The sequence below is a fragment of the Oncorhynchus masou genome, chromosome 29 (genome assembly GCF_036934945.1).
Source record: "Oncorhynchus masou masou isolate Uvic2021 chromosome 29, UVic_Omas_1.1, whole genome shotgun sequence".
NCBI lineage: Eukaryota > Metazoa > Chordata > Actinopteri > Salmoniformes > Salmonidae > Oncorhynchus > Oncorhynchus masou.
The window spans coordinates 67,624,401-67,912,758 of record NC_088240.1 but is presented as its reverse complement, the minus strand read 5'-3'; the positions used below and the strand labels follow the sequence as shown (position 1 = coordinate 67,912,758).

The 288,358-nt window shown below is 44.3% G+C and overlaps 13 protein-coding genes, 1 long non-coding RNA gene and 2 pseudogenes across 29 annotated transcripts in view; 9 read left to right on the top strand and 7 right to left on the bottom strand.

Annotated features, from left to right (window-relative positions):
* The window catches only part of LOC135520382 (regulating synaptic membrane exocytosis protein 2-like), a 249,172-nt gene extending 243,805 nt beyond the window's left edge, over positions 1–5,367 (bottom strand). Inside the window, exons 1-2 of the mRNA XM_064945892.1 lie at positions 5,135–5,367; positions 4,318–4,496 (exon numbers count right to left, since the gene is read on the bottom strand). Of these exons, the coding sequence (XP_064801964.1) occupies positions 4,318–4,481 (164 nt within the window). The 5' untranslated portion in view covers positions 4,482–4,496; positions 5,135–5,367. The remainder of the gene's footprint in view (positions 1–4,317; positions 4,497–5,134) is intronic.
* A 4,137-nt stretch (positions 5,368–9,504) lies between these two features.
* On the bottom strand, positions 9,505–22,935 carry LOC135520381 (DDB1- and CUL4-associated factor 13-like). The gene is made up of 11 exons (XM_064945883.1): positions 22,410–22,935; positions 22,084–22,283; positions 21,784–21,891; positions 21,172–21,261; positions 20,757–20,912; positions 19,884–19,961; positions 18,614–18,696; positions 18,144–18,308; positions 17,838–17,973; positions 11,498–11,661; positions 9,505–10,698 (listed from the first exon to the last, which is right to left on the bottom strand). Exons 1-11 carry the CDS (start codon positions 22,477–22,479, stop codon positions 10,611–10,613), a joined length of 1,338 nt encoding a protein of 445 aa, XP_064801955.1. The 5' UTR covers positions 22,480–22,935; the 3' UTR covers positions 9,505–10,610.
* Positions 22,936–23,186: 251 nt separating this feature from the next.
* On the top strand, positions 23,187–28,986 carry LOC135520379 (zinc finger protein 384-like). Of its 3 annotated transcripts, none has more exons than XM_064945880.1 (11): positions 23,187–23,563; positions 23,857–23,921; positions 24,060–24,258; positions 24,369–24,482; positions 24,582–24,748; positions 24,960–25,036; positions 25,888–26,112; positions 26,611–26,778; positions 27,132–27,210; positions 27,342–27,500; positions 27,663–28,986. In XM_064945880.1, exons 1-11 carry the CDS (start codon positions 23,551–23,553, stop codon positions 28,053–28,055), a joined length of 1,659 nt encoding a protein of 552 aa, XP_064801952.1. In that variant the 5' UTR covers positions 23,187–23,550; the 3' UTR covers positions 28,056–28,986. The 3 variants fall into 3 exon arrangements, with proteins under 3 accessions (XP_064801952.1, XP_064801954.1, XP_064801953.1); XM_064945882.1 differs by having other exon boundaries at positions 24,942–25,036; positions 27,076–27,210; positions 27,663–27,802; XM_064945881.1 differs by lacking the exon at positions 25,888–26,112 and having other exon boundaries at positions 24,942–25,036.
* A 232-nt stretch (positions 28,987–29,218) lies between these two features.
* LOC135520378 (guanine nucleotide-binding protein-like 1) lies at positions 29,219–37,101 on the top strand. The gene is made up of 13 exons (XM_064945879.1): positions 29,219–29,276; positions 29,464–29,667; positions 30,586–30,739; positions 31,222–31,358; positions 31,638–31,789; positions 32,097–32,168; positions 32,455–32,647; positions 32,794–32,898; positions 33,231–33,413; positions 33,610–33,788; positions 34,188–34,383; positions 34,605–34,745; positions 35,039–37,101. The coding sequence occupies exons 2-13, from the start codon at positions 29,595–29,597 to the stop codon at positions 35,296–35,298; spliced, it is 1,845 nt and encodes a 614-aa protein (XP_064801951.1). The 5' UTR covers positions 29,219–29,276; positions 29,464–29,594; the 3' UTR covers positions 35,299–37,101.
* A 15,986-nt stretch (positions 37,102–53,087) lies between these two features.
* On the top strand, positions 53,088–144,249 carry LOC135520376 (epithelial discoidin domain-containing receptor 1-like). The gene is given in 22 exon segments (XM_064945874.1): positions 53,088–53,474; positions 94,619–94,776; positions 101,673–101,775; positions 104,437–104,512; positions 104,790–104,942; positions 105,177–105,324; positions 107,678–107,780; positions 108,441–108,627; positions 121,696–121,945; positions 122,156–122,299; positions 123,718–123,771; positions 124,592–124,758; positions 126,483–126,693; positions 132,662–132,808; positions 133,155–133,247; positions 133,250–133,307; positions 133,474–133,606; positions 133,888–134,015; positions 136,367–136,564; positions 138,203–138,470; positions 138,980–139,129; positions 141,389–144,249. Coding segments are annotated over 21 exon segments (3,012 nt in total). The 5' UTR covers positions 53,088–53,474; positions 94,619–94,676; the 3' UTR covers positions 141,530–144,249.
* A 52-nt stretch (positions 144,250–144,301) lies between these two features.
* On the bottom strand, positions 144,302–162,100 carry LOC135520377 (flotillin-1-like). Of its 4 annotated transcripts, XM_064945875.1 has the most exons (12): positions 161,942–162,100; positions 161,088–161,149; positions 159,323–159,398; positions 158,895–158,985; positions 158,609–158,752; positions 151,442–151,561; positions 150,682–150,930; positions 150,266–150,447; positions 148,837–148,882; positions 147,467–147,604; positions 146,852–147,016; positions 144,302–146,764 (listed from the first exon to the last, which is right to left on the bottom strand). In XM_064945875.1, the coding sequence occupies exons 2-12, from the start codon at positions 161,128–161,130 to the stop codon at positions 146,738–146,740; spliced, it is 1,281 nt and encodes a 426-aa protein (XP_064801947.1). In that variant the 5' UTR covers positions 161,131–161,149; positions 161,942–162,100; the 3' UTR covers positions 144,302–146,737. The 4 variants fall into 4 exon arrangements, with proteins under 4 accessions (XP_064801947.1, XP_064801948.1, XP_064801950.1 ...); XM_064945876.1 differs by lacking the exon at positions 161,088–161,149 and having other exon boundaries at positions 161,942–162,099; XM_064945878.1 differs by lacking the exons at positions 158,895–158,985; positions 159,323–159,398; positions 161,088–161,149 and having other exon boundaries at positions 161,942–162,099.
* Positions 162,101–167,197: 5,097 nt separating this feature from the next.
* LOC135519706 (tubulin beta-4B chain-like) lies at positions 167,198–181,454 on the top strand (annotated as a pseudogene).
* LOC135520374 (putative nuclease HARBI1) lies at positions 175,462–177,370 on the top strand (annotated as a pseudogene).
* A 4,759-nt stretch (positions 181,455–186,213) lies between the features above and the next one.
* Positions 186,214–200,521, top strand: LOC135520370 (mediator of DNA damage checkpoint protein 1-like). 2 transcript variants are annotated; one of them, XM_064945867.1, is made up of 10 exons: positions 186,214–186,258; positions 186,495–186,642; positions 187,057–187,704; positions 188,502–188,580; positions 188,744–190,134; positions 190,353–194,134; positions 194,666–194,827; positions 194,991–195,173; positions 196,394–196,519; positions 197,513–200,521. In XM_064945867.1, the coding sequence occupies exons 2-10, from the start codon at positions 186,507–186,509 to the stop codon at positions 197,858–197,860; spliced, it is 6,855 nt and encodes a 2,284-aa protein (XP_064801939.1). In that variant the 5' UTR covers positions 186,214–186,258; positions 186,495–186,506; the 3' UTR covers positions 197,861–200,521. The 2 variants fall into 2 exon arrangements, with proteins under 2 accessions (XP_064801939.1, XP_064801940.1); XM_064945868.1 differs by having other exon boundaries at positions 186,247–186,314.
* A 466-nt stretch (positions 200,522–200,987) lies between these two features.
* Positions 200,988–223,432, top strand: LOC135520371 (regulation of nuclear pre-mRNA domain-containing protein 2-like). 3 transcript variants are annotated; one of them, XM_064945871.1, is made up of 11 exons: positions 200,988–201,137; positions 209,784–209,852; positions 213,323–213,343; positions 213,454–213,732; positions 215,141–215,261; positions 215,527–215,702; positions 216,316–216,455; positions 216,707–216,854; positions 217,228–217,409; positions 217,502–217,591; positions 217,760–223,432. In XM_064945871.1, exons 2-11 carry the CDS (start codon positions 209,798–209,800, stop codon positions 218,639–218,641), a joined length of 2,094 nt encoding a protein of 697 aa, XP_064801943.1. In that variant the 5' UTR covers positions 200,988–201,137; positions 209,784–209,797; the 3' UTR covers positions 218,642–223,432. The 3 variants fall into 3 exon arrangements, with proteins under 3 accessions (XP_064801943.1, XP_064801942.1, XP_064801941.1); XM_064945870.1 differs by lacking the exon at positions 200,988–201,137 and adding an exon at positions 201,243–201,375 and having other exon boundaries at positions 215,141–215,254; positions 215,520–215,702; XM_064945869.1 differs by lacking the exon at positions 200,988–201,137 and adding an exon at positions 201,243–201,375.
* Positions 223,433–223,816: 384 nt separating this feature from the next.
* LOC135520373 (zinc-binding protein A33-like) lies at positions 223,817–237,395 on the bottom strand. Of its 2 annotated transcripts, none has more exons than XM_064945873.1 (7): positions 237,283–237,395; positions 229,166–229,242; positions 228,710–228,805; positions 228,122–228,355; positions 226,240–226,262; positions 225,490–225,605; positions 223,817–225,262 (listed from the first exon to the last, which is right to left on the bottom strand). In XM_064945873.1, exons 2-7 carry the CDS (start codon positions 229,229–229,231, stop codon positions 224,694–224,696), a joined length of 1,104 nt encoding a protein of 367 aa, XP_064801945.1. In that variant the 5' UTR covers positions 229,232–229,242; positions 237,283–237,395; the 3' UTR covers positions 223,817–224,693. The 2 variants fall into 2 exon arrangements, with proteins under 2 accessions (XP_064801945.1, XP_064801944.1); XM_064945872.1 differs by lacking the exon at positions 237,283–237,395 and adding an exon at positions 229,664–231,816.
* Positions 237,396–238,250: 855 nt separating this feature from the next.
* Positions 238,251–242,099, bottom strand: LOC135520369 (uncharacterized). Its single transcript, XR_010452373.1, has 2 exons — positions 242,070–242,099; positions 238,251–238,645 (listed from the first exon to the last, which is right to left on the bottom strand). It is a non-coding gene; the product is annotated as an uncharacterized LOC135520369 (long non-coding RNA).
* Positions 238,296–241,209, top strand: LOC135520368 (endonuclease domain-containing 1 protein-like). Its single transcript, XM_064945866.1, has 3 exons — positions 238,296–238,618; positions 239,174–239,935; positions 240,205–241,209. The coding sequence occupies exons 1-3, from the start codon at positions 238,301–238,303 to the stop codon at positions 240,754–240,756; spliced, it is 1,632 nt and encodes a 543-aa protein (XP_064801938.1). The 5' UTR covers positions 238,296–238,300; the 3' UTR covers positions 240,757–241,209.
* On the top strand, positions 241,301–258,140 carry LOC135520366 (valine--tRNA ligase-like). Of its 5 annotated transcripts, XM_064945862.1 has the most exons (30): positions 241,485–241,506; positions 242,339–242,688; positions 242,922–243,065; positions 243,610–243,808; positions 244,652–244,779; positions 244,964–245,039; positions 245,179–245,279; positions 245,390–245,517; positions 245,945–246,109; positions 246,217–246,298; positions 246,483–246,602; positions 246,697–246,805; positions 246,944–247,032; positions 247,182–247,272; positions 247,396–247,520; positions 250,594–250,697; positions 250,876–251,034; positions 251,481–251,571; positions 251,670–251,775; positions 251,860–251,930; positions 253,121–253,246; positions 253,383–253,487; positions 255,279–255,426; positions 255,528–255,655; positions 255,833–255,988; positions 256,074–256,298; positions 256,686–256,797; positions 256,931–257,106; positions 257,265–257,414; positions 257,579–258,140. In XM_064945862.1, exons 2-30 carry the CDS (start codon positions 242,341–242,343, stop codon positions 257,645–257,647), a joined length of 3,831 nt encoding a protein of 1,276 aa, XP_064801934.1. In that variant the 5' UTR covers positions 241,485–241,506; positions 242,339–242,340; the 3' UTR covers positions 257,648–258,140. The 5 variants fall into 5 exon arrangements, with proteins under 5 accessions (XP_064801932.1, XP_064801933.1, XP_064801931.1 ...); XM_064945860.1 differs by having other exon boundaries at positions 241,301–241,506; positions 251,670–251,930; XM_064945861.1 differs by having other exon boundaries at positions 241,301–242,688.
* Positions 258,141–258,250: 110 nt separating this feature from the next.
* Positions 258,251–276,550, bottom strand: LOC135520367 (phosphatidylserine lipase ABHD16A-like). The gene is made up of 19 exons (XM_064945865.1): positions 276,403–276,550; positions 275,939–275,995; positions 275,607–275,673; positions 275,246–275,332; positions 274,828–274,913; positions 274,392–274,465; positions 274,086–274,196; positions 270,897–271,011; positions 268,987–269,088; positions 268,829–268,892; positions 268,575–268,624; positions 268,095–268,218; positions 267,766–267,870; positions 267,473–267,536; positions 263,152–263,208; positions 262,979–263,041; positions 261,064–261,239; positions 260,350–260,396; positions 258,251–259,940 (listed from the first exon to the last, which is right to left on the bottom strand). Exons 1-19 carry the CDS (start codon positions 276,502–276,504, stop codon positions 259,857–259,859), a joined length of 1,635 nt encoding a protein of 544 aa, XP_064801937.1. The 5' UTR covers positions 276,505–276,550; the 3' UTR covers positions 258,251–259,856.
* A 6,894-nt stretch (positions 276,551–283,444) lies between these two features.
* Positions 283,445–288,358, bottom strand: part of LOC135520364 (uncharacterized) — a 13,171-nt gene continuing 8,257 nt past the window's right edge. For 2 of the 3 annotated variants that reach the window (XM_064945856.1, XM_064945857.1), the window contains 5 exons: positions 285,618–285,776; positions 285,265–285,338; positions 284,511–284,537; positions 283,967–284,013; positions 283,445–283,681 (listed from right to left, as the gene is read on the bottom strand). In XM_064945856.1, the coding sequence (XP_064801928.1) occupies positions 283,621–283,681; positions 283,967–284,013; positions 284,511–284,537; positions 285,265–285,338; positions 285,618–285,776 (368 nt within the window). In that variant the 3' untranslated portion in view covers positions 283,445–283,620. The other variant, XM_064945858.1, reaches the window with a different exon arrangement.

Here is a 288,358-nt window from a genome sequence, read left to right as displayed (position 1 = left end):
GTGCTGTTCGTTAACTAAACTCACAGTACACGTATGGATGTTTCTCTGAACAAATCAGAGCTCTAGAACACCTTAAAAAGTTGAATAAGTTGAGCTACTGTATATTGTAAGGGTAGGAGGCTAGTATGGGGAAACAACCAATCGGTATCAGAGTGACATAAAATTGACCAAGCACTAGAGCCCTCAAACTCAAATCTGGACCTCAAAGCCAGTTCCACTCCAAAAATGATTTACAACTGAGACAACAGGTGAGTACAATTAATAATCAGGTAGAACAGAAAACCAGCAGGCTCTGGACCTCGTCGGATCAGAGGTGAATACCCCGTCACTTTAACTTGAACATTTGATTGGCTATTTAGTGTAACTGGTACATTGTCTAATAATATCAAATTATGTATGTGGATGTTTCTCTAAATTCATTTGAACACTGTTGGGATTTATAGCAGTTGTGATATGTAGTAATATATAGACAGATGAGGAACAACACACATGCTAGTATGTAGAATTGGGAAAGACTGAATAATGACATGGGAGTCAGCAGTAGCAGCAGCAGTACTCTCCCTGCATTCCTCTGAATTGTCTGACATTGTCTTGGTACCAGGGACAGGGACTTGGCAAACCCTACACATCTGGAGGCTACTCTCTCTTTCTCTTTCTCTTTCTCTCCCTGTCTCTCTCTCTTCTTTCTCTTTCTCCCTGTCTCTCCTTGTCTCCCCCTGTCTCTCTATGTGTGTGTGTCTCTCTCTCTCTGTCTCTCTCTCTCTCTTTCTCTTTCTCCCTGTCTCTCCCTGTCTCCCCCTGTCTCTCTCTGTGTGTGTCTCTCTCTCTTTCTCTCTCTTTCTCTCCCTGTCTCTCTCTCTCTCTCTGTGTCTCTCTGTCTCTCTCTGTCTCTCTCTTTCTCCCTGTCTCCCCCTGTCTCTCTCTCTCTTCTTTCTCTTTCTCCCTGTCTCTCCCTGTCTCCCCCTGTCTCTCCCTGTGTCTCTCTCTGTCTCTCTCTCTCTTTCTTTCCCTGTCTCTCCCTGTCTCTCTCTGTCTCTTTCTGTCACTCTCTGTCTCTCTCTTTCTGTCTCTTTCTGTATCTCAGGATTCATTCTATTAAATTACAGGTTGACTATCAAATGGCACCTTATTCCTTATATAGTGCACTAGTTTTTGCTAGAGCCTTATTCTATTCCCTATTCCCTATATAGTGCACTACTTGTGTCCATAGCAAAGCGTAGGTTCCTGTCTCATGTTAGGTGATACAGGATAAAAACACACCATGTCAAATAGTCCCTAAAACCTACATTGTATTTAACATGTGACATGTTTTTCAAACTGAACTGCTGTAGTCTGATACAGTGTGTTTACTCTGCTGACATCACTTGTTGACAAACAGCCCAGACTATAATACTAACATGAGTAACTGCTGTGAGGGTGACATACCCTGTGTGCATCCCAGTTGTCACCCTTCCCTATATAGTGCACTACTTTTGATCAGAGCCCTGTGGACTATGAGGGGAATAATAGTGTGATATTTGGCACACAACCCTCTTTGTTCACCTCTGCTAATGAGAGAAGACAGGGCAACTGAGGCATTTAGAGGGAAAGAGGTGGAGGAAGGAGAGGGAGAGAAGGGAGGGAGGAAGGGGGAGGCCACACAGGGAACATGACAGGGTGATCATACATCTACATTTAGTCCCTTAGCTACACTCTTATACAGAGGGATTTACTTACAATAAGTGCATTCACCTATTGTAGGTAAAACAACCACATATCATGATAATTTTAAGTAAAACTACTCTCTGCAAAATCAGTGCTAGTAAGACTATGGAATGATACATATTTCTGCATAAGCCACATCCCAGCCCAACATCTCTACCTGTCGCAAGACCCACTGGTTGATGCTTATTTATTAAAAAAATAAACAACTCAGACCTCATCCCCCCTATCTAAGATACATACTGCAGCCATCATCCTCAGTCACATTCTGTTAAAGGTCCCCAAAGCACACACATCCCTGGGTCGCTCCTCTTTTCAGTTCGCTGCAACTAGAGACTGGAACGAGCTGCAAAAAACACTCAAACTGAACCGTTTTATCTCCATCTCGTCATTCAAAGACTCAACCATGGACACTCTTACTGACAGTTTTGGCTGCTTCGTGTGATGTATTGTTGTCTCTACCTTTCTTGCCCCTTTGTGCCCGATAATGTTAGTACCATGTTGTGCTGCAGCCATGTTGTGTTGCTACCATGTTGTTGTCGTGTGGTGTTGCTACCATGCTGTGTTGTCATGTGTTGCTGCTATGCTATGTTGTTGTCTTAGGTCCCTCTTTATGTGGTGTTGTGGTGTCTCTCTTGTTGTGATGTGTGTTTTGTCCTATATTTAATGTTTAATTTTTAATCCCAGCAGGAATCCATTTGTTTTTTGGTAGGTCGTCATTGTAAATAATAATATGTTCTTAACTGACTTGCCTAGTTAAATAAAGGTTCATTTAAAAAATGTAAAAACACCCCAGTCTCTGTGTGTCTGAAAATAATGAACTTTAGAAAAAGTGACTGAGTGACCCTGTCGCCTGTAAGGTAGACTAGCATCCTTGCTGCACACACTCAGTTAGTTATGCTACGCTAGGCTCTGACATCACAGGCAGCCTGCATGGCTGTGAGTGACTAAAGCTGACAATCGCTTTACCTCAGAGAGAGAGAGAGAGACGGCAGAGAGAGGGCGAGAGAGCGTGAGAGAGAAGACAAGAGAAGAGAAAGAAAGGGAAAGAGGGACATAGAGAGAGAGAGAGAGAGAGAGAGAGAGAGAGAGGAATACAAAAAGCACTCAGCGATGGGAAAAACAGCCAGGGATGATTCACACGCAGGCAGCACCACAAACGGGGGTGGCCTGCCTTCCGTTATGGAGTCTGTGAGTCATATTTACCACAGTATTGCTCCACTAGGCGACTTCCTCCCCGGTCCCCATCAGAACAAACCCAACTGTTAATATTTACCCGATGACGGAAATCATCAGTCTCTGGAGGTACTTCAGACAAGGTGTGCATCACAAATGGTACTCTAGTCTCTATAGAGTGCACTACATTTGAGCAGGGCCCATATGTTAAAGTAATGCATTATAAAGGAAATAGTGTGCCATTTGGGACTAAGAAAAGGACGGACATCTGGAATCAAAAGACTCTTTGGAAAAACCTGCATGTTGGCCCTTGAACCACTGTGTAGATCCACGAGGGAACAACTCAGAACCAACCTGTGGTACAATATCTCCTCATATCTATTCAAATTCCAAAGACTTAAGGAGAGGAAAGTAGATGAAAAAAGTATGGCAGTCTTAATATAATCCCAAAACCACAGTAAAATAGAGGATGTTTGAGACTTTTCCACAAAAAAATGAAGTTACAGTTTATGGAAACAAAACCGGTTGTTTCATGAGGATAATACAATATATGCAGGAAGTGACTAGATAGAGATAACTGTGTTCAATATTTAGTATCACACTAAAAGCGTTGTCAAATGCATGTCAATAATTTGGCACACAAAGTTTAGACTATGAATAGCAATGAATGATCCATCTACACGCGCAAGCGTCAACGGCATAGGGACTGTGCTGCTGCTCTATGCATAGAACTGGACAGCGCCGTGGTGCTGAAATGCTCAGCGACATCTGATTCTGCACACACAGGAGAAGGAACGTTCCCGTTTTTATAACACTGACAGATAGGCTAACGTTGAAAATCATTATACGGGATATATCTAATTATTTATTCAAACGCCATTGTTTCATCATTGTTGTGTAATATGTACGTGATTGAAAAGGAAGTAGTATGATTTGACGCGAAGATGGCGCCCGTTGCTAACCCAACCCAAAGCCAACAGAGTGAGAAGGCCGCTTAAAAGCCTAGGATTCAAATGCACTGCTAACTGTTGAAAGACATAGGCTACTGAAGCATATTCAGTCGACTCAAAGATTCTTCTCCCTGCTCATATTATCCAAAAATTCATTTGGAGAACAGACTAAATGCATAGCCAACATGCTGCCTTATTGTAAAAGCTATTTCTACAGGCAATGATGTTCATAAATATATCTTCTCTACACTCAGAACGATCAGCCCATTAGAACAGGCAACATGTGCAGGACGTAGGCTACGTAACCCTGAAATGTGATCAGCTCCAGCTCGCGACAACCAGTTACAACAGGGTTACCCCAACCCAGCACTCACTGCACGAGCACGGCTGACGTGACAGTAAGCGCGCGATGTCCCCACAATGACTCTCTCTCTTTCTCCACTCTCTCTCTCACACACGTTTGAATGATAGCGAATCATTAATGGCTTACTTTAGCATTGACTGTTCCTTATCATCTTCCTTTTTCTGTCGGTCCATGACGCCCAGGATGATCTTCCTCTCATCCTCGGTGAGGTGGCTGAGGTCCGGCAGGTCGGGTAGGGCTCCAGCCGGCGGGGGGGCGCCTGGGCCCCGGGGCCCGAGTGGAGCTGACATCGCTACACACAATTGCTAAAAAATAATAATAATAACATTTTTTTTAAAGACCAACATTGAGTGACAGAATGAATATACTTAATTTTAATAGAAAATTGCCTAATTTCAAAATCATATGGCTTCTCTCTAATATTAAGCTGAAATATTCAATTGGTGTGGTTGTTGTATTCATAATCATAACCACTAGCATAGGCTACCCTAATGCAAGACCTTTCGGTTGGATTGTTCACATATATTCTAACGCATGCCGGTATATTTGGGCTTTAATAATAATACACAATATGTCAAAATGTTCATTTTTACAAGGAATGCAGACATGCTTTCTGTATAGCCTCAATTTCCACCCCCAATACACGAACCTTATCTGAATGGGATTCAGCGGTTCTGGTATAGCAGACTGCTACAGCACATAATAAATACAGATAAATTAATCGGTGAGGAACACAAGACACCTATCCAACAGAATGATCGCCTAATTCTCACACAAACTCCCCAATTCCAGTAGCCTATGAGACATACACTGGAGATGCTGGACAGAGGCCCTTTGGTTTTATAACCAAAATGTACGGTCTTCTGGAAACAAGCATTCCAAACACAATTATCCTATTCCATTCACGGATGAATTGTAGAGAAATATAGAATAGAGCTCTTGCCTTTTATTTTGCAATCATGTTAAATCCTGTCTAACCCATCGCGGTCATCCTTTAGAATGGGTTTGCTCGCATTTTGAAATAAAGACGTCGCCTCTTTCCTTGTTTGTTAGTTTTTCTTTCGAGTCCTTGCCCCACACTCTCGTTCTCGCTTTCCTCCAGGTTTATAATTCTTGGAGATTTCTTAAATGCACAAAAATGGATGCAATGAAAAAAATCCTGATAGGAAGAGTAGGCGGAGCGATGGAGACGCGTAGAACAAAGCTGAGCGCGACTGGCTCATGAAAAAGGAAGGGGAGAGGGGCGATTGTCGACGTATTTTCGTTGACATCAGGCATTTGCAAAACACGGACTGGAGGTCATTTGCAGCTGGACCAGATTATAAAAAACATTTGCCTGTTAAAGAGCATTTTCGGAAGAAAGCTGATGTGAAATGTACAGCGAAAGTTCAAATCTTCATCAGCACACAATAAAACTGGCACATTAGAAATGTGCATTTCAACACCATGTCGCTGTCCAGTTTGCTGTGTGGTGCAGCAGCATATTGTTGAGCAGCACACATTCTCATCTGATAGGATTGCCTCTCCAACTGGAGGAATGAATAAAGTTGTGTTATACAGCAGTCCTATTCCTAATTTGGTAACACTTTATACTACTTTTAACCATCCAGGTACAGTAATAACAAATAAAAAACATTTGTCCTAGAAAAAAGCTGGCACCAACACAGTCCATGTCTATCATTGATTTATCAGCTGCTTCTTGTGACACTGCTTCTTAACATTTTAGTCCCATCATGTCAAACACCTCTCTTATCCACTCTCACCCCATCCCAAGGCCCAGCCCCCTCATCTCAAGGCCCAGACCTAACCACTTCCCCGAAGGCTCAGTCCTAATCCCTCATCAAGGCCCAACCCTAACCCCTCATCCCAAGGTCCAGACCTAACCCTTCAACTGAAGGCACAGTCCTAACCCCTCGACCGAAGGCCCAACCCTAACCCCTCATCTCAAGGCCCAGCCCTAACCCTTCAACTGAAGGCACAGTCCTAACCCCTCATCTCAAGGCCCAGCCCTAACCCTTCAACTGAAGGCCCAACCCTAACCCCTCATCTCAAGGCCCAGCCCCCCTAACCCCTAACCCTTCAACTGAAGGCACAGTCCTAACCCAACCCTAACCCCTCATCTCAGGCCCAACCCTAACCCCTCATCTCAAGGCCCAGCCCTAACCCTTCAACTGAAGGCACAGTCCTAACCCCTCGACCGAAGGCCCAACCCTAACCCCTCATCTCAAGGCCCAGCCCTAACCCTTCAACTGAAGGCACAGTCCTAACCCCTCGACCGAAGGCCCAACCCTAACCCCTCATCTCAAGGCCCAATCATAACCCCTCATCTGAAGGCACAGTCCTAACCCCTCGACCGAAGGCCCAACCCTAACCCCTCATCTCAAGGCCCAATCATAACCCCTCATCTGAAGGCCCAGTCCTAACCCCTCGACCGAAGGCCCAACCCTAACCCCTCATCTCAAGGCCCAGCCCTAACCCTTCAACTGAAGGCCCAGTCCTAACCCCTCGACCGAAGGCCCAACCCTAACCCCTCATCTCAAGGCCCAATCATAACCCCTCATCTGAAGGCCCAGTCCTAACCCCTCGACCGAAGGCCCAGCCCTAACCCCTCATCTCAAGGCCCAGCCCTAAACCCTCATCTGAAGGACCAGCCCTAACCCTCATCTGAAGGCCCAGCCCTAACCCCTCATCTCAAGGCCCAGCCCTAACCCCTCATCTCAAGGCCCAGCCCTAACCCTTCATCTGAAGGCCCAGCCCTAACCCCTCATCTGAAGGCCCAGCCCTAACCCCTCATCTCAAGGCCCAGCCCTAACCCCTCATCTCAAGGCCCAGCCCTAACCCCTCATCTGAAGGCCCAGCCCTAACCCTTCATTTCAAGGCCCAGCCCTAACCCCTCATCTCAAGGCCCAGCCCTAACCCTTCATCTGAAGGCCCAGCCCTAACCCCTCATCTGAAGGCCCAGCCCCCCTAACCCCCCTCATCTGAAGGCCCAGCCCTAACCCTTCATCTGAAGGCCCAGCCCTAACCCCTCATCTCAAGGCCCAGCCCTAACCCCTCATCTGAAGGCCCAGCCCTAACCCCTCATCTGAAGGCCCAGCCCTAACCCCTCATCTGAAGGCCCAGCCCTAACCCCTCATCTGAAGGCCCAGCCCTAACCCCTCATCTGTAGGCCCAACCCTAACCCCTCATCTCAAGGCCCAGCCCTAACCCCTCATCTGAAGGCCCAGCCCTAACCCCTCATCTGAAGGCCCAGCCCTAACCCCTCATCTGAAGGCCCAGCCCAAACCCCTCATCTGAAGGCCCAGCCCTAACCCTTCATCTGAAGGCCCAGCCCTAACCCCTCATCTCAAGGCCCAGCCCTAACCCCTCATCTGAAGGCCCAGTCCTAACATCCCCCCTTCCCACACCGCGCTCGTGATCCAGGTTTGATAGGATTATGAAATAAGGCATAAGCATCATAGCTAAATCCTGCCGTGATAAAGTGGATTGAACACTATACCTCATAAAGAATAAGTCCATTAGCATCAATACACTGAGCCCAACACAAGATAATCCACTTTGAGTCAGAATGCCAAGAAATCATTAAACACAAAACACTGATAAAAGTGTGTTGAACTTGTAGCTACTGCTTTACTTAATCCTCTTTGTATCTCGGGCGGTACATAAGGCTGCAACAATCTTCTGCCATCAGTCTCCATCTTTGGTCACAGCTTGTGCTATCCCATGAGACCCATCACTTCAAGCTCAGCCACTACTCTCCGTCGCTAGGTAGTTTTTGGCCTGCCTCGCCTGCTCTTTCCAGTTGTTGTCCACCTGAAGGCAACTTTGGGGATCCTTTCTGGTGGCATACTTAACACTTGTCACAGCCAACGAAACCTGCATCTATAGTAACCCCTATACAAGATCATGCACCTTGAGTCACAATGCTAAAAAATCTTTGGTAAAAAAATGTCTAATTTTGTGTTTGACGGCCCTGCAACATACAGTTGAAGTCGGAAGTGTACATACACTTTAGCCAAACTCATTTCAACTCAGTTTTTCACAATTCCTGACATTTAATCCTCGTAAAAAATGTCCTGTTTTAGGTCTGTTAGGATCACCACTTGATTTTAAGAATGTGAAATGTCAGAATAATAGTAGAGAATTATTTATTTGAGCTTTTATTTCTTTCATCACATTGCCTTTAAATTGTTTAACTTGGGTCAAAAGTTTCAGGTAGCCTTCCACAAGTTTCCCACAATAAGTTGGGTGAATTTTGGCCCATTGATCCTGACAGAACTGGTGTAACGGAGTCGGTTTGTAGGCCTCCTTGCTCACACAGGCTTTTTCAGTTCTGCCCACAAATTAACTATAGGATTGAGGTCAGGGCTTTGTGATGGCCACTCCTACACCTTGACTTTGTTGTCTTTAAGCCATTTTCCACAACTTTGGAAGTATGCTTGGGGTCATTGTCCATTTGGAAGACCTGTTTGCGACCAAGCTTAAACTTCCTGACTGATGTCTTGAGAGGTTGTATTCAATATATCCACACAATTTTCTTACCTATCCATTTTGTGAAATGCACCAACCCCTCCTGCAGCAAAGCACCCCCACAACATGACGCTGCCATCCCCGTGCTTCACAGTTGGTATGGTGTTCTTCGGCTTGCAAGCCTCCCCCTGGTGTTTATACTTGCGCACTATAGTTTGTACAGATGAACGTGGTACCTTCAGGCATTTGGAAATTGCTCCCAATGATGAACCAGACTTGGTCTACAATTCATTTTCTGAGGTCTTGACTTTTGATTTTACCATGATGTCAAACATTTTCTGGAATTTTCCAAGCTGTTTATAGGTACAGTCAACTTAGTGTATGTAAACTTCTGACCCACTGGAATTGTGATACAGTGAATTATAAATTAAATAATCTGACTGTAAACAATTGGTTGGAAAAATTACAAGCACAAAGTAGATGTCCTAACTAACTTGACAAAACTAGTTTGTGAACAAGAAATAATTTGTGGAGTGGTTGAAAAACAAGTTAATGACTCCAACCTAAGTGTATGTAGACTGCCGACTTCAACTGTAGGTATATCAATTACAATACAGACCTCCTTGGTTACTAGAACTCAGGCACATTAAAATAGCCATTCAGAAATATATTACTAAAATATGGCAAACAAAACACAAATGATGCTAATCTGAGCACCTTGGATATTAATTGTATACTTTAAAAAAAATGTAATAAACAAGTGTTGAAAAGTATTGTCGCATCGATATGAGAATCAGTGTATTTTGCCTACCAAAAAAACAGTACTAATTTCAGACCCAAAAATATCCATACCACATCTTTATTAGCAGTATCAATAAATACAAAAATCACTGTCAATATAGTCAACCCTTAGCATCATGCAATCTAAGGTTACTGAATCAGTAAACAATAGCTGAAGGTATGTGGTGGTGTAGGGAGGACAAACATTTTCAAGATAGTTTCTAAAATAAACATTCTGGTGATATTTGACACATGTTGTTCTTCTTGGTTTCTAGTGTATTCTTATTTCAATACAATATCATCCCCAAATTACTGTTCCAACAACAGCATCCATGAAATCTTCATCTGGGGGTACAACGTTTTACCATGACAGTTGAGACACTTATGTCAGCAGACTTCACAATATTGACCCATATTTCTCTTTGCTAATAAGCCTTGGAGAGGTGGAATGAGTTCTTTCAAAGTTTTAGATAGGGTTGTGTTCAGGAGGGTGCAGTCTTTTGAACGTTGCAGATTAGAATGTCATGAATAGAACTGAAAGGATCCACAACATTGTGTGCAGGGTTGCAAAATTCTGGTATCTTTCCCAAGTGGCCAGGTTTGTCAGAAATCCAGTTTGGAATATTCCTGGAATACATGAGGCTGCTGAGGGGAGGACGGCTCATAATAATGGCCGAGGGGAGGACGGCTCATAATAATGGCCGAGGGGAGGACGGCTCATAATAATGGCCGAGGGGAGGACGGCTCATAATAATGGCCGAGGGGAGGACGGCTCATAATAATGGCCGAGGGGAGGACGGCTCATAATAATGGCCGAGGGGAGGACGGCTCATAATAATGGCCGAGGGGAGGACGGCTCATAATAATGGCCGGAACAGAGCAAATGGAATGACATCAAACACATGGAAACCATGTATTTGATCCCATTCTGCTCCAGTTATTACCGCGAGCCCATCCTCCCCAATTAAGGTGCCACCAACCTCCTGTGTCCTGGAACCATGAGGGACCAAGCAGGAAATCCAAGTACGTGGAATTTCTGGAAAACCAGAGGAATTTGGGAAACATCCCAACATTTTGCAACACTAGCTGTGTATGTCTGAACGTGGCCCAAGTGTTTGTAGAGGCAGAGTAGTCCTTCAGTCCTCCAACGCCACACTGTCACTGGCGTCCTATTTCACAACGGTGACCACATGTTTCTCTTTCTCCGTCACCACGGGCATGGAGCCAGGCTTGCTGTGCTTGCGTACGTTCCTCTCCCTGGGACACACAATGAGGCAGAAATTAACTCAAACATCAGGAACCAATTCATGAGAATATTCAGACACAGAGAGAGAACCGTTAGCAGAATACACAAAGGAGTTAGTGCCAGACAGGTGGACTGATGTCATAAAATGTAGAATACACTAATAATGACATGTGAAAAATACACAGAGCATCTAGGCTACACTGCCTTCAGTCACAGCTCCTAGGTACACATGGACGATATATTACAATAATGTGTTATAACGTTTCAGGACCAAAAATCAACAGACTAATATTTGATGAATCATCAACTGGTCATGATGACACCATCACATCCCCTTAGAGACTTTAGTGTAAATGAGCAAAAAACCCATGATGACCAAGCCATGAGGGACCATCCTGTCGCCCATTAGGGTAAGTGTGCCTTGGTAGGGCAGACAGACCTATTCTGGCAGCCAGCTACGGCCTCAACCACTACATGGACCTTCTGCCATACTTGGACAGAGGCCAGGGTAGTTCTGAACCTACTGTGTTAACAGAGATTGACAGTTTTCTTTGTGGCGAGGCCACAGACCAGGTCAACCACCCGAAAACCTCCTCCCATCAACACAGACAAATAACGTCCAAAACAACACTAACCTTCCCAAGAACTTCACCAAGAAGTCAATTCTACTGATATACATACTGTAACATATAGACTTCTGTGGTTAGACTGTTACAAACAAGAGTATTGAGGATATGTGCAGGTAGAGTTGAGAACAGAAAGCCACTGTAGGGTAGACAGTAGAGGCGTGGGTAAAGGAGGAGCCCATACTTCCTGCGGCGAGCCTCCTTCATGACACGCAGCTCCTTGCTCTGGCTGTAGATGGACTTGGGCAGGTGGCGGTGGCGTGAGATGCGGCGGATCTGAGGGTGGTGCTGGAACTTCTCCTTCAGCTTCTGGCTGTAGTTCACAGCTGCCTTCTCCCTAGGAGCCAGCTAGACCACGGGTGGGACAACAGAGAAAAATAAATAGTAGGTAAGGAGAGAAAAAAAAGAGATTTCAATCTACTACGGAGGTCTACTTGGGAGCCTCATTTATCAGTATACACGGATTGCACGTCCATAATGACAACATTTTCATGGGAAAACTGAAATCAAATTGATTAACTGTATGGCTGTCCCCTGGGACGCTGAACCATGGGGAAAAGCAGGTTTGAAACTGTATCCAAAGATGAACATTTATCTTTAACACCTACTACTGCTCGTTCATCTTTGTGACTTGGATATTATGACTGAACGATAGGCCCCATGTTTAGTTATAAGTCAGTAAAATATTCGCTATCATCTACAGTATAGGGCTGACCCCGACCAAAAACCATCTTGGATCACTGAATGTCATCTCTTCTTTCGACCATCGATTGGTCGAAATATATAAACATGTAATTTTACATATATAGACACACCCTATGCGTTTTAATAAAATAGACATGTATACACATACACACACACACACACACACACACACATATATATATATATATTGAGCTTGTCTGATGCTCACTGTTTGATTAAATAAGATTTTAAAAAATACTCAAGAGGGAGCAAGAGATCGAGATAACCAGAAGGGGGGAAAAACCTGCCCCGACTATCTTCCTCCCGTTCCTACTGGCTTTCGCAGATTCTGCAGTTACTCTCCTGAAGATGCCAGTAATAGGCTATATGAGAAGTCGGAAACTTTCATGTGGAATGTCAATTTATCTTACCATTTCTACCGATCTGATCTGCGATCCAGTTATGGTTCACATATGCACATTTTTGTGCAACAATTTCATTTATAAAACGTCTTCGTATCTCAAAATCATTGTCATTTAGTTTATCAAAATGTAATCCAAATCTAAATGAACATTTTAAACCTAAAATGTAACTTATATTGCCAACTATGTAAAAATATCCTATAAAGCCACAACGGATAAGAAGTAATCAGGTAGGCCTATTTTATGACGTTTCCACTAGATCAGGGTATGACATTTTTTGGCTATGGAAAGGGAGAGAGCTCGAAAGATTTTTCAAATACATTTAGGAATTGTCATTCTCAATGGATGTAAAAACAGACTTAGTTTGCTTGCTGTTTGAGGTGAAGAAAAGATTAGAGAAGCTCCACAGCTTGTAGGTGGTGCATCAAGCCAATCAGAAATACTATTAGATCCCCAAATGGGCACATTTATATGCCTACATTTGCGAGCAGGCCAGGTAGCCTATAGGCCAACTTCAATGCATGAAATCAGTTGCGCGTCCTTACTCAATATTGATAGGAGCCAAACAATATTGTCCAAACAAGACAATGACTAAATTGACAAAACAAATAATGGAATGAAATAAACCAAAACTTGTTTCTCACAAGTGTAGCATAGGTTGTGCGCGCCGCAAACAATGTGTCCACTCCGACAATGAGTACGGTAAAAGACTGGAATAATAATACATGAACTGTTCAGAGGAGAACTGTGTGAATCAGACCTTCATGGTTGATTTGTTGCAAAGAAACCACTACTAAAGGACACCGATAAGAAGAAGAGACTTGCTTGGGCAAAGAAACACAAGCAATGGACATTAGAATGGTGGAAATCTGTCCTTTGGTCTGATGAGTCCAAATGTGAGATTTTTGTTTCCAACTGCCGTGTGTTTGAGACGCAGAGTAGGTGAACGGATGATCTCCGCATGTGTGGTTCCCCCCGTGAAGCAAGGAGGTGGTGTGATGGTGCTTTGTTAGTGACACTGTCAGTGATTTATTTAGAATTCAAGGCACACTTAACCAGCATGGCTACCACAGCATTCTGCATCTCAACAGTTGATGTGGAGATGTGTTTGTTACTTGAACTTTGTGAAACATTTATTTGGGCTGAAATCTGAGGTGCAGTTACTCTAATGACCTTATCCTCTGTGGCAGAGGTAAATTCCACAAATAACAGGTTTGCCTTGTTAAAAAGGAATTTAAATGCATTCCACGTGACTACCTGTTTGAGAAAATGAGTGTGGAAAGATGCCACAAGGCAAGTGGTGGCTACTTTGAAGAATCTCAAATATAAAATATATTTTGATTTGTTTAACACTTTTTGGTTAAAATACATGATTCCCTGTGTGCCATTTCATAGTTTCGATGTCTTCACTACTATTCTACAATGTAGAGAAAAGTAAAACAAAGAAAAACTTGTAAATAAGTAGGTGTCAAAACCTGAGACTGGTACGGTATATTTACTACTGCTCAACTAAAAACAATACTGGTCGACTAACAGCCTAACGACCAGTCCAAGCACAGTAAGTAGTACATAAACAACCTTCACATTCCAATCTGAATGAATGGTCCGAGAGCAGGCTATAGACAGCCGTCCAACACACCCTTCACTCTCCATCTCCCTTCCTCTCCCCCATAAAAAATCTTGAGCGTCTCTCATTCTCTCCGGACGTAGTTTCCGAGGATCTCTAATTGGCCACTCTTCCAAGGCTTTTATTCTAATTATAATTCATTCAATTTGAAGGGAGATTAGCTAATAGCTGCTGCTGATGTTGAGGTACACTGCTTCCCTTAGACCAGGCCAACAACCTGTTAAATGTTATTTATGAAAACCTTAACATTTACAGTGAAAAAGGAGCAGAGCAACACTGACTCTGCAGAGTTCTCTATGGCCTCAACGCTCTTTCAATAGAAAATGAGTAGAAGGCTTAAGGTGTTATGTAGCTGTATGAGCCGTGTTTCCAGAGATGGTGAGCTCCAAATGTATTGTATTGACAGTGACAAATGTGTTGTTTTGGCTCTGTACTCCAGCACTTTGGTTTTGAAATGATACAATGACTAAGGTTAAAGTGCAGACTGTCAGCTTTAATTTGAGGGTATTTTCATCCATATCAGGTGAACCGTTTAGAAATTCCCACACCCATTTAGGGGACCAAAAGTATTGGGGCAAATTCACTTACAGTGCCTTGTGAAAGTATTCGGCCCCCTTGAACTTTGCGACCTTTTGCCACATTTCAGGCTTCAAACATAAAGATATAAAACTGAATTTTGTTGTGAAGAATCAACAACAAGTGGGACACAATCATGAAGTGGAACGACATTTATTGGATATTTCAAACTTTTTTAACAAATCAAAAACTGAAAAATTGGGCGTGCAAAATTATTCAGCCCCTTTACTTTCAGTGCAGCAAACTCTCTCCAGAAGTTCAGTGAGGATCTCTGAATGATCCAATGTTGACCTAAATGACTAATGATGATAAATACAATCCACCTGTGTGTAAATCAAGTCTCCGTATAAATGCACCTGCACTGTGATAGTCTCAGAGGTCCGTTAAAAGCGCAGAGAGCATCATGAAGAACAAGGAACACACCAGGCAGGTCCGAGATACTGCTGTGAAGAAGTTTAAAGCCGGAAATCTACCAAGACCTGGCCGTCCCTCTAAAACTTTCAGCTCATACAAGGAGAAGACTGATCAGAGATGCAGCCAAGAGGCCCATGATCACTCTGGATGAACTGCAGAGATCTACAGCTGAGGTGGGAGACTCTGTCCATAGGACAACAGTCGTATATTGCACAAATCTGGCCTTTATGGAAGAGTGGCAAGAAAGCCAATTCTTAAAGATATCCACAAAGTGTTGTTTAAAGTTTGCTACAAGCCACCTGGGAGACACACCAAACATGTGGAAGAAGGTGCTCTGGTCAGATGAAACCAAAATTGAACTTTTTGGCTGTTTGGATGTTTAATGCTTGGGAAATCTTTTTGTATCCAAATCCGGCTTTAAACTTCTTCACAACAGTATCTCGGACCTGCCTGGTGTGTTCCTTGTTCTTCATGATGCTCTCTGCGCTTTTAACGGACCTCTGAGACTATCACAGTGCAGGTGCATTTATACGGGGACTTGATTTACACACAGGTGGATTGTATTTATCATCATTAGTCATTTAGGTCAACATTGGATCATTCAGAGATCCTCACTGAACTTCTGGAGAGAGTTTGCTGCACTGAAAGTAAAGGGGCTGAATAATTTTGCACGCCCAATTTTTCAGTTTTTGATTTGTTAAAGTTTGAAATATCCAATAAATGTCGTTCCACTTCATGATTGTGTCCCACTTGTTGTTGATTCTTCACAACAAAATACAGTTTCTTTATGTTTGAAGCCTGAAATATGGCAAAAGGTCGCAAAGTTCAAGGGGGCCGAATACTTTCGCAAGGCACTGTATATGTGTATTAAAGTAGTCAAGTTTAGTATTTGGTCCCATATTCCTAGCACGCAATGATTACATTAAACCTGTGACAACATTTTTGGATGCATTTACTGTGTGTTTTGGTCATGGTAGCTGTGTGTTTTGGTCATGGTAGCTGTGTGTTTTGGTCATGGTAGCTGTGTGTTTTGGTCATGGTAGCTGTGTGTTTTGGTCATGGTATCATCCACATTAACAGAAGTATTTAGAAACATTTTTTTCTTGTTTACAATAAAGTGACTCCAATATGATAATACCTTATTTACCATTTCTATGGGGCACAAAATGATCTGAAACCACCAAAACAAACAGCAAAAGCATTCAAATGTGTATATTCACAAGCTTGATGTAAACATTGTGCGCTAGGAATATGGGACCAAATACTCAACTCTTCACTACTTAAATATACAAGTGAATTTGTACCAATACTTTGTCTTCGTAAAATGGGGGGACTGTACAAAAAGTGCTGTCATTTCTAAACGGTTCACCCGATATGGAGTGTAAAGTGCTGGCGTACAAAGCCAAAACAAAGAATGTGTCACTGCCCAATACTTTGAGCTTGTTGTATGTATAGGCTATATATAGCCATACTTCTCATGACTGTCATGAGAACGTGTGATATATACAATAATTGGTGTGATTTCAAAAGGTGAATTTACAATATGTCAAAGGTCAATGTTACTCCAAGTAACATGAAAAATAGGATCACGGGACAAAAAAGAATGTCACAGTGAGGTTAAAGGTAATCTCATAGAATGGCATCAAAAGCCAAAAACCAGAGAGACACTGCAGTTGCAACAAACAGGCTGAAGACTTCCACTCTTCCTGAGATCTGACAGACTTGATTCAGCATTTATTTTTAATTAAAGACCCTTCCAGTCCAACTTGATTGTTAATGCTTCATTATTTCCAGAGTGGCCGCTCTCTTTAAGTGATTGGGCCTATTCAAACTGCTGATAGCAGCTGGGCTCGTCTGATCTGTTTAAGTGCAAAGCTACAGAATAAATCACCTCTTATACACTGACAGTAAAACAAGTGCCAATATGTTCCCAATTCTCCAGTGTTAAGCTGCATTAAGGGAATAAGGAAGAGCGAAGCAGAAGGGGGATAGATATTGGAGATGGCTTCGAAAAACATCCATTCATCTCCCTTGCACTTCATCCTTGTAGGCTAAATGCTGGTTTTGGCATCAGATGAAAGGAGTAAGGCTAGATGGTGTAAGAATGTTTAAGATACGCAAAACAGAACCTTATATTTCAGGTAATGTGCAAATAATGTCTTGAACATACAGAGAGTTAAGAGGTTAAAGAAAACATAACAGTAATGCCAAAGTGGGCAAAAAGTACATCCAATATTTGGGCTGGGCAACGCTAACGTTAGCCTGCTGTTACACCTCTAAGTAATTCAAGTCACTATTTCCCCAAAAATACATTTTAGTGAACTATCCCTTTAAATCCACTTTAGTGCCACATTGCCCACACTGACTGACTGGTCAGACTTTGTCTATTGGTAATCACGAGTTCCAAATAGCTCCAGTCTGTTCTGCTGTCCCTATTGATCCATTGTACTTATTGAAAGTGATTCTGTTCCAAGTCAGTCAGCATCCATCAGAGCCCTTGGCAGTGCCACTGCTGTTGGCACCCTGGCCTTTCTCTCTCTTACCATACAGAGCGTACCACGGTGGGCATCAGGCCATGGCAGGTTGAGGAATCCAGCAAACTCGCAAAACGGAAGGCCAAAATCAGAGCTCCAACAAATGCATCAGAATATTAGCAAATGGGCCTTTCAGTTATTGGTAAGAACTAAAAATGTATCTGGGATCCATCTTTCTTTCATGACATTAATTTGATACCCGACACCTGCAAGTTACAGGACGTGCGTACACTACTTCTAAAGGAGAGGAAGAGGACTGTGTCTCACCAATCCCAACTTCTCAGCAGCATTGGCCTTCCACAGTCTGATGTTCATCTCATCTGAAGCACTCAGGATGTACTTGTTGTCTGACGACCACTTTATGGAGATGACGTGCTGCATGCGCTTGGTGTGGTACACCTCCCTGTGAAGTCACACACACAACCACACACACTGAACACAATGTTGCTGTACAAAAATAAATACATCAAAGCTGATGATAAACACACACGGAGACGTAGGATTCAGAACAACAACCCTGGAGTAGCAGGCAATCTGCTGGAACCCAGTGTCTGAACCCCTGGCACCACTAACCTGCTGTGGCCACTGTCTTTGGGGAAGATGCGGATGGTCTTGTCAAAGCTGGCCGAGACAAACTCCTTACCAGTTGGAGAGTAGTCTACATCCAGCACGGCTGAGACATGGTCCATGTGGACGGTGAAAGGCTTGTCCAGGTACCTCATATCATATGTATACAGACTGAAGGGGGAGGAGATGCATGCGGTTGGTTAATAAATACAAAGATGAGAAGTTAACACACACCACCGTGCTTCTCTCATTTGTGGCGCAAAGACAGTAAATACAAACACTCGTGAGACATGCTGTTATTGTAAAATAAGTGTAAATGTACATTAGAAATAATAATTCTATGACTCCCCAAACAATTGCATGAACAAAATCATTATTAGCATTGGAAATACAAACTTCTCTCCAGGAATGAATGAGGCCGATGTGATGTAGGGAACATGTTGTAAACTCAACACATGTTGAATTGCATCACTCACTTGTAATCTTCATTAGAGCAGGTGAAATTATAAGCTTCCATGGGATTCCAGCACAAAGTGTTGCTCCTCATATTCATGATTACCTATAAAGGAAATCACACATTCATACTTCAATACACTAAGCATTAGACACATTCAGTAATGAGGACAGTATGGAATGGGAAATGAGTTTAGTAAAGGGCAAAGTCATGGGCAGTAGGGCTGGACGATATGGGCAAAAAAATCGAATGGCAATTTTTCTACCAAAATATTGAGATTGCGATTTTACATCAAAACACTTGGTTTTCCTGTTAGAATCATAGAAATAGAATGATCATTCAAATGTTATGGTTGGAATACAGTTTTGTTTGGCATGACAACGAGGAAAGGGAGAAGATGGTTGTGACAGAGTAAGAACCAAAGTGTTGGTCAGCGTTTTCCATGTTTCCCATGGCCAGCAGAATACCATCCTGCATCCCACTGCTGCCTTGCCTCTGACCCGACTCCCTGTGGTCACAAAAGATTCCATGGCACTTATCGTAAATGTAAGAGTAGGGGTGTCCTGAATTCCTAATCTGGCTACCTAAATGGCTCCTTCCTCTCCCCTGTAACTAATCCCCAGGTCATTGCTGTAAATGAGAATGTGTTCAGTCAACTTACCTGGTTAAATAAATTAAATGGAACCCTAATTATATTTAAATAGATAGGTACATTCAGACAAAGATTTTACAATATTATTATCCCTTTCCTCTCTGATAAGAACAAGCTGTTTCACAAACGATGATATACTCCACCATTGATACTGTCCAATATTAGAGCAAAAGATTGCTAGCAAGATTGGCAATCAGTGGAATTAGCTAGGAAGCGATTAGCCTTGCTAACAAATTCCAGACACATTTTCAGCTAATGAGTGTTTTGCAGAGAGCAAGTTACACAAACGAATAGAAAAATAAAGAAAATGTGAATTTATATTAACCTCTTGAATCTATATGGGCGCTATTTCATTATTGGAAAAAAAACGTGCCCGTTTTAAGCGCAATATTTTGTCACAAAAAGATGCTCGACTATGCATATAATTGACAGCGTTGGAAAGAAAACACTGACATTGACAGTGGCATTTCAAAATATTGCAGCCTCTTGCGATATGGATATTGCGCATGTCAATTTCGATTAAAATTGGATTACTTGTGCAGTTCTAATGGGTAGCATCCCAAACAGCACACTACGAGCCCTCGTCAAATGGTAGTGTACTAAATAGGGTGTCATTTGGGATGTAAAAGTAGAAATGTACCTTTTTAAGAGGTGTCGCTTCCCTCATGTCATACAGCACAATACTTCTGTCAGAGGCACAACTTGCTAGAAGTTCAGTCTGAGGAGAAAAGCAGGAAAGTCAACAAAACATTTTTCTAAAAGTCATACAAGTCTGTTTTATACAACCTTTGACCAACATAGTCCTGATATGGGTATAGCCTCCATTATTCTGGTGTATGGAGGCTATAGCCAAAGATATCTATAACTAACACAAGATAGTTCATCTGTGTCATTTACAGTTTGAACAGACAAAGCATAATGGGCAAAACAAGCAGGGAGCTAGCAAGATCCTATTGGCGCGTTGTAGCATGTATTTGCATATTTCCGTTAGGGAACGCCTCCTCTGTGAGGTGTGTGTGTGCGCACAAACTCAATTCGACCTTGCACTCCTTCTAAACAACGCATCTTTTCCCCCAGTTTGGCAAAGCGTCAAGTCCAGAAATATTAATACACTGTGTTCGTAACAGATTCTAGTTTTGGGAACAGAAAAATGTATTGTTTCAACAATGAGAATTTGCAGAATGTCAGCCCAGTTTCCCCTCGTCCCATCCTCTCCCACCACCCGACTTCCTCTCACTACTATACATTTTGGTGATCAGAAAACATTCTAAACGGATACTTCAGCTTTATAGCCTCTGTGACGTGTCTGGGTTACACCTTCTGTCTGTGCTATAGCAATGTCAGGGTCCGTATTCACCAAGAGTCTCAGAGCAGAAGTGCTAATCTAGGACCAGCTTTGCCTTTCAGATTATAATTAACAAGATTATATGGACATGGAGGACCTGATCCTAGATCAGCAATCATACTCCGAGACACTTTCTGCTACAATCCACACAGGGAAAGAGTTGATTACCTCTACAGGGTTGAAGCGGACGCAGCTGAAACTGTCCACGCCCCAGGAGAAGGAGCGGATGGGGCTGCTGCGTTGCTCATCCCAGATGTCCACCTGCTGGCCACACGTCACAAACACACCCTCTTTCTGGTGGTGGTCGATGCTGGTGAACACAGACTGGAAGGAACAAACATCCTCAATCATCATCACAGACTTGAGGGAATACATTACAACAACCATCATCATCACCCTGACTGTAGGGAATATCTCCAAACCCATCATTCTTATCATCATGGGCTTAAAGCCACAATCTTTAATGATCGGTCCACTCAATGGTATGCACGTTTTACAGTGTCAGATAGGTTTGGTCAGAAATACACTCTCAGGGATATTAACTGAGCAGAATAATGACAGATAGACAACTCCTCCTCCATACCTTTCCAAGAATAGTATTGAGAGGTTCCTCTTCCTCTCCGTAGCCAGGAGTCTCCATCTTCCACTGTTTTATAGTCTTGTCATCACCAACCTGTTATTCAGAAACACAAGCATGTTTACTTTCACAGAAATTTGAGGTTGATTCATAATGAAGTTGTGTCACAAGACTGCAATTCAGCAGAGGGCAACCATTCTGTGAGATAAACCCAGGGGTGAATTCATTTAGTTGCTGTAAAACATTTTGCAATGGAAACCGTTTACTCCACATGGAAAACATTTTGCAACAAAAACAAGAGTTTCTATTAGAGCAATTTAGATTGAAACTGGGAGGGACCTTTCTGTTTACTTCCGTTTGGTCCCTCCCAGTTTCATTCTGTTTACTTCCGTTTGGTACCTCGAGTAAACGGTAAACAGTTTCCGTTGCAACAGACCAAACATTTTGCAACGGAATCCGAGTAATTAATATACCCCTGGTCTGGTTAGTATACACTAGACAGGAAACGGAAGCAAATGGGCCAGAATGGGGAGGTTCTATGTGAACTTATCCATTGCACAACATTAAGTTAGTGTGCCCTAGTGAATACAACCCTGGATAGTGGAACAGATACTGTACCGTAAAGAAGGAGGTGCCACAGAAGCGGACTACCATCCCCCTGACAAAGCCTTCATGGGCCTGGAGTGTACGAACACACTCACGTTTGGTTAGATTCCACACCTTCAGCTGAGAAACAAATCAGTTAGTCTTACAGTATAAACAGGTCATTTAGATGCACTCTCTCAATGCACAGACTTATCATTATATATGTTTGACCATTCCAAAGTTAGACATGTAGCCTATAATTCTTGGATTTGCAATCAACTCATATTTAAACAGGCAATTGCTAACTCAAAGTACAGTTAGTTAGTTAACTACCTCTCCATCGCAGGAGCCGGACAGCATTGTGGAGAGGCTCTTGGGGTGCTTGGCCATGCAGTTCACCCCATCCCTGTGGCCGTCCAGAGAAGCCAGGAACGGCTTGGCGAACATGCGCTCCAGCTTGGTGGCATTCAGGGCACGGGTGTATTCTCTTGGCACCTCGAACGGATGGAGGGACGGGTCGTAATTTCTTGGTACTGTAGGTTACATACACTGTTAGAATAAGTTTTTTTGACAGTGCTGATTGAGCTAGCTACAGCTCTATACAGTGGATTGAACTGTGTTAGCTAATATGCACTAGCTGGCTAACTATCTGTACTTACCACGCTGGATATCCAACTTCGTCTCACGGACATAGTCGTCCGGATTCCTGGAGAGGACTTTAACTTTCATTGCGTGAATGTGTATAAAGCTCTATACTTCTTCCACCAAAAATGTAACACGGTAAAATGAATCGTACGGCCATGTGTTTACTTGTGACCTCACCTACCGGATGTTGAGGGCAATATCCGCCCTTATTTGACGGAAGTGTGTTTGTTGATTGCGCTTACAGCGACCAGACAGAACATTACCAAAGATCTTTGGTGACACCATGTGGACTGATTGTCACTGTACTTTGGGCTTCAGAGATCTTACTAAATTAGACTTCTCGTGGGACATTACAACTTTTTTTATGTTTATTACATTGCAGTAAAATACGCAGAAGGAGAAATTGCATTGATTTGCTTTTTATATATTTAATAGCAAAGCGATATAGTACCAATTTGAAGCTTCAAAAATTAGACCTCATTCGACGGAAATGACATCACCACACACTCAGAGAGCTTTGTTTCTTCACAGAGTTTAACTCGACCTTCTTCGAAGGAAGTGCAGCGCAGACAATCGACTCCATAAGGAAGAAAAAAAATAGAAAAAAGGAGAGAAAACAAACTCGTTGAATTTGTAAAATCTGAAATATTTGAACATAGTTTCTGAACTGTACCGGGCAACGGGAATCCCGGGAAGGGAGAAAGCGCTGTCAGCGCGGGTAAATGCTGTTATTTGTCTTCATAATCATAGTAATTCTCTTTCAATTTGAGCGACTTGTACCCGACGAGTCTCTTCTCTGTCTGGACAGCCGGAAGTCTGAGCGATAGTTTTTTTTCTCTCTCACCTTCAGTTTTTTTTGAATCCTCGATTTTTTTTGGTGCTTTGCTTTTCTATTTTTACAGGCGTCGAAGACGCGAGAGTCCGATAACATTCCTCTCGTGGTTTTATTGGAACGTCTAGCTAACTGTAAACGCCTAGCACTTGCAGCTCAGAAAAATGCTAACAAGTAACGTTAGCAACCTAGACATCGTATTTGTGTTCGAATTATTGCTTAGCTACATTGTATCACCACCCATCACCAAATGAATTACTTTGAAGGGGAAAACCCATGTAATAGCGAGCTAGCACGGTCCTCCTTCCTATGCAACCACAACAATGCACATTTCTAGTAGGAAGCTAAATTACCTAGCTAGCCTTTAACAAGTCATATCATTGTGTAACCCGGGGGCATAATTATTGTAATATGTGTCCAAATATTTCAGCTATCTAAACCAAATAAAGTACCAACATAGTTACCATTTATTGTTTCATTAGCTAGCTAATGTATGTGAAGTGTGATTTAAGATTGTCGCCCAAAGGTGCCAGTCGGACGTACAACAATGTAGCCAATTTTATTTCAATTGATGAGTGATTAGTTGTTTGGCGGAGTGGTGATATGGTGGTGTTACTCTTCCATTACAGAAATTATGGAGGATTCCCATTTTAACTCTCAGTACTTCTGGTCCCCTGTGCCTGTACAAGGACAGGTATGTTTAGTGAAACATTTCCGTTTAAAATGTTAAAGTATATTGTTAAATGTTAAAGTATGACACCTTTGGATTGTAGCAAATACTATTTTTGTAGTTTGTAATTTTGTAACAAGGATTTCTCACTTTCTCTGTCAGATTGAGAATGCCATGTTCCTGAAGCAACTGAAGGACCAGGAGAAGAACACTTCGTTCCCCTCCTCTCATTACCAGACAACCATGCTCACTGTCCCCAAGCAGGAGGGAGGGGGGCAGGGCCAAGGGGGTCACCTACACCCCCCTCACACCCAGAACATCGCTGTGGTGCCCGTAGCTTCCACTGGTATCATGACAGCGGGTGTGTGTGTGTCAATTGTTATTGTTAGTGTACTATTTATCACACTTTTGCATTGTCTTTTTCCATCAATGTCTGTTTTGTATCTTATTTAAATGTTCCCCTCTCTGCAGCGGGTCTGGTCATCACTACCCCTCAAGGTACACAGCTGGTCTCTCCTGCTTCCTCCTCTCAGTCCTTTGTCTCTGGACATCCCACCATGATCGTCTCTACACTGCACACTCCAGGTAACACACACGATTGTCTCCACCCTCCTTTATCCTAACACTGAAAAATACACGCTTCACTCACGCACTGTCAAGCTCTGACACACATTTTTCACTTAGACAAGAAACAGGAAGGTGGAACCCCCCAGGTGATCGTCATGCCGACACCTTTGAAGCGAGGAAGGAAGAAGAAGTCAACACTAGGGAGGGGGGTGCTTTCCGGTGGCCACACCCTCTCTGCCGGAAATGAGGCGTTGATTCTGGCTCACTTGGCGTCAGGGGGGCAGGTGAGACAGTTAACATAGTAACTCCATAGTAACCAAAATCAAACCTATTCCCTCTAAAACAATTCCAGACTAAGCTCAGGCTATTGGTTTTCAGACTAAGCTTTTTTGTTGTTGTTGCTAATGTAGTCTTTTACAACAGTGTGCCTTTTTAATATGATGGATGTGATTCTAATATTTGTGTGACATTTGATAGGTGGTTATGTCTTCGCAGCATTATACAACTGACCCGTACGACCTCGCCAACGAAGACGAGAACCACGGCGGGAAAGACTGCAACAAGACCTACAGGTACGGACCTATGGCATCACAGAAGGGCCAAAAAACACCTGCTGTGCTGTGCATCCCCATAGGAATGTGAAGCTGTGGAATGCTTGCACACCCATATGTCTGTATGTTGTGATAGTCAGGACAGAGAGGTTAGACACAGGCTGTGGATGAACACTAGGTGCTGCTGGGCACGGGCATTTCTTTTTCTCTCTCACACACAAACCACAGAACGACTCCACTGCATGCTGTGGCAGCACATACACCTGCTTAAGTATTTCACTATGTGTATGTACCTGCTCTCTGGAACACACTGTGTGTTTACTCTGCAGCATGGACACACGTTCTCTGCCTCCCTCATGCATCCGCCCCACACACACACATCCCTGCACACATTGGACACGCACTCCTTTGCCTGCTTCTGTCTTCCTTTTTTTCTCTTTTTCTCTCCTTCATAAATGTTTCCCTACTTTTCAAGCAATCTGTTTGTCTTTCTATTTCTTGCTTCAGCAGAATCTGCTCTTTTTCCTGCTGTTTTCACTGATTTCACCCTCTTTCTCTCTTCCCCCTTCCCTCCTTCTTCTGTCTGCTTTGTTCACATCCCTCATTCATTTCATTTGCTCCTTTTTTTGCTTTCTATCCCATTGTATTTTTTATTTTGCTCTCTTCCTTTGTTTTTCCCACTTGCTGTCTCATGCTTCTCCCTTCTTCCACTCTCTTCCTCCCCCTTGCCCATCTCTCATGTCCATGTCTCTTTGTCCTTGCTTTTTGTATTTTCATCTCTCTGTTTCTCACCTGCTCATGCCCTCATTTCCTTCATGTCTTCCCATTCTCCCACTCGTCCTCCCTCCCTGGTCTGTCTCTCTGTCCCGTAGGTGCCGGATGTGTGCTGTGACCTTCTTCAGTAAGTCAGACATGCAGATCCACTCCAAGTCTCACACAGAGGCCAAGCCCCACAAGTGTCCCCACTGCTCCAAGTCATTCGCCAACTCCAGCTACCTGGCCCAGCACATCCGCATCCACAGCGGGGCCAAGCCCTACACCTGCTCCTACTGCCAGAAGTCCTTTAGACAGCTCAGTCACTTACAGCAGCACACACGGTACTGCTCACAGCAGCTCCACCTGACCTGCTCTACCCTACAGGCTTTATCTAGCCTGCCCCTCTCCCCTCCCCTCTATTGGCTGCTAGCACTGTGTGTGTGGATGTCTGTGAAAAGGAAAGACGCAGGCCGTGTGTGTGCGTGCGCACGATTGTATGTAGTCTCTACTTCGAGTCCCTCTGTCTCTTGTCTGTCTGTCTGGTATCCTTACCTCTACACTGCTGCTTCTCTATTGCGTGTACACACACACACACATACATACATACATACATACATACATACATACATACATACATACATACATACATACATGATCAGTTTGAAAATAATTTGAGTCAGAGTGGAGTACTGTTACGTTTTAGAGAAATGTAATTTTTAGAAGTCAGTCACTGAGTAATAGAGGGAGTTTAAGTGTGATGTCCCTATCAATCAAGGTTTAAAGAAAAGCAACACTGTTCTCCACTCCTCCCTCTCTCCATCTTCTCTTCTTTCTTCCAGAAACCACACTGAGTCCAAGCCCCACAAGTGTCCCCACTGCACTAAGTCATTTGCCAACTCCAGCTATCTGGCCCAGCACATCCGCATCCACACAGGGGTGAAACCCTACACCTGCTCTTTCTGTCAGAAGTCCTTCAGACAGCTCAGTCATCTACAGCAGCACAACAGGTGAGGGTACTACTTATCTGCCCCTTTCTCTGTGGGGGCCTTTCATTAGTATTTTTTCTATGGGGGCATTGCAAATATACATTTTTTTCTCTGTGGGGCTCTCTCAATAGACTTTTTTCTCTGTGGGGGGGAACTCTCAATAGACTTTTTCTCTGTGGGGGGGGAACTCTCAATAGACTTTTTCTCTGTGGGGGGGGGGACTCTCAATAGACTTTCTATCTCTATCTGGGGACATCTCAATAGTCTACAGTGTTTTCCTCTCTTCATCTCCCTCATCTGTAATGGTGTGGATCACAGGATAGCTGAAAGGAGAATATGGAGGGCCCGTTTACATTTCTCCCATGCTTCTGTAGGATCCACACAGGAGACAGGCCTTATAAGTGTGTTCATACGGGCTGTGAGAAATCCTTCACACAACTCTCCAACCTACAGGTGACTACTGTCCCTTTTTTCTTTGGTTTTTATTCCCAGTGGTGAAAGCTTAGTAATACTAACCCTTAGTAGTTACAGTCTTACAAATACCCATTTGAAGATGAGTCCTGAACGGTCCTGTTTTGTTCCAGTCTCACAGACGGCAGCACAACAAGGACAAACCCTTCAAGTGCACCAACTGTAACCGTGGTTACACGGACGCAGCCAGTCTGGAAGTCCACCTGTCCACTCACACGGTCAAACACGCCAAGCTCTACTCCTGTGGCCTCTGCAACCGCACATACACCTCTGTAAGAGAAACACCACTGTTAAGGCACCCAGCATGTAGTAGTCGCAGACCTTTAACTTTCAACAGGCATTTTCACAGGCTTCAGACAGTGCATGTCTGTGCATAGTGTGTGTTTGTGTACACTTGTCACCTCTCACTTTAACCCTCTTTATTCTATTTTCAGGAGACGTACCTGGTGAAACACATGCAGAAACACAACTCAGACCCGCTCACTGCAGCGGCGGTGGCTGCTGCACAGCACTCTCAGCAGAACCAACAGAACCAAAGCCATACCCAGAACCAGGGAGGTTCTCATGGCCAAGGCCGAGGAGAGGGCACTGATAGTGGGGCAGTCCGAGCCGGAGGACAAGGTGGAGATCATGGACAAGGACAAAACCAGGGTAGCTACTCTCAGGCAGAGACGGCATCCTGCCCCTTTGACCTGCACCAGTATAAAACAGTCGCTGCAGGGGACATCCAGTTCAAATCAGTCAGTGTGGCGGACCTAGCGACCCACAAGGACCTCTGTCTCACCGTGGCTACCTCCACCATTCAGGTGGAGCACCTAAACTCATAGGGGTGGGAGGGAAGAGTGGTAGAGACTGAGAGAAACTGGAGGAGCCCTATGGACAGACTGGATAAAAGCAATACAGAGGGGATATAGGAAGACGTGCCTGAAAGGTGGGTAATGGAAGAGGAATAAGAGATGTTCGAACAGAGATGGACTTTTTGTACTTTTTTGTACTGGTTTCTCATTTCATTTAGCCAATGTTGAGTTTGTATGTTTTTGTACTCTTTTATAATGAATGGCTAGTGTATACTGTTTGTAAAGGAGTGTTTCTCTGTCCGTCACTACAATGGTTTGGAAGAGAGACAAAAAATGACTGAAAGAGAACAATGAGTGAAGAGATGTTTTATTTTTTTTATCCTTCTACTCCATACGAACACAACTTTGATTGTGGTCACGTCCGTGAAGTGTATAACTGAAACTAACAGAGAATTGTTAAGGTAAATTTTTCTACTTTCCCACAGATACTATCAGGTTTTGATTACATCACCATTATCATGGTTACTGTAATCTACCTTGTGAACACATTTTACATCTTTTTCACTGGAAAAAAAAGGGAAGTAGGCTCTGTAAAAAAAGGCCTGCAAAAGTATATATTGATATACATACCAGTGTATATGTGTGTGTGTTAAAAATAAATGTATAATCTATATACTATATAACACTTTGATATTTTGCCTCAGTCCAGAAGCCAATCATAGAGCCCTGTTTACCTCACTTGACCCTGTAAGAACTGGGAAGTGAATGTGATCAGCTGGTACTTGTTCTATGTATTTCTTGTCATATTTATTTTGTGTCCTAAGAATATCATTGTTATCCAAATATATTCTGACTATACTTCCACTACTGTTATACTAAAGTGTATGAGCCTTTACAAACAGACTGATACGTATGAAAATAGTGTTTTCCCTTATCAAACAATAAAAACCTCACTGAAATCCAACAATTTGCCTTCCTGTAACACATTGTGCACTTGCAGTAATGATAAAGATTCATTTTGAAGATCGTCTATGTTTGAAAGGGTGAGATGCTGCTGTTTAATTTATTGTAACCACAGAGCTTTAGTTTGAATGCCACATTTGAATATGACAGCTGTAGACGTAAATTTGCCCTAATGCATGTAAGGACTTGGCAATGTTGATTGCCTGTGTCAAGGAAACGCTTGATTCATTGATCTGCTGTAGTGTGATGTGTTACGCAAATAACGCGTGTATCGTGAACAACATTAGCGTGAGTAATAATAGTTGAATCGGAGGTTTACTATACAATTCTTTAAATGTTTTTTTCCTATCAATATTAACTTTCCATGTCTTGTCAGACAATGATTCAAACGTATAACATTTAGAATAAGTAAATATAAACTGTATATGTTTTACCATTGAATGGTTTTTCAACTTAGTCAACATTTTTTCTGCAGTGCCGGATGGCGTCGGGTGGGTGAAAAGTGTAGGAGTCGAGAAACTTCATGATAGTAAATAACGACGTTACTGTATTTCTGCCTTAGCTAACACAAACCCACACTACGAAACTGTAATTTTTCATTCAAACATGCCTCGGAAAAAGCCATTCAGCACCAAACAGAAGAAGAAACAGATGCAAGTGAAACGGGAAAGAAAGAGAGGTAACGTGAGCTGCAATGACAGCATTTTCGGCACGCACACTTTCTAACGTTAGCTAGCATAGCTTTTCATTTTACTAACTTGTAACGTTACGCGGAGAGTTGGGTAACTTGGCTAGTTAGTGCTGTTGCTCCTGAAAGCAGACAGCTGTGTCAAGTTGCCCGATATATTTGTAAGAAATTGCTACAATTAAAGAATAGGGACGCCGTTATTTTTTTGCCATAACATGCATATCTTATGTATTTGGGTCTTTCTAGCAAACGTTAGCTACCTTGCTTGCTAGCTAGTACCTTGGAGGTGACGACGTTACAGAGCTAGCAATGTGTGTGACCTTATCGCTCAATTGTATTGCTGGCGTCATTCATTGTCATTGATGGGGCTGAAGTGGGAAAGTATTGATGCACAGAAATCAGCATCACTGTACTACACTGGTATTGTTTTCACTTTGTGTAAGCTCTACTGCGCAGACTCGCTATCAAATTATGTAATAGGATAGCTAAGCTATCCCAAATTGAGGGTATAACAAAAGGTGTTGGAGATCACATACCTACACTCTACAGCTAGTAATGAAAATATATTTATTATGAAAACATCCACTGTCGATTTATTACATAAGTTTAGTATTGAGACGATTACTAAATGTATAGATAGCTATGTGTTATGCAATGTAGATAGCATATATGTAAAAGTATATGCCCTCGATTCTAAAGTAGAACGTTGTGGAATGTGGTCTTTGTTTGGTACCAAGTGCTGACATAGAGGCTAGATTTCATTCTGTCCTCTGTGTGTTTGTGTCCCAAATAGTGCCCTATCCCCTATATATAGTGCACAACAAAAAGTTGTGCCCTATATAGGAAATATGGTGCCATTTGGGAAGGGTTCAATGTAACTCTCTGATTATGATGACCTCTCCGCCTCAGGTGAGCCAGGCTCAGGGCCCAGCAGCCGTAATGCCAGTGTGGAGCGGGGGATGGACAGGGAGAGACAGTCGGACACCTCAGATAGCGAAACCACAGATGTCAGTAGGATAAACCAGCAGCCCGGCATCAGGGAGGGCAGATACGATCCCAATAGGTGAGTTACCAATACATTAGCATAGGTAATACTTAGCTCTGGTCCAGGGGATCACACGTGGCTTACTGATGTAGACGCAGAGCAAGCCACACATAACACCCGGGACCAGCGCTAATGTAATACTGTACTTCACCTGCTATGAAACAAACACAAAGACGGGTGTGTTATTGCTGGGCTTGAACAAAAGGGTTAATGGAAAGATTAATTAGAGCTATGTCTATAGATATTAAAAGTAAGAGGCCGAAAGAGACAAAATAATTAAATGAGAACATGTTACTGTAGGAATCCGGAACCATGAGCAAACAACTTTGACAGAGGTCAATGGTAAATTACAAAAACTGCTGTTGTCAGAACAAACACCCACGTCATACACACCTGATATTCATGACTCTGCACACAGATGCTTTTGTGTCCTTCACACACTCGCCCTGCCCAATTTCTCCCTTCTACACACAGCTATACTCATCTCTCTGTCCATTCAGGTTCCGTCTGCACTTTGAGAAGGAGAGCAGAGAGGAGGTGGAGAGGAGGAAGAAGCTTGCCAGAGAGAAGGTTCTGGACCAGATGTTAGACAAGGACCTGGAGGTTGACATCAGCGACATCTACCCCACAGAGAAAGGTCAGCGCTCCTTGACCCTGAGCCTCATAACAACCTCTTAATGCTGTTAAATAAAGGTCTCAAATGGCACCCTATTCCTTATTTAGTACACTCATTTTGACCTAAGCTATATGTGCTCTGGTCGAAGTAGTACACTATAGGATGTGATTTGGTACGTGACCTGTACCCTGAGCCTCTCAATGCTGTTAAATAAAGAACCACTCTAGTGGGAGTTTTGACATGGTCTTTTCACTTTGTGTCAATGCTTGACGTATCTGTGCCACTGACCTCCAATCTCAGGTCTTGAGTTTCCGCGGCGACCTCCGTGGAACTATGGGATGAATCGTGAGGAGCTGCTGAGGAAAGAAGAGAAGTCATACCGGGAATATCTGAAGGACCTGCACTCCAGAAACCCACCTGGATCCCTCAGCCACTTTGAGCACAACCTGGAGGTGAGGAAACGATATATTCAGAACCCTTTATACACCCTTTATAAATGCTCTTTAGGGAGGTGGCAGCCTTGAGGTTAGTGACCGGTTAGTTACGGGGGGGGCGTATTGTGTCAGCAGAAAGGTCCATTTTGATGGATAAATAAAGAGTTATTCATTCTACAATATTCCATAAACTTGAATGAATCGTTTAAAAACCACCTCTTTCTCTGACACTGAGCAAAACCTAGGGTAGGTAAAACCTATATACTCTTCATATAACTTAACACTTTATAGTCCCCCTCTTCTTTTCTCCCCCTCTTTCTCTCAGACGTGGAGACAGTTGTGGAGAGTGTTGGAGATGTCCGATGTGATCCTGCTCATCGTGGACATCAGGCACCCGGTGGATCATCTCTTTTAAACTCCTCCTACTGTCATTATCTGCTGCTAGTCATGTACCATAGTATCAATATCAACTTACTACTGTCACCATGATAATGTAATTAATAGTCACTATTATGGTGTCATTATGCGTTGAACCATATGGTGAATTGCATACATAGAGTATCCACCAGGTGGAGCCACAGACAGAGTAAGTTATACATGGTCAGTACCAGTCTTTAAATTGTTTGCCAGACCGAGCATGCATGTCTTAATGAATGTGTTCCTGGTGTGTCCCTCCCATGCAGGTGCTGCAGTTTCCCCCAGCGCTTTACCACTACATCACTGGGGAGCTGCAGAAGCAGGTGGTGGTGGTGCTGAACAAAGCTGACCTGTGTCCCCCTCCCCTGGTGCTGGCCTGGACACACTACCTCCAGACACAGTTCCCACACCTCCACTGTGTCTGTTTCACATCACACCCCGGCCAGCCATACAGCACAGGTAGGTGGGAGTGAGGGTGGTTGTACTGGAGCGAAAGTGCCACACAAGACGAGGGAGAATAATGAGAGCTGATTGGTGATGTTGAACTGTGTACTTGATCACCAGATGAACCTTTTCACTGTCTGTATCTGTCTCTGTGACTCTAGTGCTTCAGAAGAAGAGGATGAGAAAAAAGGGTACATGTGGGTGGGGACATGCTGGAGGCCCCACCCACATCCTGAAGGCGTGTCAGGAAATCACAGCAGGAAAAGGTGAAAGGGACACACCCACCTGGGTGGCTTAGTACCTATTTCACACATGTATTGCTAACCATGCAAGTCTGTAATTACTTAATGCTTTGGCCAGGAACTTTCCTTAGCATAGCTAATTACTGTTGAATGAAGGATTGATGTCTTCGTACAAAGATCTGTGGGTGCAGCGTTGTAAGGGTATATCATAGAAGAACCAACACTGAATGGAAGTAGTCTTAAAATAGGCTGAAGACAAGTAAGGCTGCTTCCCGATTATCCACTTTTTTTCCAGAAGTGTGCAGAATGAGTGGCTGTAGGGAGTGTTCACCATTGTTACCCCCCACCCCTTGTAGTGGACTTGTCCAGCTGGGAGAAGAAGATCCAGAGAGATGCGGTTGCTATGGGACCAGAGGGAGAGCAGTCAGAGGAGGGGGCGGACTCTGTGCTAGTGGAGCACCAGAGTGATGTTGCCATGGAGATGAGCAGCCCCTCCCAGGAGCTGTATAAAGATGGCGTACTCACGCTGGGCTGTATCGGTGAGCAGTCATGTTGGAAGCTTGCTTTCCTACCTCCCAATCAGTCATCTTTTGTCACTGATTAGTAACTTGATAAATGAAGTTATGCTTGTGTACCTCAAAGCTTTGTTCCCCCACCAGCCCCCTCTAGCATTCTGAAATGTCTACTACAAAGGGAATATGAATATATGTATAATCTCCCTCCCTCCCTCCCTAGGCTTCCCTAACGTGGGGAAGTCATCAGTATTGAACAGTCTGGTAGGTAGGAAGGTGGTGAGTGTGTCTCGAACCCCCGGCCACACCAAATACTTCCAGACCTACTACCTCACACCCACGGTCAAACTGTGTGACTGCCCTGGACTGGTCTTCCCTTCACTAGTCAACAAACAACTACAGGTAACTGAGAGGAGGGAGTGGGTAGGGTGTAAGTGTGTATGTTTGTGTGTGTACTATGTCCTCCCATTCCCTTAGAATCCCAGGTCAAATCACTTTTTGGTGACAGCCTGTGAAGGAAATGTCTTGGAGAATAGAAGAATAAATGATATTCCCTCTGACCATTTGAAGGCTGTACCACTGTACCAATCCGTACCACGTTTAAGTCTCAACTACTGAGGAGAGCTTTGTGTATAAAAGCAATCATTACCCGTCAACCCTTTTCAAACTTTTTCTCTACTTTTTTTTCCTACCTCTCTTTCTCATCATGCTTTACTCTTTCTAAACACTTGTCCTCCATTCTTTTGTATCTACGCCTCTTCCTCCCTCTCACCCTCCTCTTCTCTGCCCCTTTCTCCCTAGATCCTAGCTGGTATCTACCCAGTGTCTCAGCTGCAGGAGCCCTACAGTTCTGTGGGTTATCTGTGTGAGCGGACCCCCTTCCTGTCGGTGCTCAAGCTCCGGCACCCCAGCGTGGAGGGCCCACAGCATGCACCCAAGGGGGGGGAGAGGGAGCAGGGACCCGAGCACAGCTGGACAGCCTGGGACGTGTGTGAGGGTAAGGACCAGCTCCAGTCTGGTTCTAGAACCTCTAGTCCGGTTGTAAACTGTTGAAACACGCCCTCTTGTCTGGATGTCAGGGAGACATTTGGAAAATTCTCAGGAACAGTTAAAATTATAATACAATAACAATTTATCAATTTTTGTTTTCTCTCCCTACGTCTCTTTCTTGTTCTCTCTCTTTCCTCTTCTCTCTCTTTCTCCCTGTCTGTCTCACAGCCTGGGCAGAGAGGAGGGGTTATAAGACAGCGAAGGCAGCTCGTAACGACGTGTATCGGGCGGCTAACAGTCTGCTGCGGCTGGCCGTTGATGGCAGGCTGTGCCTGTGCCTCAGACCACCTGCATACAACGATCAGAGAGGTCAGTATACAGGTCATACAATAATCAGAGAGGTCATAGACCGGTCATGACAAACAGTGAGGCATCAGGCATATCACTATATCACTACTGTACAGACAACCAGAGACTCATATTTAAAAGGGCGGGCAGACAGACATGCAGGGGAAGGTCAAATCCCAGCAGGGGATCTATGTTCATGTTCATCTGGCTTCCGTCCTTTAAACTGATGACTGGGGCTTTGTACAAAAAAACATGAAGAAAAGTGTTTTTGATTGATTGATTAATTATTCAACTAATGGATTTGCGCTACACAGAGCAGTGGGAGTCCCACCCAGACCTGGCAGAGATCATTGCTCTACAGGGACGGAGGGAAGAGGGGGCAGGAGAGAGGGATGAGGAGGAGGAGGGAGAGTCCAGCTCTGAGCCGGAGGAGGAGAGGGATAGGGATGCTGATGATGATGGTGATGATGATGAAGATGAAGGGTTTGGACACCCGGCAGTGAAGGAGAGGAAGGGGCCAACCAGCCTCACAGTCAACATGTTCAATGTCCTCCGGGAAAACGAGTGCGAGTGAGGGAGAAAGAATGAATAAAAAAACAAAGTGCTTGATCTCTCCCTCTACACTCACTGCACCTTCATTCCATTTTCCTTTCCTTGACTTGCATTCCTTTAACATTCTGACTCAACTCTTCTTTCCTCTACTCTCTCTCTCCCCAACCCCTCCCTCTCCCAGAGGTTACTAAAAGCACTCTGATATTGTATAAAACATGTTCATTTCTCCATGCTGTGCCTCTGCTCAGCTTGTTCACCCATGCAGCTGTACTTAGACTGCATTGAGACAGGCAGCCCAATTCTGATCTTTTTTCTACTAATTGTTCTTTTTACCTAATCACATCCTATCTTTATCACAGCTAATTGGTCAAAAGGCCAATTGGTGAAGGAAAGATCAGAATTGGCCTGTCTGTCTAAACTATTGTAGGATTACATTTGGTTTGGTTTTTATCATTTTCCTGCATGTAGGATTTTACTATTATTATTTCCCTTAAAGCTGGTAGGGGCATTGTGGTGTATTAATCATTGATTTGTTTTCAATCTGTTTATTGATAAGTGGCCTCACAGCTGAGATGCCAAAGGTCAGATAAGCTCATTAAACCCTAGAAATGGAATGGCTTGAACTGTGACAGGGTTATGGATTCCACCTCATGTTGATAGTCACACAGTCTAAATGTCATCGACATGGGACTACTATTTGGCTGCCAGTGCAGATTTATGACATCACTGTCTAGTCCTGGTTGATTTCACTGTATACCACGGTATGATATAGTACTTTGGTAGGGTGGTGATGTGTGGAATTCAGCATTCCATGCTGCTTTCAGTGGTAATAATCATTGTTGACCCCATTTTATATGGTTCTACCCAATTCAGTGTTATATTTTAGAGTCTACTAGGGGCAGTGTTCTTCAATCCTGGTGCAGGAGACTCAGTATTGGACTGAAACAAAAGCCTACACACCTTGTGGGTCCCCAGGACCAGGCTTGAATACATCTGATTGAGTTTAAAGACCTGTTGTGGACTATACATGTAGTGTTTGAACTACTACAGAAGAAAACTGTCAGAATTTGCTGTTACAGAGAGCGACTCACGTGCAGCACTGTATCATACAACGCTGAGTGACTGACTCACTTGAGAGAGAGTTTGGCCACCAAAAAGCACTCTGATGTTCTGAGATAGTATCACATGGTTCCATAGCAGCCAATATTTACCAATACACTAACGGTCCTGTTAATGATCCTAAATTATGCCAGCTATGCAAACCAGCTGAGTAGCAAGAATTTAGGACGACATTAATGTTGGTTAAACTTCCATCTCTATCTCCCTATGGCTCTGTTCTAATGTTACAATCTGTCAGGGCTGGATTCTAGTGTGCTGTTGCCTACTGTTGTACCTCATTGTTCCTGTTCTACTGTATTACATGTCACTGAGGGAACACTACTGCACAGTGCTGTGTTACCGTGTAACAACATGCACTGTTCTGGTCTATACCAATGGCACACTTAGAAATATACACACTAGGGCCATTCGTTTTTCCTGTCTGTGTGACTGATCAGGAAAAACTCTGGGCCGTAGTGTGTCTAAGCAACAACTAGGGACCCAGCAGAGTTTTTCCTACCCACGTGACCAGAAAAAACTCCTGTCCCTAATACACACCACTCTGGCTTCCGATATAGAGATAGATGTGTTAATGCTCTTTGTTTGAATGATTTAAACAGACTTGTACGTGAGTGTTTGGATTGTGTATTTGTAGCATTCTTTATTGGTAATGGTATCCTGGTATGACAATGAACTGGACTGCTCTCTGCAATAAAGATAATCCATGGAACAAGGTCTGTCTGTCTTTTTATGCTCTTTCTTCATATAGGATTTACTTTGGCAATCTGGGATTGGTGTATATACATTTTTGGACTTTGTTTTGTTTTGAATTTTTATCCCCTTTTTCTCCCAATTTTCATGGTATCCAATTGTTAGTAGCTACTATCTTGTCTCATCACTACAACTCCCGTACGGGCTCGGGAGAGACTAAGGTTGAAAGTCATGCGTCCTCCGATACACAACCCAACCAAGCCGCACTGCTTCTTAACACAGCACGCATCCAACCCGGAAGCCAGCCGCACCAATGTGTCAGAGGAAACAACGTGCACCTGGCAACCTTGGTTAGCGTGCACTGCGCTCGGCCCGCCACAGGAGTCGCTGGTGCGCGATGAGACAAGGCCAAACCCTCCCTAACCCGGACGACGCTATGCCAATTGTGCGTCGCCCCACGGACCTCCCGGTCGTGGCCGGTTACGACAGAGCCTGGGCTCGAATTTTTGGACTTTTAGGTAAATTATTAATAGTCATTGATTATTGATGAATATAATGTATAAATGCCTAATGAGATTATTTCAGCTGTTTTACCTCATCCCTCAACTGTTAATCAAAAAAGTGGTGGGATGCTTTGTTGTTTGAATCTCAGATTGCCCATTTAAGATACTGGCACATAAAATAAGTACAGTAGGATACTACCTTTTCAACAAGTCAGTTTGTCAAATTTCTGCCCTGCTAATACTGCCCCGGTCAACTGTATGTGCTGTTATTATGAAGTGGAAACATCTAGGAGCAACAACGGCTCAGCAGCGAAGTGATTGGGTAAAAATGGTCTGTCCTCGGTGGAAACACTCTCTACCGAGTTCCAAACTGCCTCTGGGAGCAACATTAGCACAATAACTGTTTGTCGGAAGCTTCATGAAATAGGTTTCCATGGCGAGCAGCTGCACACAAGCTTAAGATTACCATGCGTCAGCTGGAGTGGTGTAAAGCTTGCTCCCATTGGACTCTGGAGCAGTGGAAACATGTTCTCTGGAGTGAGTAATCCCGGTTCACCATCTGGCAGTTTGACGGACAAATCTGGATTTGGCAGATGCCAGGAGAATGCTACCTGCCCCAATGCATAGTGCCAACTAAAGTTTGGTGGAGGAGGAATAATGGAAAATCTTAACGCTACAGTTTACAATGACATTGCGACTGCGAGCCAGGCCTAATCGCCCAACATTAGTGCCCAACCTCACTAATGCTCTTGTGACTGAATGGAAGAAAGTCCCCGCAGCAATGTTCCCACATCTAGTGGAAAGCCTTCCCAGAAGTGTGGAGGCTGCTGTGGCAGCAAAGGGGAGACTAACTCCATTTTAATGCCCATTATATTGGGATAAGATGTTCGACAAGCAAGTGTCCACATACTTTTCATATCAAATCAAATCAAATGTATTTATATAGCCCTTCGTACATCAGCTGATATCTCAAAGTGCTGTACAGAAACCCAGCCTAGAACCTCAAACAGCAAGCAATGCAGGTGTAGAAGCATGGTGGCTAGGAAAAACTCCCTAGAAATGCCAAAACCTAGGAAGAAACCTAGAGAGGAACCAGGCTATGTGGGGTGGCCAGTCCTCTTCTGACTGTGCCGAGTGGAGATTATAAAAGAACATGGCCAAGATGTTCAAATGTTCATAAATGACCAGCATAGTCAAATAATAATAATCACAGGCAGAACAGCCAGGTGGACTGGGGACAGCAAGGAGTCATCATGTCAGGTAGTCCTGAGGCATGGTCCTAGGGCTCAGGTCCTCCGAGAGAGAGAAAGAAAGAAATAGAGAATTAGAGAGAGCATACTTAAATTCACACAGGACACCGGATAGGACAGGAGAAGTACTCCAGATATAACAAACTGACCATAGCCTCCTGACACATACACTACTGCAGCATAAATACTGGAGGCTGAGACAGGAGGGGTCAGGAGACACTGTGGCCCCATCCGATGACACCCCCGGACAGGGCCAAACAGGAAGGATATAACCCCACCCATTTTGCCAAAGCACAGCCCCCACACCACTAAATCAAATTCAAATCAAATCAAATCAAATTTATTTATATAGCCCTTCGTACATCAGCTGATATCTCAAAGTGCTGTACAGAAACCCAGCCTAAAACCCCAAACAGCAAGCAATGCAGGTGTAGAAGCACGGTGGCTAGGAAAAACTCCCTAGAAAAGCCAAAACCTAGGAAGAAACCTAGAGAGGAACCAGGCTATGTGGGGTGGCCAGTCCTCTTCTGGCTGTGCCGGGTAGAGATTATAACAGAACATGGCCAAGATGTTCAAATGTTCATAAATGACCAGCATGGTCGAATAATAATAAGGCAGAACAGTTGAAACTGGAGCAGCAGCACGGCCAGGTGGACTGGGGACAGCAAGGAGTCATCATGTCAAGTAGTCCTGGGGCATGGTCCTAGGGCCGCGGTTCAGTTGAAACTGGAGCAGCAGCACGGCCAGGTGGACTGGGGACAGCAAGGAGTCATCATGTCAGGTAGTCCTGGGGCATGGTCCTAGGGCTCAGGTCCTCCGAGAGAGAGAAGGAGAGAATTAGAGAACGCACACTTAGATTCACACAGGACACCGAATTGGACAGGAGAAGTACTCCAGATATAACAAACTGACCCCAGCCCCCGACACATAAACTACTGCAGCATAAATACTGAAGGCTGAGACAGGAGGGGTCAGGAGACACTGTGGCCCCACCCGAGGACACCCCCGGACAGGGCCAAACAGGAAGGATATAACCCCACCCACTATGCCAAAGCACAGCCCCCACACCACTGGAGGGATATCTTCAACCACCAACTTACCATCCTGAGACAAAGCTGAGTATAGCCCGCAAAGATCTCCGCCACGGCACAACCCAAGGGGGGCGCCAACCCAGACAGGATGACCACATCAGTGAATCAACCCACTCAGGTGACGCACCCCCTCAGGGACGGCATGAGAGAGCCCCAGCAAGCCAGTGACTCAGCCCCTGTAATAGGGTTAGAGGCAGAGAATCCCAGTGGAAAGAGGGGAACCGGCCAGGCAGAGACAGCAAGGGTGGTTCGTTGCTCCAGAGCCTTTCCGTTCACCTTCCCACTCCTGGGCCAGACTACACTCAATCATATGACCCACTGAAGAGATGAGTCTTCAGTAAAGACTTAAAGGTTGAGACCGAGTTTGCGTCTCTGACATGGGTAGGCAGACCGTTCCATAAAAATGGAGCTCTATAGGAGAAAGCCCTGCCTCCAGCTGTTTGCTTAGAAATTCTAGGGACAATTAGGAGGCCTGCGTCTTGTGACCGTAGCGTACGTGTAGGTATGTACGGCAGGACCAAATCAGAGAGATAGGTAGGAGCAAGCCCATGCAATGCTTTGTAGGTTAGCAGTAAAACCTTGAAATCAGCCCTTGCTTTGACAGGAAGCCAGTGTAGGGAGGCTAGCACTGGAGTAATATGATCAAATTTTTTGGTTCTAGTCAGGATTCTAGCAGCCGTATTTAGCACTAACTGAAGTTTATTTAGTGCTTTATCCGGGTAGCCGGAAAGTAGAGCATTGCAGTAGTCTAACCTAGAAGTGACAAAAGCATGGATTAATTTTTCTGCATCATTTTTGGACAGAAAGTTTCTGATTTTTGCAATGTTACGTAGATGGAAAAAAGCTGTCCTTGAAATGGTCTTGATATGTTCTTCAAAAGAGAGATCAGGGTCCAGAGTAACGCCGAGGTCCTTCACAGTTTTATTTGAGATGACTGTACAACCATTAAGATTAATTGTCAGATTCAACAGAAGATCTCTTTGTTTCTTGGGACCTAGAACAAGCATCTCTGTTTTATCCGAGTTTAAAAGTAGAAAGTTTGCTGCCATCCACTTCCTTATGTCTGAAACACATGCTTCTAGCGAGGGCAATTTTGGGGCTTCACCATGTTTCATTGAAATGTACAGCTGTGTATCATCCGCATAGCAGTGAAAGTTAACATTATGTTTTCGAATAACATCCCCAAGAGGTAAAATATATAGTGAAAACAACAGCGGTCCTAAAACGGAACCTTGAGGAACACCGAAATTTACAGTTGATTTGTCAGAGGACAAACCATCCACAGAGACAAACTGATATCTTTCCGACAGATAAGATCTAAACCAGGCCAGAACTTGACCGTGTAGACCAATTTGGGTTTCCAATCTCTCCAAAAGAATGTGGTGATCGATGGTATCAAAAGCAGCACTAAGGTCTAGGAGCACGAGGACAGATGCAGAGCCTCGGTCCGATGCCATTAAAATGTCATTTACCACCTTCACAAGTGCCGTCTCAGTGCTATGATGGGGTCTAAAACCAGACTGAAGCATTTCATATACATTGTTTGTCTTCAGGAAGGCAGTGAGTTGCTGAGCAACAGCCTTTTCTAAGATTTTTGAGAGGAATGGAAGATTCGATATAGGCCGATAGTTTTTTATATTTTCTGGGTCAAGGTTTGGCTTTTTCAAGAGAGGCTTTATTACTGCCACTTTTAGTGAGTTTGGTACACATCCGGTGGATAGAGAGCCGTTTATTATGTTCAACATAGGAGGGCCAAGCACAGGAAGCAGCTCTTTCAGTAGTTTAGTTGGAATAGGGTCCAGTAAGCAGCTTGAAGGTTTAGAGGCCATGATTATTTTCATCATTGTGTCAAGAGATATAGTACTAAAACACTTGAGCGTCTCTCTTGATCCTAGGTCCACGCAGAGTTGTGCAGACTCAGGACAACTGAGCTTTGAAGGAATACGCAGATTTAAGGAGGAGTCTGTAATTTGCTTTCTAATAATCATAATTTTTTCCTCAAAGAAGTTCATGAATTTATCACTGCTAAAGTGAAAGTCATCCTCTCTTGGGGAATGCTGCTTTTTAGTTAGCTTTGCGACCGTATCAAAAAGGAATTTTGGATTGTTCTTATTGTCCTCTAGAGGGATATCTTCAACCACCAACTTACCATCCTGAGACAAGGCCAAGTATAGCCCACAAAGATCTCCGCCACGGCACAACCCAAGGGGGGGCATCAACCCAGACAGGAAGATCACATCAGTGACTCAACCCACTCAAGTGACGCACCCCTCCTAGGGACGGTATGAAAGAGCCCTAGTAAGAGGCAGAGAAACCCAGTGGAAAGAGGGGAACCGGCCAGGCAGAGACAGCAAGGGCGGTTCGTTGCTCCAGAGCCTTTCTGTTCACCTTCACATTCCTGGGCCAGACTACACTCAATCATATGACCCACTGAAGAGATGAGTCCTCAGTAAAGACTTAAAGGTTGAGACCGAGTTTGCGTCTCTCACATGGGTAGGCAGACCATTCCATACAAAATGGAGCTCTATAGGAGAAAGCCCTGCCTCCAGCTGTTTGCTAAGAAATTAGGAGGCCTGCGTCTTGTGACCGTAGCGTACGTGTAGGTATGTACGGCAGGACCAAATCAGAGAGATAGGTAGGAGCAAGCCCATGTAATGCTTTGTAGGTTAGCAGTAAAAACCTTGAAATCAGCCCTTTTCTTGACAGGAAGCCAGTGTAGGGAGGCTACCACTGGAGTAATATGATCAAATTTTTTGGTTCTAGTCAGGATTCTAGCAGCCGTATTTAGCACTAACTGAAGTTTATTTTGTGCTTTATCCGGGTAGGCGGAAAGTAGAGCATTGCAGTAGTCTAACCTAGAAGTGACAAAAGCATGAATTAATTTTTCTGCATCATTTTTGGACAGAAAGTTTCTGATTTTTGCAATGTTACGTAGATGTAAAAAAGCTGTCCTTGAAACTGCCTTTGTGTGTGTGTGTTTTCATCGTCCACATACTTTACATAGTGTATTATTGTACCATGATATTACACCATCGGGATTCGGTATAGAATGTGTGGTAACACGTCCTGACTCATGCACTCTTTAATTGTCCAAATTGTCAATGGTCAGATCGTCTTTGCGATGAATATTTATATTCATCTCAGAGGAAATAGATTAGAAATTGTCATTAAACCAATTTAATTCAGCCGCAGAATGATTTTCTAATAATTACAAATCATTTGTAGACGACAAATTGACCCTAAGAAGCCCAAACATATATTTCACTAAAACATCATTTCAAACCTTGCTTACAGTTGTATACGATCACACATGTACAGTATCTCTCTATTATGCGTGGGAATACTGGGGAACAGACTTCCAAAAATGTAAATCACTTGGAGCTGATTTCCTAGTGTTTTTACAATCCTTTAGATTCAACGATAAAAAAATAAAACTAAAATAATTCTGAGAAAACTTGGGGGGACAAATAAACCACCCCCGGGCCAAATAAACCACCCCCGGGCCAAATAAACCACCCCCGGGCCAAATTCGGCCACCAGCTGTGGGACCCTATGAAGGCTCTCATGTTGAAGCAGACAGTCATCTTCTGAATCATTCTCCACACTCTCATCCTAGATGCCCATACCTTCTCTCTCCAAATGGTACCCTATTCCCTATATAGTAGTGCACTATACAGTGTGTGTATCTGAGTGCATTAGTTATCTATTTCATCACTGTTCATTTCCTTCCCTCCAGTGGGTTAATACCACAGATGATCTGGAATGGTTCCCAAACTATTCACTGCCTGATTTCCAGGGATCAACCTGGATGGTAGCAATTATACTGTCACATAGAAAAGCAGCCTTGAGATTTACTATTGCATGACACCATAAATATACAAACTGTTAATTAAATTCTGGTGTGTCAAAAGAATTTACTGCCAGCAGTACGTGTTGGTCGCGCCAGTAATGTCCATGTGGTTTGAGTTACAGTTCAGCTTTTCAGGGAGGCTCACTGTGGAACTCTTTTCTCATGATGTAATCAGTGCCTTAACCCCCTTCCCCTTCCTATCCTGACAAACACACACACACACACACACACACACACACACACACACACACACACACACACACACACACACTGACAATTACAGACATCGACATACACATTCACACTTCCTACCCCGGCACAAACTCCCTCTCCATGTGCCCCCTCAACGAGCCTAATGCCTGATGTGTGTGAGACCAGATGGTAATGAATAGGTTTCGAATGAGAGGTGGGAAATTAACAAACCACAGAAACGGTGTTAAGCCTGGTAGACACTGTCCCCTGAGTGGACACACACACGTGTGAAGCTGAGAGTACAGGTGTTATAATGGGCCCTTATTATGGCTACTTACTGGGGAAACAGAATGGAGAGGACCCCATAAGCCCAAACCCAACACCCAAAGTTAACCTTATTACTACAGCACTTACTTGTTCCCCAGGCTAGCATTGGGTGTAAGCATCTTGTGAACAAGATTTCTACAACACCAACTGTGGGACCAAAATACCCAGCTGGCATGTACACCTGTATGGTCACTAGAGGGCTTTCAAGCCTTGCAGCACCATTGATGTCTGGAGTTGTTACTGGTCAGGTTCTGCTGGCCTATTGTGCACAGGGTTCTCATTGGTGGTGTTAATAGTATGTACGTGCAGTATGTGCTACATGATATCACACACATGACTGGTTTTTATCACCTATACATAGGTGTGTCATGGACTATTGAGTATCTCGCTCTCTCTCCCTCTCACACACATACACACATACACATACAATTGTACACACACAGAAGCGCACACTCAACCACTCACTCTCTACTTGTTCACAGACTGTAATGCTGTATTTACTCACAGATACTCTCTCTCTCTCTCACACACACACACACACACACACACACACACACACACACACACACACACACACACACACACACACACACAACACACACACACACACACACACACACACACACACACACACACACACACACACACACACAAAGGCAGACAGACAGACAGACAGACAGACAGACAGACAGACAGACAGACAGACAGACAGACAGACACACCTCCCGTATATGATTTACTACCAGGCAGTTGTCTCTAGCCTACTTCCGAGTGGTGCGTCGTTGTGGGGCTCAGGACAGCCTCAGCCGGCAGATTGGGTGTCCTGATCTCCCTGTCTTAGGCTTGTTTCACTAGAGCAACACACTAGGCCCAAACAGAGCACCGGGGAGATGAAAGATGACTAGGAAGCCACCTTTCCATTGGGTCTACTGGGTTGGGCCCATCGTCACTGCTGTTCTGGTTGACCTGGTGCTCAGGTCGGTCTCTCGCTGTGCATCATGATATTATTTATCCTCATTGTCATCTAAATGATGGTATTCCTGTCTTGTGTTTGTTTTTCCCCTGAAACATTCTGCAAAAGCTCGATCTGTGAGTAAAAATAGCAATCGATCATACCCACCAGGCTGGTGCAAAACATGTCTTATGGTCTCTGGATGTGGTTTGCTAAGGGACAGAGCATTCCCAGAAAATAACTAAGAGGACTTGAAATGAAGGGGAGAAGACGAGGAAAGAAAGAAAGCCTGGACTGTGCTATAATGAAATGCTGAATCTCATGGGCGTCCTCTACTCATCTTCTCTCCTTCGCTTTTACTAATCTGAAAACGCAAAGTAAGGGGAAGCAAAATGGTGGAGGTCTACTGGGAGTGTCCAGTTCTTTCATGAAGGAGAGGCCATGGCAATCGTGTCACAAACTGGGCTGCTCAGTAACATTCAGTCTCTATTGTCCTGGAGGGTCTCTTAACCAGGTAAACACACCCAGCCCCAGTTCCTCTGTGAGGAAAAAACAAGTCACGATGAAGTAGCAACTATTTACTACACTGCTGGGACTACTTTACTATATATCAGACTATCAGCAGTTGGCGGACTGATCTAGTATCATTATGACAACATTAGGTAAACTAGTCCATACATGTCCCAACTGTCCTGTCCCCTACTGTCCTGTCCTGTCCTGTCCTGTTACACAGAAATAGCACTCTCTTCATATTTCTTTCACAATATATTAGCTGAGCTGTTTGCCTGCGTTTGCGTGTGAAAACTGTTGGCACTGTTTGACAGAGGGCTTTTAGCTTGGGTGAGGAGCATCACTCTAAGAATACAAACTCATTGTCATTAAATGAGATGTAGATGATGCTGAACTAATCATACATAGTCATGTTTGTCTGGCTGCATGAAGCCTCCTGTTATTTGTGTGTAATTCCTCTGGTTTTCAGTCTGAGGTTCTGTATACTGTATGTGTCTCTGAGTGTGTGTCCATGCTTGAATGGGTCCCCTTCAGTCATCGACCGCAGGCGGCGTGTGTGTTTGTCTGTGCCCCTGTTTGTGAGTTGGAGCCCATGTGTCAATAGGTATTTTTAGTGCTGCCTCTCACTGCATTGCAATGGCACTCCTTCGCACCCCTTTGGACCTCCCCCACCCACCCTGTCTACCCTCCACCTCCACCCCTCCAATCCCTCCGCCATAACATTCCCTCTTACTGGGAGAGACTATAGAGCTAGCCAGCAACAGTCAGGGTGTAACTTTAAAAAGGAGAGTGATAGTTTAGAAATGAGAGGAGCAGAGACAGACAGTAGGGGATTGGAGGACACCAGTAACCATGGTGATAGTAGAACCCGCAGGCAAGAGTGTGCATGTTTAGGTTTTTTTCCCTAGCACTACACAGCTGATTCAAATAATCAAAGCTTGATTATTTGTTCATTCATAACTATGTGCTTCTAGATTGTTGAGTCTAACCATGTTTGCACACAGAGAGACAAGACTGTATGTGTCTGTGTTTGAGAGACTACAGTCCATTCTGAAAGTATTCACACCCCTTAACTTTTTCCACATTTTTTTACTGTACAGCCTTATTCTAAATGGATTAAATTGTTATTTCCCCCTCAAACTACACACACTACCCCTTAATGACAAAGCAAAAACAGTTTTTTTGAAAATGTTGCTAATTTATAAAAAATAAAAACCTTAAATATCACATTTACATAAATATTCAGACCCTTTACTCAGTACTTTGTTGATGCACTTTTGGCAGCGATTACAGCCTGGAGTCTTCTTGGGTATGACACTACAAGCTTGGCACCCCTGTATTTGGGGAGTTTCTGTCACATGAATTGACGTTGGAGAGACGAAGCAGGTATGGGGAGTCAAACATTTAATAAGGAACGGACATGGAACGAGACAGGAACAGCGTCAGCATACAAGAAAACAAAGACAAAAACAGAGCAGGGAACTGACAAATACAGGGGAGGTAATAAACAGATGATGAGTGAGTCCAGGTGAGTCCAATATCGCTGATGCGCGTGATGAGGGAAGGCAGGTGTGCGTTATGGATGTTAGGAGTGAGTGAACACGGACATCCTGGCGCCCTCAAGCACCAGAGGGGGGAGGAGCGGAAGCAGACGTGACAGTTTTTCCCATTCGTCTATGCAGATTCTGTCAAGCTCTGTCAGGTTGGATGGGGAGCGTCGCTGCACAGCTATTTTCAGGTCTCTCCAGAGATGTTCGGTTGTGTTGAATTCCGGGCTCTGGCTGGGCCACTCAAGGACATTCTAAGACTTGTCCCAAAGCCACTCCTGCGGTGTCTTGGCTGTGAGATTAGGGTCATTGTCCTGTTGGAAGGAGAAGTCTTGGTGGTTCCAAACTTCTTCCATTTGAGAATGATGGAGGCCACTGTGTTCTTGGGGACCTTCAATGCTGTTGAGGTACCCTTCCCCAGAACTGTGCCTCGACACAATCCTGTCTTAAAGCTCTACGGGCAATTCCTTCAATCTCATGGCTTGTTTTTTTGCTCTGACATGCACTGTCAACTGTGGGACCTTATATAGACAGATGTGTGCCTTTCCAAATCATGTCCAATCAATTAAATTTACCACAGGTGAACTGCAATCAAGTTGTAGAAACATTTCAAGGATTATCAATGGAAACAGGATGCACCTGAGCTCAATTTTGAGACTCTTAGCAAGGGTCTGAATACTTATGTAAATAAGATATTTCTGTTTTTTATTTTTAATACATTTGCAAAAATGTCTAAAAAATGGTTTTCGCTTTTGCCATTATGGGGTATTGTGTGTAGATTGCTGTGGATGTTTAAAAAAAATCAAATTCAGAATAAGGCTGTAACGTAACCAAATGTGGAAAAGGTCAAGGGGTCTGAATACTTTCCGAAGGCACTGTATGTGGTTGAGAGATTTCCCTGAGCTCGTGTTAATGTTGGAGAGAGGAGTGGTAGTAGGATGGTAATGCCCCGACTGACAGAGTGAATGAAAGACGGTGTAATTGGACAAGACAATGGTTCCGTGACTAGACAAAGTGAATTAGGACACATCCAATGGGGGCTATAAGAGGAAGTCCCTAAGCACTATAGTTAGACACTTGAGAGAGAGGAGAAGAAAGGGGGAACATTTTCATTCACAGGCTGAGCAGGACAGGAGTGGAGAGGGGAGGGAGGGAGAGATTAGAGGGGGGGAGAAAAAACTAAGCGTAACCCTAGAGGAGTTGGAGTGACCGTTTGAACAGGGGGCGACAGTTGTGGGAGAGCCGCCCGCCCAAATGCCATAGTGACTGCAGCAGTCCCCCTCTGCTGCAGGGTGTGTATGTGTCGTGTGTGTTTGTGTGTACTCCTAGTCGGTGTGTGTGGTGGATGAAGGATAGCGGGGGATTTCTGAGAGGAGTAAAGGAACCTGACACCAAAAAGAAGTCTTCCCCCCATCCACCACCCCAACCCAGTCCCCAGGTGGAAGAGGAGACACAAGTGCAGGCCATGCAGGGTACAGCTGAGAGGGTCCCCAGAGACATCGTGACTGTGTGAGGGGTCATCTGGAACACTCTCCTCTGATCCCACCACCACTATGCCCCACCGACAAACATCACGTCCACCCTCTAGCACACAACAGTGTAACAACCCACCACACAACTCTCTGGCCTCCACAGCACAAACCTTTGAGTGGAATCACTTTCAATGACTACAAACACAGATGAAATAACTGAGATAGTTGTAAAATACACGCTGATCAATCCATGTATCCATTATTGAGTAGAGTATTTCACATAATGGCTGTCGCACCTCTTCGGAGACAGAAACATTGATTTGCTCGCAGTTAGACAGTATGCTGCTAAAATTGTATTTTATTACAGTACACGAGCTATCAATCACCATTTTAACCACTAGGACTCTAAATGTCTACCTTGAATACTCTATCTTCTAAAGCCACTGAGTTTTCTGGCTCATTTGTTTGCTTGTATAACAAAGCTTGTATAACAAACCCAAAACACACTGACACACTGACACACACACACACACACACACACACACACACACACACACACACACACACACACACACACACACACACACACACTGACTGAATGTAAAACTGAGTTGGGTAGGGGAATGTGCCAGGTCACAGAGAGAACTATGAGGAGAGTGAGAGGATCTGACCACCGCAGATTTTTTACACTGAACATCCTGAGGAGAGGTCCTCAGTGGCTGTGCCTCACACCCTGACCCCCACTCAGGAACCTTCCCCTGGGGCAGACATTGACCCAATGACCCCTGACACCTCCACAACTCCCACAGCCTCTGCAGGGACCAATCTTAAACAACCCACCCCGAGGCCTAGGATATTGATACTGACAAACACAGACAAACTCACACTAAACAGACACATGTGCATAATGTATACCCACACACATGTATGCACACACACACACACACATAGACACACACACAAACACACAGTCATTAAACACGCTACATATTGAAATAAGTGCTAAGTGTGCTAAGTGTTCTCCGTCCATTCCGAAGGTGACATTGAAGAACTGAGAGTGGAAAGCCCATTAAAGGAGAAAGAGAGGGAAGGAGGGGGGATGGAGGGAGGGAGAGAGAGTGTGAGAGAGAGAGAGAGAGAGAGAGAGAGTGGGGGGGGGGGTAGTGTCACTGTACAGTCTGTGCTTTCAACAGCCATTGAGATTTTAAGACATTCTAGGGATTCTGAGAGACATTGAGAAAGAGAGACACCTAGATTACAATATTTTAGAGGGTAGAATGCTCGGCATTCTGGAACTGATCTGTGTTGTCAGAATCCTGCACCAGTCCACAGCTGTCATATCAGAACAGGGGCTGGTTCGGAGGATGTGTGTGTGTGTCTTGCCTCTTGAATTCCTTTGAGAGAGCCACTTTCATTTTTAATTAACATTTTTCAGCTGAAGTCAAAGAGGCGATAAATTGATGACATAAATTTGGAATGAGTCGAATAACAGGCGATGCATCACTGTCAACACAGAAGAACGAGACTGAATACTTAAAGAAACTTGGGATGAAAGGTTAAATGACTTATTTCTTATAATCAACTTCTTCTCTAAAATCTCAAGGCTATCTTTCAACTAACAAAGAGTTAGTTAGGGTCGGCTGGGTGGCCTAGTGGTTAGAGCATTGGACTCATAACCGGAAGGTTGCAAGTTCAAATCCCCACGCTGACAAGGTATAAATCTGTCGCTCTGTACAGGCAGTTAACCCACTGTTCCTAGGCCATCATTGAAAATAAGAATTTGTTCTTAACTGACTTGCCTGGTAAAAAAAGGTTAAAAAAAGCATACAGAAAATCTCCCCTTTAAAACCCTTTTTCTATGCTCTCTCTGTCTCTGTCTCTCTGCACTGCTTTCTCTACTCAATCTTCTTACCTGTTTTCCTCTCCTTCTAACTGACTCCTCATCCATCCTACAACTTCAACTTTTCTTCTCCCTTTCTCTCTCTCTCCCTATTTCTTTCTTTCTGTCTTTCATGCTCTCCCTCCCTCCCTCCCTCCCTCCCTCCCTCCCTCCCACCCTCCCTCCCTCCCTCCCTCCCTCCCACCCTCTCTCTCCCTCCCTCCCCCTCCCTCCCTCCCTCCCTCCCTCCCTCCCTCCCTCCCTCCCTCCCTCCCTCCCTCCCTCCCTCCCCCTCCCTCCCTCCCTCCCCTCCCTCCCTCCCTCCCTCCCTCCCTCCCTCCCTCCTCCCTCCCTCCCTCCCTCCCTCCCTCCCCCCTCCCTCCCTCCCTCCCTCCCTCCCTCCCTCCCTCCCTCCCTCCCTTAGTGAATTCCTCACAGGATCAGACCTGCTTTTTATGCTTCACTAGGTTTCACTCAAAGTAGCGAGAGAGGGGGGAGAAAGTGAGGAGAGAGGAGAAGAGTGGTGGAGAGTGACACCACACCAAAATGGCGGGTTAAGAGGCAGCATTTGTAGGTTTTAAACAACAGCTAATGGACAAAAAAAATATTTTGTAAAATGGAGAGAAATAATGTCAGAAAGGAGGGAGTAAGTAAAGTGAGACAGAGGGAAATAAGTCCAGAAGAATAATGGTAAAAAAGGTCATAACATTTGGAGGGGTATTTGCAGTTGCTCGGGCAACCAACAAAGCCTTGCCAGTCAGGGAAAGAACCCAGAAAGAGAGTTAAAGTGAGAGGGAGAGGTAATGGCCTACACAAAGGATAGCAGCTGAAGTATTTCTCAGTAAGGATGAAAAAGAGCTTCTGATAGAAATGGGAGAATATTTTTGTTTTTATTTTTTTACTTTATTATCCCCATGGTGAACTTTTTGTATGAATACGCTCGAGGAAAGGACAGTATTTAATATCTGATGACTGTCAAACATTCAGACAACATGTAGAAATCAAGTTAGTGAAGTGACTAAATAGATTCAAAGAACATGGTGGAAAACTCTGTTCATAAGTTCAGCATTTACAAAGTGGTTTATATGAAACACTTGGACTTTGAGGAGGAGAAGCTTAAAATATAACCATTAAGAGGTTTAAACAGAGAATCGGATTTTGGTCTAGGGTTTCCAGTCAAACAAAAGAGTAGGCTTTTGGACTCAGGCCTGGGTTTAGCATGAATTGGAAGCTGGTGATAGAATGTTAATGATATGCAGGGCAAGGCAAGCAGACCAAAGGAAACGGCAGCTCTGCTATTCAAATGGACAAAGAGAGAGACAGGAGAGAGAGAAAAGGGGGGTAGACTGAGAAAGAGAGAGAGAGAGAGAGGGAGAGGGAGAGGGAGAGGGAGAGAGGGAGAGAGGGACAGGGAGAGAGAGAGAGACCATGGTTGCACCATACCGCGGGAGACGGGCAAGCACTGACACATAGCTGCCTAATACTCTTCCTCTCCGTCTCGCTCTTTTTGCCTTCTACTCATTTTCCTTCAGCATACCCAACTCCTAGGCTACTAAACTGTCTGACTCTCATTGGCTTGATTTTAAAATAACCAATTATTTTCATTAGAGTTTGCGTAATGTGATACTGTTTGTGTTTGCTTGTTTCATTCAGTTTACAAACTCTACTCTTTCACGTTTATACTGAACAACACTTTTATCTCACTTCTTTAGGTTCAGTATTTTCTGTGTGCGCTTTGTTCTCCTCTCCAAGCCCCATTTTAACAACTCTTATGATCCAAATTACTGTGCTTTAGTGCAAAACCTTCAATCACACTAATTATAGCCCAGGGGTGTAATATTATACAGTTAAAGTGGCAAACTCTGTAATAATGTTTACTTTTGGGGTAAATCCAAAGAAAGAACCCTAGATAGATGTAGGCTATTGGCAACAGCTCTGATGAGTGGATGAAAGAAGTGAAAACAGATGAAGGTCTACATCCCAAATGGCACCCTTTTCCCTATAGTGCACTACTTTGACCAGGGCCCATAGTCCAAATGAGTGCACTGTATAGGGAACTGGGTGTCATTTGGAAAAAGAAGTGTTGCTTTTGATATCTCACATAAAGTGAGGATGTTGATGCTGAAAACCAGGGTACAGTTTTCCAGACAGGTGTACAAGCAAGGGGTTAACAAGGTAAAATACCTCTGTTTCCTTCCCCTGTATTATATTTCATATTCCCCAAATCTCTCAATTCCTGTAACAAATAAAAATATCTCTATACCCAGGGGCTTACTCACATTTACAGTGCTGTTGTCGGGCCATGGGTCCCACCCAGGGCGACTACTGATTGGCTGTTTGCTGGTAGAATATTCAACAAGCACCTGGCTAGCTGTTGTGATTGGACACAGCCAGTGCAGTTATGTAAATTAGCCCCTGGCGCTGGCCTCGCGGTGAGCTGAGGTTTGAGCAGGGCTCTGTGTGCGCAGCTGAAACTAGGCTTCCTTGGTGAAGTAGACGAATAGAGAGCGACGGATATATTAATGGGTTTCTCTTCCCGTTCTCTTGTCAGTTCAAAACTTTAATCTTGACAAATGTGATCTAGACAACTTGACATTTTCTACGTTTCTGGACGTAACGTGTTGCCTACTTTGGAGTGCTTTGTTGTTTTCACAGTCGAAGAAAGGTCGAACGCGCCGCGCAACAACTGCAGGCAGCGTTGGATTATTCCCGTGGTGGAATATTTTGGTGGACAGTCACCGTCCTACACATTGCATACGGGATATTCAAAACATTTACAAGTTGCGAGTGGTGTCACATTTCTCCGTGACTTTTAGGTAAGTGGTAAAAACTACATCACGTTCATGCATTGATAAAGAGTACGCACGGTCAATAAACGCAAATTGCTAAATCGCTCATGCCAGGTAAGGAGCTGCTGTGGGTAGGCTATCTTCACGGTTACATGAGGTATTTATGTCCGTTTGTCTGTAAATGGGTGTTTGTGGGTTTATGTCAGTTTTGTCTGTCTGCCCCACTGTGTCGATTGGCGTCAAACAGTCTCCGTGTCAGGCGGGGAAGGCTGGTTTGGACTGGGGCCACAGAACTCGGGAAGCGCATAGTGAGGTGTAACGTTGCAACCACATTGCTTGTTTGTCTGGCCTGGTGATTAGATAAATTCTATTTTCCAAGAGTCAACGAACTAACGTTAACTACTTAGTTATTACATTGCATTATTCACATCTTCATTGGTGATGTAGTACATCAGATGTACAAAGTAGCTAGTTAGGACTATTGTAATTAGGCTACATTATATCCCTGCAGTATAAAAATATCCTAATGTATAGCATTAGGTCTTATATAGCGTAGTTACAGTACATTGGACCTCTAAGTGACAACAGAGCTGATAACCACATAGGCCTAACTGCTCTTCACGTTATTCTATTATTTGATAGGCTGACCACTGTAATACCAGTGTATAAACAGTGTATTACCTAAAAAACGCACTGTCAGTTGTTCAATCGTTTATTGTTCTTAGTAGGCTACGTATATGAATTAGCTGGCCCGCATTAGGCCAAAGCCTATGCGCAAATGTAGCTTTTTCATGCATTTTTATTTAGGCTTTGCATTCCGTTAGATCTCTTAGGTGCTTATCCGATTTACTGCCCACAATTTACCCCCCTAAATTGCAAATGGGCTTGAGTTGTTTCAAGTCATTCCCCCTGCCACATTCCATAATAAATAACCTTTCAGCAACATTGTTCCCTTTGAATTACCCAGAGTCTGTAAAACTCTAGAGGTAATGGGCCGATTCTATTGATATGGTGCTCCTCAAACCCAGTCGGTGTTAAACACAATACATTCTATGGATGCAGAGTACTGCAACTGTAAAAAGGCAAAGGGTCCTTAACGTGAGAAGGATTGGGGTCGATAAAGAGTTGAACGTTTACCATGATGACCTCATAGCGTCCAGGTGGCCATTTCACACCTTGATGGAACATGGTGCGGTTATTAACCTTGTGACCTCACGTGGCAAGCAGGTGACCCCAAACAAGGCAGAGCCGCTTGAATTTCATTCCTATGGGATACACCAGTGTAGCGAATGGGGAGTTCTCCTCACTGGAAAAAACCCCCCAAACTAGCCTAAAGTACTGCCAGAGAAAATCAACATGTTTTTAGAGAATCCAGTCTCAACCTATGGAACACAATCGGACACCTCCAAGGACTGAAGGGTTTTTAGAAGAAACACATGTGGAAGACAAGAGAAGGAAGAAGGAGAAACATGTCCATTATGTCCCAAGCATCATCACCCACAGTGTTAATGAATCCATCATGGAGAATGAATGGATCGGTTATCCTCTGACAGAGACATGGGATGAATTACAGTGAGAGAGAATGTGCTTTCTCATAGAACCAAGTTTGTGTGTGTGTGTTTTTTGGACACAAAGTAAACAATAGGGTTAGGGGGGTAATTGTGCAGAGAGAGCAGGGGTCTGGTTTCTCTTCCCTGTAGATATGTCTTTATTGGTGGGTAGCTGGTTGTCCTGGCCAGGGGGCTGGTCCTGCTGCTGTGTCGGGAGGATGGTGTTGTTGGGGTGGGGGGAAATGCTGCCTGGCTCGGGTTGGTTTAGCTGCCTGTGGTTTTGTTAATAGATAAAGAGACAATAAAACCCTTTCTACCCCTACTCTCTTTCCCCTATTCTCTCTTTCTCTCTTTCTCTCAATTCAATTCAAGGGCTTTATTGGCATGGGAAACATATGTTTACATTGCCAAAGCAAGTGAAATTAATAAACAGTAAATATTACACTCAGAAGTTCCAAAGAATAAAGTCATTACAAATGTCATTATGTCAATATACAATGTTGTAACGATGTGCAAATAGGTAAAGGAAAAAAGGGAAAATAAATAAACATAAAAATGGGTTGTATTTGCAATGGTGTTTGTTCTTCACTGGTTGCCCTTTTCTTGTGGCAACAGGTCACAAATATTGCTGTTGTGATGGCACACTGTGCTATTTCACGCAATAGATATGGGAGTTTATCAAAGTTAAAAACAGTTTTTGAATTCTTTGTGGATCTGTGTAATCTGAAGGAAATATGTGTCTCTAATATGGTCATGCATTTGGCAGGAGGTTAGGAAGTGCAGCACAGTTTCCACCTCATTTTGTGGGCAGTGAGCACATAGCCTGTCTTCTCTTGAGAGCCATCGTCTGCCTACGGCAACCTTTCTCAATTGCAAGGCTATGCTCGCTGAGTCTGTACATAGTCAAAGATTTCCTTAATTTTTGGTCAGTCACAGTGGTCAGGTTTTCTGCCATGGTGTGCTCTCTGTTAACGGGTCAATTAGCATTCTAGTTTGCTCTATTTTTTTTAGTTAATTCTTTCCAATGTGTCAAGTAATTCTCTTTTTTGTTTTCTCATGTTTTAGTTGTGTCTAATTGTGTTTCTGTCCTGGGGCTCTGTGGGGTATTTGGTATTTTTGGGTATTTAATTAGGATCCCCATTGGCTGTTGCAAAAGCAGCAGCAGCTACTCTTCCTGTGGTCCACACAAAACATTACATAAAATACAGATCATTAATAGACGGTTGTGTTTGTGAACAGAGCCCCAGGACCAGCTTGCTTAGGGGACTCTTCTCCAGGTTCATCTCTCTGTAGGTGATGGCTTTCTCTCTCTCTCTTGCTCTCTCTCTCTCTCTCTCTCTCTCTCTCTCTCTCTCTCTATGCCTCCTCTCTGTCCCCTACTCGCTCACTCTCCCCTCTGCTGTGCTGGTAATACCGATGAAGAGTGAGGACAGAGAGGAGGAGCATTGTGTTGATAGATAGACCCTGAAGGGATCATAGATTTGTTCTGTCCGTGTCTAATGGGCATTTGGATGCCAAACCTCCATGTCGTCCCAAGAGGGTGGTTGTCATTTCATAGTCTGGTTCTATCAGCTTTAGAGAAGATACAAGAAGAGATTGACATATTGTAGCCTACAGTATTTAGATCACACTTCAACAATGTGAGTATACCGCTGCATACAAATTGGATTATTGTGAATTCTTTGGAGTTTTGTACAGGAAAGATGCATTTACAGAGTCAGAATGATTTTCTTTGTAAGTGCTCTATGCAAGTTGTCTGTTCAGTCTATCAGTAAGAGGTATCTGTTTGTAGCACAAATATTGTACAATCCAGGAGTGCAAGGCTCTTAGAGACTTACCCAGAAATACTCGCAGCTGTAATCACTGCCAAAGGTGATTCTAACATGTATTGAGTCAGGGGGTTGAATACTTATCTAATCAAGTAATATTAGTGTTTTATTTTTCCTATATTGTTTTAGTTGTTATATTCTTTTTTCACCTTGACATTGCAGAGTATTTTGTGTAGATCATTGACAAAAAATGTATACATTTTAATCACACCTTGTAACATAACAAAATGTGGAAAAAGTCAAGGGGTGTGAATACTTTCTGAATGCACTGTAGATGCATGTAATTACGCCAAGACATGCATACTACATACCACATTATCAGTTAAAACGTAATAAATGTAACTGGGTTTAGGTGATTGTGAAGCATTCAGGTTTAGTTCCGCCAGTATACAGTCACACAGGTTAACCATTGACCTCGCTGCTGATGACACCATTGTCCTCTTTTTCAGGACTTTGTGTTTATGAGATACATTTATTAGATGTCGTGTTAGGGGAGATACTGTAACGTTTGTTAAATGACTTCGATCTTAAAAAGTGATGCGCTCGCATGTAAAAAATACATATATTTTACTGGTTCATAGGAATATAAAACGTGAATCAAAATAACAAATGAACCACATACTGCCTGCTTGCAAAACCTCACCTTTATTGCAATCTACTGTATTTCAATAGTCAATGCTTCCATCTACCATTGAGGTCTGTTGAACTAAACATTGGCTATTGAAATAATAAAGAGCTGAAACTTTGCTAGCATACACAGTGTACAGGATTTAGTTTTATAATCTGTAATCTTAGATTAAAACATAGTAATATCATCCTTTTATGGATGGAATAGCTTGTATGGAAGCAGTTGTCCATAGCACAATTTTTTGTTGTTGTACTAATTGGCTCCCAACAGGCTGACAGACCTCATGTTCAGGAATAATTCAATAACCAAGGACGAGCAGGTTCCATCTACACTCTCAGACAAAGTAGCCTTTTTACACCTCCAAAAAGAAAGCATTGGCTAAATTGTTTATCTCTTGTCCCAAACCAGTTCCCCCTTGGTCTAGACAGCTAGCTAGACTTTTCAATACAACTTCTTTCTCATACTTTTCTCTTGCAAGCATTTGAATAGCTGTCAAAGAGAGAGAGGAAGAAGAGAGAGATAAATTCTAAATTGCATAATGGGCAGCGACACTTAAAAGCGGGATGTGAAGTCGTTTTGGGTTCTGCTTGTCGGTTTGTTTCAAACCATTTCTGAGACCCATTTGATCTCCCCCTCTCTCCTCTCCATCTCCATCCGTCTCTCCCTCTGCCCCATCCAACATACCTTTGATGCAGTAATTGATCGTTCTGGCAATCTGTCTCTCTCCAAATCTCTCTGAACATCTCTTCTTTCACTTCATCTTCACCACTCTCTCTCTCTCTCTCTCTCTCTCTCTCTCTCTCTCTCACATTTCAGATCATTATATTGTAATGATTTTATTCCTAAGGATTTCACTGTTGTTGTTGTTTAAAACACAATATAATGCCTTAGTACTGTATGTATGTATCTAGTACTTATTGTATGTACTGTATGTATGTATCTAGTACTGTGTGTATGTATCTAGTACATAATGTATGTACTTTATGTATGTATGCATCTAGTACTGTATGTATGTACTGTATGTATGCATCTAGTACTGTATGTATGTATGTATGTATCTAGTACTGTATGTATTTATTTAGTACTGTATGTATATACTGTATGTATGTATCTAGTACTGTATGTATGTACTGGATGTATGTATCCAGTACTGTATGTATGTACTGTATGTATGTATCTAGTACTGTATGCATGTACTGTATATATGTATGTATCTAGTACTGTTTGTATGTATCTAGTACTGTATGTATGTATGTACTGTATGTATGTATCTCGTACTGTATGTATGTACTGTATGTATGTATCTCGTACTGAATGTATGTATCTAGTACTGTATGTATGTACTGTATGTATGTATGTATCTATTTCTGTCTGTCTGTCTGTCTGTCTGTCTGTCTGTCTGTCTGTCTGTATGTATGTATGTATGTATGTATGTATGTATGTATGTATGTATGTATGTATGTATGTAGTACTGTATGTATCTAGTACTGCATGTACTGTATGTATGTATGTATGTATGTATGTATGTATGTATGTATGTATGTATGTATGTATGTATGTATGTATGTATGTATGCACTGTATGCACTGTATGCACTGTATGTATGTATCTAGTACTGTATGTATGTATGTATGTATGTATGTATGTATGTATGTATGTATGTATGTATGTATGTATGTATGTATGTATGTATGTATGAATGTATCTAGTACTGTATGTATGTACTGTATGTATGCATCTAGTACTGTGCGTATGCATCTAGTACTGTATGTATGTATCTAGTACTGTATGTATGTACTGTATGTATGTATCTAGTACTGTATGTATGTACTGTATGTATGTATCTATTTCTGTATGTACTGTCTGTCTGTCTGTCTGTATGTATGTATGTATGTATGTATGTATGTATGTATGTATGTATGTATCTAGTACTGTATGCATGTATCTAGTACTGTATGTATGTACTGTATGTATGTATCTAGTACTGTATGTATGTATCTTGTACTGTATGTATGTACTGTATGTATGTATGTATGTATGTATGTATGTATGTATGTATGTATGTATGTATGTATGTATGTTTGTATGTATGTATGTATGTATGTATGTATGTATGTATGTATGTATGTATGTATGTATGTATGTATGTAGTACTGTATGTATGTACTGTATGTATGTATCTAGTACTGTATGTATGTACTGTATGTATGTATCTAGCACTGTATGTACTGTATGTACTGTATGTATGTATGTATGAATGTATCTAGTACTGTATGTATGTACTGTATGTATGCATCTAGTACTGTGCGTATGCATCTAGTACTGTATGTATGTATCTAGTACTGTATGTATGTGTCTAGTACTGTATGTATGTATATATCTAGTAATGTATATATGTACTGTATGTATGTATATATCTAGTACTGTATGTATGTACTGTATGTATGTATCTAGTACTGTATGTATGTGTCTAGTACTGTATGTATGTTTATATCTAGTACTGTATGTATGTACTGTATGTATGTATATATCTAGTACTGTATGTATGTATATATCTAGTACTGTATGTATGTACTGTATGTATCTAGTACTGTATGTATCTAGTACTGTATGTATGTATCTAGTACTGTATGTATGTGTTTAATATATGTATGTATCTAGTACTGTATGTACTGTATGTATGTATATATCTAGTACTGTATGTATGTACTGTATGTAGGTATCTAGTACTGTATGTATGTATGTATCTAGTACTGTAGGTATGTAAAGTATGTATGTATCTAGTACTGTATATATGTGTCTCGTACTGTATGTATGTATATATCTAGTACTGTATGTATGTACTCCGGCTGAAGCAGCACTAGATCATTTATCCTTCTATTCCTTTCCCTCATCCTCCCATCTCTTTATCATTAACATCATCCCCCCCTCCCCTCATCTCTGCCTCCACTCATCTGTGAGGTTACCATCCTCCCAACTCTGATAGATAGTGTTGGTATGGGGCTGGGTAAACAGTTTGTGTCTATTGGCTGTGGCTGGACTGTTTGAATGAGTGAATTTGTCAGTGTATCTTATCTGGGGATCTCACATACCCTCAGCATATCATGCCAACATAAGAGCTGACTGGGAATCCTCTGTCTGCATGCTGTATAATGAGCACTCATCTTCAGGGTTGTTCATTTCAGTGATACAGTCAGGGAGCATTTGAATAGTGAAGTGTGTACCCCAAACAACCCAAAAGGCATTTCAGATCATTATATTGTAATGATTTTATTCCTACGAATGTGTCGTGCCTGAGCACTGACTCACTGTTGTTGTTGTTTAAAATACAATAGAATGCCTTAGTACTGTATGTATGTATCTAGTACTGTATGTATGTACTGTATATATGTATATAGTACTGTATGTATGTACTGTATGTATGTATCTATTACTGTATGTATGTACTGTGTGTATGCATCTAGTACTGTATGTATGTACTTTATGTATGTATCTAGTACTGTATGTATGTACTGTATGTATGTATGTATGTATCTAGTACTGTATGTATGTATTTAGTACTGTATGTATGTACTGTATGTATGTACTGTATGTATCTAGTACTGTATGTATGTACTGTATGTATGTTTCTAGTACTGTATGTATGTATATAGTACTGTATGTATGTATCTAGTACTGTATATACTTTATGTATGTATGCATCTAGTACTGTATATATGTATGTATCTAGTGCTGTATTTATGTACTTTATGTATGTATCTAGTACTGTATGTATGTATGTATCTAGTACTGTATGTATGTACTGTATGTATGTATCTAGTGCTGTATGTATGCATCTAGTACTGTATGTATGTGTCTTGTACTGTATGTATGTACTGTATGTATGTGTATATCTAGCACTGTATGTATGTACTGTATGTATGTATGTATGTATCTAGTACTGTATGTATGTACTGTATGTATGCATTTAATGTATGTATGTATCTAGTACTTTATGTATGTACTGCATTTATCTATATATCTAGTACTGTATGTATGCACTGTATGTGTAATGTACTGTATGTACTGTATGTGTAAAGTATGTATGCATCTAGTACTGTATGTATGTATCTAGTACTGTATATGTGTAAAGTATGTATGCATCTGGTACTGTATGTATGTACTGTATGTATGTATATATCTAGTACTGTATGTATGTACTATATGTATTGTGGCAAAGAAGGGGGTCGAGTGGTAAATGGCAGATATGTGAGAGCAGAACTAATAAATGGGCTCTGCCCGATCACTAAAATGGCCACCCCTGTCAGAACTACAGATCACAAAATGGCCGACCACCAAAACTACAAGTCCCAGAAGCAAGGGGAACCCTCAGAAGGTGGAGCCAACCCACAGATAAAGGGTCAAGAAAAACCAGGAAGAGGAGAAGAGAGTGCTGGAAGGATCTATGAACAATAGAGAAAGAGACAATAGAGATTGGCTGGATTTACCGTGTATGAGCTGGACTGTTTTGGACTTACCTGTTGGCGTTTGGACCTGGACCTACCGAGAACCCGATTTGTGTACCGAACCCTGCTATCCTTGACCTCGCCTACGGCCTGGGTGGACCAGGACGAAGAAACAAACACACAGGTACTGTCCTGTTCGAAAGAACTCTCATTCTTGGGTGATTTGGTGACAGTTTACCACTTAGTTTGTGACAAACGCTCCTAACCTGGAAGAGGTTTGCCACACGTGGTGGAGGATGCGGGCATGGACTAACCATACCACTGGTTAGGTAGAAGAAAAAGAAAAATGTTCAGTTAGCACTCCAAAGGGAAGTCAGGTTTTTTTTGTGGCTTTGTTTGGTTAGGACAGTTTCTTAGGAAAATGAGTATTGAGGGAGCCATACAGGCCCTGTTACAAGCGGCGGCCGCCCAACAAGAGGCGACTAGAGCTCAACAAATAGCTCATCAGGATGCAATGCAAATGTATCAGAACACGTTACAGGTCCAGCACCGCATTAACCAGCTGCTCAGAGAAGAGCAAGAGAGAAACACCCGGGAGTTAAGAGAAGGCCTAAAGGGTCTAGCGGACCAAATTGGGGCTCAATTACCAGCTGCAAATACCCAGAGGAGGGCCCATCATTTTCTTCAAAAAATGACAGCGCAGGATGATGTGGAAGCATATCTTACCACCTTCGAAAGGACGGCAGAGAGGGAGAAGTGGCCAAAAGAAGAATGGGCAGGGCTTCTGGCACCATACCTGGCAGGGGACGCTCAAAAAGCGTATTTCGACCTGGAGTTGAAAGATGCACAGGATTACGATAAACTAAAGGGAGAGATCCTGACTAGACTGGGAGTGACCAATACCGTGAGGGCACACCGCTTCCACCAGTGGTCCTACCGACCAAGACAACCCCCACGAACACAGATGTTCGACTTGATTCACCTGGCACGGAAATGGTTGCGACCAGAGACCCGGTCATCCGCCGAGATTGTCGAGACCATCGTACTCAACCAGTTTCAGCGAGGTCTACCGCAAGAAGTGAGACGATGGGTTGGCCAGAACGAGGTACTTTCCGCCGACCATCTCGTGGGCCTGGTTGAACGGTATTGTATAGCAGGAACAGCTGAGCAGGCACAGGAGGAAAGATTCCCGTTCCCCAGGCATGGGCAAACCAGCGGACAGGGTAAGGCTGTCCCAGCATATAGAGGGGGAAGAGAGCAGCGGGGGGCCATGAGGAAAGAATCAGAATCCGGCCGAGACACTAAGGGAAAAAACGGAAACCGGGACTGGGTGTCGAGGGGGTCTCCCCCCCGAACCCCTATTGAAACTCTAGGGGCGCTATATCATTTTTGGATAAAAAGACGTTCCCGTTTTAAGCGCAATATTTTGTCACAAAAAGATGCTCAACTATTTTATTTGTGATTTTCAGAAATCGTTAATGTTACATTATGCTAATGAGCTTGAGGCTATAACTGTATACAGGTTTTTTCATAGCCAAACGTGAACAAAACGGAGCGATTTGTCCTACACAAATAATATTTTTTTGAAAAACTGAACATTTGCTATCTAACTGAGAGTCTCCTCATTGAAAACATCTGAAGTTCTTCAAAGGTAAATGATTTTATTTGAATTATTTTCTTGTTTTTGTGAAAATGTTGCTGGCTGAATTCTAGGCTAATAGCCATGTTAGCAATCAATACTCTTACACAAATGCTTGTTTAGCTATGGTTGAAAAGCATATTTTGAAAATCTGAGATGACAGTGTTGTTAACAAAAGTCTAAGCTTGATTTCATTTGCGATTTTCATGAATAGTTAACGTTGCGTTATGCTAATGAGCTTGAGGCTGTAAATAGAATCCCGGATCCGGGATGCGCGACGCAACAGGTTAAAGAGGAGCCAATGCAATGTAACCTCGGTGAAAATGAAGATGATATACGGTATGCATGTCCTGTTGTAACCACTGTACTTGAAAGATCAAGAAACAAACATATGTGCAGGGTGAAGGTTGAAGGGAAAGAGGTTGAAGCACTGCTGGATTCCGGCAGTATGCTAACCCTGGTCGTTGCAAGCCTAGTGCCGAATCATAAACTGGATACAAGACAGGATATCAGTGTTACATGCATTCATGGGGATACCCGTCTGTACCTCACGGCCTTAGTGAGCATACAAACAGAGAAGGGTCTGCTGGATTATGAGGTCGGTGTGGTCCCAAAGATGCCATATGATGTAATATTGGGTAGAGACTTTCCTAACTTTGCGAAGTTAGGCCACAAGAATGGCATATTTGAGAAGCCAACAACCCTGACCAAGCAGGAAGAAGCATGGGCCTTCAACCAAAGCCAGGAAAAGAGGTCTCCCAGGGGACAACATCACAAGTGCTAGTAGGGGAGGAGGAGGATGAAGTTACAAACCACGCTGATAACGAACAGCCCGGTACTAGTGGGGCTGGGGTCGGTCTGAATCCAGAGGACGACGATCTAGAACCCGCAGACCTGGCAGGTTCCTTGACTAATTTTGGGACGGCCCAAAACCAGGATCCAACCCTGCAGCAAGCCAGAGCAGATGTGCAGGTCGTAGATGGTACTCCCATAAATGTTGGTATGATGCCTAATAGTTTTCCCCACTTCATCATGAAAAAGGGTTTGGTGTACAGAGTCTCGAAAATAGGGGTTGATATGGTGGAAGAGTTGTTGGTTCCCACTCGGTACCGGAGGACAGTACTGGATCTAGCTCATGGGCACATTCTGGGTGGACACCTTGGTATCGATAAAACCCGAGACCGGATTGTAAGGAGGTTTTACTGGCCAGGAATTCAAGCTGAAGTGGCTCGGCATTGTGGAGAGTGCCCGGAGTGCCAGTTAACTTCTTGAAACTCCCCATCCCGGATCCGGGTTTGTGACTAAAGCCTCAGGCTCATTAGCATAACGCAACGTTAACGATTTCTGAAAATCGCAAATAAAATGAAAATAATGCGTCTGCTCTCAAGCTTAGCCTTTTCTTAACAACACTGTCATCTCAGATTTTCAAAATATGCTTTTGAACCATAGAAATTGACTAATTTGTGTAAGAGTATGCAAAGCTAGCCTAGCATTTTGAGTAGCATTTAGCACGCAACATTTTCACAAAAACCAGATAACCAAATAAATAAAATCATTTACCTTTGAAGAGCTTCTGATGTTTTCAATGAGGAGACTCTCAGTTACATACCAAATGCGCAGTTTTTCCTGAAAGCGTCTGTGTGTAGGAGAAATCGTTCCGTTTTCTACATTGCGTCTGGCTACCGAAACGAACCGAAAATTCAGTCACCTACAACGTAAAACTTTTTCCGGATTAACTACATAATATCGACCGAAACATGGCAAACGTTGTTTGGAATCAATCCTCAAGGTGTTTTTTCACATATCTCTTCATTGATATGCAGTTCGTGGAAGCTTGCTTTCCTCTCTGTATCGCATGGAAAAATACTGGCAGGTGACTTTTGCGCACCAATTTCGGCGCAGGACACCGGGCGGACACCTGGTAAATGTGGTCTCTTATGGTCAATCTTCCAATGATCTGCCTACAAATACGTCACAATGCTGCAGACACCTTGGGGAAACGACAGAAAGGGCAGGCTCATTCCTCTCGCATTCACAGCCATATAAGGAGACAATGGAAAACAGAGCCTCAAAAATCCTTGTCATTTCCTGGATGCCATCTCATCTTGGTTTTGCCTGAAGCTCACGTTCTAGGGCACGCACAGAGAATATCTTGGTATTTCTGGACACGTCAGAGTGTTTTCTTTCGAATGGTATCAATTATATGCATAGTCGAGCATCTTTTTGTGACAAAATATCTTGTTTAAAACGGGAACGTTTTTCATCCAAAAATGAAATAGCGCCCCCATAGATGTAAGAGGTTAACAGCTCCCCGACCAGCTGTTAGAAGCCCGTTAGTGCCACTCCCCATAATCGAAACACCATTTGAGAGGATAGCGATGGATTTAGTGGGCCCACTACCCAAATCCGCCAGAGGGCACCAATACATTCTGGTCATTCTAGATTATGCCACTCGCTACCCAGAAGCCATTCCCCTTCGGACGATGGCTTCCAAGAATGTTGCAAAGGAATTAGTGCTCTTGTTCACCAGGGTAGGGGTTCCAAAGGAGATCCTTACCGACCAGGGGACCCCTTTATGTCCCGAATTATGGCGGACCTTTGTAAACTGTGGCAGGTGAAACAGTTGAGGACATTGGTTTACCATCCTCAGACGGACGGGCTGGTCGAGAGATTCAACCGGACCCTGAAGTCAATGCTCAGGAAGGTAATCGATAAGGATGGGAAGAACTGGGATTGCATGTTGCCGTATCTGATGTTTGCCATTAGAGAGGTTCCTCAAGCCTCGCTGGGGTTTTCTCCGTTTGAACTGGTATATGGGAGGCATCCCCGGGGAATCTTAGACATCGCCCGGGAAACCTGGGAGCACCAATCCACCCCGTATATTAGTGTCATAGAGCACGTCACGGCAATGCAAGACAGGATAGCCACAGTCATGCCCATCGTCAGAGAGCACATGAGACAAGCACAGGAGCACCAGCGGCACACTTATAACAGGCAGGCTACCCTGAGGGAATTTCAACCGGGAGATAAGGTGTTAGTGCTGATCCCCACGGTAGAGTGTAAACTACTGGCCACATGGAAAGGACCATATGAAGTACTGGAGAGAATAGGAGAAGTCAATTATCGGATCCGACAGCCAGGTCGACGGCCCCAGGAACAGATTTATCACATAAATCTGTTAAAATCATGGAGAGAGAGAAACACTAATGGTCACATACCCCACACACACTCAGGAGACAGCCGAAGTAAATATCTCACCCACTCTGTCCCCAGCACAAGTACAGGAAGTAAAGACCCTGATCCAGAAGAACAGAGATGTGTTTTCAGAGGTACCTGGCCGAACTGAGGTTACGGCTCATGATATCGTTTCCCTACCAGGGAGAAAAGTGAGTATGAGGCCATATCGGGTACCCGAGGCTCGACGGGCCGCGATTAGAGCAGAGGCGGAGAAAATGTTGACAGCTGGAGTGATCGAAGAGTCACATAGTGAGTGGTCTAGCCCAATTGTCATGGTCTCCAAGCCCGATGGGTCTTTGCGGTTCTTTAACGACTTTCGGAAGGTAAATGAAATCTCCAAGTTTGATGCCTACCCCATGACCCGAGTAGATGAACTACTGGAGAAAATTGGTAATGCTCGGTACATTACGACTCTTGATCTGACAAAAGGGTACTGGCAAATTCCTCTGACCCCCAGGGCCAAAGAAAAGACAGCCTTTGCAACACCTGACGGTTTGTTTCAATACACCGTCATGCCATTCGGCTTACACGGGACCCCAGCCACCTTTCAACGGCTCATGGACAAAGTCCTAAAACCGCACAAAGCATATGCCGCAGCTTATTTAGATGACGTGGGGATCTACAGCCCAGATTGGGAATCCCACTTACCCCGGGTACAGGCAGTGTTAGACACCCTTAGAAAGGCAGGGCTCACGGCAAACCCTGCCAAGTGTTATGTGGGGTTAGAGGAAACAGAGTATCTGGGATACACTGTGGGAAGAGGGTTAATCAAACCCCAACATAAGAAGGTGAAGGCAATTAGAGAATGGCCGAAACCAGTAAATAAGAAGCAGGTTCGAGCCTTCCTAGGGCTGACGGGTTACTACCGGAAGTTCATCCCAAGTTATGCCACAGTGGCCGCCCCACTTACCGACATGACTAGAGCCAGAGGGCCAAACATGGTCAAATGGGATGAAAGGGCCACCAAAGCATTTAGGACATTACAGGAGGCTCTCTGCTGTAATCCAGTGCTGGTGGTACCAGACTTTGAGAGAGAGTTTATGGTTCAGACGGATGCCTCAGAGGTCGGCTTGGGAGCAGTGCTATCCCAAGAGGTAGAAGGGGTGGAACACCCCATCCTGTTTTTAAGCAGGAAGCTGGAACCACGGGAAACCAACTACTCAGTCGTTGAGAAAGAGGCGCTGGCAGTAAAGTGGGCTCTAGAAAGCCTGAAATACTACCTGCTGGGGCGCCACTTCACCCTCATCAGTGACCATGCCCCACTCACATGGATGCATAGGGCTAAAGAGAAGAACGCTCGGGTGATGTGGTGGTTTTTGAGTCTCCAACCGTTTCATTTTGACTTGAAACACAGAGCAGGGAAGGAAATGGGAAACGTGGATGGGTTATCCCGCATGCACGCATATTTTGCTGCGGTAGCCCGACCTAGGGGGTCGGATCTAGGGGGAGAGATGTGTGGCAAAGAAGGGGGTCGAGTGGTAAATGACAGATATGTGAGAGCAGAACTAATAAACGGGCTCTGCCCGATCACTAAAATGGCCACCCCTGTCAGAACTACAGATCACAAAATGGCCGACCACCAAAACTACAAGTCCCAGAAGCAAGGGGAACCCTCAGAAGGTGGAGCCAACCCACAGATAAAGGGTCAAGAAAAACCAGGAAGAGGAGAAGAGAGTGCTGGAAGGATCTATGAACAATAGAGAAAGAGACAATAGAGATTGGCTGGATTTACCGTGTATGAGCTGGACTGTTTTGGACTTACCTGTTGGCGTTTGGACCTGGACCTACCGAGAACCCGATTCGTGTACCGAACCCTGCTATCCTTGACCTCGCCTACGGCCTGGGTGGACCAGGACGAAGAAACAAACACACAGGTACTGTCCTGTTCGAAAGAACTCTCATTCTTGGGTGATTTGGTGACAGTTTAACACTTAGTTTGTGACAAACGCTCCTAACCTTGAAGAGGCTTGCCACAGTATGTATATGTATCTAGTACTGTATGTATGTACTTTATGTATGTATCTAGTACTATATGTATGGGGCGGCAGGGTAGCCTAGTGGTTAGAGCGTTGGACTAGTAACCGGAAGGTTGTGAGTTCAAACCCCCGAGCTAACAAGGCAGTTAACCCACTGTTCCCAGGCCATCATTGAAAATAAGAATGTGTTCTTAACTGACTTGCCTGGATAAATAAAGGTAAAAAAAGTGTATATATATATCTATATCTCTAGTACTGTATGTATGTATCTAGTACTGTATGGTTGGTAATAGGAACATGTCTTCCAAAAGTGTGTTTACAAACTAAATAAATTCTTTACATTAGTTGTTTTGTGAGTCAGAGTCAGACTCACTGGACTCTGACAAATGTCTCTCCACATTCTATATGACTGCTATCATATTTGCCTACGGTATGTAAGGAAACTTACAAACTTCAGTCGACTTCAGTCCCAAATAATGAGCTCTTTTTCTTTCATCTCTCTCTTTCTCTCTCTCTCTATCTCTCCCAGTGTTGCTAACACACCCGTCGACTCATGTGGTACAGTACCCCACCAATCATTACTCAGGGCTTCCGGATGACCCTAGAAAACTTTAGAAAAGTTCCAGGAAAGAAAACGCACTATGCCATGCTAAACATCAAAGAATTGCTTATTTTAACAAGTAACATCCCAAATGGCACCCTATTCCCTATATATAGTGCACTACTTTTGACCAGAGCTCTCCTCGGTCCTGGTTAAATGTAGTGCACTATAAAGGGAATACAGTGCCATTTGGGACTGAGCCTATGTCTCTTTATCACCTCAGTGTTCTGAGTCACACCATCCCTGTTGAGGTTCTGACTATGACATCAGCCTTCCCCTTCCAGGCATTAGGACCAGGATACTGCCGTGATAGGATAGTGAGCTCTTTTTAGGAGCAGAGAGAAATTAGCTGGTAGAGGGATCAACCAATGCCTGAGGGGTGTAAAAATGATAATGGGTGTGTTCGTGTGTGTGTCAGCGTGAGTTTAATCTAGAACCAGACTCCACGTTAGAGTTGAGATTTTGTTTGGTGTGTGTGTGTAAGTGCGTGTGTTAGAATAGTCCAGACTGACATTAAACAGCTCTGAGGGTGTCTTCAGCCTTCCCATGCATGACCATTTATTTGTTTTGAAGAAGAAGTGGTTAGCGAAGTAGAGAGAGTCTGTTTTTCTCACTGCGGTTCTAAATGCTGAGCCTCGCACAACACATTCCGGTTTGACCTGCTCTCTCTCTTTTCTCTCTGTCTCCAAACTATTCCTCCCTCCTTTTCCCTCCTGTCCTCCTTTCCATTTCAATGCTAAGTCACTGGGTGAATCATTCTCACCCTCCTGCTGCCAAGGTCCCGTCTTTGTCTAACGCTGTCTAATGCTTACTCTATATTTCTGAGTCAGGCTTCTAAATATGGAAGGCCCTCTCTCTCTCTCTCTGCTCCTCTACTCCTCTCTACTGCTTTCTCCTCCTCTACCCATTTCTTGTTTCTTCTCCCCCTTTCTCTTCTCCTCTCCCCCTTTCTTTCTCCTCTCCCCCCTTTCTCTCCAACTCTCTCGCCACCGTGGTGGACCAGGCAGCAGTCTGTTTTCTCTGTCCCCATTGTGAGAGTAGCACGGTGCTGTCACATAGTCTCCTTTCTCTCCTCCCCCTTTCTTTCTCCTCTCCCCCTTTTCTCTCCAACTCTCTCGCCACCGTGGTGGACCAGGCAGCAGTCTGTTTTCTCTGTCCCCATTGTGAGAGTAGCACGGTGCTGTCACATAGTCTCCTTTCTCTCTCCCCCTCATCCCCCTTTCTTTCTCCTCTCCTCAGACAGGTGGTAGTGAGACAGTGTAAATTGAATTCAGGGAATTAGTCTGAGGCCTTGTGTCACACTAGAACTGTAACAAACCCTCAGAGGTCCAGTATAGCTAGAGTCAGTCTAGCATCACAGATTGATATTCACTCTATCGCTAGTATGTCATTAGGATGTCAATGCTACTAGAGCTGTATCACATACTTGTTATAGTATAGATCTCATATGGAAAACAGTACATCATAAGTTAGATAGGTACTGTTATTCCTATGCCTAGGGCTAAATTCCATTAAAACATAATTATTTTTTCAGTGCTAAAATTTTCTCACCAAGACTATGTTTATAGCTTGAGACTTAAAGAGATTTGACGGGTTCTTAATTCAGATTCAGTGGAAGTACTCTTCCCTGGATTTTCGTGACTGCACGTCTCTCCCATCTAGGGCCGCAGGTAGCCTAGTGGTTAGAGCGTTCAGTCAGTAACCAAAAGGTTGCTGGTTCGAATACCTGAGCTGATCAGGTGAAAAATCTGCTGTTGTGCCATTGAGCAAAGCACTGAACCCTAATTTTCTCCGGGGGCGCCATACTACTATGGCTGACCCTGTAAAGCAACACATTTCACTGCACCTATCTGGTGTATGTGACAATAAAACATATACTGAACAACAATATAAGTGCATGATGCAACCATTTCAAAGATTTTACTGAGTTACAATTCATATGAGAAAATCAGTCAATTTGAAATGAATTAATTCAGCCCTAATCTATGGATTTCACATGATTTGGTCAAAGATACCTTGGGCCTCACATTGGCCCTCAGGATCTCGTCACGGTATTTCTGTGCATTCACATTGCCGATACCATAACTGCCAAAACTCCATGACCCAACCACCTCAACGGGCAGTCTGTTCACAACGTTGACATCAGCAAACCGCTCACCCACATGATGCCATACACGTGGTCTGCGGTTGTGAGGCCAATTGATCCTATTGACAAAATCTCTAAAACGATTTTGGAGGAGGCTTATGGTAGAGAAATTAACATTCAATTCTCTGGCTACAGCTTTGGTGGACATTCTTGCAGTCAGCATGCCAAATGCACGCTCCCTCAAAACTTGAGACATTTGTGGCAGTGTGTTTTGTGACAGCTGCACATTTTAGAGTGGTATTTTTTACAGCACATGGTGCACCTGTGTAATGATCCTGCTGTTTAATCAGCTTCTTGATATTCCACACCTGTCAGGTGGATGGATTATCTTGGCAAAGGAGAAATACTCACTAACAGGGATGTCAACAACTTTGTGCACAACATTTGAGAGAAATAAGCTTTTTGTGCATATGGAACATTTCTGGGATCTTTTATTTCAGCTCATGAAACATGGGACCAACACTTTACATGTTGTGTTTATAATTTTGTTCAGTGTATATATACAGAACACCTTCCTAATATTGAGTTGCATCACCTGTTGCCTCAATTTGTTGGTCCATGTTTACCACAATGCAGTTGTATCAAGTTGGCTGGATGTCCTTTGGGTGATGAACCATTCTTGATCCACACAGGAAACTGTTGAGCATGAAAAATCCAGCAGCATTGCAGTTTTTGACACACACAAACCCGGTGAACCTGGCACCTACTATCATCCCCTGTTCATAAGCACTTAAATATTTTGTCTTGCCTATTCACCCTCTGAATGGCGCACATATAGAATCCATGTCTCAATTGTCTCAAGGCTTAAAAATCCTTTAACCTGTCTCCTCCCCTTTATCTACACTGATTGAAATGGATTTAACCAATGACATCAATAAAGGATCATAGTTTTTACATGGATTCACCTGGTCAGTCTATGTGTTCCTAATGTTTTGTACACTCAGTGTATATATCCAGGATAGGGAATATGGAGAGAGGGAGTAGCTCCAGCAGGACAGGTGTAATCATCCGTTTGAGGCCCAGAGCAGTTCCCTGGACGTGCACCGACAAGTAAGGAGATCTAAGCCCCGTCTGAGAACCAAAACAAAACCGTTGGAGTAGCAGACAGTGATCGTGAAACAAAATTTTTGTCCCGTGGGAACCAATTGTAGTCCAAAATGGCACCCTATACCCTACACAGTACTTTACTTTTGAAAAGGGCCTTTTCTTTCTCTCAATTTAAAAAAAGTATTAATATTGTAGTTAGATTGTGGCTTCTAGCGATGTATATTGTCTGCATCATTTCCATTCCCCCATATTTTATTTATTTATTTTACTAGGCAAGAACAAATTGTTATTTTCAAGACGGCCTAGGAACAGTGGGTTAACTGCCTGTTCAGGGGCAGAACGACAGATTTGTAACTTGTCAGCTCAGGGGTTTGAACTTGAAACCTTCCGGTTACTAGTCCAACGCTCTAACCACTAGACTTCCACCCCCAAAAAAATATATATATATATCACAAAAGTGAGTACACCCCTCACATTTTTGTAAATATTTGAGTATATCTTTTCATGTGACAACACTGAAGAAATGACACTTTGCTACAATGTTAAGTAGGGAGTGTACAGCTTGTATAACAGTGTAAATTTGCTGTCCCTTCAAAATAACTCGACACACAGCCATTAATGCATATGAAAGCTTTCTAGATCTGATGCCTAGGCTTTAGCTCAGTGTGCTAACGTGGTCTAGATCTAATGCCTAGGCTTTAGCTCAGTGTGCTAACTTGGTCTAGATCTGATGCCTAGGCTTTAGCTTAGTGTGCTATTGTGGTCTAGATCTAATGCCTAGGCTTTAGCTCAGTGTGCTAACGTGGTCTATATTTAATGCCTAGGCTTTAGCTCATAGTGCTAACATGGTCTAGATCTAATGCTAGGCTTTAGCTCAGTGTGCTAACGTGGTCTAGATCTAATGCCTAGGCTTTAGCTCAGCAGTTTAAGGTGATCATGTACACAGTTTAGCAGATGTTATAGCGGGTGCAGCGAAATGCTTATGTTACCAGCTCCTACCATTGCAGTAAAATGTAAAATAGCACAACCCAAATAGCACTGTAACAGTAATCTATGCATGTGTACACCAGATGAATCTACACAAGATATACTAAGAATGATATGTACAACAGTAGATATATTAGATTGGGCTATGTCAAGAATCCACAATATGAATACATATGCGGTGTGTATAAACAGTGTAACTAAAATGTCATGTACAGTAGTAGAAATATTAGAATGAGCTACACTCCAAAAGTATGTGGACATCTGCTCGTTGAACATCTCATTCCAAAATCATGGGCATTAATATGGAGTTGGTCCCCCCTTTGCTGCCACAGCAGCCTCCACTCTTCTGGGAAGGCTTTCCACTAGATGTGGGAACATTGCTGCGGGGACATGCTTCCATTCAGCCAGAAAAGCATTAGTGAGGTCGGGCACTGATGTTGGGTAAGTAAGCTTGGCTCATAGTCGTCGTTTCAATTCAACCCAAAAGTGTTCGATGGGGTTGAGGTCAGGGCTCTTTGCAGGCCAGTCAAGTTCTTCCACACCGATCTTGACAAACCATTTCTGTATGGACCTAGCTTTGTGCACAGGGGCATTGTGATGCTGAAATGGCAAAAGGCCTTCCCCAAACTGTTGCCACAAAGTTGGAAGCACAGGATCGTCTAGAATGTCTTTGTATGCTATAGCGTTTAAGATTTCCCTTCACTGGAACTAAGGGGCCAACTTTTAATTGGCACTATGCATTGGGGCATGTAGCGTTCTCCTGGCATCCTCCAAACCCAGATTTGTCCGTCGGACTACCATATGGTGAGGCATAATTCATCACTCCAGAGAACGCGTTTCCACTGCTTCAGAGTCCAATGGCAGCGAGCTTTACACCACTCCAGCTGATGCTTGGCATTGCGCATGGAATATAAATATACAGTGCATTCGGAAATTATTCAGATCCCGAGACTTTTTCCACATTTTTTTTACGTTACAGCCTTATTCGTAAATTGATGAAATAAAAATAAAAAACCTCAATCTACACAAAATACCCCATAAAAACGAAGCTTAAACAATTAAAAATTAACCTTATTTACATAAGTATTCAGACTCTTTGCTCTGAAATTTTAGCTCCGGTGCATCCTGTTTCCATTAATCATCCTTGAGATGTTTCTACAACTTGATTGGAGTTTACCTGTGGTAAATTCATTTGATTTGACATGATTTGGAAAGGCACACACCTGGCTATATAAGGTCCCACAGTTGACAGTACATGTCAGAGCCAAAACCAAGCCATGAGGTCGAAGGAATTGTCCGTATAGCTCAGAGACAGGATTGTGTCGAGGCACAGATCTGGGGAAGGGAACCAAAACTGTCTGCAGCGTTGAAGATCCCTAAGAACACAGGGGCCTCCATCATTCTGAAATAGTAGAAGTTTGGAACCACCAAGACTCTTCCTAGAGCTGGCTGTCTGGCCAAACTGAGCAATCAGGGGAGAAGGGCCTTGGTCAGAGAGGTGACCAACAACCCAATGGTCACTCTGACAGAGGTCCAGAGTTTCTCTGAAGATGGGAGAACCTTCCAGAAGGACAACCATCTCTGCAGCACTCCACCAATCAGGCCTTTAAGGTAGAGTGGCCAGACAGCAGCCACTCTTCAGTAAAAGGCACATGACAGACAGTTTGGAGTTTTGCCTTAAGGCACCTAAAGGACTCAGACCATGAGAAACAAGACTCTCTGGTCTGATGAAACCAAGATTGAACTCTCTGACCGGAATGCCAAGTGTCACATCTGGAGGAAACCTGGCACCATCCCTATGGTGAAGCATGGTGGTGGCAATATCATGCTGTGGGGATGTTTTTCAGTGGCAGGGACTGGGACACTAGTCAGGATTGAGGGAAAGATGAACAGAGCAAAGTACAGAGAGATCCTTGATGAAAACCTGCTCCAGAGCACTCAGGACTTCAGCCTGGGGTGAAGGCGGCAGTGTAGCCTAGTGGTTAGAGCATTGGACTGACTAGTAACCAAAAGGTTGCAAGTTCAAATCCCTGAGCTGACAAGGTACAAAATCTGTCGTTCTGCCCCTGAACAGGCAGTTAACCCACTGTTCCTAGGCCATCATTGAAAATAAGAATTTGTTCTTAACTGACTTGCAGAGTAAAAAAAGAAAAAAAGTTCACCTTCCAACAGGACAACAACCCTAAGCACACAGACAAGCCAATGCAGGAGTGGCTTCAGCCAGAGCCCAGACTTGATCCCAATCAAACATCTCTGGACACCTGAAAATAGCTGTGCAGCGACACTTCCCATCCAAACTGACAGAGCTTGAGAGGATCTGCAAAGATTATTAGGAGAAACTCCCCGAATACAGGTGTGCCAAGCTTGTAGTGTCATAGCCAAGAAGACTCAAGGCTGTAATCGCTGCCAAAGGTGCTTCACAAAGTACTGAGTAACGGGTCTGAAATACTTATGTAAATGTGATATTTCTGTTTTTTATTTTTAATACATTTGCCAACATTTAAAAACATGTTTTTTGCTTTGACATTATGGGGTATTGTATTGTGTGTAGATTGATGAGGAGAAAAACAATGTATTCAATTTTAGAGTAAGGCTGTAACGTAACAAAATATGGCAAAGGTCAAGGGGTCTGAATACTTTCCGAATGCACTGTATGTATGTGAATGGTGTGTATGGACAGTGTGTGACTAGAAAGGGTGTGCATAGCAGTAGTTATACAGTGCCTTGCGAAAGTATTTGGCCCCCTTGAACTTTGCGACCTTTTGCCACATTTCAGGCTTCAAACATAAAGATATAAAACTGTATTTTTTTGTGAAGAATCAACAACAAGAATCAATCAACTCAGTTTTTGATTTGTTAAAAAAGTTTGAAATATCCAATAAAAGTCGTTCCACTTCATGATTGTGTCCCACTTGTTGTTGATTCTTCACAAAAAATACAGTTTTATATCTTTATGTTTGAAGCCTGAAATGTGGCAAAAGGTCGCAAAGTTCAAGGGGGCCGAATACTTTCGCAAGGCACTGTATACTAGGTAATGTCTAGATGTAATACATAGGATTTAGCTCAATGTTCTAGATCTATGCCGAGGCTTTTGCTCATTGTGCTAACGTTGTCTTGATTCTCCCAGGTGATCTTGGTTACATACGGGTTTGGATCCATACACAGGCAACAACAGAGGTGTTTTAGTTAATTGTTCAGAATTGTACAGGTTGTGTTTCTCCACTCTGCAGTGTGGGTGTGTTGTAGGCGTTTAGGACAGAGGTCTAGGGCTATTATGCCCCAACAGAAAATTAATATTCCTCCTCTTGATTCTGTCATTTTGATGCAGATCAATGACAGTGAGCAAAAACATGAGTCAGTGTTTGGCTTTAGGACTGCTTAGAGACTTTGTAATTGATCCCAAAACTCCATTAAATGTGCTAGTTTGAATCTGTTCATTATTATCTTAGTTTTGCTTCAGGATTAGTCAGATTTGTTTTTTATAATAACAAAAAACTTGAACAAAAAAAGTATTAGTATTTAACATCCATAATTTTTGTAATGGCGTCCAACTAATGTCTTCATATTCTTGCACACTCTTGCCAGCATCTAGCTTATCTGGGGTGTAATCATTAGTCCAACAGTTGCAAATTAGAGTTTATATCGGATAAATTCTGGTATGTCTCTGTTGCGTTCCGTTTGCGTTCCTCCGTTTAAGAACCGTTTTTCAACAGAATCATCAGAATGAATACACCCCTGATAACACACAAACACAGTTCACTTTCATAGCAGCCACAGACTTCCTCTGGAAGTTGTCATAATTACTATGTAAGTCTATGGAAGGGGGTGAGAACCATGAGCCTCCTAGGTTTTGTATTGAACTCAATGTACCCAGAGGTTCTGATGAGGCTACTGTATACCTTCATTGCAAAACATTGTGGTTTAATCAATTATTTGGTGACGTGAATATATTTAAAATAGTTTTATCTAAACTTCTTTGTTTCACTATTTTTATTTTTATGAAATTAACTGAGGATGGTCCTCCCCTTCCTCCTCTGAGGGGTCTCCACTGATGTAGACATGCTGAAGAATGTGCAATCCTAGTAATACAGCTCTTATGGAGCTGACAGGGAGTTAGAATAAGGAGGACTGGGGAAGGCCAAGAGGACCTGATCCCAACTATGAAGTAGGAGAGGAGAGGGCTATGGAAAGGGGGAAGAGGAGAGGAGAGGGCTATGGAAAGGTGGAAGAGGAGAGGCGAGGGCTATGGAAAGGTGGAAGAGGAGAGGAGAGGACTATGGAAAGGGGAAGGAATATATTGGAGGAGAGGAGAGGGCTATGGAAAGGGGGAAGGAACGTATTGGAGTAACTGTAAGTTTTACACCCTTAATGATTGACTTCTACTTGGCCCAAGCTGCATATAATGAATCAGAGTTTATTACAATAATTGTTACTCCTATCCTTTATTGCAGATATATTTTCTGTCTGTCAGTTCCTCTCCACTTAGATTGATTCAGAGCAATGTTGTTGTGCATGGCGTATGTTTATGGTGTTGGCACTGAAGGTTTGTGTGTGTGTGTATACATATGTATGTACAGTGGGGCAAAAAAGTATTTAGTCAGCCACCAATTGTGCAAGTTCTCCTACTTAAAAAGATGAGAAAGGCCTGTAATTTTCATCATAGGTACACTTCAACTATGACAGACAAAATGAGAAAAAAATTCCAGAAAATCACATTGTAGGATTTTTTATGAATTTATTTGCAAATTATGGTGGAAAATAAGTATTTGGTCAATAACAAAAGTTTATCTCAATACTTTGTTATATACACTTTGTTGGCAATGACAGGGGTCAAACGTTTTCTGTAAGTCTTCACAAGGTTTTCACACACTGTTGCTGGTATTTTGGCCCATTCCCCAATAAAGATCTCCTCTAGAACAGTGATGTTTTGGGGCTGTTGCTGGGCAACACGGACTTTAAACTCCCTCCAAAGATTTTCTATGGGGTTGAGATCTGGAGACTGGCTAGGCCACTCCAGGACCTTGAAATGCTTCATACGAAGCCACTCCTTCGTTGCCCGTGCGGTGTGTTTGGGATCATTGTCATGCTGAAAGACCCAGCCACGTTTCATCTTCAATGCCCTTGCTGATGGAAGGGAACACCCCCCTGAAATGGACAAAAATGAACGGGAAGTCATTGGCACTGGACAAACCACATACACGGTGTCCAATACCACTCAATTCGGCGTCGTTTCGTTCAAAGTTGATTGCAAATGCCATATGGCAAATGCCAGTTGTAACACTTTAAAAATCCAACAGGTGGCGAGCGCGCTCCACCGTTGTTTTTCATATTGCAAATGCAACACAAGTCAATATCCAAAAGCAAAATTTAGAAAAAGTGAGAGAAAAAAATTAAAAACCTAGCAACCCCTTAAATTGCTTTCTGGACCGTTCTTTGAAATTCTTTCTTTTTTTTTTTTTTTTTTTGGTCAATTACACATGTGTAAGAACTGTATGAATATACTTTTGTCCAATTTTATTATCAGAATTTAAAAAAAATGTAACTTGTGCATAAGGCATATGTTTTGTCCATTTGCAATATGATTTCATAGGAAGTCAAAAGTCAAAAATAGCAGAAATTTTGTAAACTTCACACACCCTTAAAAAAGTGCTTTCTGGACCGTTTTTCAAAATTCTTTCGATTTTTGTGTCAATTACACACTTATAAGAACTGTATCAACATACTTTAGTCATATTTTATTATCATCATTTAAAAATTTTATTTTTTTCCTTGTCGTAGTCCATTTGCAATATGATTTCATAGGAAGTCAAAAGTAACTTTTTTGGGGGCCAAATGCCATAAGAAATTTGACATGCTCAAAAATCCTGCAGAAATGCAAAATTGACTGGCCTGATGAACTTGGGATGGCCCGGCAGTGATAGTTATTCCTAGTTGTTGGGGCGGCAGGGTAGCCTAGTGGTTAGAGCATTGGACTAGTAACCGAAAGGTTGCAAGTGCAAATCCCTGAGCTGACAAGGTACAAATCTGTCGTTCTGCCCCTGAACAGGCAGTTAACCCACTGTTTCTAGGCTGTCATTGAAAATAAGCATTTGTTCTTAACTGACTTGCCTAGTAAAATAAAGTCAAATTAAAAACAAAAAAAATTCCATGACTCGTGTTGATTTCATCATGTCCATTTGGTGATGTGTTTTCACTGTTGAATCATATTGCAAATGCACGTGCATTTGCAATCTGGTTCAATGGGCATTTACCATCATGAATTTGTCATGCTCAAAAATCCTGCAGAAATGCAACATTGACTGGCCTGATGAACACAGGATGTCGGGTCATTGATTGTGGTCCTTCTCCATCGCTCATTGTGTTGATTTCATTATGTCCATTTGTTTATGTTTTCTCACTTTTGCAAATTCACTGTGCATTTTGGAATATGTTTCAATGGGCATGTACCATCACGAATTTGTCATGCTCAGAAATCCTGCAGGAATGCAAAATTGACTGGCCCGATGAACTCAGGATGGCTGGGCAGTGATTCTGGTTCCTCTCCATCACTCGTTGGGATTGATTTCAGAAGTGTCACTTTGGTGATGGTACCTCACTGTTTAAACATATTGCAAATGGACAAAAGTCACCAGCAAGTCACCATCCATCAGTCAATTAGATATCATTCTGACACCAAACTGATACAAACTGATGCCAAACCCACTTTTTCCAACTCGTTTAGTAGCCAACTATCACATACTTCAGAGCTGGCCCAAAATTCACAACGCCTTCTGTTCAAATCATAATAAAAACGTAAAACACATAGTTACGTTCTAGCTGCGGGTCCAGTTCTGATGTTATGTGTAGTCCTAGCTGAGGCGACCCCGAATCCCAAGTTTCGGCTCGATAGGTCATTTAGTGCCCGAGCAAGACCCTAATTGGTGCTGAAAATCCACTTTTTTTCCATGCCTTGCTACGAGGTCCTTGAATGAGCAATCGGACAGAAACGTTGGTCCGTCTATATGGGCCAAGGCGGTCGTAATGCACCTAGTCTTGCGACTCTGGGACATTTCTAAATGTTGTCATTTTCGTGATGCAAAAATTAATTGAAGTTATTGCAAATGTACGAGGCTGTTTCTCGGTCCGAGAACCTTCTAGAGCCACCTAACTCACCACGGACTATCGACTTGAGGTCTAGAACAGGTTTCTAAAGTTTTGGAACTCTAGGTCTGACGGTTCTTTAAAAGGTTAACAAGGTTAACTAATGCAGGCAGGGGATGCCTCTAAGCACCCCAATGTGTCCCTCCTTCCAAGCTGTGTGTGTGTGATTTAGTTTTTCTTTGACATTTTTGGGAGATATGACTGATTTACAGTTCATGGGGGTTGCCTAATCACACACATGAAGTTTTGGAAAGATCTGACTTTATTAACCCTTCGAAACAGCCCCTGTGACACCAATTATGGCACTTCCGGTTGGCACAGGAAGCTATAATTTAACACATATCCTCATTGGGGTATGCTTTTACAGAATCCTGAGTTTTAAGTCTTTACATTAAGAACTGACTGAATTACACAGGGTTGAATGCACTATTTCTATCAAACTGCAGGTAGGGTATGGATATACACTTTTAGGGTGAATCTAATCATTTCCAGTTGCTCCAGGAAGCTTAGTTTCGACACAGGTTGACCTCAGAGTGGCCTGATGGACTGTCATCGAAGACAGGTTCATACGGCATTCATAACCCACATAGGCTTCAGATTGAATTTAGGAGTGCAGGCAATGTATTCCTATGGGGAGAGAAGTCAATGCAAACTGTTTGATGTAAACACCTTCTTTTAACTGTTAAGGGTTAATGCCACACGGTCAAGGTTAGGCTTGCACAGATCGGAAGGATCTCAGGAACGTATCTGAGGTCGAATTGTGCTTCTCACCCTAACGGTTCTCTCACTGTCACCCAAAAGCAAATGACATTTAGGGCCAGGCTTAATTTTGGGCCTACTTTTTTTCACGGTTGCTGCACTCAGAGCGAGCTACGGTCAAGCGGGGCATCTCGTTGAACTCGGCACGGCCTAGAGAATATGGAAATGCCATTGCAGGCTCTGTGTGTCTTTTAAGCACCGCACTCCATCCTTGCTGTGTGTGTGTGTGTGTGAGAGAGAGCTTTTCTTTGACATCTGTTGGGAGAAATGACTGACTTACAGTTCATGGGGGTTGCCTAGTCTCACATATGTAGTTTTGAAAAGGTCTGACCATTTTAACCCTTCAAAACAGCCACTATGACACCATTTAAGGCTCTTCCAGTTGTCACAGGAAGCTATAAATAAACTCCTATCCTGATTGGGGTATACCTTTACAGAATCCTGAGTTTTAAGTCTTTACGTTAAGAACTGAGTTATTTACGGAGGGTTTAGTGAGTGTGTGTTATTTCAGAAAATCATAGAAAATCACAGAAATCTCGCAGAGCTCCGCAGCATACTTTAAAAAGATTCGTATGAACACCCTGCAACTGGATCGGTAACTGTTTAAAAAATATATATATATTTTTGAACATCACCAATTTGACATTGTACGATTTCTCTTAAATGACGATAGATAAATGGCTGGTTCTTTTTTTATTGACACCGGAGGCTCCTTGACTTTGACGTGAAGCAGAAAAATTATTTCTCAATTTTCATTTTGGACCTTTAATCCCAGAAAAATGGCTATAACTCAAAAACCGTTGAGGCCTAGACGCCATCTTGATCGGGGCCAACTGCTCATTATGCCAAACCTACGCTCACCAAGTTTCGGCTTCGAAATATTTTCCGTTTTGGAGATAAGGCCACGTCGTGATTCGTGATGTTTTGTACATTTGCAATATGATTGCTTATGCCCTCTTGTGGGATTTACCGGGACAGCGGAAAAATGACCAAAATTTGATTATTTTATCAAACGGAAACCGAATGTCCGAGAGAGTTCGTTTGATGACTACCCGGTAGATCCGGCCCTTCCGCACGGCCCGACGCCGCCCGCAAATTTTACAAACGTTTTCGGACGTCAAGTAAGGGACCGTACATTTGCAATATGGACTTTCTCACTAACCATATGGCGAATGTCCAAATGTTCCCTTAAGGTATTGAAGGAGGTTTTCACTCAAAATCTCATGATACATGGCCCCATTCATTCTTTCTTTTACATGGATCAGTCGTCCTGGTCCCTTTGCAGAAAAACAGCCCCAAAGCATGATGTTTCCACCCCCATGCTTCACAGTAGGTATGGTGTTTGGAGTACAAAGAATGTTGAGTTTTATCCAACAAACACGACGAGTTGAGTTTTTACCAAAAAGTTATATTTTGGTTTTATCTGACCAGATGACATTCTCCCAATCTTCTTATGGATCATCCAAGTGCTCTCTAGAAAACTTCAGACGGGCCTGGACATGTACTGGCTTAAGCAGGGGGACACGTCTGGCACTGCAGGATTTGAGTCCCTGGCGGCGTAGTGTGTTACTGATGGTAGGCTTTGTTACTTTGGTCCCAGCTCTCTGCAGGTCATTCACTAGGTCCCCCCGTGTGGTTCTGGGATTCTTGCTCACCGTTCTTGTGATCATTTTGACCCCACGGGGTGAGATCTTGCGTGGGGCCCCAGATCGAGGGAGATCATCAGTGGTCTTGTATGTCTTCCATTTCCTAATAATTGCTCACACAGTTGATTTCTTCAAACCAAGCTGCTTACCTATTGCAGATGTAGTCTTCCCAGCCTGGTGCAGGTCTACAATTTTGTTTCTGGTGTCCTTTGACAGCTCTTTGGTCTTGGCCATAGTGGAGTTTGGAGTGTGACTGTTTGAGGTTGTGGACAGGTGTCTTTTATACTGATGACAAGTTAAAACAGGTGCCATTAATACAGGTAACGAGTGGAGGACAGAGGAGCCTCTTAAAGAAGAAGTTACAGGTCTGTGAGAGCCAGAAATCTTGCTTGTTTGTAGGTGACCAAATACTTATTTTCCACAATAATTTGCAAATACATTCATTAAAAATCCTACAATGTGATTTTCAGGATTTTGTTTTCTCATTTTGTCTGTCATAGTTGAAGTGTACCTATGATGAAAATTACAGGCCTCTCTCATCTTTTTAAGTGGGAGAACTTGCACAATTGGTGGCTGACTAAATACTTTTTTGCCCCACTGTATGTGTGTGTGAGTTGTTGAACCTATGTTTTGGAAAGCAGAAAGACGTCCTGTTGAGTCATGCCACACTTCCCAAGGCCAAACTATTCCTGGAAATCAGTTCCCTTTCTCCGTCCACTTTTATAATATCATCTCTCTCTCTCTCTCAAAATGTTTTGTTTAACTTCTCAAAGCATTTTCTTAGTTTCTCCCGCCATCTATTTGACTCTATCTTCTACCTCTCTTACCACTTTTTGTTATTTTTACATGACTCACTTTTCCTAATCTCTTCCTGCTCCATCCTGTCAAAATCAGTTCAGATTCAACATTTCTGACTGGCTGTACTTCCTGCTAACTGGTATTTCCTGGTATTGATGAAGTGTCAGCTGACACATACCAGTGAATCACTGGATGACGAATGACTGGACTACTGACTGACTGACCAACCTATAGCACTGTTACATACAGCCTCATTACAGAGGATATCCACCACAGCATTGATTCCAGACAGATGGCTTCATTCTATCTCAGTGCGTTTGTTGTTCTTGGAATCCAGTGAGAGGATCCATATGTGCTGTTGAAGGTCAACGCACCACACCACACCTCTCTCAGACCTATGTCAATATCCCGATCGATCGGAGAGAGGGTCAGAATTTTCTGTTGGGCTACTGTCCAAGACGGCAGCCAAATTCCCTCGGCTTCAGTGACCAATGATGTTCTGAGAACAATAACATGGAGGAAAAATAAATGTACTTATATATATATATATATATTTCACTTCTATTTAACCAGGTAGGCTAGTTGAGAACAAGTTCTCGTTTACAACTGCGAACTGGCCAAGATAAAGCAAAGCAGTGCGACACAAACAACAACAACACAGAATTACACAAGGAATAAACAAACATACAGTCAATAATACAGTAGAGAAAAGGTCTATAAACAGTGTGTGCAAATGAGATAAGATAATGGAGGTAAGGCAATAAATAGGCCACAGTGGCGAAATAATTACAATTTAGCAATTAAACACTGGAGAGATAGATATGCAGAAGATGAATGTGCAAGTAGAGATACTGGGATGCAAAGGAGCAAAAAAAAATAACAGTATGGGGATGAGGTAGTTGGATGTACAGATGGGCTATGCACAGATGGGCTATGTACAGGTGCATTTTTATGTACTTTATATTATGTTTTATTTGTACTTTTCCCACTTTTATCTTTGACCATCATTCTATCTCTCACACAGCAACTCCACTCCTACTTGTCTACAATTCCACATACTAACCCTCAGCCCATCCCATCTATCTCTGCTGGACACCCACTTTGGGTTTCTACGCACACATGTCTTTCAACTATGCTGTGATGTTTAACGTACAATTTCAATTTATCTAATCGAAAAGAATCCACAGATTGCGAGTTACAGATAAATACTTTTACTAAGAGTATTAGCATATTAGTAATTGACTGACCCGGTCTCTCCAGATCTCCTAACAGTACTATTTCTAGGGTCAATTTTAGATCAATGCTATTCATTTTCAGCCATTCTTGAGCCTGAGACCAGACACAGGCTATCTGAGGGCAATACCAAAATAAATTGATTCTGTGTCCTCACAACAAAATCTGCAGAGCTTCGATGATTTTATCCCCCAAATATTCAACATTTTGATGTTGGCAAGAATTGTATATAATAATTTTAGCTGAAAAGCACCAAGTCTTGAATCTTGCGTTGTATTATATATCAACTCAAACATCCTGTACTATGGAATCAGTACATCAGAAATCTCTTCCCAACTATTTTGTCATTTGTATGGCACAGCTGTCCACATCCTGGTCCTCAAATGAAACTGGTATACTTTCCTATGTATGCTATTTTTATTCCTCTGCCAGTTTTGATCCTTTATTTTGGGCAGACAGACCAGTTCCCTACCTCCTCCCTCCTCCTCCATTTTTGGGGCAATGCTGTAATCAATTGTTTGTACTCTTGGATTGAGCAGACCTTTCTGTACAATTCTGATAACTCCACGAAGGACATAACTCTACCATTACAATTTACAATATAATTTAAGAACAAAATACCATTTTCAAACATCTTTCACATAAATACAGGTATTTTATCAACCAGCACATTTGGGTTCAGCCATAATATTTGTTGTAATATTTGTTCTATCTTTCACGGGGATGAAATTGAAATTGTAGCCAGTTTTAGATAGACCGGGTCTTTATTTTGGCCATCTGGGTGTTGTTTTAATAATAGAGAAATCAGACCGTCCTGCTGAGTACCTTACAGATTTCTATAGAAGTAGTTAAAACAATATAACGATGGAGCTTTTAGTATATCAAAAAATACTTGATATACCTCTACCGGTATGCCATCAAGCCCTGGGGTTTTTCCAGACCGAAAGGATTTAATAGCCTCAAAGTTATTCCTCTGTAATTTGGCCTTCGCACTGATCTTTCCGTTTCATTTGTTAATTTTCCATTTTTTATATTGTTTGGAAAGAATTCCTTAGCATAATCTTCATTCAGTGGGAAAGGATGAGACGGAAAAGAGAACATCTGCCTAAAATAATTAGCTTCCTCTTTTAAAATATAATTTGGAGAATCATAGATGACTCCGTCTTTAACGATTTTCTGGAAATTCTTTTTGTTAGTGTTCCTGTTTTGGAGATTCAGGAAGAATTTTGTGCATTTTTCTCCATCCAGTTTGCTTTATTTTTGGAACAGATTACATTAGATCATTCTTAAATAAGTTCCTCAAGTTCTTTTTGTTTTTCCTCTAACTTATTTTGTATCTCTGTAGTATCGTTTTTATTGCTCTCTACCTGTACTAGTAGTTCATGGATTTCCCTTGTTAGTCTTGTCTCTTTAGTCAAACTGCTTTTTTATTATTGATGAATTGTCACGGTTTTCTGTAGGTGAAAGAGAGTCGGACCAAAATGCGGCGTGTCTATTGTGATCCATGTTTAATAAAACTGAAGAAACACGAATCAATACAAAAAACGTAACGAAAACCGAAACAGCCTAATACTGGTGCAAACTAACACACGCCAGACCTAAGGACAAAAGGACAATCACCCACAAAACCCAACACCAAACAGGCTACCTAAATATGGTTCCCAATCAGAGACAATGACTAACACCTGCCTCTGATTGAGAACCATATCAGGCCAAACACAGAAACAGACAAACCAGACACACAACATAGAATGCCCACTCAGATCACACACTGACCAAACAAAACATATAAACATACAAAGCAAACTATGGTCAGGGTGTGACATGAATATTGAATTGAATGACCCCTGAAGGTACATTTAAAGGTATCCCAAACAATAAGGGGATTTGCTGAACCTATATTATACTGGAAAAATTCAGTTATAAATTCTTTTGTCTTAGTTAAAAATAAGTTGTCCTCCAGTAAACTTTGATTAAATTTCCAATATCCAAATCCACGTGGAAAATCTATAAGAGTTATGTGAATGCCAATTAGATGATGATCCGATCGCATTCTGTCTCCTATTAAAACTGTTTTAACCTTTGATGCAAGAGAGAAAGAGACAAGAAAGTAGTTAAGATGACTAGCTTGATTAAGCTTCCTCCGTGTATATCTCACAAGGTCGGGGTTTTTTAGTCTCCAAATTTCCATTATTTCTAATGTGTCCATAATATTTATGATTTCCTTAAGGGCACGGTGATGATAGTTTGTAGAGTGATTACCTTTACGGTCCATTGAGGTCTGATGTCAGAAGGTGAATTCACCAATGTGTAAGTCGCTCTGGATAAGAGCGTCTGCTAAATGACGTAAATGTAAATGTACTTAACACTGTGTTATAGTCTCCTACCATAATGATTAGATCATTTGTTGCCTGTGAGTTCAATAAATTGGTATAAATGTTTTTGAAGAAGTATGGATCATCCTGATATGGACCATATAGATTAATGAACCAAATCTCTTTGTCGTCCACTTTCATATTAAAAAGGATCCACCTTCCTTGCAAATCATTCCTGACTATTTGCACATTCAGAATGTTATGTTTGATAATTAATATCATCACACCCTTTGAGTTCCTTTGTCCATGACAGAAAACTATTTCACCACCCCATTCCTTTTTCAACTCAACTTCATCTAAGGATGTAGAGTGTGTTTCCTGTAAACAGTATATGTTATATTCCTTTTCTTTTAGCCATGTAAAGACTGATCTTTGTTTAATAATCTGCTAAACCATTACAATTATAACTGGCTATACTTATTTCACCCCTTACCGTAACTAGATGCTCTTCTCAGTCTAAACTGACCATAATTAGTGCTTGTAAAGTTACTGCCATCAGAGGTATTATGGTCAAAATAGAGCTTTCAAATGTCTGATTTTTAGAATTCAAGAAATAGGTTCTAGCAATATTTGTTTTATTCCCTTGCCTGTTTGCCTGTGAGCCAATGCCACAGATGTTAGAAAATTGAGACAAGATATTATGTGTAGCAAATCTGAGTAGGTTGATGTGTATGATATTGGATGTGATATAGTGAGAGTGTGTACGATGTCTGTATAAGAGTAGACTATAATGTGTGATGTCCAATTAAATAATAACTGCCAATTTGCATGGTTGAGTGTCTGTGCGTAACATGTAGTCCGTATAGCCTTAATATTCATGATGATAATTGTAATCCATATCGTATCACCGTCATAGTTGCATCATAATTACCTTTAACATAATTGAAAAACACATCCCAGCATTTCCATTTGACGTTTCAAATGATCATGAAAGAGACCTTGCATTACTCTAGAGACGGCTTCACTACAGTACAAATGTCTTCCATACAATATGTTATTATTCCCCAATGCCCCTATTCTGATATCTTCCCCTTGCTTGTTGTAAACATATATAAAATGGTAGACAAACAACAAAGACATTAAATTATAAAACAGTTCTCGACAATAGTGAGAGGGGGAAGAGAAAATAAAGAAAGTGAGAGAATAGAGCGAGATCAGGTGTGTGTGTGTATATGTATAAGTCCGTATGTGTAAGCAAGCATGTAATTGAGTAACCTGAAGTCCCTGTAGAATTTAGTACAGCCACGGTGTTATGGACCTGTCTGGGAATAGCTGTCCATCTATAAAGAGTTTCCACATTGATAAAGGCACGCTTACCCTTCTCCCTTTGTTGTCTTTGTACCAGATACAGTCTCTTTCGACGTTCGTTTATCTCCCTTGGAAATTGGTCATTGAGATTTGGTCCCTTTAAGCTCCCTTCCCTTGCTTTTGATCAGCTCCTTTTGTTCGGTAGTGTTCAAATTTTGCGATGATCGGTCAGGGACTCTTGGTCTTGTCGCTCCGAGTTCCAAGTCTGTGTACTCGGTGGAAAGCCACCTTGTTTACAGTCTCTATAGGAAGTTTTAAGGCGGATTGCATGAATTCTCTGATCGCGCCCTCTGGATTATTGGATGCGTCCTCAGGAATCCCAGAAAAAAAATGATTTTCACACATGCTACGATTTTCTCTGTCTAGTATCGACTCCAACACCCTGTTTTCCCTGAGTAGACAATCCATTTTGGAATCTTGGATTTTTATCTTGGCTGTGAGTGTCTTGTTTTCTCTTTGGAGCGTGAGAATTTCATTCTGGCTGAACTCCAAACTCCCCATCAGCCCTGCTACCTCTTCACACAACTTTTCCATTGTTGCATGGATTCCAGCCAAAGCACTAGCCTCTACCTCAATGGTAAGTAAATTGTCCGTGTCTGTAGATGAATCTGTTTTTCTTTTTTTTGGTTTGGAGTTTGTGCTGCAGGATGCACATTTCTGTTTGAAAAAGTTAGCCTTTGCTTTCCTTACTGCCTATGTATATTGGTTCCTAACTTCCCTGAAAAGTTGCATATCACGGGGGCTGATCGATGCTAATGCAGAACGCCACAGGATGGTTTTCTGCTGGTCAAGGGCAGTCAGGTCTGGAGTGAATCACGGGCTATATCTGTTCCTGGTTTTACATTTTTTTTGAATGGGGCATGTTTATTTAAGATTGTGAGGGAAACACTTTTAAAGAATAACCAGGCATCTTCTACTGACGGAATGAAGTCAATATCCTTCCAGGATACCCGGGCCAGGTCGATTAGAAAGGCCTGCTCACTGAAGTGTTTTAGGGAGCGTTTGACAGTGATGAGGGGTGGACGTTTGACCGCAGACCCATTACGGATGCAGGTAATGAGTCCGATAGTTTAAAAATACTTCAAGGGAAGGCGACAGTTTTTCAAGGGAAGGGCGACACCTTCAAGGGAAGAGCGACACCTTCAAGGGAAGAGCGACACCTTCAAGGGAAGAGCGGCACCTTCAAGGGAAGGGCGACAGCTTCAAGGGAAGGGCGACAGCTTCAAGGGAAGGGCGACAGCTTCAAGGGAAGGGCGGCAGCTTCAAGGGAAGGGCGGCAGCTTCAAGGGAAGGGCGGCAGCTTCAGGGGAAGGGCGGCAGCTTCAGGGGAAGGGCGGCAGCTTCAGGGGAAGGGCGGCAGCTTCAGGGGAAGGGCGGCAGCTTCAGGGGAAGGGCGGCAGCTTCAAGGGAAGGGCGGCAGCTTCAGGGAAAGGGTGGCAGCTTCAGGGAAAGGGTATCAGAAATTCTTGCAGGATTAGCAAAAATGCCTGCTGGATAGTAGCACAGCTCACTTGCCGCCACTATTGTTCTTCTAGCCAGGTCTTTACAGATTCTCAGAGAATAGCCCCTCAGAACCAGTAGCAGTGTTACCGTTTGTGTTGTATTGTCAACTACAGCATAAATAAACAAAGGGGTTTTCTACAAAGCAGGATCAATGAGTTAGCCATCTAACTTGCCTAACTATTCTAAAATAATGTTAACAGTTATTTCTTGTTATTAATTAAAGTTAGCTGGCTAACTCATTGATCCTACTTTGTAGTATACTCCTCTGAGGTGTCATTACCTCACAAACAGATCTGGGACCAGGCGATCACTGACTCACAGACAAAACAACAAAACCATCTGCTCTCGTTCAGGAAAGCCTTCAAGTGCCGCCTTGTTTCCCCAGTTGACACTATCGAACACTGTAAGTGCTTGGAAGGTTAAAAGGTGTTTCCTTCTATCCAGGACTCACTGAATGGTTGTGCCTCAGTGACTCCCTCTACTCCCTCTACTGGGTCTGACGGAAACCCAGAACAAAGACCTCACTCCTTTCTAACCTCCCCAGTGGGAGGGTTACTATTACTGTCTGTCTGACTGACTGGCTGACTGCGGAGAGAAATGGTCTGTCTGTCTTACTGACTGGCTGACTGGGAAGAGAAACGGTCTGTCTGACTGACTGGCTGATTGGGAAGAGAAAAGGTCTGTCTGTCTGTCTTACTGACTGGCTGACTGGGGAGAGAAACGGTCTGTCTGTCTTACTGACTGGCTGACTGGGAGAGAAACGGTCTGTCTGTCTTACTGACTGGCTGACTGGGGAGAGAAACGGTCTGTCTGTCTTACTGACTGGCTGACTGGGGAGAGAAACGGTCTGTCTGTCTTACTGACTGGCTGACTGGGGAGAGAAACGGTCTGTCTGTCTTACTGACTGGCTGACTGGGGAGAGAAACGGTCTGTCTGTCTTACTGACTGGCTGACTGGGGAGAGAAACGGTTTGTCTGTCTTACTGACTGGCTGACTTGGGAGAGAAACGGTTTGTCTGTCTTACTGACTGGCTGACTGGGGAGAGAAACGGTCTGTCTGTCTTACTGACTGGGGAGAGAAACGGTCTGTCTGTCTTACTGACTGGCTGACTGGGGAGAGAAACGGTCTGTCTGTCTTACTGACTGGCTAACTGCGGAGAGAAACGGTCTGTCTGTCTTACTGACTGGGGAGAGAAACGGTCTGTCTGTCTTACTGACTGGCTAACTGCGGAGAGAAACGGTCTGTCTGTCTTACTGACTGGCTGACTGCGGAGAGAAACGGTCTGTCTGTCTTACTGACAAGCTGACTGGGGAGAGAAACGGTCTGTCTGTCTTACTGACTGGCTGACTGCGGAGAGAAACGGTCTGTCTGTCTTACTGACTGGCTGACTGGGGAGAGAAACGGTCTGTCTGTCTTACTGACTGGCTGACTTGGGAGAGAAACGGTTTGTCTGTCTTACTGACTGGCTGACTGGGGAGAGAAACAGTCTCTGTGGCTGACAGAGAATATAATAGGTTTAGAATCAGCTCCTTGTTCTACCCCAGGTCCAAACTCAACCCCTTAGAATTAGACTGAGTGGAACGAGCATTCCAACTCAAAGTTGGGCTTGATACCATCAAGTCCTATAGTATGTCAAACTCATAATATGGCCCAACTTCAATGGATGTTTTAATGGGCACTATTGATCTTAGCAGTTCCAAGACAATCACATTATACACTGAACAAAAATATAAATATAAAAAGATTTTACTGAGTTACAGTTTATATAAGGCCCCAGTCTAACTCTCTTGCAACTGCTCTGGTGGACATTTCTGCAGTCAGCATGCCGAATGCATGCTCCCTCAAAACTTGAGACATCTGTGGCATTGTGTTGTGTGACAAAACTGCACATTTTAGAGTGGTCTTTTATTGTCCCCAACACATGGTGCATCTGTGTAATGATCATGCTTTTCAATCAGCTTATTGATATGCCACACCTGTCAGGTGGATGGATTATCTTGGCAAAGGCTAAATATTCACTAACATGGATGTAAACAAATTTGTGCACAAAATGAAAGAGAAATATGTTTTTTGTGCGTATGAAAAATGTCTGAGATCTTTTTTTTCAGCTCATTGCGTTTATATTTTTGTTCAGTATAGTTTGGAATGCAAACTACAATATGATTGTCATGAGACATTGCAGTGCCAAAAGTAATCCAAACTTTTGTCAAACTTTCACTGAAACATACTTTTTCATAAGAACATTTCTTCTCCCTCCCTCATTCCCTCCTTCCCTCTCCCCCTCTCTGTCTGTTTTATTGTTGTGTGGTGGGACTTAGACAGCTGTTCATAACCATCAGTTAGCCTTGTGAATTAGTCTGGACAAATCATGTAAGTGGAGGGAGATGGCAGTGGGATAGGGAGATAGATAGATGGTTTGCTAAACACCGTGGGCTCGCCTCACTTCCCTCACTAGCTTCTCCCTAAACACTGTGGCTTGTTTTTCCACTTAGACATGGCAGCTGCCTGGTGCCTCAAAAACACTTGACTGTCTATGCCAAACATAATCTTGGTTTTGGTTAGCGGTGATTTTCATTTGATTGTATTATCTTCAGAACCTAAGGTTTGTGTTTCCATCCAGTTTTGTGATCGCTGGTCAGTAAAAGTATTTTATCAGTTGTAACATTTGTTGAGTACCTTGTTATGGATTGTGACGGGGATCATTTTTAGGATTGTTGACATAGTGGACAGGCCAGCAGAGGGAGATTCTCAGCTCTGGTTCGGCATGCTTAGAGTTACTGGAATCCTGTAAGAGACATATTTCAACATGGTGTCATCTGGCACAGCAGACACACACTGCTTCACTCGTTTGGAAGGCTCGGGTGTTTTCTCAAAACAAGCTGTCTACTCTCTCTCCCTCTCTCTGAACACTTGCACCCTGTATCTGTTGCCTAACGCCTGTCTTTTGTTCTGGACAGCTGCACTGGCTGGCTATCCCTGAAATCTCCTCTGTGTCACACACACACGCACGTACACACACGCACGTACACACACGCACGTACACACACGCACGTACACACACGCACGTACACACACGCACGTACACACACGCACGTACACACACACACACACACACACACACACACACACACACACACACACACACACACTCTACTATGTCATCCATGTCATCTGGACTGCTCCTTCGTTCCATCCTTCTCTTCTGTTCTCTATGCCTACAATTCCACTTTTCATTCGTCTTCATACCTCCCTTCATTCCCTCCCTCTGTCCATCACACTGTCGCTCCCCTTCCTCTGTGTCCCTACAGCTGTGTGTCAGCTGTCGGTCTGTGCCAGTGAAGTCAGTGGGCCCACAGGGACACCAGGCCACCCCTCTACACCCCTCCCCTACCAGCTGTCTCCCCCTCCCTACCCCCATCACTCCCAATCATTAAGCATCCACCAGTAAAACTACTGGACAAGCCTTTTTGTGTCTCGTAGATGGGTAACTACAGCACCCTATCCATCCTATCAGGCCCCAGTCTAACTACTACAGCACCCTATCAGGCCCCAGTCTAACTACTACAGCACCCTATCCACCTTATCAGGCCCCAGTCTAACTACTACAGCACCCTATCAGGCCCCAGTCTAATTACTACAGCACCCTATCAGGCCCCAGTCTAACTACTACAGCACCCTATCCACCCTATCAGGCCCCAGTCTAACTACTACAGGACCCTATCAGGCCCCAGTCTAACTACTACAGCACCCTATAAGGCCCCAGTCTAACTACTACAGCACCCTATCAGGCCCCAGTCTAACTACTACAGCACTTGAGGAGGAGTTTGTAATAAAGGAGTTGGAAATGACATGATTGACATTTTGAATGCTGAAGGACTAAGTAATGCTGGCTAGGCTAATTACACCACCTTGGATTGTTCATTGTGCAACAACAACATATCAAAACAAAGCTAATGTTCTCTGTGTTGTGGTGCCACTGGTCTGTTTTGTTGGATTTTGTTGTGTTGAATTGAGTTGTGTTGTATTATATTGTATCATGTTGTGTTGTATTATATTGCTTACATTTTGAGTTGCTCTCCAATGAGTCCATGGTGTCTGGTTACACGTACACAGGGCTGACAGACAGGGATTCATAAATCACAGAGGAAGCTACTGTATCTACTAGACTGGACCTGACATTTAGACAGAAACCCATCCACATGGATTATCACCCCTCTCTCTCATTCTTCCTACTCTCTCGTATTCTGTCTTTCATGATACAAAATAAATGATTCATGCATTTTGAAATCTTCTAATCCTTCCTCTCTCTCTATCCCTCTGTCAGGTATGCCTGTGGTTGTCAGCGCGTCTCCGGACAGGTAACCGGGTGTGTTGCTGGTGCCATGGCAATGCCAGAGCTGCGACTGTTTCCTGTCATTGTGGTTACCGTCATCCTGGTGGTGTTGTCGGCTGCGGATGACCACGACTGGCACTTTAAACCAGGTGAGAGGTCAAAGGTCAGATGTCAGACCGGAAGTGACTGCTTAAGGTCAAGGTCAAATCAGATCCCCAGAATATGATTGGTCATTATTGTTGAAGAGTATGGGTTCTCAATAACCTACCTAGTTAAAGCCAAGTAGACGGACTAGGGATTGATGATCGTTGACCAATCGGCCAGGTTTAATACAATTGGAGTCACAACAAGAGAAAAAACTATAATCAGAACAGATGTGTTTTACCTTCCATTCAAGATCTCACAGGGACCCCCTCAGAAATGTCAGACAATTCCATCTCGGCCTTACCCATTGCCTTGTCCTCCTCCTCCACCCCTCCATCCCTCGCCCTCTCTGCCCCTTTCTTGTCTACACTCTCCTCACATTCTTGAATGTGTGCCTTAAGTCTGTCCATCCGCTATCAGCAGCCGATCCTGTTTCAGGTCCATGTCTCCTAGGCAGCCATGTGTAAAAGGAGAGAGATGGTAGCAGGGAGAATGATCCTTGGGTATTCAGCCTCACTAATGTACAGGCCGCTCATCACCTGTCAATCATACAAAGAGAGAGAGGGGAAGGAGGGAGGAGAGGGATAGAGATAGAGTAGAGAAAATGAAACTCCACAAGGTGAAACCAGAGCTGCCACCTCCAGGGTAGAAGCAGACAGTAAAGGATCTGTCTCCCGCACACACACATGCATGCACAGGTTTGTGTCATCTGATTTGATCCATATGGTTATTATTTCCACACCGTTGCTGCGGTAATGCAACAAGTCTTTTATAGGAGGAAATAGCCCATTAGTACCAGGATATGAACTGATATGAAGAGTAAATAAAGGAAGGGAACACCCACCATGTGTGTGATAGGGGAAGAAAGCCAATGGAGACAGAGAGGGCAATGACAGAGAGGGGACTAAAAAGAGAGAAGGGGAGGCCTGGAGAGAGAGTTTTATTGGCAGCTCGGTAATGATGTAATGAAACAGGCCTGTCCATGTAGGGGGTAGGTGTGTGTGTGTTTTATCTTCCAACCCCACATTCCTATCGACTGACTCACTGACAGCAACTGAGTTAGAACTTCCCCACTTATCACCCCCCATGCCCTCATATCACTGACAGCATCATTATCACCCCCCCATGCCCTCATATCACTGACAGAATCAGTTATCCACGTCCCCATATCAATGACAGTATCAGTTATCCACGTCCCCATATCAATGACAGAATCAGTTATCCACGCACCATATCAATGACAGAATCAGTTATCCACGTCCCCATATCAATGACAGTATCAGTTATCCACGCACCATATCAATGACAGTATGTATCAGTTATCCACGCACCATATCAATGACAGTATCAATTATCCACGTCCCCATATCAATGACAGAATCAATTATCCACGTCCCCATATCAATGACAGTATCAGTTATCCACGTCCCCATATCAATGACAGTATCAGTTATCCACGTCCCCATATCAATGACAGTATCAGTTATCCACGTCCCCATATCAATGACAGTATCAGTTATCCACGTCCCCATATCAATGACAGTATCAGTTATCCACGTCCCCATATCAATGACAGTATCAGTTATCCACGTCCCCATATCATTGACAGAATCAGTTATCCACGTCCCCTTATCACTGACAGTATCAGTTATCCACGTCCCCATATCATTGACAGTATCAGTTATCCACGTCCCCATATCAATGACAGTATCAGTTATCCACGCACCATATCAATGTCAGTATCAGTTATCCACGTCCCCATATCAATGACAGTATCAGTTATCCACGTCCCCATATCAATGACAGAATCAGTTATCCACGTCCCCATATCAATGACAGAATCAGTTATCCACGTCCCCATATCAATGACAGAATCAGTTATCCACGTCCCCATATCAATGTCAGAATCAGTTATCCACGTCCCCATATCAATGTCAGTATCAGTTATCCACGTCCCCATATCAATGACACAATCAGTTATCCACGTCCCCATATCAATGACAGAATCAGTTATCCACGTCCCCATATCAATGACAGTATCAGTTATCCACGTCCCCATATCAATGACAGAATCAGTTATCCACGTCCCCATATCAATGACAGAATCAGTTATCCACGTCCCCATATCAATGACAGAATCAGTTATCCACGTCCCCATATCAATGACAGTATCAGTTATCCACGTCCCCATATCAATGACAGAATCAGTTATCCACGTCCCCATATCAATGACAGAATCAGTTATCCACGTCCCCATATCAATGACAGTGTCAGTTATCCACGTCCCCATATCAATGACAGAGTCAGTTATCCACGTCCCCATATCAATGACAGAATCAGTTATCCACGTCCCCATATCAATGTCAGTATCAGTTATCCACGTCCCCATATCAATGACAGAATCAGTTATCCACGTCCCCATATCAATGACAGTATCAGTTATCCACGCACCATATCAATGACAGTATCAGTTATCCACGTCCCCATATCAATGTCAGTATCAGTTATCCACGTCCCCATATCAATGACAGTATCAGTTATCCACGCACCATATCAATGACAGTATCAGTTATCCACGTCCCCATATCAATGACAGTATCAGTTATCCACGTCCCCATATCAATGACAGAATCAGTTATCCACGTCCCCATATCAATGACAGTATCAGTTATCCACGTCCCCATATCAATGTCAGTATCAGTTATCCACGTCCCCATATCAATGACAGTATCAGTTATCCACGCACCATATCAATGACAGTATCAGTTATCCACGTCCCCATATCAATGACAGTATCAGTTATCCACGTCCCCATATCAATGACAGAATCAGTTATCCACGTCCCCATATCAATGACAGTATCAGTTATCCACGTCCCCATATCAATGTCAGTGTCAGTTATCCACGCACCATATCAATGACAGTGTCAGTTATCCACGCACCATATCAATGACAGTATCAGTTATCCACGTCCCCATATCAATGTCAGTGTCAGTTATCCACGTCCCCATATCAATGACAGTGTCAGTTATCCACGTCCCCATATCAATGACAGTGTCAGTTATCCACGTCCCCATATCAATGACAGTGTCAGTTATCCACGTTCCCATATCAATGACAGTGTCAGTTATCCACGTCCCCATATCAATGACAGTATCAGTTATCCACGTCCCCATATCAATGACAGTATCAGTTATCCACGTCGCCATATCAATGACAGTGTCAGTTATCCACGTCGCCATATCAATGACAGTGTCAGTTATCCACGTCCCCATATCAATGACAGAGTCAGTTATCCACGCACCATATCAATGACAGAGTCAGTTATCCACGCACCATATCAATGACAGTACCAGTTATCCACGTCCCCATATCAATGACAGTGTCAGTTATCCACGTCCCCATATCAATGACAGTGTCAGTTATCCACGTCCCCATATCAATGACAGTGTCAGTTATCCACGCACCATATCAATGACAGTATCAGTTATCCACGTCCCCATATCAATGACAGAATCAGTTATCCACGTCCCCATATCAATGACAGTATCAGTTATCCACGTCCCCATATCAATGACAGAATCAGTTATCCACGCACCATATCAATGACAGAATCAGTTATCCACGTCCCCATATCAATGACAGAATCAGTTATCCACGTCCCCATATCAATGACAGAATCAGTTATCCACGCACCATATCAATGACAGTACCAGTTATCCACGTCCCCATATCAATGACAGAATCAGTTATCCACGCACCATATCAATGACAGAATCAGTTATCCACGTCCCCATATCAGTGACAGCATCCATAACAATAACTTAGTTATACCCCCCCCTCCACTAGCATCACCCCTTTATCGCCTCTCATTTTCATTCACCCCCCCACACCCCCTTCCTTTCACTCACTGTGAAGACTGGTTCTCTGCCCTCTATTTGGTCATGTCTGGCCCTCTAGTGAAGTCATGGCAGATAGTTAAGTCGTATGATAATGCCTGGTTGATATATGCCTGTAGGACTGTTGTCGGGGCTGATATTTTCACCGGGCAGAGTAGAGCCGTCCATTTAATCTGTCTGCCCTATGTCCTCCTTATCCCCTCTTTCACTATCCCCTCCACTTCCACCTTCTCCTCTTCTTTCTCCTCCCCTCCCCCTCCTCATGCCCCTCTTCCTTCTCTTTCTCCTTCCCCTCTTTTTACTCCTGTATTCACCTCACCTCATCTGCCTGTTAAAGTCAAAACTATGGAGAATAATACCTCTTCAGGGTTATAAACTAACAGAAGGTTATCTGTTTGTAATGACCTTGGCAGCTCCTATTCTTCAATATTCATCCTATTAGATTATAAATTAACATTGACTCTACGTGTTTCTTCCTGAGTGACTCGAAGAGAAATAAGAGGTGACAAGGACATTATTGGATGAGCTCCCCTACGCAGTGTGATGATGTGTCCCAAATGGCACCCTATTCCCTATGGAATGTATTGCTTTTGACCAGAACCTTGGAGTAGGGTGCCTTGTAGGAAAGATCGAGACGGAGATTACTTAATGCTGCGTGACCAATGACTGGCTCCAACAATGACATGTACAGGTGTAGGATCACCCTGTTGTTGCAGGACATTTCGCAAACTTGTGGTGTCTTCGACTTGATTTGCCTCAACAAAAATGTCCATAGATTATAATCCACACAATAATGAAAATTTCCTGTTGCTGCAGAATTATTTTCCTGCTGTGAGAAACAGGTCAAATTAACATCCTTTTAGCTATCATGTTACTCCTGATGTATGACAGTAGAATATGTATGACAGTAGGATGTGTAGGATAGTACAATGTGTAGGATAGTACAATGTGTATGATGGTACAATGTATGATTGTAGAATATGTATGATTGTAGAATATGTATGATTGTAGAATATGTATGATTGTAGAATATGTATGATTGTAGAATATGTATGATAGTAGAATGTGTATGATAGTAGAATGTTTATGATAGTAGAATGTATATGATAGTACAATGTGTATGATAGTATAGTGTATGATAGTATAGTGTATGATAGTACAATGCGTATGGTAGTACAATGCGTATGGTAGTACAATGCGTATGGTAGTAGAATGCGTATGGTAGTAGAATGCGTATGGTAGTAGAATGCGTATGGTAGTAGAATGCGTATGGTAGTAGAATGCGTATGGTAGTAGAATGCGTATGGTAGTAGAATGCGTATGGTAGTAGAATGCGTATGGTAGTAGAATGCGTATGGTAGTAGAATGCGTATGGTAGTAGAATGCGTATGGTAGTAGAATGCGTATGGTAGTAGAATGCGTATGGTAGTAGAATGCGTATGGTAGTAGAATGCGTAGTAGAATGCGTATGGTAGTAGAATGCGTATGGTAGTAGAATGCGTATGGTAGTAGAATGCGTATGGTAGTAGAATGCGTATGGTAGTAGAATGCGTATGGTAGTAGAATGCGTATGGTAGTAGAATGCGTATGGTAGTAGAATGCGTATGGTAGTAGAATGCGTATGGTAGTAGAATGCGTATGGTAGTAGAATGCGTATGGTAGTAGAATGTGTACAATGTGTACAATGTGTACGATAGTATATTGTATGATAGTAGAATGTGTATGATAGTAGAATGTGTATGATAGTAGAATGTGTATGATAGTAGAATGCATGATAGCAGAATGTGTATGATAGTTCAATGTGTTTGATAGTAGAATGTATGATAGTAGAATGTATGATTGTAGAATGTGTATGATTGTAGAATGTGTATGATTGTAGAATGTGTATGATTGTAGAATGTGTATGATTGTAGAATGTGTATGATTGTAGAATGTGTATGATAGATCAATGTTTGATAGTACAATGTATGATAGTAGAATGTATGATAGTAGAATGTGTATTATAGTAGAATGTAGATACTAATCTTTCAATGTATGATAGTAGAATGTGTATGATAGTACAATGTGTATGATAGTAGAATATGTATGATAGTAGAATGTGTATGATAGTATAATGTAAATGATAGATCAATGTGTTTGATAGTACAATGTATGATAGTAGAATGTGTATTATAGTAGAATGTATGATAGTAGAATGTGTATGATAGTAGAATGTATGATGGTAGAATGTGTATGATAGTACAATGTATGATAGTAGAATGTGTATGATAGTACAATGTATGATAGTAGAATGTGTATGATGATAGTAGAATGTGTATGATGATAGTAGAATGTGTATGATGATAGTAGAATGTGTATGATAGTACAATGTATGATAGTAGAATATGTATGATAGGTCAATGTTTTTGATAGTACAATGTGTGATAGTAGAATGTGTATGATAGTGGAATATATGATAGTAGAATGTGTATGATTGTACAATGTATGATAGTAGAATGTGTATGATTGTACAATGTATGATTGTACAATGTATGATTGTAGAATGTATATGGTAGTACAATGTGTATGATAGTTCAATGTGTATGATAGTTCAATGTGTATGATAGTAGAATGTGTATGATAGTAGAATGTGTATGGTAGTTCAATGTGTATGATAGTAGAATGTGTATGATAGTAGAATGTGTATGATTGTAGAATGTGTATGATTGTAGAATGTGTATGATTGTAGAATGTGTATGATTGTAGAATGTGTATGATTGTAGAATGTGTATGATTGTAGAATGTGTATGATTGTAGAATGTGTATGATAGTATAATGTTCTATTCTGTCCTCTACTCTCTGTATGACAGGCATGATGAATTATGTTACGTATTCTCTTTCTCATTCTTGTCCCCCCCCTCTCTGTCTGTGTCTCCCTTTCTCTCACTCACTCACACACACAAACACTAACACACACACATGGTCACATGTACACACACACACACACACACACGTCCATGCAGCTCAGTGTCGTTATGCCCTGGGTATGGAGGATGGCACCATCCCTGACTCTGACATCACGGCTTCCAGTGCCTGGTCAGACTCTACTGAGGCCAAACACGGCAGGTACGTATGTTGGTGTGTGTGCGTGCCTGCCTGCCTGCACTGCATGTGTTGTGTGTATTATTGCCTACCTTCCAAAGGGAAGAAGCCCAGCAGCTGGCCTGTATAGCTCTGTGCCAGCTGTTATTGTAGTTTATCTCTGTGTTTCTGGTTTCCATGATTCTAAGACTCTGTGACCTTTGACATATTTGGGTCTTGTGTACCTCAATGCTTGACTGTGAAGAGTGCAAATAGAGTATTCAAAGTGTGTGTGTGTGTGTGTGTGTGTGCGCGCATGTGTGTGTTTGTGTATAATTACATTATCTCTATTCATGTCTGGTTCTGGGTCTGTATCTCTCTACCGTTGACTATGTCTGCCATCTGTTGTCACCATGTTTAAATCACACAGGAGAAGACTATTAGATTACAACACAAGACTGTGGCCAGCGTGTCTCTGTATAGCACATTAGGTCATGACATTACATGACCAGCCTGTTAGACACGGCAGATTCACGTGGCCTATTACTCGATATCCACTGTGTGTGTGTATTGTGTGTTTCCATGTCTCTCTTAGCCTGCCATGTCTGGGCTGCGTTTGCTGGCTGATTGTCAGTCCATGTGGAGGTGATCAGTCCCAATCCCTTAAAGAGACACCAGAGACAGACAGACAGACAGAGAGAGAGAGATGGGGAAGAGAGTGATATAAAGACAGAAGGATGGGGGAAAAGAGAGAGGATTGGGAATAGAGAGAAAAATAGAGAGGGTGATGGGGAGAGATTGGGGAGGAGAAAGAGAAGAGTAAGAGGGAGGGAGGGGAGAGATAGATATTATGAAGGATGGGAGGAGAGAGAGAGATGCAGCGGAGAGAGATAATATGAAGGATGGGAGAAGAGAGAGAGCAAGAGGGGAGAGATAGATAATATGAAGGATGGGAGGAGAGAGAGCAAGAGGGAGTGGAGAGATAGATAGATAGTATGAAGGATGGGAGGAGAGCGAGAGGGAGTGGAGAGATAGATGGTATGAAGGAATGGAGGAGAGAGAAGAGAGCAAAAATGGAGGGAGAGAGAAGAGAGGGAAAGGGGAATAGAGAGAGGGGGGGCGATTGAGGAGAGAGGAGAGAGAAGTAGGGAAAATGGGCGTGCCACTGTGATGGAGGGAGGAGGGGAGATAGAAAGAGGGATGGAAGGGGGAAGCCTGGTGTGTGATCTTAGGGAGGTGCTCATTGATATTGACAGCATGTTAGATGGAGAGAGGGAGGAAGGGAATTTAGAGAGAGAAGGAGGAAGGGATAGAGTACTTGGCTGATCTCAGAGTGAGAGAGAAAGAGAGAGAGAGGGAATAGAGACTGATGAAGGGAAGAGAAGGGGAAGAAGGGAATGGATAGAAAGACGGGGAAATAGAGGACAAACGACAGTTTTTCTCGTTTTGCACGGCAGTTATCTGTCATTAATCATTTTGGCTGATGCAGGATGCAGAGGCCTGGTTTGTCTCTCTCTCTCCCTTCATCCATTCATCCCTCCCTCTATCTACATTTACATTTACATTTAAGTCATTTAGCAGACGCTCTTATCCAGAGCGACTTACAAATTGGTGAATTCACCTTCTGACATCCAGTGGAACAGCCACTTTACAATAGTGCATCTAAATCATTTAAGGGGGGGTGAGAAGGATTACTTTATCCTATCCTAGGTATTCCTTGAAGAGGTGGGGTTTCAGGTGTCTCCGGAAGGTGGTGATTGACTCCGCTGTCCTGGCGTCGTGAGGGAGTTTGTTCCACCATTGGGGGCCAGAGCAGCGAACAGTTTTGACTGGGCTGAGCGGGAACTGTACTTCCTCAGTGGTAGGGAGGCGAGCAGGCCAGAGGTGGATGAACGCAGTGCCCTTGTTTGGGTGTAGGGCCTGATCAGAGCCTGGAGGTACTGCGGTGCCGTTCCCCTCACAGCTCCGTAGGCAAGCACCATGGTCTTGTAGCGGATGCGAGCTTCAACTGGAAGCCAGTGGAGAGAGCGGAGGAGCGGGGTGACGTGAGAGAACTTGGGAAGGTTGAACACCAGACGGGCTGCGGCGTTCTGGATGAGTCTTCCCTCCCTCCATCAGTGTCAATGATCTAGTGTTCTGAATGGTAGATTGTGGTGTGCGTGGTCTCGGTTGACCTCAGTGGGATCACCATCAAATGTAGTAAAACTTTATTAGCATCCGATTCAACAATGTTGACAGGAAGAAATGTGTCTTGGTGTTAGGGCTGGTCTTTATATGGTCCAAGTTTGGTTTGCTTCATGTGGTCCAGTTCTCAGTGTGAATTGATCCTAATCCCAGCGACTAAGTGGTTGTACTGTGGTCTGTTTGTGGTGATGGTTATTGTGGTCTCTGTAAGAAGTATTTGTGGTTGGGATAGTTTGGATGATAGAATATAACTTTATCCAGAATGATCTCATTATGGAATCCATAAATTCATAATAAAAAAAAAACCCTCTCTGTCTCTCTCTCTCTCTCTCTCTCTCTCTCCCCCTCTCTCTCTCTCTCTCTCTCTCTCTCTCTCTCTCTCCTTCTGTCTCTCTGAATCTCTCTCTCTCCTGCTGTCTCTCTCTCCCCTTCTGTCTGTCTCTCTCTCTCTTTCTCTCTCTCTCTCTGTCTTCATCTCTGTCTTCATCTCTGTCTCTCTGTGCCTGTCTCTCTGTCTCCCAGGTTGAGTAAAGGAGAAGGGGATGGTGCGTGGTGTCCTGCAGGAGCAGTGTTCCCCAGTGCTTCAGAGTACCTCCAGGTCAGACAGAGTACACAGGCCTACTCCATGGGCTACAACCACACACTGTATGTGTAGGATTCTCTGTTTCCATTGGCTAGAGGTGCAATCATCCTACCAATACTCACATTTCATTGGGTTAGAGTTTGTGTTTTATTTCATCAAGGTAGAAGTTTCCTAGCTTCCCAAGTTTCCCTGTGTTGTAGGTAGAGGGTTAGGATGGTTTTGAGGGTCAGAACACTACATTACAACTGACCTTGGATCAGTGACTAGAGACGTCTTGTTCTCTGTCTTCCAGGTGGACATGCGCTCGCTGCATTTCCTGGCTCTGGTGGGTACCCAGGGTCGCCATGCCGATGGGCACGGCCGGGAGTTTGCCCGCAGCTACCGGCTCCGTTACTCCCGAGACGGACGCACCTGGATCACCTGGAAGGACCGCTGGGGGCAGGAGGTAAAAACAAGTGTGTGTGTGTGTATTTTATCTATCCAATGTATCTCTCTCCCCTTGGCTCTGCTACTCATTCCATTATTTCTGTCTTATACAAACCTTTTATTCAGCCACCCACTCACGACATACTTGAATCTCACTAGTTTTAGTTTTCACATCTAATTGCTTAATTATTCTATTCATGGTTATTCAATGGGTCTCCATGCTACTCTTGACTGCCCCCCCCCCATCCACCAGGTGGTGTCTGGGAATGAGAACACCTATGATGTGGTTCTGAAAGACCTGGGTCCACCCATTGTTGCCCGCTATGTCCGCTTCTACCCCCTGGCAGACCGGGTCATGAGCGTCTGTCTACGAGTTGAGCTCTATGGCTGTCTGTGGAATGGTGAGTCACAGTCTGTGTGCACGCGCGTGTGTGTGTGGGTCTGTCTGTTTGATAGTTGGGAAACGTGTGAATGGGTTCTGCATGTGTGTGGGTCTAGAGCAGATTAATTAATACACTCTTAGAAAAAAAGGTTCTGGATAGAACCAAAAAGGGTTATATTGTTTGCTTCATATACGGCACTATATACTGTTGTAAGTGATTTCCTCCTCTTCTTCCGAAGAGGAGAGGTGAAAAAGATCAGAGGACCAATATGTGGCGTGGTAAGTGTCCATGGTTCTTTTAATACGTAAATGTACACATGAACAACTGACTACAAAAACAATAAATGTGAAAACCCCAAACAGTCCTATCTGGTGCAAACACAGAGACCGGAACAATCACCCACAAACACACAGTGAAACCCATTCTACCTAAGTATGATTCTCAATCAGAGACAACTAATGACACCTGCCTCTGATTGAGAACCATACTAGGCCGAAACATAGAAATACCCAAATCATAGAAAAACAAACATAGACAGCCCACCCAACTCACGCCCTGACCATACTAAATCATGACAAAACAAACAGACTGCCCACCCCAACTCACGCCCTGACCATACTAAATCATGACAAAACAAACAGACTGCCCACCCCAACTCACGCCCTGACCATACTAAATCATAACAAAACAAACAGACTGCCCACCCCAACTCACGCCCTGACCATACTAAATCATGACAAAACAAACATAGACTGCCTTGAATGCCTTGAATTCCATATAGGGTTCTATATAGAACCTTTAGGGAGGCCATATCTGAATGAAGCAAGCATAGAACCCTTTTTGGATCTATCCAGAACCATTTTTTCTAAGAGTGTCAGGTGGATACAGACAGACATTGAAAAGAAGGCCTTTGGAAGATCACAGCATGGAGGACATCACACTGTCTACTCATATCTCTGCTGTCTGCACTACAGACACTTAAGGGGATGGCCAACGACTTCACCATCCCTAGATTTGTGTTTGTGTGTGTGAGTGTGTGCATGGTTTTGTGTGTGTCGCCTTGAATTTACAGTCTGTTTGCTAGATTTGGTAAATGTGTGTAATAAGGCTGATATGTGTGTCTTCAAGCACGTATTTCTGCAGATATGGAGTTCACTCACCATGCCGTTTAATATACTGTCTGGTTTGGCCTGAGATGAAACCATCTAGTTTTACCACAGATAAGAGACACTACAGCACAGAGTATGATAGATGGTATGTTCCGTGCTCACAGAGCACCAGTGAATTACACTGTGTTTATGGGTGGGTCACGTCTCCTCTCTCCTCTCTGTCCTCCGCCCTATACAATGGCTGGCTGACTGGCTGTAAATCAAGCCTAGTGCTGAGCCTTAATGCCTGGGGCCGCTGCATCTGGATGCATCCCAAATGGCACTAGCTATTCCCTGAACAGGGCTCTGGTCGAAAGTAGTGCACTGTATAGGAAATAGGGTGTAATTTAAGACTCAACCTCTGTGTGTCTCTCTGGGGATAGACTGACTATCTTCCAGGAATTATTGTCTGTTAGAGAGGTTTCTGTCTCTGGAACCACTAACACTATAACATACAGATTCACAGAAATGGAAGACACATTTCTCGGCACACATTCCTGTTCCATCATCACGTTTTACATTGTGGCGGGGGACGGGTATGCTATGTGGTTTGTTTATTGTGCAAGACCCCAATGGGCCTGAGCCCATGTCCCCCACACACACTGGCACACATGTACAGACACGCACACACACACGCTGCGCCTCTGTAAAAGCTGTGTTTATTATGGATGTGAGCGCTGAAGGTGAAGGTAGTTACAGTGAGTGACTTCAGGCCTGTGCTAGGAGAACATGCTGATTAGCCATACAGGCTGGCTGGGGGGAGAGAGGGTCTAATGTTTCACTGGAGAGATGTCTGCTCTGCCTGTGTGTTTCTCATCCCCTGAACACAGGCTTAACCAACGTATGTAGTTCATGTGTAGCTGACCAGGCGATGGTAAAGATGATGTATGCTGTATCTTATTAAAGTGTATATTATTAATGTAGTCTCTCTCTATATACCTCCCTCTACCCCTCCCCTCTCTCTCCCCCTCTTTCTTTCTCTTTCTTTCTCAATCTCTCCCCCTTCTATCTCTATCTTTCTTTCTCACTCTCCCCCCCTCTCTCTTTCTTTCTCACTCTCTCTACCTCTCCCCCTCCCCTCTCTCTCCCCCTCTCTCTATTTTTCTTTCTCTTTCTTTCTTTCTTTCTTTCTTTCTTTCTCTCTCCCTCTCCCTCTTTCTTTCTCTCTATCTTTCTTTGTCCCTCTCCCCCTATCTCTCTCCCTCTATCTGTCTCTCTCTCAGATGGCCTGTTGGTGTACACAGCTCCAGTGGGTCATGTGATGCACCTGTCTGGCTCACCTGTGTACCTCAACGATTCCACCTACGATGGCAGCGTAGAGTCAGGGTAAGCATCATCCTCCCCTCTCAGCTCTGTGGGTATTGGCTGGCTACTTGAGATTGGTCTTCGTCCTCCATTGGCTTTAGTTGGGTCCCACACAAATGCAACTTTTCCCAGGTTGTCACTGTAAAAGAGAATGTGTTCTCAGCCAACCTACCTGGTAAAATATGATGAATATATAAAGGACTCCTGGACTCATCCCATCTGTTAGTAGTGAACAGGGCCTTAGTGATCCTTCATTCAGCCAAATGGCTTTAGTCTGTCATACACACACACGAAACAACTCCTCTACCCAATGTTTATTTTCTCGGTCCACTTAATCGAATAAGAATGAAATGATCTGGAGTAAGTATCTTTATTTGCTGAGGGTGTTGTACTCTGTTTCCAGACTGTATTGTCCAGGGATGGGGGGAAAGTAGGGAGGTTATATTCACATATGCCTTTTTAATGGGGCACAACTGTTTTCATAGCGGATGAGCTAACGGTTTTGATGCAACCCAGACCTATATACAGCAGATGTGTGTGTGTGTGTGTGTGTGTGTGAGAAAGGGTGTGTGAATGTTTCTGTGTGTCACATGTATAATGTATGACTGTGTATGCCTTGGCATGTGTACAGTATATGTATAACTGTGTAATAATGTGTGTGTACTGTATGTATGTGTTTAGGGTTCAGTTCGGAGGCATGGGCCAGCTGTTTGACGGTGTGTTAGGAGGGAATGACTTCACAGAGACCAAGGAGCTGAGGGTGTGGCCGGGGTATGACTACCTGGGCTGGAGCAGAGAGGCTCTCGGGCAGGGCAGCGTTGACATCGAGTTCCACTTCGAAAAGACACGCAGCTTTCACACCATGCAGGTAAGAGGATGTGTGTGTGAGGGGAGGCGGGAGGCTGTGTGTGTGAGGGGAGGCGGGAGGCTGTGTGTGTGAGGGGAGGCGGGAGGCTGTGTGTGTGAGGGGAGGCGGGAGGCTGTGTGTGTGAGGGGAGGCGGGAGGCGTGTGTGTGAGGGGAGGGGGGGGAGGCTGTGTGTGTGAGGGGAGGGGGAGGGTGTGTGTGTGAGGGGAGGGGGAGGGTGTGTGTGTGAGGGGAGGGGGGGGAGGGTGTGTGGGAGGGGGGGAGGGTGTGTGGGAGGGGAGGGGGGGAGGGTGTGTGGGAGGGGGAGGGTGTGTGGGAGGGGGAGGGTGTGTGTGTGAGGGGAGGGAGAGTGTGTGTGTGAGGGGAGGGAGGCTGCGTGTGTGAGGGGAGGGAGAATGTGCGTGTGTGAGGGGAGGGAGAATGTGCGTGTGTGAGGGGAGGGAGGAGGCGGTGTGTGTGAGGGGAGGGAGAATGTGCGTGTGTGAGGGGAGGGGAGGGAGGCTGTGTGTGTGAGGGGAGGGGAGGGAGAATGTGCGTGTGTGAGGGAGGGAGGGTGTGTGTGAGGGGAGGGAAAATGTGTGTGTGTGTGTGAGGGGAGGGAGAATGTGCGTGTGTGAGGGGAGGGAGGGTGGGTGTGTGAGGGGAGGGAGAATGCGTGTGTGAGGGGAGGGAGGGTGTGTGTGAGGGGAGGGAGGGAGGGTGTGTGTGGGGGAGGGAGGGAGGGTGTGTGTGAGGGGAGGGAGGGAGGGTGTGTGTGTGAGGGGAGGGAGAATGTGCGTGTGTGAGGGGAGAGAGGGTGTGCGTGTGTGAGGGGAGAGGAGGGTGTGTGTGTGTGTGAGGGGAGGGAGGGAGGGTGTGTGTGTGTGTGAGGGGAGTGAGGGAGGGTGTGTGTGAGGGGAGGGAGAGAGGGTGTGTATGTGAGGGGAGGGAGGGTGTGTGTGTGTGTGTCCCTTATGCCTATGTGTGTTTCTGCCTTTAAATCCAGAAATCCCTCCTAAAATCCTTGGCTCACACAGTCCAATACATCTCTATTAATCCTTCAAGTGATCCATTATACAATAATGTTGACCAACATTACACAACACATAATAACTGTTGTCACATCACTTTATCATCTTGTGACTAGCCAGTAGCACATTGTCTTTAATTACCCTCTCAGTCCCACCATCATATTAGCTTTTCGTTTTCCTGTTGTTTAACATTGTTTGTCTGTTGTCTGGTCTCTGGGGGCCATTAGGTTGTATCCCTGGCTGAATGTGTGGTTTGATGGTTTCTTTATGGTGAAATGTTGTGTTGTTATGTTGGAAGAGTTTGGATGTGAAGCAACCCAGTTTAATATGTAAACCCAGTTTAATGTCCTGTTGTTTTCTCTTCGGGAATGGAGTCAGTCTAGAATGTTGGTTAGGCCTGGGATTGGAGATTTGCCCACAATAAAAACACATATTATTAAATCCAATAAAACTTTAATGAAATTGTATTTAAAACCACACCACACTTTAAAACAATAAAATGAATGATATAAAAGAAAACAAGCAAGAAGAATGAAATAAATAAGTAAAGAAACAGTATTGACCAGTTTGACTTTCCAGTCTAGATACAAACGATGAGTGATCTGTTTTGAACTTTTCAGGGTTACTCATTCGTTCCCCCATGCTCTGCCGTTAACGATGGGAATTATTGAACTATCCCAGTGTTTTCCCAGTCCTCTCGGAATGCTGCACCTAAGCTATCTAAAGCTTTCTATCGCTATCGCTGTTTTTCCTGCTGTTTTCCAATGTGTTATCTCAGAAAACATCCACCTGAAGAGAATAGCACACAGTTCACATAACTGCAGGAACCTGAACCTGACATGTCTGTGTTCCCTAATGGGAGATATGTTCTCTAACCTGGTTCTAGGACGCTCTCGCAGGAGAGGAATGTGTTCCGTTACCTAGATCTCTCCCTCTATCTCTCCCTCTATCTCTCCCTCTATCTCTCCCTCTATCTCTCCCTCTATCTCTCCCTCTATCTCTCCCTCTATCTCTCCCTCTATCTATCCCTCTATCTATCCCTCTATCTATCCCTCTATCCCTCTATCCCTCTTATCTATCTATCTATCTATCTACCGTTCAAACGTTTGGGGTCACTTAGAAATGTCCTTGTTTTTGAAAGAAAAGCAGATTTTTTTTGTCCATTAAATAACATCAAATTGATCAGAAATACAGTGTAGAGATTGTTAATGTTGTAAACAACTATTGTAGCTGGAAACGACAGATTTTTAATGGAGTATCTACATAGGCTTACAGAGACCCATTATCAGCAACCATCATTCCTGTGTTGCAATGGCACGTTGTGTTAGCTAATCCAAGTTTATCATTTTAAAAGCCAAATTGATCATGAGAAAACCCTTTTGAAATTATGTTGGCACAGCTGAAAACTTACTACCGGTGCCGACAGAGATGGCCGCCGCGCTTCGCGTTCCTAGGAAACTATGCAGTTTTTTGTTTTTTTACGTGTAATTTCTTACATTAGTACCCCAGGTCATCTTAGGTTTCATTACATACAGTCGAGAAGAACTACTGTATATAAGATCAGCGTCAACTCACCATCAGTACGACCAAGAATATGTTTTTCGCGATGCGGATCCTGTGTTCTGCCTTACAAACAGGACAACGGAATGGATCGCATGCAGCGACTCAAAAAAACGACTCCGAAAAAGAGGGAAACGTGGCGGTCTTCTGGTCAGACTACGGAGACGGGCACATCGTGCCTCACTTCCTAGCATTCTTCTTGCCAATGTCCAGTCTCTTGACAACAAGGTTGATGAAATCCGAGCAAGGGTAGCATTCCAGAGGGACATCAGAGACTGTAACGTTCTGTGCTTCACAGAAACATGGCTCACTGGAGAGACGCTATCCGAAGCGGTGCAGCCAACGGGTTTCTCCACGCATCGCGCCGACAGAAACAAACACCTTTCTGGTAAGAAGAGGGGTGGGGGTGTATGCCTTATGGCTAACGAGGCATGGTGCGATGAAAGAAACATACAGGAACTCAAATCCTTCTGTTCACCTGATTTAGAATTCCTCACAATCAAATGTAGACCGCTTTATCTACCAAGAGAATTCTCTTTGATTATAATCACAGCCGTATATATTCCCCCCCAAGCAGACACATCGATGGCTCTGACCGAACTTTATTTAACTCTTTGCAAACTGGAAACCATTTATCCGGAGGCTGCATTCATTGTTGCTGGGGATTTTAACAAGGCTAATCTGAAAACAAGACTCCCTAAATTTTATCAGCATATCGATTGCGCAACCAGGGGCGGAAAAACCTTGGATCACTGTTACTCTAACTTCCGCGACGCATATAAGGCCCTGCCCCGCCCCCTTTCGGAAAAGCTGACCACAACTCCATTTTGCTGATACCTGCCTACAGACAAAAACTAAAAAAGAAGCTCCCACGCTGAGGTCTGTCCAACGCTGGTCCGACCAAGCTGACTCCACACTCCAAGACTGCTTTCATCACGTGGACTGGGACATGTTTCGTATTGCGTCAGATAACAACATTGACGAATACGCTGATTCGGTGTGCGAGTTCATTAGAACGTGCGTTGAAGATGTCGTTCCCATAGCAACGATTAAAACATTCCCTAACCAGAAACCGTGGATTGATGGCAGCATTCGCGTGAAACTGAAAGCGCAAACCACTGCTTTCAATCAGGGCAAGGTGTCTGGTAACATGACTGAATACAAACAGTGCAGCTATTCCCTCCGTAAGGCTATCAAACAAGCTAAGCGTCAGTACAGAGACAAAGTAGAATCTCAATTCAACGGCTCAGACACAAGAGGCATGTGGCAGGGTCTACAGTCAATCACGGACTACAGGAAGAAATCCAGCCCAGTCACGGACCAGGATGTCTTGCTCCCAGGCAGACTAAATAACTTTTTTGCCCGCTTTGAGGACAATACAGTGCCACTGACACGGCCTGCAACGGAAACATGCGGTCTCTCCTTCACTGCAGCCGAGGTGAGTAAAACATTTAAACGTGTTAACCCTCGCAAGGCTGCAGGCCCAGATGGCATCCCCAGCCGCGCCCTCAGAGCATGCGCAGACCAGCTGGCTGGTGTGTTTACGGACATATTCAATCAATCCCTATACCAGTCTGCTGCTCCCACATGCTTCAAGAGGGCCACCATTGTTCCTGTTCCCAAGAAAGCTAAGGTAACTGAGCTAAACGACTACCGCCCAGTAGCACTCACTTCCGTCATCATGAAGTGCTTTGAGAGACTAGTCAAGGACCATATCACCTCCACCCTACCTGACACCCTAGACCCACTCCAATTTGCTTACCGCCCAAATAGGTCCACAGACGATGCAATCTCAACCACACTGCACACTGCCCTAACCCATCTGGACAAGAGGAATACCTATGTGAGAATGCTGTTCATCGACTACAGCTCGGCATTCAACACCATAGTACCCTCCAAGCTCGTCATCAAGCTCGAGACCCTGGGTCTCGACCCCGCCCTGTGCAACTGGGTACTGGACTTCCTGACGGGCCGCCCCCAGGTGGTGAGGGTAGGTAACAACATCTCCTCCCCGCTGATCCTCAACACTGGGTACCCACAAGGGTGCGTTCTGAGCCCTCTCCTGTACTCCCTGTTCACCCACGACTGCGTGGCCACGCACGCCTCCAACTCAATCATCAAGTTTGCGGACGACACAACAGTGGTAGGCTTGATTACCAACAACGACGAGACGGCCTACAGGGAGTAGGTGAGGGCCCTCGGAGTGTGGTGTCAGGAAAATAACCTCACACTCAACGTCAACAAAACTAAGGATATGATTGTGGACTTCAGGAAACAGCAGAGGGAACACCCCCCTATCCACATCGATGGAACAGTAGTGGAGAGGGTAGCAAGTTTTAAGTTCCTCGGCATACACATCACAGACAAACTGAATTGGTCCACTCACACAGACAGCATTGTGAAGAAGGCGCAGCAGCGCCTCTTCAACCTCAGGAGGCTGAAGAAATTTGGCTTGTCACCAAAAGCACTCACAAACTTCTACAGATGCACAATTGAGAGCATCCTGGCGGGCTGTATCACCGCCTGGTACGGCAACTGCTCCGCCCTAAACCGTAAGGCTCTCCAGAGGGTAGTGAGGTCTGCACAACGCATCACCGGGGGCAAACTACCTGCCCTCCAGGACACCTACACCACCCGATGTTACAGGAAGGCCATAAAGATCATCAAGGACATCAACCACCCGAGCCACTGCCTGTTCACCCCGCTATCATCCAGAAGGCGAGGTAAGTACAGGTGCATCAAAGCTGGGACCGAGAGACTGAAAAACAGCTTCTATCTCAAGGCCATCAGACTGTTAAACAGCCACCACTAACATTGAGTGGCTGCTGCCAACACACTGACACTGACTCAACTCCAGCCACTTTAATAATGGGAATTGATGGGAAATGATGTAAATATATCACTAGCCACTTTAAACAATGCTACCTAATATAATGTTACTTATCCTACATTATTCATCTCATATGCATACGTATATAATGTACTCTATATCATCGACTGCATCCTTATGTAATACATGTATCACTAGCCACTTTAATTATGCCACTTTGTTTACATACTCATCTCATATGTATATACTGTACTCGATACCATCTACTGTATCTTGCCTATGCTGCTCTGTACCATCACTCATTCATATATCCTTATGTACATATTCTTTATCCCCTTACACTGTGTATAAGACAGTAGTTTTGGCATTGTTAGGTTAGATTACTCGTTGGATATTACTGCATTGTCGGAACTAGAAGCACAAGCATTTCGCTACACTCGCATTAACATCTGCTAACCATGTGTATGTGACAAATAAAATTTGATTTGATTTAGTGCTGATTAAAACCTCTTGAAGCTAGGGGGCACTATTTTTATGTTTGGAAAAATAACTTTCCCAAAGTAAATGGCTTATTTCTCAGGACCAGATGCTAGAATATGCATATAATTTACATATTGGGATAGAAAACACTCTAAAGTTTCCAAAACTGTCAACATTGTGTCTGTGTTAAACAGAACTCATATTGCAGGCTAAAACCTGAGGAAAATCCAATCAGGAAGTGCCACTGTTTTTGATACCTCTCTGTTCTTATGCATCCCTATTGCCCATTTAAAGGGATATCAACCAGATTCCTTTTTCTATGGCTTCCCTAGGGTGTCAACAGCCATTAGACATAGTTTCAGGCTTTTATTTTGAAGAATGAGCGTGAACGACCACATTGCGTAAGTGGATAGGTGGGGGCTCTCAGAGTGAGTTGTGCGCAAAAGAGAAAGGTGGCCATTGTTACTCCCGGTCCTAGTGAAAAGCCAACTGTCCCGGTTGATATATTATCGAATAGATATTTGAAAAACACCCTGAGGATTGATTATAAAAAACGTTTGACATGTTTCTGTGGACATTATGGATATAATTTGGAATTTTGTCTGCGTTGTCGTGACTGCTTTTTCCAGGGGATTCCTGGGCATAATGCACCAAACTAACAGAGGTATTTGGATATAAAAAATATCTTCATGGAACAAAAGGAACATTTGTTGTCTAACTGGGAGTCTCGTGAGTGAAAACATCCGAAGATCATCAAAGTTAAAACGATTAATTTGATTGCTTTTCTGATTTTTGTGACCAGACACAGTGCTGTTTTTTGTCAATGGCTTCAGTGATATCATTTAAAACCTTCATGGCTGCTGCAATTGTGCTATGCTTCTTCCCGAAGCCCGATTGGGACATTGATAAAATAGAGTTAGTTTTTATTTGCTATTTTAGCTGTTCACTCACAAGGGTTTCAAGTATTTTCACCAGGGGTGACTGCTTTGAGATTGGCCTATAATAAAAAAAAAAATTAAAAAAAAAAAAAAATCAGAAATCATATATATATATATATATATATATATATAAATAGTTTGATCTCCCCCTTTTAAAAGTGGTAGGACAAATGCTGATTTCCAGATCTTTGGAATTTCATGACATTCCAGGGTTAGATTGAACAGAGATGTAAGTGGTTCAGCTATGAAATCAGCTGCCAGATTGAAAAAGCAGGGATCCAAAAGATCAGGACCTGCAGGCATTCTCTGATCTAAGGATTTCAGGGCTTTATGTACCAGCTGCACTGAGAATGGCAAAAAGCTAAAAGTTTGACCAGCTTTCACTGGCTCATCCACACAGGGTTGTACAGAGACAGAGGACACTGAATCCAACAGCCTACCAGGTGATACAAAGTGCTCTTTGAAACAGTTCAGAATTTCAGTTGTCATATATAGCAACAGAGTCCTTCAAAACACATGACGGTAATTCATTAACATTACTGTTACCAGACATAGACTTAATAGCCTTCCAAAACTTTCTAGGGTCATTCAGGTTATCAGTGGTAACAGACATAAAATATTCAGACTTGGCCTTCCTGGGAAGAAAAGAACACTTGTTTCGTAACTGCCTAAAAATAAGCCAATCAGCATGAGAACATGATTTCCTTGCTTTAGCCCAGGCTAGATTACAGTCATGAATAATACTATCTTATATTATCTTGTACTGTACTGTTCTCTGGAGGTGAACATGTGAGTGAGGAGGTGGAGGGGAGGGTTCCATGTGGTAAGGGCTACAGGTCTAGCTCCAACTCACTGAGCGTATGGCTGCTTCATGGAAGGGCTACAGGGGGCTTAGTAGTTACACTCTCACTGTTTATGTACAAGTCAGAGACTATAATGAGGTAGTAATGAACCACAAATTCCCTTCAGCTGTGATCCATATCCATCGATGATCACTGTTTATGTACAGTCGTGGCCAAAGGTTTTGAGAATGACACAAATATTAATTTCCACAAAGTGTGCTGCTTCAGTGTCTTTAGATATTTTTGTCAGATGTTACTATGGAATACTGAAGTATAATTACAAGCATTTCATAAGTGTCAATGGCTTTTGTTGACAATTACATGAAGTTGATGCATAGAGTCAATATTTGCAGTGTTGACCCTTCTTTTTCAAGACCTCTGCAATCCGCCATGGCATGCTATCAATTAACTTCTGGGCCACTTCCTGACTGATGGCAGCCCGTTCTTGCATAATCAATGCTTGGAGTTTGTCAGAATTTGTGGGTTTTTGTTTGTCCACCCGCCTCTTGAGGATTGACCACAAGTTCTCAATGGGATTAAGGTCTGGGGAGTTTCCTGGCCATGGACCCAAAATATCGATGTTTTGTTCCCTGAGGCACTTAGTTATCACTTTTGCCTTATGGCAAGGTGCTCCATTATGCTGGAAAAGGCATTGTTCGTCACCAAAATGTTCCTGGATGGTTGGGAGAAGTTGCTCTCGGAGGATGTGTTGGTACCGTTCTTTATTCATGGCTGAGTTCTCAGCCACTCCTTGGCTGAGAGGGAACTCCACACATGAATGGTCTCAGGATGCTTTACTGTTGGCATGACACAGGACTGATGGTAGCTCTCACCTTGTCTTCTCCGGACAAGCTTTTATCTGGATGCCCCAAACAATCGGACAGGGGATTCATCTGAGAAAATGACTGATAAATGGCTGATTTAGGTGCAATCTTACTGGCAGCAATATCATTGCCTGTGAAGCCCTTTTGTGCAAAGCAATGACAACGGCACATGTTTGTTTGCAAGTAACCATAGATGACAGAGGAAGAACAATGACTCCAAGCACCACCCTCCTTTTGAAGCTTCCAGTCTGTAAATTGAACACAATCAGCATGACAGAGTGATCTCCAGCCTTGTCCTCGTCAACACTCACACCTGTATTAATGCGAGAACCACTGACATAATGTCAGCTGGTCCTTTGTGGCAGGACTGAAATGCAGTGGAAATGTTTTTTGGGGATTCAGTTCATTAGCATGGCAAAGAGGGACTTTGCAAATACTTGCAATTCATCTGATCACTCTTCATAACATTCTGAAGTATATGCAAATTGCCATCATGCAAACTGAGGCTGCAGACTTTGTGAAAATTAATATTTGTGTCATTCTCAAAACTTTTGGCCACGACTGTAGTTTGAGAAACAGACAAGTCCTCAACTGGCAGCTTCATTAAATAGTACCTACAAAACACCAGTCTTAATGTCAACAGTGAAGAGGCAACTCCGGGATTCTGGCCTTCTGGGAAGAGTTGCAAAGAAAAATCCATATCTCAGACTGGCCAATAAAAAGAAAAGATTAAGATGGGCAAAAGAACAGACGCTGGACAGAGGAACTCTGCCCTGAAGGCCAGCATCCCGGACTCGCCTCTTCTCTGTTGACGTTGAGACTGGTGTTTTTGTGGGTACTATTTAATGAAGCTGCCAGTTGAGGACTTGTGAGGTGTCTGTTTCTCAAACTAGATACTCTAATGTACTTGTCCTCTTGCTCAGTTGTTCACTGGGGCCTCCCACAACAATTTCATAATTATTTCATTTATTTCATAAACAAATGCAACACCCAATGCCCTTGTGTGAAAAAGTAATGTCCCCCTTGTACTCAATAACCGGTTGTGCCACCTTTAGCTGCAATGACTCCAACCAAACGCTTCCTGTAGTTGTTGATCTGTCTCTCACGTCGCTGTGGAGCAATTTTGTCCCACCTTCCATGCAGAACTGCTTTAATTCAGTGCCATTTGTGGATTTTCAATCACGAACTGCTCATTTCGAGTCCCGCCACAACATCTCAATCAGGGTTAGGTCTGTGCTCTGACTAGGACATTCCAGAACTTCAAATGTGTTGCTTTTTAGACATTTTCATGTAGACTTGATTGTGTGTTTTGGATCATTGTCTTGCTGCATGACCCAGCTGTACTTCAGTTTCAGCTCACAGACGGATGGCCTGACATTCTCCTTTAGAATTATTTGATACAGAGCAGAATTCATGGCTCCTTCTATTAAGGCAAGTTGTACAGGTCCCGAGGCAGCAAAGCATCCCCAAACCATCACACTAAGCTATAAATAACAAGAACATAATGTATGTTTTCTAGCCAGGCTTGTGCAGGACAGATTACCCAGCAGGCTTTGCTTTGTTGACTTATTAGGCCCATTCCATATTACAATCAGTATAGTAATATAACATGTTAACCTCAGTGTTCCAGGAGTATGCATGAAGGCATGTGTATGTGTATGTGTGTGCGTGCGTGCGTGCGTTAGGCGTGTGTGTATTTGTATAACACAGATCCACATGTGGTTTGAGTTAGAGGTTGGCCCTACAGCAAGTGTCAGGTTAATGACTAACCTGTCAGTAGAGTCTTTATACCAGCCCTTCCTTCCCCATTAGAGGAAACATTTCTCCCTCTAGATCCCGGTCTCCTTCACCTTTTCTTTCTCCCCAGATGCCCTATCACTCTCCCTCTTCCCCTTCTTTACCTCTCTGTATGCCCCTCTCTCTCTTTCTCTCCAGATGCCCTATCACTCTCCCTCTTCCCCTTCTTTACCTCTCTGTATTCCCCCTCTCTCTCTCTCTTTCTTTCTCCCCAGATGCCCTATCACTCTCCCTCTTCCCCTTCTTTACCTCTCTGTATGCCCCTCTCTCTCTCTCTCTTTTCTCTCCAGATGCCCTATCACTCTCCCTCTTCCCCTTCTTTACCTCTCTGTATTCCCCCTCTCTCTCTCTCTCTCTTTCTTTCTCCCCAGATGCCCTATCACTCTCCCTCTTCCCCTTCTTTACCTCTCTGTATTCCCCCTCTCTCTCTTTCTTTCTCCCCAGATGCCCTATCACTCTCCCTCTTCCCCTTCTTTACCTCTCTGTATTCCCCCTCTCTCTCTCTCTTTCTTTCTTCCTGGCTATTCTATTCCACGCCTTTCCCCATAGAACCCCTATCTACCTCACCCTCTATCTACCTCACCCTCTATCCTTTCTATTCCATTGTTCCCCCTAGAACCCTATCTACCTCACCCCCTATCTACCTCACCCTCTATCCTTTCTATTCCCTCTTTCCCCCTAGAACCCCTAACAACCTCATCCTCTATCCTTTCTATTCCCTCTTTCCCCCTAGAACCCCTATCTACCTTACCCTCTATCCTTTCTATTCCCTCTTTCCCCTAGACCCCCTATCTACCTCACCCTCTATCTACCTTACCCTCTATCCTTTCTATTCCCTCTTTCCCCCTAGAACCCCTATCTACCTCACCCTCTATCTACCTTACCCTCTATCCTTTCTATTCCCTCTTTCCCCCTAGAACCCCTATCTACCTCACCCTCTATCTACCTTACCCTCTATCCTTTCTATTCCCTCTTTCCCCCTAGAACCCCTATCTACCTCACCCTCTATCTACCTTACCCTCTATCCTTTCTATTCCCTCTTTCCCCCTAGAACCCCTATCTACCTCATCCTCTAACCTTTCTAATCCCTCTTTCCCCCTAGAACCCCTATCTACCTTACCCTCTATCCTTTCTATACCCTCTTTCCCCCTAGAGCCCCTATCTACCTCACCCTCTATCTACCACACCCTCTATCCTTTCTATTCCCTCTTTCCCCTAGACCCCCTATCTACCTCATCCTCTATCTACCTTACCCTCTATCCTTTCTATTCCCTCTTTCCCCCTAGAACCCCTATCTACCTTACCCTCTATCCTTTCTATTCTCTTGTTCCCCCTAGAACCCCTATCTACCTCATCCTCTATCCTTTCTATTCCCTCTTTCCCCCTAGAACTCCTATCTACCTTACCCTCTATCTACCTTACCCTCTATCTACCTTACCCTCTATCTACCTTACCCTCTATCTACCTCATCCTCTATCTACCTCACCCTCTATCCTTTCTATTCCCTTGTTCCCCCTAGAACCCCTATCTACCTTACCCTCTATCTACCTCATCCTCTATCCTTTCTATTCCCTCTTTCCCCCTAGAACCCCTATCTACCTCACCCTCTATCCTTTCTATTCCCTCTTTCCCCTTTCACTAATCACTTTACACTTTCACTCATTTGCATTTATAGCCGGCTCACAACAATGTTGCCAAAACAATCAAGAGTCAACAGGATTTAAATCCTGTTTTTAATGTCATGTTTTAATTGAATGCCCCCACCCCTCCAACTTAAAAAGTTAGTTTGCACATTGACTGTTTCTTTATGCAGAGTTGTGTTATTTTCCACCTCGTACCTCAGTGTATGTTCAGTGTATGTTCAGTGTATGTGATGTTCCTATTATAAGGAGGTAGTACATGGTCATAACAAGGCTAACGATGCATTATAGCTGCAGGGTTTTAGGGTTACAATTTTTTTTTTAAATCAAGATCAGGTGGACCTTTACTCTTCAGCAAACAAAGGATAGGAGGGGTGCTCAACATCAATGACAAGAATCATGAGAATGGCTTACCAAGACGAACCTCTACTTCGAGGTAAAGGTCTAGTTCAAGGTAAAAAGAAGGGAGCATAGTTAAACCATGGACTATGCTATTGCACTCCACTGCACGGAAACCAACCATGGCTCACCTTTCTCCCTGCGCTTTATAGCCTTAGAACGGGTTCACATTTCACCAAGATGAGGTGGCATCATACATCATACATCAACTCAAAGAAAGAGGCATTCTGGCAGCATCAGATTCTTTTTCACTGTCCTTCTTTCTATAATATTGTCTTGGTTTTTTGGGTCTCTGTGTCTCCGGATTCACAGAAATCAGAAACCAAATCACTTATGTATATTTTGACATGGCCTTTTGACTAATGAGACACACTATTTGTCTTATTATTAGTATTATTTTGTGCTATAATTTGTCATTTACCTTGAAATAAATTATCATAAAAAAATAATTAAGTATATTGTTGTGTCTCAATGGGCCACTAGGCTATAAATAGGAAGACAGTGCAATGGTCAGGTCAGTCTGAGGAAGATGTCAGCTTGACGTTGAAGCGTCAGTTTCCCCCTGTTCAATGGATTAAAGTGAGCTAAAATAAATCAATCTCTGCCTTTTTTTGGTTGTGTGCTCCAACTCCTTTCTGCCTTGAATTAGTCCGTTTGGAAGTTGATCTTGATAAGCCCTTCTCATTGTTAAATGTTCACTATCTTATTAACTCTTTATCCCCCCCCCCCCTCTCCCCCTCCCTCATCCAGGTCCACAGTAATAACCACCACACCCAGGGTGTGAGGGTCTTCAGTAAGGTAGAGTGTCAGTTTAAACCTGGCATCTTACTCCCCTGGTCCTCGCCCACCCTCTCCCTGGCTGTACCTCTAGAGGACCTGAAGGACCCCTCCTCACGCCCCATCTCCCTGCCCCTGGGGGGTCGCCCCGCCCAGATCTTACGCTGCCAGTTTGCCTTCGCAGACCGATGGATGCTCATCTCTGAGATCTCCTTCTACTCCGGTACGTTCAGTGTATTGCTCTCTTTCACTGCCTTTCATTCTCACTCCTCTTCTCTCCTTTTCTCATTATCTCTGTCATTTTAACGTCATCTCTCCTTTTCTCTCTGATTCTCAGTGTCTCTCCCCTTCTACTCTGTGGGATTTATGGTTATCTCTGATTGTGTTAGGAAGTTGATCATCCTATTCTTGTTTATCCCCATCTCTCTCTCAGAGCCGTACGGGGAGGGTGTCGACCCCGTGGACACGGGCTCTGCTCTTCCTGCTCCTCCGGTCTCCTCTGCTACCCCTCTTCCTCCTGTCTTCCCCTCCTCCGTCAGCCCTGCCCTCAACCACAACTTCACTAGCGTTCCCTCAGGTGAGTCACCTCTCCTTCACCACTTGTACCTCTCTCTCGTCCCCCTGTTCGTCTCATCCCCCTTTTGTCCCACGCTCTTCTCATCCCTTTCCCCTTTTCACCCCTCCTCCATTCCTAATCCTCTCTCCTTTCCCCTCTCACCTCCTCTCCTCTCTCCTCCTCCCTCTTGCCCCTTGACCCACCCGTTGTGATGAGTGTGGGCATGCAGTGTTCTAAGTCGTGTGTTTAAAGCATTTCCAGAAACATGCAATGACAAAAAAGACAGGGTATAAGAAGTAACCACACCGGTGCTGGATATCAATGTAGAAAGGAGCCGCCTCCTCCTCTATCCATCATGCTGTGTTACAGCCCCTGGCCTCAGTCCAACTTCACACAACAGCCGTCTACACTGCAGCTTTGTCTGGCAACCTGGTCATCTACACTGCAGCTTTGTCTGGCAACATGGTCGTCTACACTGCAGCTTTGTCTGGCAACATGGTCGTCTACACTGCAGCTTTGTCTGGCAACATGGTCGTCTACACTGCAGCTTTGTCTGGCAACATGGTCGTCTACACTGCAGCTTTGTCTGGCAACATGGTCGTCTACACTGCAGCTTTGTCTGGCAACATGGTCGTCTACACTGCAGCTTTGTCTGGCAACATGGTCGTCTACACTGCAGCTTTGTCTGGCAACATGGTCGTCTACACTGCAGCTTTGTCTGGCAACATGGTCGTCTACACTGCAGCTTTGTCTGGCAACATGGTCGTCTACACTGCAGCTTTGTCTGGCAACATGGTCGTCTACACTGCAGCTTTGTCTGGCAACATGGTCGTCTACACTGCAGCTTTGTCTGGCAACATGGTCGTCTACACTGCAGCTTTGTCTGGCAACATGGTCGTCTACACTGCAGCTTTGTCTGGCAACATGGTCGTCTACACTGCAGCTTTGTCTGGCAACATGGTCGTCTACACTGCAGCTTTGTCTGGCAACATGGTCGTCTACACTGCAGCTTTGTCTGGCAACATGGTCGTCTACACTGCAGCTTTGTCTGGCAACATGGTCGTCTACACTGCAGCTTTGTCTGGCAACATGGTCGTCTACACTGCAGCTTTGTCTGGCAACATGGTCGTCTACACTGCAGCTTTGTCTGGCAACATGGTCGTCTACACTGCAGCTTTGTCTGGCAACATGGTCGTCTACACTGCAGCTTTGTCTGGCAACATGGTCGTCTACACTGTAGCCTTGTCTGGCAACATGGTCGTCTACACTGTAGCTTTGTCTGGCAATATGGTCGTCTACAGAATAATACATCTGTATTGTCCACGTGGAGTTGGACATCTCATATGCTACATATCATCACGCTCTCATGCTTTTCAGTACCTTGAGAGAAACTCTCTTCTCCTCTGTATGATCACTCCTTCCATCCCTCGTTCCTCTAGAACCCCCCACCACCAACCCCATGATGGACAGCACGGGTAACAGCACACTGTCAGGTGAGAGAGAGAGAGAGGGGGGTGGAAAGAGGGAAAGGACATTTCCCCTGATAACTGGTCTGTTTAACACAGCTTAGAGCTGTCCTGAGACCACGAGGGGTTCAGAAGGAAAGAAAATAGGGAGGGAGGAAGGGAAGGATTATGGGAGGTGGAGTTAATGTTTTGACTCTGGGCCAAAGAGTGTAACACACTAACACAGCATGTTGCTTTGTGGTACCTCATCATATTCACATACAACAACACCACTGCTTCCTGCTTGTGATCTCCCTAACTGCATGTTGACGGAACCAACGGAACCACTGTGGCACTAAGGAACATCAGACAATTACAGGCCTTTTTTTTTAATTTAAGAGGGCGGCAGTGTGTAGTGCTATGTCTGTCTTAACGGCTGGCGAGAGAGAGAGACTTTACACTGTTTTGCATGTTTGAGCTGAACTCGTAAACTGTGTGCATTCTATTTCCTATATAATCAGAGCTGCTGCTCAAATGCAAGGTCATCTGGAACAGAAAACACAGCTAAAACATTCTGTCCCCAAGACCAGCCCTGAGGCTTTCACAGACCTCCCCGGCATGAGCACACATACTGTACACACACAAAACAGGAACACACACACCAGACAGTCAGAGCTTGATGAAAGTATTTGGGTGTGGCAGACAGATGCAGTTCCCTCTCTGACTATACAGACTGTGCTAATACACAGACTGTAAAGCACGTTAACTCTTACACATTTACTGATGAAATACTCACTCTCCCACGTACCACATATACTGTCGCAAACACACACACACATACACTTCATTACGTTTATGTTCTTCTCAGGGGCCGACTTCGATGCCATGACCCCGAGGGCGGGCCTTCCTGTCGCCAAGGACGACAGCAGTAACACAGCCATCCTGATTGGCTGCCTGGTGGGCATCATCCTGCTGCTATTAGCTGTGATCGCTGTCATTCTGTGGAGGCAATACTGGAAGAAGATACTGGGCAAGGTGAAGGAGGAAGGCTTTCAGCATGACTTTCAAAATGGCTACCACTATCTGTCTCATGTATCTTCACATTCTTACTTAATGTGCGTGTTGGCCTTTCAGGCTCAAATTAGTTTGTCCAGTAGCGTGTGTGTGTGTGCATGCGTTGTGTGTGTTTTGCTAACCCTCTCCTTGTCCTCTCCAGGCCCAGGGCAGTCTGTCCAGTAACATGTGAGAATGTGTGTGTGTGTGTGTGTGTGTGTGTGTTTTGCCAACCCTCTCCTTGTCCTCTCCAGGCCCAGGGCAGTCTGTCCAGTAACGTGTGAGAATGTGTGTGTGTGTTTTGCTAACCCTCTCCTTGTCCTCTCCAGGCCCAGGGCAGTCTGTCCAGTAACATGTGAGAATGTGTGTGTGTGTGTGTGTGTTTTGCCAACCCTCTCCTTGTCCTCTCCAGGCCCAGGGCAGTCTGTCCAGTAACGTGTGAGAATGTGTGTGTGTTTTGCTAACCCTCTCCTTGTCCTCTCCAGGCCCAGGGCAGTCTGTCCAGTAACGTGTGAGAATGTGTGTGTGTGTGTTTTGCTAACCCTCTCCTTGTCCTCTCCAGGCCCAGGGCAGTCTGTCCAGTAACGTGTGAGAATGTGTGTGTGTGTTTTGCTAACCCTCTCCTTGTCCTCTCCAGGCCCAGGGCAGTCTGTCCAGTAACGTGTGAGAATGTGTGTGTGTGTTTTGCTAACCCTCTCCTTGTCCTCTCCAGGCCCAGGGCAGTCTGTCCAGTAACGTGTGAGTGTGTGTGTGTGTGTGTTTTGCTAACCCTCTCCTTGTCCTCTCCAGGCCCAGGGCAGTCTGTCCAGTAACGTGTGAGAATGTGTGTGTGTGTTTTGCTAACCCTCTCCTTGTCCTCTCCAGGCCCAGGACAGTCTGTCCAGTAACGTGTGAGAATGTGTGTGTGTGTTTTGCTAACCCTCTCCTTGTCCTCTCCAGGCCCAGGGCAGTCTGTCCAGTAGCGTGTGTGTGTGTGTTTTGCTAACCCTCTCCTTGTCCTCTCCAGGCCCAGGGCAGTCTGTCCAGTAACGTGTGTGTGTGTGTTTTGCCAACCCTCTCCTTGTCCTCTCCAGGCCCAGGGCAGTCTGTCCAGTAGCGTGTGTGTGTGTTTTGCCAACCCTCTCCTTGTCCTCTCCAGGCCCAGGGCAGTCTGTCCAGTAACGTGTGAGAATGTGTGTGTGTGTGTTTTGCTAACCCTCTCCTTGTCCTCTCCAGGCCCAGGGCAGTCTGTCCAGTAACGTGTGAGAATGTGTGTGTGTGTGTTTTGCTAACCCTCTCCTTGTCCTCTCCAGGCCCAGGGCAGTCTGTCCAGTAACGTGTGAGAATGTGTGTGTGTGTTTTGCTAACCCTCTCCTTGTCCTCTCCAGGCCCAGGGCAGTCTGTCCAGTAGCGTGTGTGTGTGTGTTTTGCTAACCCTCTCCTTGTCCTCTCCAGGCCCAGGGCAGTCTGTCCAGTAGCGTGTGTGTGTGTGTTTTGCTAACCCTCTCCTTGTCCTCTCCAGGCCCAGGGCAGTCTGTCCAGTAGCGTGTGTGTGTGTGTTTTGCCAACCCTCTCCTTGTCCTCTCCAGGCCCAGGGCAGTCTGTCCAGTAACGTGTGAGAATGTGTGTGTGTTTTGCTAACCCTCTCCTTGTCCTCACCAGGCCCAGGGCAGTCTGTCCAGTAGTGTGTGTGTGTGTTTTGCTAACCCTCTCCTTGTCCTCTCCAGGCCCAGGGCAGTCTGTCCAGTGACGAGTTGCGTGTCCATCTGTCCGTCCCCTCGGACAATGTGGTGATCAACAACACACACAGCTACTCCAGCCGCTACCAGCGTATACACACATTCCCTGACGACAGGGAGCGCTGTGACGGAGAGGGAGAGTACCAGGAGCCCAGCGCACTGCTCCGACCACGAGACCACACCGGACGAGACAGCACCGGTAAGACATGGTCGCAGTTAGACCACAAACACACAGAGAGTGTCAGTTTGACTGAGAGATCGAGATACATAGTTAGGGAGGCAGAGGCAGACACAGGCAGGCAGACAGACAGACTGTATACAGTAAACACACAAAGGAGCAGAAGATGTGGTACAGAACAGTAAACACACAAAGGAGATGTGGTACAGAACAGTAAACACACAAAGGAGATGTGGTACACAACAGTAAACACACAAAGGAGAAGGAGTTGTGGTACAGTTAGTAAACATCAAAAAAATGGGGAAGGAGATGTGGTACAGTACAGTAAACACACAAAGGAGATGTGGTACAGAACAGTAAACACACAAAGGAGATGTGGTACAGAACAGTAAACACACAAAGGAGATGTGGTACAGAACAGTAAACACACAAAGGAGAAGGAGATGTGGTACAGAACAGTAAACACACAAAGGAGAAGGAGTTGTGGTACAGTTAGTAAACATCAAAAAAATGGGGAAGGAGATGTGGTACAGTACAGTAAACACACAAAGGAGATGTGGTACAGAACAGTAAACACACAAAGGAGATGTGGTACAGAACAGTAAACACACAAAGGAGAAGGAGATGTGGTACAGAACAGTAAACACACAAAGGAGAAGGAGATGTGGTACAGAACAGTAAACACACAAAGGAGAAGGAGTTGTGGTACAGAACAGTAAACACACAAAGGAGAAGGAGTTGTGGTACAGTTAGTAAACATAAAAAAAATGGGGAAGGAGATGTGGTACAGAACAGTAAACACACAAAGGAGAAGGAGATGTGGTACAGTACAGTAAACACACAAAGGAGAAGGAGTTGTGGTACAGTTAGTAAACATCAAAAAAATGGGGAAGGAGATGTGGTACAGTACAGTAAACACACAAAGGAGAAGGAGATGTGGTACAGAACAGTAAACACACAAAGGAGAAGGAGATGTGGTACAGAACAGTAAAGACACAAAGGAGATGTGGTACAGAACAGTAAACACACAAAGGAGATGTGGTACAGTGCAGTAAACACACAAAGGAGAAGGAGTTGTGGTACAGAACAGTAAAGACACAAAGGAGATGTGGTACAGAACAGTAAACACACAAAGGGGAAGGAGATGTGGTACAGAACAGTAAACACACAAAGGAGATGTGGTACAGTACAGTAAACACACAAAGGAGATGTGGTACAGTTAGTAAACACACAAAGGAGATGTGGTACAGAACAGTAAACACACAAAGGAGATGTGGTACAGTACAGTAAACACACAAAGGAGATGTGGTACAGTACAGTAAACACACAAAGGAGATGTGGTACAGTACAGTAAACACACAAAGGAGATGTGGTACAGTACAGTAAACACACAAAGGAGATGTGGTACAGAACAGTAAACACACAAAGGAGATGTGGTACAGTACAGTAAACACACAAAGGGGAAGGAGATGTGGTACAGAACAGTAAACACACAAAGGAGATGTGGTACAGTGCAGTAAACACACAAAGGATAAGGAGTTGTGGTACAGTTAGTAAACATCAAAAAAATGGGGAAGGAGATGTGGCACAGAACAGTAAACACACAAAGGAGATGTGGTACAGAACAGTAAACACACAAAGGAGATGTGGTACAGTACAGTAAACACACAAAGGGGAAGGAGATGTGGTACAGAACAGTAAACACACAAAGGGGAAGGAGATGTGGTACAGAACAGTAAACACACAAAGGAGATGTGGTACAGTACAGTAAACACACAAAGGATAAGGAGTTGTGGTACAGTTAGTAAACATCAAAAAAATGGGGAAGGAGATGTGGCACAGAACAGTAAACACACAAAGGAGAAGGAGATGTGGTACAGAACAGTAAACACACAAAGGAGATGTGGTACAGAACAGTAAACACACAAAGGAGAAGGAGATGTGGTACAGAACAGTAAACACACAAAGGAGAAGGAGATGTGGTACAGTACAGTAAACACACAAAGGAGAAGGAGATGTGGTACAGAACAGTAAACACACAAAGGAGAAGGAGATGTGGTACAGAACAGTAAACACACAAAGGAGAAGGAGATGTGGTACAGAACAGTAAACACACAAAGGAGAAGGAGATGTGGTACAGTACAGTAAACACACAAAGGAGAAGGAGATGTGGTACAGAACAGTAAACACACAAAGGAGAAGGAGATGTGGTACAGAACAGTAAACACACAAAGGAGAAGGAGATGTGGTACAGTACAGTAAACACACAAAGGAGAAGGAGATGTGGTACAGAACAGTAAACACACAAAGGAGAAGGAGATGTGGTACAGAACAGTAAACACACAAAGGAGAAGGAGATGTGGTACAGAACAGTAAACACACAAAGGAGATGTGGTACAGAACAGTAAACACACAAAGGAGAAGGAGATGTGGTACAGAACAGTAAACACACAAAGGAGATGTGGTACAGTACAGTAAACACACAAAAGGAGGAGATGTGGTACAGAACAGTAAACACACAAAGGAGATGGAGATGGTACAGAACAGTAGACACACAAAGGAGATGGAGATGTGGTACAGAACAGTAAACACACAAAGGAGAAGGAGATGTGGTACAGAACAGTAAACACACAAAGGAGAATGAGATGTGGTACAGAACAGTAGACACACAAAGGAGAAGGAGATGTGGTACAGAACAGTAAACACACAAAGGAGAAGGAGATGTGGTACAGAACAGTAGACACACAAAGGAGAAGGAGATGTGGTACAGAACAGTAGACACACAAAGGAGAAGGAGATGTGGTACAGAACAGTAAACACACAAAGGAGAAGGAGATGTGGTACAGAACAGTAGACACACAAAGGAGAAGGAGATGTGGTACAGAACAGTAAACACACAAAGGAGAAGGAGATGTGGTACAGAACAGTAAACACACAAAGGAGAAGGAGATGTGGTACAGAACAGTAAACACACAAAGGAGAAGGAGATGTGGTACAGAACAGTAAACACACAAAGGAGAAGGAGATGTGGTACAGAACAGTAAACACACAAAGGAGATGGAGATGTGGTACAGAACAGTAAACACACAAAGGAGATGTGGTACAGAACAGTAAACACACAAAGGAGATGGAGATGTGGTACAGAACAGTAAACACACAAAGGAGATGTGGTACAGAACAGTAAACACACAAAGGAGAAGGAGATGTGGTACAGTACAGTAAACACACAAAGGAGAAGGAGATGTGGTACAGAACAGTAAACACACAAAGGAGAAGGAGATGTGGTACAGAACAGTAAACACACAAAGGAGAAGGAGATGTGGTACAGAACAGTAAACACACAAAGGAGATGGAGATGTGGTACAGAACAGTAAACACACAAAGGAGAAGGAGATGTGGTACAGAACAGTAGACACACAAAGGAGATGGAGATGTGGTACAGAACAGTAGACACAAAGGAGAAGGAGATGTGGTACAGAACAGTAAACACAAAGGAGAAGGAGATGTGGTACAGAACAGTAAACACACAAAGGAGAAGGAGATGTGGTACAGAACAGTAAACACAAAGGAGAAGGAGATGTGGTACAGAACAGTAGACACACAAAGGAGAAGGAGATGTGGTACAGAACAGTAGACACACAAAGGAGAAGGAGATGTGGTACAGAACAGTAAACACACAAAGGAGAAGGAGATGTGGTACAGAACAGTAAACACACAAAGGAGAAGGAGATGTGGTACAGAACAGTAAACACACAAAGGAGATGTGGTACAGAACAGTAAACACACAAAGGAGAAGGAGATGTGGTACAGAACAGTAAACACACAAAGGAGATGTGGTACAGAACAGTAAACACACAAAGGAGATGTGGTACAGAACAGTAAACACACAAAGGAGATGTGGTACAGAACAGTAGACACACAAAGGAGATGGAGATGTGGTACAGAACAGTAAACACACAAAGGAGAAGGAGATGTGGTACAGAACAGTAAACACACAAAGGAGAAGGAGATGTGGTACAGAACAGTAGACACACAAAGGAGAAGGAGATGTGGTACAGAACAGTAAACACACAAAGGAGAAGGAGATGTGGTACAGAACAGTAGACACACAAAGGAGAAGGAGATGTGGTACAGAACAGTAGACACACAAAGGAGAAGGAGATGTGGTACAGAACAGTAAACACACAAAGGAGAAGGAGATGTGGTACAGAACAGTAGACACACAAAGGAGAAGGAGATGTGGTACAGAACAGTAGACACACAAAGGAGAAGGAGATGTGGTACAGAACAGTAAACACACAAAGGAGAAGGAGATGTGGTACAGAACAGTAAACACACAAAGGAGAAGGAGATGTGGTACAGAACAGTAAACACACAAAGGAGAAGGAGATGTGGTACAGAACAGTAAACACACAAAGGAGATGGAGATGTGGTACAGAACAGTAAACACACAAAGGAGATGTGGTACAGAACAGTAAACACACAAAGGAGATGGAGATGTGGTACAGAACAGTAAACACACAAAGGAGATGTGGTACAGAACAGTAAACACACAAAGGAGAAGGAGATGTGGTACAGTACAGTAAACACACAAAGGAGAAGGAGATGGTACAGAACAGTAAACACACAAAGGAGATGGAGATGTGGTACAGAACAGTAAACACACAAAGGAGATGGAGATGTGGTACAGAACAGTAAACACACAAAGGAGATGGAGATGTGGTACAGAACAGTAAACACACAAAGGAGAAGGAGATGTGGTACAGAACAGTAGACACACAAAGGAGATGGAGATGTGGTACAGAACAGTAGACACACAAAGGAGAAGGAGATGTGGTACAGAACAGTAAACACAAAGGAGAAGGAGATGTGGTACAGAACAGTAAACACACAAAGGAGAAGGAGATGTGGTACAGAACAGTAAACACAAAGGAGAAGGAGATGTGGTACAGAACAGTAGACACACAAAGGAGAAGGAGATGTGGTACAGAACAGTAGACACACAAAGGAGAAGGAGATGTGGTACAGAACAGTAAACACACAAAGGAGAAGGAGATGTGGTACAGAACAGTAAACACACAAAGGAGAAGGAGATGTGGTACAGAACAGTAGACACACAAAGGAGAAGGAGATGTGGTACAGAACAGTAAACACACAAAGGAGAAGGAGATGTGGTACAGAACAGTAAACACACAAAGGAGAAGGAGATGTGGTACAGAACAGTAAACACACAACAGGATACAACAGATCAAACACTAAAACTGAACATGACACCATTAGATCCTGATGATAGACACAGATCAGCAAATAGGGGACACACACATACACACCCATACACACACACCCACCCAGCCATATACACACACCCACACACACACACACACACCCATACACACACACCCACCCACCCAGCCATATACACACACATACACCTACACACACACAGGGCATAAGAGACCTATTGTTGACTGATGGGAAGGAAAGAGGAAGAGAGAGAGAGAGCATTCCTAGTTGCTCCGCGCTGCAGGCAGCCACTATGCTGTCTTTACTATCCACTGTGTCAGATTTGAACGGTGTCACTTTATACAGAAGAATAACTATCACAGGAACATTATTATGCTGAATAACAGACATATTATCCTCCCACATGTACATTATACCCCTGTGGGTGTTACATTTGTTGTCTGAGTTGTGTTAACCTTGCCTGGTCTTTGCTCTGCTGACCTGTTCTGTTCTCCCCAACTTAATGCATCCTCCCCTTGTATTGTCACTGGTATGCTGTGTTTCGCTAACTTGTGTTATGTTTTTGTTGTGTTGTGTTTTGTGGTGCTGTGTTATGTTGCGCTGTACTGTGTTGTGTTGTGTTGTGTTGTGTTTGCCCTGTGTGTTTTGCCTTGATGTGTATATCGCATGTTGTTTGCCTTATTTTGTGTTTTGTGTGTGTGTGTCCATGTGTGTGTATGTGCTCCATGTCCCCCCCCCCCCCCAGCCTTGCTGTTAAACAACCCAGCCTATGACCTCCTCCTGTCAGATCAGAGGCAGCATGGCTCAGGCTCCTCGTGGCCCCTAACTGTCCCTTTGGCCAGGGCCAGCTCCTCCCACCCTCAGGAGAAGAGCCTCAATAATGGGGCCCAGGGTAAGAGCCTCTGACTGGGGGGGGAAATACCAGGATTCAGCCCCTTCCTGGAGCTCCATAGAGCTGGAATCATACTGTCTAGAATAACAGAGTGACATCAGGGCTCTGAGCATGTGTTTGATTATGAACCGTGTGTCTGTCACTCGCTCACTGCTATTCACTCACTCACTGCAATTCACTCACTGCATCAATTCACTCCATTTTGTGAAGTGCTTTTAACATAATAAAGTGATTTGTCTCAAGTTGTCATGACAACGGCCTGAGCCTCTCTCTCAACTCTTCCATCCCTCTCTCCACTCCTCTATCCCTCCTTTCACAACCTCTTCCCTACTCTTTCTCCCTCCAGCCTGTGGAATGGACTTGGAGAAGGGCTTGCCCCCCACCCAGGAGGAGCCTCCCCCGTACCCCGATGCCCCTCCCTACCCGGCCCTGTCTCCCCCTTCCCCGCCAGCGTGCCCCACTATGCAGAGGCAGACATCGTTAGCCTGCAGGGCGTCAGGTAGGAGGGTTAAATCACAATTAAAAACCCACCGTTTTAACTTGGACTTGAATCAGTGATCTTTCTTTGTTTTTATGTTCTTTTATTCATATTGTATTGCCTTTTTTGTGTTTCTACCCTAAAGTGTTTAAATTTCAATACACTTAGCTGTGATTTGTCTTGTCAGTGGAAACAACACATATGCAGTGCCAGCCCTGACCTCCCCCAGCCCCACTGCAGCAGACTGCACCCCCCTGCCTGAACTGCCCCGACACTGTCTGGTCTTCAAGGAGAAACTGGGAGAAGGACAGTTTGGAGAGGTGTGTATGCCTGTGTGTGTGCTTGTTTGTATGTGTAGACGTGTTTAACTATACTGTGTGTGTGTGCATGTGTGTGTGCATGTGTATGTGTAAGTGTGTGTTAGCTTGACAAGTCTCACTAAATTCTTCCGCTGCTCTGTCGTTCTCTACATTCTTTAGTCAGACTGGCATCATTGAAGTCATTTGTGGTGCAGAGGGGTGGTTTTCTGATCATGTGAGAGACTTTTAGTTGTGGTTGTTGGTTGTCTGAAGGTAACTTTTCCTATTGGTTCCTTCCTCAGGTGCACCTGTGTGAGATAGAGAGCCCTCAGGACCTGCCTAACCTGGAGTTCCCTTTCAACGTGAGGAAAGGACGCCCTCTGCTGGTGGCTGTTAAGATACTGCGCCCTGACGCCTCCAAGAATGCCAGGTCCGTCTCAGGATAGTTCATCTAAATCATTTAGCGAACAATTACCATTTCTAGATCTATTAAGAACATCTCATTTTGGTCCTAAAGTTTTGTTTTTCTTTCTCAGTTTCTACCTCTCACTCACTCTCTCTCCATCTCTCGCTCTCACTCTCTCTCCATCTCTCTCACTCACTCTCTCTCCATCTCTCGCTCTCACTCTCTCCATTTCTCCTCTACTTTTTTAAAAGCTTTTTCTCGTTTCAATTGTTGATCTCTTGCTCTCTCCACCCCCACCCCTCTCTCTCCAACCCCTACGCTCCTCTCCACTCCCCCACCCCTCGCTCCTCTCTTTCTCCACCCCCCACCCCTCGCTCCTCTCTCTCCACCCCCACCCCTCGCTCTCTCTCTCTCCACCCCCACCCCGCTCTCTCCACCCCCACCCCTCTCTCTCCACCCCCTCACGCTCCTCTCTCTCTCTCTCTCCGCCCCCTCACGCTCCTCTCTCTCTCTCCACCCCCTCACGCTCCTCTCTGTCTCTACACACCCTCACGCTCCTCTCTCTCTCCACCCCCGCTCCTCCCTCTCTCTCTACCCCCCCCGCTCCTCTCTCTCTACCCCCCTGCTCCTCTCTCTCTACTCTCTCTCTACCCCCTCGCTCTCTCTCTCTCTCTCTCTCTCTACCCCCGCTCCTCTCTCTCTCTACCCCCCTCCTCTCTCTCTCTACCCCCCGCTCCCTCTCTCTCCCCCCGCTCCTCTCTCTACCCCCGCTCCTCTCTCTCTCTACCCCCCCGCTCCTCCTCTCTCTCTACCCCCCGCTTCTCTCTCTACCCCCCGCTCCTCCCTCTCTCTCTACCCCCCGCTCCTCTCTCCCTCTCTCTCTCTACCCCCCGCTCCTCTCTCTCTACCCCGCTCCTCTCTCTCTCTACCCCCCCGCTCCTCTCTCTCTCTCTACCCCCCGCTCCTCTCTCCCTCTCTCTCTCTACCCCGCTCCTCTCTCTCTACCCCCCTGCTCCTCTCTCTACCCCCCGCTCCTCCCTCTCTCTCTACCCCCCTGCTCTTCTCTCTACCCCCCGCTCCTCCCCCTCTCTCTCCGCCCCCTCACGCTCCTCTCTCTCTCTACCCCCGCTCCTCTCTCTCTACCCCCCCACTCCTCTCTCTCTACCCCCCGCTCCTCTCTCTCTACCCCCCTCTCTCTCTCTACCCTCCGCTCCTCTCTCTACCCCCCGCTCCTCCCCCTCTCTCTCCGCCCCCTCACGCTCCTCTCTCTCTACCCCCCGCTCCTCTCTCTCTCTACCCCCCGCTCCTCCCTCTCTCTCTACCCCCCGCTCCTCTCTCTCTACCCCCCCACTCCTCTCTCTCTACCCCCCGCTCCTCTCTCTCTCTACCCCCCCTCCTCTCTCTACCCTCCGCTCCTCTCTCTACCCCCCGCTCCTCCCTCTCTCTACCCCCCCGCTCCTCCCTCTCTCTCTACCCCCCGTCCTCCCTCTCTCTCTACCCCCCGCTCCTCCCTCTCTCTACCCCCCGCTCCTCCCTCTCTCTACCCCCCCCTCCTCCCTCTCTCTACCCCCCCCGCTCCTCCCTCTCTCTACCCCCCGCTCCTCCCTCTCTCTCTACCCCCCGCTCCTCCCTCTCTCCCCCCCCGCTCCTCCCTCTCTCTACCCCCCCCCGCTCCTCCCTCTCTCTACCCCCCGCTCCTCCCTCTCTCTACCCCCCCGCTCCTCCCTCTCTCTACCCCCCGCTCCTCCCTCTCTCTACCCCCCGCTCCTCCCTCTCTCTACCCCCCCGCTCCTCCCTCTCTCTACCCCCCGCTCCTCCCCCTCTCTCTCTACCCCCCCCGCTCCTCCCTCTCTCTACCCCCCGCTCCTCCCTCTCTCTACCCCCCGCTCCTCCCTCTCTACCCCCCCCTGCTCCTCCCTCTCTCTCTACCCCCCCCTCCTCTCTCTACCCCCCGCTCCTCCCTCTCTCTCTACCCCCCCCGCTCCTCCCTCTCTCTCTACCCCCCGCTCCTCCCTCTCTCTACCCCCCCCCGCTCCTCCCTCTCTCTACCCCCCGCTCCTCCCTCTCTCTACCCCCCTCCTCCCTCCCTCTCTACCCCCCCCGCTCCTCCCTCTCTCTACCCCCCGCTCCTCCCTCTCTCCCCGCTACCCCCCCCGCTCCTCCCTCTCTACCCCCCGCTCCTCCCTCTCTCTCTACCCCCCGCTCCTCTCTCTCTCTCTACCCCCCGCTCCTCCCTCTCTCTCTACCCCCCGCTCCTCCCTCTCTCTCTACCCCCCGCTCCTCCCTCTCTCTCTACCCCCCCGCTCCTCCCTCTCTCTCTACCCCCCGCTCCTCCCTCTCTCTCTCCCCCCCTCGCTCCTCTCTTTACATCCTAGGAATGACTTCCTAAAGGAGGGGAAGATTCTGTCTCGTCTGAAGGACCCCAACATCATCAGTCTGTTGGGAGTGTGTGTGAGCAGCGACCCCCTCTGTATGGTCACAGAGTACATGGAGAGTGGAGACCTCAACCAGTACCTCTCACACAGAGTCCTGCTGGACAAGACTGGACCCACACACAACACCCCAACCATCAGGTAATACGCAGACATAGTACACATAGACTGTAATGGTTTTCACTTGAGGTTATTATTAATAGGGGTGCCAGGTAGGTTGTGCCTACCAGAGAAAACATTGGTTTCTCCTTTTGGTTTGTGAGGGAATCATCTGGTCCGTCAAATCTACACCAACACAAAGGACTTATGTAAAAGTCAATACACTTTTCATAAACCCTTAAAACATTGAAAATAACTTCAAAAACAACTGTATTCTTTTGCGTGGGTTGTATTACCAACATAAATGATCACACACACATAACAATATAATAAATAATGAGCTCTGGTTCCTCCAGAAATGTCCTGTACCTCGGGCCTAAAAGAGTCCAGCCTGGTAAAGGAGTTCAGGGAACTCAAGTGACCTTAGTCACGCAATGTTTATCCGTTCATACAAGTGTAGCGTAAACCCAGTATCAAATCATACAATCAAAACAACAATTATTTTACCACACAACTATGAAGCGTATCAAATACTAATACGTCCTCACTTACAACTACAAATCATCACAGTATACATCACATCAAAACAAATGAAATACCGGATACAAAAAGGTTGTAGTCAGTCGGTCAGTCAGACAATCCGCCAACAGATCTCCAGCGGAGAAAGGCCACGGAGAACAGAGAGGTGTAGTCCACGGACAAGAGTGGATCCGATCCTGGGTAAACTCTATTAGGCTACAAAACAAACGGAATAGAGAAGCTTCGGGAACTGAGGGTTGAACACATCCTCATTCACGTCTCCATCACAACCCCACTTTTGCGCAGCTGATGCTGGCTATTTAATTGGGAATTAAAGGGAAAGCGCCCTATTGGAAGGAGAAGCACTGAGACGGTTCAGAAAAATTCAGGGCCGTCACAACACACACACACACACACACCGTACACACACAGAGTACTTTTCATGAAGACAGATGCTTATATACACACACACACACACACACACACAGAGTACTTTTCATGAAGACAGATGCTTATATACACACACACCACACACACAGAGTACTTTTCATTAAGACAGATGCTTATATACACACACACCACACACACAGAGTACTTTTCATGAAGACAGATGCTTATATACACACACACACACACACACACACACACACACACACACACACCACACACAGAGTACTTTTCATGAAGACAGATGCTTATATACACACACACACAGAGTACTTTTCATGAAGACAGATGCTTATATACACACACACACACACACACACACACCGTACACACCGAGTACTTTTCATGAAGACAGATGCTTATATACACACACACACACACACCACACACACAGAGTACTTTTCATGAAGACAGATGCTTATATACACACACACACACACCACACACACAGAGTACTTTTCATGAAGACAGATGCTTATATACACACACACACACACCACACACACAGAGTACTTTTCATGAAGACAGATGCTTATATACACACACACACACACACACACACACACACACACACACACAGAGTACACACACGCAGTGACACTCACGTTTTCATGAAGACAGATGCATATACACACACACACCTGCATCTGAAATATTGTATTTCTGCCACTTATCTCCTCTCTTCTTCTTCCACCACACATCCCTCCCTCTCAGTTACCCTGCTCTGATCGCCATGGCCAGTCAGATAGCTTCAGGGATGAAGTTTCTGTCGTCTCTGAACTTCGTGCACCGTGACCTGGCCACCAGAAACTGCCTGGTGGGGGGTGAGAAGGGCGAGAGCGGGGGCGACCGGGGCGGGGAGCGACCCATCAAGATCGCCGACTTTGGGATGAGCAGAAACTTGTACGCTGGAGACTACTACCGCATCCAGGGGCGGGCCGTGCTGCCTATACGATGGATGGCCTGGGAGTGTATACTGATGGTGAGAGGACACACAGGGAGAGAGAGGGGCGAGGAAGGAGAGAGAGGGGCGGGCCGTGCTGCCTATACGATGGATGGCCTGGGAGTGTATACTGATGGTGAGAGGACACACAGGGAGAGAGAGGGGTGAGGAAGGAGAGAGAGGGGCGGGCCGTGCTGCCTATACGATGGATGGCCTGGGAGTGTATACTGATGGTGAGAGGACACACAGGGAGAGAGAGGGGCGAGGAAGGAGAGAGAGGGGCGGGCCGTGCTGCCTATACGATGGATGGCCTGGGAGTGTATACTGATGGTGAGAGGACACACAGGGAGAGAGAGGGGCGAGGAAGGAGAGAGAGGGGCGAGGAAGGAGAGAGAGGGGCGAGGAAGGAGAGAGAGGCATAAAAAAAACAAGAGGGAGGATATGAGGACATTACAAAAGAAACAAACAAAATGGTGGGACAAGTAGTAAGTTAGCAGTGGTAAATAAGTAACTAACCAGTAACTAACAGGTAGTGTGTGTCTCTGCAGGGGAAGTTCACCACAGCCAGTGACGTGTGGGCGTTTGGTGTGACTCTGTGGGAGATGCTGAGTGTGTGTCAGGAGCAACCCTACTCCAACCTGACTGATGAACAGGTCATAGACAACGCCGGAGAGTTCTTCAGGGACCACGGAAGACAGGTACACACACTCATACACAGGCTCATACAGTACAGTAGCAGTACATTTAAGTGTGTAGATGAAATGTTTAACCCTCATCTCTACCCCCTCCCCCTTTCTATCTTTCTCCCCCATCCCTCCTGTCTTTGCCTCCCCATCTCTTTCTCCCCCTCCCCCAACCCCTCTCCCTTCCTTTCCCCTCCATCCCTTAATCTCTCCTTTCTTCCCCCTCCCTCTCTCCCTTCCTTTCCCCTCCATCCCTTAATCTCTCCTTTCTTCCCCCTCCCTCTCTCCCTTCCTTTCCCCTCCATCCCTTAATCTCTTTCTTCCCCCTCCCTCTCTCCCTTCCTTTCCCCTCCATCCCTTAATCTCTTTCTTCCCCTCCCTCTCTCCCTTCCTTTCCCCTCTGTCTCTTAATCTCTCCTTTCTTCCCCCTCCCTCTCTCCCTTCCTTTCCCCTCCGTCTCATAATCTCTCCTTTCTTCCCCCTCCCTCTCTCCCTTCCTTTCCCCTCTCTCTTAATCTCTCCTTTCTTCCCCCAACCCCTCTCCCTTCCTTTCCCCTCCGTCTCTTAATCTCTCCTTTCTTCCCCCTCCCTCTCTCCCTTCCTTTCCCTCCATCCCTTAATCTCTCCTTTCTTCCCCCTCCCTCTCTCCCTTCCTTTCCCCTCTCTCTTAATCTCTCCTTTCTTCCCCCTCCCTCTCTCCCTTCCTTTCCCCTCCATCCCTTAATCTCTTTCTTCCCCTCCCTCTCTCCCTTCCTTTCCCCTCCATCCCTTAATCTCTCCTTTCTTCCCCCTCCCTCTCTCCCTTCCTTTCCCCCTCCCTCTCTCCCTTCCTTTCCCCTCCATCCCTTAATCTCTTTCTTCCCCCTCCCTCTCTCCCTTCCTTTCCCCTCCATCCCTTAATCTCTCCTTTCTTCCCCTCCCTCTCTCCCTTCCTTTCCCCTCTGTCTCTTAATCTCTCCTTTCTTCCCCCAACCCCTCCGTCTCTTAATCTCTCCTTTCTTCCCCCTCCCTCTCTCCCTTCCTTTCCCCTCCATCCCTTAATCTCTTTCTTCCCCCTCCCTCTCTCCCTTCCTTTCCCCTCCATCCCTTAATCTCTCCTTTCTTCCCCTCCCTCTCTCCCTTCCTTTCCCCTCCGTCTCTTAATCTCTCCTTTCTTCCCCCTCCCTCTCTCCCCTTCCTTTCCCCTCTGTCTCTTAATCTCTCCTTTCTTCCCCTCCCTCTCTCCCTTCCTTTCCCCTCCATCCCTTAATCTCTTTCTTCCCCCTCCCTCTCTCCCTTCCTTTCCCCTCCATCCCTTAATCTCTCCTTTCTTCCCCCTCCCTCTCTCCCTTCCTTTCCCCTCTGTCTCTTAATCTCTCCTTTCTTCCCCCAACCCCTCCGTCTCTTAATCTCTCCTTTCTTCCCCCTCCCTCTCTCCCTTCCTTTCCCCTCCATCCCTTAATCTCTCCTTTCTTCCCCCTCCCTCTCTCCCTTCCTTTCCCCTCCATCCCTTAATCTCTCCTTTCTTCCCCCTCCCTCTCTCCCTTCCTTTCCCCTCCGTCTCTTAATCTCTCCTTTCTTCCCCCTCCCTCTCTCCCTTCCCCCTCTGTCTCTTAATCTCTCCTTTCTTCCCCCTCCCTCTCCCCTTCCTTTCCCTCTGTCTCTTAATCTCTCCTTTCTTCCCCCTCCCTCTCTCCCTTCCTTTCCCTCTGTCTCTTAATCTCTCCTTTCTTCCCCCTCCCTCTCTCCCTTCCTTTCCCCTCCGTCTCTTAATCTCTCCTTTCTTCCCCCTCCCTCTCCCCTTCCTTTCCCCTCCATCCCTTAATCTCTCCTTTCTTCCCCCTCCCTCTCTCCCTTCCTTTCCCTCCATCCCTTAATCTCTCCTTTCTTCCCCCTCCCTCTCTCCCTTCCTTTCCCCTCCGTCTCTTAATCTCTCCTTTCTTCCCCCTCCCTCTCTCCCTTCCTTTCCCCTCCGTCTCTTAATCTCCCTTCCCCCTCCCTCTCTCCCTTCCTTTCCCCTCCGTCCCTTAATCTCTCCTTTCTTCCCCTCCCTCTCTCCCTTCCTTTCCCCTCCGTCCCTTAATCTCTCCTTTCTTCCCCCTCCCTCTCTCCCTTCCTTTCCCCTCCGTCTCTTAATCTCTCCTTTCTTCCCCCTCCCTCTCTCCCTTCCTTTCCCCTCCGTCTCTTAATCTCTCCTTTCTTCCCCCTCCCTCTCTCCCTTCCTTTCCCCTCTGTCTCTTAATCTCTCCTTTCTTCCCCCTCCCTCTCTCCCATCCGCTCCCTCCCCACCCCCAGGTGTATCTGAGCAGGCCAGATGTGTGTCCTCAGGGTCTCTATGACCTCATGCTGAGCTGCTGGAACCGGGACTGCAAGCTCCGCCCATCATTTGCCCACATTCACTCCTTCCTCACAGAGGATGCCATGAACATGGTGTAGAGAGAGAGGGAGAGAGAGGAATGGAAGAGTGAGATGGAGAGAGGGATTAGAGACGGCTCCTCCTACCTCCATTCCTCGTAGAGATGAGCGAGGGATGTGTGTAGAAGTGGTGGAGGTGTAGAGGGAGAGGTGTGCAGTAGAGGGACGGGCGCCTGCTTGTATATTTAGTATTTCTCTATGATGGGCGGAGACACCGCTGGTTCGGTTTTCACTCCCACGAGACAGACCCCAACCCAAACCCCTTTACCCCCCCCTGAGTAGTCTCTAGAGCGTCTTGATAAGACTAACACAACACAATGGTTGGTGCGGTGGTGGGTTGGTGTCTAATTCTGCATCGTGCTTCCAGGACCACCGATGGTCTGTCAATAGTCTGCTAGCGAACACAGGGAAGCTGTAAGACGTATGGGGAGGCGATGTGACAATGCTTGGTAATGTAGATGAAGCTAAAATGAATGTGTAACGCTGATTAACGTTTATCAAAGAATATAAACAATACCAATCTGATTATGTATCCATGTCAGACTTTAATACTCTGACACTCATAGTTTAATAGCATATTAACATGTTGGGATAAACTTAATAACACATTGTCCTATATAGATATTTTATTACTTGACCTGCTAATGTTTTTAGGGTTACTGGTGAAGGTCTATATATATTCTCATACTGTCAACATTTCTCCATCTCAAAACGGTACGCACACATTTTTCACACAGAGATGAAATTGCACACAAGGTTTGCTGTCTTAGTAGTATATATAAAACGAGTATGTCCCAGTAAAGTCCATTACATTTCACTAGTTTTCAGTATATAACCCAGTTCTTCCCAGCTCCAAACCCTCCATCCCAGACCCCAGTCTAAGGATGTCTCTAGTCTCATGGAACCATTATATTCCTCTGGCAAGCAGAATGATGATATTTCATACACAGGCCAGTAGCAGACACAGCAACAGCTGTTCCACCAGCAGTCTGTAACACCAGGCATTAGACAATGCTGCCAGCCAGTCAGTCAGTCAGCTCCTCAGCCCAGACTTGGCTGGCATTGTGACTATAGTCCTCCACATTCTGCTTCCCACTCCACCCAACTCAGTATCTCACCAATCCAGAAGCCTTTCATTCTGCAGTCTCACTCATATCTCTCACAACTGATCCACTCTGAGCTGTAACTATGGAGTTATAGAGGGTGTGAACTGATCTGGACTCGAGGACTCTTTCCAGGACAGGAAGTGTGTGGTTGTTACTCTACCAGACCTCCAAACTAGAACCCTTTTAACTTCCGGAGCCAGAGAGAACTGACTAGTGTCATGTGACTTGAGCCTCACTGACTGAGAGAACAGGTACAGTAGGGGAGGTGCACTGTGAACGGCTACAGACTGAGATTTGAACAGAAGAGAGACATCCTTCCTGATGAGAGCTGGAATAGTACAGCAACACACACAGCACTGCCTGTGCTGACATCACATGTGAAACTGACAGTTGTGATTGGTGACTAGCTGATGGAACAGCATAACACAGATGGACAGATGGATTGACGACTAGAGGGGAGTGGGGGCTGATATATGTAAATGACCATTTTCATGTGTAAGTGAGGTGAGCGATGTGATTTTCTACCAGCGATGGATAGCGGAGCTGGGTCTGAATCAGTGACCCAGATGCAGAAAGGAGGTTCATGTATATGTCCAATACACTACCAGCTGCACTTTAAAGGCTGTTTCTGGCCGCACGCCCCAATACCTGCACTAGAATACTAGAGTCGTGGCCAGTCTTGGGGCGTAGTTACAGTACTTGTAGTTTAACAACTAATTAACAACACTTTGAGTAGCTCCCACAACTCTGGTATGTATCATGTTACTGTACGAGTATCAGGTTAGTGTGCTCGTCTGGATGTTGGAGCGTACAGTCTGTATCCCCTTAGTGTTAGTACTGATAGCAGTCCAACATGGCATTGCTGGTCAAAATAGATGTAGTTCTAAATAGAAAAACAGGTCAGTGTCTTGTGATTTATCTACTTCAAGATGATCATTTATTCATGATTCATATCAGTGGATTGTTGTTCAAATAGAACTGCCTCAATGTTCTCAAGGAGGAAAATTCAGCTTTGGAAAACCTGTCTGCATTATGAGGAAAGGCAGAGTGCACCAAATGCTTTCTGCCAGTGTTACATAGATACCCAGCAGACCTAATGGTTAAAAACATCCCAATCACAAAGAACCTAACACTCATGAGAAGAGGAGCACTAACAACTGTATACAAAGCCTTTTAGTTTGTCAGTAACCTTTCACCTTTCATCTACATTACTCTGCCTTACTGAGTGTAGTTGTGCATAATGTGTCAGGCTTAATCAAGATGATCAAATAATCCTTGTTTACTGATTGAATGAGTGTGAATGGTGGTGCCATATGAATACAGTATGTGTCTCGGTTGACCTTTTTCGATATGCAAATATGGGTTTAGTTGGGCTACAGTGTATATATTTCCTGTAAACTACTTAGAATCTCCTTGTTGTCAGTGATGTCATCCTTTGTCTTTGAAGCTGAACCTGTTGTGTACATATTTTGAGGACAGAATGTTTATTTTGTTGACTAATATATGGAATTTCTTTGTTACAGTTGGGGTCTCTTTCTGTTCCTCTGTAGAAAGCTTGCTACCTTACCTTGGTGCCATTGTAATTCATTGTGTCGTCTTTTTGTAGTTTTAATAAAGTTAATCTTTCCAAATAAAGCAAGGAAGAATGTTCTACTTGTCATTAAAACACACACGACAACAAAGGGTGTACGTTAGGAAATCAAAGTTTGTGTTTATATGTTGTTACAATAATTTCATTCAGCTTCAGTACAGAAAAAGGTTAGAAGTCACAAATCATTGACTGATGTAATATACAGGTGTGTGCATAAGTGAAAGCAGTAGAATTGGTTTGACGAAATTGGCTTTCATTAATATCTTTAGGACATAGCATGCCTCTAGATTGTTCATGTTTAACCTGGTGTGATAGTTTAGCCTTTAGGTTGAGAGAAAAATGGGAATCTTTCAATTTAGTCAGGCACTTGGTAACAAAATGCATAGACAGCCAGATCGCATGTAAGCTTTGGGGTAGTATTCAATCCGGTAGAGAGAAGTAGCTTCTAGAATCCTGAGCAGCGGTATAGAATTAGAAGGATTCTATTTCTATGGTATAGAACAAGTCCCTGACAACAACCCTGTACTACAAAAGGATCAAACAGGGATGTGACCAGCACAACAAGAATACACCATTCTAATCATAATATTACGATATGAAAGGATAGCTCCTAATTAAAATGTATATTGTCTACTCCAATCTATAGAAGGTGCCTGTATACCCCACTGGACCATACAACTTAATGGAAGTCCACTACTCTCGTGTCTGTAGCCTGGTCCCAGGTCTGTTTGTGTTTTTGCCTGTTCCATTGTCAAGGGAAACATGTTTGGCATGGCAATTCTATAAGGATTTGAAAAGAGAGCAGAAACAGACTGGCACCCATTCCCCTCTTCTACACACATACCTTCACCTCAAACAACACACCACGTGACTGACAGTACACCTGACCGAGATCGAGCCCTCTGAGGTTAGCCTTCAGCAGGAAAGCCCCAGTCTGCCCCCTCCCTCTTCCTTCCAATCACTTCAGAATATCTCCACCTTTATACAGTTATAGCACAGCAGAAGCTCTGATCGAAGGCCTGTCTGTCTAATAAGTCAAGCGTTTAGAAACACACTGGAACTAAGCCATAATGGTGTACATGACAATCTGTCTGTTAGTAACAGTATAGTAACAGAATCTGTAGTTCCTTGTTTGTTTTGGTAATTAGATTAGATACCATCAGAGTCAGTACTCCATTGATTGTGTCTATGCCAGTATTGTACCAACACATAGAAGAGGTTTAGTGCCAACCCATCATATAGTTTGTGATCTCATCCCACACAAATGGCAGTCATGGCAAAAAGCACAGAAATCGTAAAACACAGATTTACAAAAAACAGCATAATCTGCATGTAACTTGGCTATTGTAATATGGCTTGTACTGATATGATTAATTAGACTCTAAAACAAGGCACTGGCCATTCTAGAGTGTCATCTTAGAGATATGAGTAGATAGTAGACGCTAGATCAGTCTGTCAGGGGAGCACAGTGGAAAACTACTTTGTCCATAAGGTGGTAGACAGAGGTACTGGAATGCTGTAAGGCATGCAGAAGTCATGTATAAATAACATGACTACCATTATCTAAATTCTGATTGTGGACATATCTTAATTTCTTCCAAGTGAAAGTAAAAAGCATTTATTCATTTGCAAAGCAATTGATAGCAACTAAGCAAGCTTCCGATGCTGAGAACTTCTAGAACTGCAAATGTTGACAAAACAATCAGCTGACAAACTCAACAATGACATGGATGACCTCATACTGACATGATTATTTCCTACATCATTTCTCAAACACAACCAGATCCCAATGAAATAACATTCTATGAATTACAACTATGTGACAGTTGAACAGTTTATATGGACCCAAACCTGTAATCGAGGGAGACAGAGGCAGGCTTGAAGCAGTGATTAAAACACACTGATTAGCGGACGGAGGAAAGAGTACAGAATGGTGGAGGAGTCTGAGTTACTACCAGAACGACGAAGGCTGTGTCATGCGGGTCCAAAGTGCTTTTCTTTCCTTCATCCAAGCTGAACTAACAGTTATGAATGACCAGGAGACACAGTCCCCCAGTAGGCTTACAACATACAGCCTGGAACCATCCTCTTTTCAGATCAGTGCCAAAAAGGACCAGGAAGCAAGAGGGGAGGTCGAATAAGAGTGTTGAGACATGCCCTAAGCAGACAGGCATGCAGACAGACATGCCCTAAGGAGACAGGCATACAGACAGACATGCCCTAAGGAGACAGACATGCAGACAGACATGCCCTAAGGAGACAGGCATGCAGACAGACATGCCCTAAGGAGACAGGCATGCAGACAGACATGCCCTAAGGAGACAGGCATGCAGACAGACATGCCCTAAGGAGACAGGCATGCAGACAGACATGCCCTAAGGAGACAGGCATGCAGACAGACATGCCCTAAGGAGACAGGCATGCAGACAGACAACTACACTAGGTAATAATAATAATAATTATAGGCACAAGGAGGCAGTATGGAGTTCCTGGTCTGACGGTGCAGACTGTCTCAGTCACTGGGCTCCATTCTCAGCCCATTCGGGTGGACAGCCCAACCTGTGGAAAGAAGGGGAGAGAATGTCAGTGTTTGTCGACAAATATGTACACACAAATACTATTTTCCTCTCTTCCTTCCACACACACCTGTGAGATGTTGATTCCAGTGAGTTTCTCCACGGCAGCTGGTAGTCTGGTCATGATGTCCAGAACCTCTCCGGTCAGCTTGGCCGCGCCCACCTCACCCCCGCCACTGGAAACCATGGTAACCTTCTGGGCCATGGAGAGGGGCCTGCTGATCTCCTCTGCTATCTAGAGGACAAGAGGAGTGATGTTAGCTTCAGGAAGAGAACAGCAGCAGACAGGACTGCAGTAACACTACATGTCCATCTGTCATCCCTCTTTTTTTTATTCTTTTTTTTTTAACTAGGCAAGTCAGTTAAGAACAAATTCTTATTTTCAATGACGGCCTAGGAAAAGTGGGTTAACTGCCTGTTAAGGGGCAGAACGACAGATTTGTACCTTGTCAGCTCGGGGGTTTGAACTTGCAACCTTCCGGTTACTAGTCCAACGCTCTAACCACTAGGCTACGCTGCCGCCCCATCTGTCATCCATCTATTCTCATATCCACTGAATCTGACCATCCATCCAATCTCTTCATCTCTCCATCCGCTTAAACTCTCCATATCTACTGAATCACTTTCCCATCAATCCTTCTCCCTATCCATGCACCCTCCCAGTCCTACTCCCAGTGTGACTGACCAGTGGTAGTTTCTCCAGCAGCATGTCCACCATGGCCCCCTCCCCGTACTGTTTAAAGGCCTCAGCCTTCTTAGCCATCTGCTCTGCCTCGGCACGACCTTTAGCCTCCAGAGCAAACGCCTCAGCATCACCCCTCATCTACACAGACAAGACAGAGAACACATTAGTTAAAATAAACAAAGGTTGTATATATATGAAAGAATAAATAAGAACACACTCAGTTGCCAGTTTATTAGGTACACCCATCTAGTACCGGGTAGGTTCCAGAACAGCCTGAATTCTTCGTGCATGGAAACGTTGCTCAATTGGTTTCAAGGGACCTACTCGTGTGGCAGGAAAACATTCTCCACACCATTACACCACCAGCCTGTACCATTAACACCAGGCTGGATGGGGCCATGGAGTCATGCTGCTGACACCAAATCCTGACTGCCACCAGCATGACGCAACAGGAACCGGGATTCGTCAAGCCAGGCAATGTTTTTCCACTCAATTGTCGAGTGTTGGTGATCGCGTGCCCACTGGAGCTGATAGGAGTGGAACCCGGTGTGGTCGTCTGCTGCAATAGCCCATCTGTGACAAGGACTGTCGAGTTGTGCCTTTCGAGATGTCGTTCTGCGCCGCCATTTGCCTGTTTATGGCCCACCTCTTAGCACGATCCTTGATGTTCTCCTCCAACCTCTCATCAACGAGCTGTTTTCACCCACAGGACTGCCGCTGACTGGATGTTTTGTGTTTGTTGCACCATTCTCGGTAAACCCCAGCTGTGAGGTACTGGAACCAGCGCGCCTGGTACCGACGATCACGCCACGCTCAAAGTTGCTTAGGTCACTTGTTTTGCCCATTCTAACGTTCAATTGAACAGAAACTGGATGCCAGTCTGTCCGCTTTATATAGCAGGCCACGTTACTCACTGTCTGTAGGAGCGAACCATTTTCATGAACAAGGTGGTGTACATTATAAACTTCTGAACCATGTTGTTTTATGAAAAATATATCCAAATGGGAAATGGATGGTTTAATAAGGATGTGTATAATATGAAGAGAGAGAACTTATCCTAAAGTAAGGTTATATTAAGGGAAGTGAGCGATGTCTCCGAAGGAGGAGACAGGGAATTTAGAATAGAGATGGGAAGAGGAACAGAGAACACTATGGAGAGATGGATATGGAAAGAGGGGAGGCAGGGGGAGATACAGAGAGCGAGAGCAAGTGGATGAAAGGGTGGAAGGGACAGGCTGTCAGGGGGGAGCTAAGACAGGAGGCGTATCAGACAGCTATTGTACTGGGGGTGGAGAGACAACAGGAGGGACAGGAGAGTGGAGGGACATGATAGAGGAGAGAGGAGAGAATGGAGGCGCTGCTGAACTCACTCTGATGGACTCTGCCTCTGCCTCAGCCTCCATGATGAGCTGTGCACTGTGAAAGAGAGAGACAGTTTGAGTTGAGCTGAACAAATGTTGGACCTTTAACAGGACTCACTGTCCAGGACTACTGACGACTACGGAACAGAACATACCCACAGTTCTGACATACCCCCATCATTCCCCTTTTATGATGACAATAAGGCCTTTATTTGCTGTTTACTTTAAAGGCATTGTAATTAGACATTTAAAGTGTCTCAAAGGAATAGCAATGGTGAACTTGATCAAATGTCCCGGAGGAGCTGAAAGACAGAAACAAAATGTCCCGGAGGGGGTGTATCTGACCGTTTCTGAAAGACAGAAACAAAATGTCCCGGAGGGGGTGTATCTGACCGTTTCTGAAAGACAGAAACAAAATGTCCCGGAGGGGGTGTATCTGACCGTTTCTGAAAGACAGAAACAAAATGTCCCGTAGGGGGTGTATCTGACCGTTTCTGAAAGACAGAAACAAAATGTCCCGGAGGGGTGTATCTGACCGTTTCTGAAAGACAGAAACAAAATGTCCCGGAGGGGGTGTATCTGACCGTTTCTGAAAGACAGAAACAAAATGTCCCGTAGGGGGTGTATCTGACCGTTTCTGAAAGACAGAAACAAAATGTCCCGTAGGGGGTGTATCTGACCGTTTCTGAAAGACAGAAACAAAATGTCCCGGAGGGGGTGTATCTGACCGTTTCTGAAAGACAGAAACAAATGCAAATGGTTGTGGACCTGTAAATAGATCGTTTGCAATAATGTTTTGCAGCCACTTTTTCCCCAAACATAAATATGCTGTACTGCCCACGAATTCTGAAACATGGTGTAACTGGGAAAAAGGACAACTACAGTTTGGATACTAACAGCTATAGCCTACAAACTTCAATGTAAAACATCAACCACAGACTCTCATATCAACTGTCTGTTATAAACTGCGCTCCCTGTTGGATGCATAGGCTAGATATAATCATTTAAAAATTGCTCTAAGAGCCTATCTAATAGGTTCAATTAAATGAGAGATGTGCATGGTCATTTGTTCTATGGCTACTTCAGAAATATGAATATGGCCAGAAAATATGAGGATTATTATTCTGCAATGATCGTTATTTTAGAACGCAAAAATAACAGCAAATGATTACATCTTGTTATTATATTTAGCTACTTGTTTTTGGCTATGAATAAGAGTGTCCTCGTAAATTCTTCATTTGCACAATGTTATTTTAGCCTTTTAGCAATGCAACACTAGAAACGTTGTGTACACATGGTCCAAAGTCTGTACATTCTCACCTTAAGTTTAGTTTTTATAACTGACAACCTTCGTGTGAAAACTGGCGCACGCAGGTTTTGGGGCATAATATGTGCGTATGAAATGTTTCTCAATGAGGCCCTGGGTAATGTAACATACCGTTCCGCCTCAGCCAGTCTCTCCAGACGGTATCTCTCGGCCTCAGCAGGTTTCTTCACCGTGGCCTCCAGCTCCATCTCCTTGCGGGTGATCTCCTGCTCCTGCAGCATGATCTGCTGAGACCTCTCCACCACCTTCACCTGCATCGTCTCCTCCTCAATCCGCTGCTTCGTCTTCGCCACCTACATAACCCCAATAACACAACGGATTTACAAAGCAACACTCAGACACTTCACATCAAAAGTGATGGCAATGGAGGGAATTTGAGGATCATGCACATGTCTCAAGTTAGGATTCTGCCCAGTGTAAATAAACGGGAATATCTTCCGTTATTAGAACACGACACACTGCCTCGGCTGTGTTGAGCGTCTGAATGAGAGGATCATTGCACGGCCCAGAGTTTGGTGGCAGGATACCTGCAGCTGATAGGCCATCTCAGACTCTGCCTTCTTGGTGTTGACCTCGTAGTCGTAGGAGGCCTTCTTCAGCTCGTAGTCTCTCTGGGCTTTGGCCATCTCGATCTCATTCAGATACTGGGCCGACACCTTCTCCTGCATGGCCTGGGCCTCACGGATCACCGCGTCTCGTTTGTACTGAGCCTCTCCGATCCTGGCATCCTTCTGCACCTGAGCTGTCCTAGCTTTTCCCAGGGAGGTGAGGTAGTCCTGACAGAGACAGTGTTGTTATTATTAGAAACATGGTAGTTTGGGTCCAGCATGCTGATTGGCTGAAACAGCATTTCAGCTGTGCGTATATCAGGCAATATACCACAAAAATACTTACTGTTATATTTATGTTCAGAACCAGTTTATAACAGCAATAAGGCACCTCAAGGGTTTGTGGTATATGGCCAATATACCACAGCTAAGGGCTGTGTCCAGGCAGTCCGCTTCGCATCGTGTCAAAGAACAACCCTTTGTCATGATATATTGGCCATATACCACACCCCTTTGAGACGTATTGCTATTAAAAACTGGTTATGAACATAAACAGAACAGTAAACAAGTATTTTTGTGCAACAATTTGTCTTCCATTCTCGAACACTGACTTTCAAAAAGGCATTTGCATTTTTACCAAATCTGTGCTAATATCTCAATTTCAGACTGTTTTCTGTAAGTAATCCTTGTGTGAACTTCATACCGTAACGTCGCTGTATATTTGTCAGAGCAAACAAACCTGGTCGTCGTGAACGTCTTTGAGCGTGTAGCTGACCACGCCGATGCCCATGTTGACCAGGTCAGAGGAGGCCACCTTGAACACCTGCTCAGAAAACTTCTTACGGTCCTGGTAGATCTCCTACAGGGGAAGGGTAATATAATAATACCATTTAGCAGACACTTTCATACATTTTCATATTGGTGGCCTCAACGGGGATCTAACCCATGAACCCTGGCGTTGCAAGCGCCATGCTCTAATAACTGAGCCACAAAGGACAAGTGGGTTGTTTACGTGCTGCTGTGCAGTTTGTTGCTAACGTTTCTTTGCTACCTGCCAACTTTACGGTTTTTATTATTTTTCCCCCTCGCACAACTTTTTTCATTCACCTTTTTCACCCCGGACGCTTTCTGGACATGGTTCTACACGACCTCCACCAGCCAAAGCTAAGAAGTAACATTAAACCTAATTACAGTCACTGTACTCATAATATACAGGAGAACGATCGCCTTATGGCGTGGACAGCTGTGCTGCAAGCCCAGCTTCAGACGCAATCGTTAAGCAAGGGTCATTTCAGTGTAGGAAAGGATGAAACAATGTCTGTGCCACCAGTAAGTACAGATAGTAGTATAAATCCCCTCGCACAGTCACCGCAGCCAGACAACTTTCTCATGGCTTCTGGAAGGAAATGCTGTAGGAATACTCTACCAGTGTCGCCCATTCAGCCGACAGAAACTTTCAACCGGTTCACCCATTTAGCAACGAGCCGGTCCGAGTCTTCTCTCCACCCGTTACGGGGTCTGAGACGCCGAAGCCTCCCACCATTAGCTCTGACAAATTGAAAACCCTAGTTATTGGCGTCTCCATTACCTGCAGTATTAGACTTAAAACTAATCATCCAGCGATCATACATTGTTTACCAGAGGGCAGGGCTACCAAAGTTAAGGCTAATCTGAAGATGGTCCTGGCTAAAGCTAAAACTGCCGAGTGTAGAGAGTATAGGAATATTGTTATCCACGTCGGCACCAATGATGTTAGGATGAAACCGTCAAGAGGTCACCAAGCAGTCTCTCACAACTCAATCGCTGGTTGAAAACTGTTTTCTGCCCCTCCCAAAATATAGAATTTGTAGATAATTGGCCCTCTTTCTGGGACTCACCCACAAACAGGACCAAGCCTGGCCTGCTGAGGAGTGACAGACTCCATCCTAGCTGGAGGGGTGCTCTCATCTTATCTATGAACATAGACAGGGCTCTAACTCATCTAGCTCCACAATGAGATAGGGTGCAGGGCAGGCAGCAGGCTGTTAGCGAGCCTGCCAGCTTAGTGGAGTCTGCCACTAGCACAGTCAGTGTAGTCAGCTCAGCTAACCTCATTGAGACCATGTCTGTGCTTTGATCTTGGTTGGGCAAAACTAAACATGGCGGTGTTCGCCTTAGCAATCTCACTGGAATAAAGACCTCCTCCATTCCTGCCATTATTGAAAGAGATTGTGATTTCTCACATCTCAAAATAGGGCTACTTAATGTTTGATCCCTCACTTCAAAAGGCAGTTATAGTCAATGAACTAATCACTGATCATAATCTTGATGTGATTGGCCCGACTGAAACATGGCTTAAGCCTGATGAATTTACTGTGTCAAATGAGACCTCTCCTCCTGGTTACACTAGTGTCCATATCCCCCCCACACATTGGCGCAAAGGTGGAGGTGTTGCTAACATTTATGATAGCAAATTTCAATTTACAATAACAAAAAAAGACTGTGTTTTCATCTTCTAGTCGTGAAATCTATGCAGCCTACTCAATAACTTTTTATAGTTACTGTTTACAGGCCTCCTGAGCCATATACAGCGCTCCTCATCGAGTTCCTTGAATTCCTATCAGACCTTGTAGTCATGGCAGATAATATTCACATTTTTGGTGACTTGAATACTCACATGGAAAAGTCCACAGACCCACTCCAAAAGGCTTTCGGAGCCATCATCGACTCAGTGGGTTTTGTCCAACATGTCTCCGGACCTACTCACTGCCAGTCATACTCTGGACTTAGTTTTGTCCCGTGGAATAAATATTGTGTATCTTAATGTTTTTCCTCATAATCCTGGACTATCGGACCACCATTTTATTACATTTGCAAACGCAATAAATAATCTACTCAGACCCGAACCAAGGAACATCAAAAGCCATGCTATAGTCTCAGACAACCCAAAGATTCTTAGATGTCCTTCCAGACTCCCTCCACCTACCCAAGGACGTCAGAGTACAAAATCAGTTAACCACCAAAGTGAGGAACTAAATGTAACCTTGCGTAACACCCTAGATGCAGTCGCACCCCTAAAAACAAACAAAATGTGTCATAAGAAACTAGCTCCCTGGTATACAGAAAATACCCGAGCCCTGAAGCAAGCTTCCAGAAAATTGGAACAGAAATGGCGCTACACCAAACTGGAAGTCTTTCGACTGGCTTGGAAAGACAGTACCGTGCAGTATCAAAGAGCCCTCACTGATGCTCGATCATCCTATTTTTCCAACTTCATTGAGGAGAAAAACAATCCAACATTTATTTTTGATGCTGTCGCAAAGCTAACTAAAAAGCAGCATTCCCCAAGAGAGGATGGCTTTCACGTCAGCAGTGATAAAATCATGAACTTCTTTGATGAAGAGATCATGATACGTTAGAAAGGAAATTACGGACTCCTCTTTAAATCTGCGTATTTCTCCAAAGCTCAGTTGTTCCGAGTCTGCACAACTCTGCCAGGACCTAGGATCAACGGTGGCAAGCAAGTTTTTTTTAAATACTATATCTCAACACATTGATGAAAATAGTCTTGGCCTCTAAACCGTCAAGCTGCATACTGGACCATACCAGCTAAACTACTGAAAGAGCCGCTTCCTGTGCTTGGCCCTCCTATGTTGAACATAATAAACGGCTCTCTATCCACCGGATGTGTACCAAACTCACTAAAAGTGGCAGTAATAAAGCCTCTTGAAAAAGCCAAACCTTGACCCAAAAAATATAAAAAGGTATTGGCCTATATCGAATCTCCCATTGCTCTCAAAAGCTTCAGTCTGGTTTTAGACCCCATCATGACGGTGGTAAATTACCTTTAAATGGCGTCAGACCAGGGCTCTGCATCTGTCCTCCTAGACCTTAGTGCTGCTTTTGATACCATCGATCACCACACACTTTCACTGCTATGCGCACAATGCACAGCTGTACATTTCGATGAAACACGGTGAAGGCCCGGTGAAGGCCCAAAATTGCCTTCCCTGGAAGGCTGTGTTTCAGACATAAGGAAGTGGATGGCTGGAAAATGTTTTACTTTTAAACTCGGACGAAATAGAGATGCTAGTTCTAGGTCCCAAGAAACAAAGGTATCTTCTGTTGGATCTGACCACTAATCTTGATGGTTGTACAGTCGTCTCAAATAAAACTGAAGGACCTCGGCGTTACTCTGGACCCTGATCTCTTTCGATGAACATATCAAGAACATTGCAAGGACTGATTTTTTCTGTCTTTGTAACATCGCAAAAATCAGAAACGTTCTGTCCAAAAATGATGCAGAAAAATGTATCCATGCTTTGTCACTTCTAGATTAGACTACTGCAATGCTCTAATATCCGGCTAAAGCACTAAATAAACTTCAGTTAGTGCTAAACACGGCTGCTAGAATCTTGACTAAAACCCCAAAATGTTATCATATTACTCCAGTGCTAGCCACTCTACACTGGCTTCCTGTTAAGGCTAGGGCTGATTTCAAGGTTTTACTGCTAACCTACAAAAGCATTGCATCGCAAAGCATTTCTAAGGTCTTCGAAAGCCAAGTCAACAAACAGATTACCGACCATTTCGAATCTCACCATACCTTCTTTGCTATGCAATCTGGTTTCACAGCTGGTCATGGGTGCACCCTCAGCCACGCTCAAGGTCCTAAACGATATCTTAACCGCCATCGATAAACATTACTGTGCAGCCGTATTCATTGATCTGGCCAAGGCTTTCGACTCTGTCAATCACCACATCCTCATCGGCAGACTCGACAGCCTTGGTTTCTCAAATGATTGCCTCGCCTGGATCACCAACTACTTCTCTGATAGAGTTCAGTGTGTCAAATCGGAGGGTCTGCTGTCCGGACCTCTGGCAGTCTCTATGGGGGTGCCACAGGGTTCAATTATTGGACCAACTCTCTTCTCTGTATACATCAATGATGTCGCTCTTGCTGCTGGTGAGTCTCTGATCCACCTCTACGCAGACGACACCATTCTGTATACTTCTGGCTCTTCTTTGGACACTGTTAACAACCCTCCAGGCAAGCTTCAATGCCATACAACTCTCCTTCCGTAGCCTCCAATTGCTCATAAATACAAGTAAAATGCATGCTCTTCAATCGATCGCTGCATGCACCTGCCCAACATCACTACTCTGGACGGCTCTGACTTAGAATACGTGGACAACTACAAATACCTAGGTGTCTGGTTAGACTGTAAACTCTCCTTCCAGACCCACATCAAACATATCCAATCCAAAGTTAAATCTAGAATTACCTTCCTATTTCGCAACAAAGCATCCTTCACTCATTCTGCCAAACATAGCCTCGTAAAACTGACCATCCTACCAATCCTCGACTTCGGCGATGTCATTTACAAAATAGCCTCCAATACCCTACTCAACAAATTGGATGTAGTCTATCACAGTGCAATCCGTTTTGTCACCAAAGCCCCATATACTACCCACCATTGCGACCTGTACGCTCTCGTTGGCTGGCCCTCGTTTCATACTCGTCGCCAAACCCACTAGCTCCAGGTCATCTACAAGACTCTGCTAGGTAAAGTCCCCCCTTTTCTCAGCTCGCTGGTCACCATAGCGTCACCCACCTGTAGCACGCGCTCCAGCAGGTATCTCACTGGTCACCCCCAAAACCAATTCTTTCTTTGGCCGCCTCTCCTTCCAGTTCTCTGCTGCCAATGACTGGAACGAACTACAAAAATCTCTGAAACTGGAAACACTTGTCCCTCACTAGCTTTAAGCACCAACTGTCAGAGCAGCTCACAGATTACTGCACCTGTACATAGCCCACCTATAATTTAGCCCAAACAACTACCTCTTTCCCTACTGTATTTAATTTATTTATTTATTTTGCTCCTTTGCACCCCATTATTTGTATTTCTACTTTGCACATTCTTCCATTGCAAATCTACCATTCCAGTGTGTTACTTGCTATATTGTATTTACTTTGCCACCATCGCCTTTTTTTGCCTTTACCTCCCTTATCTCACCTCATTTGCTCACATCGTATATAGACTTGTTTATACTGTATTATTGACTTTATGTTTGTTTTACTCCATGTGTAACTCTGTGTCATTGTATGTGTCAAACTGCTTTGCTTTATCTTGGCCAGGTCGCAATTGTAAATGAGAACTTGTTCTCAACTTGCCTACCTGGTAAAATAAAGGTGAAATAAAAAATATAAAAAATTGCATAGGCTTGCTCCTACCTATATTTCTGATTTGGTCCTGCTGTACATACCTACATGTACGCTACGGTCACAAGACACAGGCCTCCTTACTGTACCTAGACTTTCTATGCAAACAGCTGGAGGCAGGGCTTTCTCCTATAAAGCTCAATTTTTATGGAATGGTCTGCCTACACGTGAGAGACGCAGACTCGCTCTCGACCTTTAAGTCTTTATTGAAGACTCAGCTCTTCGGTAGGTCCTATGACTAAGTGTAGCCTGGCCCAGGGGTGTGAAGGTGAAAGGAAAGGCACTGGAGCGACGAACCGCCATTGCCTGGCCGGTTCCCCTCTTTCCACTGTGATTCTCTGCCTCTAACCCTATTACGGGGGCTGAGTCACTGGCTTACTGGTGCTCTTCCATGCTGTCCCTAGGAGGGGTGCGTCACTTGAGTGGGTTGAGTCACTGACGTGATCTTCCTGTCCGGGTTGACGCCCCCCTCAGGTTTGTGGAGATCATTGTAGGCTATACCCGGCCTCGCTTCAGGCTAGTAGGTTGGTGGTTGAAGATATCCTTCTAGTGGTGTGGGGTCTGTGCTTTGGCAAAGTGGGTGGGGTTATATCCTGCCTGTTTGGCCCTATCCAGGGGTATCATTGAACAGGGCCACAGTGTCTTCCGATCCCTCCTGTCTCAGCCTCCAGTATTTATGCTGCAATAGTTCGTGTCTGGGGGCTCTCTCCCTCTCCCCCTCCCCTAGGATCATGTTTCAGGACTACCTGGCCTGATGACGCCTTGCTTTCCCCAGTCCACCTGGTCAAGCTGCTGCTCCAGTTTCAACTGTTCTGCCTGCGGCTATGGAATCCTGACCTATTCACTGAACGTGCTACCTGTCCCGGACCTGCTGTTTTGGACCCTCTCTCTACCGCACCTGCTGTCTCTAACTCTGAATGATCGGCTAAGAAAAGCCAACTGATATTTACTCCTGAGGTGCTGACCTGTGGCACCCTCTACAACCACTGTGACTATTATGATTTGACTCTGCTGGTCATCTTTGAACATCTTGGCCACGTTCTGCTATAATCTCCACCCGGCACAGCCAGAAGAGGACTGCCCCCCCCCTCAGAGCCTGATTCCTCTGTAGGTTTCTTCTTAGGTTCCGGCATTTCTAGGAAGTTTGTCCTAGCCACCGTGCTTCTACATAAACATTGCTTGCTGTTTGAGGTTTTAGGGTGAGTTTCTGTACAGCACTTTGTGACATCAGCTGGTGTAAAAAGGGCATTATAAATAAATTTGATTGATTGATAAGGGTCGACCAGCCATAACGAGGGTACCCATGAGTGTTCCTGTCAAATTGGCCTGTTCTGAGGGACTTTGTCCCTTCTAGTATTTCTGTATCTATGTGGGGAGGTGGTGACACCAGTAGCACACAGAGGAGATCAGCCAGAGCTACACAGGAAGTAAATGACAGACCAGAGGAATGAAAGGAAATGCGTTACTATTACATATGTTATAATAACTATAATCCATTAATGCTCTAAGTTGCCAGGCAGGTTTGCTAGCCTTTTGGTAAGTTATGAGAAAAGTCAACGATGAGAAAAACAAGCTATGGCTTGTAGGTTGAAGTCAGCGAGACATTGAGCAATTCAAAAGACCAAGGCACTCCTTATGGAAGAGAAAAGGGCACCAGAGGCAACACATGCCCTTTATCAGGACATGGTGCAGTGTGTAGCCTACCTCAACAGTCAGATGGGCGATGATGGCCCTCTGATGCCCCTCCAGTGTTTCCAGAGCAATGTTGGAGACCTCAGCCTCAGACTTCCCCATGAACATCTGACAGGCCGTGGCCAGCATCTCCTTGTTCTGACCCTGGATCTTCACCTGCCAAAGGTCAGGGGTTAGAGGTCAAAGATCACATAGGACAAATGGGGATTCCATGTGAGGTCAAATGTACCTATCCAATCAGAATACATGGCTACTTTCACATGTACACTGGGTGGGGTGTTGACTTCTAAGTCCATACTTGGGCGATGCCAGTGACAGAGATGGGCACTCCATGACGGGTGTACACCTTATCACTCTTCACATTCAGAGTCAGGGTGTTCAGAGTGATCCTAACAGAGAGAGAGTGGTTCAAAGAGGGAAAGTACAGTGAGAATAGAGAAGGGGATTGTTAGAGGGATGGAGAAGAAAGTGAGTCAGACAGAGAGTAACCACGACTACAGGTGGAGGCTACAAATGACAGATAGATTGTGTTGCATTATAAGCTTAAAATAGTAGCCTGTTATTCATATAGGCTTATTTAACTACTAACGTTACAGTAACAGTAGAGAACACACGGGGACTATGGGGCCTTTTTCTCTATACATTAATAGAATCCCTGAATGAAACCTGGATAGATGAACAGATGGATAGATAACCAAAAGAAGAAGGGGAGGGAGAGATAGCCACCTCTGGATCTGTTGAATACAGGGGAGGACAAACACTCTTCCTCCAGCGATCATTAGAGGAGGGGAACGACCAAAGCCTGGAGGAGAAGTGAAGAAGTGAGAGCAATCAGACTTTGACAGAGAAAAGGAAGAAAAAAAATGCCTTAGTATATACTAAAAAGGAGTGGGTTATTTGAAAATATGAGAGATGAGTTTACATTAGGCTATACTCTCAGTCAACACAGTAGTGCACATCATTAAGATGTCATGTACACACTGAGTCTATGATATATATTAATTTGCCTGCATATAGGACTACATTGCAACACCACATTCCATACAATACAATGTAAGTGAAGAGCGAGCCTACTGACAGCTGGTATTGTTGCTGTCTCTGCCTGGCCGGTTCCCCTCTTTCCACTGGGATTCTCTGCCTCTAACCCTATTACAGGGGCTGAGTCACTGGCTTACTGGGGCTCTTTCATACCGTCCCTAGGAGGGGTGCGTCACTTGAGTCACTGATGTGATCTTCCTGTCTGGGTTGGCGCCCCCCCTTGGGTTGTGCCGTGGCGGAGATCTTTGTGGGCTATACTCGGCCTTGTCTCAGGATGGTAAGTTGGTGGTTGAAGATATCCCTCTAGTGGTGTGGGGGCTGTGCTTTGGCAAAGTGGGTGGGGTTATATCCTTCCTGTTTGGCCCTGTCCGGGGGTGTCCTCGGATGGGGCCACAGTGTCTCCTGACCACTCCTGTCTCAGCCTCCAGTATTTATGCTGCAGTAGTTTATGTGTCGGAGTGCTAGGGTCAGTTTGTTATATCTGGAGTACTTCTCCTGTCCTATTCGGTGTCCCGTGTGAATTTAAGTGTGCTCTCTCTAATTCTCTCTCTCTCTGAGGACCTGAGCCTGAGGACCATGCTTCAGGACTACCTGACATGATGACTCCTTGCTGTCCCCAGTCCACCTGGCCGTGCTGCTGCTCCAGTTTCAACTGTTCTGCCTTATTATTTTTTGACCATACTGGTCATTTATGAACATTTGAACATCTTGGCAACATTCTGTTATAATCTCCACCCGGCACAACCAGAAGAGGACTGGCCACCCCACATAACCTAGGGAGGAACCAGGCTTTGGCCTTTCTAGGGAGTTTTTCCTAGCCACCGTGCTTCTACACCTGCATTGCTTGCTGTCTGGGGTTTTAGGCTGGGTTTCTGTACAGCACTTTGAGATATCAGCTGATGTACAAAGGGCTATAAATAAATTTGATTTTGTAAAAAGTTAACAAAGTACTGTACTGTTTGAGCTGAACCCGATTAGAGATTCCTGTCCTGGTTTACTACACACTGTGACATCCGGGGTACGTTCAGCAAGACACAATGTTTCGGAACATTCAGATAGAAATATGTAATATAGAACAAACATGCCTCTCCGACACGTAGATCAAGGAATCACGTTGGCTCTATTAATGACTTTCCAATCAGCAAAGTTTGACAACTGAAAGTGGCCCAGAGTTGCTAAATGGTATCACATGACACTTGATGATAGGCTAAAGTGAGTCACATGTCACTTGGCCCTGCATTACGTTTACTGTTACTTGTACTGTAAACAATCACCTACAGTAAACAACATAGGCCTATTACAGTTTCAAGAAGGGTCATAACAATATTGGGCCATGTAGGGCGATGGGGGTAAGGCTGGGTAGATCACCCAACCTGTTTTTTTTGGAGGGTTCTGTATAGTGCCATATAAGATTATGTTATTAAATATTAACACATAAAACAAAGCATCTTACCAGACACCACCATGGCTTCATTGGGTCCACATGTGTAGAACATCTTGATTTGGACCTAAGAGCTGTTTTGGTTAAGATTGTCAATGTCATTAGACAGTTTCCCCTTGGTTGGCTTAATCATTCAAGAATCCCTGGGATAGTAACGTTACTAGTCTTTTGCTGCTCGTCCCAAATCCAAATAGTTACTTTTGTGGTTAGTACTTGTGCTGAGAAAAAGTAGGGCAATCAACTTGTGAAAAAGTGAGACAGTCTGTGACAGACGACAGTTGAGAGAGAACGTTATTTGGCAGAATGGGACAGAGGCGCTCCATCTCATCTGGGATCTAAGCAGATTGATGGGAGGTTAAATTAGCCATGTGGATCCTCCAACAGTGTCGTTTGTGAATCCATGGCTTATGCCGGAAGTTCAATTACAATACTTACCGTTACCGTCTGCCAATGTTACAGCTAGCTACATAGTTACCACAGCGAGAGTTTCTCTACGGTCTCTGGTTACCATAACTAGCTAGTTACGTCAACAATGTGAAAGTTAAATACAGCAGATAGCTAACGTTAGTTAATGCATTTACTATAGCCGTGTGCTGTCACCCATGCTGACCCACCCTATTCTGTCTTACGGCTTCACATCACTCCCGATGAACCACAGCAAATATTATATTTATCTCTTCACAGCTAATTCTGACCACATTGTCAAGTACGTAGCTAGCTAACTTGCTACTCTATGCCCGCGTCTCAAACAAATTAGCTAGTTTAAGATTGCTGGCTGAAAATCCAACATTTACCTTACACTAGCTAGGTCCATAACAACCACAAACAAGAAACAAATACTTGTTATCTTGCCTACTGTAACTTACCAATCGATTCTCCCTAAAGATATGTTACCCTAAATCGTCGTGTAAACTCCAGATGGTTTCAATATACTCCGATTTACGTGACTTGACGACTGGCTCAAATACTGGAATTGCAACAAAATGTTACTTAACGTGACTTAATGGAGTGCAAATGCTGACCACGCCCCCTTAGGAGTATAGTGGAAATAACGCCCTCTGGTGGTCAAACTGCAGACATTCTTTACCTCGAGCAATTTTAAGGGCGCGGGGGGCAACATAGGGGGAGGGTTGTCTACCTTTTTGCTTTGAGGAGGGTTGTGTTTTTTTATTGGGCACAGGGGAGGGTAGTGCATTTTTCCCATGGTTTACATTCGCTCTTTTGCATTATTTATTCTATCCTTGCCACATTTCCTCATCTGCTTGCATGCACCTCCCCTATGTCAAGGTGTTTTGGTACTTCCCTTTTCCAATGCGTTTTTCGACATGCTAACTTTTACTACCACAGGTCAATGTAGTCTACCAGTCTGTCTATCCTGTCCTCTATCCACCATTCATAGTGACAATACTGGAAAGTGGATCGTTTGTCAAGATCTGCAATAGGCTAACTAGCAATCATACCACACATAAAAACATCCAAAGCCTGATCAATTTTCAATATGAACCCACAAGAAAACATATGAATAGCTAATAGGCAGGGGAGAGGTGAGGTGTATCATTGTGCATGAAATAAGTATTTGCATCCACCCCCTTATTTTATTCTTATTTATTCTTTATTTTTTTGTTGCACTGACTCTCTTGCACAGGATCGATGTACACACACTGGACTCTAAGCACACACCCACACATGCTACACTGACACTCCAACACACACGGACACACACGTACACATTTCCTCACACACACTGCTGCTACTCTCTGTTTATTATCTATGCACAGTCACTTTACCCCTACCTACATGTACAGTTGAAGTCAGAAGTTTACATAAACCTTAGCCAAATACATTTAAACAATTCCTGAAATTTAATCCTAGAAAAAAAATCCCTGTTTTAGGCCAGTTTGGATCACTACTTTAATTTAAGAATGTGAAATGTCAGAATAATAGTAGAGAATGATTTATTTCAGCTTTTGTTTATTTCATCACATTCCCAGTGGATCAGAAGTCTACATACACTCAATTAGTATATGGTAGCATTACCTTTAAATTATTTAACTTGGGTCAAACGATTCAGGTAGCTTTCCACAAGCTTCCCACAATATGTTGGGTGAATTTTGGCCCATTCCTCCTGACAGAGGTGTAACTGAGTCAGGATTGTAAGGCCTCCTTGCTCGCACACGTTTTTTCAGTTCTGCCCACAAATTTTCTATAGTATGTAAATTTCTGACCCACTGGAATTCTGATAGTGAATTATAAGTAAAATAATCTGTCTGTAAAAAATTGTTGGAAAAATTACTTGTGTCAAGAACAAAGTAGATGTCCTAACCGACTTGCCAAAACTATAGTTTGTTAACAAGAAATTTGTGGAGTGGTTGAAAAACTAGTTTTAATGACTCCAACCTAAGTGTATGTAAACTTCCGACTTCAACTGTACATATTGCCTGAATTACCTCAACTTACCCGTACCCTTGCACATTGACTCGGTACTGGTACCCTTGTATAGCCTCGTTATTGTTATTTTATTGTGTTACTATCTATCCTTTAGTCTATTTAGCAAACCTTTTTTGTACTCTGCATTGTTGGTTAACGGCTGGTAAGTAAGCATTTCACGGTAAGGTCTATACCTGTTGTATTCAGCATTTCACAGTAAGGTCTACACCTGTTGTATTCAGCATTTCACAGTAAGGTCTACACCTGTTGTATTCAGCATTTCACAGTAAGGTCTACACCTGTTGTATTCAGCATTTCACAGTAAGGTCTACACCTGTTGTATTCAATTTGAACAGTGAAGACATGAAACAAGCAGCTCAAAAAGCTCCCCTATAAATCTTGTTTAGGGACAATTCAGTTGTCCTTCCTAGACTAACCGACAGCACCACAATTCAATGAATCATTGCATTATTGTTTTCAAGTAAGTACAAAATTCTACTCTAGGCTGCAGTGAAAATGTAAGGTTTCCATCCAACCTTTTTATGGGAGTAAAGTACATGTTAGATAAGAAATGTAATGACGTCGTGGGAAAACATGCAGTTTATTAGGCTACAGATGAAATAGGTTGGTGATGAAATTCACAGGGTGGTGAAAGTTCACAATGAGCTTAATGCTCCTTTCAATAAATATCCAGGGTCTTATTCTGGTGACATGATGATGCTTGGCTGCTGTTTGACGAATAAAAATAATATCACACTTTTGTCCATAATAATCTCCCCACAGTGGAGATGTCACAATACCCAGAAATCTAGCTGTCAAACAAGGAAATGGTTCCAATAATTTTAACACCCTTAATATTTCCCATAGGGGATTTAAGAAACACTTAAAATAAGGGCTTCCCTGGTATGATGTTGTGATCACCATGCCAACCTCTCTCAAAACAAGGTGACTGTGCCACAAAAGCATACTTAAGTGACAAAGTCCAAATCCACGTTTATAAACACCTGGTCACCACAGTTATTGTTATTTGCAGTCATAAACATTATTGTGAGTTAATTCTATGAGGGGGAAGGGTGTGCCATTTTTTTACAGTACCAGGGGAGGGTCATGTGAAAATATTTTTTATTTTCACAGTAAATTTCCAACTGTCAGTTAAAGGTTCAACTTCAGGACTGAAAATATCATCAAAACTTTGGGAGAGTTGGGGGTAAATGTAATGGTTATAAGTAAGTAATTTAGTTGTTTGTTCATAAATATAATTTCAATACACTTCGTGAATGGGGTATGAATAGAAATGAAATCGATCTCCACCCTATTATATGAAAATCACTCCCAGTCTCCAGCCCAGCCCCCGCAGTCTCTCTCTGGACCCAGTCCAGAGGTTTACCATCCTCCTGTCAGTAGGATATTATACTGGCAGCACATTCATAGATTATTAAAAAATGAAAACAAGAGGCCCCCTGCAAAGACATGCTAAACTTGGGAATATCCTTTTTTTGCACTCTAGTGAGGTACAACTGTTTTTCACTGCATTTACAACCACCTCTGAAAAAACAAATGGATAATTTGACATATTCTACTTGTTTATACCAGCATTTCTTTTAAAAGTTTACAGAAATACTGTCATGTCAAAAGCTATTGTGTAGGCTATATTTAAAGAAATACACTTCTAATAAAATATGTGTTATTGGAATTACTCAATAGAGTCTGCAAAACTTAAATGTGTCTCTTGTGCTGGGCAACGGGTTTAATAGAGTACCAGTGACTCCTTACTTCACCCACTTCTTTCTCTTCAACGCAATACATGGTATTACCTTAGAGAAGGTCCAAGAACTCCTGAAGCAAGCTGTGTTCTATCTGGTATCATAAGAGACACATTGGAAAAGTATTACATTTTCTTCAAAAAGACAAAAGTCATCTGTGCTCTGACAAATGCACAAAGAATGACTCATTGAGTTCTAAACAAAGGCAACCAAAACTCTTCCATCTCCAATTACTAAAAAGGAGTATTAAGCCATGACAACAAGTGGTTCAAGGATAGAATAATTGACAGGTACAATGATCTTTTGAAGTCACATCTGAAGGAACAATTTGTGTTAATGTCCCTCGCATATTTTGCAAGTCAGGAATTACAGAGTCTGTTTTGTGACAGCAAAGAGATTACACCAAATGTGCCTGGAATGGTGCTTTTGAGCATGTGATAGTGCCTGTGAACTTAAAGTCACATTGGACAATTATAGCCATAGATATGCAACATATACTGTAGTGAGCAGCAGTAATTGCATTCCATTCCATTACAATGATGGATTCCTTAAGCCAATATGAAAGAGAATGAAAGGATAAACTACTTCCACTTCAGAAATACCTGGAATTACAGTATCTGGCAATGTATGGATTTGCGGTGGATGTGACACTAAACTATGAATTTCCTCATCGGTGTCCCTATTTTAGAAAACAGTTAGACGGTAAGGGTGTTTATGTGTACTTATTCTCTAAAGCAGTCTTATTAGAGGGCAGTGTGGGTACACTTTGTCACAATGGCATGCGATGGTATGTTTTAATTGAGTTATCTGCGTACTGCGGTTTAAACTCTACAGAAAATGACTACTGACCTTGATAGATAATAAACTCCTCTCTGTATTATGTATTAACTTTCAATCTTGTCTCCGTTATTGATTTAGAAAACTTAGTTAAATGGACCTTTAATGTATTCTGCTAATCTTGATTGAAAAAGCAACCCACAGAGGCCTATAACTTGTAAAGAATGTTCTCCATTGTTGTTCTGAAAGCTTGATTATATTGTGTACTGTTAGCCATGTAGCCTTGTTGTCTCTTGTAGTACATTTTAAACTCTACAAAAGACCCTTTGCTGACCTTGATCCATAATCATGACCAAATAGCTTGTAAATAATCTTGCCTTTGTTATAATTTTTTTAAACTAAGTAATCGTCCTATGCCTTTGCTGTATACTGCGAACCTGAATAGATAAGAATCACATATCGGCCTACAACTTGTAAATACAATTCTCCATTGCTGTTCAGAATGTGATTAATTATACTGTCTTAACAGCCTGGTTAATATTCATTACATTTAACTTGTAAATAAATTAGATTTATTTTTTATCAAAAAAAAGTTGACCTTTGTGTTTCTTTTTTTGTTCATTTTTTTGTGAATTGTTTTCAGAACCATGGATAGTACCAGACTATTTAAAGCTGTGTTGCTGGGTATGTACAACACAATCCCATCCTAAACTACACATTTGGTTAGTAGAGACACTACTGAGTATTTTCCACTCCACTTTAGCTGAGACAGGTAGACAAGTTCTCTCTCTACAACCCATTATTCTCAACATACCAATTGTCAATCAACATAGTATTTTTTCATTATTGGAATTTTTTTTTAAATTAAAAAATCATATTTTTTTATCGAATTACTCATTGCATTTTCTTGTTGTCACAATAGAAGGGTCCAGTGATTAAAATGTAATATCTTTTGAATGGGTTATCCACATTACAATGTTTTGAAATGTGGCCTTTTATTTTGAAGTTTCTTCATTACCATATGAAAGTGACATCCTTGTTTGTGCTGCTGGCAGCTTTCTCGTGTCCAGATTATCAAAACCGTTGACCACACTAGTTCGATTGAGTCTTCATGGTTCGCTGTCTCTTTGTGTCTCGACATTTTTACCTGTCAACATGAGGGAAATCGTGCATATCCAATCCGGCCAGTGCGGTAACCAGATTGGTGCCAAAACAAGAACCTATACATTCATCATCCTAATTATGAACTGCTGTTGTCGTCTAACTTTTGCAGTTTCATAGAATTAAAAAAAAATGGTCAGGTTGGATTTCATACATTAGAGGATGATATAGCGCAAGATGAGGCCACTATGCTTTGAGATTTTTTTTTAATCACAGAAAGTGGTAGTGGCTTCCTTTTGAACCCTTATAATAAAACTGTACATGCTCAGAATTACCACTACAATGGTTTGGATAGATGATCAAAGCAGTCTATTGAATGACTGTCTATAATATAGTAAAGGCGTGTTTCAAATGATTCAACACAACTGAAGAATACTACAAAGAATGGATAATTATCCGGTCACATTCACCCTCTTAAGCTACCTTTTTATTTTGAGACTATTTAGGCCTATTGCAATGTTATTTCATACAATATGCAGAGTGAATTGAGTGTGTGATAGCTACCATTTGTTAAAGTATTGTAACTCAACAATTAAATGTAAATGTATGCGTGTGTACGTCTGTGTGAGCCAGTGTGTGGAATTGTCTTGGATTATCGGTTTAACCGGGTTCTCTGGCGTGTCTACGTCTCCAGATCGCATGAAAGCTGCTCTCGCATTATTGTCTGAACTCAACATATTCTTCACTTCACTGTCAAGGTCTGTCAAACTGAAATGGTGACTTTCCCTTTTGCCTCGCATATTTGAGAAACTTGCGTTCAAGACAATCACATATATTCATGTAGCCTGCTATGCGCAAAAGCCAAATTACATGTTTTCCTTCAGATACTGGATCGATATATCGATTCGATTTATTCCAGTGGGCTGTGTAGACGCTGACAGGGTTTTCCATTGGCGTGTGAGAGGGGATGCAGAAGAGCATTGAGAAGAGTGGGGCGTGCATAATTTACAATGATGGAAAGAGAATAAAATACAATTTGAGAGGTCTGTCAGTTCTTTGGTCTTTTCCAAATTGGAGAGACAAAATGTTGACATTGCTTTGTTATTTGTTATTTTGTAGGGCGTGACTGCTTTGTGTTAGTGGTCCATTTCCCATGTACAATAAGTCTTGACATCATCAGATAGAAGGACCCCACCCGGTCTCTCATAGGTCTATGGGTGAAACTGTTTGACAGTCTGGTTGATAGCTCATGTAGGCTTACAATGGAGGACATAATGGTCCAGTCAGACCAATCAAATCCATATTATCTGTATCAGGGTGTCTAAGGTTGTCATGACGACCCTAGGTCCATGGTCATTATAGAGCCACAGAACCATACCAAGGTCATCCTTTCTCAGACATACAGTACGGCTCATCATTATCATGATGACAGAGCCGTTTCCCGCTGCTAGCGTTGATTTGAATAATGTCCACTTAAAAGCAGGACCGTACAGTAGCACTGCCCGCCTCATCCTAATCAATGTCTGTCTTCCCCTAACCAAATTAGGGGCGGATGGGGTGGGGGAGGGACATACAGAGGAAACAGCTGACATAACAGACGGTGAAGTCACTGGATTCAACACCGATGTAATCTGATACTACTGGAGGAAGAGAGACAGACAGAGATGAGAAGAAAGAGCTAGAGAGAGTGATGGACAAGAAGGGGAGTGTGTAAGAAAGAGAGAGGTGCCCTATGAATAAAACATTTTCCTTTGGATTACGCCATGGCACCGTCTATTCTTTTCATTCAACTTTTCTTTAGACTGAGAAGTCCTATTGAGACAAGGAATCTCTTTTGTGGGGAGATTTGGTCAAGAAGGCAGCTCCAGTATACAGATTGATGATACTATCAGGTCATACATATACATCGTATGTCTCTGAAATCAATACAATTTCACATTAAATTGAAATCCACATTGAATGTGCATTACCTTTCAAATGTCTGGGGTCACTTAGAAATGTTCTTGTTTTTGAAAGACTGGCCTTCTTTAGAGTAGTTGAGTATCTGGAGCATCAGCATTTGTGGGTTCGATTACAGGCTCAAAATGGCCAGAAACAAAGGACTTTCTTCTGAAACTCATCAGTCTATTCTTGTTCTGAGAAATGAAGGCTATGCCATGCAAGAAATCGCCAAGAAACTGAAGATCTCGTTCAGCGCTGTGTACTACTCCCTTCACAGAACATCGCAAACTGTCTCTAACCAGAATAGAAAGAGGAGTGGGGGCCCCGGTGCACAACTGAGCAAGAGGACAAGTACATTAGAGTGTCTCATTTGAGAAACAGACACCTCACAAGTCCTCAACTTGCAGCTTCATTAAATAGAACCCTCAAAACATTATTTCTTTAATCAGAACAACAGTTCAGCTGTTCTAACATAATTGAAAAATGGTTTTCTAATGATCAATTAGCCTTTTAAAATGATAAACTTGATAAAATTATAAACTTAGCTAACACAACGTGCCATTGGAACACAGGAGTGATGGTTGCTGATAACAGGCTTCTATACGCCTATGTAGATATTCCATTAAAAAATTCAGTAGTCATTTACAACATTAACAATGTCTACACTGTATTTCTGATCAATTTGATGTTATTTAAATGGACAAAAAAAAATTATTTTCTTTTAAAAACAAGGATGTTTCTAAGTGACCCCAAACTTTTGAAAGGTAATGTAAGCTACTTCAATGGGACAGTGAACCTCGCTGGTGTCCATGTAACTGTTAGTTTAGTAAAGCGTTAGTTAGAATAACATTACTGGTGGCCTGACAGAGAGGATGCTACCCCCTCTAGGGTGTCATGGGTTGGATGGCCACCAAACAGATCTGATTGACAGCCCAGTTGAAGGCATAGGAGAGTGGGTGTGGCACTGTGCGCTTTTCTGGCCATTGTCCCCATTCTTTTAAAGCAATTATTCTCAGTCCTCCCTGATAACCATCTATCCTATCTATGGCTGTCCTCTTTCTCTGACTCCCTCTCCCTCTCTCAGATTAAGGTCACTTGGTCATATTGCCTGAGCCTACATGGTTTATCAAAACACTGGTTGCTACTGTATATTGAGTCCATACAGTTGAGTACCCTCAAATCTCTCTTAACTACTGATCTGATTTCCTTACTGTTTATCTAGATGATCCCAAATCCTCCCTTGAGGCTGCTGTTTACAGAAAATTAGCAGACAACAAATGTCTGAAACAAAAGGTCACACACAAGCATGCTCCTCAAGGGGTGAACGAGACACGATTACAGATCTAGAGATGATCAGCTTTCTCAATTAACTCTGCCTGAAAATGGATTTAATTTTCATGTTTGTCTATGAAAATATCTGTGTGTCCTTTGTGTTCTATCCCTCTCCTCACAGGACCTTTTAAAAGCCTACTCTGTTCCAATAACACTATTATAGCCATCTATCTCAGTCTATGAGTATCTAAATTTACCCAGGGCTTATGGATTTATAGTAAAGACATGTAATTTAACTGTAAAAATGTATTACCTTTTCATGTGCCGTGAACACAACCAGTCATTATGTTTATCTGATTGTCAAACAAATCACTTAAGGTTACCTTCGCACGTTCATTCAAAATAATTCCAGCATCTGAACAGTGCACTCTGCACCTGCCAAATTTTCTTCAATTCGCAAGTGAATGAAACTCACCAGAGAAAGCATCCAAGCGAGCAAAACAGAGCCCCTCTGTCTTACTATATGTAGCCCATGTATTTGATGCTGTCTGGCCAAAAAGAGTATGATATGCTATAATCTTTATTGCTTCATAGCATCAGATACATGAACTATGCATACATGTCCTCTGCCTCGTTGACGATGACAGTATTATCAGCAGCACCTGTCTTTTTACTAAATAGTCTATGGGCCCAGGGTTGGGTTTCTATTAAGCTAACATGGAATTGTTTTAAGATAGTCATACCAAGGATCATTTAGCTATTTTAGGACGCCTGTAGGTATATATTTTAAAGAATATAAACGCAACATGTAAAGTGTTGGTCCCATGTTTCATGTGCTGAAATAATAGATCCCAGAAATGTTCCATATGAACCAAAAAAATATTTCTAAAATTTTGTGCACAGATTTATTTACATCCCTCTTCATGAGTATTTCTCCTTTACCAAGATAATCCATCCACCTGACAGGTGTGGCATATCAAGAAGCTGACTCAACAGCATGATCATTACACAGGTGAACCTTGTGCTGGCGACAATAAAAGGCCACTCTCAAATGTGTAGTTTTGTTACACAATGCCATGAATGTCTCTAGTTTTGAGGGAGTCTGCTATTGGCATGCTGGTTGCAGAAATGTCCACCAGAGCTGTTGCCAGATAATTTTAATTTCTCTACCATAAGCCGCCTCCAACATCCAACCGGCCTCACAACCGCAGACCATGTGTATGGCGTTGTGTGGGTGAGCGGTTTGCAAGTGTCAATGATGGCAGTGGGATTATGGTATGTGCAGGCATAAACTACAGACAACACAATTGCATTTCATCAATGGCAATTTGAATGCACAAAAAATTGTGTCACGAGATCCTGAAGCCCATTGCAAGGCCCATTATTTTTTAAAGGTATGTGACCAACAAATGCATATCTGTATTCCCAGTCATGTGAAATCCATAGATTAGGGCCTAATGAATTCCTTTTAATTGATTCATTTACTCCTATGATCTGTAACTCAGCAGAATCAATGAAATTGTTGCATGTTGAGTTTATATTTTTGTTCAGTACATGAAACATTGAATTTGGCCTTACTGCTTTTAGGCCATAGACATGCATTGAATTTCAGAAGTATACATGTAAAAACAGATATTCCAAACATTTATAAAGATAGTTAAACATTTAATAAAAGGGGAGCATGTTTTGAAGTGTATGTTCTTTATCTGCGCGATATAAGAAAGCTCCGATTTTTTTATTTTTTTATCATGGAATGTTTTTTTCATGCCCAGATCATGAGGGCCCTTGCTGATGTGAGGTCTGAGTCAATTTCATATTCTGTCCGCCAGTGTATTGACCACTCTATGGTGTTACATTCCGTGCTTGATCTGGGCCGAATTTGCCCAGAGCACCGTCCCGGCACTTCTAATTTTTGGGAAATTGCGTTCCAGCTCCTCTACAAAACAAAGTAGCCTATCGCTGAGCCAGATTCACACACCAAGGCCAAAAACGTTGATCAACGCGGAATATAGGCGGTATCTGCATTGAATAGCAATGGGGAGTGGCCATTCATTTCCTGATTCCGCTTTGTTCAAGTTTATTTGCCGCCAGTAGGCTGTTTGAGACTGTGCGGATTAAAAATGCACCAACCTGAATATACATGATGCGATGTTCCAAGTTGTTCAATGAAGGTTTGTAAGGTCAAGGCAATTAGTTAAATCATTTTTGTTAATGTAATTCATGAAGGCACACTTAAATATGATCAATCACTTACAAATCGACCTACCAGCCAAAGAATGACTTTTCTGTGCGTGTATGTGTGTGCTGCTTGTGTGCCAGTGGACCGTTCGAGGAGAGAGCGCGCGACATTTCAGCAGCAGGTATAAAGAAATGACGGACAGATTAACTAGATGGCCTATTCAAAGAATCCATTGTAGCTATCTTGCCAGCTAACTAAGCATTTATGTCGTTGTCACCTTTCCACCAGCAATAAATAAATCTGCACTGTTGGAAAGCTGGGATTCCCCTCTATTAAAAAGTAACCATGTAATTGCAACAACATCTAAATATATTCTAAGAATGGCCTGATTGAAAAATAACTTGATGTACATAGATCTCCCCTGAAACATGAATATTTGAGCTATATATATATATATATATATATAGACATGTCTAGTGTTACGAATCCCTTTTGGCCCGACAGTCTAGGGGGGATGGTAATGAGACCGTAACATAACTCATGCAATTTATAATAGTGACAAAGTGAAAGTGAGAACAAAATAACTATGACAATTGAAATCTACAGTCAAACTCAGGGTTTATTGTAAAACACACAGTAATGGGGGGAGCAGGAAAGGGGGCTGAGCTGGACCCAAGGAAAGAAACATTAAGTGTTCAAAAATACCCCTAAACTAGACTAGCCAACTTTAACAACAGCTAACTAACCAAAAATACAGTGGGTGGTCCACCCAGTTCTAACTAGTGTATTTAACAAAGTTTACCTACGGGTAGTGTATGCCCATGGGCGACTTGTCTTGGTTCCCCCTTTTCCCACCAGCAAGCAAACACCATAATCACAAACAAGACCCACAGGTGAGGACAAAGTGCTATGGAGGTGCTCAATACATAAAGAGAGCTCTACAGACATGGCATTTACAGAGAGATTGCGCTCCAGAGCAAACAACTGACAGGGTTTTTAAACCAAGGAAAGGAACTGTGATTGGGTAGGAAACAGGAGGAGGTGTGTCTTCTGATTGATGATTGATTGGTGACTGATTGGGGAGTGATGATTTTCACCTGTGAGGGGAGAAGGAGAGAAAATAAACACACTCACAGGATACACACAGGATACTTGTATCCGTAACACTAGTTAGATACCTTGCTTTCAAGTAGCCTACCTTGTCAATTTGATCCCTGATTCATTGAATGGGGGAATAATTTAATGAAGACAAAAGTATGTGGTTGTAATGTTGAAATATTTTATATCAAGGCTGGCAACCATCCTCCAGGATAACTACTGCAGGCGTTTGTTCAAGCCCTGGGGCCTGTTGCACAAAAGTAGAATTAAGACATCCGGGATAAATGACTCAGCTGAGCTCAATGAAGCCAAAACATGTGCGTCCAGGCTTAATTGGTTGCACAAAGACCAAGCCAGGATGAGCAGACACGGATTCATTAAACCAGGTGAAACCAATCCTGGATAGGTGCGCGCTCACGGCTCATTCAAATAGACCCCGCCACAGATCACAAATTAACTGATTTACCATGGCAACTAGAGCCGCGTACTTGTCCCCGTCGGAAGCACAAATCCTCATGGAGGCATACGAGGAGGTAAAAGATATAATTAAGAAGAAAGGCAACACCGCCACAGTGATAAAGCAAAGAGAAAAAGCGTGGCAAAGTATTGCAGACCGCCTGAATGCGTAAGTAGTGCACAATTACACACTCACCGCTCCGCTGAAACATCACAATTACAATTCAAATATTTAATTCACATCTCCAAAAATGCAGTTGTACTGTAATTATGAAACGGTTAAATTTAATTGAAATGCACTGCAGATATGAGTGAAATTGTGTAAAGTAACTCCATCACACTGTATAAAGCTATGATAAATTTTTTGATATTTTTACTGAAAACAAGACAAATACCAAGTAATTCTTTGCAGTGTGACTCCATTAAATGTGTGTGTGTGTGTGTAGATTAAACATGAACGGGCCAAAACGGACATGGAAGCAGGTCAAAATCAAATACAAGAACATTCTGCAGAATGGTATGGTCCCTGACTAATATTTAACAAAGCACAAGCATATATTGTACCCAGAAGGTGCCTGCTCACACATTGTCTGTACTGTTTTAGCAGTGAAAAAGAATACCCACAGACAAGGCACGGGTGGTGGGTCACCAAAGGCTGACCTTACCCCAGCAGAGGACATGGCCTTGGAGCTAAATAAAGGCAGGCCCGTCTTAGAGGGGATCCCTGGGGGAAAGAGACGAGCATAGGTTCCTCCCAAGATGCCACCCGCTTCATTCAAGGTATGTCCTTCCATCTCTACATGGGATACAACCACATTCATATTGAATCAATTTGGACTGTCTGACTTTGGTTTACCTATTGCCTTGCAGTGTCTGGCAGCACTGTGTTCCTGTTAGAGCCACCAGCACAAGCACCAGACGATGCTGATCCAGTGAGTACTCCATCAAAGGCATACTGTAGGCCTGGCATGTCTTGTCTACTAGCTTCAATATGAATCCGATTAAATGTGATAGGGTGAAGGCCCCAGTGCAGCAGCAACAGCACATGATGGAGACGATGATGAGGAGGAGACCATCTCTCTGGATTCCAGAAGGCATGAGGTATCATGTTAAGACTGTGAAAGTACTATTTACTCTACAATGGTGAGGAGTCCTCATCAAAATCAAAAAATTTATTTTACAGGACTCAGATGCTATACATTGGGAAAACCAGCCTGGCAACATAGTGCGTATTAATAAAAGGACACCACATCCTGCCAAATTCCAGCTGCGCTAATTGTATTGTGTTCACAGAGCTCACAAGCTATCAGAAAGTTGTATGGCAACCACCTCCGGCGCCAAATGGAACTGGCAGACATAGACATTCAGTACAAGAAGAAAAAGATGGAAAATCTTGCACTGGAGTCCGAAATAAAAAAGAGGACAATTGGGAAACTGGACCTTGAAATAAAAAAACTTGAGAGGGAGGTGAGATATGCCTTCAATGTACACTGTATGCTAACTGTAACACAAATGTATTAATCATTATTTTTCTTTCCTCCCCCAGCTCCAAGAAGATGACACAGCTCAAAATAAAAATTAGGTATATTCTCGTAAAGTCAAGTGAGCCATGACATATGAGCTCTTATTGTGAGCACACAGGACGGTGGCATCTTTCTAAGGTTTTTTTTATTTTCCCAGCAATCAGTACAACCAATGCATCGTTATAAGGCATCGCCCTCTTTTGCCCACCCCCCCAGCACCAGGTGTGGCCACTAGCCTATATGAAGGCCCAAAATTGTGTGTTCCTTTCTGCTCTGACAATGGCATGCCCATTCGTGCGAGATGTGGTGGATGAAGAAGCACTTGTGCTGAGGAGAGCCTTCAGGCGAGAAAGGGTCTTCAGGGACCGGTTGGACCCACTGGCCTTCCCTGATGACCATCTATATGAAAGATACAGGTTTTCTGCAGATGGCATCAGGTATCTATGCAGACTACTGGGTCCCAGGATTAAGCACCGCACTGCACGGAGCCATGCACTGAGTGTGGAGCAAATGGTTTGTGTGGCCTTGCGCTTTTTTGCTAGTGGAGCCTTCCTGTACTCAGTGGGGATGCAGAACAGCTGAACAAGGCCACAATTTGCCGCACAATAAGGAGTGTGTGTCTGGCTATCAAAGCATTAGCAGATGTCTTCATCTCCTTCCCTGGCCACAGAAGACTCTGTGACATCAAAGAGGAGTTCTATAGGATTGCAGGTAAGAGGATCTACAAATTACAGGACAACTGTTAACACATAGTAGGATACTCATTACTTTGTGTGACAGGTTTCCCCAATGTCATTGGTGCAGTGGACTGCACACATAAGGATAAAAGCCCCCTCAGGTGCCCATGAGGCCGATTTTGTGAATAGGAAATCCTTTCACAGCATTAATGTTCAGGTGAACATAACTTTTTGATATTGTCCATTGACGAACACTCTGCATTGCCAGTGATGTGCATTGATTGGTGTAATATTCCTCATCTTATGATTTCAGATGGTCTGCAATGCTGACTGTGTGATCAGCAATGTTGTGGCAAAATGGCCTGGCTCAGTCCATGACTCCAGAATCTTTCGGGCCTCTGAAATCTATCACAAGGTAAGCCACACAACCCCTATTTATAACCATCATGGCTGTGTTAAGAATATCACTGTGTTTGAGGTAGTAATGATGAGATTTTGTGTTGACAGGTGAATTCTCTGGTGTGTTGCTGGGAGACAGGGGGTATGGCTGCCAGCCTTTTCTCCTGACACATTTCACAGACCCCCAGGAAGCACAGCAGGCCTACAACCATGCCCATGCCAGGGCCAGAGTTGAAATGACCTTTGGCCTCCTGAAGGCACGCTTTCACTGCCTTCACAAATTAAGGGTCAGCCCTGTTAGGGCATGTGATATTACTGTGGCTTGTGCTGTCCTCCACAATGTGGCCTGCCTGAGGAAGGAGAGGGCCCCAGAGTGCCACCAGCCATGGACTGGGACAATCCGGCAATCTTCCCTGATGACGACAGTGGTCGGCTGCTGAGGGACCAATATGTGTTGAATTATTTTAGTTAGTATGTGTGCTTTCAATTTTGGTTAAATATGTCCTGCGGTGGCAGAGGAATTTGGGTTTTTTTGGGTTCGTTTTTTGACGAATTTGGCCTCTTATGATGTTTGTGCGGTATACTGTGTGTAATACAAGGCTGCAGGGAGGCTACTGCATCCATTCATTTGTCTGTTCAGTTGATGTGTATGGATTTGTCCTGCATTTATTTGTGTGCAGACATGCAGGGTGTGTTCTATACAGACCTTTGAATGTGTATGTATCATTTTGTATAATATGCTTGGATTCTGTGCTTTCCATCTTGTAGAGTCACTGTGACTTCAGTTTCGAAAGGAGCTGATGGTTTACCTGCTTTGTTTTGTCCTTATTCAATAAAGGAACATAATGTTACACATTGTGTTTTTATATTCATATGGAATGTGTATTTGTTTATATGACAGAGTACTAGGGCCACACTGAAGAAAAAGGATAAAGTCATACATTTATGAGGCTGGTTCTTTCTGCAGAAAAGCTACATATTGTTTTTACAGTTTTGATACTTATGACAATGTGATACTTAATATTCTGGCACATCAGCATGTCTTTGTTTATGAAACAATACTGAAGTACAATTTCACGAAATGCCCCACATCTGTCATTTTAACTGTCCTCCTTTAAAACAACTGGTTACAATATTATGACTTGTGTTTTTTTTTCCCTCTGTGGCCCTAATATTCTATCATTATATATATATAGCCTTATAGTCTATGGGAAACTGTAAATTATCTAATGATAGCAACATCATCTAAAAATCATTTTTTATCCAAAATCATTGAAATTAATGATCACAAACGTTTAAATAACAGTGGGTCTAGTTATATGTGATAACAATGTATAGTGAGCAGTGAAATAACTATTGGTTTCCATTTGTGGTGACTGCTGACTGACATTAGGGATGAGATTAAATAGATCCTGGAATTTAGCCTGGTCTGGAGCAGGCTAGCTCCACAGAATAAATCTCCATGGTAATTTATACCATAACATATCCTCCTGCCCCCTATCCATCTTTAGTGCAACCGGATTACGGATCAATTGAGCCAGGATCACCAAGATATCCTGGCTCAATCCCTTATCCTAGTTTTGTGCAACAGGCCCCTGGTCTAACCACCTTGTAGCCTAAACATCAGCTGCTCAACAGGACCTTGATCGGCAGATTTGGGTGTTTCAGGGCTGGATCAATAGCCAAGTCTTCACACCCAGGAGCTCTCCAGATGGAGGGTTGATCACATGACATGTAACTAACAGTGCAGTTCTGCTGTGTTGGGTTTAAGAGCCTTGATCAAGGGCACAACAGCAGGAGATGGTAGGCCTACATGGGATCAGACACAGCAGCCTTCCAGTGTCAATAATGATTACTTTTTCATGTATGCTACAATAATAGTCATGAACGTTTGGTTAATGGAGAAGCCATCAAAAATAAGAATGAGTAACTGAATAATCAGAGGTCTCTACAGCATTATGTAATTTGTGAATTTAGGTGAACATAATCTCATGGACCGTCTTGGTAAAAGACAGCTCCTGCACTTCATTTATTCCAAGTGAAGCACTGGTTACATTTGGTTTAGTGAGCTAAGAATTTCCTGTTGTTTTCATCATACTCCACAACAAGAGAGACAGTTATTTCAGACATTTCGGCTCATGCTTCAGTCTTTGTTTGCTATGTATTCCTCTCTCTATAAAACGTGTGGCATATGTACAAGATGCCCAGGAAACTGCTGTCATTCATTTTGTGTCTGTAGGTCTGGGAGGTGATCAGTGATGAGCACGGAATCGACCCCTCAGGCACCTACCATGGAGACGGCGAGCTGCAGTTGGACAGAATCAGTGTCTACTACAACGAGGCAACAGGTACCACACCCCTAAATCTATTGCCATGATCCTGCCACATTTTAATATGTAGCATATTTAACCCAGTCTATATGGCCCTGCTGGTGGAGAGTTGTTTTAGTAATGGTTTCCTACACTATTCACCTGATGTCTTTTCCCTCCTCCCCTCTGTCTCTCATGGAGGTGGTAAATATGTGCCTAAGGCTGTCCTCGTCGACCTTGAGCCTGGCACCATGGACTCTGTGAGGTCCAGACCCTTTGGACAGATCTTCAGGCAGACAACTTTGTGTTTGGTAAATGGACATGCATCCTGTTTGTATGTTATGGTTGGGGATGGATGAAACAGAAAAAGTTTCCGCTAGTGAGTGTGAAAAAGACATGTTAGAGCTGGGCATCCAAGAGAACTCCGTAGAATGGGGAGGGGAGGGGGGCTATTGATTACTATATTTGTTTCATATACAATACAAGTTAAATGTCTCCTCCTTCCTATTCTTCCCTTCTCCCCTTCAGGCCAGAGCGGTGCTGGTAACAACTGGGCAAAGGGCCACTACACAGAGGGAGCAGAGCTGGTGGACTCTGTCCTGGACGTAGTGAGGGAGGAGTCAGAAAACTGTGACTGCCTGCAGGGTTTCCAGCTCACCCACTCCCTGGGTGGAGGCACGGGGTCGGGTATGGGCACCCTGCTCATCAGCAAGATCAGAGAGGAGTACCCTGACCGCATCATGAACACCTTCAGCGTGGTGCCCTCACCGAAGGTACTGTCATGCCAGCCATACTTGTAATTCAGATCGCTGCGGCCAATTGTGCACTGATTTAGCAGATAAACATGTATTTTTAATATCTTACAGTAAAAATATATATAGAGCCTCCCGGGTGGCGCAGTGGTTAAGGGCGCTGTACTGCAGTGCCAGCTGTGCCACCAGAGACTCTGGTTTCACGCCCAGGCTCTGTCGTAACCGGCCGCGATCGGGAGGTCCGCGGGGCAACACACAATTGGCATAGTGTCGTCCGGGTTAGGGAGGGTTTGGCCGGTAAGGATATCCTTGTCTCATCGAGAACCAGCGACTCCTGTGGCGGGCCGGGCGCAGTGCACGCTAACCAAGGTTGCCAGGTGCACGGTGTTTCCTCCGACACATTGGTGCGGTTGGTGCGGCTGGCTTCCGGGTTGGATGCACGCTGTGTTAAGAAGCAGTGCGGCTTGGTTGGGTTGTGTATCGGAGGACACATGACTTTCAACCTTCGTATCTTCCGAGCCCGTACGGGAGTTGTAGCAATGAGACAAGATAGTAGCTACTAAAAATTGGATACCATGAAATTGGGGAGAAAAAGGGGGTAAAATAAATAAATATTTATATATCAATATACACACTATATATATATATATATATATATATATATATATATATATATATATATATATATTGTGTGTGTATATTGAGTGTTTCTTCTTTGTACATAATTTTTCTAGTGCTTCAATGCAAATGTACTTAATGAGGCAGAAAATATAAAGTACTCTAATCTCTCTCTCTCTCTGTTTCTTTCCAGGTATCAGACACAGTGGTGGAGCCCTACAACGCCTCCCTCTCCGTTCACCAGCTAGTGGAGAACACAGACAGAGCTATGAAGATTGTATTCGAAGGGCCAAATGAAGCTGTGAAACCACATGGGAAAAAACCTCAAAGTAACTTTGAAGCAAGACAAAGTTAAAGGGTTCCCGAAACCAATGTTCTGCATCGACAACGAGGCCTCTATGACATCTGCTTCCGCACGCTCAAACTGACCACGCCCACCTACGGTGACCTCAACCACCTGGTGTCAGCCACCATGAGCGGCGTCACCACCTGCCTGCGCTTCCCTCCGCAAACTGGCCGTCAACATGGTGCCCTTCCCCCCGTCTGCACTTCTTCATGCCCGGCTTCACCCCCCCTCACGAACAGGGGCAGCCAGCAGTACCGTGCCCTCACCATGCCCGAGCTTACCCAGCAGGTGTTCGACGCAAAAAACATGATGGCCGCCTGCGACCCTCGTCACGGCCGCTACCTTACTGTGGCTGCAGTGTTCCGGGGCCAAATGTCCATGAAGAAGGTGGACGAGCAGATGCTTAATATCCAGAACAAGAACAGCAGCTACTTCGTGGAATGGATCCCCAACAATGTGAAGACCGCTGTCTGCGATATCCCACCCCGGGGTCTAAAAATGTCTGTCACCTTCATTGGCAACAGCACAGCCATCCAGGAGCTGTTCAAGCGTATCTCTGAGCAGTTCACTGCCATGTTCCGCCGCAAGGCCTTCTTGCACTAGTATACTGGAGAGGGCATGGACGGGATGGAGTTCACTGAGGCAGAGAGCAACATGAACGACCTGGTGTCTGAGTACCAGGACGCCACCGCTGAGGAAGAGGGAGAGTTCGAGGAGGAGGCTGAAGACGATGACCCTTAAAGACAGAGCTTTGAAGATGAAGATTGTAGGACCAAATGAAGCTGTGAAACCACATGGGGAAAAAACCTCAAAGTAACTTAAAAGTAAGACAAAGTTAAAGGGGTCCCAAAACTAATGTTGAGCTTTTTTTTTTTATCTAATGGAAAATATTATTGAAAATTAGACACACCCCTTGTGACTGCGAATAAATTAACTCATGTTAATCTCTTGTTTGTCCTCATTTGTCCTGTATCAATAGACATACTGTTTGACTGACAGATGTTGCAAGTTATCATTCCATCCACATTGTGAAATCTGAGATAGAAAGATATGTATTTTTTGTTGAGTACTGTGAGTGCTTTGAGTCACAAAGTGTGATACACTAGGGAGGCTGTTGATGCATACCATCATCATGGGCCAGAGAGAAGGAATGTTAGTTATATCATTGGAATAACATTAAACTCACAGCATGTGAATGAACACATTATTCCATTATGAAAACAAATTACAGGCCCAAAGCAGCGCTATTCCCCGCTATGACAACAGACTAGCATCTGGATAAGATTACTTACTTCCGGCGCCGACAGAGATGGCCGCCTCGCTTCGCATTCCTAGGAAACTATGCAGTTTTTTGTTTTTTTATGTGTAATTTCTTACATTAGTACCCCAGGTCATCTTAGGTTTCATTACATACAGTCGAGAAGAACTACTGAATATAAGATCAGTGTCAACTCACCATCAGTACGACCAAGAATATGACTTTCGCGAAGCGAATCCTGTGTTCTGCCTTTCAACCAGGACAACGGAATGGATCCCAGCCAGCGACCCAAAAAAACGACTTCGTAAAAGAGGGAAACAAGGAGGTCTTCTGGTCAGACTACGGAGACGGGCACATCGTGCATTCTTCTCGCCAATGTCCAGTCTCTTGACAACAAGGTTGATGAAATCCGAGCAAGGGTAGCATTCCAGAGGGACATCAGAGAATCGAACGTTTTTTTCTTCACGGAAACATGGCTCACTGGAGAGACGCTATCGGAGGCGGTGCAGCCAGTGGGTTTCTCCACGCATCACGCCGACAGAAATAAACATCTTTCTGGTAATAAGAGGGGCGGGGGCGTATGCCGTATGGCTAACGAGACGTGGTGTGATCACAGAAACATACAGGAACTCAAATCCTTCTGTTCACCTGATTTAGAATTCCTCACAATCAAATGTCGACCACATTATCTACCAAGAGAATTCTCTTCGATTATAATCACAGCCGTATATATATTCCCCCCCAAGCAGACACATCGATGGCTCTGACCGAACTTTATTTGACTCTTTGCAAACTGGAATCCATACATCCTGAGGCTGCATTCATTGTAGCTGGGGATTTTAACAAGGCTAATCTGAAAACAAGACTCCCTAAATTGTATCAGCATATTGATTGCGCTACCAGGGCTGGCAAAACCTTGGATCATTGTTATTCTAACTTCCGCGACGCATATAAGGCCCTGCCACGCCCTCCTTTCGGAAAAGCTGACCACGACTCCATTTTGCTGATCCCTGCCTACAGACAGAAACTAAAACAAGAAGCTCCCACGCTGAGGTCTGTCCAACGCTGGTCCGACCAAGCTGACTCCACACTCCAAGACTGCTTCCATCACGTGGACTGGGACATGATTCGTATTGCGTCAGACAACAACATTGACGAATACGCTGATTCGGTGTGCGAGTTCATTAGAACGTGCGTTGAAGATGTCCTTCCCATAGCAACGATTAAAACATTCCCTAACCAGAAACCGTGGATTGATGGCAGCATTCGCGTGAAACTGAAAGCGTGAACCACTGCTTTTAATCAGGGCAAGGTGACTGGTAACATGACCGAATACAAACAGTGCAGCTATTTCCTCCGCAAGGCTATCAAACAAGCTAAGCGTCAGTATAGAGACAAAGTAGAATCTCAATTCAACGGCTCAGACACAAGAGGTATGTGGCAGGGTCTACAGTCAATCACGGACTACAAGAAGAAAACCAGCCCAGTCACGGACCAGGATGTCTTGCTCCCAGGCAGACTAAATAACTTTTTTGCCCGCTTTGAGGACAATACATTACATTACATTTAAGTCATTTAGCAGACGCTCTTATCCAGAGCGACTTACAAATACAGTGCCACTGACACGGCCTGCAACGAAAACATGCGGTCTCTCCTTCACTGCAGCCGAGGTGAGTAAACATTTAAACGTGTTAACCCTCGCAAGGCTGCAGGCCCAGACGGCATCCCCAGCCGCGCCCTCAGAGCATGCGCAGACCAGCTGGCTGGTGTGTTTACGGACACATTCAATCAATCCCTATACCAGTCTGCTGTTCCCACATGCTTCAAGAGGGCCACCATTGTTCCTGTTCCCAAGAAAGTTAAGGTAAATCAGCTAAACGACTACCGCCCCGTAGCACTCACTTCCGTCATCATGAAGTGCTTTGAGAGACTAGTCAAGGACCATATCACCTCCACCCTACCTGACACCCTAGACCCACTCCAATTTGCTTACCGCCCAAATAGGTCCACAGACGATGCAATCTCAACCACACTGCACACTGCCCTAACCCATCTGGACAAGAGGAATACCTATGTGAGAATGCTGTTCATCTTTTTTACAGCTCAGCATTTAACACCATAGTACCCTCCAAGCTCGTCATCAAGCTCGAGACCCTGGGTCTCGACCCCGCCCTGTGCAACTGGGTACTGGACTTCCTGACGGGCCGCCCCCAACATCTCCACCCCGCTGATCCTCAACACTGGGGCCCCACAAGGGTGCGTTCTGAGCCCTCTCCTCTACTCCCTGTTCACCCACGACTGCGCGGCCACGCACGCCTCCAACTCAATCATCAAGTTTGCGGACGACACAACAGTGGTAGGCTTGATTACCAACAACGACGAGACGGCCTTCAGGGAGGAGGTGAGGGCCCTCGGAGTGTGGTGTCAGGAAAATAACCTCACACTCAACGTCAACAAAACTATGGAGATGATTGTGGACTTCAGGAAACAGCAGAGGGAACACCCCCCTATCCACATCGATGGAATAGTAGTGGAGAGGGCAGTAAGTTTTAAGTTTCTCGGCATACACATCAAAGACAAACTGAATTGGTCCACTCACACAGACAGCATCGTGAAGAAGGCGCAGCGGCGCCTCTTCAACCTCAGGAGGCTGAAGAAATTTGGCTTGTCACCAAAAGCACTCACAATCTTCTACAGATGCACAATCGAGAGCATCCTGGCGGGCTGTATCACCGCCTGGTACGGCAACTGCTCCGCCCTCAACCGTAAGGCTCTCCAGAGGGTAGTGAGGTCTGCACAATGCATCACCGGGGGCAAATTACCTGCCCTCCAGGACACCTACACCACCCGATGTTACAGGAAGGCCATAAAGATCATCAAGGACAACACCCACCCGAGCCACTGCCTGTTCACCCCGATATCATCCAGAAGGCGAGGTCAGTACAGGTGCATCAAAGCTGGGACCGAGAGACTGAAAAACAGCTTCTATCTCAAGGCCATCAGACTGTTAAACAGCAACCACTAACATTGAGTGGCTGCTGCCAACACACTGACTCAACTCCAGCCACTTTAATAATGGGAATTGATGGGAAATGATGTAAAATATATCACTAGCCACTTTAAACAATGCTACCTAATATAATGTTTACATACCCTACATTATTCATCTCATATGTATACGTATATACTGTACTCTATATCATCTACTGCATCCTTATGTAATACATGTATCACTAGCCACTTTAACTATGCCACTTTGTTTACATACTCATCTTATACGTATATACTGTACTCGATACCATCTACTGTATCTTGCCAATGCTGCTCTGTACCATCACTCATTCATATATCTTTATGTACATATTCTTTATCCCCTTACACTGTGTATAAGAAATTAGTTTTGGAATTGTTAGTTAGATTACTTGTTGGTTATTACGGCATTGTCGGAACTAGAAGCACAAGCATTTCGCTACACTCGCATTAACATCTGCTAACCATGTGTATGTGACAAATAAAATTTGATTTGATTTGATTTGAAGTGCAGCAATAAGGCTTGAACTGCCTCAAAATTGAACAAAACTATGAATATTCATGAACACAATAGAATAGGCCTGTATTAGTAATGATGCAATAGCCAGAAAATTATATTTAAGAATGGTTTGCTCTTACTCTTTCCATTCAATTGTTATAATATAAAATGGAACACCATAAGGGAACATTTATGAGTTGGGAAGTGTGTACCCAGAGTAATGCGTTCAAATAATACACGTTCATAAATGAAACAGAGAACAGACACTAGAGAAGGGAAATGGCTGTGTAAACACTGATGCAAATGATACCGGTTCCCAAACTATCCGAATAATAATGGAAAGATTCACTCCTATTCCTATAATAAAAGTAAAATCTCATTGGATCGCTCCGAAAGGAGAAAAAGCGCTTCAGTGGAGAAACACGCCCCTTTGTCTGTCCAGCGCGGTAAAAATAGTCGAATTTGTATTGCATGGCCGGGTATCCAGGGTGGGCGGAGTTTGAACATTTTAGACCATTCCATTGGTCCTTATGTCAAATCTCGACTCACCCGGAGCGCCAATAAATGCCCAAGTCATAACATTCATATCCAATCAAATCCTTAATTATGATGATCGAGATTCTTTTTACCCAATCATCACAAATAATAGTATAACTGACAGCCGTTTCGACCAATAATCTTATGGACCCGCCCACCAAAGGCGGGCAGATATTCTACCGGAAATGCACTAGTTTTTCGTCGTTCGAAATGCATGCACAGTAAGTCTGGTGTTTTGAAGAAAAAGTGAATATCCATTAAAAATGTGTTCTTTATGGTAATTGGTGGCCTTGTTTTACTGAATAAGTCATAGTCAAATTTAGAAACGTAGCTTCTAACTTAGCTTGCTAGACTATCTTCTAACGTTAGCCAGCCAGTGCATCCCGATAAAACAATTTAGCTGACAAACTAATGACTGTTTTACTGCCATGTTTTCTGTCTCTTTGGCTGATTTTAGATTGAAGGGTGAATGGAGGCAACACAGCTGATCGATGACTCAATATTGGAAGAGTCAGAGGAGGAGGATGGAGAGATGCGAAAAGAGAAGCGAGGAGAGCCACTGGCAAAACTCAGGGTGTTAAAAAATGAACACATCTCAGAGACTGGTGAGTAGAGCCCTGTTATGTCCCCAGCCTTTCTATATAATCTTTTAACCTTTACAAATACTCATAGACTTGTACAATATCTGGCATTCTGTTGCATGCATTGCTTTCCCTCTTACTTTGTTTCATCAACACAAGATTTGAGATATTCAGCAGGTAGACTAGTGGTTAGAGCATTGGGCCAGTAACCGAAAGGTTGCTGGATCGAAGGTAAAAATCTGTTGTTCTGCCCCTGAACAAGGCAGTTAACCCACTTTCATAGTAAATGAGAATTTGTTCTTAACTGACTTGCCTGGTTAAATAAAACACTTGTTTATCAAAGTTTTTCATGAAATAGTGATGTTAGTTTATGACATGTTTATATTTGCTGCTAAAAGCAGTATTTTATTGATACTCCCCCCTCCCCCTCTTTCTCAGAGTTGCCTCTCTACCAGGGAGAGAATGTGTTGGGTCGAAACCCAAACTCCTGCTCCCTTCCCCTCATGGCACCTTCTGTATCCAAGCAACACACCGTCATCTCCATCTCAATGTTTCGCGGCAACCGTTGTCGTGGCAAAGTTGCCGGCATGGAGACAGAGGCTTTAGTGTGGGACCTGGGCAGCATGAATGGGACAAGGAAGGGCCGGACCAAACTGACCCCTCACGTCCGCTACGCTCTGACTGATGGAGAGTGTGTGGTAATAGCTGACATCCCCTGCCAGTATGTCTCTGTGGACCAGAGGGGGGGACAGGGGCACATGCAGAACCTGACCAACGCACACTCTGGAAGGGGAAGGAGGACAGGGCCAGACAGGAAGGCCCAGTTCAGAGGAAGCCCTAGCGGCCAAGGTCTGGGACGAGAGACTGGCACACCGAAGACTGAGAGACCGACTGAGGGTAGAGGAGTCAATGGAGAGATGGGGGCACCATTGTCGACTGAGCTGGGTGGAAAAGGTAAAACTCGGGCCATACACCTGTCGTTGGAACAAACCCCCACAAAGCCTGAGAGGACACTGGTGCCTGAATCTGAGTCTGACTCCGACGGAGATCGAGAGGGACGGAGAGACAAACGGGGAAAGTACTTTGGTAAAATTATGTTTTTGTTTCACTTGCTGTAATCTGATCTAGCTTTGTTGTAGTGTTTTGTAAATATCTATTTCTCCCCTTTCTCTACCTCTCCCTTTCTCTACCTCTCACTTGCGTTGTCTCTACCTCTCCCTCTCTCCCTCTCTCTTTCGTTCTCTCTACCTCTCTTTCGTTCTCTCTACCTCTCTCTTTCGTTCTCTCTACCTCTCTCTTTCGTTCTCTCTACCTCTCTCTTTCGTTCTCTCTACCTCTCTTTCGTTCTCTCTACCTCTCTCTTTCGTTCTCTCTACCTCTCTCTTTCGTTCTCTCTACCTCTCTCTTTCGTTCTCTCTACCTCTCTCTTTCGTTCTCTCTACCTCTCTCTTTCGTTTCTCTCTACCCCTCTCTCTCTCTACCCCTCTCTCTCTACACCTCTCTCTCTTGTTCTCTCTCTACACCTCTCTCTCGTTCTCTCTCTACACCTCTCTCTCTACACCTCTCTCTCTCTACCCTCTCTCTCTCTACCCCTCTCTCTCTCCCTCTCTCTACCCCTCTCTCTCTCTTGTTCTCTCTCTACCCCCTCTCTCTCTCTCTCTCTCTACCTCTCTCAATTCAATTCAAGGGCTTTATTGGCATGGGAAACGTGTTAACATTGCCAAAGCAAGTAAGGTAGATAATATATAAAGTGAATATATAAAGTGAAATAAACCCCTCTCTCTCTCTCTCTCTCTCTACCCCTCTCTCTCTCTCTACCCCTCTCTCTCTCTCTCTCTCTCTCTACCCCTCTCTCTATTGTTCTCTCTCTTTTTCTCTGTTAGTCTCTGATTCTGACTCCCATGTGTCCAGTCCCACCTGTTCTACATTCCTCAGTCCTACAAACAAAGTCATTCCAGAGGGGTAAAGTTCCCATCCATCCAATCATTTACACTTCAGTAACCTGATATCAACACTGAACACTTAAGTATTGAATTATATTTTAAATATAATTTATATATATATATTAGAATACAGTGGGTGTTTGTATTCAAAGTGAAGTCACCTTTTCTTGTATGTCTAACAGTGAGGACGACAAACCCATCACTCCCTCTGCTAAAAACAGACCCAATAAAGTAGTGAGCGTCAGTGAGGAGGAGGGCGACATGGATGGACCGAGACAGCAGCCCAGGAGAAGAAGAGCACAAGTGATAGTGGACGACAGCGAAGAAGAGGAGGAGGGGAAGGAAGGCACAGAGGCACTAGGAGAGAAGGGACCTGGGAAAAGGACAAGAGGAAAAGAGGATGTGTCAGTGGTGAACCAGGTCAGTCAAGCTGAGAGAGATGCACCAATGGTGTCTACAGAGGACACGTTTAACATGGACAGTGACACAGACGTAGAGGGAGAGGAGGAGATGGGGCTGTCTGCACCTGTAAAAAGTGTTAAGCCACCAGCCGCAACAGAACCTCCTACTACAGACTCTGACCCAGGCCAGATCCACATGGACAGTGATACTGATGTGGAGGAAGGAGATACTATGGACGTTGACGCTAAGTTAATGCTAACTGCAGCCGATGTGGAGAGGAAACCAGTAGATTCTGTCCCAGTGGTGCAGCCAACAGAGATCCACCTGGACAGTGATACAGACGTGGATGATGATGTTGTTGTGTCAGACAGTGCTACCAATGTTACCTCCTTCGTATCCGATCCGGCTGAGAAACCAGACGATCCTGCCCCTGCAGTGCCACCCGTAGAATTCCACCCAGACACTGACACAGATGTGGAAGAGGAGGACACAGACACACATTCCAAAACAGTTCCAGAATCAGATTCTAGTGGGATCAGAACAGGGATTGCTGGTCCCCAGGAGATCCTTTTGGACAGTGATACTGATGAAGAAGACAACCCGTTTACCCCTCCGGCCAGCAGCAGAACAGCGGAGCTCCTTAATCCACCCACCAGTGTAGGACCTGCAGCTGCTGCTCCTCTGGAGATCAGGTCTGACAGCGACACTGACTTAGAGGAAGACGCCACACAGACCATGAACCTTTCTCCTCCTAATGTTGCCACGGTAACAGAAGACGCGGGGTTGGCATCTCGACAGGCCGTGCTTCCATCACCCACAACAACGACAATCGATCTCAGGTCTCAGGACTCTGATGCTGACACAGATGCTGAGGAGGAGAGGTTGGAACCCAAACCCCCCCGGTGTCGGCCCCCAGCAGGGATGGTCCCGGAGTCGGACCTCAGTGAGCCCAGTGACTTCAGGGTGGACAGTGATACGGAGGAGGATGGACCAGGAGAGGCAGGCCAGGGACAGACTGCATGTCGGCTCAGAGAGGGGGCAGTTGGCCCTGGGCTGCTCCCCCTGGGAGGTTCCCCTGGCCCTCATCAGAAGTGCTCCACCCCTTTGGCATCGTCAGTACAGGAGGAGATGGAGACTCAGGCCTTCTTCAGTCCCTCTGACTCCTTCAGACGTAAGTCATTGATTGTATGGTTTGCATAAATCACACCCTGAATCCAATGTAATGTACAGCCTTTGACCAGGGTCCATAGGGCTCTGGTCAAAAGTGCTGCACTATAACGGGAATAGGGTGCCATTTGGGACACAGGCATAGACTTTGACAAGAGATTATACATTTCCAATGGAAACTGCCGTGTTCATTTGTAACCTGTCTCTATCTTTCCTCCTCAGACCCAGCTCTCCATCCTGTGCTGAGGCCTACAGCAGCATTGTCCTGCTCTGCATCAGACAGCCAGGAGGACGATGACTTTGTGGTGGCCGAGACCCAGTCATTTGTGTTGGAGGCCCAGAACCAGGGCCATCAGAGCAGCCTTCCAGTGGAACCAACCCTGGATGCTACGCAGCCCTACGGTCTGGAGCCTTTGTTGGGGGAGGACCGGGAGGAGCAGCCCAGCCGAGGCTCCTTCCAGCTGGGTCTATCAGACAGCAGGGACCTCAGCCTCCAGGCCAGGGACCAGGCCTCAGAGAGCCCCCAGGCTTTCAGCTCCCCAGATAGGGATTCTGACCTGGAGGCCACCCAGACCTATGGATCTGGAGGGGGGAGCGAGGAGCCTGGCCTGGGCCAGAGGTCTGTGGTGTTCCGGAGGAACAGGCAGGTGGACTCTGCCCTGGAGGCAACACAGGCTTATGCTGCCCAGCCTCGCAGTGACACAGAGGAGGAAGAGGAGACCCCCACCACGTCTAATGTTGCTACGACTGAAACCCTGCCCATGTCTGCCGATGAGGAAGAGGAGGAAGGTTTGGTTGGGGCCATGCCCTCAACCCCAGTAAGGAGAGGGAGATCTGGAGGAGTGAGGGAGAGAAAGGAAGAGGAGCAGGAGACCCAGACTGGTGACGTGCTGATCAACCAATACCTCTCCACAGCTCAAACTCTGAACATGGTCCAGGAGAGTGATGATGAGGAAGAAGCCAAACCAGACTCACCCAGAGGGAGAGGACAGTCCCAAGAACAGACAGTAGACGAGGAAGAGACACAGACTGTTTGCTCCTACCTCTCCACTGCTGAAACCCAGCCCATGTTTACTGATGCTGCTGCTGAGGATGATGACAATGAGGAGGAAGAACTCAAACCTCCATCACCCAGAAGGAGGGGAAGGTCCCAGAGAGGGAGAGTAGGAGAGGAGGAGACACAACCTAGTGAGTTCCTCACCAGCTCACACATCTCCACCGCTGAAACTCAGCCTATGGGTACTTGTCATACTGAGGAAGAGGAGGACACCAAAGATAAAGGACGGGCTCAGAGAGGGCGAGGGAAAGAATCGGAGGCTGGGACAAGCGGTGTCAGCAGTAGAGGTAGAAGAGGAGCTAGAGGAGAAGAGGAAGAAGAGGAGAGCGCTGAGCCTCCAAAGACACAGACAAGACGGAAGGGGAAGGCTGTGAACACCGCAGGAGGCAGAGGGAGGAGAGGGAAGGGGAAGGCTGTGAACACCGCAGGAGGCAGAGGGAGGAGAGGGAAGGTGGTGCCTGAGGAGGGAGAGAGTGAGAAAGAAGAAGAGGTGGAGGTGGTTGAGCAAGGGAGAAGAGGAAGAAAGAGTGTGAAACAACAGAAAGAGGGAGAAAAAGAAAGACTTGAGAGGGAACAGAGAGAGGAGGAAGAGGGAATAGAGAAGGAAAGACTTGAGAGGGAACAGAGAGAGGAGGAAGAGGGAATAGAAAAGGAAAGACTTGAGAGGGAACAGAGAGAGGAGGAAGAGGGAATAGAGAAGGAAAGACTTGAGAGGGAACAGAGAGAGGAGGAAGAGGGAATAGAGAAGGAAAGACTTGAGAGGGAACAGAGAGAGGAGGAAGAGGGAATAGAGAAGGAAAGACTTGAGAGGGAACAGAGAGAGGAGGAAGAGGGAATAGAGAAGGAAAGACTTGAGAGGGAACAGAGAGAGGAGGAAGAGGGAATAGAGAAGGAAAGACTTGAGAGGGAACAGAGAGAGGAGGAAGAGGGAATAGAGAAGGAAAGACTTGAGAGGGAACAGAGAGAGGAGGAAGAGGGAATAGAGAAGGAAAGACTTGAGAGGGAACAGAGAGAGGAGGAAGAGGGAATAGAGAAGGAAAGACGAGAACAGGCTGAGAAGGAACGGTTGCAGAAGGAAAAAGTAGAATCAGAAAGGGTTATGAAGGAACAACAGGACAGAGAGAGGATGGAACAGGAACTTAAAGAACAAGATGAGAGATTAGAGAGGGAGAGAGAGAAAAGAGAAGAAACAGGAAGGATGGAGAGAGAGAAAAGAGAACAGGAGGAAAGAGAGCGGCTTGAGAGGGAAAGGAAGGAACGAGAAGAGCAAGAAAGACTGGAGCGAGAAAAGGAGAGATTAGAGAGAGAAGAAAAAGAGATAATGGAGAGGAAAGAAAGAGAAGAGAGGAAAAGACTGGAGTGGGAGAAAAAAGAGAAGCAAGAAAAATTGGAGCTAAAAAGCATGGAAAGGGAAGCACTTGTGCGATTGGAGCGAGAGAGGGTGGAAAGAGAGGAGAAAGAGAGAATAGAGGGAGAACAAGCAGAAAATGAAAGATTGGAAAAAGAGCGTAAAGAGATATTGGAGAAGGAAAAAATGGAAAGAGAAGAGATGAAAAAACAGGAGCGAGAACGACTGAAGAAGAACAAGGAAGAGAAGGAGCGATTAGACAGGGAAATAAAGGAGAGAAACCTGAAAGAAAAACTGGAGAGGGAGAAGGAAAGAGAAAAGAGGGAAGCCGAGGAGAAAGAAAAGGAGATTAAAGAACGACAAGCGAAGGAACAAGGAGAAAAACAAACAAAGAAAGACAACGAAAATGAGCCAAAAACATCCACTAGAGGTCGCAGAGCAAACACCAGGAGAACCGTCATGGTTCCACCCACAACTGAACCACAAACTGAACCTGATATTCTGTCCAGCCAACCAGAACCAGTCCCAGCAAGTATAACTAGGTCTCGCTCTAACTCTGTCAGCTCTGAGAGATCCACCTCCAACATAGGTACCCAGGGGAGCAGAGGGAGAGGGGGAAGGAAGACCACCAGCACCACAGAGTCTGCCCCTGGTCCAGACAACCCCACCCGCAATAGCACCAGGAGACGGACGTTGGTCGGGACGGTTGTGGCTCCCCCTACTGCTGTGGAGGTCACAGTGCAGGACATTCTCTCCAGCGAACAGTTTGTTGCCAGGAGAACCCGCTCTCGCTCCAGCTCCACCAACTCCCACAGCTCCCTCAACTCAGAGGTCTCCACCGGTATCGCGGCTAGCGTGAGCTCTCAGAGCAAAGGGAGGGGAGGAGGGAGGAGGAAGACTGGAACAGAGTCTGTCTCTCCCAGTAACAGGCAGAGTGAGCAGCCTCCAGCCCCCAAGCCCACAGCCAGAGGCAGGAGAAGCCAGAAGGTTGAGGATGAGGTTCCACACCCTGAGATTAATGAGAAGGCTGATTCTCAGGAGGCTGGTGGTACCACTAGAGGGCAGAAGAAAACAGACAAAACCAATGAGCCAGACCCTGTAGTAGCAGATGAAGAAACCACTCCAGCCCAGGTAACAGAGGACTCCCCCGCTCCTAGAGGGAATGGAAGAGGCCGGGGCCGAGGCGGCCAGAAAGACAACACACCTGAATCCACCACTACAACAGCAGGAGGGGAAACTCAGATTGAAGAGGGAGTGGGGTCTAAAACAGGTGGGAAAGGGAGGAAGAGGGGGCTGGAAGAGGAGGAGAGCAGTGAGTTCAAGGTTCCCCGGGGGAAAGCAAAGGTTCAGAGGGGAGGGAGACGCAGGGCAGCAGAGGAAGGAGAGAAAGAGGAGAAACCTGCATCCACTCCAGCAAAGAGAGGCAGAGCCTCCACTGCACAGGTGAAAAAGATAGCAGAGGAGGAGAAGAGTATGGAGAGACATAGTGAGAAGATGGAAGAGGAAGAGGCTGGTGCTGTGCAGAGGAAAGTCCGAGGCAGGCAGTCGACGGTTCACATAAAGAAAGAAGAGGAATCTGTTTTGGACTCTAATTCTGTGGTAATGTTCTCTCTCCATCTGCTCCATCTCTCACTCCCTCAGCCATGGGAGTACACTGACATCTCTCTCTCCCTCAGCCATGGGAGTACACTGACATCTCTCTCTCCCTCAGCCATGGGAGTACACTGACATCTCTCTCTCCCTCAGCCATGGGAGTACACTGACATCTCTCTCTCCCTCAGCCATGGGAGTACACTGACATCTCTCTCTCCCTCAGCCATGGGAGTACACTGACATCTCTCTCTCCCTCAGCCATGGGAGTACACTGACATCTCTCTCTCCCTCAGCCATGGGAGTACACTGACATCTCTCTCTCCCTCAGCCATGGGAGTACACGGGCTATCTTTGCATAACAGCCCAAGTAATGAATTAAGTGGTTCAATGTGCATAACTGTCAGTTTGTATACACCCTGTATTACTGAATAATGAGACTCTGTCTCTCTCTCTCTTCCTCTCTTCCCCATCTCCTTGCTTCTCTCCTCCCGCTCACCCCCCCCTCTCTCTTCCACCCCCTACCCCTCTCTGCTTCAGGTGCCCCAGACCCCTACAGGTAAGGGCAGAGGTAAGCGTAGGGCCCCTGTGGAATCATCACCGTTTGCCAAGACCCCTCGCTCCTCCTCTGCCTCTCCCCTGTCCTCTCTCTCCTCGCCTGGGACACTGGGCCGAGCTAGGGCCTCCACGCCGTCCTATAAGGTAAGCTAATGGACGTGTGTGTGTGTGTTTAGTGTCTGTGTGTTAGAGCATTTAATCTCTCTGCACAGTCATGTATGTGGTTTTTGAAAGCCCTCCCTTCCTCTTACTCTCTATACCTCATTCTGTCCCTCCTTCTGTCCTTTGACCCCCCCTCTCCTCTCAGGTGTTGTTTACAGGAGTGGTGGATGAGGAGGGGGGAAAGGTGGTGTCTCGTCTGGGGGGCAGCCTGGCGAAGGGCGTGGCCGACATGACCCACCTGGTGACTGACAGGATCCGACGCACCGTCAAGTTCCTGTGTGCTGTGGCCCGTGGCGTGCCCGTCGTCACCACCGATTGGCTGGATAAGGTTAGTCCCTGCCCCCCCCACCAGGAAGTGAAGATGGATGACCTGAAGATTGTAAAAATAGAATACACATCCCTGTTACGTGTAATGGGGTGGTTGGAGTCAGAGCCTATTTTTTTTTTTTTGTTCACTGTACTTTCTATTTCGCTCTCTCTCCGACACCTCTCTCTTTTCCCCTCACACCTACTCTCTCTTTTCCCCTCACACCTCCCCTCTCTCTGACACACACTGCCTCTTTTCCCCTCACATCTCCCCTCTCTCTCTCCGACACACACTGCCTCTTTTCCCCTCTCTCTCTCTGACACACACTGCCTCTTTTCCCCTCACACCTCCCCTCTCTCTCTCCGACACACACTGCCTCTTTTCCCCTCACACCTCCCCTCTCTCTCTCCGACACACACTGCCTCTTTTCCCCTCCCAACGCCTCACACCACCTCTCTCTCTCTCTCGCCGACGCACACTGCCTCTTTTCCCCTCACACCTCCCCTCTCTCTCTCCGACACACACTGCCTCTTTTCCCCTCCCAACACCTCACACCACCTCTCTCTCGCCGACGCACACGGCCTCTTTTCCCCTCACACCTCCCCTCTCTCTCTCTGACACACACTGCCTCTTTTCCCCTCACACCTCCCCTCTCTCTCTCTGACACACACTGCCTCTTTTTCCCTCACACCTCCTCTCTCTCTCCGACACACACTGCCTCTTTTCCCCTCACACCTCCCCTCTCTCTCTCCGACGCACACTGCCTCTTTTCCCCTCACACCTCCCCTCTCTCTCTCCGACGCACACTGCCTCTTTTCCCCTCACACCTCCCCTCTCTCTCTCCGACGCACACTGCCTCTTTTCCCCTCACACCTCGTCTCTCTCTCCGACACACACTGCCTCTTTTCCCCTCCCAACACCTCACACCTCCTCTCTCTCTCTCTGACACACACTGCCTCTTTCCCCCTCACACCTCCCCTCTCTCTCTCTGACGCACACTGCCTCTTTTCCCCTCACACCTCGTCTCTCTCTCCGACACACACTGCCTCTTTTCCCCTCCCAACACCTCACACCTCCTCTCTCTCTCTGACACACACTGCCTCGTTCCCCCTCACACCTCCCCTCTCTCTCTCTGACGCACACTGCCTCTTTCCCCCTCACACCTCCCCTCTCTCTCTCTGACGCACACTGCCTCTCTCTCTCCTCTCTCTCCTCTCTTCTCTCTCTCTCTCCTCTCTCAGTGTGGTAAGGTGGGTAGTTTCCTACCTACTGACAGGTACCTGGTGAAGGACAGGGAGCAGGAGAACAAGTTCAGCTTCTGTCTGGAGGAATCACTGAGGACCGCCAGCACTCAACCTCTACTACAGGTACACACACACCCTCTCCTCCTCCTCCTCCTCCATCCAGCGGTCCAATTCATCCCTTTATGTTTGTGTGTTAATGTCCCAACTCGTGTGTGTGTGTGTGTGTGTGTGTGTGTGTGTGTGTGCGCGTGCTCCCCGCTTTGCTTTTATCTTTGTGTCTCCCATCCATGTTTATTCAACACACACACACACCCCTAGGAGAGTGCAGGCGCTAGGCAAATAATGACTCACAGGCACCCAGAGCTTATTCTGCATACTGTGTGAACAATCCACACTCCCCAATGGCCTCCTTTTATCTACGACTACACACCATACACTGTTGAAAACACAAGACACACTAAAGCCATGTCCTGAGATGATGGGTTTCTGTATAATCAAATGTTACTTGTCACATGCATCCTAAACAACAGGTGTGGACTACTGAAATGCTTACTTACGAGCCCTTCCCAACAAAGCAGAGAGAAAGAACACAGAGAAATAGTAGAAAAGTTAACCATGTAATAATAGATACATAATGAGTAATGATAACTTGTCTTTATACAAGGACTACCAGTACCTCGTGGATGTGCAGGGGTATGAGGTATTTGAGGTAGATATGTACATAGTGTATTCGGACTTTTTCCACATTTTGTTACGTTACAGCCTTGTTCTAAAATAAAAACAATAATAATGACATCTACACACGATACGCCATAATGACAAAACAAAACAGGTTTTTAGAAATGTTTTCAAATGTATTAAATATAAAGACCAGACTTCTCAGATGGTCTTTTGGAGAAGGCAGGGCAGGCAAGCTGCATTAACTGTTAATGTTGTGGTTGTGTTTAATGGGCAGGTCTCCCATAAGCTCAGTTCTGACTGAGCAGCAATCAGGCTATTATCTTATTCTTTCCTTTTTACTTCCTGTTTATCAAACTGGCCCTAGTGATGACACTGATTTGTAAATTTAAAAGGGAAATGAAACTCCAAATAAGAGCATGCCCTCTCCTCCCTCAGGGTTATGAGGTCCATGTGACCAGGTCAGTGTTGCCAGAGCCAGCCCAGATGAAGGACATCATTGTCTGTAGCGGAGCTCACTTCCTCTCCAAGATGCCCTCCTCTCAGAAGGCCCAGGCCCGGACCCTAGTGATATCATGTGGGGAGGACTGGTCTCTCTGTGCTCCTGCACTCTCTGCTTCTCTCCCTGTCCTCAGTGCTGAGTTCCTGCTAACTGGTATATTACAGCAGAGAGTGGACCTGGTAACCCATGTCCTCTCAGCCCCCAAACCCAGGGCCCTCTCAGCCCCCAAACCCAGGGCCCAGCCAGGAGCCAAAGGCCAGGCTAGTGGCAGGAAGAGAACGTAACAGAAAAACAAAATTCACCTGGGTGGTATTCATTAGTGCATACTGTAGCAAAACATGCAACAGAAAACAAAAACTAGTGTTGGAGAAGTTCAGGTAAACCCTCCCTGTTTTAGTCTGTTTTCTTCCGATAGGTGAATATGACCCTGTCCAGGGAGAAGGCATTACAGTTCCAGAGAAGACCGCAGACAGACGACACCTGTGTGTGTGTGTGTGTGTGTGTGTGTGTGTGTGTGTGTGTGTGTGTGTGTGTGTGTGTGTGTGTGTGTGTGTGTGTGTGTGTGTGAGAGAGTATGCAGCACCCACCTCCACCTGTATAGAGAACAGTAGCAGGACCAGGCCTCAGAGGAGTGGTAACTACAGTACTACTACCCTGGAGGGGCTGGAGACCATTAGACACCTGAGAGGGGGGAGAATGAGGATTCGGATGTAAAGGAGACAGTGATAGCATCCCAAATGGCACCCTATTGCCTACTTTTGACAAGAGCCCTGCACTATGTAGGGAGTAGAGTGCTATTTGGGACACCAATGTAAAAGGCTGGTGAGAGGAGATATCCACCTGTATGACCAACTAGACAAGATAGTTGAGAATGTATTCACACAGATACGAAGACAAACAAACCCAAGATATGGAAATCTATTCCTATGTTCGAGGGTAGAGAATACATGCAGAGAAATGCTCGGAATAGATTTGTTTATAAAAAAAAATGTAAATATGAGGTAAGAGAGAAGAGAGAGAGCAATACATGAGATAATTTACTGCCTATCACAGTGATATTTATTTTATCTGTCTCTTCCCTCCTTCTCCTGATCCTTCATCTACAGTTGAAGTCGGAAGTTTACATACACCTTAGCCAAATACATTTCAACTCAGTTTTTCACAATTCCTGACATTTAATCCTAGTAAAAAGTTCCTGCCTTAGGTCAGTTACGATCACCACTTTATTTTAAGAATGTGAAATGTCAGAATAAAAGTAGTGATTTATTTCAGCTTTTAGTTCTTTCATCACATTCCCAGAAGTTTACATACACTCAATTAATATTTGGTAGCATTGCCTTTAAACGGTTTAACTTGGGTCAAACGTCCCCAGGTAGCCTTCCACAAGCCTCCCCTGGCCCATTCCTCCTGACAGAGCTGGTGTATGAGTCAGATTTGTAGGCCTCCTTGCTCGCACATGCTTTTTCAGTTCTGCCCACAAATGTTCTATGGGATTGAGGTCAGGGCTTTGTGATGGTCACTTCAATACCTTGACTTTCTTGTCCTTAAGCCATTTTGCCACAACTTTGGAAGTATGCTTGGGGTCATTGTCCATTTGGAAGACCAATTTGCGACCAAGCTTTAACTTTCTGATGTCTTGAGATGTTGCTTCAATATATTCACATAATTTCCCACCTCATGATGCCATCTATTTTGTTAAGTGCACCAGTCCCTCCTGCAGCAAAGCACCCCCACAACATGATACTGCCACCCCTGTGCTTCACGGTTGGGATGGTGTTCTTCGGCTTGCAAGCCTCCCATTTTTCCTCCAAACATAACGATGGTCATTATGGCCGAACAGTTCTATTTTTGTTTCATCAGACCAGAGGACATTTCTCCAAAAAGTACGATCTTTGTCCCCATGTGCAGTTGCAAACTGTAACCTGGCTTTTTTTATGGCGGTTTTGGAGCAATGGCTTCTTCCTTGCTGAGCTGCCTTTCAGGTTATGTCGATATAGGACTCGTTTTACTGTGGATATAGGTACTTTTGTACCTGTTTCCTCCAGCAGGGTCCTTTGCTGTTGTTCTGGGATTGATTTACACTTTTCGCACCAAAGTACGTTCATCTCTAGGACACAGAACGCTTCTCCTTCCTGAGCGGTATGACGGCTGTGTGGTCCCATGGTGTTTATACTTGCGTACTATTGTTTGTACAGATGAACGTGGTACCTTCAGGCATTTGGAAATTTCTCCCAAGGATGAACCAGACTTGTGGAAGTCTACAAAAAAAAAAATTCTGAGGTCTTGGCTGATCTCTCTTCATTTTTCCATGATGTCATGCAAAGAGGTACTGAGTTTGAAGGTCGGCCTTGAAATACATCCACATGTACACCTCCAATTGACTCATGATGTCAATTAGCCTATCAAAAGCTTCTAAAGCCATGACATCATTTTCTGCAATTTTCCAAGCTGTTTAAAGGCACAGTCAACTTAGTGTCTGTAAACTTCTGACCCACTGGAATTGTGATGCAGTGAATTATAAGTTAAATAATCTGTCTGTAAACAATTGTTGGAAAAATTACTTGTGTCATGAACAAAGTAGATGTCCTAACCGACTTGCCAAAACGATAGTTTGTTAACGAGATTTGTGGAGTGGTTGAAAAATGAATTTTAATGACTCCAACCGAAGTGTATGTAAACTTCCGACTGCAACTGTATACTGATTAATAGCCATCCTCTCGCCTTTGTATAAAGATAACATATATATGTGTTTGTCTATTGCGCGAGGGTAATGTTGAATATACCAGGTCTTCACTAGCTGTGATTGCTGAGGGGACATTTCTTCAATCTTAGAGAAAGGACTGAACTGATTGTTTTAATGCTGCTCGTCCATCTACATCTTTGTATGTAGGAGTTAAATGTGTCTTTATTTACCGACCAATAAACCTTTCATACTGAACTTCTGAGTGATTAGTTAAATTGTATTTTTGTGGGGTGGAAATTTCTTATGGCACATGTTTCGATGTTTTATAATGATTTAGCTACCATTTCATGAAGTGTGTTTTTAGGTCTATTAATGGCGGTCAATGGACGAATGTTATCTGTGTTCTGTCCCTTCGTTCTGGCATAGTCTGGGCTTTGGGTTGTTTTAATACATCATAGATATACTCGATTGAGGTTGAACTAAATCCTTCGACTCAGCCTTCACTTCTACGTCTCAGCTGAATAGCCAATACACAATACAGCTATTATGTTTTATTAGAAGGAAAATAAACCACTTCAGTTAAAAAGACAAACAACAAGCAATCGTTGCCTTGCTTGGGGCAATCGAATCCGGTGTTTACCGACAATAGTCGAGCGGCTCCGACCGAGAGCAAAAAGCGACATATTCTGAGCATCTTCCAAATGTTCAACCCCAGTCGTCAAGTGCTGCTCTTGGGGGGCGCGATTGAGAGGAAGGGTGACGCCAAGAACGGAGAGAAATACATGCATCAATAGGCTAGGCTACATATTTCTCCTCCTACAAACACGTTATAACGTTGCCTACTCTGTCAATACGGAGGAGGTAGTGTGAATTTAAAGGTGAGTGAGCTAAGGGGATAAAAAATGCATTTACATGTGGTGGATGTGATGAGATTCTTCAAATAAATTCGCCGCCTGGTGCGTGACGGGTTAAATTCTGCAGTTTTTGGTGAGATGCTCGTGAGGGTGTCTGTTGGCTTTCCTGCATATTGAGATGTTAGGTTAATAGCCGATTATTATCCGATAAGGACTTTATTGGATGAAAACAGGGCGTGCTTGTTCGCGGAGAAGATGAAAGGTGAGAAAATTGTGATTAGGTTGTTACGTTTATTGGGGGGAACGATTAAACAGACTATGCGCATCATCGGGATGGTGGTATGATGGGACACGTCTTCAATAATGCATTACCATGCTGATTTCACAGTCTGTTCTACAGAATGCCACACACGGGTGCAATCATTAAGCTACACAGGTTGGATAGGCTCGTGCCGGTCCAATGCCTGTCCCTATTTATGCCCATTTAGATTAGGCCTATAGCCTAATGTAAAATATTGCTTCAGAATTTGAGCCATAGCCTATGACAAGAAAAACTCACTGAAACAATGTAGCCTAACAGGGATATGCAATAGGCTATGTTATTTGAAATATCCGAGAATATTCCCATCATGGAATGCAACATGTCGCCTTAATTCGCAGTACCTGTTAATTCATGTAGAGATTAATTGTTTGACTCAGTTTGGCACTGTAAGATTATTGATGCATAATACACATCTAATCAATGCAAATGAGTAGTCTACGGATCCTGTCTCCCAATCAGTATATCTTAATATGAAGGACTATTTTTTTAAATCGAATGGTTTAGCCTATACTGAATCCTTTATTTTTAAAGCATCCATCCATTATAAATTGAACGATGTGCTCCTGCAGCATGTACCGGCGCGCTGCTGCCTCCGGTGCTGTGCAGTGTCGCCCCCGCCGCTTATATGTTGATGGCATATGGTGGGCTGAGTCTACGCTGCCTGCATGTTACAATTGCCAACAGTTCAGGTACATGGCAGTACAGTGCAGTGTGCGCTGCTGGTCATCAGTCATCACCTGATCGCTGTTCAGGGAGGCCTTGGCCTGTATGTCACTGCTTTTCAAGACTTTTTATCCTCTGAGGTTTATCTGTTGGGATTTTATGAACACGTGTTTGTCTTGTACACAAGATACTTTAATCAAAGGATGTGGGAATATTCCCATGTCTTGTTACTGTTGGGAAGGGATTCTTTTAATATGTTCTGGTTATGATAGAAACACATTACACACCTACTTGTTTTTGTTGTCTGTCTCTAATTTGGCACATGTATATTTTTATTGGAAGACTGTAACCTGGAAGTGATGCTGATTGATGTAGTGCTACCTCCTGTAATGGCCTATTTTCAACTGTCACAATTAGGAAATGATGAAGCTCCATCATCTGTGAGTTGTCTTTCTATGTCCTCACTTGAAAGACAACGATGAGTTGAGGATAAGGACATTTACTGTAGCACTCTTCCCCCTCATGACCTCTGATCTGACAAAATCTGACAGGTGAATGCAATATGTTGGAAACCTGTCCACTCCTTTCATATATATAGAGAGAGGGAGAAATACAGAGAGAGAAAGACAGCGTGATTGAGAGAAAGAGGGATAGAGAGAAATACACAGAGAGAGGGAGAGAAAGAGAAATACAGTTGAAGTCAGAAGTTTACATAGACTTAGGTTGGAGTCATTAAAACTCATTTTTCAACCACTCCACAAATTTCTTGTTCACAAGCTATAGTTTTGGCAAGTCGGTTGGGACAACTACTTTGTGCATGACACAAGTAATTTTTCCAACAATTGTTTACAAGCCTTTAAACAGCTTGGAAAATTATGTCATGGCTTTAGAAGCTTTTGATAGGCTAATTGACATCATTTGAGTCAATTGGAGGTGTACCTGTGGATGAATTTCAAGGCCTACCTTCAAACTCAGTGCCTCTTTGCTTGACATCATGGGAAAATCAGCCAAGACCTCAGAAAACATTTGTAGACTTCCACAAGTCTGGTTCATCCTTGGGAGCAATTTCCAAACACCTGAAGGTACCACATTCATCTGTACAAACAATAGTATGCAAGTATAAACACCATGGGACCACGCAGCCGTCATACCGCTCAGGAAGGAGATGCGTTCTGTCTCCTAGAGATGAACATACTTTGGTGTGAAAAGTGCAAATCAAACCCAGAACAACAGCAAAGGACCTTGCTGAAGAAGCTGGAGGAACAGGTACAAAAGTATCTATATCCACAGTAAAACGTATCCTATATCAACATAACTTGAAAGGCTGCTTAGCAAGGAAGAAGCGACTGCTCCAAAACCACCATAAAAAAGCCAGACTACGGTTTGCAACTGCACATGGGGACAAGGATTGTACTTTCTGGAGAAATGTCCTCTGGTCTGATGAAACAAAAATAGAACTGTTTGGCCATAATGACCATCGTTATGTTTGGAGGAGAAAGGGGGAGACTTGCAAGCCAAAGAACACCATCCCAACCATGAAGCACGGGGGTGGCAGCATCATGTTGTGGGGGTGCTTTGCTGCAGGAGGGACTGGTGCACTTCACAAAATAGATGGCATCATGAGGTGGGAAAATTATGTGGATATATAGAAGCAACATCTCAAGACATAAATCAGGAAGTTAAAGCTTGGTCACAAATGGGTTTTCCAAATGGACAATGACCCCAAGCATACTTCCAAAGTTGTGGCAAAATGGCTTAAGGACAACAAAGTCAAGGTATTGGAGTGGCCATCACAAAGCCCTGACCTCAATCCTATACAACATTTGTGGATGGAACTGAAAAAGTGTGTGCGAGCAAAGAGGTCTACAAACCTGACTCAGTTACACCAGCTCTGTCAGGAGGAATGGGCCAAAATTCACCCAACTTATTGTGGGAAAGTTGTGGAAGGCTACCCGAAATGTTTGACCTAAGTTAAACAATTTAAAGGCAATGCTACCAAATACTAATTGAGTATGTAAACTTCTGACCCACTAGGAACGTGATGAAAGAAATAAAAGCTGAAATATTCATTATATAAATATTAATTCTCTCTACTACCATTCTGACATTTCACATTCTTAAAATAAAGTGGTGATCCTAACTGACCTAAGACAGGGAATTTTTACTGGGATTAAATGTCAGGAATTGTGAAAAACTGAGTTCAAATGTATTTGGCTCAGGTGTATGTAAACTTCCAACTTCAACTGTACAATGAGATAGAGACATGGACCTAGACAGAGAGAGCGATAGAGATAATATTTTGTAAAGTACTTAAAGAAGGGAAGGCGGTGGATAAATGAAGAGTCAGTCTATGTCTGTGTGATATGAGACCTCATCCATCATCCATTTTGATTTACACAACACTTCCAAGCAGGCAGCCCAGGGCTGCATCTCAACAGTCTAAAGTGGCTTCTTCCCCTTGTCTCCTTTCCTTTATCCGTCTCCTTGCCACAAAATTGATGAAAGCAATATGGTTGATGTGTATTGTTGTGAATCTGCTTTCACCTATCAAGTAGTTTTACACTCATCCGAGCAGATGAAGGAAAGGAGACTAAGAGAGACTATTGAGATGTACCCATTGTCATTTTAACTAACCAGAAACCCATGACCTCCAGTAAACCACCTAAAGTAAACATTCAGCCTGTGTACTGTTCTGTTGGCGCAGTGATACCTTTTGCTTTTCTGACACTTCATGATTTAAGAACGTATTTTCTGATGAGGGAGGAGAGGAGGGAAAGAGGGAGAGAGGAAGTGACTATTGGTCATGTGTGTTTGTGTCTACGTGATTTATGGACAAGTGCATGTGTGTGTGTATTGCATCTAGTGTGTGTGTGTGTGTGTGTGTGTTTGGGGTGTGCATTGCCTTGCAGCCTGACTGGATACTTTGCCTTCATTACAGTGACAGAAGTATTAGGGGATAGATGCACCAACCACTGGGGTTATGTAAGCCAAGGAGAATGAAGGAAACGATGTGAAGGTGAAGGAATGAAGGACAGACAGAGACATCTTTGTGGGGTTCATGCATCTGCAGCCATTGAAGGCTTTTCCGCCTCTTTAAAGGAGCTCAACAAAGGCCTGTCTATACCTCCTCCTCTCTCCCTTCTCAGTGACCAGAGACTCAGAGGCTGCGTCCCAAATGGCACCCTATTCCCTATATAGTGCCCTACTTTTGATCAGAGCCGTATGGACCCTGGTCAAGAGTAGTGGAATACATAGGGTGCCATTTGGAACAAATCCCACATCTCAGATGAAGACAGACACAGTCTTTGAGTTCTGAGTGGGATGCTGCTGGAGCTGAGATTTTATAAGATAAGGAGGAGGAGAGGGTGAAAGGGGGCATGTGAGGAGAAAGAGATAGGGAGGGAGAGAAAGAGAGGGAGGGGAGAAAAGAAGAATGAGAGGGAAGGACAGAGGAGGCATAGCAGAAATGGAATGAGAAATAAAGAGAGAGAAGAGAGGGATAGAGAGAGTGGCATGAGGCAGAACAGGAAATAGAATGAGAAATAAAGAGAGAGAAGAGAGGGATAGAGAGAGTGGCATGAGGCAGAACAGGAAATAGAATGAGAAATAAAGAGAGAGAAGAGAGGGATAGAGAGAGTGCCATGAGGCAGAACAGGAAATAGAATGAGAAATAAAGAGAGAGAAGAGAGGGTTAGAGAGAGTGGCATGAGGCAGAACAGGAAATAGAATGAGAAAAGATAGAAGGACAGAAAGCAGGAGAGGAGAGAAAGTAACAGCTGAGTCAGACAGAAAAAAAGAGAGAAAGGGACAAATTGGAAGATCGATGAGAAGATGATGCAGGGAAGGAAAGAGGATAAGAGATGTGGGAAGAAACAGAGAAAGAGGGAGACAGGAAAATAAAATAAAGAGGGTGGCTGTAAAAAGAGAGTGAAATACATGACAGATAGAGAGGGACAGATAGAGAGGGACTGAGAGAGGGACTGATAGAGGGACTGATAGAGGGACTGATAGAGGGACTGATAGAGAGGGACTGATAGAGAGGGACTGATAGAGGGACTGATAGAGAGGGACTGATAGAGAGGGACTGATAGAGAGGGACTGATAGAGGGACTGATAGAGAGGGACTGATAGAGAGGGACAGATAGAGAGGGACTGATAGAGAGGGACTGAGAGAGAGGGACTGATAGAGAGGGACAGATAGAGAGGGACTGAGAGAGAGGGACTGAGAGAGAGGGACAGATAGAGAGGGACTGAGAGAGGGACTGATAGAGAGGGACTGATAGAGGGACTGATAGAGAGGGACTGATAGAGAGGGACTGATAGAGGGACTGATAGAGAGGGACTGATAGAGAGGGACTGATAGAGAGGGACTGATAGAGAGGGACTGTTAGAGGGACTGATAGAGAGGGACTGATAGAGAGGGACAGATAGAGAGGGACTGATAGAGAGGGACTGAGAGAGAGGGACTGATAGAGAGGGACAGATAGAGAGTGACTGAGAGAGAGGGACTGAGAGAGAGGGACTGATAGAGGGACTGAGAGAGAGGGACTGATAGAGGGACTGAGAGAGAGGGACTGAGAGAGGGACAGATAGAGGGACTGAGAGAGAGGGACTGAGAGAGGGACAGATAGAGAGGGACTGATAGAGAGGGACAGATAGAGAGGGACTGATAGAGAGGGACTGAGAGAGAGGGACTGATAGAGGGACTGAGAGAGAGGGACTGATAGAGGGACTGAGAGAGAGGGACTGAGAGAGAGGGACTGATAGAGGGACTGAGAGAGAGGGACTGAGAGAGAGGGACTGAGAGAGGGACAGATAGAGAGGGACTGATAGAGAGGGACAGATAGAGAGGGACTGATAGAGAGGGACTGAGAGAGAGGGACTGATAGAGGGACTGAGAGAGAGGGACTGAGAGAGGGACAGATAGAGAGGGACTGATAGAGAGGGACAGATAGAGAGGGACAGATAGAGAGGGACTGATAGAGAGGGACTGATAGAGAGGGACTGAGAGAGGGACTGAGGAAGGAAGAGAGAGTGACAGATAGAGCTGGTCTGGATAGAGAGGGACTGAGGAAGGAAGAGAGAGTGACAGATAGAGCTGGTCTGGATAGAGAGGGACTGAGGAAGGAAGAGAGAGTGACAGATAGAGAAGTCTAGGTGAATAGGGGACAGAACGAGAGAGAGATACAGAAAGAGGAAGGGAAGAAAAGAGGGAGGGAGTGAAGGATAGCAGATGGCCCAGTCCGGCAGCCCATGGTTAAAAGCCCAAAGGAGAGGAGGCGTGTTTGTGTGTGTTTGTGTGTGTGTGTGTGTGTGCTTGTGTGTGTGTGTGTGTGTGTGTGTGCGTGTGCGCGTGTGTGTGTGCGTGTGTGTGTGCGTGTGTGTCACTGTAAACCCAGTGAGGCACCAGGGTGTTGTTTCCCTTACAAAAAAAAACATGTCAAATTTGTCCTTTTTTTTTTTTTTTTTTTTACTTTAAAAAACACGTCTGACTCACATGTCTGCTTTTCCCACATTACATTTTTCACTTGATTTGTCACATATGAAAAATGTATGTGAAATGTCACAAGTGTCCGAAAACTACGTGTCTGACTCATGTGAATGTTTTTTATTTGACATGTGACATATTTCACATGATTTGTTTACACCTGTGTTCACGTGTCCATAAACCACGTGTTTTTTCACATGTTCCTTTCACATGTGATTTTATGTAAGTTTTCTGGCCCCAAATGATTCCAAAAACTATTTTTTCCTCCTTAAATGGAGTAGAAGATCTTGGATTATCTGCTTCACAGGTCCTCTAAAAGCAACCGCGCAGATAATTCCCCTTATGTGCTGTAGTAACACAAAGATATGAACATGTTTCACACGACTGTGTTCACACATTATGATATAACATCAAATCCAATTTGATTTGTCACATGCACCAAATACAACAGTGAAATGCTGAATACAGTGAAATGTTTAATTACAAGCCCTTAACCAACAATACAGTTTTAAGAAAAACATGTTCTTATTACCATGTAATTCTTCGGTAATAAGAACACAGCAAGTTGTTCCCAACGTCATGTCCCAACGCAGAATCAACCTATACAGACAGAACATGGCTGTACCAAGGGGTCACAACTGATGTGTGGTTGTTGCTGGTGTTGTCTGAGGGACCCTCTCCTCTGGGGCTCCACTGTGTCCTGGCTTTTTTGTTCAGATTTAATCAAATGACTGTGCTTTCAGGCTAATATAGTGGCTCGGCTCTCTGCCCAGTGCAGGGTGTAAGAGTCTGGGAGAGAGAGAGAAACAGAGAGAGGAGAAGATTAGATAAGAGTGTCTTGTAGCAGAGAGAGATGGATGGTGGTTGGGGAATTATGACATTATCACATGCTAATTGTCCTCATTAACAAATGAGAGCAGCAGGTTCTCTGCTCCTGCCAACAGATCGGGTCTCTGCAGGTGGCTTACTGCTTCCTGCTTTGTACACACATTCCCTTCTCTTTCACACACACACACACACACACACACACACACACACACACACACACACACACACACACACACACACACACACACACACACACACACACACACACACACACACAGCCAACAGTTCAGGCCTGTGTCTAAATGTCTAAATGCTATCTTCTTTCATCTCTAGTGTTCAGGATCGCAGTGTCCTACAGTGTTTACACTCCTGATTAAGCATCCTGTTGCAGAATAACTTTCCTTCTATGCAGGACATTTAAAATGTGAAATGTATTTGAGGTTTCAAAGGGATTCTGAAGTTTGTAATTTCCACTTTGAAATTTCAGACTTGATTTGCCCTAATGAAAAATGTATCAACCCCTGCAAAAATGTCCATTAATTATAATCCACATAATAATTCACATTTCCTGTTGTAGCCAACTGGCTGTAATTAAGGAAAAGGTGGATCTCTGTTTGAAACCCAGCCAAGTAATTACCCAGCTCCCCCCAGTCCCAATTACCATTCATTATTATCAGGCTGTTTTAATTCAGGCATGTTCACTGACACCTAATCAATATACCAATCCCTGTCTGGATCCATTGGGAGCCTCTCGTTTATACATGTCAAAATATAACATCAAACATTTTGCATTGGTGGTAAATTGAATTCCCCTGGACATCAGGTGTAGGGATTCAATGGAGCAAAATAACTACTGAGCAGTTTTTTCTTTAAGTAACAGTCGTCAGTAGATGAAAAACCTTGGCCATGTTGGAATACTTTGAACATGATTGATATAACGTGACTGATATAACGTGACTGATGAACACACACACACACACACACACACACACACACACACACACACACACACACACACACACTGCATTCACTCCCCTGGTGATGTCAGACAAGTTAAGTGATCCAAAGGACATCCTCTCGGCTCCACTTCATGCGATGATGTCACCATGAGATGATGTCACCACCACAACATTCTATCATTGTTTATGAATGAGATAAGGGAGCACCTCCCTCACCCTCACCCCCACCCATCCAAACACAATCAGATGGAGACACAGAAAGAACAACTGAGGGAGGAGAAGAGGATGTGGAGGGGACAGATAGAGATGGAGTGGCATTATATTCTAATGTGCCACTTATCAAACACCATTTTTGTTTATACTCAATCTTTCCTTTATCTTATCTTCCCTTCATCTCTCCTTCTTTCCAGAGCCAGGAGATCTGATGAAGATGAAGACAGTCAGTGTGGCTGTAGTGCTGAGCTTGCTGCTCTGCTCAGGTATGTCATTAAGCCCAGAGATGTAAGACCAGATATGATAAGGTCACATGAGATAATACTTTATTGAGGCCAAAAGGGGGAATGTGACGGTAGCAGTCATCCATCTCTGATTCAGTTGAGTTATGTGGAGCTGTCCAGAGTAGTGTGGAGCTGTCCAGAGTAGTGTGGAGCTGTCCAGAGTAGTGTGGAGCTGTCCAGAGTAGTGTGGCGTTGTCCAGAGCAGTGTGGAGCTGTTCAGAAGAGTGTGGAGCTATCCAGAGTAGCGTGGAGCTGTCCAGAGCAGTGTGGAGCTGTCCAGAGTAGTGTGGAGCTGTCCAGAGTAGTGTCCAGAGTAGTGTGGAGCTGTCCAGAGTAGTATGGCGCTGTCCAGAGCAGTGTCCAGAGTAGTGTGGAGCTGTCCAGAGTAGTATGGCGCTGTCCAGAGTAGTGTCCAGAACAGTGTGGAGCTGTCCAGAGTAGTATGGCGCTGTCCAGAGCAGTGTGGAGCTGTCCAGAAGAGTGTGGAGCTGTCCAGAGTAGTGTCCAGAGTAGTATGGCGCTGTCCAGAGTAGTGTCCAGAGTAGTGTGGAGCTGTCCAGAGTAGTATGGCGCTGTCCAGAGTAGTGTCCAGAACAGTGTGGAGCTGTCCAGAGTAGTATGGCGCTGTCCAGTATGGCGCAGAGTGTCCAGAGCAGTGTGGAGCTGTCCAGAGTAGTGTCAGTGTGGAGCTGTCCAGAAGTGTGGAGTGTTCAGAAGAGCTGTCCAGAGTAGTGTCTGTTCAGAGTAGTATGGCGCTGTCCAGAGTGTGGAGTGTCCAGAGTAGTGTGGAGCTGTCCAGAGTAGTGTCCAGAGCTGTTCAGTGTGGAGCTGGCGTGGAGCTGTCCAGAGCAGTGTGGAGCTGTCCAGAGTAGTGTCCAGAGTTGTGTGGCGCTGTCCAGAGCAGTGTGGAGCTGTTCAGAAGAGTGTGGCGCTGTCCAGAGTAGTGTGGAGCTGTCCAGAGCACTGTGGAGCTGTCCAGTAGTGTGGAGCTGTCCAGAGTGTCCAGTGTGTGGAGCTGTCCAGAGTGTCCAGAGCAGTGTGGAGCTGTCCAGAGTGTGGAGTGTCCAGAGTAGTGTGTGTGGCGCTGTCCAGAGCAGTGTGGAGCTGTTGTCCAGAGTAGTATGGCAGAAGAGTGTGGCGCTGTCCAGAGTAGTGTGGAGCTGTCAGAAGAGTGTGGAGCTGTCCAGATAGTGTGGAGCTGTCCAGAGTAGTGTGGAGTGTCCAGAGTAGTGTGGCGTTGTCCAGAGCAGTGTGGAGCTGAGTAGTGTCCAGAAGAGTGTGGAGCTGTCCAGAGTCCAGAGCAGTGTGGAGCTGTCCAGAAGAGTGTGGCGCTGTCCAGTATAGTGTGGCGGTGTTCAGAGTAGTGTAGCGCTGTCCAGAGCAGTGTGGAGCTGTCCAGAGTAGTGTCCAGAGTTGTGTGGCGCTGTCCAGAGCAGTGTGGAGCTGTTCAGAAGAGTGTGGCGCTGTCCAGAGTAGTGTGGAGCTGTTCAGAAGAGTGTGGCGCTGTCCAGTATAGTGTGGCGGTGTTCAGAGTAGTGTAGCGCTGTCCAGAGCAGTGTGGAGCTGTCCAGTATAGTGTCCAGAGTAGTGTGGAGCTGTCCAGAGTGTGGAGCTGTCCAGAGTAGTGTGAAGCTGTCCAGAGTCGTGTCCAGAGTAGTGTGGAGCTGTCCAGAGTAGTGTCTAGAGTAGTGTGGAGCTGTCCAGAGCAGTGTGGAGCTGTCCGGAGTAGTGTGGAGCTGTCCAGAGTAGTGTGGAGCTGTCCAGAGTAGTGTCCAGAGCAGTGTGGAGCTGTCTAGAACAGTGTGGAGCTGTCCAGAGTATGGAGCTGTCCAGAGTAGTAGAGGCGCTGTCCAGAAGTAGTGTCCAGTAGTGTCCAGTGTGGAGCTGTCCAGAGTAGTGTCCAGAGTATGGGAGCTGTCCAGAGTAGTGTCTGTCCAGAGTGTGGAGCTGTCCAGTGTGGAGCTGTCCAGAGTAGTGTGGAGCTGTCCAGAGCAGTGTGGAGCTGTCCAGCTGTCTGTCCAGAGTAGAAGAGTGTGGAGCTGTCCAGAGCAGTGTGGAGCTGTCCAGAGTAGTGTCCAGAGCAGTGTGGAGCTGTCCAGAGTAGTGTGGAGCTGTCCAGAGTAGTGTCCAGAGTAGTGTGGAGCTGTCCAGAGTAGTGTGGAGTGTCCAGTAGTGGTCCAGAGTAGTGTGGAGCTGTCCAGAGTAGTGTCCAGAGCAGTGTGGAGCTGTCCAGAGTAGTGTCCAGAGTAGTGTGGAGCTGTCCAGAGTAGTGTGGAGCTGTCCAGAGTAGTATCCAGAGTAGTGTGGAGCTGTCCAGAGTAGTATCCAGAGTAGTGTGGAGCTGTCCAGAGTAGTGTGGAGCTGTCCAGAGCAGTGTGGAGCTGTCCAGAGTAGTGTGGAGCTGTCCAGAGTAGTGTCCAGAGTAGTGTGGAGCTGTCCAGAGTAGTGTCCAGAGCAGTGTGGAGCTGTCCAGAGTAGTGTCCAGAGTAGTGTGGAGCTGTCCAGAGCGCTGTCCAGAGTAGTGTGGAGCTGTCCAGAGTAGTGTGGAGCTGTCCAGAGCAGTGTGGAGCTGTCCAGTAGTATCCAGAGTAGTGGAGCTGTCCAGAGTAGTATCCAAGAGTGTGGAGCTGTCCAGTATAGTGTGGAGCTGTCCAGAGTAGTGTCCAGAGCAGTGAGTTGTGTGGAGCTGTCCAGAGCAGTGTGGAGCTGTCCAGAGTAGTGTGGAGCTGTCCAGAGTAGTGTCCAGAGCCGTTTGGAACTGTCCAGAGTAGTGTGGAGCTGTCCAGAGCAGTGTGGAGCTGTCCAGAACAGTGTGGAGCTGTCCAGAGTAGTGTGGAGCTGTCCAGAGTAGTGTGGAGCTGTCCAGATCAGTGTGGAGCTGTCCAGAGCAGTGTGTGTGTCCAGAGCAGTGTGTGTGTCCAGAGTAGTTTGTGTGTGTTTACAGGTTCAGTGTGTGCAGGTTCAGTGTGTGCAGGTATAGTGTGTACAGGTTCAGTGTAAAAACAGGTTCAGTGTAAAAACAGGTTCTCTGTTTACAGGTTCAGTGTAAAAACAGGTTCAGTGTGTACAGGTTCAGTGTAAAAACAAGTTCTGTGTAAAAACAGGTTCTCTGTTTACAGGTTCAGTGTAAAAAGGTTCAGTGTAAAAACAGGTTCAGTGTAAAAACAGGTTCTCTGTTTACAGGTTCAGTGTAAAAACAGGTTCAGTGTAAAAACAGGTTCAGTGTAAAAACAGGTTCTCTGTTTACAGGTTCAGTGTAAAAACAGGTTCAGTGTGTACAGGTTCAGTGTAAAAACAGGTTCAGTGTGTACAGATTCAGTGTAAAGACTCAACCTTCATTTTTGTTTCTTATGTTTCCTTAAGACACAATATAGTTATCGGTCATATATCTAACATATTTGATGAATTAATAAATATGAAATATCACCAACCTCTTTTCTCCTTGTCCATAGCTCTGTCGGCCCCTTTGAAAGGTAAGCATCCCTGCCATCTGTTATCAATGCATCATTAGTTATGATATAGTACTAAGCTTTGTGATGCATTTCTGTGGAAATGTTAAACATACCCTCCCACCACCTCCCAGGTAAAGAAGACTCCCAGAAGACCATGTTCTTTGGGGAGGACTTCCATCTGCTGCTGCCCTCCCTGGCTGCAGAGGTTTTGTTCCAGCCCAGTAATGCCAAGGCGGGGGTTGAGGTGGTCCTGATGCGGGGTGGGTCCGTGGTCGGTAACCGTGCCAAGCTCAACAGTCAGCTCAGTCACCTGATCCTAGAGAACGTGGGCGAGGGGGACGAGGGGACGTACTCGGTGAAGAACAACGAACAGCCGGAAGAAGTCCGACGGATCACACTCATCGTCAGAGGTATGGGGTCTGAGGAGGGGGGTTGGAAGAAGGAAAGTTGTCTCTGGGAGGGGGGTTGGAAGAAGGAAAGTTGGTCTCTGGGAGGGGGGTTGGAAGAAGGAAAGTTGTCTCTGGGAGGGGGGTTGGAAGAAGGAAAGTTGTCTCTGGGAGGGGGGTTGGAAGAAGGAAAGTTGTCTCTGGGAGGGGGGTTGGAAGAAGGAAAGTTGTCTCTGGGAGGGGGTTGGAAGAAGGAAAGTTGTCTCTGGGAGGGGGTTGGAAGGAAAGTTGTCTCTGGGAGGGGGGTTGGAAGAAGGAAAGTTGTCTCTGGGAGGGGGTTGGAAGAAGGAAAGTTGCTCTCTGGGAGGGGGTTGGAAGAAGGAAAGTTGCTCTCTGGGAGGGGGTTGGAAGAAGGAAAGTTGTCTCTGGGAGGGGGTTGGAAGAAGGAAAGTTGCTCTCTGGGAGGGGGGTTGGAAGAAGGAAAGTTGTCTCTGGGAGGGGGTTGGAAGAAGGAAAGTTGTCTCTGGGAGGGGGGTTGGAAGAAGGAAAGTTGCTCTCTGGGAGGGGGGTTGGAAGAAGGAAAGTTGCTCTCTGGGAGGGGGGTTGGAAGAAGGAAAGTTGCTCTCTGGGAGGGGGGTTGGATGAAGGAAAGTTGCTCTCTGGGAGGGGGGTTGGAAGAAGGAAAGTTGTCTCTGGGAGGGGGAGATGCAGTGCAAGAGGAGTCACTGCAGTTCCTGGTTCGAATCCAGGCTGCATCACATCCAGCTGTGATTGGAAGTCCCATAGGGTGGTGCACAATTGGGCCCAGCGTCGTCAGATACACACAGTCAGAGAGTAATGATGACTCGGTGATGCTGTGAAGACTGAGCTTTGCTCTGCATGGATTGGCGTTCCAGGCAGTTGCACGCAACAACCAATGGTTTTATGCTAAATGCTAAATCAGTTGATGCAGTTGTCTGATATCAAATGATGCAGTTAACTGTGTGGAGCTGGCTAGTTGTGTGGAGCCTTGACAGCACCATATGGAGTTAACAGTGTGTGGAGAGGTGGTGTGTGTGGAGTTAACAGTGTGTAGAGAGGAGGTGTGTGTAGTTAACAGCGTGTTTCATACACCAGCCAGTAATTATGCAGCCATTTAACCACCCCATCCATCTGTTCATCCCTCCCATCCGTCCATCCCTGCTGTTTTTCTTCTGTATTTATCCTCCTTTTCTCTCTCTTGTTCTTCTCCTCTGTCATTCTCTTCAATTTTCCTCACATGGTTCTCTCTCATTCTTTTGTCTTCCCTTTCTGTTTCTCTCTCTCTGTTTCCTGATCTCTTGTCTCCCTCTCTTTCCCCTTGTCCTCCCCTTTTATACCCTCATTCCTTTCTCTTGTTCTGTCTCTGTATCGAACCGTCCCTGCCTCTCCCACCCCTTTCTCTGTCTTTTAGACTGTTCCAACGAGCAGAACATTAAGTATGGGGAGAACTACCACATCCAGCTGGTGGGGGTGGAGGCTCCCATTACCCTGGAGTATAGGCCCAGTGCTGTGGAGGCCAACCTGACTTCCAGGTACAGGTGTTTCTCTGTCAAAATGTAAACTTCTCTGCTTTCCTCAAAGGAGGATTTACTGTCTCCCATCAACATTGATTATCACGATGTAGTATCGTGATATTGCGATACTATTGTGGTTGTCATGATAGCATCATCGTTATCGCGATAGCATTATCAATATGATAATTATCGTTACTCCATCATTATATCATTCTGTTATTCTGATCAATATCATGACTGTTGTGATAGCAAGTTCTATCATGGTTCTCCATTAACCCTCCAGGCCGCCCCTGGTGCTGATGACCCGAGGAGGGCTCTCCAGAGACGGGTACCAGGGGCGCCTGAGTGTCAACGAGCGCCGGGTCACCCTCAACGGCGTGACAGGCGCCGATGAGGGAAGCTACACCGTCAGAGACACGAACCTGAAGATCATGAGGAAGGTCTGCCTAAATGTCAAAGGTACATTTGTTTTCATCCTCCCTCTACCTTCTGTGGCCAACCTTTACCTTTCTCTGTTTATTTCCAACCTGCTGCAACTTCGCTGTAATGTTAGTCATCAATGGGTTTAAAGATGGAATCCGCAGTAGGGGATCAGCGCCACTGTCCGCCTCACCACTGTTGTTATTGTATTTGTTTTGTTTGGCAAAGCAGAGGTGAGGAGAGCCGCACAACCTGGTAAAACATTTGCAGTACATATTCTGCTCTTCTATCGCGCGTGTAATAATGTCCGAGGGGAAAACTGTTGTTGTTTGTAGTAACTTCATTGTTGTTGTAGTATTGCAAACAGACGTGGCCGTTTCGTCGTTAACAATTCCAGCTTCAAATGGATGTGATTTTCAGAAGTGAGTTATCTATTTTGCCTATAGTGTTCCAAAATGTTTTGTTTGTTAAATGCCCCCTCTCTCTTTTTTCTCTCTCCGGCTCTTCTTCTCTTCCCGTCTCTTTATCCCTCTTCCTTTTGTCTCCTTCTTCCTCTCTCCTCTCATTATGGAATCCATAAATTCATAATTCAATAACCCCCCCCCCTCTCTCTTCTTCTCTTCATCTCTCTCTTTCTGTCTCTGTCTCCCAGAACACCAGAACTTTGTGAAGCTGCCGTACGCTGGCACCCTGAAGATCAACCTGATTCTGAATGCCTCCATGGTGCGTCTGTTCTACACGCCAGACTACGACTTAAAAACCAGACAGATCCTGGACGGGGGACAGTTAACGGTACTGGAATGGCTGATTTAAAATCACTCAAATACTACCCTAATGTTACTCCCTATAGCGCACTGTGGGGTGGTAATAATACATTATCACTTATATGTGCTTATGAGAAGTCTTATAATGCATTATACCTGTTGGCTTGAAGTGAACAGGTATAAATATTTAAGTCAAATATTTATTTCCAATTTATTTACTTTTATTTGCCAATAAGTGATTGAACTTTTGAACCGACCATGGCTCTTGGTTGATGATAGGTGCCAGCAGACCTGGATCTGGTGGGGCGGATCTCTCTGGATCCGTCTGTGGTCATCCTGGACCAGGTCAAGGCCAGCGACGTCGGACAGTTCAAGGTCACGGACATACTGGGGTTTCCTGTGTCCAACGTCTACCTGGAAGTGGAGGGTGAGGAGAGGGGAATGAATGGAGGAGAGGAGAACAGAGGAGAGGAGTAAGGAGGAGAGAGGGATGGGAGGAGGATGGAGAGGGGGCTGGATTGGAGGACTTGGCCAGTTCAGGGTCATCGACCAACTGTAAACCAACTTGGGGGCTTACGTCTATGGGGCGGTGGAGGGTGAGGAGATAATAATTTATTAACATTATCTCTCCTTTCCTCCCTTCACCTCTATCTCCTCTCCCTTTATCTCTCTCTTCTCTGTGTATCTCTCTTCTCCTCTTCTCCTCTGTCTCTCCCCTTCGCCACACTCCCCCTCTATATTCCCTCTTTCTCCCTTCTCCCTTCTCCCTACTCTCACTCCCCCTCCCCTCTCTCCTCCAGCCTACAAGCTGCCGTCCCTCTACGTGGCAATCATAGCACTGGTGGGCTTCCTGGTTCTCCTGCTGTTGGTGTGTCTGCTGTCCTGCCTGGTCAAGCAGAAGAAGCGGGCAGCCAAGGCCCGAGCCATCGAGAAGATTGCCCAAAACGCAGGCAAGGAGGACGAGGGAGATGCCTTCAGACAGGTACCACACAGACAGAGACACTGGTGATGTCTCAAATGGCACCCTGTTCCCTATATGATGCTCAGCACTTGACATGTATGTGTGGTTTCCAGGTGGTGAAGAACATTACTCAGTTTGAGGACTCTATAGCCCAGTCCATCGACATCACAGAGAAGTCTCAGAGCACTGAGGTGGACATTAAAGTAAGTATTAGTGAAGCAGTGGTTATTTCTGTCGAGTTGAGGGAATGGATTAGAAGAACGGAAGGGGAATATTGTCAAAATAACTGTTAAAATCTCTTTGCTTATCTTCACCCGCTCTCCTGTCTTCACTCTGACCTCTCTCCTCTGACCTCTGTGTGTTGACTGCAGGGTCTGGAGGTGTCGTCCAAGGAGGTGGCAGGTGGTAACCTGGAGACCAGCGACTCAGGGGTGGAGTTTAACACCACTGGCCTCCCATTGGACACTGACACTGACGTCCCCGACCAGATTCCAGAATCGGAGGCTGAGACTGAGAGTGTTGCCTTTGTCCCAGAAACCAAGCCAAGCCCACCCCCGGTTACCAAACCTAGCCCGGTTCCCGAGATCAAAAAAATTCCTGAACCAAAGTTGACCATAACCAAACCCGTTGAGACCAAACTCAGCCCAATCCCAAGCCCGGTCTCCAAGCAGGCTCCAAGCCCTATTGCCAAAACACCTGATCCAGCCAAAACTCCTGAATTGAAAACTCCTGATTTCAAAACTCCTGATCCGAAAATACCTGAATTGAAAACACCTGAACCAACCAAAACTCCCGATTTTAAAACTCCTGAACCGAAAACACCTGAATTGAAAACACCTGAACCAGCCAAAACACCTATTGCTGTGTCTCCAAGCCCGGTGTCCTCTAAGCCAACCCCACCCCTGACCCCTGTCTCCAAACTAACTGCACCCCAACCATCAACCCCTGAACCCCCCAAGCTGGTGACACCAACCCCAGAATCCCCCAAGCCTGTGACATCAATCCAGACTCCGACCCCAACCCCAATGCTGAGCCCTGAACCTGCTCCGACCACCAATGGCACACCCGAACCACCAGCACCTGAATCCAAACCTGACACTGCTCCGGCCCCAGTGGGTCTGATCGAAAGCCCTGTCGCCAAGGCAACCCCTCCTAAAACCCCTGAAGTGGAGGTGACCGCCCCAAGTAGTCCAGCCCTTGAGGCCAAAATGGACGCCCCAGCTGAGGACAACACCGCCACCACCGCAACCTGAGAACAGTCCCTGCACTCCTCCAAGGGAAACCCCACAGACCCATTTTCCTTTCCTCCTCCACCACTGTAGACAGACAATCGAACACCCCCCTTACCAAATAAGGAAGAAATCACTGCTACTATCGAGGCGGGGACTTCAATTTAACACTTCTAACGCTCGAACATGCTGTAGGTTGTTATGATAGCTAACTCACCTGTACCTAACACTAACATTATCTTTGAGATACTTTTTTCAATTCACAGATACTTTTCACAAGATAGGAAATATAAGCAAGCAAGTTCATTTTGTCAGACGTTTTAGCTGTTGTTGTTTCTTTTTGAACTTTCTATGCTGCATACTCTTTTTTAGTGTGTAAACTAGAGCATGACTGCCGGTCTGCCAACAAAATCAGTTGCAGAGTTTACAAGTAAAATGTTAAACCGAGCTTCTTTAGATATATTTGACATTCAGAGGTGTGCAGAATGGTTCCACACCCTTTTACATAGATATAGGAACAAATAAATGGCAAGTGAACATTACTCAATCTAGTTCAACTACATCTATGACCACCTACTCCATTTGTGGAATGATAAAACCTTTGATGATGCCTGCTCTAATCTCAGCATGTGGAAAGACAGACCAAAACGAAAGCACGTATGATGAAACCAATGACATGATTTAGCCCCCCCAAGGACTTATAAATGTGACAATGACATAACGTTCTCGTCAAACTGGATGAATATAAATCACCTTTCTATCAACCTGGACTGGATTCCTTCTCCTTGTGACATTCTCTAGTAGTTTTCCTGAAACCTGGGAATCCGGGAATCTGGAAATGTTCCTGCTGGTCCTCTGCCGTCCTGTAGAAACATCTAGAATGCTTGAATGATAAACCATCCTGATACAAAGGATCCCCAGCAACACTAACACCTGAATGCTAAACTCTAACATCAATTCCTTCTGATTAACTAAGTCTAACTTTTGTTTAAAAGTGGATGTCTCATGTGATTGCGCTCCCAACTACGTGAGAGACTGTATTGGTTATAAGGTGTTGGCCAACTCTGACTGACTGTCCCAGTGGATCTCTAGAATCAGTTTAATCCAAGAGAAAGAGCTTGTTTTGATCCTTGACCTCACCCCAGCACCTGAAGACCCCAAGGAGACACCTCAGCACTTTAAGCAATCCCCAGTGAATCTTGGGAAATGTAGTGCTGATTGTTATTGTGCTGACTACAACTATGAGAGTGGGAGAGGGAGAGGAGGAGGGGTCTGGTGAGCGATGTCATTGGCTTAGTCCTAACATTTAAAAAAGGAATCCTCCCTTCTCTATGTCCTTCTTTACTTCTGTCCTTCCTTACTGTCCTTCCTTCCTTCTGTACTCCCTCTTTTCCTTCCTCTCTTGCTTGCAGCAGGTGGTGAAGTACAGTATTATGGCATGGTTTCATCTGGCCGATAGATGTAGTTTTACTGTAGGTCCTGCCCTCTTGACTTCTCATTTATAGATTATGGGTCAGCCTTTATACCCCATGATGACTTATTAAAGTACAGTATGAAAGTATAGTCTTCCCTGAGATAATAGAACAGACCCATGTCAGACTATTCCTTGCCTACACACATCTACATGCATTACAGTCGTCTACGACCTACATACTGGAGGCCAACTGTAGATGTGTTCCACGGCTCTGATGCCTAGTATGGTGATCTCACAGTACAGTAGACATGCAGTTCTGGTTATTTGCTCCAGCCTAAAACAGACACTTCACAAATTAACCCACTAGCATCCATCCACAGCACTGGATATGATGTCAAATCATGGGTTGATGTGTTCTAATAGCCTACCCTATTGCCATTGTTCTCTCTGACTGCCCTAAAAAGGTCCTGCGAGAACTTCACTAACTATTAACACACTGTACCACCATCTCCAGGACTGTGCCATGACACCATCTGTCTTTAGCTGCTTGAAGCTATGTTGCTCTAGCCTAGATTTACAGTGCAATAAGACTTCGCTGGTGGTTAAACTGTAGCCACTATGTGTTACAAGAGGAGGTGTGCAGATACATTTTGCTTAACAAAAGACATCTCTACCTCAGTGTTTTAACTGACCGTCGTGACAGACACCATGAATGGTACTTTGAGTTCAGTGGACTACATCTAAAAGCATTTAGGATTTTTAATAAGAGAAGCACAAATAGGAGCCGTGTTAAGCTCACCAACACATCAATCAGTTGTTGGAGCACATAGAAAGTACATCCATCTTCAACTTCAAACGATGGCCTTTCTCTTTCTAAACACTTCCACAATTCTAAGACGTTTTTTAATGCTAAAATGAATATGAGAGTAATATGAAAGTTAAAAGCCATATGGTAAGATATAGATGTTGATAAGTACAGTATATGAATCATGATGAATACAGTATGAATACATTAGTGTTTGAGGGGCCTAAATTATTTGCTATATTGTCATTCAACTGATGCAAGTGTTGAAATGTCAAGGATTATGTAAAATTCTACCACTGAAGAGATTTGGCTCCACTCTCAATCTCAATCTCGACCACATTGCTCGTTAAGCTCTGTTGTGTGGAGCCGTAACACCCATTTAGGCAATACTAAAAGCAGTGTTTATCTGTTTCTACACACACACACACACACACACACACACACACAAACACTCGCTTATGACCCTGCTGACGAGGTTCAGCAATGTAAATATTGCATGTGTAAGGTTTAAAAAGTCTCCTCTCAAAGGTTGAATGTGTTTAGTGTATAGAATGGTCGTTGTATTGTACTTGATGATATAAAAAAGCAAATCTAATTTCTCACCTGTGCAAAGCCTACATGCTGATTATTGAATATACTGTATACATACAAACTAATCTTCACTAACTTATAAAATACAACTTGAACAACTGAAAATCGTAAACACAACTGAATAAGTGCATATTGTTCCGTGTCACGGATCTTCGAATAGATCTCTAAAATATTTTGATTGGATTAACTTTTATTAGTACTATTTCAACCCTATCATGATAACACTCACAGTATAGCACCCTTACATAACTTATATATATATATATATTTAAAAAAAATACAGAATGATCTATGTCACTTTAAAGATAAAGACGTTTATTGCAGCATGTCCACATGATCTCCTCAAAGACAGTATTATTATTATTCATATTTTTCTGCTTTTATAAAAGCCGTCTGTGTGTGTGTGGAGGATTGATCAGTCATAGTGTTATCTTCATCCTAGTGTGTGTGTGTGTGTGTGTGTGTGTGTGTGTGTGTGGAGGATTGATCAGTCATAGTGTTATCTTCATCTTAGTGTGTGTGTGTGTGTGTGTGTGTGTGTGTGTGTGTGTGTGTGTGTGTGTGTGTGTGTGTGTGTGTGTGTGTGTGTGTGTGGATGTTTGATCAGTCATAGTGTTATCTTCATCCTAGTGTGTGTGTGGTGTGTGTGTGTGTGTGTGTGTGTGTGTGTGTGTGTGTGTGTGTGTGTGTGTGTGTGTGTGGAGGATTGATCAGTCATAGTGTTATCTTCATCCTAGTGTGTGTGTGTGTGTATGTGTGTGATTGTACCTGTGTGTGTGTGATTGTACCTGTGTGTGCGTGCCCGTGTTGTGTGCATGCGTGCGTGTGACACATCATTTTGTATCTGTGTCTAGGTATAAGCCTCTAGCCTACGTGTGTGCAATGAAAAGAAAATCACAATTTCAGCTGTATGTCGACTTCACATATCCATGCTTAGAAATGATTGTCCTCAATGATCTGCTTATCATCTGACATTTGTTTAGAAACCGGTCTGTGTTTGTCCAGAGTCAGTATGTGGTTAACATCACACAAACCTGCACCTCTGAGGTGCTCTACACGGGATGACTCTCATCTTTGATTTAGTGCCTCAAATATGAAATCAAATATTCAATGGCAAGTCAGCCTATATTCTATAAATACACTCCAAGAGGCACCGTTTGTTTTATATGATGTAGGGTGGTCTCAGGCTAAACCGCGGTAAAGTACTATATGCAGACCTGACTACCTTATAGGTCTACTGTACTGTATAAATAGACACAACACAGTCAGGAGATACAGAATATTGTAGTCAGGACAGGACATGTGTCATATAAATCACTCAGACACTCAGTCATGATTGGAAGAGTGATAAATTACCTAGTTGCTTGCCATTTGGTTGTCAGGGTTTATTTGAATGTGCATTAGCATGAGATGGATAACATCATGTTGAAGTGTATTGTGTAACTTGGTGAGACAGTAACTGCTGTTCATCTTGGGAATTCAGTGGCACCATTTGTATGTAAACAGCAGGTTTTATTCAAAATGGATGCAAAAGCCTCAAACAGTATTTGAGATCGAGCCCTCCTGAAGTGGAACTGATATGTGCATGTGGATGAATTTGACATGTTTTATACCACTACTGCATTATAGCGCTTCCCAAAAGAGGGGGTAATGTAACAAACCTACCCTATTTGTGATGGTTGGTTAGTGTCTGGGTCTTGGAACCAGAAGGTTGTGGGTTCAATTCCCTCCCTGGCTGGGACAGACCCCCTCAAATTCACACCAGTGTTCTCATTGGCGTTCCTTGCACTATGTGAGTGATCTCTCTCTGCCCTGATTCTGATTCTGTCTGTTTACTCCTTCTGCTGTGATGGAGTGTGTAGCGCTCTGTAGTCTGTTGATCTCCCTCCTCCCTTTTTTCACAACACAACACACAGGCGTTTTGTAAAGGAAAGGTGTTATTTTCTTTATTTCATGTCTAAAAAAACATAACGAAGAATAAACAAAAGATTATGAGAAAAAAATCTAGTGTTGTTTCCTTGTCATTGATTCTGTACTTTTCCAAAGCTTTGAATTTGTTATAATGTTATTCGGGTAGGTAGGTAGGCCATAACGTGTGTGCACTTAGATTTTACGATCTCATTTCGTGGAGCACTTTTCTCCTAGCTGTCTATCTGGCACACCGTGCATAGTGTACGATATCATACGAATGGCCGCGCTCACTGAGGAAGCCTTGGTCTCTGTAAATGTGACGGTGTTGTCATGCTAACTCACGTCAGTCATCTTACTCAATGTCACACACATTTAGTTGTTTTCCCACAGTGTCACACTCTCCAGTGTCACCCTGTGTGTCCTCTTCCTCCCTCTTCCCACCCCCCTCCCCTACATTTCTCCCATACCCATGCCACAATAGATACATCCCAAATGGCACATTATTCCCTATTTAGTGCACTACTTTTTACTAGGGCCCATTGGCCCTGGTCAGAAGTAGTGCACTATATAGGGAATAGGGTGACATTTGGACTGCTGACAAAGTGTCACAGCTGTGGATGCATGACCACAGTATTTATAGATGGGCCAAAGGTAACATCATTGTGCAGTTAACCCCTCCTGTTAAGTCCTGAGGCCCCGTGGTATCTACCCCCACTAGGATACTGGCATTTGGCCTTTGCTCAGTTTTGGGACTTGTTTTCGATACCTTAGTCTGGTTTTTCTACATTCATAACCTATTATGTGACACTATGACAAAAATATCACATTCTGGTGTTATAGGCACAGACCAAGGTTTTGTGTTAATTTGTTTACCTATTTATTTGTGTATTTAATGACAATAAAATGTCAGTATTCAAACCACAATGCAAACAACTGAACGCAATGGCATAAACATGAATTGATAGTGCTATACCATAGAGCTGGTTAGGTACATGTCAGTAGAGGCGTGTGGGAGGATGGGCTCATTGTATTGGGTGGAATGGAATAAATTGAACAGTATCAAACATATGGAAACCTCGTTGACTCCGTTCCATTGATTCCATTCCATTGCAATTAGCCCGTCCTCCTATAGCTCCTCACACCAGCCTTCCCTGGTAAATGTAAATGCATATAATAAACTCATTGGATTTTCTAACTGATACAATTTACATCATGCTTCCAGCCAGCTATGAAATTATACCAGAAACACACACTGTATAAAACAAACCATTTACAAATTCTCTATATCCTTTCACCGCATCCCCAAACGAAATGTACTGCAGTACAACCTTGGTTCTTCTTGGTTCTCTGTACTCTCATATAGAGGGGCTGAAGAGGTTTAGGGGACCCAGGTTCCTCCCATCGTCCGTGTCACACGGGTTATAGAAGGGGATCAGCGGAACGAACACCGTTTCCATGGAGAATGTGTACAGCGGCGTCATGGTAACAGCGTTATAGAACGCTACTTCCTCCTTCTCACAGTCTAAGAACACTCCGATCCGGACGGGCCTGATGGACACCGGGACCTTGGTGGGTTTGGGGTCTGTACAGGCCAAGATGGCCCCTCCCTTCAGGGATAGGGTCCAGAGACCGTTACTGGTCCCGCTGGAGTCCATCTCCCCCCGGTGGACGTCCTCCCTGGCCACACCCAGCCGCCACGCTGTCTTGCGGCCCACCTCCACCTCCCAGTAATGGCGTCCGGTGATGAAGCCTTCTCGGCCCATGACACTGTAGTAGTAGTGGAAGCAGCGGGGGTTGGGGGGCTGCTCCTCCTCCGAGGCCTTGGGGATAACTTTGTCCTCCTCGAACCACACAGAAGTGCAGCTGGGGGAGAGGGTGAGGAGGGGGTGGGCTGTCTCTGGGTCAAAGGTCACTTCAGTGATATCTGGGGGGGAGGGGGGCTCTGGTGAGTTGCATTGTTGTAATCTAGAATTGTCTAATGGTATATGTGTAAGTGGATCCCTTTAAGTAGGAATGTAAAAAACAGATATACCAGTACATTAGCACTACGTCACTAGAAGGCGTAATCTCTTAAATTCAGCATTATACACATTTTATAACAAACAATACTATAACAATACTAATGTCACAGAATGATATGATGTTCATTACTTGGGTACAGGCAGCTCTTCATGTGTTTCCATATCCTGTACTGGATGGGCCCCACAAAGTGTGCTGATCGCACCTCCACATCCACCTGCGGAGGCGGTATGAAAGCCACCTGCGACCTAGGGGGGGATGAGAGAGGGAGAGGTGCAGGGGAAGAGGAGTGCAAAGATGGATGAGAAAGGGAACGAAAAGAATGTGAATGGAAGTGATTGGGAAATGAGTGAGAAAGAGAGGTTAGAGAGAGTGAAGAAAGAAAGTGGAATGCCAAAGAGAGAAGGAGAAGATAGAATGAGTGAAGAGAAGAAAAAGGGGGATGTCAAAGAGAGAGAGAGAAGGAGAGAGAGAGGGAGAGAGAGAGAGGGAGAGAGAGAGAGAGAGAGGAGAGAGAGAGGGAGAGAGAGAGGGAGAGAGAGAGAGAGAGAGGGAGAGAGAGGGAGAGAGAGAGAGAGAGGGAGAGGGAGAGAGAGGGAGAGAGAGAGAGAGAGAGAGGAAGAAGAGAGAGAGAGAGAGAGGGAGAGAGATAGAGAGGGAGAGAGAGAGAGAGAGAGAGAGAGAGAGAGAGAGAGAGAGAGAGAGAGAGAGAGGGGAGAGAGAGAGAGAAAGAGGGGGAGAGAGAGGGAGAGAGAGAGAGAGAGAGAGAGAGAGAGAGAGAGAGAGAGAGAAATGAGATGCCGAAGTTGCAAGTTGAGTGATTTGTGACACGAGAAATAGATGGAGTCATAATCAGTTAAATAATTAAATATAAACACTTGCCTTTTCAAGAGGTCTTGAATCTCCTTCAGAGAGAAAAAAGGAATGGTCATAATAGTAGTGAAAGACTTAAAGCACTCAAAACAACATTGCACATTACAGTGTATTTGTTCCATTGATAAAGGTGCCCAATAAAAATGTATATTCAATTTGTTTTCCATCAGAAAACAAATGAAAATTGTGCCCTCGTGAACTCAATATGCAGTTCATATTCTCTTTCAATCATTGTTTGGTGCCAAACCTCAGCTAGTCCTCCAGGACTGCACTGTGTGTTGCTTTTTGTCCACCAACCTTTTAATGAGAAATTGATTTAGACTCTTTAGCCAATGATTGATCAAATGAGTGCCAGAAGAGAAGGCAATAAGCTGACCGGTGGTCCTTGAGGACTGCAATGTCAGCGTAGGCTAGCGGTTGTGGAAGCTGAAAGCAGCATCCAGTAGATTCTGCGGAGGTACTCCAAGCTTCTCGTTCCCCTGACCCTCCCCAAATCACTCCCTCCCTCCTGCCATTCATCACATTCTCTGTAACACTTTGCTCTCCAACCTTTCATCATAAGACCTGGACGGTGGTCGTAATAATGACATGACTTGTCATAAACAATTATGACAGTTTGTCTCATCTTATAATCATTGTTGGTCAACTCTCCTCATGGAGGGCTACTGCAGTGTGCAGGCTTTAGTTCCAGCCCTGCACTAGATTTACATGAACATTTTAGTAATTTAGCAGGCGCTGTTATCCAGAGCGATTTATAGTTAGTGCATTCATCTAAAGATAGCTAGGTGGGACAACTACATATCACAGTCATAGTAAGTACATTTGTCCTCATTAAAGTAGTTATCAGCAGTCAGAGCTAGTAAGAGGGAAGGTGAAGTGTTAGTTCCCAAAAAGCTATTTTTTGGGGGTGAGGGGAGGTGCGAGGAGGGGTTGCAAAGGGGGTGCTGTGGGATTAAACCTTTGGTTAAACCTAAAAATAACATAAATGCAAACTAATCCACAAAACATTAAGAACATCTACTATTTCCATGACATAGACTGACCAGACTAAACCAGGTGAAAGCTCTGATTCCTTATTGATGTCACATGTTAAAACCACTTCGGTCAGTGTAGATGAAGTGGAGAAGACCGGTTAAAGAAGGATTTTTAAGCCTTGAGATAATTGAGACATGGACATGGTGTTCTTAATGTTTTGTACACTCAGTGTATATACAGTAGAACTATTTTTGTTCATGTTGTACCAAGTAGATTTTTCACTCTGGAATTACCTATCCAAATGAAATACATTTCCTGTTAATCAAGATAGTAAATTGGTTCCATAACATGAAATAATTCATCCAAACACTTTCTTTACATAATATTTCCACATTAACTGGTTATGATATTGTAACCAAATGGTAACCATCTCATCAATAGACGCCTTTCCATGCACTTTAGTATCACAGTTCATAAGCAGATATCATTTCAGTTCCAGTGCTGGCAGTGAACATATGATCATTAAAAAAACAGAACACATTATCAGGAATGACATTCATTCCCACAGGTGGCCAAAAATAACAAACAGAAAGCCACGCCCCCAATAGGCCATGCCTCCAACATTTCTGATAGGCTGGCACTGCTACATTGCTCTCACCACTATGCAACATTGATGCCCATGAGGTGTTGAAAGCAATTTAGAAGCTTTCATTCAATTAAAAAAATCACATTGATCTGTCAAATTCGTTATTTGATTTCAGGCAAATTGAATAGAATAGGTTGAACGAACCAAATTTTAATTTAGGATCATACCATTTTAAAAAAAGCACTTCAGATAAACAACAGTGGCATCCCTCTTTTTACAGTGTAGAGGTGCAGTGCTAGAACAATAGCCTGAACACCCTAACTCACTCACTTTGAGCAGTTTGGGACTATCCTCCTCGGCCAGCTTGTTGTTTAGCGTGGCAATGCCTCTCTCCAGATCTCTTCCCTGCATGGCAATCTTCTTCTCTCTCTCCCTAAGCAGCTTCACCCTCTTCTCTTTCTCCTTCTTCAGTCGCTCCATGTCCATGGTCTCCTCTTCATCCAGGAAGCGATGGAGGTTCTGGAACTCAGCTCGGACCTCCCGTTCCAGATTATCAAAACATCTCTGAGAGATAGATAGAGAGACAGACTTTACTCTTTTGTGTAGTAGGTTTTTACTATGTTTTGTTACTATATAGTGGGTAGTAGAAGGATACTAGCCTGGTTGGGAGAGACAGATTTTTCAGCTTTAGCCAACACGCATCAGTTAATTTTAATGCTAAATATGTAAATACTACAAAATACTTATCATAATGTTGCTAGATAACATTTCTCACCACTATCAGTCAAAATGCTTGTAATATTACTGACACACTAATACATTCACAGATGATCATATTCAGGACTGAATGAAATAATCAAAGGAATAAGCCATGAAAAGTAAATGACAGTGGTAAACGATGCACTGGCAGCACCGTACCTCTACACCAACAGACCATATGTACGTCTCTCTCTCTGCCTCCCAGCACTCGTCTACCTCATGCTTTATTCTTTTAATAGCCTGGATCAGCTTCTCCTGTAACACGCACACAGACAAACATGAGGGGAGAGGAGAGAACGGAAAAACAGACAGAGAAACAATGTCAAATAGTGACAGAATAGTGACTTAAGTTATTTAACTAAAGAGTAAGTTCAGCATGCATGTATTTCGATAATCGTTTTCCCTATGAGTTTTGAAGTCATTTATTTATTGAACGTGATATTGTTGTGCCATTGAAAATGTACTTAAAAAATGTCCCATCGATACAGCCTATTACATTTTATGGGAGAGCCTTTTCCCAAACACAACCTCTTTCATAATGAATTAAACGTTCTATTGCCTGACTTTCCTTTAGACATAAACACAAGGGTAAAATGATAAACTTTTGCAACTTACCTTATGGTCAGGGAGAAGGCTTTTATTGTAGTTGTTGTTGGTGTCTTTTATGTGATTTTTGTACATTCCAATTTCTCCTAACGAGACGGGAAAGCAAACAAGGGATTCTTGGCAATGAAAAGAGGGAACTAAAGAGGTGTAATAAAAGATAGGGAGAGAGTAAAGATGAAAGAGGGAGGGACAGTGACAATGAATTGAAGGACAAGAGAAAATTATAAATTAGAGAGAACGAAAGAGATACACAGAGAGAAAGAGAGATACACAGAGAGAAAGAGAGATACACAGAGATTAAGAAGGATCCACAGAGAGCGAGACAGACAGACAGAGAGATACAGAGAGAGAGACAGATAGACAGAGAGAGACACAGATAGACAGAGAGAGATAGGGAGAGACAGATAGACAGAGAGCAGATATGGAGAGAGAACCCAATAGGAAGAGATACCCTCTCTGAGGTCATCAAAACAATTAGTATGAAGAGAGAATGAGTGTCATACATACATCCAACCAGTCAAATGGAGATTTATCTAGAAACAATTAAACAGACAAGGGTCAACATCAAACACCATCCGACAGTAGCCTTCTCCCTCTCTCTACATGCAGCTTGGCTGAAGACTAACGTCCATTAGCACTGAGGAGAAAGGGAGGGAGGAAAGGAAGGAGGGAGGGAGCCACAGCTGCTGGCCAGGATGGGCAGGCAGGCAGCAGCGATTTATGACATTGCACGGTGGAGAAGATTCTATTTCTGTCTGCTGTTGTCATTTTGGAAACAAAAGAGGGAATCGGTCAGGGGATAGAATCAGGCAGTGGGTCGGGATGTAGGGGGATATCATTTTTCATAGGGGGGGGTTTGCCTGGAAGGGATAGGAGAGAGAGGCTGTGTATTTATTTTGGTAGGCCTATGTTGTTTTCGTACTAACTTATCTAGGGCGTATGGAGAGGGCAGTATGACAACTGTGAACAATAAAATGTTGGTGTTAAAACTGAACATAAATATTGGTAGATGTAGGACTAACTGAGATCAGTTTCCATCTGTTCTTCCTTCTCTTCCTGACATAAAGAAAACAGAGTGGGGAGCACTGGTATAAAAGCAAGCAGTTAGCATTTTCTCTAGCAATATTCTCCCCCTCAGAGACAAACACACACACACACACGCACGCACACACACACACACACACACACACACACACACACACACACACACACACACACGCACACACAAACACACACACACACACACACACGCACGCACACACACACACAAACACGTAGGCATACACACACTCTCTCCTTGCCTTCCTCTCTCCCTCTAGCATTCTCCCATTCTAATACACTCACACGCATGCACACATGCACACACACACACAGTCTGGCTGGTTGGCTGTGTGTGTGCAGAGGTAGCATGACTCATCTCTGGAATGTTCCTCATCTATAATTCATTGTCCTGGGTCCTGACGATGTGACTGCTGTCTGCTCTGCTGAAGTGAGCAAGCTGCACCTTCAGCTCCATAAACAAACCACTGTAGTCTACTCCAGTACTGTGGGTGGACAGAATACAGAACACTAGCACAATGCATTATTATCAATATTACTCACATGCAGAGATGCACACACTGAACATGATTCACTTGTTGTAATAGGCAACAGAACAATTCTCTATAGGAAATGCGGCTGCTTTTGTATTCCATATATTTCTGTATTCAAGGTCATCTTGTTTGGGCCATAATCATTAGTTGATAAGGCCTATTGTTCATGGGTCTGACTAGCTCTCACTCTCCATAAAATAGCCAAGACCCCTCGTTTACGTATATTATTTATGTGACCATTGCAGGGGTCCGATTATTTTCCTTCATTCTGGCTCTATGTCTGGCCCCGGCAACTGTTTTAAATGTCACTTCCAGAGCTTGAAAATGACTCCCAACTAGTGGTGAGGTGAGGTTTTAATGGGTGCAACTGTAGGGTTCGTGTGTAAGGTCATTCTTCTTCCCTTTTCCCCATCCTTTTCTCTTCACCTTTGCATCATAAAGTGTAAGGAATTCACTCCAGTAGGTGGAAATACAGGCGGAAAAGACAAATACATGAGAAATACGCAATAGGGAGGTTGTGCCCAGTCTCACAATCCAGTACATTTCAGTTGGTTGCGATCCGCCAATATAAATTTTAAAAAGAAGAATGGTGCGCACACACACACACACACACACACACACACACACACACACACACACACACACACACACACACACACACACACACACACACACACACACACACACACACACACACATGTAGGTAGGCCGTGAATGGCCTCACACGCCGATACAGTAGATGGCGGTATACGCGAACTGACAACCAAATCCTAACGAAGAAGAAGAACAGACGTAAACAAAGAGCACGTCGTACGTATTCATTCAAACGAGAGGTATGAAGGATATTTCATATTAATTCAAGATATTTAACTTTATAATGACATGGTTTCGTCTCCTTATTATCCTACTTGCAAGCGTTTTCAGTTGCTATTCTTCTGCTTCCAGCTAAATACTTTTAAAGAACAACGATAATGCACTGGAAAGGCTAGCAGTGAGCTAGCCAACAAGCTGCTGTTATATAGCTAACATAACCACGGCACTAACAATTTCCCTACCGGTATAGCAGGTCCACTGACGGTTCAACCACAGCATCAGAAATGCCGATATGGAGGTGGACTACAAGCAGAACTACACAAATCTCAAACGCAAATTGAAATTCATGGTTTATGTGAGTATGAATGTTTCATCCAATTGTCAATGACGTGCTATTATTATTATAACACCTATTGGCCTAGGAACTGTAATTTATAGAGTTGAACTGTTGTATTTCGCTACTTGTCTCCGTTTAGGAGCAGGAGCGTTTTCAGGAAGAGCTCAGAAGATCCCAGAAGAAGCTGCTCAGTGTCCAGAGATAACAGGTGGGTGGGTGAATCTACAAGTTTGTTTTGTTTGGACAGATGGGGTGTATTTATTTGTCACACTGTAGCAAAACCTTTTACTACGATGTGATACTAATAAATACACCCCTGTTGAGTGTGTACACATACTGTACAAGCATGTTCAAAGTTAAATATGGTCTTTCCTGGGCTTCTATTCCCTTCTCTTGCAGTTTTCTGTTGGACCGATTGTTACAATACGAGCGGGTGGACGAGGACTCCTCAGGTAGGTCTTAAGCACCCAATGTTTACTTCTCCACAATATCTGTTATTTTCTTCATAGCTCAACCAATACTGATCAGGCTGCCTTGCTGTGGATTATTTTCAGTATGGATCATGTTAGTATGTTGATGTACAGTGTCAGATTGTCATGTTGTGACAGATTCTGATGCCACAGCCTCTTCTGAGTGAAGGAGAGGGCACCAGGGAGAGGGAGAGAGACGGAGGAAAGAAGTGAGGATTCAGCATGCCAGCAACACAGACAATATTTCAAATTGCACTCTTTCTATTACTGCACTCTCTCCATCTTTGCCATTCTCACTGTCTCACTATTTAAGAACAGATATAGCCCTTGGTTCACCCCAGACCTGACTGCCCTTGACCATCACAAAAACATCCTGTGGCGTTCTGCATTAGCATCGAATAGTCCCCGTGACAAGCAACTTTTCAGGGAAGTCAGGAACCAATATACTCAGTCAGTTAGAAAAGCTAAGGCGAGCAGAAATTTGAATCCTGCAGCACAGTGTCCCAAAAAGTTTTTAGACACTGTAAAGTCCATGGAGAATAAGAGCACATCCTCCCAGCTGCCCACTGCACTGAGGCTAGGAAACACTATCACCACTGATAAATCTACGATAATCGATACTTTCAATAACATTTTTCTACGGCTGGCCATGCTTTCCACCTGGCTACCATTCCACCTGGCTTCCACCTACCCCGGCCAACAGCTCAGCACCCCCTGCAGCAACTTGCCCTGCCCCACTTCTCCTTCACCCAAATTCAGACAGCTGATGTTCTGAAAGAGCTGCAAAATCTGAATCCCTACAAATCAGCTGGGCTAGACAATCTGGACCCTCTCTTTCTAAAATGATTTGCCAAAATTGTTGCAATCCCTATTACTAGCCTGTTCAACCTCTTTTGTATCGTCTGAGATCCCAAAGATTGTAAATCTGCCGCGGTCATCCCCCTCTTCAAAGGGGAAGACACTCTAGACCCAAACTGTATTATACCTATATCCATCCTGCCCTGCCTTTCTAAAATCATCGAAAGCCAAGTTAACAAACAGATTACCGACCATTTCGTATCCCACCGTACCTTCTCCACTATGCAATCTGGTTTCCGAGCTGGTCATGGGTGCACCTCAGCCACGCTCAAAGTCCTAAACGATATCATAACCGCCATCAATAAAAGACATTACTGTGCAGCCGCCTTCATCGACCTGGCCAAGACTTTCGACTCTGTCAATCACCGCATTCTTAGCGGCAGACTCAATAGCCTTGGTTTCTCAAATGACTGCCTCGCCTGGTTCACCAACTACTTCTCAGATGGAGTTCAGTGTGTCAAATCGGAGGGCCTGTTGTCCAGATCTCTAGCAGTCTATGGGGGTGCCACAGTCTTTTCTCTGTATATATCAATTATGTTGCTCTTGCTGCTGGTGGTTCTCTGATCCACCTCTACGCAGACAACACCATTCTATATACCCTTCTTTGGACACTGTGTTAACAAATCTCCAAACGAGCTTCAATGCCATAGAAACCTCCTACCATGGCCTCCAACAGCTTTTAAATGCTAGTAAAACCAAATGCATGCTCTTCAATTGCTTGTTTCCCGCACCTGCCCGCCTATCTAGCATCACTACTCTGGACAGTTCTGACTTAGAATATGTGGACAACTACAAATACCTAGGTGTCTGGTTAGACTGTAAACTCTCCTTCCAGACTCACGTTAAGCATATCCAATCCAAAATTAAATCTAGAATTGGCTTCCTATTTCGCAACAAAGCCTTATCTCAGCTCACTGGTCACCATAGCTGCACCCACCCGTAGCATGCGCTCCAGCAGGTATATTTCACTGGTCATCCCCAAAGCCAACACTTACTTTGGCTGCCTTTCCTTCCAGTTCTCTGCTGCCAATGACTGGAACGAATTGCAAAAATCACTGAAGCTGAAGTCTTAAATCTCCCTCTCTAATTGTAAGCATCAGCTGTCAGAGTAGCTTACCGATCACTGCACCTGTACACAGCCAATCTGTAAATAGCCCACCCAACTACCTCATCTCCATATTGTTAATTATCCTCTTGCTCTTTTTCACACCAGTATTTCTACTTGCACATCTATCACTCCAGTGTTAATGCTAAATTGTAATTATTTTGCCTCTGGCCTATTTATTGCTTTACCTCCTCACTCTTCTGCATTTGTACACACTGTACATAGATTCTTCTATTGTGTTATTGACTGTATGTTTGTTTATCATATGTGTAACTTTGTGTTGTTTGTGTTACACTGCTTTGCTTTATCTTGGCCAGGTCGCAGTTGTAAATGAGAACTTGTTCTCAACTGGCCTGGTTAAATAAAGGTTAAATAAATAAATGTATTCAACTGTCTCTCTTGTGAACTCTCAGGAGAAGAAGTAGCCCAGGTGTAGGCCTTCCTTCATCCTCCCATCTCTCTCTCCTCTCTCGTTCTGGAGTGAACCTTCTCCAGTCGTCCGTCAGTACCCCCTACCTCAACACAGTGAGTTATGATCACGTTCACCTCACTGAATCTATACAATCAATAACTAGAGCATCATTGATTGTTGCCATTATCGTTTTCTCATTACCGATGATAATCACTGTTTTGATTTGGGGCATTATTAATGTGTGTGTATGTTTGTTTTGGAGTGTGTGTGTGTGTGTGTGTGTGTGTGTGTGTGTGTGTGTGTGTGTGTGTGTGTGTGTGTGTGTGTGTGTGTGTGTGTGTGTGAGAGAGAGTGAAACGAGAAGTTGCCCTTCCCACCAGAGTATTTGGCTCCACCAGCTGAGAGAATGAAGAAAGAGATTAAAGGCGCCCAGACACAAGAAAGAGATAAAGGCGCCAAACACAAGAAAGAGATTAAAGGCGCCCAAACACAAGAAAGAGATTGAAGGCGCCCAAACGCAAGAAAGAGATTAAAGGCGCCAAAACACAAGAAAGAGATTATAAAGGCGCCCAAACACAAGAAAGAGATTATAAAGGCGCCCAAACACAAGAAAGAGATTAAAGGCGCCCAAACACAAGAAAGAGATTAAAGGCGCCCAAACACAAGAAAGAGATAAAGGCGCCCAAACACAAGAAAGAGACATCAGGGAAGGGGAGGAGGAGGAGATCACAGATGAGGGAACAGACATGTGGCACGTAGGCTATTGAGTTAGGGTCTAGAAGAGGGTGTTTCTACAGTAGAACTGCATTACATATGACAGGTTAGGTTTCAGACCTACAGCAGGCTATAGGAAGGTCCATAACATTGGGACATCATCAACGAAGTAATGTACTGCCATAATATCCTGGACTCTTTTCATTTTCAATTCCTGACCATTCATTTAAAGGGTTATTCTTCCTCAGTAGACAAACCACATCGCAGATGGAACCCTATTCCAACCCCATAGAGCTCTGGTCAAAAGTAGTGCACTATAAAGGAAATGGGGTGTCATTTGGGACTCAGTCCAAGTCATCTACCCCTATCTTTCTCCATTGCATCTCTCATTCCATCTTCCTTTTACCTCCCTCCACTTAGGTGGTGGCCCCTTTAGCAGCCAACTTCCCAGCGGGCCCGACTGCCCCTCCCACATCCAGCGCCTCATTCAACTGGGTGCCCAGGCAGATGCTGAGTGGAGACGCGGCGGTGGAAGAGGGAAAGAGCGACGGAGACTCAGACAGAGGAGACGACAACAGGGGGGAAGGAGAAGAGGCTGACCTTGTCATCGATATCCCCAACGAGTGAAGTGTGTGTGTGTGTGTGTGTGTGTGTGTATAAAGGATTGTTTGAAAGAGTGTGTAAGACCATAATGTGAGTTTGTGGATTCAACCCCTCCCACTGTCAAATGCTTAGTCAAGCTCCCCCCAGTGGACCTTCAGGTTACTACAACAATATCTCTCTCTAAGCAATGTGACCTGTCATAATAATGTTACTAATTGGCTCCTTTAATGTCATTTTACTGCCTTCTACTGTTATACAAGTCATGGAAGAAATGGTATTGACGGCATGGACAGCTACAGGACTGCATACATGTAGCACCTACCTTTTTATAGGAAACGGTCAAATTTTGAATTTTCTTTTGGAGATAATGGAGACGTTATGTTTTCTACCAATGACTTTTAAAAATTCAATCGCATTAAAGTGGTAACATTTCAGATGACTGTGGTAGTTGTTGTTGAAAGCCTAATGGACTGGTAGTATAGTGTATAGTATGTGCTGCACAGACATGCAGTACTGCGCTTTTACTCAAAACAACTGTTTCTATTGGCTGTGCCTGGAGACAAAAGCCTTTTATGCTGCGTTAATAACCAAACGGGAAGGTGGTTTTTACCTCTTACAACTGGAAAAAATCCACATGAACACCCCTTCAACTTGTAAAATCTAGTAGGAAACTCGTCTATCATCCCTGATCTCTGACTTCTCGCACATGCTGACCTCTGACGTCACCTACTAAGGAAATTACCTCCATAACAGCATTTTCAGCAATTAAATGTATTTTTTTTTACAAGCATTATAACTGTACTTTTAGTTTATGGTTGACACTGATTGTTGGCCATTAGCCAGTCAGCGTTTCTCAACGAGTTAAGAATGCATCCAACTGTTATTTACGACTTGACAACTGGTAATTAGTACTTTCCCACTTGGTTATGAACGCAGCATATAGCCCAACCCAAAACTATCACACCCAAAAGCCATGCAGCTGTTAGTATGGAATGCATCCAAACAACCTAAATCTACAGACAAAGGAAATAATGAGTGTCTTTGCTACAGACTAATAACAGTGTCTGTGAATATAATAAGGAACAGTGTGACACTGTCGGAAAATGAATTATGCACTGACAAAGATTTTTCTTGGTGGAAAATACACATGTCAAACTATTAGCCTAATCTCCCTCAGATGTGCATTGATGTGTAGCCTAACCCATAAAAGGAATTCTCCTACCTGACTGTCAGGCCCAAGGGTGCACTGAAGACTCCATGTGATCCCAGTCATAACATGTAGCAGGACAAATCTGGTTTGTGACCCCCTATGTCAGAGTTCACATAGGTGAAGAGCTTAATTATTATGCGCTCGTCTTTCCTCTCATGTCATCTCACAGAGATTGCAATGGATTGAATTGGATGACTCCCATCAATTTGAGAGTGGATACATTTCCCCATTTCCCTCTGCTTTACCAAACCAAGTGGCCACTGAAACACAAAATCTAAAATAATTTTGTCTTTATAGCAGAGAAAATGTAAGTCAGTCAATAGAATCTATTTTGGAACATTGGTGGTGGATAGATATACTGTGTGATATTCAACACTAGGCCACTGCTGTAAGATATACTGCTGTGGTTTCACTGTGCACCCTAATAGTGCATGAATAAGCACTCGGCTAAAATAAAGTCAGCACTTTCTAAGAGGTGTGTGTTTTACCAGAGAAAATGAACAATTGGGCTGTCAATCAGACAGCCAAACCTTGTGGAAACATTGTTTGGGAATGCAGACTTACAGGTAATAGGAACCGGTTACTGGGTGTGGGTCTGCTGTGTGTACCTAACAGTAATGAGAGGTAAAGGTGTAACCAAAAAGAGCTATGAAAGAGAGGAAGGAGGGAGGGAGAGCCAGGTAGAGGTGTAGTTAGAGGGAGAATGTGTGTGTGTGAGGGAGGGAGGGAGAGTGAGCTTGTCAGTGAGGGAGGGAGGGAGAAGCAGAGTGTAAGCAAGACTGTGCCCAGACACAGACGGCACAGCACACACAGTCCAAGGAGAAAGACATGGGTGGAGACGCTGATGGGGTGGAAGAGAAAAAAGAAGGGAGAGATTGAGAAAGGGATAGAAGAACGGCATACCAGAGATTCCCTGGCTGCCAACACTAGCTACCGGCCATTATCCTCCCATCTGCGTAGATACAGCACAAACCTCTGGATTATTTACCAGCCTCTCTCTCTGTGAGTGTGTGGGTTTGCTGAGCTCACCATGCTGCTGCTGCGGTGGTGTCCTGCTGGTGTCAGTGTCAGTAATGCAGGCTGGGCAGGGTGGATCTGGCTGGGGCTGACTCTGACTCTGGAGCTGTCTCTACCAGTCACGGCACTATCAGAACCAGACCCAGGCTTCTCACTCTGCAGACAGAGCTTCTACAGACAGACCCCTCCCCTGGGCCTCTCTGTAGGTGGGGGGCCCCTCCTGACCCCCCTCTGTCACAGGCTGCCAGGGGGACAGTCGTTCGCCACGCTCCACCACCCGACCTGTGACGCAGCTGTTTACTCTGCCTTTCATCTCAGCCAAGGATGGGGGGTAAGGGAGGATTATTTTATTTCTATTCTGTGGAAACAGTGGAATCATTGTCATGCATGGACTGCGTAAGCACTACCTTGTACAGTTTAGTGTACATTCTCAACAATCACACAAGTTATAGCGGACATGATCAAACCAACAGTATACGACTCTTTTCCTCCAGCTGTAGTACAATAATGTTTTTGTGATATGGAACCTGTTCAAGTGAAAGGAAACTCTCGTCCTTTAGAGGCAGTCAACTTACTGTTGATATCAACATTCCATGCAAACCTGGCCTTGTTAAAACAAGTCAGAGTGAATAGAAAGATGAATGTGAACAACAGTTTGATATTTGACTCAGATGTCTGTCAGGAGACAAGCTCTCTAACACTCACAAGACTAGAATGGTCTGCATGGCATATTATTTCTGCCATGAAACCTGAGTAAAAGACATCCTCCTCTATTTACAAACTGTATTGACACTAAATGTACTGTAATGCACAGTAGGCTTTACCCAAATAAGGGCCAAACATTAACTTATCATGATGTTCATACTAATTGCAACCTATCTCCTAGACAGAGAAGGAGGAAGAGGATGCCAGAGGGGAGGAGAAAGAGGACGAAGGGTCCCAGGTGATGACCCCAGCCCTGCTCCAAGGGGATGTGGTGGGGGGTAAACCCCAAGCTCATTCTGACTCTCCCCTCCACCACTGGGGCTCCCTGGCCAGAGAGCTGATCCAAAGCAGCATCCTGCCCCAGTGTGGCTCCACAGGGGGCCAGCTCTACGTCCTGACAGGAGCCACAGGGCTCAGGTTGGGGTCCGGGATGGAGGAAGGTGGGGATGGGGGGTGTGAGGCTGGGGTGCAGTGGTCTGCAGTGTGCTGTGCTGGTCCAGAGGGACAGAGTGGGTTCAGTGTGGGGGTTGTGAGAGAGACAGGGGAAGGGGAGAGGGTGGTGAGTGTTAAGGAGCTGGAACACATGATTGGAGTGACAGATCTATTTTCAGAGGGTTGCGGAGAAGCAAATGGGGAAACGGTGGGAGACATAGTGACACTGCTCAGTGATGTGATGGTCGGAGTCGTAGAAAAGCAAAGAGCGATCGCAAGGCCAGACGCCATTGAGGAAACACTAGATGAGACTACTGACCGAAGCATAAAGGCACTACCTGCCGACACAGAACCTCTCATCACTCCTTCAGTGGACAACGAGACACTGGCCTCTGAGTCGGACACAGAGTCGTCCAGCAACCCTCTGGTGTATATCATCATCTCCTCTGTCTCCCTGATCATGGCCCCTCTACGCCCTGTAGTCTCCACACTCATTGGGATCCCTGGACAGGTGATTAATGATGGAATGCAATACTGTGATTGAATTGAATTTATTTTGGGTAACAGACATTAAACAAAATGTACAAGGTGGACTCAGAGGATATCACTTGTGATATATATATCACAGATATATCACTTTTTGATACCAAAGTGGTCCTCGATGGTAAAAACAATAACACATGATGGATCCATATCCTTTTATATTTCTGATCACAAAAATATGTTTCTGTTATAACAGACAATATCTTGTAACAGAGCATATCTCCTCTCCTCGCCTAGGTGGCCTTTGTCCTACAGGAAGACCTGGGGGTCCTGTCTGCCCTGCCAGGCGACATCCTTTCTGTGTTCTACAACATGGCATCTGACCTGGTTTCTGGGGTCGGCTCAGTCACAGGCCTGATACTTGGTGTGGGGGAGATGTGCTTCTCTACCCTGTATTGCATTACAGCCCCACTGGTGGGCTCCCTGTTCACCAGCTGCCAGGACGGGGTCACAGGGGTGGGCACCCTGGCCTGGGATGGGGTGGGTATATTCAGGGGGATTGTGGACAGTGCCTGGTGGGTGTCCAGGGTGGTCGGGGACCAGGCGTGGGAGCAGGGTGGGGGGTTTGTGGGGTCGGTGGTGTCTGAGATGGGAGGGCAGGTGAAGGCAGTGGGTGGGGGAATGGGGAAGCTAGTGTGGAGGTGTGGGAACGGGGTGGGAAACGTGGTGAGGTTGGCAGGAGGGCTAGTAGTAGGGAGCACGGAAACGGTTGTGGAGAATGTAATGGAGGTCTTTGGGCAGGACCAGAACTGTGGATGGTTTGGGTCTACAGAGAATGTTCATCAATAACATTGCAGATGTATTGCAAACCTTGAAAATGGTGTATCTTGTTCTTATAAAGTATGTAAATATGCACCAGATAGCAAGAGAGAATTGATGGGTACACTGCAATGCCAATGTCTCTAGCTAAGCTGTCTAACATAAATGCATAGTTAGGCACACAACACATTTTCATTTTTTTTTTTTGCTCCCTAAAGTAGATGACTTCTATTTCTACTACTTCTTAGTTGTAACAAAGCAGGATCCCAAAAGACTAAAGCTGAGATGAATGGTGTATATGTCAGAAAAGTGAAGCTGGGTATCCCCATGGGTGTGCTGGCCATTTGATCAATTACAATATGGTATTATTTTGGGGAAACATGCTTTGACTGTGTGAGTTCATATGGTAATAGGTGTTAGAATTGATGTTACTTTATGAACTATATGCGTGCTTGATTAAAAAAGGATAATTGATTGATCACACCCACTCAGACTAATGCAATTTATTCATTTGTCTATCAATATATTTGGCCTTAAAGCTGGATAGTTTTGATTTGCACATTCATAACACTGCAATAATTGGTCTGAGTGAGAGTATGGACAAATGTCATTGTCAATTTGGAAAAGGCATTTTTACAGGTCGTCTTGATGTGGCAGAAATGAATCTGACCAAAGCGTCCTTCGAACCAAACATATGCGCAACATTGCGTAAGACGGTCGACTACTTACACTGCTTATCTGGAACTCATGAGTTGACGTCCCTTTCTTATTAATTCAAAGGTATGGACAACTTTTGCAAGTGTCATTTAGTTTAAAATGATGTATTATATCAAAAGTTTGTGTACGTAATTAATGGTGTCTATGCAGGTGAATAACTACCACTTCTTCGGTAAAAAGCAGAGGGATGGGGCTGGTGAAGTGTAACAACTCAAATAGATGGAGCTATGGATGCAAGGACTGACCATTCATGATCTCAACATGATAGTTAAAAAAAAATTGTTTAGGCTATACCATGTTTGTTTACATTTAGCTAACGTTACTTTGGTTACAAAACATTGGAGTAAAACAAGCTTATATGTTGGGTTCTGATGGGGTACGACCATTGAACGAAGCTCATGAGGCATTTAGCTATGTTATATTTTTCAAGAATGAATGGGTACATAAAATTTACAATAAACTTCCTTCACCATGGAGTAGAGTTTAGTCCGCTAATGGTTAAGTTAGCTAGCTAGCCTGTTAGCATGTCTTTTCTGTTTGACAGGTTAGTTGCACTAGAAAATATTGCATGATTCGATGCGTAGCTATCTGCGCACATCTGTTTGTGGAACTGTCTGTTTACTTACCATATTTTTAGCGAACGTTAGCGTTTGTTACCTGCAAGAGATGTCACGTTAGTATAGCATAACTTAAGTTAGCATAAACAAACATGACAAAAACAGTAACGGTACTGCCTACTGTTATGTAGCTAGCCTGCTAGTTTTAGCTGAGATTGGATGACTTGTGAAGTGGTTTGCATCCAATAGTCTGTACTATTTCATGAAGCGTTATATATTGCCAGCCATTATATTGTCTGACATACCCATCTCCGTCATCATTCTCCCCCCTTACCTAGGGATGGCTTCGCTCTACATCTCCCCCCACCCTGATGACTTCAGGAGCCTCATGGCCCTGGTCGCTGCAGAGTTCTGCCCCTCTCGGCCCTGCACACTCATAGAGGACCCTCCTGCCTCCCTGGCCCTGTGCTCTCGCCCCAGCCTGGTGCTGGGCTCTGGGGGAGGTGAGGTGCTCTTTGGGGCCAGTGCTGTTGCATGGTACCTAGCCTCTCAGGGGAAGAGGATAGGGTCGAATGCTAAGCAGGAGAGCCAGGTGTGGCAGTGGCTCAGCTTTGCAGACAATGAGCTGACTCCTGTGTCCTGTGCTGTGGTTTTCCCACTGCTGGGGGTGATGGAAGTGGATAAGAAGGTGAGGGAGAGGGTCTCACCACTGGCAGCAACCCATGCAGTCACAAACACAAATAGGAGTATAATGGGGAATATTTGCTTAATTTCAAATGAATTGGACTATGGGAGTGATTGAACAATGACAAAGCAAGTAGAGGGAACACTAATCTGGAATAAAACACAGCCCAAGACAAATTCCTGTGTTAACATTGTTGATTACCAATTGTTTTTTCTGATTCTGATGATTCCATGCAGCTTCAGCAGAGTTCTCATGCTGAGATGATGCGCATGCTCAACGTTCTAGATAAGAACCTGGAGCCTAGAACATTCCTGGTGGGAAACAGCCTCACTCTGGCTGACATCGCTGTTGCAACTGCAGCACTCCTGCCCTTCAAATACGTGAGCCAAGTCTTTGTTAACATTTATCTTATATGTATATCCTCTTCCTAATTCTTTAAAGTTATGAAGAAGTGAAAGTACTTGTCTTCTGTTAACAGACTGTCTGGTAAGTGACTGCTGGGGTGTATTTATTACGTCTTGCAACAGAACCTGTTTACCGTTTAAGAACTAAATGGAAGCAAATGGAGCACGCAGAACAAAACGGGAGGCCTACCTGCGTTTGTCCTATAGAAACACTCGTTTTTGTTGTATAAAACGTTTTCCATTTGGAGGAAACTGTTTCTCTTGCAAAACATTTTGCAACAGACAAAACATTTAGCAACAGAATCGGCGTAATGAATACACCCCAGTTGAACTGTAAAGCTGACGTCACACAAAGCAATCCATATGCAATTTCTGTTGCAATTGCAAGTGACATCATCTCAAGCAACGTTGGTGATACGCAAAGCAACTCGACTGAAATTGCATGTAATATCCAATGTAAGATCTTCCTGTTTCACATTGTTTGAACTCTAATAACGTTCCTTTTATTATGTCATACTAGGCCTTGGAGCCGTCCAACAGGAAAGCCCTGACGAACGTGACCAGGTGGTTTCTGACCTGTGTCAACCAGCCTCAGTTTGTCAAGGTCCTGGGACAGATCTCTCTGTGTGAGAAGATGGTGCCCGTCACACCCAAACCCAGCGTTGCTCCTGTTCCTGCTGCTAATGCTAATCCAACTGCTGATGCCAACGCTACCAATGGTAAGAGGCTTAGGCCATGTCTGTGACTGTGAGAAACTCGTCTGGTAGTATGTGTTAAAGACGCACTATGCAGAAATTGCTCCCCCATTTTCTGGTTGCTAAGATTCTAATATTGCGCCTAACTTCAGTTTATATAACATAACAAGCAAGTATCGTGTAGAGAATCATTGTACCATCTAAACCGCTGTGAAATATATATTTTCCATAAACAAAAATATTGTATTTACAGCTGTTTGAATCCGGTGTACAAAAAACGAAAGTAAAATACACAAAAACTAAACTTGAGAACAGGAAGCATAGAAATAGTGAAAGTAGAACAGATCTACCACTTCTTAGACATGCTTTCAATGAGAATGGCAGATCTATAACACAAATTTCTCTGTGAATTTGGTTGGGTCGCCCAAAAAGTTACGTTGCAGCTTTAAGAATTTGCAAACCATATGGAATCAATAAAATGACAAAAAGCTTCAGTTCGATTGTATATTGTATGCAATAAAACAATTATTATAATTGTGAGTTGACTCGTATACCTGCAAAGTTGCTTGAGGTGATGACATTTGCAACCTGCAAATGTAAGAGAAATTCTGGCCTAGTTTCTTTGTGATCAGCTTTAGATTGAAGAATAACTTAATTATCCGGAAGACCAACGGTGTCTTCTTGTCAAGCTGAATAGCAAACCCGTTTGTTTTCACTACATTTGGCATCTTGTCAGTTAGTTACATTAGAGGAATATTTTCTGGATACATAGCTGTGTGTGTGTGTGTGTGTGTGTGTGTGTCAGCTTGGGTTTGTTTGTGTGTGTGTGTGTGTGTGTGATTCTCAGAAGTGTGTTCTCTCACTCAGGCAAACCAAAGACAGAAGCTCAGCTGAAGAAGGAGGCTAAAAACAGAGAGAAGCTGGAGAAGTTCCAACAGAAGAAGATGATGGAGGAGAAGAAAAAGCAAGAAAAGAAACTGGCACCTCCGACAGAGGTATGAAGATGGACAGGTGGCTGGTTTCATTTCTCTTTTTCCCTGTTGCAAAGACCGTTGCTGTGTGGATCAACTGGAACCCAACAAGATGATGATCCTTAAAGTATACTCCTTTTTCAGTTTTTACTCCTTTTACAGTTTTCAGTAAGTGTCTTGCCAATAGGTCTCATCAGTCTCTCTCCAGAAAAAGGCCAAACCAGAGAAGAAGGATCTGGGAGTGATCTCATACGACGTCCCCACCCCTCCTGGAGAGAAAAAAGGTGCTTATTAACCATAGAATTGGGAATTTGAATAATTGATAGGATCTCTATTATTATCCATCCACCACTCTCTATTATACTCAAGTGTGTGTGTGTGTGCGTGTGGTGCATATTAAACTACTATCTCTCCCTGTGTCAGACGTCCTGAGCCCCCTGCCAGACTCATACAGTCCTCAGTACGTGGAGGCAGCCTGGTACTCCTGGTGGGAGAAGCAGGGATACTTCAAACCTGAGTACGGGGTGAGACTGTCACTCTCTTTTATGTATTTCATAGTTTATGAAATGTGACATTTAACCAGCCCATGGCGGAGGTCATAATCAAGCTATTATGATGTTCTTATATTCTTCAGCGGAAGAGTATCAGTGAGCCGAATCCCCGTGGAGTGTTCATGATGTGTATCCCTCCGCCCAATGTGACGGGATCTCTTCACTTAGGCCATGCCCTAACCAACGCCATCCAGGACTGTCTGACCAGATGGTAATGGGATTCTCTATCTGATTACACCAACCTGCTCTCTCCCTTTCGAGCAGTTTTTATTTTCACATCCTTTCACCAGTCTCACTCTATATTCTTTCTACCAACCTCTCACACTCTCTCTTTCTCTCTAGCCGTCTCTCTCTCTTGCTGTCTTGCTTTCATGACTCTACATGTCCCACTTTTCTCTTCACCTCTCTCAACATTCATGTCTTGTCCCATACTCAACATTCATGTCTTGTCCCATACTCAACATTCATGTCTTGTCCCATACTCAACATTCATGTCTTGTCCCATTCTCAACATTCATGTCTTGTCCCATTCTCAACATTCATGTCTTGTCCCATTCTCAACATTCTGGAGTGCTGTAATTTAGTTCTGTCCTTATCGCAGTATGATGGTTCATTTCCTGTTTCCTCCCTCTCCCCAGGCACCGTATGCGTGGCGAGACGACCCTGTGGAACCCAGGCTGTGACCACGCGGGCATCGCCACCCAGGTGGTGGTGGAGAAAAAACTGATGAGGGAGAGGGGCTTGAGCCGTCACGACCTGGGGAGAGACCAGTTCATCCAAGAGGTCTGGAAGTGGAAGAACGAGTGAGTGGAGGGAGAGGAAGGAGAGGGTTTCAAAAGAAAGAACAACAATAGAAGAGGAAGTTAGAGCTCGAGTTCCTCTCTTTCTTCCTCCCTGCGCTGTGTTGTAGGAAGGGAGACCGTATCTACCACCAGCTGAAGAAGCTGGGTTCCTCTCTGGACTGGGACAGAGCCTGCTTCACCATGGACCCTGTGAGTTTACTATTGTTTACATTACCTTACACTTTACGTTACATTACCTGTCACCTTTTACTGTGTTATCCTGGACAACTTATGAGAGCTTTATTAGTCTAATACATAAAGTACTATGTCTAGACTGAGCCTTTACTAACTTTGTAATGTTCCCAACACTAAACTATTGTGACTCCCTCTCTAGAAACTGTCCAATGCAGTCCAGGAGGCGTTCATTCGTCTGCATGAGGATGGCGTAATCTACAGGAGCAAGAGGCTGGTCAACTGGTCCTGCACCCTCAACTCTGCCATCTCGGATATAGAGGTATGATTCTGTTGTGAAATGTTTTAAACCGTTTTTGAAACGTCTATTCTGTTGCATACCATAATGAACACTCCCATGATGCTGTATTGTCCAGGTGGATAAGAAGGAGCTGACTGGCAGGACTCTGCTGCCCGTGCCTGGCTACAAGGACAAAGTGGAGTTTGGAGTACTGATCTCCTTCTCCTACAAGATAGAGGGATCAGGTAAGACAGAGAGAAAGGGGAGAGTCATTTTGGGCTGGGGAGGTACAGGGACACGGCTTTATCTTGAGTGATTCTGTCAATTATGTTAATTGCTCTCTTCCATTTTTAAAAATATCTTATTAAATGTCTCACTGTCAGATGAGGAGGTGATTGTGGCGACCACTCGTATAGAGACCATGCTGGGAGATTCTGCTGTGGCCGTCCACCCTGCCGACCCCAGATACCAGGTCTCTACAACCCACACACACACCCTGCCGTCTCTACAACCTTCCAATACATGTGCTCTTTGGAAAAAAACATTTAAAATGTTGTTTTGATGAATGTTTTTGCATTCTAATTGAGAACTAACAGGTTTTGGTTTATCTGTGGCTCTCAGAACCTTAAAGGGAAGATGGTGCTTCATCCCTTCTGTGACAGGATGATGCCCATTGTGTTTGATGAATTTGTGGACATCAACTTTGGAACAGGTACTAACTATGCTGTGTGGCCATGTGTCTGTCCTGGGCTATTCTGGTGACCCAAGGAATAGTGGGATACTGTTAGTTTGTATGGTTGAGATGTTACGGAACCTTTCTCTCTCTCTCCACTAGGTGCTGTGAAGATCACCCCAGCCCATGACCGTAATGATTATGAGCTTGGAAACAGACACAACCTGGCCTTCATCAACATCCTGGATGAGAACGGCCTGCTCATCAACGTACCGGCTCCATTCTTGGTACAGTACACTCTCACTTCTTCTTCACCTGGTACAGTACACTCTCACTTCTTCTTCACCTGGTACAGTACACTCTCACTTCTTCTTCACCTGGTACAGTACACTCTCACTTCTTCTTCACCGGGTACAGTACACTCTCACTTCTTCTTCACCTGGTACAGTACACTCCCACTACTTCTTCACCTGGTACAGTACACTCTCACTTCTTCTTCACCTGGTACAGTACACTCTCACTTCTTCTTCACCTGGTACAGTACACTCTCACTTCTTCTTCACCTGGTACAGTACACTCTCACTTCTTCTTCACCGGGTACAGTACACTCTCACTTCTTCTTCACCTGGTACAGTACACTCTCACTTCTTCTTCACCGGGTACAGTACACTCCCACTTCTTCTTCACTTGGTACAGTACACTCTCACTTCTTCTTCACCGGGTACAGTACACTCTCACTTCTTCTTCACCGGGTACAGTACACTCTCACTTCTTCTTCGCCTGGTACAGTACACTCCCACTTCTTCTTCACCGGGTACAGTACACTCTCACTACTTCTTCGCCTGGTACAGTACACTCTCACTTCTTCTTCACCGGGTACAGTACACTCTCACTTCTTCTTCACTTGGTACAGTACACTCTCACTACTTCTTCGCCTGGTACAGTACACTCTCACTACTTCTTCGCCTGGTACAGTACACTCTCACTTCTTCTTCACTTGGTACAGTACACTCTCACTACTTCTTCGCCTGGTACAGTACACTCTCACTACTTCTTCGCCTGGTACAGTACACTCTCACTTCTTCTTCACCGGGTACAGTACACTCTCACTACTTCTTCGCCTGGTACAGTACACTCTCACTACTTCTTCGCCTGGTACAGTACACTCCCACTTCTTCTTCACCGGGTACAGTACACTCCCACTTCTTCTTCACTTGGTACAGTACACTCTCACTACTTCTTCACCGGGTACAGTACACTCTCACTACTTCTTCACCGGGTACAGTACACTCTCACTTCTTCTTCACTTGGTACAGTACACTCTCACTACTTCTTCACCGGGTACAGTACACTCTCACTACTTCTTCACCTGGTACAGTACACTCTCACTTCTTCTTCACTTGGTACAGTACACTCTCACTACTTCTTCACTTGGTACAGTACACTCTCACTTCTTCTTCACCTGGTACAGTACACTCTCACTTCTTCTTCACCGGGTACAGTACACTCTCACTTCTTCTTCACCTGGTACAGTACACTCTCACTTCTTCTTCACTTGGTACAGTACACTCTCACTACTTCTTCACTTGGTACAGTACACTCTCACTACTTCTTCACCGGGTACAGTACACTCCCACTTCTTCTTCACCTGGTACAGTACACTCTCACTACTTCTTCACTTGGTACAGTACACTCTCACTACTTCTTCACCGGGTACAGTACACTCTCACTTCTTCTTCACCGGGTACAGTACACTCCCACTTCTTCTTCACTTGGTACAGTACACTCTCACTACTTCTTCACTTGGTACAGTACACTCTCACTACTTCTTCACCGGGTACAGTACACTCTCACTACTTCTTCACCGGGTACAGTACACTCTCACTTCTTCTTCACCGGGTACAGTACACTCCCACTTCTTCTTCACCGGGTACAGTACACTCCCACTTCTTCTTCACTTGGTACAGTACACTCTCACTACTTCTTCACCGGGTACAGTACACTCTCACTTCTTCTTCACCGGGTACAGTACACTCTCACTTCTTCTTCACCGGGTACAGTACACTCTCACTTCTTCTTCACCGGGTACAGTACACTCTCACTACTTCTTCACCGGGTACAGTACACTCCCACTTCTTCTTCACCTGGTACAGTACACTCTCACTTCTTCTTCACCTGGTACAGTACACTCTCACTACTTCTTCACCGGGTACAGTACACTCTCACTACTTCTTCACCGGGTACAGTACACTCTCACTTCTTCTTCACCGGGTACAGTACACTCCCACTTCTTCTTCACCGGGTACAGTACACTCTCACTACTTCTTCACCGGGTACAGTACACTCCCACTTCTTCTTCACTTGGTACAGTACACTCTCACTACTTCTTCACTTGGTACAGTACACTCTCACTACTTCTTCACCGGGTACAGTACACTCTCACTACTTCTTCACCGGGTACAGTACACTCTCACTTCTTCTTCACCGGGTACAGTACACTCTCACTTCTTCGCCTGGTACAGTACACTCCCACTTCTTCTTCACTTGGTACAGTACACTCTCACTACTTCTTCACTTGGTACAGTACACTCTCACTACTTCTTCACCGGGTACAGTACACTCTCACTACTTCTTCACCGGGTACAGTACACTCCCACTTCTTCTTCACCGGGTACAGTACACTCCCACTTCTTCGCCGGGTACAGTACACTCTCACTTCTTCGCCTGGTACAGTACACTCCCACTTCTTCTTCACCGGGTACAGTACACTCCCACTTCTTCGCCGGGTACAGTACACTCCCACTTCTTCGCCTGGTACAGTACACTCCCACTTCTTCGCCGGGTACAGTACACTCTCACTTCTTCACCGGGTACAGTACACTCCCACTTCTTCACCGGGTACAGTACACTCTCACTTCTTCACCGGGTACAGTACACTCCCACTTCTTCACCGGGTACAGTACACTCTCACTACTTCTTCGCCTGGTACAGTACACTCCCACTTCTTCACCGGGTACAGTACACTCTCTCTACTTCTTCGCCTGGTACAGTACACTCCCACTTCTTCGCCTGGTACAGTACACTCCCACTTCTTCACCTGGTACAGTACTCTCACTACTTCTTCGCCTGGTACAGTACACTCTCACTACTTCTTCACCTGGTACAGTACTCTCACTACTTCTTCGCCTGGTACAGTACACTCCCACTTCTTCTTCACTGGATCTTGTCTTCATGCTGTCTTAGTAGTTGTGGTGTTCTGTCACTCTTCTTCTTCCTCTTCTTCCTTGTTGATCTGTTAGGTAACTTCCTCTCTGTTTTTCTCTGCCTACCTCCTCTCTCTCTTATATCTCGCTCTCTCAGGGTATGAAACGTTTCGAAGCAAGGAAGGCTGTGCTACAGGCTCTGAAGGACAGAGGCCAGTTCAAGGAGTCCAGAGACAACCCCATGGTGGTGCCGGTCTGCAGGTGTGTTACGATCAGTCCACATTACGAGCACATCAACACAGTCTAGTCAATGTGCGTTCCTTTTTTCAGCTTCACGTGCATCAGTGGACGAAATGTGGTCACGTCTGTGTGGGAGTGTGTTAGTGAGAAAGTTATGGTTTTGAATAGTATTGAATGTGAGTGTGTTTCTCCTCCCCAGTCGTTCTAAGGACATAGTGGAGCCCCTGCTGAAGCCTCAGTGGTATGTGAATTGTGCTGACATGGGCAAGCAGGCAGCTGACTCGGTCCGGGAGGGAAGACTCAAAATCATCCCAGACCACCACCATAAGACCTGGTTCAACTGGTTGGACAACATCAGGTAGGTTTACTCTGCACCCCTCCCTCCCAGTCCCTTCCTCTCTCTCCATCACCTCTATCCCCTCCATTCCCTCACTCGATCACCTCCATCTCCTTTCTGGTTCTGTTTTCCTCTTCCTTCTATACCTCTTTTGTCATCAGTCTTTCTCTTTCCTCGCTGTCCTTCCCGTTCTACTCTTTAATGTGCTCCATCTCTCTATGCATTAGGTGACACGCCACACTCTCTCCATTATAGAAATCAGGTGTATTACAGATCCTGGTTAGATCCCTAGTTAAAAACAGGGAGCACCTCTACTCCAGCACCAAACCCCTTTTCCTCTTTAGTGTTTCATCTGTCACCAGTTGTGCTCAGGTTTCCTCACCCCTCTTCACTCTCTCCTTCCTCACCCTCTTATTTCTTACATATTCACTTGAACTCATCCGTCTCTCGTTCTCCCTCCCTCCCAGGGACTGGTGTATCTCCCGTCAGCTGTGGTGGGGTCACAGGATCCCAGCCTACTTTGTCACTGTGAATGACCCTTCAGTCACACCAGGAGAGGTGAGATCTGTTTCTCTCTCATTTTCTCTGTGTATTTTAAGTCACACCTGTCCTAACAATCCATGTCCCATCTCTCTGGCTTCCTGCTCGTCCTCCAGGACATGGATGGTCATTACTGGGTGAGTGGGAGGACAGAGGAGGACGCCAGAGATAAAGCTGCCAAGCGCTTCAACGTCTCCACTGACAAGGTCACCCTCAGACAGGGTAAGATCTTCTCTCAAATGATGATCATTTACAGTGGAATGGAGTATTTTGCCCAGGGATTTTTGTTCACTTCCTGTGTTACAGATGAGGATGTCCTGGATACATGGTTCTCCTCTGGTATTTTCCCCTTCTCCATCTTCGGCTGGCCCAACGAGGTGATGCTGTGTGTGTGTGTGTGTGTGTGTGTGTGTCTGAGGCTGTGTGTGTATTAAAGTTAACATAAGCTTTCCATAGTTCCTGTTTTGACGATATTGAATGTGTGGTTAAGATGTGTCTAGAGCTGAGTGAGTGATACCCTCTGTGTGTAATTCAGGTTTTCCTCTCTCTGTCCAGACCCAGGACCTGAGTGTGTAATACAGGTTTTCCTCTCTCTGTCCAGACCCAGGACGTGAGTGTGTAATACAGGTTTTCCTCTCTCTGTCCAGACCCAGGACCTGAGTGTGTAATACAGGTTTTCCTCTCTCTGTCCAGACCCAGGACGTGAGTGTGTAATACAGGTTTTCCTCTCTCTGTCCAGACCCAGGACCTGAGTGTGTAATACAGGTTTTCCTCTCTCTGTCCAGACCCAGGACCTGAGTGTGTAATACAGGTTTTCCTCTCTCTGTCCAGACCCAGGACCTGAGTGTGTAATACAGGTTTTCCTCTCTCTGTCCAGACCCAGGACGTGAGTGTGTAATACAGGTTTTCCTCTCTCTGTCCAGACCCAGGACGTGAGTGTGTAATTCAGGTTTTCCTCTCTCTGTCCAGACCCAGGACCTGAGTGTGTAATACAGGTTTTCCTCTCTCTGTCCAGACCCAGGACCTGAGTGTGTAATACAGGTTTTCCTCTCTCTGTCCAGACCCAGGACGTGAGTGTGTAATTCAGGTTTTCCTCTCTCTGTCCAGACCCAGGACGTGAGTGTGTAATACAGGTTTTCCTCTCTCTGTCCAGACCCAGGACCTGAGTGTGTAATACAGGTTTTCCTCTCTCTGTCCAGACCCAGGACCTGAGTGTGTAATACAGGTTTTCCTCTCTCTGTCCAGACCCAGGACCTGAGTGTGTAATACAGGTTTTCCTCTCTCTGTCCAGACCCAGGACCTGAGTGTGTAATACAGGTTTTCCTCTCTCTGTCCAGACCCAGGACCTGAGTGTGTAATACAGGTTTTCCTCTCTCTGTCCAGACCCAGGACCTGAGTGTGTAATACAGGTTTTCCTCTCTCTGTCCAGACCCAGGACCTGAGTGTGTAATACAGGTTTTCCTCTCTCTGTCCAGACCCAGGACCTGAGTGTGTAATACAGGTTTTCCTCTCTCTGTCCAGACCCAGGACCTGAGTGTGTAATACAGGTTTTCCTCTCTCTGTCCAGACCCAGGACCTGAGTGTGTTCTATCCAGGTAGCCTGCTGGAGACAGGTCATGACATCCTGTTCTTCTGGGTGGCCCGCATGGTGATGATGGGCCTCAAACTCACCGGCAAGCTGCCCTTCAAAGAGGTATGGCTCATTTGGAAGTAATCACCTGCTGCCTCTGACCGGTCTAGCATGTCATTGATTACAATGGGGACAGCCTGTATAGTAATGGTAATGGTAATGGCTGTGTAGTATTGGTAATGGCTGTGTTTGATACTAGGTGTACCTCCATGCGGTGGTGAGGGACGCCCACGGGAGGAAGATGAGCAAATCTCTGGGGAACGTCATCGACCCCCTGGACGTCATCACAGGCATCTCTGTGGAGGTAACACACCGTGCTCCCATGGGGGCTGTTGTACTGTCTGCTTATTAAGCAGCTATTCCAGGCTCTATTGAGGCCCTTTATCTGTCTCTCCTAGTGTTGCTCCCTCAAACTGAGCTGAGTAGGGTTCGGAGGTATCCACATTTTCTTAGCGTCATAGCGTTGCTGTACCATACTGGGGTATACAGTATTACCGGAAATGCACACAAGGGGCACAAAACAAGTTAAGCAACAGGGCTCTTGATCCAGGAGGGGATTGAATGTAACCAATAAGCTGTAACCAAGACACTTGATCTTGCCACAGCTAGAAAGCTAGTGAACCAAATGTATAGCTGGAGCCATGAGCTAGATATAATTTAGGTTTCTTATAGTTATACTTATAGTTAAAAGCAGTGGCGTAGCACGCACCCCCCAGCTGAAATACCCCGGTATACAGTATAAACGGTGTGTCACTCAAGCCTAAAGCTGAGTCAGCCCTCTAGAGCAGTGGCCACCAACCTTTTCTGAGTCAAGGTCACTTTCGTAGTCAAAAAGCAAGCCGATATCTACCGCTATGATTTAGGAAAATAAACAGCATTTAACCCAATAAAAACTATTCTGTAGGAATGAGGTTTGTGCAGTAGGTCTAATACATTATCACAGCATATTGGCTACATGCCTGGCCTGCCAATATAGTAATTCTCAGACCATATTTTATTAAGAAAACTCTAGCTTTGCTAACAAAATAGATCAGTCTGAGTACTTGCGAGGCACAACTGAGCATAAATTTAGATAATTTTCAAATAATTAGCTTTTTTTTCCTACTGGACTATGGTACCTGCATCTATCTAATGGTCTTGGTGCTTTCAAGACAACTGAAGAAGAGGTCAAATCATGATGTCAGTGATCTAGAAAAAAAAATCCCAGTCAGATCTCGTTTTCTTCCGAGTTCCCTGTGGTTTTGAACACTACATTAGTCTCAGGGGAGAGAGCAGCAGAGGATCCATCTCTCACGTCTCTGCTCTAATCCTCAATATTAAAATGGACATGATGAGCTGCTAATAATAATACAAATTCAGGGCTATCGAGACACTTGGCTGCTAATTCATTACAGCACGAGTGGAAGTAGGGAGAAGTGCGTTTTTTGTTGTTGTAATAGTGTCGAATAAAAATAGCGTTGACAGTACTGAATATACACTTTGACATGAACTCACTCATAAAAACAGCAGCTCTTTGCTGTATTCTGTGACAGTCTCTCTCTCTGTGGTCATAGTTTTATGAACTCTCCTGTAGGTTTGGATCAAACTTTGCTGTAACCGGGGCCGTGGAAGCTGTAGGCATGGTGATTTGAGCTATCTGAATGGCCAGCGCAATAAGCACACTAGATTTAGCCACACTTCTCCGGGTCTGCTGGGTAGGTGGAGTGTCTTTTCAGACAAATGAAAATGGGTACACTTTGGTTGAAAATGGGAACACTTTGCCTACCCGGTGCGCAGTGCATCTGAATCAAGTGCACCTACCGCCAACAGCTCAACACAATTTTTTTTAAAGCCTTTTTCTTTGGTGATCGACTAGGAATGCCTTGAAGATTGTCCGGTTGGTGACCACTGCTATACAGGGCTCTGGGGACAGGCAGCACATACTCTTACTATATCAGGTGGATTGAGGAACCAACAGTGTCTCTTGCTGCGTTGAATCAAAGTGTCATGCATTTATGTTGTCACAAAGCTGTTGAACTGCAAGTGTGGTTAAGGACCTAGAACGAAGCACCAGGACACAGAGAGATGTCTCTGCTGACTCTTTGTGTGTGTGCAGGGTCTGTACAGCCAGCTGCAGGACAGTAATCTGGACCCAGTAGAGGTAGAGAAGGCCAAGCAGGGACAGCAGTCTGACTACCCCACTGGTATCCCAGAGTGTGGCACAGATGCCCTCCGCTTCGCCCTGTGTGCCTACACCAGCCAAGGTACACCACTCACTACTGCCATCTAGTGGTGTGGCTGTGTCCATGTTTTTATGGCTGGCATGCCATGTACCCACCACCACTACCCTTTCTAACTCTCTCAGGCAGGGACATTAACATGGATGTGAATCGTATCCTTGGTTACCGTAACTTCTGTAACAAGCTGTGGAATGCTGTGAAGTTTGCCATGAGAACGCTGGGAGGCAACTTTGTTCCTTCAGAGAAAGCCCAGGTGAGAGACGTATCTATTCAGTGTGTGCTTACTGCAGTGTCATGCCCATGTAAATGAAGGAAAATAAAGTTGCTTAGAGAAATAATTAATTTTATAGTGAGTGAATACGTGTCTTTGAATGATAACATGGTATTTAGTTTTATATCTCTGTAAAATGTCCAATTCTCCTCATGTCAGCTGTGTGGGGAGGAGAGCGTGTCAGACCGGTGGATTCTGTCCCGTCTGTGTTCTGCTGTGGGTCTGTGTAATGCAGGGTTCCAGGCCTACGACTTCCCAGCTATCACCACAGCCATCTACAACTTCTGGCTCTACGAGCTCTGTGCCATCTATCTGGTGTGTGTGTGTGTGGGATTAATATATTGCCACTCCTTAACTTCCTGCTCCCAACCTCCATCCACTCCTTCTCTCACCCCTCTAGGAGAGTGTGAAGCCAGTGTTCTCCAGGGCGGAGGAAGACAGTGGGTCTCAGAGCCAGGCTGAAGTCTGCAGACAGACCCTGTTCACCTGCCTGGAGACCGGCCTGCGTCTCCTAGCTCCCGTAATGCCCTTCGTGGGCGAGGAGCTCTACCAGAGGTTGCCACGGCGACGATCCCAGGATGACTGCTCTAGTATCCATGTCACGCCCTACCCTGAGATTGAGGTGGTGAGGAGAGAGATTCGAGGGACGGAATTTTATATTGATACACTGAGTATACACTGGGGCGGCAGGGTAGCCTAGTGGTTAGAGCGTTGGACTAGTAACCGGAAGGTTGTGAGTTCAAACCCCCGAGCCGACAAGGTACAAATCTGTCGTTCTGCCCCTGAACAGGCAGTTAACCCACTGTTCCCAGGCCGTCATTGAAAAATAAGAATGTGTTCTTAACTGACTTGCCTGGTTAAATAAAAAAGGTAAAAATTAACTTGTAAGTCGCTCTGGATAAGAGCGTCTGCTAAATGACTTAAATGTATACTGTATGTCAGTATAATATGCCCTGTGGTTTGTGTTGACTGTAGTTTGAGGTTGTCTGACCGTCATCTGTGTGGTCTCTAGTTCTGCTGGCATAGTGAGGACGTGGACCGTAAGATGGAGTTTGTGATGACCGTGGTCCGTACCATCCGTTCACTCAGGGCCGACTACAACCTGACCAAGACACGCGCCGATTGTGAGTTCATATGACCACAAGCACTGTACTACATTTACAGCAAGGGTGTATGATTTAGTCAGAATTGGCATGATTATCTACTTTGGTGACTAGAAAGAACACTTCTCATAGCCCTAACCCCCTCCCTCCCCAGGCTACCTCCAGTGTATAGACAGTGAGACGATGTCTCTGGTGGAGCAGTACAGTCTGCAGATCCAGACCCTGTCTCTGTCCCAGACCATCCAGCCCGTCCCAGCCACCGGGGCCGTCCCAGAGGGCTGTGCTGTGGCCATTGCCTCCGACAGGTGCACCGTCCACCTCATGCTCAGGGTACGAGGTCCATTTTACAGGCTTCAACCGCACATTATTCGGTGTTGTGATTAGTATACACTTATGACTGTGTGCCAAACAGACATCTGTTTCTTCCCTAGTGAAATTCTCTTTTTCCTGTTTCTACAACTACGTTTCCTTTTCAATCTCTCTCCCAGGGTCTGATAGACTTGGAGAAGGAGATGGCCAAGCTGACTATGAAGAAGGGAGAGCTGGAGAAAACAATGGATAAACTGAGAAAAAAGATGGATAAGAGTGACTACAAGGAGAAGGTGCCTGTTAAAGTACAGGATCTGGACACTGAGAAGGTAAGAAGGGGGTGGGATGTGGTGGAAAGTTATTACTCAGGTTTTGGAAAGTGGGGCATTCCCACAGTAAAAATGTTTTGCTTGGCTCTGCTTGTAAAGTGAGATTATCAGCAGCTTCTGAAGTGTGTGGTGACCTGTGATTCTGCTCTCTCACCCTCTTCCAGCTGCGTCAGAGCCAGACGGAGCTGGAGAAAGCAACAGAAGCCATAGACAACTTCAAAACAATGGTGTAACCTCTCCGTCCCCTTTTACAACATTTCTTAGTGAGCTCCAAAAGTATTGTGACAGTGACTTATTTTGTTTTGGCTCTGTACTCCAGCACATTGGATATGAAATTATACAATGACAACAGGTTAAAGTGCAGACATTTAGATTTAATTTGAAGGTATTTTCATCCATGTTGGGTGAACGCCACCATGATTACGAATGAGACATTTAGACATGACTTGTGCCTAACTTTGATCATTATACGCAATCATGGTAGAATCCATAATGTTCTATTCTTATTTACAATAAGTGACTAAGTCATTTATATTGGACACAATTCTGAAACACAACCCCCCCAAAAGTGCTGTCATTTCTCAACGGTTCACCCAATATGAATGAAAATACTGAAGTTAAAGCTGACAGTCTAATTTAATCCAAAACAACAATTTCACTATTCCCCCTCCTGTTATCATGTCGAAGGATTCTCTGGAGGGAAATGAATAAAGACCTTGTATTAGACAGGCCGGGAACTTTGTCCTTGCTGCCATTCTTGTGAAATTATTAGGTTTAGGCATTTTTCCTGAGGATGTGACCTGGAAAACCTCAGGGCCTGGAACTTTGAGTTATGGTCAGGGGGAAAAAAACATGTAAGATTGCAGTTTCATAAATAAAATGTCAACATTTTATTTAACATTAAGAGCATTAATCAGGATACAGCTTTGTTCATAATGAGTGAACAAAAAAAATGTAGAAGTGAGGATGGCCTGGCTATATTTGCAAAAAGTAGATCTGTGTGTCTAGGCTTAATCTGAGGCTATCAAAGCCAATTTATTTGGAATAACTTTCAGTTTTTTTAAATGCAGCCAGAGGGAGAGAAGACCTCATTCCTTTAAGATGCATCTTTCCTTCCTTGTAGTAGTGTAGTCAAAAGCAATAGGATAGAGCCTTTTCAAACATCTAATCAATGGTTAATTTTAAATATCTAGTTCTCATAGTACCAGATGCTTCTTGAGGATGACAGTGTATATTTAAGCAATAAGGACAGAGGGGGTGTGGTATACGGTTTGGGGCTGTTCTTTTGTACGATGCAACGCAGAGTTCTGGGATTCAGCCCATATCACAACCCCCAATGTAATTTGAGCAGTAAAAATAAACGTGGTATATGGTCTGATATGCTATCAGCCGATCAGCAATCAGGGCTGGAACCCCCCCCAGTTTATAAATATGAACAAAGCCATTACAACATGGAACCCAAACCAGCTGCATGCGTGCGCCAACATGCATACATTTGTTGTCCCCCCACACCAAACACGATCACAACACACAGGTTAAAATATCAAAACAAACAATTACATTAATTTGGGGACAGGTCGGAAAGCATTAATGGCAATTCATAAACATTTCACCTGAAATGGTCCTTGACAACTGATCCACACAAAAGTCAACAGAATCGTTTCAAGGCTTAAATATATATTTATGCACGATAGCAGACAGTTTGGGTCCTGTGTAACTTCTATTTAACCTCAGCAACACAAACGCTCGTTGACGCAATAATTGAATAATATAGATCTCTAGATTTATTTTGCGACGTGAGCGGTGAAGTCGGGTTATTATACTCAGACGATAAGGAATTCCCTTAGACCACGCCCACATTGTGAAAACAACAATTCTTTACCATTGTAAAAGAGCCAACTTTATTTATTTTTGTTTTGTACAGAAAAAAACATGCTAAAAAGCTGCTGTGTTCAATTGTACATGTAGTCAGGTCAAATCACAACCTACTGTTTGCAATGCTCCCATGTCGAGGAAGAGCCCTGTGGCTTCAGGCTATTTGGCGTGGGAAAGCACTATCACAGGTAAGACTTAACTTGTTTAGCACAGTTCGTTTGGAACTCCACTCACTACTTGTAGCTGTATAGCGTTGGTCTTGACTAGTTTGATGTTCAGGTCGGACGCTAGTATCATAAAGGGCCAATATTACGTTTTTCTAAGTAGCGAGAACGCTAGGGAGCAGTAATCTTTAGACATGGCATTTGTCTACTTGTTTTAATCAATTACAAAATGTACAAGTTTTGCTATGAGCCAGGTGGGCAGGGTCGCAACATTCCAATACCGACTGGGTCTAGCTGCCTTGTACACCTCCCATAGATACATTCAATCCATGCGCTGTAAACCTCTGGTTGGTCCCCGCCAGGCTCTTTGCTTCTCGTTTCTATCCATCCTTCAACCCTCTTTCTACAGTCTCCAAGGGGCAGTGAATTCAGAGGAGGGGAGAGGAGTGCAGTGAGTTGAGTCGAAGTTCCGCATGTACTTCCGTGCCTGAGAAAGGGAGGGAACAAATGATGGAGATGGGAGGGAACAAGTGATGGAGATGGGAGGGAAAACAATGAACGAGAGAACATTCCCAATGGAAATCTGTAGATTTGATCTTGTCTGACTAATGGAAGCCCACTCACCTCCTTACCATTTCCATATAAAGGGAATCAGATGTACTTAACAGAACAAATGTAGCAGCATTCGCTGTAGTAAATTACTTAAACCACAGAGCCAATGGAAATACATTGCACAGGTGATCTAGTTATTATGGAAACCTCAAATGTTCTTCCGCATTGGGGGGGGGGGGGGGGGTGAAGGAGACAAGATGAAAGGCACTGATGGGAGGGGGTTAGAACGCAAGTCATGTTGTAGAGAGGAGGAACAACGGAAGATGAAAGAAGCAGTTTCTCACCAGGAAAAGAGCCAGTTGCCGTCTTCCCTCCAGTGTCATGTCCTCACCTGACAAAACAGGCAGGAAAAGCTTAAAACCACACACACAAGTGTTTATATAGGTCTCTATCTTGTCGATGTGTGTTTTGTCCTATATTTTTAATCCCATGGGCCTTTTGGTAGGCCGCCATTGTAAATAATTATTTGTTCTTAACAAACTTCCCTTGTTAAATAAAATAAAATCTCAGCAGAGAGCAGTGGTGTGAAAATACTACTTAAGTATTTTTTTGGAGTAGCTGTACTTTACTATATGTATTTTTACTCCATACATTTTCCCCCAACACCCAAAAGTACTAGTTACAATTTGAATGCTTAGCAGTACAGGAAATATTTCCAATTCACACACATCAAGAGAACGTCCCTGGTCATCCCTACTGCCGCTGGTCTGGTGGACTCTCTAAACATAAATGCTTCCTTAGACATTTACAGAGTTTTGGAGCTGCCAAAAAAGGAAATTGTGCTGCCTGGTTAGCTAAATATAAGGAATTTGATGTATAGCTTTTACTTTCTCTCAAGTATGACAATTGAGTACTTTTTCCACCTCTGGCAGAGAGTAGTGTCTAAGAGGCAGTAAACAAAGACCAAAATAAATTCCATCATCAAGTAGTTAATTGAGGGAGATTCTAATCTAAATCAAACAGTTGTAATGGTGTTGTCATTTGAGGAGCAGTCTTACCAACGCTCCAGGGGAAGAAAACGTCTCTCTCTGTCTTATACGACTGCAGAACAGACACACACCAGTCATCATCCACCTCATAGCTACTGTACACCGCTGCCTCTTCTACGTGGTTGGAGGCTGCCAGCCATGCTCTGATGGCCCTGACGCCATCATCTGTCATCACCTGGGGGTACCTGAAGATATGACATCAGAAAGGGTTTAAAACAAACACAGTGCTCACTCTGTTCCTAGTGTATGTATACAGTTGAAGTCAGAAGTTTACATACACTTAGGTTGGAGTCATTAAAACTCATTTTTCGACCACTCCACAAACTATAGTTGGTCAAGTTGGTTAGGACATCTACTTTGTGCATGACAAGTAATTTTTCCAACAATTGTTTGCAGACAGATTATTTCACTGTATCACAATTCCAAGTGGGTCAGAAGTTTATATACACTAAGTTGACTGTGCCTTTAAACAGCTTGGAAAATTCCATAAAATGAAGTCATGGCTTTAGAAGCTCCTGATCGGCTAATTGAAAATTTGAGTCAATTGGAGGTGTACCCGTGGATGTATTTCAAGGCCTACCTTCAAACTCAGTGCCCTTTTGGTTAACATCATGAGAAAATCAAAAGAAATCAACCAAGACCTCAGAAGAAAAAAAAAGTCTGGTTCATCCTTGGGAGCAATTTCCAAACGCCTGAAGGTACCATGTTCATCTGTACAAACACTAGTACGCATGTATAAACACCATGGGACCACGTAGCCGTGGAACCACTCAGAAATGACACGCGTTCTGTCTCCTAGAGATGAACGTACTTTGGTGCGAAAAGTGCTATCAATTCCAGAACAGCAGCAAAGGACCTTGTAAACATGCTGCAGGAAACCGGTATAAAAGTATTTATCCACAGTAAAACAAGTCCTATATCGACATAACCTGAAAGGCCGCTAAGCAAGGAAGAAGCCACTGCTCCGAAACCTCAATAAAAAAGCCTGACTACGGTTTGCAACTGCACATAGGGATAAAGATCGTACTTTTTGGAAAAATGTCCTCTGATGAAACAAAATAGAGCTGTTTGGCCATAATGACCATCGTTATGTTTGGAGGGAAAAGGGGGAGGCTTGCAAGCCGAAGAAAACCATCCCAACCGTGAAGCACGGGGGTGGCAGCATCATGTTGTGGGGGTGCTTTGCTGCAGGAGGGACTGGTGCACTTCACAGAATAGATGGCATCATGAGGATGGAAAATTATGTGGATATACTGAAGCAACATCAAGACATCAGTCAGGAAGTTAAAGCTTGGTCGCAAATGGATCTTCCAAATGGACAATGACCCCAAGCATACTTCCAAAGTTGTGGCAAAATGGCTTAAGGACAACAATGTCAAGGTATTTGAGTGGCCATCACAACACCCTGACCTCAATTCCATAGAAATATTTTGGGCAGAACTGAAAAAGCGTGTGCGAGCAAGGAGGCCTAGAAACCTGATTCAGTTACACCAGCTCAGTCAAGAGGAATGGGCCAAAATTCACACTACTTATTGTGGGGAGCTTGTGGAAGGCTACCCGGAACATTTGACCCAAGCTGAACAATTTAAAGGTAACGCTACCAAATACTAATTGAGTGTAAACTTCTGACCCACTGGGAATGTGATGAAAGGTGAAATAAATCACTACTATTATTCTGACATGTCACATTCTTAAAATAAAGTGGTGATCCTAACTGACCTAAGACAGGGATTTTTACTAGGATTAAATGTCAGGAATTGTGAAAAACTGAGTTTAAATGTATTTGGCTGAGGTGTATGTAAACTTCCGACTTCAACTGTATATAGTACAAGGCAACACAGATGTCTGTGTAAGGTTGTGGATAATCAAGTCTGTAGTGTACAGACATACACAGCCTATGTGAGGTCTTCGAGACAGAACCAACCTGAACTGCAGAAGTTTGAGCAGGAGGTTGTTTCCTCTGTTGGACATGATGTCTTCTGGACCCCTGAAACAACAGTCAGTCAGTGAAACCAGCCACTATAGCTATGCGCTGGTAAATCGAGGTAATCTGAACGGGCTCTAAGTCTTGTTATTCATGCCTTCATAGTGACTCACGTGGTGGTAATGATCTCATCTTTGGTTCTTCTGATCAGAAGCACTGGTCCCTGGTACCTAAGGAAGAACTCGAGTGTTATAGGGTCATAAAATACTCAGAACCTCCCATCTTCCCTTAGGGTAAACAGCACCCCTTTTGATTTGAACAAAACCTCCCATACACATTTGCCCATTGTAGAAGTGCCCAGAAATGGTCCTTTTGGACCTGAATGGCAAAATATTCAGGAGATAAAAGGTACTCAAAGTTGACCTATTTTGCATATCCCACCATACCATCAAATAGCCATGTCTTCATCACTGGAAAAGGTAGTTGGATAAAGCTTTTAATTGATTACAACTATTTTATTATTTTTTATTGTGATTTTAACCTTAAACACAATTATCTAAACTTGTAAACTCTTTTGTTCTTCATATTTGCATATGTTGTAGCTTATACCCTACTTTACATCTGATGTTCCAGGCTGCATCACATCCAGCCGTGATTGGGAATCCCATAGGGCATTGCACAATTGGCCCAGCATCGTCCAGGTCTGCCCAGGGTAGGCCATCATTGTAAATAAGAATTTGTTCTTAACTGACTTGCCTAGTTAAATAAAAGGTTAAATGAATTAATACAAACAAAAATTGTTGTGCCCGGTTGAGACAATATGCTCGAATACAGTAGTGGTCACGCTACCAGAATTTTGACTTCAATACAGATACCAGGACTAGTATCACGATACTCAACACCAACCAAATGAATGTAAGCCGGTCACAGAATGGCACTTGATCCAGACAAACTCAGCTACTGACTGCTCTGTTCAATCGTTGGGCATCTTTTAAATTCAATATCATTAGATTTGAATGTTTTCACAACAGCATTTTTCAGAGACTGTATAATTGATGAATTAATCCATACATAGCAATCAATTTTACTTGGTTTTTACACATCTATTTACATAACGGTAATTTATTTGAATGGTTAATCTCTATTGATAAACTGGGTAAATCAAGTTGTAGCTGATACACAGTGTCCAAAACAATAAGAACACGTTCCTAATATTGAGTTATCCCCCCAGTTTCCCCTCAGAACAGACTCAATTCATCAGGGCATGGACTCTAAGGTATCGAAATTGTTCCACAGGGATGCTGGCCCGTGTTGATTCCAATGCTTCCCACAGTTGTTTCATGTTGGCTGGATGTCCTTTGTGTGGTGGACCATTCTTGACACACACGGGAAACTGTTGAGCATGGGAAAACCCAGCAGTGTTGCAGTTCTTGACACACTCAAACCGGTGCACCTGGCACCTACTACCATACCCCGTTCAAAGGAAGTTCAAGCTTTTGTCTTTCCCATTCACCCTCTGAATGGCACACATACACAAGCCATGTCTCAAGGCTTAAAAATCCTTCTTTAACCTGTCTCCTACCTTTCATCTACACTGATTGAAGTGGATTTAATAAGGTGACATCAATAAGGAATCATAGCTTTCACCTGGTCACTCATGGAAAGAGCAGGTGTTCCTAATGTTTTGTACACAATACAGGTGTATGCATATTTAATAGGAGTGAGTGCATGCATTGAGTTGAGCTTGTTTAGGCTGATTTCATGGGGCTACAGATGACACATTTTCCCTCCCATTTGGGACTTATTTTATTGTACTAATCAACAACATTTGCATAGAAGTAGCTTATTTGATAAAACTGAGCGCTGTGTCACAAGAGAGAGGGGAGGGGGGCGGCCCGCAGAAGCCGTATTAGCACACCATTCAGTTCGCTGAGGCATTAGATCATCCTTGGGAGAGACGTGCCTTTGTATTAGCTGCGCTGAACCGCAAGTCAGATTTGACAGAAGTACTGAATGTAACAAATTCTAGTACCAAACCATTTGTTCATGTTCTAGTATTGAAAAAGTACCGAAGTTTCATTATAAACTGGGTGGGTCAGGGCCTGATGCTGATCGGCTGACTACCAGGGGTAAGACAAAACATTTATTTTGACTGCTCTAATTACGTTGGTAACCTGTTTAAAATAGCAATACGGCACCTCGGGAGGGGGGGAATACATGTCTAATATACCACAGCTAAGGGCTGTGTCATGCACTCAGCGTTACGTTGTGCATAAGAACAGCCCTTAGCCGTGGTATATTACCACACCCCCTCGTACCTTATAAGCATAACATGCAACACAAGAATGCAGGGTTGGTGTCATGTTTTGGCTGTTAAATGCACACAAAAAAAGTGAATACAATGGAAATGTCAACTTTCAAATGGTAACCACAAAGACGGTTGTTGGTCCACACAGAATGTTGACTTGAATGGGAATATCTGTTTTAATTACTGTCAATCCTCCATAGAAAACCTATAGAAATATAGATTATAGAATGTATGACCATTAATGTTAACATTCAACGGTGGGTGTGGTAGTAATTAGAAGTTAAAATATCAATGGTGTAACAGCTAAATTGCAGTGGTCTGAAGGGATAGGTCCATCCTATTAATTATATTACTATGATTAAAATGACACCCACCCTGTATTCAAGAGCATGTTGTGTTTCAACTGATGGCGGACAACAAAAATATCTATGTAAAATAGGGTCGAAGCTAATTGATCATTGAGATTAAAAGGTAGCATGGATTTGCATAAGAATATACATCAAAAGTCCCAATGCAAACTTACAACTCACTTTTCTATTTTTGAAATTATTACATAAAACCGGTCAGTGTTCCAAAGAATGCTAAAGTCATGAAGGAAAATGTTTTTCCGGAGTGTGATGTAATTTGGAGGACCCGGCAAGCCAGCCTACTCCCTATTATATAAAGATACTGAGGTGCCGATATGTATTGCGATTTGATGTTACAAATATATTGCTCACCATGTCTGCTGCAGAGGGACAAGTGAGAGCCATGAGAAAACGAAATTTGATCAGTCATGGAAAGTGATAACTAAATTGTCTCCATATTTGAAAAATGTGGAAAACAAGCTATGAAGGAAAAATACTGGAGTTTTGGTGCAGATACAGCCAACGAACGCAAAAATATTGCAACTTCGTCAAAACAATACATTGAAAAACTTTTTTATTCTCAAAATGTAACTATTGATTCCCCCAATCATCATCATCACTCTTAGCACTATCTGCCTGCTAACATTACGTTAGCACTGTATGAGTAAACCAGTTGATACCAACACCTAGCTTACAGCTACATGAAAATAGAACAACTTTTTGAAACTACATAACACCAACCAGCAATCATTTGCTATTTAGCCAACTAGCCATTAGCCTAGCCAACCACCATGGTTATGGTTAGCAAACTAGAGCCCAACTACTGGAGACCAGCTAGAGCAAAACTAAAACATAACCACAGATTAAAAGCAGAAACTTGATGGTTGTGACCCATCCGATGGTAAAAGAGTGCCGGCTGAGTTTGCTACCAAAGCTAGGGGGAGGTGGGAGCTTCACCAGGGCGAAATCCAAAATAGATAACGTTAGATTCCATATCAGTCAGCTAGTGCGCTTGCACTAAGCCAATGTGGAAAAAGTTACAAAACTCCCGTAGCTTACTTCACAGAACATGGTGAAGTTTACAAAATAAAAAGTACAACAGACACGGTACTTCACAATTAGAGCAAGCAGCAGGTAGGAGTTTTTTTTGTTTTGAGCCCAAGGCAAGAAATCACCAGAGCCTGCCATGGTAACGGGTTCCCACTAGATAACACAGCCACAAAGTCTGAATAGCATGAGGAGTGGCTAACGTTAGCCAGATGGAGATCGCTACCGAGCTAGAATACGAACTCTGTAGCAGAGTACATCCTCCATATGACGTTGAATAGTTTAGAAGTTATCCGGAAATAAATTAAATATGTAATAACTTAAAAACATAACTGCATGTTTGTACTTACAGGTAACCAGATCATGACTACAACTAAGCCTTTGACCACACTTGTTACATTGGTGAGTAAAAACTCATGCTTCCTACCCTTAAAAAAAAAAACATCTAGAATTTATACAATAGTTTGACAACCCTGTTTTTATGCTTTTAATTGATATCGAACCCAACTGTTTACCTTTTCCAGTGATGAAGACATGGCCATCTGATGGTATGGTGGGGTATGCAAAACAGGTCAACTTTATTCTCCTGAATATGTTGGCATTCAGTTCCAAAAAGTCCCTTTCCGACCACTTCTTCCATGGGTAATATACGCAAAGTTTTGTTCAAATCAAATGGGATGCTGTCAAAAAGTGATTCAATTCAAGTAGATTTACCCCTTATTTTTGATGGATATGTTCGTGTCAGTCACACACACGCAAAGTGTTTGTGTGAGTAAAGAGTGTTCCACTTACTTGCAGAGCTGATCTGCGCTGTTGAGGTTCATGTACTGCCTGACTGTATGTGTCACCAACGGCCCTGAAACACACAATTTTCATTGTCAGATCCTGAACCAAACACAGCCCTTACAAATAGACACACCTCAGGCCTTTAGGAGATGCTCTTATCCAGAGTGACTATTCAGTTCTTAAAGAATATATCTCATAATAGGAAAAAAAGTGTCATCCAAAGACATAATACATTTCTGTTTATATGACATCATTGGTCTTTTCCACGCCTTGACCTATGACCCCTGCGCGAGACTCACTCCAGCTGTCGGGCATGACCTTGAGGGCCAGAGGCAGCAGGTCATCAAAGGATGCATCCAACACCAGCGCTTGGATCTCTGGATAGGACATCACCGCCCAACTGGCTGAGAGAGAGAAATATATAGACAGAGAAAAGGAAGTATGAGAGGGGAGGAGGAGAGAGAGAAGGGAGAAGAATGGGGAGAGAGAGGGTGAGAGAAGCGTGAGATGGAGAGAAAATGAGGGGGGAGAAATAAAGTGGTGCTTACAGTATGTTGGTGAAATTGGTCAACTCATTGCCACAACAAACTAGGGCCAGACAAACTGCATATACCAATAGGGTCCATACCTGTGAATCCCCCTATGGACCAGGCATACACCACTATTTCACTGAGCTGGAAGCCCAGCTTGTGCACTGCAAACTGGATCACTACATCCATGGCATTGGCCTCGTTCTGGGGGAATGGTACGCCCTGAGAGAAATAAGGGAGTGGATAGGGGAACGAAGAGTTGTTGTTTTACATTTACTTTCACGTCAATGCACATTTTGAGATGGAAACAAATCTGCTGCTAACAGACATTTTAGTAATTTAGCAGGCGCTCTTATCAACTCACAGTCGTGAGTGGATACATTTTCCTACATTTACTTGCTGGTCCCCTGTGGGAATCGAGCCCACAACCCTGTGTCTTCCAACATTCTCCAAGAATGACCCGTGTAGACAAACCAGACTTTCCACATAAGACAAACTTGCCTAATAATGCCATTGAAACATGCTGGTAAGTTCATACAAAAGCGTGATGGGGAAGAGCGAGGGACACTAAGGCTTACCGTGCTTCCTGCAAAGCCAGGGTGGTTCCAGCCAAGCACTGAGTATCCACCTGCAACACAGACAGACAAATAGTTTTATACTGCTCTAATTTGAATTTAACAGGTTATGGGAATATGTTAACAACCATGTATGAACAGTGATCTTTACCACAAAGGGAGGGAGGAAGGAAGGATGGTAAAGTAAGATGAGAGGAAGGACCTAAAAAATTAAGTATTTCTAATGTGTAAAAAAAAGTCTGACAGAGGTTCCTTACCTTCCAATGGAGTGTTCATACAGCCCACCTCATAGAAGCCTGCGTTCCCCTCACAGCAGATCACCTACAGCAGGACATACAGCAAACACTACAGACCTCACATGGAACCATGGGTAATGTAGTTCTGATGGTTCATAGAGCATTGTGCAGGTCCTTACCAGAGTCTGTCCGTGCTGTCCTTCGTCTCTCCTGCGGTCCACAAACATTGTATCAATCTCATTCCCATCACACGCCACCAGCTTGTTCCTCTGGCCCTCACACTGCACACAAAGAGAGGGAGGGAGTTACAGAAATGGCTCGGAAGAGAGAAACTTAAGTTAAGCAGGTCTATAAGCGAAAGGTTGCATACATTGCATTCGGAAAGTATTCAGACCCCTTGACTTTTTCCACATTTTGTTACAGCCTTGGATTAAATCGTTTCCCCCCCTACAGACAATACACCATAATGACAAAGCAAAAACAGGTTTTTAGAAATGTTTGCAAATTTATAAAAATAAATAACTAAAATATTACATTTACATAAATATTCAGACCCTTTACTCAGTACGTTGTTGAAGCACCTTTGGCAGAGATTACAGCCTTCAGTCTTCTTGGGTATGACGCTACAATCTTGGCATACCTGTATTTGGAGAGTTTCTCCCTTTCTTCTCTGCAGATCCTCTCAAGATCTGTCAGGTTGGATGGGGAGTGTCGCTGCACAGCTATTATTAGGTCTCTCCAGAGATGTTTGATCAGGTTCAAGTCTGGGCTTCCGCTGGCCCGCTCACTGACATTCAGAGACTTGTCCCAAAGCCACTACTGCGTTGTCTTGGCTGTGTGCTTAGGGTCATTGTCCTGTTGAAAGGTGAACCGTCATCCCAGTCGGAGGTTCTGAGTGCTCCAGCACTCTGGAGCAGGTTTTCATCAAGGATCTCTCTGTACTTTTCTCCCTTCATCTTTCCCTCGACCCTAATTAGTTTCCCAGTCCCTGCCGCTGAAAAATATCCCCACAGCATGATAATGCCACCACCATGCTTCACCGTTGGGATGGTACCCGATTTCCTCCATACACGATGCTTGGCATTCAGGCCAAAGTGTTCAATCTGGTTTGATCAGACCAGAGAATCTTGCTTGTCATGGTCAGAGTCCTTTAGGTACATTTTGGAAAATCCAAGCGGGCTGTCATGTGCTTTTTGCTGAGGAGTGGCTTCCGCCTGGCCACTCTACCAGAAAGGTATGATTGGTATAGTGTGCAGAGATGGTTGTCCTTCTGGAAGGTTCTCCCATCTCCACAGAGGAACTCTATAGAGATCTGTCAGTGATCATTGGTTTCTTGGTCACCTCCCTGAACAATGTCCTTCTCTTGTGGGTTCCAAACTTCTTCCATTTAAGAATGATGGAGGCCACTGTGTTATTGGGGTGGCAGGGTAGCCTAGTGGTTAGAGTGTTGGACTAGTAACCGGAAGGTTGCGAGTTCAAACCCCCGAGCTGACAAGGTACAAATCTGTCGTTCTGCCCCTGAACAGGCAGTTAACCCACTGTTCCCAGGCAGTCATTGAAAATAAGAATTTGTTCTTAACTGACTTGCCTGGTTAAATAAAGGTAAAATAAAAAATAAAATAAAAAAAAATTATTAAAAATTGGGGACCTTCAATGCTGCAGAAATGTTTTGTTTTTTTGGTACCCTTGCCCAGATCTGTTTCTCTACACAATCCTGTCTCAGGGCTCTACAGACAATTATTTGTTCTTGCTCTGATGTGCACTGTCAACTGTGGGACCTTATATAGACAGGTTTGTGCATTTCCAAATCATGTCCAATCAATTGAATTTACCACAGATGGACTCCAATCAAGTTGTAGAAACATCAAGGATGATTAATGGAAACAGGATGCACCGGAGCTCAATTTTGAGTCTCATAGCAAAAGGTCTGAATACTAAAAATCTGTTTTCACTTTGTCACCATGTGTAGATTTATAACAAAATGTGGAAAAAGGGGTCTGTATATTTCTGAATACACTGTATATGAATACATTAACTATTGTAAATGAATGTAACCAGACCCTACTGTGGGGTGTGTGTGGTGACTCACCTCTTCTATAAGTCTAGCCTGGCCCTGTTGTAGCATGGGTCTCATAGCCCTTTGCAGTAGGAATACAGACCCAGGGTACAGCATCCTCCTCCCAAATGAGTGGGCAATCAGAAAACTAGAGAGGAGGAGAAAGAGGGAGGGGAGAGAAGAGGTTGAGTCAGTGGGCAAGCAGGCAGTAATGTAATATCAATCAAATATACCAAGCCTGCCTGCTATAACAGTGTAGAGAGACAGTGATAGAAACAGTAGTTGTAGTTAGTTACATTATGCCCTGTGTTGTACGATATCTGACTATGTTGTATGGTAGTGTGGTATATTGTAGTCTATGGAGTGTTTATACCGATGTAGAATATAGTGTATTTGGTTTAGTACCCGATGTGGTAGAATATAGTGTATTTGGTTTAGTACCCGATGTGGTAGAATATAGTGCATTTAGTTTAGTACCTGATTATGTGGTATGGTAGAATATAGTGCATTTAGTTTAGTACCTGATTATGTGGTATGGTATGGTACAGTACATGAGGTGATGGTGGTGGATGAATGGCACGACATTGGGCCTTAATTTATGCCTGCCTGTAACGTAACCCAGCGTTTCCCAAACCCGGTAATCGTGACCCCAAGGGGTGCATGTTTTGGTTTTTGCCCTAACACAGTGGGCCGCGTGTGCCAGAGGAGAGAGAGACTTGCGCAGCAGATAAAATAATGATATACAACAGACTAACTTGATAACCAGCCAAACTACACTGTTTTGAATTGGCTATCTTGCGAGTTAACTACTTAGCATGTATTAATGTCATTGACATGTCCAATGTCCTAAAATAACTTTCCACTGGCACTTGTGTATAACCGCAAATGGGGGACACAGTTGATACAGGTGCAGTTGATGAAACCAAATGCGGCATACTCCGGTTGTAATACAGTCTCTCAAGCCCTCAAAATTGGCTAGGATTCTCTTCTATTCAATACTGGCCATGTAATTCTAACAACGTAAAAAATACACTGCTCAAAAAAATAAAGGGAACACTTAAAACAACACAATGTAACTCCAAGTCAATCACACTTCTGTGAAATCAAACTGTCCACTTAGGAAGCAACACTGATTGACAATAAATGTCACATGCTGTTGTGCAAATGGACAACAGGTGGAAATTATAGGCATTTAGCAAGACACCCCCAATAAAGGAGTGGTTCTGCAGGTGGGGACCACAGACCACTTCTCAGTTCCTATGCTTCCTGGCTGATGTTTTGGTCACTTTTGAATGCTGGCGGTGCTTTCACTCTAGTGGTAGCATGAGACGGAGTCTACAACCCACACAAGTGGCTCAGGTAGTGCAGCTCATCCAGGATGGCACATCAATGCGAGATGTGGCAAGGTGGTTTGCTGTGTCTGTCAGCGTAGTGTCCAGAGCATGGAGGCGCTACCAGGAGACAGGCCAGTACATCAGGAGACGTGGAGGAGGCCGTAGGAGGGCAACAACCCAGCAGCAGGACCGCTACCTCCGCCTTTGTGCAAGGAGGAGCAGGAGCACTGCCAGAGCCCTGCAAAATGACCTCCAGCAGGCCACAAATGTGCAAGTGTCTGCTCAAATGGTCAGAAACAGACTCCATGAGGATGGTATGAGGGCCTGACGTCCACAGGTGGGGGTTGTGCTTACAGCCCAACACCGTGCAGGACGTTTGGCATTTGCCAGAGAACACCAAGATTGGCAAATTCGCCACTGGCGCCCTGTGCTCGTCACAGATGAAAGCAGGTTCACACTGAGCACGTGACAGACGTGACATTCTGGAGACGCCGTGGAGAACGTTCTGCTGCCTGCAACATCCTCCAGCATGACCGGTTTGGCGGTGGGTCAGTCATGGTGTGGGGTGGTATTTCTTTGGGGGGCCGCACAGCCCTCCATGTGCTCGCCTGACTGCCATTAGGTACTGAGATGAGATCCTCAGACCCCATGTGAGACCAGATGCTGGTGTGGTTGGCCCTGGGTTCCTCCTAATGCAAGACAATGCTAGAGCTCATGTGGCTGGAGTGTGTCAACAGTTTCTGCAAGAGGAAGGCATTGATGCTATTGCCTGGCCCGCCCGTTCTCCAGACCTGAATCCAATTGAGCACACCTGGGACATCATGTCTCGCTCCATCCACCAACGCCACGTTGCACCACAGACTGTCCAGGAGTTGGCGGATGCTTTAGTCCAGGTCTGGGAGGAGATCCCTCAGGAGACCATCCGCCACCTCATCAGGAGAATGCCCAGGCGTTGTAGGGAGGTCATACAGGCACGTGGAGGCCACACACTACTGAGCCTCATTGTGACTTGTTTTAAGGACATTATATAAAAGTTGGATCAGCCTGTAGTGTGGTTTTCCACTTTAATTTTGAGTGTGATTCCAAATCCAGACCTCCATGGGTTGATAAATTTGATTTCCATTGATCATTTTTGTGTGATTTTGTTGTCAGCACATTCAACTATGTAAAGAAAAAAATATTTAATAAGAATATTTCATTCATTCAGATCTAGGATGTGTTATTTTAGTGTTCCCTTTATTTCTTTGAGCAGTGTATATATTCTTAGAATATCCTAATTGACAAGTAACTTCAATGTTGTCAACATCTTCCCTGAACACCGAATATTTTAACCTTACAAATAGATAAACATCTTAGTTAGCTACCTCGCCAACCTTAGCCGTTTGATCCCTGGTTCATTTAACGAGGGAATCATTGTATAAAGAAATGATTTAGTTGTAATTGTAATGTTGCAGGGTGGACAAACCATCCTCCAGGAGATTCCAGGAGAGCTACTGGGTGTGCAGGCTTTTGCTCCAGCCATGCTCGAACACACCACATTGCAAAAAATTATCAGCTGCTCAACAGGATCTTGATATTTGTGCAGGGTTGGATCCAAAGTCTGCACACTCGGTAGCTATCCAGATGGAGGGTTGATGGACCACGTGTTTTAAACAGAAAACTATCATTGCAGTATTTCACTTTTTGGGGGGTTAAGTGCCTTAAGGCCACAACAGCAGGAGATAATGTATAGTAATGAAGGATGTTTTGGGAGGGGGGGGGACAAGCGTTCGCAAAAGTATTACATTTATTTTATTTTATATATAAACGGTCCCGCAAGTTGCTAAAAATGGTACTGTCAAGCCCTGGTAGAGTACAGTGTATTGTGGATATTGTAGTCTGTCTATACCTGACGATGTGGCATGGTAGAGTGCGTAAAGAGTTGAGCACGCTGTCTGCTGCCCCTCTCAGTTTGGGCTCTGGCTTCAGTAGAGACACTCCTGTCTTGGACAGCAGCTTCCTGTTAGAAGGGACATTTAACAAGTGGAAATAGAGCCTTACTCTCAAATCATAACCCAGACACAGTCATCCTGTTTACATTTACTGTACAACCTTGTGTATTTCATACCAAAAAAATACAATCACAGTGTAAAAATTAACACACATGTAAAAGGTTCACAACAATACGCAAATTACAGACACACACACAACTCACGGATTGCTAACTTCTTCCCAGCTGAAGTCTGCCGGCCAGTGAGAGAAGTCAAAATCATAGCAGGCCAGTTTTTTCTACAGACAGAACATTCAAAATTAGTGATCAGGAAGAATATGTTTCTTTAATTCAAGATTGACAACCACTAACAAAACAGGCCTGAGAATACTATCAAATGACATATAGGGTACTGGTTAGACGTCACACACCATATGGGGAGTAAGGTGTCATTTGAGACAGCCCAGCTGTTGCCATAGTGGTTTCCTCAGAATGGAGATGAACTGTTGATACACACCGTCCCCAACAATCTCAGGGGTGTACTTAGTGTACCTGATAGACCCACACCTTGTGAGGAGGTGTGTGAAAGCAACCCCACAGAATGCAATCGTAGTTACCGGTCATTTGAGACACAGCCCAGCTGTTGCCATAGCAGTGTTACCTTGTTGCTAGGCGTGTGGTTCTTCCTGGTTTCCTCCAGAATGGAGATGAACTGTTGATACTCAGAGTTCCTCCACCGTCCCCAACCTGAGAGAGAGAGGGAAAGGGAGAGAGAAGCAGAGAGTCTCAGGGGTGTACTTAGTGTACCTGATAGACCCACACCTTGTGAGGGAGTCAGTGTGTGAAAGCGTAACCCCACAGGAATGCAATCGTAGTTACCGGTAGATGATTCACACACAATCCAATGTCTGTGTAGCAGATGAAGAACACCAGACACTACATTCTCTACAATTAGGTTTTGAGATATTAACATATTTTATGGGGAGAAAAAAAATCCATTGAACACAGTGGATTTCTCAAACCAGACCAATCCAGGAAGAGCAATACAAGTTCAGTAAAAAGAGGGGTAAAGTTCTCACCTCTCAGACAGGCAACTCCCAGCAGACAAACCATTACTGTTCCCACATACTGACTGACTGGGACCAGCTTACTGCTGCAGATGTACCCTGAAACACACAGCAACAGTTTGGCCTACGAACACCACACACACAAACAATTAGGCTAGTAATATCCATTTGCTCCCCCTTTCTTGCACTCATTCTCAATCAAGCATGCATACATGTCCTATGTCAAACCATATCACCACTAGCCAGTACCAGTACTTACCTACTACACTACAGCTGGGTGGTATTGATAGTTAAACCCAATAAGAGTTTTACTACTGCATGAGTCATTTTTATTACCTTTCATATCGCATGAGTGAACACACACACACATTACCTTTTCTGTAAAGGTAGCAGAGGAGGAGAGGGGAGCTGTAGTACGACAGAGACCACAAAGCTGACGCCTGGAGGGAGAACACACAAGAGAACAGTTACATCTCAACACAAAGTATGAGAATGTATAGGCTACCTGTATAGCTATGTGAGTGTGCTACTTGTCTTTACTTGTGGCTTCAGTTTATGCAAAAACAAATATCAAAGGTTGTGTATTACAGTGCAGGCCACTGCATGTAATAGTAAAATATAGTTTATTCTCTAGCTAATCAAAACAGAGTCATAATCAACAATTAGATACTACAACTTGTGGTAACTTGCTAGTTATATACTGACCCATCCGAGGATGCTGTCAGTGTGTTTCTCCAGGTTCTTGGGTTGATAAGTCCATCCCTGGGGTTGTAAGATAAGGGGAAAGTAGTCAGCTGCTAAATGCGTGGGGACTTGCCAAGCCAGCTATGGATAAGTGCAATGATCTCCCTGCCTCGCTAGTACAGCTAACATTAGCTACCTAGCATAGCTAACAGTGACTTAGGTTACGTGCTTGCTAGCATGCTCACCCGCAACAACGCAAAGATAGCCATTATACTTGATTCGCTTGGTATCTAGCTGAACATTCCCAAATGTGTTAACTATGCATACATATTCATATTGTCACCTCTGTCATTCAGTGACTGACAGCAGTTTCAATAACACTTCCTGACCGGAGCGCGAACTAGTGCTAGCGTCGACCAAAGTTACATTCCTATCTCTTCCTGGCTCGGTCACAAACACAAGCACGGTATCTACCGTGAGCCTACCCTCCTCCCTGCTCTTCCTTCGGTTCGGGACTCCCCCTGTGAACGGTGCACTCTCTGGAGATGAGGCCCCAAAAAGCAGCGGATCCACATCCAGCCGGCCATTCTTCCTCTGGTAGCTACGGCAGCCGACACAGGACGTAAATTCCAGACATACAAAGTGCAAGCGTTTTCTTCTTCGGTATAATAGCGCCCGCAACAATTATATGTGCATTCCGCCACCTACTGTACAGGTAGATAATACATATCCAAAAAAGAGAATAATGCGGGGTAAAAATACATCTATACAAACTATCAATGACACATTTTTAATTAAACTAAATCAGCATGGTTTTCTATTCTAATCAGGTACTTAACACAGGCTCAGAAGGATCCTGTGAGGGTGGCATATTTTCTGTCGACAGTAGTCCTTGCAGTGCTTCTGCCATGAAGTCTTCTCAGCTGTACAGATGTAATGATGTCCAGCTCATTGGACACGTGTGCAGTACAATTAATAATTGTGGCTATAAATGCTACAAAATCCACCTTCTTTACAATAAGTGTATCCAGATCACTTTGATGTTTAACATTTGCAACAGGTTGCGGTGCATCCACGGCCATATCTTCTTCAGAACTGTGGGCTGTTTCCCCTTCATTTCTCTTCAACGCCCTCATATACGATATTTTCTGTACAGCCCTGATCCTTGACACCTCAACTGTTTTCACCCTAACAGGGCACTCTGGGAATATGATCCTGTGAGGATTCTGTGTTATGCACTATAGCCCGTTACCATATACAGTGGGGCAAAAAAGTTTTTAGTCAGCCACCAATTGTGCATGTTATCCCACTTAAAAAGATGAGAGAGGCCTGTAATTTACATCATAGGTACACTTCAACTATGACAGACAAAATGAGAAAAAGAAATCCAGAAAGTCACATTGTAGGATTTTTAATGAATTTATTTGCACATTATTAACATTTTAACATTTAAGTCATTTAGCAGACGCTCTTATCCAGAGCGACTTACATTATGGTGGAAAATAAGTATTTGGTCAATAACAAAAGTTTCTCAATACTTTGTTATATACCCTTTGTTGGCAATGACAGAGGTCAAACGTTTTCTGTAAGTCTTCATAAGGTTTTCACACACTGTTGCTGGTATTTTGGCCCATTCCTCCATGCAGATCTCCTCTAGAGCAGTGATGTTTTGGGGCTGTTACTGGGCAACACGGACTTTCAACTCCCTCCAAAGATTTTCTATGGGGTTGAGATCTGGAGACTGGCTAGGCCACTCCAGGACCTTGAAATGCTTCTTACGAAGCCACTCCTTCGTTGCCCGGGCGGTGTGTTTGGGATCATTGTCATGCTGAAAGACCCAGCCACGTTTCATCTTCAATGCCCTTGCTGATGGAAGGAGGTTTTCACTCAAAATCTCACGATACATGGCCCCATTCATTCTTTCCTTTACATGGATCAGTCGTCCTGGTCCCTTTGCAGAAAAACGGCCCCAAAGCATGATGTTTCCACCCCCATGCTTCACAGTAGGTATGGTGTTCTTTGGATGCAACTCAGCATTCTTTGTCCTCCAAACACGACAAGTTGAGTTTCTACCAAAAAGTTATATTTTGGTTTCATCTGACCATATTACATTCTCCCAATCTTCTTCTGGATCATCCAAATGCTCTCTAGCAAACTTCAGACGGGCCTGGACATGTACTGGCTTAAGCAGGGGGACACGTCTGGCACTGCAGGATTTGAGTCCCTGGCGGCGTAGTGTGTTACTGATGGTAGGCTTTGTTACTTTGGTCCCAGCTCTCTGCAGATCATTCACTAGGTCCCCCCTTGTGGTTCTGGGATTTTTGCTTACCGTTCTTGAGATCCTTTTGACCCCACGGGTGAGATCTTGCGTGGAGCCCCAGATCGAGGGAGATGATCAGTGGTCTTGTATGTCTTCCATTTCCTAATAATTGCTCCCACAGTTGATTTCTTCAAACCAAGCTGCTTACCTATTGCAGATTCAGTCTTCCCAGCCTGGTGCAGGTCTACAATTTTGTTTCTGGTGTCCTTTGACAGCTCTTTGGTCTTGGCCATAGTGGAGTTTGGAGTGTGACTGTTTGAGATTGTGGACAGGTGTCTTTTATACTGATAACAAGTTCAAACAGGTGCCATTAATACAGGTAACGAGTGGAGGAAAGAAGAAGTTACAGGTATGTGAGAGCCAGAAATCTTGCTTGTTTGTAGGTGACCAAATACTTATTTTCCACCAAAATTTGCAAATAAATTCATAAAAAATCCTACAATGTTATTTTATGGATTTTTTCTCTCATTTTGTCTGTCATAGTTGAGGTGTACCTATGATGAAAATTACAGGCCTCTCATCTTTTTAAGTGGGAGGACTTGCACAATTGGTGACTGACTAAATACTTTTTTGCCCCACTGTATGTGATTGAATATTATCTGCTGTTGGCTTGTGTGGATGTATGTGTTATGCAACATAGCTGACTTGAGACATTGTTAACAGTTTCAGGGCCATGGGCCTTTCTCGTGATGGAAAAATACAGAATAACATGAAGACAGGAACTGTGCAATGAGTTGTGGGGGAACATTCAGAACGTAGTGTTGCGAGAACAAACAGTCTTTTGTTAGATAACAGGAGCCAGGTGTGAGATAACTGTATTGAGTGTGTGAGCGTATAAATATTCTACACAACTACAACGACTGAACGCTGAAGCGCCTAGGAGGCTGGGACCAGCTCGTGCTCCAACAATCAACGATAGGCTGAGTGAGTTTAAACCACGCCCAGTCTATACTCTGACAGGCCGGCTCCGAGGCAGGAACTACTTCTGTCAGAGTATATTACATTAATTTTGTCAGGAACAAATCAGTTCTCTGTTTGCCCTGTGAGGTGTGACAGAGAGCCCGTATATACGAAAATTGCATTTACCACTTATTGCTTAGTTAATAAAAAGTACATAGTATACAATTGATGACTCAGCATCATACTTATCCTGATACCAGATTCGATTGACGCAACCCTTAACAATCCCCACCACAGTTGCAACATTTTACATTCAGACTCTTCAATGGCATATTCCTTCCGCCTGAAAACACTTGACACGTGACCAAACTACAACGTTCTAAATTTCTTGCATTGCATCAGGTTTTGCACGAACGCTCTTATGGGGTTTCTTATATATTCAAGCTTTACATAGGGAGGTAGAAACTCATCAAACATCAATAATACAGATACACTTGGCTCCTTATCCCCTTTCCCCCCCATTCTCCATACGGTCAAGCAACGTGCATTAACTACTCCTGGATTTTTTGCCAAAGATATTGATTATCAATGTCCAACGGGACGCCAGAGAGAGCACCTTTCACCGATGCCCTGCTCCAACATTCAAAGCTGTCCACTTCATGCATCGATCATTTCACAAGCCACAATACACGCTCTTTAGATACACACAATGTCAAATCGAATTTATTTATAAAGTCCTTTTTATGTCAGCAGATGATACAACGTGCTTAAATAACACCATACCACTCCTGGTTACTTTGAATGCATCCACTTTTCCCAACGCCTTCTTCACAATCCTCGTGACTTCTAAAGGGTTTTCCAAATGAACATCTTTATCCAAAAAACGAACTCCAACAAGCAACGACTCATCAGAGTCCTTTTCCACAACAATTTTAGCCGTTTTTGTGCCATTCTTGTTCATTGTTGTCCACTCATCTTCCTCACTAATGGTACTCGACGCGCTTTCATCTTCAAACAACACTTCCACTTCCGCCATCTCAGCCCTTTCTCGGAAGAACTTGTCACTTTCCGTGCATGAGTTTTAGGAGGAATAATTTTTCATTTTACTGCTGTAATAAATGCTGCAATAAAACAATTGTGACAATAACATTGGGTTTGATTACAGACAATTAAGAATCATTTGACCCGTTTATTTGTTGATGTTTATAGAAACAGACAGACCAAAAGTCCAAGGTGAAGGTTTCCCCCAGCCCAGATCTTTCCTCATGGCCAGTGATCAATATCACTATAAACTTCATACCCCTTTTGACTTATTCCACATTTTGTCGTTACAGCCTGAATTCAAAATTAATAAACTATATGTTTTTTTTTCTCACCCATCCACACAAAATAACCCATAATGAAATAAGTGAAAACATGTTTTTAGAAATTGTAGCCAATTTATTGAAAATTAAATACATGTACATAAGTATTCATACCCCTGAGTCAATACACATTAGAATCACCTTATGCAGCAATTACTGCTGGGCAGAGATTGTACAATATTTGCACATTATTCTTTTTAAAATTCTTCAAGCGCTGTCAAGTTGGTTGTTGAATATTGCTAAACAGCCATTTTCAAGTCTTACCATAGATTTTCAAGCTGAGTTATGTCAAAACTGTAACTAGGCCACACAGAAACATTTAATGTTATTTTGGTAAGCAACTCCAGTGTATTTTTGGTCTTATGTTTTAGGTTATTGTCCTACTGAAAGGTGAATGTCTCCCAGTGTCTGTTGGAAGGCATACTAAACCAGGTTTTCCTCTAGGATTGTGCCTGTGCTTAGCTCTATTTTCATTTCACATATAGAGTAACAGTCAAAAGTTTGGACACACCTAATCATTAAAAGGTTTTAATTTATTTGTACTATTTTTGACATTGTAGAACACTAGTGAAGACATCAAAACTATGAGATAACACATATAGAATCATGTAGTAACCAAAAAAGTGTTAAACAAATCCAAACATATTTTATATGTTAGATTCTTCAAAGTAGCCACCCTTTGCCTTGATGACAGCTTTGCACACTCTTGGCATTCTCTCAACCTGCTTCATTCCAGTCACCTGGAATAAATGTAAATTATTAACAGGTGTGCCTTGTTAAAAGTTCATTTGTGGAATTTCTTTCCTTCTTAATGCATTTGAGCCAATCAGTTGTGTTGTGATAAGGTAGGGTGGTATACAGAAGATAGCCCATTTTGGTAAAAGACCAAGTCCACATTATGGCAAGAAGAGCTCAAATAAGCAAAGAGAAATGACAGTCCATCATTATTTTAAAACATGAAGGTCAGTCAATGCGGGAAATTTAAAGAACGTTGAAAGTTTCTTCAAGTGCAGTCACAAAAACCATCAAGCGCTATATTGAAACTGTCTCTCATGAGGACCATCACAGGAAAGGAAGACCCAGATGTACCTCTGCTGCAGAGGATACGTTCATTAGAGTTACCAGCCTCAGAAATTGCAGCCCAAATAAATTCTTCAGAGTTCAAGTAACAGACACGTCTCAACATCAACTGTTCAGAGGAGACTGTGTGAATCAGGCCTTCATGGTCGAATTGCTGCAAAGAAACCATTACTAAAGTACACCAATAAGAAGAGGAGACTTGCTTGGGCCAAGAAACACAAGCAATGGACATTCGACCGGTGGAAATCTGTCCTTTGGTTTGATGAGTCCAAATTTGAGATTTTTGGTTCCACCGTGAAGAATAGAGGAGGAGGTGTGATGGTGTGGGTGTGCTTTGTTGGTGACACTGTCAGTGATTTATATAGAGTTCAAGGCCCACTTAACCAGCGTGGCTACCACAGCATTCTGCAGCGATACGCCATCCCATCTGGTTTGACTATCTGACTATCATTTGTTTCAACAGGACAATGACCCAAAACACACCTCCAGGCTGTGTAAGCGCTATTTGAACGAGAAGGAGAGTAATGGAGTGCTGCATCAGATGACCTGGCCTCCACAATCACCAATTGAGATGGTTTGTGATGAGTTGGACCGCAGAGTGAAGGAAAATGCCAAAAGTGTGCAAAGCTGTCATCAAGGCAAAGGGCTACTTTGAAGAATCTAAAATATAAAACATATTTTGATTTGTTTAACACCAGTTTGGTGAATACATGATTCCATATGTGTTATTTCTTAGTTTTGATGTCTTTACTATTATTCTACAATGTAGAAAATAGTTTAAAAAAAGAAAAACCCTTGAATGATTAGGTGTGTTCAAACTTTTGACTGGTACTGTATGTATGTATATTATACATTTTTGTACTTTTTGTTACCCCTTTTCTCCCCAATTTTGTGATTTTCAATTGGTAGTTACAGTCTTGTCCCATCGCTGCAACTCCCGTACAGACTCAGGAGAGGCGAAACACGACCCTGACAAGCCGGACTTCTACTTGACACAGTGCTAACTTAACCTGGAAGCCAGATGCACCAATGTGTCAGAGGAAACACCGTCCAACTGGAAATTGTGTCAGCGTGCATGCACCCAGCACACCACAGGAGTTGCTAGAGCGCGATGGGACAAGGACATCCCGGCCGGCCAAACCCTCCCCTTACCCGGACGATGCTGGGACTATTGTGCGCCACCTTATGGTCTTCCGGTCTCGCCCGGCCCCTCGATACAGCCTGGAACCCAACCCGGATCTGTAGTGATGCCTCTGGCACTGTGATGTAGTACCTTAGACCGCTGCGCCACTCGGGAGGCTATTACATTTATTTTTACTTGCCGATGACAAGCATACGCATAACATGATGCAGCCACCACCATGAAGAGTGGTAGTCAGTGATGTGCTGTGTTTGCCCCAAACATAACGCTTCGTATTCAGGACATAAAGTTAATTTCTATTGCCACATTCCTCTCCGGCAACTGAGTTAGGAAGGACGCCTGTATCTTTGAAATGATTGGGTGTATTGATACACCATCCAAAATGTAATTAAGAATTTCACCATCTTCAAACAGATATTCAATGTCTGCTTTTATTTTTTTTTTGCCCATCTACCAATAGGTGCCTTTCTCTGCAAGGCATAGGAAAACATCCATGGTCTTTGTGGATGAATCTGTGTTTGAAATTCACTGCTCGACTGAGGGACCTCAACTGAGGGACTGTACAAAGACAATGTAGTCATTCAAAACTCATGTTAAACACTATTATTGCACACAGACTGAGTCCATGCAACTTATTATGTGACTTGTTAAGCACATTTTTACTCCTGAACTTATTGAGGCCTGCCATAACAAAGGGGTTGAATACTTATTGACTCAAGACATTTCAGCTTTTCATTTTTATTAATTTCGTTTTGACATTATTGGGTATTGTGTGTTGGCTAGTGACATAAAATCTCAATGTAATCCATTTAAATTCAGGCTGTAACACAACAAAATGTGGAAAAAGTCAAGGCACTGTAAATGTCCATTTACTGAACAGAGGAGAGATAATATTGCTTCAAGCTTTTGCTGATAAATCCTGCGATGTAGAGGTCTCCAGAAGGCTGCATGATTTGTATCTGAAAAAAGAACACGCTCTTAAAGCACACAGACACACACAGGTACACACACACAAACGTATGCACCCATCCATGACATTCTGCACGTCACACCCAAAACCATACACACACACTTCGCTGTCAGTGCATTATGTGACATTATGTTACTGACGTGCAGCACCAGGTTGACAGTATCATAGTGATGTTCAGAGTTGATGGGGGTGAGAGGGCCTGTGAAGGGCAGATGGGAAATTGTGACAGAAATGCACACACACCACGCATGACCCAGGGCTATTTAATTCTTACCGATCCAATTCCTCATAGACATCATCCTCCCCTCTGGGCTTCAGGTCCTGAGAAGAAGAGGAGAAGAAGAGGAGAGAGAGAGAGAAGTGGTGGGAGGGAGGGAGGGCAAGAGAAGGGAGAAGGGCATAGCACAGCAAGAAATAGGAGGGGAGGAGAAGAAGAGAAAGACAGAGGCATTGTAGAATGAGAGAGGAGAGAGGGGGGAGAAGGGGGTGAAGAGGAGGAAGGGAGAGAGACAAGGGGGAGGGAGAGGAGATTACATTTAAAGGCATCCTCCTGGGTGGGATGCGATTGATTTGTTAATATCACTAATGTAAGGCTGACAGTTAAGAACCGACAGGTTTTTCTGAACCACAGGACTGATGGGTGGAGACATATCTGCTGACAGAAGAGGGAGAAACACACACACCCATACACGCACATGCGCACACACACACACTGAGGACAGACTAGCAAGGGAGGCCACTACAACCTCACCTCCGCACACAGACTCAGGGGAACGCTTCTGTGTCTGTGATGCTGAGAACAGAACATAATAACTCACCATGTACACTGAACTCTGAGGAGAAGTCTATAGGGAGAGAGGAGAGAAAACAGTGTTCAATAACAACACTGAACCCTGGGGAGAAGTCTATAGGGAGAGAGGAGAGAAAACAGTGTTCAATAACCACACTGAACCCTGGGGAGAAGTCTATAGGGAGAGAGGAGAGAAAACAGTGTTCAATAACCACACTGAACCCTGGGGAGAAGTCTATAGGGAGAGAGGAGAGAAAACAGTGTTCAATAACCACACTGAACCCTGGGGAGAAGTCTATAGGGTGAGAGGAGAGAAAACAGTGTTCAATAACCACACTGAACCCTGGGGAGAAGTCTATAGGGAGAGAGGAGAGAAAACAGTGTTCAATAACCACACTGAACCCTGGGGAGAAGTCTATAGGGAGAGAGGAGAGAAAACAGTGTTCAATAACCACACTGAACCCTGGGGAGAAGTCTATAGGGTGAGAGGAGAGAAAACAGTGTTCAATAACCACACAGAGTGAGAGAGAGTGAGAGAGAGAGAGAGAGGAATAGGGGGGGGTAGAGAAATGTAGAGAAAGGGTGAGACAGGGAGTTAGATGAGGGGTAAAGAAGAAGAAGCAGGGAAACAAAGGAAAACAAAGAGAGAAGAAGAAAGAGACAGAAACAGAGGGCCAGAGACAGGAACTGAAATGGTGGGGAGACTGAAGGAGGAGAGAGAGGGAGAAGAGAACAGAGATTCATCAGAGTATTCAGATACAGAGAAGGCATGAATCCATCACCTGTCTGACATCCTCAGGATTCTCATAGATATTTTCCACTTCCCCAGAGTAGTGGGAGAGAGACTGTTCAATACCTGTGGAGAAACACACACACACACACACACACACACACACACACACACACACACACACACACACACACACACACACACACACACACACACACACACACACACACACACACACACACACACACACACACACACACACAGTGAGAGGCAAACTGCCAGATTCATTGCATCGACCTCATAATATGTCATGCCACAGATCACTCACTGGACTTGACAGGTCCAGAGATTGAGAGAACACGAAGGAGGTAGGGATGTCAGAAAAGAAAACGCCGGAAAACTCACCACGGCGAGAAATGTCTTTCTGTCTCCATAGCAACACACCAGCAACCGTGGCAACCAGGGGCACCAGGAGTAATAAAGCAGAGAGGAGGGAGGGAAGGAGCGAGGCACTGTTGCTCTCTGGGTGAGGAGGAGAGATGGAAGTAGTGCTCTCTGTGTTCTCTGAGAGAAGAGGACAGAAAGAAGTGAGAAAGAGAAAAAGAGAATAAGTTAATGAGTGTTGTATGAATTTAATACTTGTACATCAATGATTAGTAAACAGTGTGGTCTTATTCCCAGCAGGGGGCAGGCCTGATCCCTGGTTTAGCTCCAGAGAGGTCCTGTCTAAATAGCGAAAGATAAAATGGGAGGGTGAGTCAATGTGGGTATGTTGAAATGTCTAACTCCTTATCATGGCAAGACACTCAGTATTATTCACACTCCATACAGTTATCTGGATGAAATAGAACGATGAAAGAGAAAGCTGGGAGGGGAGACACGGAATTATTACATGACATAACCATGTGATTAGCTCATGATATTCAAATGAGCCATTTGTAGACTGACAAAGCGCCACACGCGACATGAATACAGTTGTCTGGTGTGTTTGCATGGTGAGGTGAGGTGACATCATTCATGCAAACAGCCACAGGGAGACATGGGAGCTGTGTGGGAGGTGTCAGTTACCACAGTGACAACTACCTGCTCACAATCATCCAGAATATAAGAGAGACTTTGATGTCACCAGTGTATATCTTCATTTATATATATATCTTAATTTGTATACCAGCGATGTGACCATTACTAACATGCTACTGTTAATTATATATTGCTAATTTATGATGATTCTATTGTGAGGTTGAAGTCTTTCTGGATAAAAACAACTCAATTTGATGGCACCCATGTTTTATTTGTACGACATCATCTAGTTACAAATTCCAAAAACGTCCAGAAGTTTGTTTTTCGTAGAAGTTTCCTCTACAGGCCTTCACCTTGCCCTCCTTTCTTGACTTATACATGGTGCTTCAAATGAATCAATCATGAAGTGCTGTGTGAGGTGTAATTGATTGGTGGGGGTGGTGGTGTGTGTGTGTGTGTGTGTGTGTGTGTGTGTGTGTGTGTGTGTGTGTGTGTGTGTGTGTGTGTGTGTGTGTGTGTGTGTGTGTGTGTGTGTGTTGGAAAACTGTGGTGGCAGGGAGCTGACTCCCGGGCCAGGTTGACCTGCTCTGTTCTCAGTGCCAGCTTCTTTAACACTGCATGAATTATGGTAATTTGGTGAAGCGAGGTGAGGGGTAAATACCGTCACTCCTCAATGGCCTGGGTGCACCTTCCCTCCCTTCCTTCCTCTCTGCTCTCCTCTAATTGCCTTTCCCTACACACTTCCCCACATGACAAAATATTATACTCCACTCTGTAGTATCCCTCGACCATGTACTTCTTACTATAGAATATTGTAGTATACTGTAGTCCACACTGTAGTATTCTTTGATCATGTGTAGTACTTATAGAAATGTGTAGTATACTATAGCATACTATACTACACACAGTAGTATCCCTCGATCGTGTATTTCTTACATTATAACGATGTAGTATACTGTAGAATACTATACTACACGCTATAGTGCTTACTATATAATTTTGTAGTATACTGTAGAATACTATATTACATACTGTAGTATCCAGTCAATCATGTAGTGCTTACTATAAAATTCTGAAGTAAACTGTAGTATACTGTCAAATAATATACTACACACTGTAGTATCACTCGTTCCTGTGTAGTACTTACTATACAATACTTTGTAGAATACTACTGTCAAGACGCTAGCCCTTTCAGTGAATTGTCAAGCAGAAATGTGAACAACCCCCACTCTCCTGTTAGGAGGGGAGGGGCAGTTTTTATGACTTTCCTACGTCGTAAATTCCTTGCAGAGACTATTGTCTCCCTGACCATGTAGTATGGGAGAGAGAGGGTCACAGTAAAACAAAGGAACTCTCCCACCAAATTCTACTACATCCCAGAATGTGAGAATTGAACAATATTCCTATTTTGGAGAATGTGTAAACAGTCGGTGGAGAAGCCAGCTACGACCCGGTCCATTTCGTTTCATGTTTGTGACCTCATGAAAGACAATTCAGCCACATTACCCTAACTCTGTTTATACAGGTTCCTCAGTTACGAGGCTTGCATCTAATTCTTGTATAAAATGAATGAGTAAAAGATTAAACTATTTGCGAAATGATGTAATGTGATGTTAACCTTTAAAATGAGAGAATTGGCCACCCATGTAAAGTTTAACTAAGTCAGTAGCGACACCCAAATTAATAAAGATTGGTTGGAAATGATGAACCAACCCTTTTCCACTCTTGAATAAAAGCCTCGGTGGAACTCAATTCCAAATAACGGCAGGACTTGTCCCCCACGTTGAAAAGTACTAATTCTAATTTCAACTCTACAGACCAGGAAACGTGAGAGCTTGCTCCACACGTGAAATGGTATGAACTCTGAACTATTGATCATCTAAAGAAGAAGTGCATACTAAACTAGCATATATCAGATTGCAGCTGAACATATGCGCAAATCTAGTACGAGAACACTGACTGACGAGGACGAATCTCCAGAGTGAGATGAACCTCTCAGACCATGTGAACCTCTCACACAACATCCCGAAAGAATCTACAAAGGACAATGGCAACATCGACTGGCAAACCAGAGCCTCACATCACCAGCTCAACTATCGAAGCCAGCTTCACGTAAATACAATGCA

Coding starts and splice junctions, on each gene's coding strand:
- LOC135520379 (XM_064945880.1), top strand. Junction 23,922..24,059: donor CTGTGCCTGTACAAGGACAG/GTATGTTTAGTG, acceptor TTTCTCTGTCAG/ATTGAGAATGCCATGTTCCT. Junction 24,483..24,581: donor CTCTACACTGCACACTCCAG/GTAACACACACG, acceptor TTTTTCACTTAG/ACAAGAAACAGGAAGGTGGA.
- LOC135520366 (XM_064945859.1), top strand. CDS start 242,263: ATGAAGCGTTATATATTGCCAGCCATTATATTGTCTGACATACCCATC. Junction 251,572..251,669: donor CTTCAGTCACACCAGGAGAG/GTGAGATCTGTT, acceptor CTCGTCCTCCAG/GACATGGATGGTCATTACTG. Junction 255,989..256,073: donor AGCTCTGTGCCATCTATCTG/GTGTGTGTGTGT, acceptor TCACCCCTCTAG/GAGAGTGTGAAGCCAGTGTT.
- LOC135520371 (XM_064945870.1), top strand. Junction 216,855..217,227: donor CGTCTACCTGGAAGTGGAGG/GTGAGGAGAGGG, acceptor TCTCTCCTCCAG/CCTACAAGCTGCCGTCCCTC. Junction 217,410..217,501: donor AGGGAGATGCCTTCAGACAG/GTACCACACAGA, acceptor TGTGGTTTCCAG/GTGGTGAAGAACATTACTCA.
- LOC135520381 (XM_064945883.1), bottom strand. CDS start 22,479: ATGAAAGTTAAAGTCCTCTCCAGGAATCCGGACGACTATGTCCGTGAG. Junction 22,284..22,409: donor GAAGTTGGATATCCAGCGTG/GTAAGTACAGAT, acceptor TGTAACCTACAG/TACCAAGAAATTACGACCCG. Junction 19,962..20,756: donor TCCGCTTCAACCCTGTAGAG/GTAATCAACTCT, acceptor TTTTCTCCTCAG/ACTGAACTTCTAGCAAGTTG.
- LOC135520370 (XM_064945867.1), top strand. CDS start 186,507: ATGGAGGCAACACAGCTGATCGATGACTCAATATTGGAAGAGTCAGAG. Junction 187,705..188,501: donor CAAACGGGGAAAGTACTTTG/GTAAAATTATGT, acceptor TTTCTCTGTTAG/TCTCTGATTCTGACTCCCAT. Junction 188,581..188,743: donor AACAAAGTCATTCCAGAGGG/GTAAAGTTCCCA, acceptor TATGTCTAACAG/TGAGGACGACAAACCCATCA.
- LOC135520367 (XM_064945865.1), bottom strand. CDS start 276,504: ATGGCCGGCTGGATGTGGATCCGCTGCTTTTTGGGGCCTCATCTCCAG. Junction 268,893..268,986: donor GACAGCACGGACAGACTCTG/GTAAGGACCTGC, acceptor GTCCTGCTGTAG/GTGATCTGCTGTGAGGGGAA. Junction 260,397..261,063: donor TTTCTTCCCCTGGAGCGTTG/GTAAGACTGCTC, acceptor CTGTTTTGTCAG/GTGAGGACATGACACTGGAG.
- LOC135520373 (XM_064945873.1), bottom strand. CDS start 229,231: ATGTACAAAAATCACATAAAAGACACCAACAACAACTACAATAAAAGC. Junction 228,806..229,165: donor GCCTTCTCCCTGACCATAAG/GTAAGTTGCAAA, acceptor TGCGTGTTACAG/GAGAAGCTGATCCAGGCTAT. Junction 226,263..228,121: donor ATAGTCCCAAACTGCTCAAA/GTGAGTGAGTTA, acceptor TTCTCTCTGAAG/GAGATTCAAGACCTCTTGAA.
- LOC135520378 (XM_064945879.1), top strand. CDS start 29,595: ATGCCTCGGAAAAAGCCATTCAGCACCAAACAGAAGAAGAAACAGATG. Junction 29,668..30,585: donor GAAACGGGAAAGAAAGAGAG/GTAACGTGAGCT, acceptor TCTCCGCCTCAG/GTGAGCCAGGCTCAGGGCCC. Junction 32,169..32,454: donor TCGTGGACATCAGGCACCCG/GTGGATCATCTC, acceptor CCTCCCATGCAG/GTGCTGCAGTTTCCCCCAGC.
- LOC135520377 (XM_064945875.1), bottom strand. CDS start 161,130: ATGTTCTACACATGTGGACCCAATGAAGCCATGGTGGTGTCTG. Junction 150,931..151,441: donor AAGACGTTCACGACGACCAG/GTTTGTTTGCTC, acceptor TGTCTCTGTCAG/GACTACCTCACCTCCCTGGG. Junction 150,448..150,681: donor AGATGGCCTATCAGCTGCAG/GTATCCTGCCAC, acceptor GGGGTTATGTAG/GTGGCGAAGACGAAGCAGCG.
- LOC135520368 (XM_064945866.1), top strand. CDS start 238,301: ATGCTGCTGCTGCGGTGGTGTCCTGCTGGTGTCAGTGTCAGTAATGCA. Junction 238,619..239,173: donor ATCTCAGCCAAGGATGGGGG/GTAAGGGAGGAT, acceptor CCTATCTCCTAG/ACAGAGAAGGAGGAAGAGGA. Junction 239,936..240,204: donor TCATTGGGATCCCTGGACAG/GTGATTAATGAT, acceptor CTCCTCGCCTAG/GTGGCCTTTGTCCTACAGGA.